This window comes from Lissotriton vulgaris, chromosome 5 (genome assembly GCF_964263255.1).
Source record: "Lissotriton vulgaris chromosome 5, aLisVul1.2, whole genome shotgun sequence".
Classification (NCBI taxonomy): Eukaryota; Metazoa; Chordata; class Amphibia; order Caudata; family Salamandridae; genus Lissotriton; species Lissotriton vulgaris.
Genome location: NC_141693.1, coordinates 1,150,277,498 through 1,150,565,855, shown reverse-complemented (window position 1 = coordinate 1,150,565,855; position 288,358 = coordinate 1,150,277,498). Strand labels below are relative to the sequence as shown.

Genomic DNA, 288,358 nt, shown 5'->3' with positions numbered 1-288,358 from the left:
AGGTGGAGGCCAGACATCCTTAGCATTGTGGGGGCAGTTGTGGAGATTAAGCAAGCTATTGCCCAGAGTTGCAGAGTGGGACTCCATGATTGGAATAGGCACCGAGGCGAGAATTATCAGGTCCGTGGAATTTTGAGCCCAAGACCCGCTTAGGTGGGGAATTGAACCCTGGTCCCGGGCTAGACCTCTGCATCAGGGTCTGCCGCTCTAATCATTGAGCCACACTTCTCCACCTCAGTGGAGGAGCGGGCAGTCCCACAAGATGTGTGATAGTGTGCCTACATGTCAATATTCCCGCCAGCAGCTTGAGGTCTTGCTGCGATCCATTTCGTGTATCTTCTCTGGGGTATAATACCAGTATGTGGATACCTTGGTGAGTGTTTCCGTGAGCCCCATGTGGTATGCTGAATGTCTGGCTCTGTTGGAGATTTGGTCCCATTCTTTGTGACTTATGACCTTCCCAGTTCCCATTCCCATCGTTCCCTACCTGGGTTGTGGAAATGTGTGGACGGTGGTTGCAAGAATTTATAGAGATCGGAGATCAGCTTAGCGTCTGAAGTGCGGGATAGAAGCCACTGTTCGTAGGGTAGGAGTTTCCTGTCAGCCGTCTCTCTCACCTGTGGGTGTAGTGCCCAGTGGCGGACCTGCATGTAGCGCAGCCGGTCCGTCTCTGGTAGTGCATATTCCTGTTTCAGCAGCGGGAAGGGAATGACCCTATCTGGACCATATATATGGCAGAGGGATCGACACCCTGCGGGTCGCCAGTGTGTGAAGCCTCCCTTTTCTAGTCCCGGGGTGAAGTCTGGGTTATCAACCAGTGGTGTAAGTGGTGAAGGGAAGGTGGTAAGCTCGTGTACAGTGTTGGTGGCGTCCCACACCCTCATGGGGACTCTCGTGACGAAGGAAGCATACAGGTTAGCGGGTCGGTAGGCTTTGCGCAGGAAGGGTATTTCCTGGAGCGGGCGCCCTGCCACAGCTTGGTCCAGGAAGAGCGAGTGTTTATCTGATTCCCACCTGCTCCACTCCACCAGATAGCGTAGCTGCGCTGCCTGAAAGTATTTGCGCAGGTCCGGTATCCCCAGTCCCCCGGCCTCCGGGGCCAGAGTGGACAGCGTCCTCTTTAGTCTGGGCTTCTGGCCCTGCCAAATAAAGCGAGAAAGGTCTGCTTGCATTTGTCGAATCCAGTCCACTGGTGGTTGTAATGGAAGTGCTCTGAACAAATAGAGAATTTGGGGGAGGACTGTCATTTTGACTGCCGCGATTCTACCCAGCCAAGAAAGGGTGCCACACCTCCAACGTCTCAGCTCCTCTTGTATCTTTCTGTGGAGTATGGTGTAATTGGCCTTCACCAAGGCTGGCAAGGTAGGGGCTAGATGGATCCCCAAGTATGGTACGAGGTCGGATGACCATTGTAGGGGAAAGAGGACTTGTAAGTAAGTTTTGGTGTCAGGGGTAAGTGACAGGTCTAGGACCACAGATTTGTCTAAGTTCATTTTGAAACCTGCAACTTTTGTGAAGGTGTCTATCTCCGTGATGCAGGCCGGGAGGGCCGTTCGCGGATTCTCCAGTGACAGAATGACATCGTCCGCGTAGAGACTGATGGTGTGTGTGAAGCCGCCAAATCGCACCCCCGTCGCCGCAGGAGTCTGGCGGATGCTCTGGGCGAATGGCTCCATATATAAGGCAAAGAGTAGGGGTGACAGTGGGCACCCCTGTCTCGTGCCCCTCTCAATTGGGAAGCTCCGTGAGCTGCAACCGTTTACGCGTACCTCTGCCGTGGGGAATTTGTAACAGTTAAAAATGAATGAGCGAAATTTTTCCCCAATACCGACTTTCATCAGGACCCATTCTAGGTATGGCCAGTGTACACGGTCAAATGCTTTTTCCGCATCGACCGCCAGCATCAATCTCTCCCCGGGGATCCTCGAGACTTTTTCAATAAGGTGGACGATCCTCTTGGTGTTATCCACCGTCTGTCGTCCAGGGATAAACCCCGCTTGATCTGGATCTATAAGACCCGGCAACTGAGGGGCCAATCGAGCCGCCAGGATTCCTGTATATAACTTGAGGTCTACGTTTAGGAGCAAAATCGGCCTATAGAAGCCACACTTGGTTCTATCTTTTCCCGGCTTGGGGATAACCGTCAGGGATGCCCGTAGCAGATCAGGTGGAATGGCGCCTGGCGCAGAAAAGAAGTTAAAGAGGCGAGTGAGTATCGGTGCTAGCGTTGCGCAAAATGTTTTGTAAAAGAGGGACGTATAGTCATCCGGTCCCGGAGCCTTCCCATGCTTGAGTTTGGCAATGGCGGAGATCACCTCCTCAATGCGAATGTCCCTGTCTAGGTGTTCCGTCTGTGAGGGAGTGAGGGAGGGGAAAGTGACTGAGTCCAGATATTCTTCTGTTAATTGGTCGTCCAGATGGCTACCCGTGTAGCGAGCCGCATAGAAGCTACGGAAAGTATCCGCGATTTGGGCACCCTCCGTGATCACAGCCTCGTCACGCCCCGAAAGCTCTTTTACCAATTGTTGTTGGTGCGCGACCCGAAGCTTATTCGCTAGGAGGCGGCCACACTTGTACCCTCCGTTATAATAGGCGTGTCGCAAACGCAGCGCCGCATACTCCGCGCGGTCCATATCGAGGGCCGCTAGGAGTTTCCTTGCAATTTTAAGTTGCTTCCAGATTCTGGGAGCTCCTGTGGGCTGATGCATTTGCTCGAGTTTGCGCACCCGCTGGGTGAGTTCGTCTCGCTTGCATTGCCGTTCCCTGTTCTCCGCAGAGGAGAGGGCCAGGAATTCTCCCCTGATTACTGCCTTCAAAGCTGCCCATTGAGTTGCCAGGGAAGTGTCGGCGTTGGCGTTGTGAGATAGGTAGTCGCGGATAGTGTCTTGAATGCGCGTCACCACTGCTTTTTCATGCAACAAGGTGTCTCGGAGATGTCAGACTCTGTGGGGGCATGATATCGGTGGCAACTGGATAGTGGTAGAGACCGGTGCGTGGTCCGAAAGGGAGATAACTCTATCTCTGTCGCTGTGGTCAGGGCACACACAGGCCCCGTGACCAGGAGATGATCCAACCTGGCGTATGTTTTATGTGCGTTGGAGTAGTACGAATATTCCCAATCTCGGGGTGTGTATGGCGCCAAAGGTCGTGAAGATCTAGTTCTGCCATCCGATCTCTACACCCGGGCGAGAACGTTCCTGTGTGAGGGGTGCGCTGGGCAGACCTGTCCAGGGCTGTGTCAAAGACCATGTTGAAGTCCCCCCCAGTACAATATGTCTATCTGGTGTGCATGTAACATCAGTCATGGCTGAGTGCAAAAAGTGCTCCTGATTCTCATTGGGGCTGTATAAGGATCCAACCGTAAACGTGAGGCCCCCTATCCTAAATCGGTATGCCAGTAGCCTCCCCCTTTGTTCTGCGCATTTGTGTAAAACCTCCCCCTTAAAGTGTCGAGCCAGCAGAATCGCCACTCCTGCAGTTTTGGTATTGCCAGAAGAAAAGAATTGAGTCGGGAATTTGTGTGAGCGGAGTCTGTGGCAGTCGAGGGGAAGTAGATGGGTTTCTTGTAACAAACAAATGTCTGCCTGGGTGTTCTAAGTGGGACAGTATCGAGCGTCATTTTACTGGGTTATTTTGGCCCCTGACATTAAGGGTCAAAATCTTAAGGGTTGTGGGCGGCATGTGAGACAATGGAGTTTAAAGCGCTGTTCCTCCATCCAGTCAGGGCTCGATGTGTACGTGTAGTCCAGGGGCCTGAGACCTCTATAGAGCACTTGACGTTCCACGCCCTCCCCGGACCCCCTGCCATCCCCCTCGGTACCCCCCCTAACCCCAACGTCAGAGTACTCAGCCATCTCCCCCAACCCCAACCCCCATCCTCCCCCCCTACCCCAACTTGAAAACCCAAATGCAAACCAAAGTCTCGGGCCTGTCAGAACAGAGTTCAAGTCCGTAGTGTGTCATCATGTAGGGAAGCGTGGCAGTGGCCAACCCTCTGCTCTGTGTTCAGCGGCAACCAACGTGGCCCCCCACCCTTCACCCCCTCAGCTCGTGGGCGAGTGATATGCTATGAAAGACCCCCATGGGGTGTAGAATTCAGCCACGTTATGATGTGCGCCTCGGGTTTCAGGCGGTGCGTCGGAGACCGTCTACGACCCACTGTCTGCCAGCCTCCTTCAGGGGGCCCCTGCGACGGTCTCTCCAGTGGTGCGTCCTCCTCTAGTTCAATCCCCAACAAGGCACAAGTGTCTTTGAGAGAACACATCTGTTGCAGCTTCCCGTTCCATTTAAATATCAAACGGAACGGGTGTCCCCATAAATATGTCACCTCCTGTTGCCGTAGAAAGTCCGTCACCACTTTGAATGTCTTCCTTTTTTCCAGCGTGATGGCTGAGAGATCCTGATATAGGGCAACAGGGTGGCCCCTAAACTGAAGGGATTGTGTTTGTCTGGCCTCTCTTAGTATCCGCTCATTGAGTGAGAAGTCGGGGAGAAAGGCTAGTATGTCTGGAGGCGGGGCAGCAGCGCGTCTGGGGAGCCCCACTCTATGTGCCCTGTCAATTCGAATGATAAAGTCAGTAGGCTCCCCCAAGATGTTCTGAAAGAGGTCCTGTAGATAGCCAGTTATGTCAGACCCTTCTGTTTTCAAAGGGACTCCCCGGACCCGTATGTTGTTGCGTCAGGACCAGTTTTCTAGGTCCTCTGTGTGGGCCTGTAGGTCTAGCTGTTGATCAGTGAGTCTTAGAACCTCCTGCTGGAGCTGTAAGATCTCATCGCTCCTCGCCTGGTCAGTCTCTTCCATGGCGACTACCCGTTCCCCAAGTCCCTCCACATCTCTCCTTAGCTCCCTGACCTCCCCAGCTACCCCTTGCTTCAGAGACTTGAAGTCTTCTCGAAGTGAGTTGAATAGGTTCTCTAAGAAGGACCTGGTGATGGCGCATTGTCCCCGGGGGGGGGGGGCAGGTGGTGTCTTCATGGTTTCGGGGGAGGGTGGTTCTTTGCTAGATTTGGGTTGGGTTTTCGCCAATAGCTCTGGGAGCATCTGATTCCCTTCCCCCCCCCTGAGGCCCGCCATTTCCTGTTGATTTGCTGGGCCAACTCTCCATGTCATCCATCGGGGGTGTCAGTTTGGATCGTTTAAGCCCGAGGAGCACCAGCGTTTCTGTAGTCTGTGGTGTTATGGGCCGGTGACTATGCCGCCCCAGCCCCCAGGTCCCCGGTGGAGAGTGCCAGTCCCCAGATGGTCTGCCCTGCATTCCTCGTCCCCTACGCAGGGGTCAGCGACTGCTGTGTGGGGGTGCAGTGTAGGGGCCCGTCAGGGAGCCGACCGATACTCAGGGTGCGTCAGGGCCAAGAGACATGCCTGGGTGGCCGATCGCGGTTTCCTAGGTTCGCAACTGGTGTGAACCCCAAAACAGGCTCTCCCTATCTGTCGGTGTGGGTCCCTGCAGATGGTGATCCTGGCTCAATCAAAGTCAAAAGTGCGGCCCATCCCCAACTCTGGCAGTCGCGGTAAGGCCCAACGTCGGGGGCTCGATTATCCCCCCGAGCTGTGCGCCCCCAGCGCTCTCCTCACCTCTGTCACCGCCGTCTCCCAGTCCGCTTCCTGTGCTCTGTCCGGAGGCATCTGGCACCCCCTGGCTCTGGTCTGTTGGGGGACACTCCTCCCGTGCTCTCCACTGGTTCGGCACCACTGGGTAACTCCGCTGCTCACCGCTACACACTCCGCCCTCCCCGCGATGTCAGAGTCGGCACCCTCCGGCCGCCCCGCCCCGCCGTGGCAGGGCTGAGCAGTACTCCTCAGCGTTCTGGATTTTTCTTGGGGTGCAGTCCGGAAGGGCAGGGGGGCAGGTCTCCGCCCATTACCTCGCACAGGCCCGAAGCCGGGACCTCGAGTTTTGCGGCTCCCGGCTGGTCGCACCTCACACCGCCGGGAGTACGGCGAGAGCAGCGTCGTGTGTCCAGCACTGTTTCCTCAGCTGGCGCACTGCTCGAAGAGGCAGCGGCGTGGATCCTGGTAACCACAGGATGGTCTAGGCTGCAGTCGGGGAACGACCAGGGCTAGTCGCTACTTTGTGCTGGCTGCCATATTCTAGGTCGCAGCTCCGGGGCTCCTCTCTGTAGACCCAGCGTGGGGCTTCTATGCTCCGGTTGTCACTCTTCAGGGGTGATTTTGAAGCGATCACCTGGGCGACCGAGAAATCTGGTGCTCAGGGGGTCGAAAATGCAGTGTAGGGGGCTTTATGGGGGATCGGAACAGGGAGCCACTGGAGTGTGTCTCCGATCAGACTGCCATCTTGGCCACGCCCCCCATGTCGGTGTATTTAAACATTTCTCGGCGCAGGTGTTGGCGGCTTCCGGTCACGGGTGCTGCTGGAGGCTGTGGTCCCCTCTATTCCCCCCCTCACTGTGGCTGCGCTCTGGTGATGTGGAGCTGCGGCGGCAGGAGGAGACTGTAAACAACAGTGTGGACTCGGCGGCAGACGGGCTCACAGGTAAGCTCGAAAGATGTACGGAGGTCTCTGGCAGGGAGAACAAAGAATGGCAATGGTGGAAAATGGTGAAGTGGGTCAGCAGTTGTGCTGTTGTAGATGATTCTAGGACTCTAGTAAATATTCCCGATTTCATGCCCTTATGTGGTTACATCAAATCATATCATTATATAGGCATAAGAATCATACCCATATTAAGACATAGCCAATGCAGTCCAAATATGGTAAGGCTACTCCCATAGACTCCTAGAAAGCACAACGCGTTCTTAAACAAACCAAGCCTCCAGCAGCCCGGGAATTCCCCCTGCTTCCGTATTGATTTGTCCTAGAACTCCTGGAGTCCTGAAAGAACTGAGAGTTCTTTGCGACGTCTTATGTCCAACCTTACGTCAAGCTCGGCACCTACCAGGTATAAATATACTAGCATCTGCCTTAAGCAACACACAGTGGTTTGGAGCAGATAGGCTATATACTTGCCCGACACCCTGCTGATGCAAGTACCGAAGGAAGCCGACCCTCCCACTGACGCACTGAGAGAGACACTGTCTTTTCTCCTGCCGAGAAATCCAGCTCCAGTGTTTCCCTGTCACCCTTGGGGGTTGCTGGGAGATCGAGTCCTGAGAAAGAGATACAAGACCTCCTTCATTTTATAACCAAGGAACAGAGCTGATTAAACCCTTAGAGAATTCTTGATTCAGATTCTTGGCAAAAGCGATAACTCATCTACTCCTTCCCTGTACTAGGCTTAGGTTAGGTACATCGGGGTAGGCGTATCTTAGAAACACCAGTTGAGTACGTTTAGTCATTATTTTATCATTGTATGTATTTTATCCATTTTAAGTATCTTATGGCTTAGAAACCATATAAATGCTTTTACAGTATTATTTCATAATACTCATTTTACTGTACGCACTTTACTTTATGACAAGTATTGCATTTGTGGCAATTCACTTCTCTTGCATGAGAAAGAAGACTGCTCAATAAATAACCTTTTTATTGAAAACGCCCGTCTCTCTATTTCTCTGCACTCCTGGTGGAACTAAGCATGCACGATTAACTGAGTGAAATAGCTATCTATTGTTTCCGCGACTCTGGAGATATACTCCTTATTCTGGGGGAGCAAAGTTGCCATGTTTATGCGGTTGTCAGAAACTAATCCCTTCTTGTCCATTCAGGAAAGTTAGCACCTTCTTGTTTACACGAGAAAGTTTCTAGTGACCTCTGAGCTAGCTGGTATTTCATAATTAAGTCTAACATATTCAATAGAGACCTAGTCGACCTCAGTCCTACGTCTATGAAATGAAATGAAAAACAATTTTTAACGCGCAACTAAGCCCAGATGGGCGTCAAGGCGCCTAACCAAATAATACCAGATAACAGAGACTGATCCTAATTACGGATAAGCCCTGACAAAACACCAGGTCTTGAGCGCCTTTTTAAAGGAAGACAGAGAAGGTTGCATCTTAATCTCAGGAGGTAACAAGTTCCATAGTTTGGGAGCAGCAACAGAAAAAGCTCTGTCTCCCCAACGAACGCTTTTGGTACGTGGGACAACCAACAGATTCATCTCAGAAGATCTTAAAGATCTGCCAGGCTGATACCGGGTCAGCAATGCACCAAGGGGGTCAAAAGAGCCCTCTGCCAAAGCTCGATAGACAAGACAGAGGATCTTAAACGAAATCCTGAGATGAATGGGCAACCAATGAAGGCTCCTTCTGGCCATCGTAGCAGATGAAGCTTTGGGAAGTGCTAAGACAAAGCGAGCAGCCGCATTTTGAACTACCTGTAATCGCTGAATGAGCCCCTTGTTGGAGTCTACATAGAGCGCATTACAGTAGTCCAACCTTGAACCTATCAATGCTACTGCCACCTGTTTGCGTGCTGAGGGAGAGAGATAGTGAAGGATCCTCCTGAGAATCTTTAGCACTCCCCAGCAGGTGGCCACCGTACGGTTGACCTGCAGAGTCATGGATAGGGAGGTGTCAAAGATTACCCCAAGGTTTCTTGCTGACTGGGCAGGGGATGGACAGGTTCCCAGTGATGCCGGCCACCACTCATCCGACCAGATATCCCGGTCCTTGCCAAAGACCAGGATCTCAGTTTTTTCACCATTCAGCTTCAGGGAGTTCTGAAGCATCCAATCCGAGACTGTCTGCATACAGATCCTGAAGTTGGTGGCGGATGATGATACTGAGTGGGCCAGTGACACCATAATCTGGGTGTCATCGGCGTATGACACCAGTTCCATCCCCTGAGATTTTACTAGCCTTGCAAGGGGGGCGACATAAATGTTAAATAGGGTCGGACTGAGAGCCGACCCTTGTGGCACCCCACACTGCAAGGACATAGCAGGGGAGAGGAACTCTCCAAGCTTGACTCTTTGCTCCCTATGCTGTAAAAAGGAGTGCAGGAGGTTCAGAGCCATGCCGGAGATCCCTGCCTCCCTCAACCGAGATGTAAGCGTTGAGGGAGACAGGGTGTCAAACGCCGCTGTGAGGTCTAGTAGAACCAACACAGTAGTTTGGCCCGCGTCCACCTTCCTACGGATGTTATTTGTCACCATAGTCAGAGCTGTCTCCGTACTATGCGCCTTTCGGAACCCATGCTGGGAGATGTCAAGATACCCAGATGAGTCCAGGAAGGCGGTAAGATGGCCATTGAGGTGTGTCTCAAGAATCTTAGCAGGAGCGGGTAACAGTGAGATAGGTCTAAAATTCTTCAACTGTTCCGGGTCCAGCGTGGGCTTCTTGAGTAGGGGCTTCACTATCGCTTTCTTCCATATTAGAGGGAAGGTACCTTGGGTTATAGCACCATTCATAACTTCCAGGAGTGGCGGGAGCAGTGTCGCTCTGCATTCCTTCAATATCCTCAAAGGACAGGGATCCAGAGGTGATGAGGATTTAGTCCTATCGAGTAGAAGCTCAAGCTCTTCTCGGGTCAGTAGTGGAAAGGCCGTTAGACTAACCGAATGGTCACTAGTCCAGGCTTGTAATTGGTTCAGGGTTTGGAGTGAGGATTCAGCTAAGGACTTTCTCTGAGTTTCCAGCACAAGATAGATGTCCTCAATTTTTTTATGGAAAAACTCTGATATATTGTTGCAGAGCTCCTGCGAGCCCACAACTGGATCCGGGACCTGAAGGGAACAGAGGGAGTCTACAATCTTAAAGAGCTCCCTGGAGGAAGTAAGGGAGGTAGTAAGATTCGAGAAGTACTGCTGCTTTTCCCTGATGACATTAGTTTTGTAATCGGCAAGCAGACCCTTATGTACTTCCCTTTCAATGGGATCCCATGCTTTCCTCCATTTTCTTTCCTGTCTCCTGCAGCCTTGACGAAGGAGTCTAAGTGAATCCGTGTACCATGGGGCAGTGGGCTTGCGGCGAGCCGAGTATCTAAAAGACGGGGGAGCCAGCTCATCAACCGCTACGGTGATAGATTCAGAGAGCAAAACCGCAGCATCCTCCACATCTCCCAGGGAAGAGAAGGTGAACTTCTTTATATAAGGTTCAAGAGTGTCATTGGTGATGTTCTTATAGCTCTACACTGTCGTTTATGTTATTCCAATGCGCAGAGCCTATTGGGAATATAGGAACTACACTACATGGCGCCCAACGTTTGGTAAAGCGATAATTTAACGCTAGATAATAAAGTAACTCAGTCGTGCTTTTCACACAGACCCTTTTTTTCCCGTAAAAACTCCTATAGATGTCTGGAGTGGGTAAAGGTTAATATCCGCCAGAAATTAGTAGGAAGAGATTCCTATGTAATAGTTTTTGGTTAAGTCAATGTTGAAGGATACAGTGTTCCAAAATACTGTGCACCTAATCTTTGTTTCCTTGAAACTTGATCTGCAAACTTTCAGCCAGTAAAATGGCAGAAAGTGACGAAGAAAGGGAGAGAGCTAGACTAGCAATTCATCTTTTGGCGGCAGACACAAGTCTCCAACAAAATGAACCGGATGCAATACTCATCCCGGTAAATGTAAGGAAAACCATAACTATAAAACTTATAGAAAATGGAGTATCATCAAGAGGTGGTACAGTCATATTTGTTGTTGAGGCACATGAATATCGGCAGACAGAGGTATTCTATTCCTGGATAACTTTTCTAGCAGCAAATGCTGTGACACGCGAGTTCCACTACTACAAAATAGAGGAATCTTGAGAGGAATACAGCCCTTTCGAGGACATTGAAATTTCACTAACTTATCAAGAGCATGAGCTCTGGTTCAATGGTGCCCTAAAACATCAAAATCACATTACCAGGCTCGGTCCACTAGGTAGACCAGGAGCCACATGGCCGGTTCTAGCCAGATATTCACCTCATCCTGACATTGAAACAATGTCAGGCGGAGAACTTTTAGTTCAGCTAAAACAACTAATTAAAATACATAGACAATTGGTACAATATGTCATGCGGACTTTAACAGTCCAACCATCAATAAAAATTCCACAGCACACTCCTCACCAGGGGAACAGTAATAAAATTACACCATGGACTATACAATCAGTCATTGTCAAGTTTCCTACAAAACGGGAACAAATTCCGTTCTGGTTAGCTCAAAACTTTACTCAAATAGAGGCAGTATTTCCTGATACTACCCCTCATGAAAAACACAGAATTCTGACAATCTGCCTACCAATGGGGATTGCACCACATGTGGAAGACTGTGACACTTGAGGAACAGTCTTTGCTTCAATCTACACAAAAACACATGGTGTTCCGTCTATGGCGGTTATACCAAGACAGATTCAAAATGAATACGGTCCAGAGCCTGCTTTCAATCTAGGTATGAAATTACTAAAAGACTTTAAGCAAGTCTCGGCTATACTACTAGCCAACATAAAAGGAGAAGCAGCATCTGTGGCGATCCGCCAAAAATTAAATGAAACAGATATAGCAGAACAACCTTTTGAACTTGCCAGAATAATTGAAAAATCCTATGAAGAATTAAGTAGGGACAGTTGGGGTGGGAAACCACTAAAACCACAACTAACTGAAAATCCTGGAAAAACATTTATTAAGAATAATCTCATTTCTCAATAGAAGAAGTGGGAGGGTAATAAGCAAACCACTCCCAGAGAAAAACAGTTTCAGACCAGAGGAAGGTCTCCCCAACAGAGAGATAGATCTCCAGAATGGGGGGGGGGGGGCAAATCTCCACAACCGGAGCCCTCTGAAAAAAGACATAACCTTAGAAATAGGGAAAATTTGAGAAAACCTGACAGATATCAAGATATTGATAAACGCCCCTCTCGATCTTTTTAGACTTCCTCACAGAAATCGGAAAGAAGAGGATGGTCAGAACATAAAGAAGAGCGTGTCAAGTCCAAAGACAAAGAACCTGCTCATCAAAGTAAAGAATTACAGTTTCTCAAAAAGAAGGTAGCCAGTATTAAAGTAAAACATGCCGAGGATTCTGAGGACACAACTCAAGAACGGAGAACGGGCCCAGACAATGCTAGACAGCGCAGCAGAAGTGACCATAGCTCGCAAGATCCTGATGAATCTTCTGGAGACAGTGGACACGAATGAATACATTCAAGTGGAAACTGCAGACACCAGAGTCAGTGTGCCTCGTAAATTATATGAAATAACACTACGTATAGAGGGTGACAAAACTAGGAAAATAACAGGTCTCTTCTGGGAGAACCTATCTAAAGGTTATGATATCCTTCTAGCAGAAAAGGACTGGACACAGGAGTTTGTCAGGGAGCGCCCACATGGCGAAGAAATGATTATGCCTGCCTTATCAAATTACATTCCAATTCATAAAAAATACACATATGCTAGAAAATAGGCAGTGGTCCAAGCCCCTGCATTATATAAAAATCCATTAGGAAGGGATGAGGATTCTCCTCACCATAAAATCCAGATAAAAAATCAACCTACTGCACAGAGGCAGTATCCTGTTAAGCAAGAAGCTAAAAAACAAGTCAGGGAGATCTTAGATCAAATTGAGTACCAGGGGGTGATTGAAAATTGCACCTCACAAATGAACAATCCTTTGTTTCCTGTCTCCAAACCAGACAATTCATATTGTATAGTATTGGACTACAGACACTTAAACTCTTGTTGCAAAACATTTGCAGTACAAAATTCACACAGTGCAGCACTGATGAATAACATTGTGCGCAAAAAATATAAAACGCCATTAGATATTTCAAATGGTTTCTCTGTCAAACCATTGCACCAGAAAGCAGATATTTGACTGCTTTCTCAAGTATGGGGGCCCAGAGGCAATTTTGCTGTCTCCCCCAGAGATTCAAGAATAGCCCAGGATTATTTTCAGCCAGAGTAACAGGATTACTACAAATGTATGATGATGAGGCATTATCCTATGTAGACGATATCTATCTAACAGACGATGACCTGGAGACACACTTGAAAAGAGTGAACACCATCATACTTGGGTTCGCATCTGAAGGGTACAAATTTAACTTTAAAAAGTCACAAATTGCCCACCTCACAGTCCTATTTTTAGGATATGAGTTATCAAGTGAAGGCAAAAGCCTAGCAGACAACTTCTTAGAGAAGTGTGCAGTACTCCAAGCTCCAAAAATGCTGAAAATGTACAATCAATTCTAGGTTTCCTGAATTTTGGAAGAACTTACATTTCAAATCAATTAATTGGACTCAGAAACACACAGAAATTTTACGATCATTACAAACAGACATGTTAACTAAAACAAAAAAGCAAAGACGCGCGAACCAACGCAACCTTGTAATCCGAGTCATCCCAGGAATTTGCGGATTTACATACCTAACCTCTAATGAGGGAGAAACGGTACCAGTAGCTTACAATTCACACTTGTACACACAAGCTGAAATGAAATTCAGTTCCACTGAAAAGATTCTAGCTGCGGTACAAACTGCTGTAGCAAAAGAAAGAGCCCTGGCACAAGGTAAACGCATAATAATCGTTACACCGGTACCTGCCCTAGAAGCAGTAACAAGAGCAAGCATTCCGAATGCTAAAGCCTTACATACGAGATGGATACAATGGGTTAATTATCTTGCTGCATCAGACGTAGTATACAAATTTGATCCTAATTTAAAAACACAAGAATTTCTCCAATACGAATACGAATGTCCTCTGCCACTAAAATTCTGCCTCTGGAACAGTACACCTGTGTAATCTACACAGACAGATTTGCACAACACAACATTGTGGATAAAAAAGTTTACAATGCTGCGTGCGCGATTGTTAAGGGTCGCTGGCACGTAGGAAAATTTAGATCATTAAAACTGAATCGCTCAGAAATTGTACAGCTCAGCGAGCTGAACTACAGGCTTTTAAGATGGCACTTGAAAATGCAGATCGCAAATTCCCCACACTAATAGTTTGCGATTCGCATTACTGCGTCGAATCTTATAATAATTTGATGCAGACCTGGATTGAAAATGGTTACAAAGATGAGACAGGTGGCACAATAAAACATAAAAAACTATGGAACAGGTAGTTCTTTTACTGAAAGAACTACGAAAGACTCACGTGATACATACGCAGAGTCTTTAACGTGATGGCGTTCACGTTGCAGGGAATTCATTGGCTAATAAAGCCACAGCGGCAGCTGGTCAACCGGCTTCCGTAGCTACAAAAAAGCATTCTAAAAAACAAATAGATGGAGAAACGCTACTAGCAGTAAAAGCCTCAATGGAAGGCAAATATGGGGCGTTACCTCTAAATTATCACTTCGGAAATACATACATAATTGATGCGAACTCCGTTCCTTTTGCTCAAATCCCTGGAGTGGGGGATAGAGTAAGCATGGGTGAATTTTGCGAATCTGGCGTTCGCGAATTTTGCAAATTTGCGAACTCGCAATCCGCAAAATCCGCAAATTCTTGCAAATTTGCAGATTTTTTTTTGTGTTCGCAAGGATTTCTGCCAGTTCGTGAGGGTTTTGTACCAGTTCGCAATTGCGAACTTACATGTCGACTCGCAACGGTCGCGATTATGTTGTTTCTATGTCTGGTTCATCATCACAGGTTCCCAGGACCCTCTGTTTCACCCCTGCCACCCTCTGTTTCACCCATGCCACCCTCTGGTACATCAATGCCACCCTCTGGTTCATCATCACTGTAGATTATGGGGGGCAAAAGCAAGCACACCTGCCCTGCTTCAACTGACATGAATTAATTTGGGGTTGATTTATTAATGTGTCACTGTTTTAAAATTCCAGTCTGGCACCTGCTTCCTTATCTGTAATTTGCTTTCTGTTGCAGTGCAATTTCTTTTTCCAGGACCTTTGTGGCCTACTTGTAGCTCTTCTATGAGCCTGCTGTGAGGGTCAGAGCAGGGTCATACAATTGTTGCAACTAGCAACTGAACTCTGGAGGGGCCCCAGTCAGGAAGCACTAAAGGGAATGGTTACTAATGATGAGTTTGAACTTTTGCACCTGCTGAATGCTTTCACTTTTGCAAAACTCGTTTTTCTGCAGAACAGCATTACAGCAACTGTAATGCCCCAAACAAGCTTACTTGTGAAAGTTGATTTCTAATCCAAAAGTGATCCAAAGAAAGTCAAAAGGCCTCAAATCCAAAAAAGTGCAGGCAAATGTCAACCTGAGGAGTTATTCTGATAAAAATCATCATTTTCAAAAGGTCTATGCTGCTTGCTAATATATTTCTTGTGCAGAATTGCAATTTTTGCAATTTTGCGAGTGCGAGATTGTTGCTGCCCGCCGCACCTACATGTTCGCAATTGCAAACTTACGCCGCACGCCGCAAAATTGTATCACCAAGAAAAAAAAATCCGCTGCGTGCGAATTTTCGGTAAATTCGCGAGCGTTCGCGAATTGCGAATTTAACGAAAATCCACAAAATCCGCAAGCGGAACGGATTTTCCGCCCATGCTTAGGATAGAGTAATTCCAAACACAAACAGGAGGGCTTACTTGATTCAAGAAGCACACATGGGAATGGTTCGGAGGCACCAAGAGATCCTGAAATCTCTAATAGAATAGCAATCAAGATACTGGTGGCCGGGAATGAGCGTGCAAGTTTATAACTTTGCAATGGATTGTCAGGACTGCAATAGAGATCGCAGTTATGAACCAGACCAGATATCTGACTCTAGCACAGTAAGACCAGCCCAGACACCTCTATTAGACAGCATTAGACTATCTACACGCAAGCGTCCGACCAGACAAATGCGATCCCATAAAGATTAAGACGAGATTCATTTGGATGTGGCCCCAGCGCTCGTCTGATGCCGGAACTGCTATAAAAGATTTGCGAGTCTTTATCGGCACATACGCAATTGCCATGCTACATTCTGACCAGGGTCCTGCGTTTAGCTCTCGAGCTTACAAGGAGGCCATGACCAGCTTGGGCTTTGCATTGCGGTACTCTAGTCCATTCCATCCTGAGGGAAATGCGGTAGTGGAGAGAAAAACCGTGACTTAAAGTAATCTATAACAGCGAGGGTATTAGGTTCGGGTGATGGGTGGGTCAAACATCTAATACGTATCCAACCTAGTCTTAATAATCTGTCAAGAAATTCTCTGGGTGGAATCACTCCGTATGAACTTTTGTTTGGTACAAGAATGATATTCGAAAATCTCGATTGTCCGACTTCAGTGGTGGAACAAAAAGCGTTTGATAACAAAGACCGTTTGGCTGTTTTACAGGACTTGAATGAAACAAGAAGTCTAAGTAACACAAAGCTAAAGCCAACGACTACTGAAGAAAAAACACCTGTCCCAGCAGGACCTGTCTGGATTTCAAAGATTGGGGATCTGGTCAGAGAAAAAATTGCAGTGAAGAAGGAATTTGGGCCTTCTTACAGAAAAGCAGTACCTGCCTTAACTATCAGCGGAACAAGATCAGTAGTACTACCGCCCCTTGCTGGTAAAAAGAAGAACAGAGTTGTATCAATCGACCTGGTAAAACCACATCCATGTGGCCAATAATAAGTAGTTGGCCCAGTGGACTCCCAAGAAGTAGCAGAAGACCAAACCTTGCTACAATCCAAGAGGTTCAAACTGAGAGACTAATCACATTCAATAAACCTGCAGTGAATAAAAAAGGACTATGCAACAAAGCCATGGAACTTGTGCCTCTTGAAACCCAAATTGCAACAGTCGTCAAGAAACACCTGTCTACAATGATGTAGCCTCTGACTATACTAACATGACAAAGGAAGAAGCAACTACAAAGATTAATAACAATCCTGATGCCATTCAAACATTTGACAGAACTGCATCTGGCTACTTCATCAATTTCGATGACTTTTCTCATGATCCAAGTGAACATGAAGACAAGCCAGCAAACAAAACTTTCAAAGACAAAATTATAGAACTCTTTCATCAACTTGGGGAAACATATCGGATTTCACCGTGGATTGAATTGTGGATTGTGTTAGGTGTAATTTTCCTCCTGCTCTGGCTCATTTTGGTTCTAAGCTTGGGAAGAATGATTGATGGAAAATACAGTACAATTGACACAGCAAGTCAGAACATCAACTTGGTACTGAAATATCACAGATCCTCTCACATTGAAAAAAGAGAACTATCATCACGGATCAAAACAGCCATTCCTATACCTGGTGGTGTAGCATGGGACACTACTGATTACGAAATCTAATGCGCGGTCGAACTCTTGAAATATCCACATCAGTTCAAGATTTCTTTAAGTGACTTTGTATCACCGAGTACTTTCTCTGATGATTGGGACTTTGAAAATATTAACAACATGATGTCAGATTTAGAAATGTCAGCTGAATATACAGAACATGATTATTTACAAGGTTCATCAAATTATGAAGAAATGTATTGCTTTAATCATTATGGGCATCACTATTTGCATAAATCGGCTAATCATAGAAATGTTTTTATTGATAATCAATGGGAACATTTTCCAACTCTGCCAAAAGGTAGCTCAAAAACATTTTATGGGAAATTCCCATACTTTTCAGGGTTTAATATCACTGATCCAGAAACGTTTTATTTTAAAATTATGAATAAGACAGGAATGAAAAACATGTGGACACATACTAAACTGATTTATTCTGAAAAAGTTTATGAAAAAATGTCTACGTTTGGATTTGAATTTTGGAAAAACAACATTGAGACAAAAACTGGCTGGGGTACAAAAGACTGGCAAGTACAAGTGTAAGAATCATTATTCAGAGCCTGCATGATCCCAGAACAAATAATGTTCCTGAATGACACCATTCAATAAACGACCTGTCTTGGCCTAGCCAGGATAAAGGACTTAAACAAACCGTCTATACCAAAACCCATACCTGATAGTAATAGCACTACAGAAGTGGAGATAGACGTATCCCATATTTTGAAACATAACAGAACACTTCCTAATTGGAACAAATGGTTGATCTCGCCCACAGACACTAATAACTGTCAAGATAGATTCCTGAACAAAATACAAGGGTTCAAACAGAATAGGCATGAACCAAGATATTCCCAGAGACAACATCCAGGGATAACCACCTATAGTGTAGGAAAACTTTGCCTCGATTGGCTACTGAAATCCACACTATCTGAAATTAAGCAACACTTTACTTTACTTAAAGAAGGTGCTGACTTGCAAAATTTCTTACTGGGACCTCGCAAACAGCGTCAAAAACGTTTCATATATGCCGGTATATACTCAGCTTACAATGAAGCTTGGAAAGTAACATAAATTGAAACTGCAGAAAAAATACGAGAAATTGATCGTATTAATTTGGAAAAATCACTGTCTGTAGTGGACACTGGGTTAACGACTCTGTCCTCCAGAATTTATTCACTGGACAACAATGTATCATCTGCTATTGATATAATAGAACAGGATATGCTAATGTTACCACATGGCCAGTCGCAATTACGTTCTATTGTACAGTTAGGCTGGACGTTACAAAGTCTGCGTTCAGGCTACGTGCCATGGCGTCTGATAAACACAACGTCATTATTTTCTATCTTTAACCTTACTGATAAACAAATCTCTTTGGCACAAAGAGGGGCAGACTATACGGCGCTGAGCATTGAAAAACTAGAAAGATTACCATTGACAGTCTCCGAAAAACCCGTCATTGAATGGATAATACATGGCACCATTACAATTCCGATAACGACTTTTCAGTTTCAATATTGCCAAAAGTATATACCAGCAGGCCTGTATGAAAGGTTGGGTAAAGGGTACATCAAGCCAACCTGGAATTTACCTTACACGAATAGATGTTGGAGTGAGGGCAAGAAAGAGGTATTCCTTAGTGGTAACGACTGTAAAAATTCACTAAGCGGTACACTTCTGTGTCAAGGAATTAACTTACACGGAGCCTGCGAAGGTTAATCAAATAACCTTTCATGCCACCTGCACGGCACTCCTGCTACACAGATATAGCCTTTTTTCAGACAGCTTTCCAACGGCAGCTACGTTATAATAAGTGACCACTGCTGTTGTGGCATGGTGCCTGGAACGGCCTATCTCGTGAGTGTTACTTCCAGGGTCACTTGCTGTATGCAAGTATTGTATCCAAACAACAAGCCAGACCTGGAGGCAGCAATATGGCCTTCTTTGAATATCTCTTCTATTCGAATTGATACTTTAAGCAAAATGAAGTCTATTCTTTTAAAAACAACTGTGCCTTTAACCTCATCTAGAGAAACGTATGATCTGCAAGTTGCAAGGACAGCAACAGAGATACATACATTATTATCGACAGATTGCCCCGTACATTTCATAGAAATGTTAAGTCAAATCTTAAACATGTCTGATACCACTGGCATCGCACATGTATTTAAGACAATTTTTTCGGGACTGTTAGCACCCTTTGAAGCAGTCCTGAGCATCTTCCCGAATTTGATGCACTCTGTGTACGGCGGCCTGCCTCTCATCTTGGGACTCATAGCAGGAATCTTACTTTTTGTTCCTTCTGCTCCGATATGGCAAGTCAAGTCACAGACAAAACTCAGGCTACAATGGAAGACACGATCCTAGCAATGCAATACCGAGAGCTGATTACTAAAGTCCTCGGCTTGGCTCGGCTAAGATTTCTGAACACTACCTGGTTTCTTTCATTCAGACCAATCTGGCAAGATTGCATCTTACCTGTTCTACGATGCCTGCTCTGCCGAGAAGAATGCATGTTAGATGTCTGTCTCACACTTCCATCAGAAGTACCTATGGATATCGATACTTTTTCTTGGTTCGGTAACGGCTCATGCAACGTGTTGTCCCCAGCGGCTACCCATTCTGATGACGGCATTCGTTGAGACCTCACCATTACGATTAGGTGGCGGTGAGGTACGACATGAAAGCGGCACACAGGTACAACCTTCTGTGAACATTGCTGATCCAGATAACGCTGACGGTAATGCATCTCACATATGCACTATTTCCACTTTTTCGGAAATGGCCCAACAGCCTATCTGAATTAATGTTCTTTCCTAACAACGAGAATAACTGTTGAAAAAGCAAGCACACAGCGTTCCCTGGAATCTGAATTCGGCCTTCAGTTTTGGTAAACAGAACCTAAAAAACTTTGGAACTATTTTTTTTCCCCAGAGAGCGAAATTGATTTTTTCCAGTTCCCAAAATATTTACCTTTTTGGCACATGATGCTCTGCTTAAAGTAAAACTATTCTTTAGAGAACAAGATTTCTATTTTTAGAAACTCTAGAGACAATATTTTTACTTGGTCTCTAGCACATGTACAGTCTTGTATAACTATGTGATGAAATGGTCTCGACCTTCTCTTCTGTATTAAGAGCCATTTCATAAATGTAAATTTTGTGATTCATTCAGTAAACATTCTAAATGTACAATATATGCATTATCTGAATGGCACCACTGCTTACAAAAAACGTGCAGTATAATACTCATTTTTCGTGTACATACCATGTCGAATGCATTTTATGTATTTTGGGGTGGGATGGAAAACACATGCATAGTTATGCTTAAACATTGCTTAGTATTTAGTAATGATGGCCATTATACGTGGAGTGGGTGTTGTAGATGATTCTAGGACTCTAGTAAATATTCCCGATTTCATGCCCTTATGTGGTTATATCAAATCATATCCTTATATAGGCATAAGAATCATACCCATATTAAGACATAGCCAATGCAGTCCAAATACGGCAAGGCTACTCCCATAGACTCCTAGAAAGCACAACGCGTTCTTAAACAAACCAAGCCTCCAGCAGCCCTGGAATTCCCCCTGCTTCTGTATTGATTTGTCCTAGAACTCCTGGAGTCCTGAAAGAACTGTGAGCTCTTAGTGACGTCTTATGTCCAACCTTACGTCAAGTGCGGCACCTTCCAGGTATAAATATGCCAGAATCTGCCTTAAGCAACACACGGTGGTTTGGAGCAGATTGGTTATCTACTTGCCCGACGCCCTGCTGATGCGAGTGCCGAAGGAAGCCGACCCTCCCTCTGACGTACTGAGAGAGACACTGTCTTTTCTCCGGCCGAGAAATCCAGCTCCAGTGTTTCCCTGTCACCCTTGCGGGTTGCTGGGAGATCGAGTCCTGAAAAAGAGATACAAGACCTCCTTCATTCTATAACCAAGGTACGGAGCTGATTAGACCCTTAGAGAATTCTTGATTCAGATTCTTGGCAAAAACGATACCTCATCTACTCCTTCCCTGTACTAGGGTTAGGTTAGGTACACCGAGGTAGGCATATCTTAGAAGCGCCAGTTGAGTAAGTTTAGTCATTATTTTATCATTTTATGTATTTTATCAATTTTAAGTATCTTATGTCTTAGAAACCATATAAATGCTTTTACAGTATTATTTCATAATACTCACTTTACTGTACGCACTTTACTTTATGACAAGTATTGCAATTGTGGCAATGAGAAAGAAGGCTGCTCAATGAATACCCGTTTTATTGAAAATGCCGTCTCTCTATTTCTCTGCACTCCTGGTGAAATTAAGAATGCACGATTAACTGAGTGAAATAGCTATCTATTGTTTTTCTGCGACTCTGGAGATATACTCCTTATTCTGGGGGAGCAAAGTTGTCATGTTTATGCGGTTGTCAGAAACGAATCCCTTCTTGTCCATTCAGGAAAGTTAGCACCTTCTTGTTTACTCGAGAAAGTTTCTAGTGACCTCTGAGCTTGCTGGCATTTCATAATTAAGTCTAACATATTCAATAGAGACCTAGTCGACCTCAGTCCTACGTCTACACTCTCGTTTATGTTATTCCAATGCGCAGAGCCTATTGGGAATATAGGAACTACACTACAGTGCACACCGCTACTGTTAAAGCCTCTGAAGAGAAGCATATGGAGCTTTGAAACACGTCAGGCAAATCCAGTACGGAGCTGCTCCTGCAAGCGGATCCCTGTCCCTACCTACACATAAACCAAGCTGCTGGTCGAGTGCTACTTAAAGGTGGACAACCTTTGGCGCAGTATATATATATATATTATTACCTACTGAGACGTGTAAAGAGGCCACGCCCCTTTTTACACCTCTCTGCAACGCAGCCCCCTGGCGCTTACTGGAGGTTCCTGGTGGGCTAGTTGGCCCACAGGGACCCCCAGTATTCATGGGAAATTATTTCCCCCTCTGCAAACGTGCGAGGGGGCTGCCTTGCAGAGACGTGTAAAGAGGCCACGCCCCTTTTTACACCTCTCTGCAACGCAGCTCCCTGGCACATACTGGAGGTTCCTGGTGGGCTAGTTGGTCCCCAGGAACCCCGGTATTGAAGGGGAATTAGTTCCCCTTCTGCAAACGCGCCAGGGGGCTGCCTTACAGAGACTTGTAAAGAGGCCATGCCCCTTTTTACACCTCTCTGCAAGACAGCCCTCTGGTGCATACTGGAGGTTCCTGACCCCCTAGGCCTGCTCAGGGGGTCCCACAAGGCCCCCCAAGGCCCCCAAAAACAATATATATATATTTTTAAATCCCAGGATACGTGTGCCCTGCCGATCCCGAAAGAACTCATTAAGGCACCACTCTGCAAACGTGTTTGCAGTGGGGGAAATAATTCCCCATGAAAACTCGGGGTACCTTGGGGTCAAGTAGCCCACCAGGAACCTCCAGTATGAGCTAGGGGGCTGCCTTGCAGAGACGTCTAAAGAGGCCATGCCCCTTTTACACCTCTCTGCAACGCAGCCCCCTGGCGCATACTCGAAGTTCCTGGTGGGCTATTTGGCTCCCAGGGAACCCCAATATGCAAGTGGAATTAGTTCCCCCTCTGCAAACGCACCAGGGGGCTGTGTTGCAGAGAGGTTTAAAAAGGGGCGTAGCCTCAGAACACCTCTCTGAAATGCAGCCCCCTGGCGCATACTGGAAGTTCCTGCTGGGCTAGTTGACCCCCAGGGACCACCAGTATGCAAGGGGGATTAGTTCCCTCTCTGCAAACGCACTAGGGGCGCGTTTGCAGAGTGGTGCAATCCATCACCTCAAGCCCCGCCCCCTCCCTGCACAACTCTGCTATGCAGCCCCCTGGCGTGTTTGCAGAGGGGGAACTAATTCCCCTTGCATACTGGGGGTCCCTGGGGGCCAACTAGCCCAACAGGTACCTTCAGTAAGCACCACGGAGCTGCTTTGCAGAGTGTTGTAAAAAGGGGCATGGCCTCATTACACCTCTCTGCAATGCAGCCCCCTGGCGCATACTGGAGGATCTTGGTGGGCTAGTTGGCCCCCAGGGACCACCAGTATGCAAGGGGAATTAGTTCCCCATCTGCAAACGCGCCAGGGGGCTGTGTTGCAGAGAGGTGTAAAAAGTGGCGGGGTCTAATTATACCTCTCTGCCACACAGCCCCATGGCACATACTGGAGGTTCCTGATGGGCTATTTGTCCCCCAGGGACCCCCAGTATGCAAGGGGAATTAGTTCCCGCTCTGCAAACACGCCAGGGGGCTGCGTGGCAGAGAGGTGTAAAAAGGGGCGTGGCCTCATTACACCTCTCTGCAATGCAGCCCCCTCGTGCATACTGGAGGTTCCTGGTGGGCTAGTTGCCCCCCAGGGACCCCCAGTATGCAAGGGGACTTAGTTCCCCTCTGCAAACACGCCAGGGGCTGCCTTGCAGAGAGGTGAAAAAAGGGGTGGGGCCTCATTACACCTCTGTGGAACGCAGCCCCCTGGCGCATATTGGAGGTTCCTGGTGGGCTAGTTGGCGCCCAGGGACCCCAGTATGCAAGGGGACTTAATCCCCCAACTTAGAACGCGCTACGGGGCATGTTTGCACAGTGGTGAAGGTAGGGGGCGAGCTTGAGGTGATATGTGTGCAAACATGCCCTGTGGTGCGTTTTAAGTTGGGAAATGTATTTCTCTTCAATCCAGAGATCCCCTAGGGGCCAACTAGTCCAACAGGTATCTCCAGTAAGCGCCACGAAGCTGCGTTGAAGAGTGTTGTAAAAAGGGGTGTGCCCTCTGAATACCTCTCTGCAACACAGCTCCCTGGCGCATACTGGAGGTACCTGGTAGGCTAGTTGGCTCACAGGGGACCTCAGGATTGAAGACAAATTAAATCCCCAATCTAAAACGCGCCATAGGGCGTGTTTGCACACATGTCACCTCAGGCCCGCCCTCTTTCTTCACTATTGAGCACAATATTCCTCTAAAATTAGCGGAACTATGAATTGTGATTTACTCACCTGTTATCACGAGAGACGTCAGTGCTGCATCTTTGACCCCAGTACGGACCCTGAAAAGTAAATCTAAGCGTACTTACCAGTAACTTGTTATTCCTTCCATTGGAATCTATTGTGTGGTTTTCACCGGAAAAGTTTCTAAGTGTCTATATTTGAAACATACAAATATTCCTCTAAAATCAGCTGAACTACGAATTCCGATTTACTCACCTGTTATTAGGAGAGACCTCAGTACTGCATCTTTCAGCTAATTACTGTTCCTGAACAGTAAATGTAACTGTACTTACCAGTAACTTGAATTTCCTTCCATAGGATATCATTGCCTGCTATATAAAATATATATAAATAAAAAAAATATAAAATAAAAAAAGATATATATTACAATTTCAATATTTTTAAAAAAAAAAAATTTCAATTTATATTGAAAGTATGTAATGTAATTTAAAAAATAAAATATCTAAAAATGAATACTTTAAAACAATGTAGTAAATTAGTACAAAAATCATTATCATTTACAAAACCTTTGAAATTCAATGAAAAAACCATAGGCTTAAGCCACGTTAAAGTTAGAAATTAGCATTTAAAAAACCCGCTAATTCCTAATTATAACGTGGCTGAAGCCTATGGTTTTTTCAGTGAATTTCTAAGGTTTTTTAAATGCTAATTCCTAACTATAACATGGCTGAAACCTATGTTTTTATATATATATATATATATATATATATATATATATATATATTCACAGAAAAAACCATAGGTTATAGACCATATATAGTTAGGAATTTGCATTTACAAAACCTTGAAAATTCACTGAAAAAACCATAGGTTATAGACCATATATAGTTAGGGATTAGCATTTAAAAAACCTTATTTTATTTGCACAAAACCATTGAAATTCCATATATAGTTAGTTGCACTAACTATATATCGCGGACCCGCAATCCACTGCTAATGATGTCACATATTACATCATTCATGACATGGTCAGTGACATCACTGATGACATCACTGATGACATCTCAAATGACATCACTGATGACATCACTGACATCTCATTTGACATTACTGATTACATCACTGATGATATCATTTATGTGATAATACATCTTCAGACTCTAATATAACCTTTGATACACTCAGTGTAAACAGGCACTCACAGACTGTCACACATCCATGGAGTTACTCACACACCTATTCAGTCATGCAAAGAATCAATCACATCTCCATTTCCTTAACTATACAGTTATACACACCTTACTTATTCAAACTTATACTAACACATATTTACTCTCTTATACAATCCTTGATACAAGTTCACAATGATTCATACAGCCACTCTCACATTCACTGACTCTTATGTTCCGTTATTTATATATGTCAACTCTCACATGGAGTGTGTTTTACATATGTACTTACTTTGACATGTCGAACTGAGATATCCATTCACTCACCAATATACTCATGCACACAGTCAACTGTCCATACAGCTGTTTCTACATGCACTTTTGAACCCATACACCTAGGGAATCAACCGCTCACACATCTATGCACAGAGTTATACACCTCCCAGCCACCCACACACACACTCAGTCTCCCATACAAATACTTGGGCAACCATTCAATAACCCATATAGTAACTGATATAGCTACTGATTTAAACATGCAGCAGTTTACAGAAGAACATAAATATTGATTGCCAAATTAAGACACTTTAATCACTAACCCATGCACTCAGTGAGACACATTTAATCATTCTCTCATACAGTCAGTCATGCACCTACTAAATCCTTCATCCAGACACTTATACATCCACTCATTCTTCAATATGTAAGACATATTTTAACTTTACAGAAACATACAGTCACTGGGTGTTGTCATCAGTGATGTCATCAGTGATGTCATTTGAGATGTCATCAGTGATGTCATCAGTGATGTCACTGACCATGTCATGAATGATGTAATATGTGACATCATTAGCAGTGGATTGCGGGTCCGCGATATATAGTTAGTGCAACTAACTATATATGGAATTTCAATGGTTTTGTGCAAATAAAATAAGGTTTTTTAAATGCTAATCCCTAACTATATATGGTCTATAACCTATGGTTTTTTCAGTGAATTTTCAAGGTTTTGTAAATGCAAATTCCTAACTATATATGGTCTATAACCTATGGTTTTTTCTGTGAATTTCATTGGTTTTTTAAAAGCTAATATCTATAGCTGTAAAATATATTCTTTATTAAGTGACGTATCACGTAGCCCGTGAGACGCCTCATGATGCATCGCATAACCGTGACGTATCGTCTCTGCAGCGCAAACCAAACCCAAAACGTAAGCGCGCCAGAACACGCTTAAAGATATATATATTTTTTTAACCTTAATTAGACAAAATCCACACGTGCACATATCACAAACGTTCAAAAAACACAATATGTCGGACTCCCGTTACGCTGCCGGTTAGCTGCCCGGTTAACGTACCAGGAAGCACCTTTACCGCGAAAAATCGCAATTTTTTTTTTTCACCCCCCAGGGAACTTTAATAGCCCCCTCATCAATCCTAGGGGTTCAGGAGGGGTCTGCCTTACCCCTTTCATTCATTTACACCTTTTTTTTTTCCACCTCTTGTCTCTCGATCCCACAGAGAGACAAGATGGCGGCCGCTCCAGACTGTTTACAATGATAACAGCCAATCAGCTTCTCCTCAGACTCCCGTTACACTGCCGATTAGCTTCCCGGTAGCTGCCCGGTTAGCTGCCCAGTTCGCGTACCAAGACGCGTCTCTACGGCGAAAAAATCGGATTTTTTTGTTTGTTTTTTTTTGGCCCCACGTGGCTTTATAATATCCCCCTCATAAATCCTAGGGGGTCAGAAGGGGTCTACCTTGCCCTCTTTCCTTCATTTCCCCCTTTGTTTTGGCCTCCTCTTGTCTCTCGATCCTACCGAGAGACAAGATGGCGGCCGCTCCGGACTGTTTACAATATTGACAGCCAATCAGCTACTCCTCAGACTCCCGTTACACTGCCGGTTAGCTTCCCGGTTAGCTGCCCGGTTAGCTGCCCGGTTCGCGTACCAAGACGCGTCTCTACGGCGAAAAAATCGGATTTTTTTTTTTTTTTGGGTTACACTGCCGGTTAGCTTCCCGGTTAGCTGCCCGGTTAGCTGCCCGGTTCGCGAACCAAGACGCGTCTCTACGGCGAAAAAATCGGATTTTTTTTTTTTTTGGGTTACACTGACGGTTAGCTTCCCGGTTAGCTGCCCGGTTAGCTGCCCGGTTCGCGAACCAAGACGCGTCTCTACGGCGAAAAAATCGGATTTTTTTTTTTTTTTTGGGTTACACTGACGGTTAGCTTCCCGGTTAGCTGCCCGGTTAGCTGCCCGGTTCGCGAACCAAGACGCGTCTCTACGGCGAAAAAATCGGATTTTTTCTTTTTTTTTTTTGGGCCCGGCGTGGCTCTATAATATCCCCCTCATCAATCCTAGGGGGTCAGAAGGGGTCTACCTTGCCCCCTTTCCTTCATTTCCCCCTTTGTTTTGGCCTCCTCTTGTCTCTCGATCCTACCGAGAGACAAGATGGCGGCCGCACCGGACTGTTTAGAATGTTGACAGACACCGGAGAGCCAATCAGCTTCGCTTCGCAAAGTTCCGATACGCGAAAAGTTCGCGAACCGGAGCGCTGCCCGGAGCGCTGTTACAGATATATATCTTGATTTAAACGTTAATTTCTCAAAATCCACTGAAGCACATATATTGAGACCTAGCAAAGGCACATCGGGCTAACAGTCCCTACAATTTTGCCAAGTTTCGTGGAAATCCATTCAGCCGTTCGGGCTAAAAGTGAGTCCAACCGCCCTATGGAAATTAACATGGGAAAAACGCGTTTTGGGACCCCCCTTTTTTCTCGGCCCCCCCTTGACGAACCCCCCCCAAATTTTCAGGAGCTGCTCAGAAACAAAATGTGCCATTTTCCTGAAAATTTCAGCCGATTCCGTCCACAAACGCCAAAGTTATTAGACATAGAATTTTCAAAAGTCCCATAGGAAAAAAATCCTAACTATATATACCTACTGGCTATCGCCAGTAGGTAATATATATATATATATATATATATATATATATATATATATATATATAAATTCACTGAAAAAACCATAGGTTATGGACCATATATAGTTAGGGATTAGCATTTACAAAACCTTATTTTACTCAGACAAAACCATTGAAATTCGCATATATAGTTAGTTGCACTAACTATATATCGCGCACCCGCAATCCACTGCTGATGATGTCACACATTACATCATTCATGACATGGTCAGTGACATCACTAATGATATCACTGATGACATCTCAAATGACATCACTGATGACATCACTGATGACAACATCCAGTGACTGTATGTTTCTGTAAAGTTAAAATATGTCTTACATATTGAAGAATGAGTGGATGTATAAGTGTCTGGATGAAGGATTTAGTAGGTGCATGACTGACTGTATGAGTGAATGATTAAATGTGTCTCACTAAGTGCATGGGTTAGTGACTAAACTGTCTTAATTTGTGCATCATTATGTCTGTTGTTCTGTAAACTGCTGCTTGTGTTGATCTGTAGCTATATGAGTAACTATATGGGTTATTGATTGGTTGCCCAAGTATTTGTATGGCAGACTGAGTGTGTGTGTGGGTGGCTGGGAGGTGTATGACTCTGTGCATAGATGTGTGAGCAGTTGATTCACTAGATGTATGGGTTCAAAAGTGCATGTGGAAACAGCTGTATGGGCGGTTGACTGTGTGCATGAGTATATTGGTGAGTGACTGGATATCTCAGTGCTACATGTCAAAGTAAGTACATATGTAAAACACAGTACATGTGAGAGTTGACATATATAATTTACTGTGCATAAGAGCCAGTGAATGTGTGAGTGGCTGTATGGATCATTGTGAACTTGTATCAGGGATTGTACAAGAGAGTATATATGTGTTAGTATATGTTTGAATAAGTAAGGTGTGTATAACTGTATAGTTGAGGAAATGGAGGTGTGATTGATTCTTTGCATGACTGACTAGGTGTGTGAGTAACTCCATGGATGAGTGACAGTCTGTGAGTGTCTGTTTACACTGATTGTATCTAAGGTTATATTAGAGTCTGAAGAGGTTCATTGTATTATCACATAAATGATATCATCAGTGATGTGATCAGTAATGTCAAATGAGATGTCATCAGTGATGTCATCAGTGATGTCATTTGAGATGTCATCAGTGATGTCATTTGAAATGTCATCAGTGATGTCATCAGTGATGTCATTTGAGATGTCATCAGTGATGTCATCAGTGATGTCACTGACCATGTCATGAATGATGTAATATGTGACATCATCAGCAGTGGATTGCGGGTGCGCGATATATAGTTAGTGCAACTCACTATATATGCGAATTTCAATGGTTTTGTGTGAGTAAAATAAGGTTTTGTAAATGCTAATCCCTAACTATATATGGTCTATAACCTATGGTTTTTTCAGTGAATTTTCAAGGTTTTGTAAATGCTAATTCCTAACTATATATGGTCTATAACCTATGGTTTTTTCAGTGAATTTTCAAGGTTTTGTAAATGCTAATTCCTAACTATATATGGTCTATAACCTATGGTTTCTTCAGTGAATTTCAATGTTTTTTTTATAGCAAACATCAAAAGCTGTAAAATTTATTATTCTTTTAAAGGAAAAATATATTTTATATGTTTTTAATATAATTTTTTATGCATCTGCCAAACCCTGACCTCTTAATAGTGCACTGTGGTGGAAATAATTTTGGGACTATGACTGGGGTTGGTCTGGAAATGCTTTTAAAGGACACCTTTCATCAATTGATGACACTTTTTCCCCAAACTGCCTTGGTATATTCCAATATATGCCAAAGACAGAATTTGAAGTGGTCCAACCAATTTTTTCCACAATTTGAGAAAGCACGGAAACATGTGAATAAATCTGTTTCTGCTTACATGAGAGACTTTAGAATGGGTTTAATATACAACAATAACTTGCGTTACAACATGCAAGACATCTACAGAGGAGATGGTGTGCACTTCTCCTACGAGGGGAATAGAATATTCCTCCCGAATTTAAAACTGTGCATTGGAACCTACTGGTAGGTACCTAAAGTAGCCACAGAACCCAATAGCTCTTTTCAGAGCTACCCTGCCTCTAATCATTCAAAACGTTTATCTTTTTCTAACTTTTTTTTTCACCAAAGTACGCTTCCCGGTTCGCTTACCGGTGCGCGTACCGGGCGCTCCCCCGCGAAATTTTTCAATTTTTTATTTTTTATTTTTGCATATATCAGCGTCCTAAGCCCCCCTTAGAAAACCTAGAGGGTCACAAAGTGTCTACCGTGCCCCCTTCTACCCATTCCGAACATTGTTTGTCCTCCATCTTGTGTCTCAATTCTACCGATACACAAAATGGAGGACTCCCGTAACGCTGCCGGTTCGCGTACCGGGGACCGCACCGGTGAGCGCTTGATAAAAAAAGGTGGGAAAGTAATTTACAGAAAAACCACTAGAGACACTTTCATCAAATATAGAATAGGCCCTACTACATAGCAGTCCCTACCATTTACCCAAATGTGATGGAATTCCATTGAGAAAATTATGCTGTAAGCCTGACTAAATATCCTGAGGTAAATTACCTAACAAAAACACTTATGAAGTGTTAGAATTGACAACCAATTAAAATGCTACTTTCATTATCTTCTATTATTTCATGACATTTGATTGGTTATGTACCTTAATATATATAAAGAAAGAGAGAGAAACACAGACATTTTGACTACCACTTCCTGAAGTACATTTCAAGTGCATTTCAACTGAGAACTTAAACTTCTTTTTGAAAGGTAAGATGTTATTTTAAAAACTGAAGTATGTTGTGCACTTTAAGTTGATTAGGAAAACATTTTCTGATAGTTATATACTATCCATCTGTAATAGTTATGGAATAAGATAGACTTCTCTGTTTTAGTTATGGATGGAGTTAGGCTTGTCTTGTATAATTATGAATTTACTTAGGCTTTATCACATACATTTTTTTATATTTCTACTTCCAGTCTGATACCATACACTGCCCAAAGATAAAATCACTGTTAAAAAAACCAAACTACCTGCCTAAACTTAAACCCAACAGTGCCCTATCTGTACTGATATATTTTTTTTAAATTCAAATTACAGCACAAAAATGGAAGGAGAGCAAAGAAATACCATCGAAATTGTTCTGGAAAGCAACAAAGATACAGATATTGAACCCAATGACTCTGAATTCTTTGATGAATCACAGGACTATGAACTTCTTCAATGTGTAGAATCAGTAGATTTCCTGATTGAAAATTAGGACATTTCTGACAATCAAATATTAGAAGTTCTTTTAAATTTTGAAAACGAATCAGAGAAATAAATTTATATTTAATAATTCAAAAATTAGTTTGAGACATTATTCATTTTTATATGTATTTTTTAAACTAGTACCAAATTGATTATAATGTAAAACCAGACTTTAAATATACTGTGCAACTTTTTTGTGTAACATAGTAAGTTTGTTCATAGTTACTTCCTTTCTCCCACTATCTTATCTCCAATGTGTATTTAACATCTCTTTATCATCTCCTGCCTCCATGGTGTTTCTGCTTTCCTGACAGTCTATGCTATGAATTCCATATACCAGAATACCTTCTGAAACAACATGCAAGATATCTACAAAGGAAACGGTGTATTTTTATTTTTTGACTCTGCATTGGTACCTACATGTTGGTACTTAAATAAAAAAAATTAAAAAAAAAATACAACAAAAAGAACAATCAATATACATACATTATTTGAACATTCTTTCATTCTATTTTCCCTATATTACGCTCCCTGGACCGCTTCCCGGTGCGCGTACCGAGCGCTCCCCCCGCAAAAAAAACGATAATAAAAAAAAAATGTTTTGCCCCGCGGGGCCCTTTTAAAGCCCCCTCATCAAACCTAGGGGGTCAGGGAGGATGTACTCTGCCCCCTTATGCTCATTTCCCCCTTTGCTTTTGCCACCTCTTATGTCTCGATCCTACGGAGACACAAGATGGCGGCCGCTCCAGACTGTTTGGAATGTTCACAGTCACCGGGGAGCCAATCCGCTTCTCCTCGCGAAGTTCCGTTACGCGTCAGGTACGCGAACCGGGGCGCTAACCGGGACGCTGTCACAGATATATCTGTTTTTTAAAACGTTAATTTCTCAAAATCCACTGGAGCACATATTTTAAGACATAGCAAAGGCACGTCGGGCAAACCATATCTACAATTTTGCCAAGTTTCGTGTAAATCCATTCAGCCATTCGAGCTAAAAGTGATTCCAACCGCCCTATGGAAAAATGAATGGGAAAAACGCGTTTTGGGACCCCCTTTTTTCTCAGCCCCTCCTTGACGAAACCGCCCCAAATTTTCAAGGGCTGCTCAGAAACAAAATATGCCATTTTCCTGAAAATTTCAGCCAATTCCGTCCACAAACGCTAAAGTTATTCGACATAGAATTTTCAGAAATCCCATAGGAAAAGAATCCTAACTATATATACCTACTGGTGACCGCCAGTAGGTGATATATATATATATATATATATATATATATATATATATATATATATATATATATATATATATATATATATATTACCCACCAAACGCCCTTGCGCTCAAGTGTGGCACTCGACATCGTCCCATCAGTGTTAGCCTCTTCGTCTGCCCGCACAAAGCCCCTTCCTACTAAAGGTGTTTTACTGCTTTTCAATCCCATGGAGGAGCTGAGCCTGCTATAGGAACTAACTATGAACTCACCTGCAAGAGACTACGATTACCAGCATGCCAAAGACGTGCAACTGGTAACCACGCCCACGAAAGGCAAGTCGAATAAAGGAAACCAAAAATAATACAGGTGTTGTTTCTGCTCTTCCATGTACAAGCTCATGAAGAAGCGGCGTATTGCCTCGAAACGCGTCAGCTGCATGAATTGAAAAAACCTGGGCGTAAGGCTGCAAAGAGGCTAACACTGATGGGACGATGTCGAGTGCCACACTTGAGCGCAAGGGCGTTTGGTGGGTAATTAAATTACGGGGCTGCCCGAGCCTCGTTTAACAAGTGGAGCACCATTTCCTTGGTTGGAAAGGCTACGGAGGACAATGCTCTTTCCGGTTTCAGCACACCATTCCCGTGCATCAATTCGTCTGCCCGCACAAAGCCCCTTCCTACTAAAGGTGTTTTACTGCTTATCAATCCCATGGCGGAGCGGAGCCTACTATAGGAACTAACTATGAACTCATCTGCAAGAGACTACGATTACCAGCATGCCAAAGACGTGCAACTGGTAACCACGCCCACGAAAGGCAAGTCGAATAAAGGAAACCAAAAATAATACAGGTGTTGTTTCTGCTCTTCCATGTACAAGCTCATGAAGAAGAGGCGTACTGCCTCGAAACGCGTCAGCTGCATGAATTGAAAAAACCTGGGCGTAAGGCTGGCAGGCTGCAAAGAGGCTAACACTGATGGGACGATGTCGAGTGCCACTCTTGAGCGCAAGGGCATTTGGTGGGTAATTAAATTACAGGGCTGCCCGAGCCTCGTTTAACAATTGGAGCACCATTTCCTTGGTTGGAAAGGCTACGGAGGACAATGCTCTTTCCGGTTTCAGCACACCATTCCCGTGCATCAATTCGTCTGCCCTCACAAAGCCCCTTCCTACTAAAGGTGTTTTACTGCTTTTCAATCCCATGGAGGAGCGGTGCCTACTATAGGAACTAACTATGAACTCACCTGCAAGAGACTACGATTACCAGCATGCCAAAGACGTACAACTGGTAACCACGCCCACGAAAGGCAAGTCGAATAAAGGAAACCAAAAATAATACAGGTGTTGTTTCTGCTCTTCCATGTACAAGCTCATGAAGAAAAGGCGTATTGCCTCGAAACGCGTCAGCTGCATGAATTGAAAAAACCTGGGCGTAAGGCTGGCAGGCTGCAAAGAGGCTAACACTGATGGGACGATGTTGAGTGCCACACTTGAGCGCAAGGGCGTTTGGTGGGTAATTAAATTACGGGGCTGCCCGAGCCTCGTTTAACAAGTGGAGCACCATTTCCTTAGTTGGAAAGGCTACGGAGGACAATGCTCTTTCCGGTTTCAGCACACCATTCCCGTGCATCAATTCGTCTGCCCGCACAAAGCCCCTTCCTACTAAAGGTGTTTTACTGCTTTTCAATCCCATGGAGGAGCGGAGCCTACTATAGGAACTAACTATGAACTCACCTGCAAAAGACTATGATTACCAGCATGCCAAAGACGTGCAACTGGTAACCACGCCCACGAAAGGCAAGTCGAATAAAGAAAACCAAAAATAATACAGGTGTTGTTTCTGCTCTTCCATGTACAAGCTCATGAAGAAGAGGCGTATTGCCTCGAAACGCGTCAGCTGCATGAATTGAAAAAACCTGGGCGTAAGGCTGGCAGGCTACAAAGAGGCTAACACTGATGGGACGATGTCGAGTGCCACACTTGAGCGCAAGGGCGTTTGGTGGGTAATTAAATTACGGGGCTGCCCGAGCCTCGTTTAACAAGTGGAGCACCATTTCCTTGGTTGGAAAGGCTACGGAGGACAATGCTCTTTCCGGTTTCAGCACACTGTTCCCGTGCATCAATTCGTCAACCTGCACAAAGCCCCTTCCTACTAAAGGTGTTTTACTGCTTTTCAATCCCATGGAGGAGCGGAGCCTACTATAGGAACTAACTATGAACTCACCTGCAAGAGACTACGATTACCAGCATGCCAAAGACGTGCAACTGGTAACCACGCCAACGAAAGGCAAGTCGAATAAAGGAAACCAAAAATAATACAGGTGTTGTTTCCGCTCTTCCATATACAAGCTCATGAAGAAGAGGCGTATTGCCTCGAAATGCGTCAGCTGCATGAATTGAAAAAACCTGGGCGTAAGGCTGGCAGGCTGCAAAGAGGCTAACACTGATGGGACGATGTCGAGTGCCACACTTGAGCGCAAGGGCGTTTGGTGGGTAATTAAATTACGGGGCTGCCCGAGCCTCGTTTAACAAGTGGAGCACCATTTCCTTGGTTGGAAAGGCTACGGAGAACAATGCTCTTTCCGGTTTCAGCACACCGTTCCCGTGCATCAATTCGTCTGCCCGCACAAAGCCCCTTCCTACTAAAGGTGTTTTACTGCTTTTCAATCCCATGGAGGAGCGGAGCCTACTATAGGAACTAACTATGAACTCACCTGCAAGAGACTACGATTACCAGCATGCCAAAGACGTGCAACTGGTAACCACGCCCACGAAAGGCAAGTCGAATAAAGGAAACCAAAAATAATACAGGTGTTGTTTCTGCTCTTCCATGTACAAGCTCATGAAGAAGAGGCGTATTGCCTCGAAACGCGTCAGCTGCATGAATTGAAAAAACCTGGGCGTAAGGCTGGCAGGCTGCAAAGAGGCTAACACTGATGGGACGATGTCGAGTGCCACACTTGAGCGCAAGGGCGTTTGGTGGGTAATTAAATTACGGGGCTGCCCGAGCCTCGTTTAACAAGTGGAGCACCATTTCCTTGGTTGGAAAGGCTACGGAGGACAATGCTCTTTCCGGTTTCAGCACACCTTTCCCGTGCATCAATTCGTCTGCCCGCACAAAGCCCCTTCCTACTAAAGGTGTTTTACTGCTTTTCAATCCCATGGAGGAGCGGAGCCTACTATAGGAACTAACTATTAACTCACCTGCAATAGACTACGATTACCAGCATGCCAAAGACGTGCAACTGGTAACCACGCCCACGAAAGGCAAGTCGAATAAAGGAAACCAAAAATAATACAGGTGTTGTTTCTGCTCTTCCATGTACAAGCTCATGAAGAAGAGGCGTATTGCCTCGAAATGCGTCAGCTGCATGAATTGAAAAAACCTGGGCGTAAGGCTGGCAGGCTGCAAAGAGGCTAACACTGATGGGACGATGTCGAGTGCCACACTTGAGCGCAAGGGCGTTTGGTGGGTAATTAAATTACGGGGCTGCCCGAGCCTCGTTTAACAAATGGAGCACCATTTCCTTGGTTGGAAAGGCTACGGAGGACAATGCTCTTTCCGGTTTCAGCACACCGTTCCCGTGCATCAATTCGTCTGCCCGCACAAAGCCCCTTCCTACTAAAGGTGTTTTACTGCTTTTCAATCCCATGGAGGAGCGGAGCCTACTATAGGAACTAACTATGAACTCCCCTGCAAGAGACTACGATTACCAGCATGCCAAAGACGTGCAACTGGTAACCACGCCCACGAAAGGCAAGTCGAATAAAGGAAACCAAAAATAATACAGGTGTTGTTTCTGCTTTTCCATGTACAAGCTCATGAAGAAGAGGCGTATTGCCTCGAAACGCCTCAGCTGCATGAATTGAAAAAACCTGGGCGTAAGGCAGGCAGGCTGCAAAGAGGCTAACACTGATGGGATGATGTCGAGTGCCACACTTGAGCACAAGGGCGTTTGGTGGGTAATTAAATTACGGGGCTGCCCGAGCCTCGTTTAACAAGTGGAGCACCATTTCCTTGGTTGGAAAGGCTACGGAGGACAATGCTCTTTCCGGTTTCAGCACACCGTTCCCGTGCATCAATTCGTCTGCCCGCACAAAGCCCCGTCCTACTAAAGGTGTTTTACTGCTTTTCAATCCCATGGAGGAGCGGAGCCTACTATAGGAACTAACTATGAACTCACCTGCAAGAGACTACGATTACCAGCATGCCAAAGACGTGCAACTGGTAACCACGCCAACGAAAGGCAAGTCGAATAAAGGAAATCAAAAATAATACAGGTGTTGTTTCTGCTCTTCCATATACAAGCTCATGAAGAAGAGGCGTATTGCCTCGAAACGCGTCAGCTGCATGAATTGAAAAAACCTGGGCGTAAGGCTGGCAGGCTGCAAAGAGGCTAACACTGATGGGACGATGTCGAGTGCCACACTTGAGCGCAAGGGCGTTTGGTGGGTAATTAAATTACGGGGCTGCCCGAGCCTCGTTTAACAAGTGGAGCACCATTTCCTTGGTTGGAAAGGCTACGGAGGACAATGCTCTTTCCGGTTTCAGCACACCGTTCCCGTGCATCAATTCATCTGCCCGCACAAAGCCCCTTCCTACTAAAGGTGTTTTACTGCTTTTCAATCCCATGGAGGAGCGGAGCCTACTATAGGAACTAACTATGAACTCACCTGCAAGAGACTACGATTACCAGCATGCCAAAGACGTGCAACTGGTAACCACGCCAACGAAAGGCAAGTCGAATAAAGGAAATCAAAAATAATACAGGTGTTGTTTCTGCTCTTCCATATACAAGCTCATGAAGAAGAGGCGTATTGCCTCGAAACGCGTCAGCTGCATGAATTGAAAAAACCTGGGCGTAAGGCTGGCAGGCTGCAAAGAGGCTAACACTGATGGGATGATGTCGAGTGCCACACTTGAGCACAAGGGCGTTTGGTGGGTAATTAAATTACGGGGCTGCCCGAGCCTCGTTTAACAAGTGGAGCACCATTTCCTTGGTTGGAAAGGCTACGGAGGACAATGCTCTTTCCGGTTTCAGCACACCGTTCCCGTGCATCAATTCGTCTGCCCGCACAAAGCCCCGTCCTACTAAAGGTGTTTTACTGCTTTTCAATCCCATGGAGGAGCGGAGCCTACTATAGGAACTAACTATGAACTCACCTGCAAGAGACTACGATTACCAGCATGCCAAAGACGTGCAACTGGTAACCACGCCAACGAAAGGCAAGTCGAATAAAGGAAATCAAAAATAATACAGGTGTTGTTTTTGCTCTTCCATATACAAGCTCATGAAGAAGACGCGTATTGCCTCGAAACGCGTCAGCTGCATGAATTGAAAAAACCTGGGCGTAAGGCTGGCAGGCTGCAAAGAGGCTAACACTGATGGGACGATGTCGAGTGCCACACTTGAGCGCAAGGGCGTTTGGTGGGTAATTAAATTACGGGGCTGCCCGAGCCTCGTTTAACAAGTGGAGCACCATTTCCTTGGTTGGAAAGGCTACGGAGGACAATGCTCTTTCCGGTTTCAGCACACCGTTCCCGTGCATCAATTCGTCTGCCCGCACAAAGCCCCTTCCTACTAAAGGTGTTTTACTGCTTTTCAATCCCATGGAGGAGCGGAGCCTACTATAGGAACTAACTATGAACTCACCTGCAAGAGACTACGATTACCAGCATGCCAAAGACGTGCAACTGGTAACCACGCCCACGAAAGGCAAGTCGAATAAAGGAAACCAAAAATAATACAGGTGTTGTTTCTGCTCTTCCATGTACAAGCTCATGAAGAAGAGGCGTATTGCCTCGAAACGCGTCAGCTGCATGAATTGAAAAAACCTGGGCGTAAGGCTGGCAGGCTGCAAAGAGGCTAACACTGATGGGACGATGTCGAGTGCCACACTTGAGCGCAAGGGCGTTTGGTGGGTAATTAAATTACGGGGCTGCCCGAGCCTCGTTTAACAAGTGGAGCACCATTTCCTTGGTTGGAAAGGCTACGGAGGACAATGCTCTTTCCGGTTTCAGCAAACCTTTCCCGTGCATCAATTCGTCTGCCCGCACAAAGCCCCTTCCTACTAAAGGTGTTTTACTGCTTTTCAATCCCATGGAGGAGCGGAGCCTACTATAGGAACTAACTATGAACTCACCTGCAAGAGACTACGATTACCAGCATGCCAAAGACGTGCAACTGGTAACCACGCCCACGAAAGGCAAGTCGAATAAAGGAAACCAAAAATAATACAGGTGTTGTTTCTGCTCTTCCATGTACAAGCTCATGAAGAAGAGGCGTATTGCCTCGAAATGCGTCAGCTGCATGAACTGAAAAAACCTGGGCGTAAGGCTGGCAGGCTGCAAAGAGGCAAACACTGATGGGACGATGTCGAGTGCCACACTTGAGCGCAAGGGCGTTTGGTGGGTAATTAAATTACGGGGCTGCCCGAGCCTCGTTTAACAAATGGAGCACCATTTCCTTAGTTGGAAAGGCTACGGAGGACAATGCTCTTTCCGGTTTCAGCACACCGTTCCCGTGCATCAATTCGTCTGCCCGCACAAAGCCCCTTCTTACTAAAGGTGTTTTACTGCTTTTCAATCCCATGGAGGAGCGGAGCCTACTATAGGAACTAACTATGAACTCACCTGCAAGAGACTACGATTACCAGCATGCCAAAGACGTGCAACTGGTAACCACGCCCACGAAAGGCAAGTCGAATAAAGGAAACCAAAAATAATACAGGTGTTGTTTCTGCTTTTCCATGTACAAGCTCATGAAGAAGAGGCGTATTGCCTCGAAACGCCTCAGCTGCATGAATTGAAAAAACCTGGGCGTAAGGCTGGCAGGCTGCAAAGAGGCTAACACTGATGGGATGATGTCGAGTGCCACACTTGAGCGCAAGGGCGTTTGGTGGGTAATTAAATTACGGGGCTGCCCGAGCCTCGTTTAACAAGTGGAGCACCATTTCCTTGGTTGGAAAGGCTACGGAGGACAATGCTCTTTCCGGTTTCAGCACACCGTTCCCGTGCATCAATTCGTCTGCCCGCACAAAGCCCCTTCCTACTAAAGGTGTTTTACTGCTTTTCAATCCCATGGAGGAGCGGAGCCTACTATAGGAACTAACTATGAACTCACCTGCAAGATACTACGATTACCAGCATGCCAAAGACGTGCAACTGGTAACCACGACCACGAAAGGCAAGTCGAATAAAGGAAACCAAAAATAATACAGGTGTTGTTTCTGCTCTTCCATGTACAAGCTCATGAAGAAGAGGCGTATTGCCTCGAAACGCGTCAGCTGCATGAATTGAAAAAACCTGGGCGTAAGGCTGGCAGGCTGCAAAGAGGCTAACACTGATGGGACGATGTCGAGTGCCACACTTGAGCGCAAGGGCGTTTGGAGGGTAATTAAATTACGGGGCTGCCCGAGCCTCGTTTAACAAATGGAGCACCATTTCCTTGGTTGGAAAGGCTACGGAGGACAATGCTCTTTCCAGTTTCAGCACACCGTTCCCGTGCATCAATTCATCTGCCCGCACAAAGCCCCTTCCTACTAAAGGTGTTATACTGCTTTTCAATCCCATGGAGGAGCGGAGCCTACTATAGGAACTAACTATGAACTCACCTGCAAGAGACTACGATTACCAGCATGCCAAAGACGTGCAACTGGTAACCACGCCCACGAAAGGCAAGTCGAATAAAGGAAACCAAAAATAATACAGGTGTTGTTTCTGCTCTTCCATGTACAAGCTCATGAAGAAGAGGCGTATTGCCTCGAAACGCGTCAGCTGCATGAATTGAAAAAACCTGGGCGTAAGGCTGGCAGGCTGCAAAGAGGCTAACACTGATGGGACGATGTTGAGTGTCACACTTGAGCGCAAGGGCGTTTGGTGGGTAATTAAATTACGGGGCTGCCCGAGCCTCGTTTAACAAGTGGAGCACCATTTCCTTGGTTGGAAAGGCTAAGGAGGACAATGCTCTTTCCGGTTTCAGCACACCGTTCCCGTGCATCAATTCGTCTGCCCGCACAAAGCCCCTTCTTACTAAAGGTGTTTTACTGCTTTTCAATCCCATGGAGGAGCGGAGCCTACTATAGGAACTAACTATGAACTCACCTGCAAGAGACTACGATTACCAGCATGCCAAAGACGTGCAACTGGTAACCACGCCCACGAAAGGCAAGTCGAATAAAGGAAACCAAAAATAATACAGGTGTTGTTTCTGCTCTTCCATGTACAAGCTCATGAAGAAGAGGCGTATTGCCTCGAAACGCGTCAGCTGCATGAATTGAAAAAACCTGGGCGTAAGGCTGGCAGGCTGCAAAGAGGCTAACACTGATGGGACGATGTCGAGTGCCACACTTGAGCGCAAGGGTGTTTGGTGGGTAATATATATATATATATATATATATATATATATATATATATATATATATATATATATATGTATAGATCAATCCTGAGGTCCCCTGTGAGCCAACTAGCCTACCAAGTACCTCCAGTATGCGCCAGGGAGCTGTGTTGCAGAGAGGTATTCAGAGGGCACGCCCCTTTTTACAACACTCTGCAACGCAGCTCCGTGGCACTTACTGGAGATACCTGTTGGACTAGTTGACCCCTAGGGGACCTCTGGATTGAAGAGGAATACATTTCCCAACTTAAAACGCACCACAGGGCATCTTTGCACACATATCACCTCAAGCTCGCCCCCTACCTTCACCACTGTGCAAACATGCCCTGTAGCGCGTTCTAAGTTGGGGGATTAAGTCCCCTTGCATACTGGGGTCCCTGGGCGCCAACTAGCCCACCAGGAACCTCCAATATGCGCCAGGGGGCTGCGTTCCACAGAGGTGTAATGAGGCCCCACCCCTTTTTTCACCTCTCTGCAAGGCAGCCCCTGGCGTGTTTATATATCAGCGCTGCTGTGACCTCACTTGAATAAAGTACCTCTTGCCAGCAATTTGGGATTCGTTGGTTTTTTCCTGGGACAGAACAGCAACTGGCATTCCCAAGGTGAAACTGCATTGTTTGATTGATATATATATATATATATATATATATATATATATATATATATATATATATATATATATATATATATATATATATAACCCAATGACGGTCGCCAATAGGTGTATATAGTTAGGATTTTTTTCCTATGGGATTTCTGAAAATTCAATGTCGAATAACTTTGGCGTTTGTGGACGGAATTGGCTGAAATTTTCAGGAAAATGCACATTCTGTTTCTGAGCAGCCCCTGAATATTTGGGGGGGTTTTGTCAAGGGGGGGGCCGAGAAAAAGGGGGGGTCCCAAAACGCGTTTTTCCCATTCATTTTTCCATAGGGCGGTTGGAATCACTTTTAGCTCGAACGGCTGAATGGATTTACACGAAACTTGGCAAAATTGTAGATATGGCTTGCCCGACGTGTCTTTGCTATGTCTCAATATATGTGCTCCAGTGGATTTTGAGAAATTAACGTTTTAAAAAATAGATATATCTGTGACAGCGTCCCGGTTCGCTCCCCGGTTCGCGTATCTGACGCGTAACGGAACTTCGCGAGGAGAAGCGGATTGGCTCCCCAGTGACTGTGAACATTCTAAACAGTCCGGAGCGGCCGCCATCTTGTGTCTCCGTAGGATCGAGACACAAGAGGTGGCAAAAACAAAGGGGGAAATGAGCATAAGGGGCAGAGTACATCCTCCCTGACCCCCTAGGTTTGATGAGGGGGCTTTAAAAGGGCCCCGCAGGGCAAAATTATCATTTTTTTTGCGGGGGGAGCGCCTGGTACGCGCACCGGGAAGCGGTCCGGGGACCGTAATATAGGGAAAATAGAATGAAAGAATGTTCAAATAATGTATGTTTATTGATTGTTCTTTTTGGTTTTTATTTTTTTATTTTTTTTATTTAAGTACCAACATGTAGGTACCAATGCAGAGTCTAAAAATAAATATACACCGTTTCCTTTGTAGATATCTTGCATGTTGTTTCAGAAGTTATTGTGGTATATGGAATTCATAGCATAGTCTGTGAGGAAAGCAGAAAGAATATGGAGGCAGGAGATGATAAAGAGATGTTAAATACACATTGGAGATAAAATAGTGGGAGAAAGGAAGTAACTATGAGCAAACTTACTATGTAACACAAAAAAGTTGCACAGTATATTTAAAGTCTGACTTTACATTATAATCAATTTGGTACTAGTTTAAAAAATACATATAAAAATGAATAATGTCTCAAACAATTTTTGAATTATTAAATATATATCTATTTCTCAGATTCTTTTTCAAAATTTAATAGAACTTCTAATATTTGATTGTCAGAAATGTCCTCATTTTCAATCAGGAAATCTACTGATTGTACACATTGAAGTAGTTCATAGTCCCGTGATTCATCCATGAATTCTGAGTCATTGGGTTCAATAACTTTATCATTGTTGCTTTCCGGAACAATTTCGATGGAATTTTTTTGCTCTCCTTCCATTTTTGTGCTGTAATTTGAATTTAAAAAATATATATCAGTAGAGATAGGGCACTGTTGGGTTTAAGTTCAGACAGTTACTTTGGTTTTTAACAGTGATTTTATCTTTGGGCAGTGTATGGTATCAGAGTGGAAGTAAAAATATAAAAAAGTGTATGTGATAAAGCCTAAGTAAATTCATAATTATACAAGACAAGCCTAACTCCATCCATAACTATAACAGAGAAGTCTATCTTATTCTATAACTATTACAGAGGGATAGTATATAACTATCAGAAAATGTTTTCCAAATTAACTTAAAGTGCACAACATACTTCAGTTTTTAAAATAACTTCTTACCTTTCAAAAAGAAGTTTAAGTTGTCAGTGGAAATGCACTTGAAATGTACTTCAGGAAGTAGTAGTCAAAATGGCTGTGTTTCTCTCTCTTTTTTTATATATATTCAGGTACATAACCAATCAAATGTCATGAAATAATAGAAGATAATGAAAGTAGGATTTTAATTGGTTGTCAATTCTAACACTTCATAAGTGTTTTTGTTATGTAATTTACCTCAGGATATTTAGTCAGGCCTACAGCATAATTTTCTCAATGGAATTCAATCAAATTTGGGTGAATGGTAGGGACTGCTATGTAGTAGGGCCTATTCTATATTTGATGAAAGTGTCTCTAGTGGTTTTTCTGTAAATTACTTTCCCACCTTTTTTTAGCGAGCGCTCACCGGTGCGCGCCCTGGTACACGAACCGGCAGCGTTACGAGAGTCCTCCATTTTGTGTATCGGTAGAATTGAGACACAAGATGGAGGACAAACAATGTTCGGAATGGGTAGAAGGGGGCACGGTAGACACTTTGTGACCCTCTAGGTTTTCTGAGGGGGGCTTAGGACGCTCATATAGGCAAAAAAAAAAAATGCGTGGGAAGCGCCCGGTACGTGCACCGGTAAGCGAACCGGGGAGCGTACTTTGGTGAAAAAAGAAAAAAAAGTTAGAAAAAGATAAACGTTTTGAATGATCAGAGGTAGGGTAGCTATGAAAAGAGCTATTGGGTTCTGTGGCTAATTTAGGTACCTACAAGTAGGTCCAATGCACAGTTTTAAATTCAGGAGGAATATTCTATTCCCCTCATCGGAGAAGTGCACACCATCTCCTCTGTAGATGTCTTGCATGTTGTAACGCAAGTTATTGTTGTATATTAAACCCATTGTAAATTCTCTCATGTAAGCAGAAACAGATTTATTCACATGTTTCCATTTCTGTCATTGGCATATATTGGAATATTAAAAAACAAACGGTATGTGGAGGGTCAAGGGGAAAGTTTTAAGACCTGTCTGCTCACTCCCCTAATCAAGATACACAACACACAAAGGAGCAGATCAAGTCGGAAAAAAGTGTGTGCCTACATCAGTACCAGTGCGGTACCGGTGATGGGTGCGTGAAACATGGGCTGTAGAATGTTTCAGACATTAGTGTAGGAAGGCTGAAATAATTCCCATCAGACCACCCATTTGGTGGAGTTAGCGTCATGTGGGAACTATATATCATGCCATACTGAATCCGCCTCTATAATGTCAGTGCAGGAATGGATGTCAAAAGTATTGAGCATGATTAACATCTCCAAGTGATGTTCATGAAAAAAGTGCAGTGCTCAAATAGTGATATTAAAATTGGCTACCCGGACTTCAGAGAGCATTTTAAACAGAAGTCCTAGTGTCAAAAGTTAAAAACCACGCTGGGTAGTAAGACTACCAACTAGCGTTGTACAGTATGATCATGGTCGACATGTTTCAGCCATCAGGGCATCTAGCCCGGCTTTCTTCAGGACCGATAAACAAAATTGGCTACTGCAAGTATTTGTAGAGTGTAAGAGTGATGAATATACACATGTACTGACAAAGTTACATATATATCAGGACATAGAATACTTAGATGTCCACTGGAGGGAGAGGAATAATTCTTCTTCCTAACAAGAAAACAAAAAGACACTATGTCAAACAGCGCCAGATAACACACACATACCACTACACACAACTCGGGACCGTGCAGGCACACGTGCATGAATAATTTGCATTCTGCATAAAAAAGAGCATACTAGCTCAATCACACTGAGGCATTTCCTCAAGGTGATACTCACCCAGCTTTGTGTGGGTGAAGACCTCACCTCACCCGGCAACCGCTCGGGGGGAATGAGGCCCCGCTCTGTAGTGTAAAAAATGAAAGACACAGTAAGCACTTAACTTTACTGTGCCCGGACCAATAGTTCTACACTTAAAAACCAACGGACGTGTGATAGTTGCCCCATTGTCATAACCACCAACAACACCCTCTCAAATTTACAAAGTGCGCCCAAGTCACACGTCATGCGATGTTTAACTCTAGTCAAATTAACATCTAGGCATTGATAAGTGCTACCAGGTGACTTACTCACAACAAGGGGTTGTGTAGAGATTAGAGGTTAAGGAGAAACTCATCAAGCAACTATTATCCTAGCTCTCCTACAGCCAAAAAACAGAAAACACTTGTTTACCACCTGTGGCCATTTGGCAACCAAGGTGTAGATGTAATTGAATGGTGTCCTCCTACACTCTCATATCTAGGTATCAAGGACCCTACATCAATGTGAGCTGTTCAGTGACTCCTAATGAATGGATAATATCGCCCTTTCAAGAAATGCGCAGTTGCGAGAAGGGTAGGGGGCCAGATAAGCTCCCTTCAGTTTTAATAACCTTTCAGAATAGTTCTAACTGCGAGTGAGAACGCCGAAAAAACGCCGAAAAAAACGGCGTGTAGGCGCTACAAAACTTACCTATCCGTCGGTACCCCGGCTCTGGACCCGAACGGAAGTGGAGGTGATCGGAATACACGCCCAGCCTCTAAATATAGCTGCCATGCCCGCATTTAACCGGAACCTCGTTCAATGATGAGTTCCAGCAGAATAGCGGAAGCGTCGCGAGGGAGGACCGCTGTTTCCTCGCGCATGCGTGGAGAGTGTGTGTGTACACAACTCTCCTGCGCATGCGCTGTCCTTGATGCTAATGAATCCCCAGAGACGTGTATATTACCGTCTGTTTCATCGTGGGATAAAAGGATTGAAACGAATATATTCGCCGGTATTTCAGAGGGAATAGAGCGATTCCAACCCAATGAGGGAGACAACACTCCTCAAAATAAGTCTGAGAAAACTTGTCCAGACTGGTGTCTATATGTGACACTGCCCAAGCGCAGGGAAAGGGATAATGTCACTGAGCAAAAAACACTGATGAGTAAACATCCATTGGATGCCAAACAGTGGTGGGTGATGACGAGTTGATGGAATAGGACTGTGATTAAAGCACTTAGTGTGGTGAATCAACTCAAAAACACTCCAGCAGGAGGTGTGTAATATTAGAGATTATCTATAGGGAAGTTGTTATTCTAGGGTATTGGTGACGGTAGACAAAAGGGCCCCACACACAATTGAGTTGGGTGAGCTAGGAGATGTAAACTGAACTGTGTTTACATCTTAAATCAATAGACCCGCAACTGAACAGTTGCACTAGATACTAAAAAACAAACGGTATGTGGAGGGTCAAGGGGAAAGTTTTAAGACCTGTCTGCTCACTCCCCTAATCAAGATACACAACACACAAAGGAGCAGATCAAGTCGGAAAAAAGTGTGTGCCTACATCAGTACCAGTGCGGTACCGGTGATGGGTGCGTGAAACATGGGCTGTAGAATGTTTCAGACATTAGTGTAGGAAGGCTGAAATAATTCCCATCAGACCACCCATTTGGTGGAGTTAGCGTCATGTGGGAACTATATATCATGCCATACTGAATCCGCCTCTATAATGTCAGTGCAGGAATGGATGTCAAAAGTATTGAGCATGATTAACATCTCCAAGTGATGTTCATGAAAAAAGTGCAGTGCTCAAATAGTGATATTAAAATTGGCTACCCGGACTTCAGAGAGCATTTTAAACAGAAGTCCTAGTGTCAAAAGTTAAAAACCACGCTGGGTAGTAAGACTACCAACTAGCGTTGTACAGTATGATCATGGTCGACATGTTTCAGCCATCAGGGCATCTAGCCCGGCTTTCTTCAGGACCGATAAACAAAATTGGCTACTGCAAGTATTTGTAGAGTGTAAGAGTGATGAATATACACATGTACTGACAAAGTTACATATATATCAGGACATAGAATACTTAGATGTCCACTGGAGGGAGAGGAATAATTCTTCTTCCTAACAAGAAAACAAAAAGACACTATGTCAAACAGCGCCAGATAACACACACATACCACTACACACAACTCGGGACCGTGCAGGCACACATGCATGAATAATTTGCATTCTGCATAAAAAAGAGCATACTAGCTCAATCACACTGAGGCATTTCCTCAAGGTGATACTCACCCAGCTTTGTGTGGGTGAAGACCTCACCTCACCCGGCAACCGCTCGGGGGGAATGAGGCCCGCTCTGTAGTGTAAAAAATGAAAGACACAGTAAGCACTTAACTTTACTGTGCCCGGACCAATAGTTCTACACTTAAAACCCAACGGACGTGTGATAGTTGCCCCATTGTCATAACCACCAACAACACCCTCTCAAATTTACAAAGTGCGCCCAAGTCACACGTCATGCGATGTTTAACTCTAGTCAAATTAACATCTAGGCATTGATAAGTGCTACCAGGTGACTTACTCACAACAAGCGGTTGTGTAGAGATTAGAGGTTAAGGAGAAACTCATCAAGCAACTATTATCCTAGCTCTCCTACAGCCAAAAAACAGAAAACACTTGTTTACCACCTGTGGCCATTTGGCAACCAAGGTGTAGATGTAATTGAATGGTGTCCTCCTACACTCTCATATCTAGGTATCAAGGACCCTACATCAATGTGAGCTGTTCAGTGACTCCTAATGAATGGATAATATCGCCCTTTCAAGAAATGCGCAGTTGCGAGAAGGGTAGGGGGCCAGATAAGCTCCCTTCAGTTTTAATAACCTTTCAGAATAGTTCTAACTGCGAGTGAGAACGCCGAAAAAACGCCGAAAAAAACGGCGTGTAGGCGCTACAAAACTTACCTATCCGTCGGTACCCCGGCTATGGACCCGAACGGAAGTGGAGGTGATCGGAATACACGCCCAGCCTCTAAATATAGCTGCCATGCCCGCGTTTAACCGGAACCTCGTTCAATGATGAGTTCCAGCAGAATAGCGGAAGCGTCGCGAGGGAGGACCGCTGTTTCCTCGCGCATGCGTGGAGAGTGTGTGTGTACACAACTCTCCTGCGCATGCGCTGTCCTTGATGCTAATGAATCCCCAGAGACGTGTATATTACCGTCTGTTTCATCGTGGGATAAAAGGATTGAAACGAATATATTCGCCGGTATTTCAGAGGGAATAGAGCGATTCCAACCCAATGAGGGAGACAACACTCCTCAAAATAAGTCTGAGAAAACTTGTCCAGACTGGTGTCTATATGTGACACTGCCCAAGCGCAGGGAAAGGGATAATGTCACTGAGCAAAAAACACTGATGAGTAAACATCCATTGGATGCCAAACAGTGGTGGGTGATGACGAGTTGATGGAATAGGACTGTGATTAAAGCACTTAGTGTGGTGAATCAACTCAAAAACACTCCAGCAGGAGGTGTGTAATATTAGAGATTATCTATAGGGAAGTTGTTATTCTAGGGTATTGGTGACGGTAGACAAAAGGGCCCCACACACAATTGAGTTGGGTGAGCTAGGAGATGTAAACTGAACTGTGTTTACATCTTAAATCAATAGACCCGCAACTGAACAGTTGCACTAGATACTAAAAAACAAACGGTATGTGGAGGGTCAAGGGGAAAGTTTTAAGACCTGTCTGCTCACTCTCCTAATCAAGATACACAACACACAAAGGAGCAGATCAAGTCGGAAAAAAGTGTGTGCCTACATCAGTACCAGTGCGGTACCGGTGATGGGTGCGTGAAACATGGGCTGTAGAATGTTTCAGACATTAGTGTAGGAAGGCTGAAATAATTCCCATCAGACCACCCATTTGGTGGAGTTAGCGTCATGTGGGAACTATATATCATGCCATACTGAATCCGCCTCTATAATGTCAGTGCAGGAATGGATGTCAAAAGTATTGAGCATGATTAACATCTCCAAGTGATGTTCATGAAAAAAGTGCAGTGCTCAAATAGTGATATTAAAATTGGCTACCCGGACTTCAGAGAGCATTTTAAACAGAAGTCCTAGTGTCAAAAGTTAAAAACCACGCTGGGTAGTAAGACTACCAACTAGCGTTGTACAGTATGATCATGGTCGACATGTTTCAGCCATCAGGACATCTAGCCCGGCTTTCTTCAGGACCGATAAACAAAATTGGCTACTGCAAGTATTTGTAGAGTGTAAGAGTGATGAATATACACATGTACTGACAAAGTTACATATATATCAGGACATAGAATACTTAGATGTCCACTGGAGGGAGAGGAATAATTCTTCTTCCTAACAAGAAAACAAAAAGACACTATGTCAAACAGCGCCAGATAACACACACATACCACTACACACAACTCGGGACCGTGCAGGCACACATGCATGAATAATTTGCATTCTGCATAAAAAAGAGCATACTAGCTCAATCACACTGAGGCATTTCCTCAAGGTGATACTCACCCAGCTTTGTGTGGGTGAAGACCTCACCTCACCCGGCAACCGCTCGGGGGGAATGAGGCCCCGCTCTGTAGTGTAAAAAATGAAAGACACAGTAAGCACTTAACTTTACTGTGCCCGGACCAATAGTTCTACACTTAAAACCCAACGGACGTGTGATAGTTGCCCCATTGTCATAACCACCAACAACACCCTCTCAAATTTACAAAGTGCGCCCAAGTCACACGTCATGCGATGTTTAACTCTAGTCAAATTAACATCTAGGCATTGATAAGTGCTACCAGGTGACTTACTCACAACAAGCGGTTGTGTAGAGATTAGAGGTTAAGGAGAAACTCATCAAGCAACTATTATCCTAGCTCTCCTACAGCCAAAAAACAGAAAACACTTGTTTACCACCTGTGGCCATTTGGCAACCAAGGTGTAGATGTAATTGAATGGTGTCCTCCTACACTCTCATATCTAGGTATCAAGGACCCTACATCAATGTGAGCTGTTCAGTGACTCCTAATGAATGGATAATATCGCCCTTTCAAGAAATGCGCAGTTGCGAGAAGGGTAGGGGGCCAGATAAGCTCCCTTCAGTTTTAATAACCTTTCAGAATAGTTCTAACTGCGAGTGAGAACGCCGAAAAAACGCCGAAAAAAACGGCGTGTAGGCGCTACAAAACTTACCTATCCGTCGGTACCCCGGCTCTGGACCCGAACGGAAGTGGAGGTGATCGGAATACACGCCCAGCCTCTAAATATAGCTGCCATGCCCGCGTTTAACCGGAACCTCGTTCAATGATGAGTTCCAGCAGAATAGCGGAAGCGTCGCGAGGGAGGACCGCTGTTTCCTCGCGCATGCGTGGAGAGTGTGTGTGTACACAACTCTCCTGCGCATGCGCTGTCCTTGATGCTAATGAATCCCCAGAGACGTGTATATTACCGTCTGTTTCATCGTGGGATAAAAGGATTGAAACGAATATATTCGCCGGTATTTCAGAGGGAATAGAGCGATTCCAACCCAATGAGGGAGACAACACTCCTCAAAATAAGTCTGAGAAAACTTGTCCAGACTGGTGTCTATATGTGACACTGCCCAAGCGCAGGGAAAGGGATAATGTCACTGAGCAAAAAACACTGATGAGTAAACATCCATTGGATGCCAAACAGTGGTGGGTGATGACGAGTTGATGGAATAGGACTGTGATTAAAGCACTTAGTGTGGTGAATCAACTCAAAAACACTCCAGCAGGAGGTGTGTAATATTAGAGATTATCTATAGGGAAGTTGTTATTCTAGGGTATTGGTGACGGTAGACAAAAGGGCCCCACACACAATTGAGTTGGGTGAGCTAGGAGATGTAAACTGAACTGTGTTTACATCTTAAATCAATAGACCCGCAACTGAACAGTTGCACTAGATACTAAAAAACAAACGGTATGTGGAGGGTCAAGGGGAAAGTTTTAAGACCTGTCTGCTCACTCCCCTAATCAAGATACACAACACACAAAGGAGCAGATCAAGTCGGAAAAAAGTGTGTGCCTACATCAGTACCAGTGCGGTACCGGTGATGGGTGCGTGAAACATGGGCTGTAGAATGTTTCAGACATTAGTGTAGGAAGGCTGAAATAATTCCCATCAGACCACCCATTTGGTGGAGTTAGCGTCATGTGGGAACTATATATCATGCCATACTGAATCCGCCTCTATAATGTCAGTGCAGGAATGGATGTCAAAAGTATTGAGCATGATTAACATCTCCAAGTGATGTTCATGAAAAAAGTGCAGTGCTCAAATAGTGATATTAAAATTGGCTACCCGGACTTCAGAGAGCATTTTAAACAGAAGTCCTAGTGTCAAAAGTTAAAAACCACGCTGGGTAGTAAGACTACCAACTAGCGTTGTACAGTATGATCATGGTCGACATGTTTCAGCCATCAGGGCATCTAGCCCGGCTTTCTTCAGGACCGATAAACAAAATTGGCTACTGCAAGTATTTGTAGAGTGTAAGAGTGATGAATATACACATGTACTGACAAAGTTACATATATATCAGGACATAGAATACTTAGATGTCCACTGGAGGGAGAGGAATAATTCTTCTTCCTAACAAGAAAACAAAAAGACACTATGTCAAACAGCGCCAGATAACACACACACACCACTACACACAACTCGGGACCGTGCAGGCACACATGCATGAATAATTTGCATTCTGCATAAAAAAGAGCATACTAGCTCAATCACACTGAGGCATTTCCTCAAGGTGATACTCACCCAGCTGTGTGTGGGTGAAGACCTCACCTCACCCGGCAACCGCTCGGGGGGAATGAGGCCCCGCTCTGTAGTGTAAAAAATGAAAGACACAGTAAGCACTTAACTTTACTGTGCCCGGACCAATAGTTCTACACTTAAAACCCAACAGACGTGTGATAGTTGCCCCATTGTCATAACCACCAACAACACCCTCTCAAATTTACAAAGTGCGCCCAAGTCACACGTCATGCGATGTTTAACTCTAGTCAAATTAACATCTAGGCATTGATAAGTGCTACCAGGTGACTTACTCACAACAAGCGGTTGTGTAGAGATTAGAGGTTAAGGAGAAACTCATCAAGCAACTATTATCCTAGCTCTCCTACAGCCAAAAAACAGAAAACACTTGTTTACCACCTGTGGCCATTTGGCAACCAAGGTGTAGATGTAATTGAATGGTGTCCTCCTACACTCTCATATCTAGGTATCAAGGACCCTACATCAATGTGAGCTGTTCAGTGACTCCTAATGAATGGATAATATCGCCCTTTCAAGAAATGCGCAGTTGCGAGAAGGGTAGGGGGCCAGATAAGCTCCCTTCAGTTTTAATAACCTTTCAGAATAGTTCTAACTGCGAGTGAGAACGCCGAAAAAACGCCGAAAAAAACGGCGTGTAGGCGCTACAAAACTTACCTATCCGTCGGTACCCCGGCTCTGGACCCGAACGGAAGTGGAGGTGATCGGAATACACGCCCAGCCTCTAAATATAGCTGCCATGCCCGCGTTTAACCGGAACCTCGTTCAATGATGAGTTCCAGCAGAATAGCGGAAGCGTCGCGAGGGAGGACCGCTGTTTCCTCGCGCATGCGTGGAGAGTGTGTGTGTACACAACTCTCCTGCGCATGCGCTGTCCTTGATGCTAATGAATCCCCAGAGACGTGTATATTACCGTCTGTTTCATCGTGGGATAAAAGGATTGAAACGAATATATTCGCCGGTATTTCAGAGGGAATAGAGCGATTCCAACCCAATGAGGGAGACAACACTCCTCAAAATAAGTCTGAGAAAACTTGTCCAGACTGGTGTCTATATGTGACACTGCCCAAGCGCAGGGAAAGGGATAATGTCACTGAGCAAAAAACACTGATGAGTAAACATCCATTGGATGCCAAACAGTGGTGGGTGATGACGAGTTGATGGAATAGGACTGTGATTAAAGCACTTAGTGTGGTGAATCAACTCAAAAACACTCCAGCAGGAGGTGTGTAATATTAGAGATTATCTATAGGGAAGTTGTTATTCTAGGGTATTGGTGACGGTAGACAAAAGGGCCCCACACACAATTGAGTTGGGTGAGCTAGGAGATGTAAACTGAACTGTGTTTACATCTTAAATCAATAGACCCGCAACTGAACAGTTGCACTAGATACTAAAAAACAAACGGTATGTGGAGGGTCAAGGGGAAGCCTTCCTACACTAATGTCTGAAACATTCTACAGCCCATGTTTCACGCACCCATCACCGGTACCGCACTGGTACTGATGTAGGCACACACTTTTTTCCGACTTGATCTGCTCCTTTGTGTGTTGTGTATCTTGATTAGGGGAGTGAGCAGACAGGTCTTAAAACTTTCCCCTTGACCCTCCACATACCGTTTGTTTTTTAGTATCTAGTGCAACTGTTCAGTTGCGGGTCTATTGATTTAAGATGTAAACACAGTTCAGTTTACATCTCCTAGCTCACCCAACTCAATTGTGTGTGGGGCCCTTTTGTCTACCGTCACCAATACCCTAGAATAACAACTTCCCTATAGATAATCTCTAATATTACACACCTCCTGCTGGAGTGTTTTTGAGTTGATTCACCACACTAAGTGCTTTAATCACAGTCCTATTCCATCAACTCGTCATCACCCACCACTGTTTGGCATCCAATGGATGTTTACTCATCAGTGTTTTTTGCTCAGTGACATTATCCCTTTCCCTGCGCTTGGGCAGTGTCACATATAGACACCAGTCTGGACAAGTTTTCTCAGACTTATTTTGAGGAGTGTTGTCTCCCTCATTGGGTTGGAATCGCTCTATTCCCTCTGAAATACCGGCGAATATATTCGTTTCAATCCTTTTATCCCACGATGAAACAGACGGTAATATACACGTCTCTGGGGATTCATTAGCATCAAGGACAGCGCATGCGCAGGAGAGTTGTGTACACACACACTCTCCACGCATGCGCGAGGAAACAGCGGTCCTCCCTTGCGACGCTTCCGCTATTCTGCTGGAACTCATCATTGAACGAGGTTCCGGTTAAACGCGGGCATGGCAGCTATATTTAGAGGCTGGGCGTGTATTCCGATCACCTCCACTTCCGTTCGGGTCCAGAGCCGGGGTACCGACGGATAGGTAAGTTTTGTAGCGCCTACACGCTGTTTTTTTCGGGTTTTTTTCGGCGTTTTTTCGGCGTTCTCACTCGCAGTTAGAACTATTCTCAAAGGTTATTAAAACTGAAGGGAGCTTATCTGGCCCCCTACCCTTCTCGCAACTGCGCATTTCTTGAAAGGGCGATATTATCCATTCATTAGGAGTCACTGAACAGCTCACATTGATGTAGGGTCCTTGATACCTAGATATGAGAGTGTAGGAGGACACCATTCAATTACATCTACACCTTGGTTGCCAAATGGCCACAGGTGGTAAACAAGTGTTTTCTGTTTTTTGGCTGTAGGAGAGCTAGGATAATAGTTGCTTGATGAGTTTCTCCTTAACCTCTAATCTCTACACAACCGCTTGTTGTGAGTAAGTCACCTGGTAGCACTTATCAATGCCTAGATGTTAATTTGACTAGAGTTAAACATCGCATGACGTGTGACTTGGGCGCACTTTGTAAATTTGAGAGGGTGTTGTTGGTGGTTATGACAATGGGGCAACTATCACACGTCCGTTGGGTTTTAAGTGTAGAACTATTGGTCCGGGCACAGTAAAGTTAAGTGCTTACTGTGTCTTTCATTTTTTACACTACAGAGCGGGGCCTCATTCCCCCCGAGCGGTTGCCGGGTGAGGTGAGGTCTTCACCCACACAAAGCTGGGTGAGTATCACCTTGAGGAAATGCCTCAGTGTGATTGAGCTAGTATGCTCTTTTTTTATGCAGAATGCAAATTATTCATGCATGTGTGCCTGCACGGTCCCGAGTTGTGTGTAGTGGTATGTGTGTGTTATCTGGCGCTGTTTGACATAGTGTCTTTTTGTTTTCTTGTTAGGAAGAAGAATTATTCCTCTCCCTCCAGTGGACATCTAAGTATTCTATGTCCTGATATATATGTAACTTTGTCAGTACATGTGTATATTCATCACTCTTACACTCTACAAATACTTGCAGTAGCCAATTTTGTTTATCGGTCCTGAAGAAAGCCGGGCTAGATGCCCTGATGGCTGAAACATGTCGACCATGATCATACTGTACAACGCTAGTTGGTAGTCTTACTACCCAGCGTGGTTTTTAACTTTTGACACTAGGACTTCTGTTTAAAATGCTCTCTGAAGTCCGGGTAGCCAATTTTAATATCACTATTTGAGCACTGCACTTTTTTCATGAACATCACTTGGAGATGTTAATCATGCTCAATACTTTTGACATCCATTCCTGCACTGACATTATAGAGGCGGATTCAGTATGGCATGATATATAGTTCCCACATGACGCTAACTCCACCAAATGGGTGGTCTGATGGGAATTATTTCAGCCTTCTTACACTAATGTCTGAAACATTCTACAGCCCATGTTTCACGCACCCATCACCGGTACCGCACTGGTACTCATGTAGGCACACACTTTTTTCCGACTTGATCTGCTCCTTTGTGTGTTGTGTATCTTGATTAGGGGAGTGAGCAGACAGGTCTTAAAACTTTCCCCTTGACCCTCCACATACCGTTTGTTTTTTAGTATCTAGTGCAACTGTTCAGTTGCGGGTCTATTGATTTAAGATGTAAACACAGTTCAGTTTACATCTCCTAGCTCACCCAACTCAATTGTGTGTGGGGCCCTTTTGTCTACCGTCACCAATACCCTAGAATAACAACTTCCCTATAGATAATCTCTAATATTACACACCTCCTGCTGGAGTGTTTTTGAGTTGATTCACCACACTAAGTGCTTTAATCACAGTCCTATTCCATCAACTCGTCATCACCCACCACTGTTTGGCATCCAATGGATGTTTACTCATCAGTGTTTTTTGCTCAGTGACATTATCCCTTTCCCTGCGCTTGGGCAGTGTCACATATAGACACCAGTCTGGACAAGTTTTCTCAGACTTATTTTGAGGAGTGTTGTCTCCCTCATTGGGTTGGAATCGCTCTATTCCCTCTGAAATACCGGCGAATATATTCGTTTCAATCCTTTTATCCCACGATGAAACAGACGGTAATATACACGTCTCTGGGGATTCATTAGCATCAAGGACAGCGCATGCGCAGGAGAGTTGTGTATACACACACTCTCCACGCATGCGCGAGGAAACAGCGGTCCTCCCTCGCGACGCTTCCGCTATTCTGCTGGAACTCATCATTGAACGAGGTTCCGGTTAAACGCGGGCATGGCAGCTATATTTAGAGGCTGGGCGTGTATTCCGATCACCTCCACTTCCGTTCGGGTCCAGAGCCGGGGCACCGACGGATAGGTAAGTTTTGTAGCGCCTACACGCCGTTTTTTTCGGCGTTTTTTCGGCGTTCTCACTCGCAGTTAGAACTATTCTGAAAGGTTATTAAAACTGAAGGGAGCTTATCTGGCCCCCTACCCTTCTCGCAACTGCGCATTTCTTGAAAGGGCGATATTATCCATTCATTAGGAGTCACTGAACAGCTCACATTGATGTAGGGTCCTTGATACCTAGATATGAGAGTGTAGGAGGACACCATTCAATTACATCTACACCTTGGTTGCCAAATGGCCACAGGTGGTAAACAAGTGTTTTCTGTTTTTTGGCTGTAGGAGAGCTAGGATAATAGTTGCTTGATGAGTTTCTCCTTAACCTCTAATCTCTACACAACCGCTTGTTGTGAGTAAGTCACCTGGTAGCACTTATCAATGCCTAGATGTTAATTTGACTAGAGTTAAACATCGCATGACGTGTGACTTGGGCGCACTTTGTAAATTTGAGAGGGTGTTGTTGGTGGTTATGACAATGGGGCAACTATCACACGTCCGTTGGGTTTTAAGTGTAGAACTATTGGTCCGGGCACAGTAAAGTTAAGTGCTTACTGTGTCTTTCATTTTTTACACTACAGAGCGGGGCCTCATTCCCCCCGAGCGGTTGCCGGGTGAGGTGAGGTCTTCACCCACACAAAGCTGGGTGAGTATCACCTTGAGGAAATGCCTCAGTGTGATTGAGCTAGTATGCTCTTTTTTATGCAGAATGCAAATTATTCATGCATGTGTGCCTGCACGGTCCCGAGTTGTGTGTAGTGGTATGTGTGTGTTATCTGGCGCTGTTTGACATAGTGTCTTTTTGTTTTCTTGTTAGGAAGAAGAATTATTCCTCTCCCTCCAGTGGACATCTAAGTATTCTATGTCCTGATATATATGTAACTTTGTCAGTACATGTGTATATTCATCACTCTTACACTCTACAAATACTTGCAGTAGCCAATTTTGTTTATCGGTCCTGAAGAAAGCCGGGCTAGATGCCCTGATGGCTGAAACATGTCGACCATGATCATACTGTACAACGCTAGTTGGTAGTCTTACTACCCAGCGTGGTTTTTAACTTTTGACACTAGGACTTCTGTTTAAAATGCTCTCTGAAGTCCGGGTAGCCAATTTTAATATCACTATTTGAGCACTGCACTTTTTTCATGAACATCACTTGGAGATGTTAATCATGCTCAATACTTTTGACATCCATTCCTGCACTGACATTATAGAGGCGGATTCAGTATGGCATGATATATAGTTCCCACATGACGCTAACTCCACCAAATGGGTGGTCTGATGGGAATTATTTCAGCCTTCCTACACTAATGTCTGAAACATTCTACAGCCCATGTTTCACGCACCCATCACCGGTACCGCACTGGTACTGATGTAGGCACACACTTTTTTCCGACTTGATCTGCTCCTTTGTGTGTTGTGTATCTTGATTAGGGGAGTGAGCAGACAGGTCTTAAAACTTTCCCCTTGACCCTCCACATACCGTTTGTTTTTTAGTATCTAGTGCAACTGTTCAGTTGCGGGTCTATTGATTTAAGATGTAAACACAGTTCAGTTTACATCTCCTAGCTCACCCAACTCAATTGTGTGTGGGGCCCTTTTGTCTACTGTCACCAATACCCTAGAATAACAACTTCCCTATAGATAATCTCTAATATTACACACCTCCTGCTGGAGTGTTTTTGAGTTGATTCACCACACTAAGTGCTTTAATCACAGTCCTATTCCATCAACTCGTCATCACCCACCACTGTTTGGCATCCAATGGATGTTTACTCATCAGTGTTTTTTGCTCAGTGACATTATCCCTTTCCCTGCGCTTGGGCAGTGTCACATATAGACACCAGTCTGGACAAGTTTTCTCAGACTTATTTTGAGGAGTGTTGTCTCCCTCATTGGGTTGGAATCGCTCTATTCCCTCTGAAATACCGGCGAATATATTCGTTTCAATCCTTTTATCCCACGATGAAACAGACGGTAATATACACGTCTCTGGGGATTCATTAGCATCAAGGACAGCGCATGCGCAGGAGAGTTGTGTACACACACACTCTCCACGCATGCGCGAGGAAACAGCGGTCCTCCCTCGCGACGCTTCCGCTATTCTGCTGGAACTCATCATTGAACGAGGTTCCGGTTAAACGCGGGCATGGCAGCTATATTTAGAGGCTGGGCGTGTATTCCGATCACCTCCACTTCCGTTCGGGTCCAGAGCCGGGGTACCGACGGATAGGTAAGTTTTGTAGCGCCTACACGCCGTTTTTTTCGGCGTTTTTTCTGCGTTCTCACTTGCAGTTAGAACTATTCTGAAAGGTTATTAAAACTGAAGGGAGCTTATCTGGCCCCCTACCCTTCTCGCAACTGCGCATTTCTTGAAAGGGCGATATTATCCATTCATTAGGAGTCACTGAACAGCTCACATTGATGTAGGGTCCTTGATACCTAGATATGAGAGTGTAGGAGGACACCATTCAATTACATCTACACCTTGGTTGCCAAATGGCCACAGGTGGTAAACAAGTGTTTTCTGTTTTTTGGCTGTAGGAGAGCTAGGATAATAGTTGCTTGATGAGTTTCTCCTTAACCTCTAATCTCTACACAACCGCTTGTTGTGAGTAAGTCACCTGGTAGCACTTATCAATGCCTAGATGTTAATTTGACTAGAGTTAAACATCGCATGACGTGTGACTTGGGCGCACTTTGTAAATTTGAGAGGGTGTTGTTGGTGGTTATGACAATGGGGCAACTATCACACGTCCGTTGGGTTTTAAGTGTAGAACTATTGGTCCGGGCACAGTAAAGTTAAGTGCTTACTGTGTCTTTCATTTTTTACACTACAGAGCGGGGCCTCATTCCCCCCGAGCGGTTGCCGGGTGAGGTGAGGTCTTCACCCACACAAAGCTGGGTGAGTATCACCTTGAGGAAATGCCTCAGTGTGATTGAGCTAGTATGCTCTTTTTTATGCAGAATGCAAATTATTCATGCATGTGTGCCTGCACGGTCCCGAGTTGTGTGTAGTGGTATGTGTGTGTTATCTGGCGCTGTTTGACATAATGTCTTTTTGTTTTCTTGTTAGGAAGAAGAATTATTCCTCTCCCTCCAGTGGACATCTAAGTATTCTATGTCCTGATATATATGTAACTTTGTCAGTACATGTGTATATTCATCACTCTTACACTCTACAAATACTTGCAGTAGCCAATTTTGTTTATCGGTCCTGAAGAAAGCCGGGCTAGATGCCCTGATGGCTGAAACATGTCGACCATGATCATACTGTACAACGCTAGTTGGTAGTCTTACTACCCAGCGTGGTTTTTAACTTTTGACACTAGGACTTCTGTTTAAAATGCTCTCTGAAGTCCGGGTAGCCAATTTTAATATCACTATTTGAGCACTGCACTTTTTTCATGAACATCACTTGGAGATGTTAATCATGCTCAATACTTTTGACATCCATTCCTGCACTGACATTATAGAGGCGGATTCAGTATGGCATGATATATAGTTCCCACATGACGCTAACTCCACCAAATGGGTGGTCTGATGGGAATTATTTCAGCCTTCCTACACTAATGTCTGAAACATTCTACAGCCCATGTTTCACGCACCCATCACCGGTACCGCACTGGTACTGATGTAGGCACACACTTTTTTCCGACTTGATCTGCTCCTTTGTGTGTTGTATATATTGGAATATACCAAGGCAGTTTGGGGAAAAAGTGTCATCAATTGATGAAAGGTGTCCTTTAAAAGCATTTCCAGACCAACCCCAGTCATAGTCCCAAAATTAATTCCACCACAGTGCACTATTAAGAGGTTAGGGTTTGGCAGATGCATAAAAAAGTATATTAAAAACATATAAAATATATTTTTCATTTAAAAGAATAATACATTTAACAGTTTTTGATATTTGCTATAAAAAAACATTGAAATTCACTGAAAAAACCATAGGTTATAGACCATATATAGTTAGGAATTAGCATTTACAAAAACTTGAAAATTCACTGAAAAAACCATAGGTTATAGACCATATATAGTTAGGGATTTACATTTACAAAACCTTATTTTACTCACACAAAACCATTGAAATTTGCATATACAGTTAGTTGCACTAACTATATATCGCGCACCCGCAATCCACTGCTGATGATGTCACATAGTACATCATTCATGATATGATCATAAAGTTTAGTATCAGAAAAATAGAACTGAGTGAATTAAGAAGTAGTGAGTAGTTGATCACTGTTGCGGCAATGATCGTTCCCGATGTTGAAAACTGATCCAGTTTATATATTTTGTATTCTTTTTTTATAAGTTTGTTAATTTAGGCTTTTTGTTTTGTTTTTGTTACTTTCTAGGAATTGATATGACCGTTAATCCATGAAGTTTCGCTGACATACTGAAAATAGCATGAATTTTGAACATATTGGGGCATGATGCAATGATAATTTGAGAAGGGGCACCAGCCGATACACGGCTAGATGTGGTTTTGCATGTGGTTTAAAATCGTAGCCAAACAATTCATGTGAAAGAAAATACATATTGAATGTTTTTCACGCATTTAAGCGTTTTGAAAAAGGTCTACGTTGCAATCACAGCCTTGTTGTCTACAATGTGTATAGTGAAGTTTCCATAGGAAAACAAGTAGACTGATGACCTCTTTAAAACGGCGCTTCGAATTGCAAGAGGTATTTTGTCCCTTCTTCATTTCACTGCCCGTTTCGAATAATGCTTTTTAAACACTGTCTTATGAATGAATCAATGACGCAGAAGAAGGCTCCACGCCGAAACGTTTGCTTCTTGGTTTGCTGAATAAAGTCTTGTGCGAGCCCCCCCCTTGAGTGCCGTATTTTCTCTTGGGGATTTGGAGAAAAACAGGCTTCAATTATATATATATATATATATATATATATATACATATAAGAACTTAAATGAATTGAAATATTTTATCATTGATGCGGTGCCGAAGAATATCAGAGGGGGAAATAGGGAGAAAGCACTAAGGCAACTTGAGAGTAAATATATTGTTTTACTCGATACTAGAATCCCTAACGGTTTAAATACAGGGGAGGATCTTTATTGTTTCCTCTAAGAGGTAGCAGCATAGTATGGCATATCAGCCATCCTGTTACTTCTTTTACTATCTAGCATCCATGGGGATTTAGTTGCCCGTTGAACTAATGAATAGGGCACTATGCCATAAGATCAACTGGAAATATCTGCTGGACTCCATACCCCCACGTGTGTGGCTTTTCCTATGTAATATTTGGGCACTATGCCATGATGTCTCCGTTGAGCCTTATGACCCACGTTGTCTATAAAAAGTTTTTTGATGTCACTGTGACTATGACACACATTTACTTCTGTAAGTGGGTGGCATGCAACTCTTCATAAATAGAGATTAAATTAGCGTGCCACCACCAATGCACTCCCTAACAAAAAGTAGAGTAAAGTACTCGATTTTAACTAGCACTATTTTGCACATTATCACCAAAACATGCACTTTATAATAGCATTTTTTGCACGTTCCCTATATGTGAGACTTGTTGCAACTATGAAATACTTAAATACGTGATTTGTAGAGAATCATGAACATGATGGGCAATGCACTTTATTTCCATAGATGTAATTATAATATAATATATTTATTTGTAAATAGTGTGTAAATATATTAAATCTGCCTAGTTAAGTGTTTACATTGATAGATATTTTTCATGTCATAATCTTGCCTTTTGTTCGTGAATTTTGTACATGGGCGATGAGAATTGTAAATAACTGCTCCGTTCAAAAAGTATTTCTTCTATGTTTATGTTGCATTTAAGTATGATTGGGAACTTTCACAGTATATAAGCACACTTATTGGTTCTTTTCAGTCATGTGATCAAGGCTGCCGTGTTGCAGCCGAAACGCGTCATGCTGGGGACTAAAGAGCAATAAACCACCCTTGAACTAACTTGTCGCAGTGTTTGTGGTTTGTACCTACGTTGAGGACTCTGCACTTTGGCTGAGAGTAGGAGTTGGAACGGATATATATATATATATATATATTACCTACTGGCTATCGCCAGTAGGTATATATAGTTAGAATTTTTTCTCTATGGGACTTTTGAAAATTCTATGTCTAATAACTTTGGCGTTTGTGGACGGAATCGGCTGAAATTTTCAGGAAAATGGCACATTTTGATTCTGAGCAGCCCCTGAAAATTTAGGGGGGTTTCGTCAAGGGGGGGCTGAGAAAAAAGGGGGGTCCCAAAACGCGTTTTTTCCATTCATTTTTCCATAGGGCGGTTGGACTCACTTTTAGCTCGAACGGCTGAATGGATTTGCACGAAACTTGGCAAAATTGTAGGGACTGTTAGCCCGATGTGCCTTTGCTAGGTCTCAATATATGTGCTCCAGTAGTTTTTGAGAAATTAACGTTCAAACCAAGATATATATCTGTAACAGCGCTCTGGGCAGCGATCCGGTCCGCTTACTTTTCGCTTATCGGAACTTTGCGCGCAGAAAGCTGATTGGCTCTCCGGTGTCTGTCAACATTCTAAACAGTCCGGAGCGGACGCCATCTTGTCTCTCGGTAGGATCGAGAGAGAAGAAGAGGTGGAAAACGAAAGGGGAATTTAATGAAAGGGGGCAAGGTATCCCCCTCTTGACCCCCTAGGAATGTTGTTGGGGTTATTAAAGGGTCCCGTGGGGAAAATAAAAAAAAAATGATTTTTCACGGTAGAAGCGCGGCCGCGAACTGGTAGCGAAACGGGAATTCGCCATTTTGTGCTTCGTTAATTAAATTACTAGTTATAAGTGGGTGCGGGAGACGTATCCTAATCCCCTATGTTTCCTGAGGGTGGCTGAGGAGGCTGATATATGTTGATACATCTCTTCCAGCGGCTGTGCGTGAGCTTTTTTTTTTTTTTTGCTGCGTGACAGTCCGGAGCGGCCGCCATCTTGTCTCTCGGTAGGATCGAGAGAGAAGAAAAGGTGAAAAACTAAGGGGGAATTTAATGAAAGGGGGCAAGGTATCCCCCTCTTGACCCCCTAGGAATGTTGTTGGGGTTATTAAAGGGTCCCGTGGGGAAAATAAAAAAAAATGATTTTTCACGGTAGAAGCGCTTCACGGGCCGCGAACTGGGCCGCAAACTGGTAGCGAAACGGGAATTCGCCATTTTGTGCTTCGTTAATTAAAGTACTAGGTATAAGGGGGTGCGGGAGACGTATCCTAATCCCCTATGTTTCCTGAGGGTGGCTGAGGAGGCTGATATATGTTGATACATCTCTTCCAGCGGCTGCGCCATCTTGCCTTTTTTCGAATGCCACAATTTTGTCGTGCACGGCAGCCATTTTAGATGCCAGGCTGGTCCCAGGCTATCACCTAACCCTGCGGATGTAGTTTATGGCCCCAGCTGTAGAGAATTCAGACATGCCAATCCTCCTGATTCAGGCGTGTGAGTACTGATTTCAGTGCTAGTCTCCCGCCTCCCGATTTCTGCAAGCAAAAACCCGGGGGCATATTACGAACAACTAGCGATAATTTTTGTCTCTAACTTGTTTAGAGACAAAAATTATCGCCGCACATCGGCGATTTTTATCGCAGATAAACCTTGCTATTATCGCAGAAAAGTCAGCGATATTCATGTATTATCGATCTAATGCTCTTAGCCATGTTATCCACCTCCCATTGGATAACATGGCTAAGAACTGCTCAGGGCAGGTGAAAAGTCAGCGATATTCATGTATTATCGATCTAATGCTCTTAGCCATGTTATCCACCTCCCATTGGATAACATGGCTAAGAACTGCTCAGGGCAGGTGTTAGATTTTGGAGATATTCGCGCTTAGCGCGAATATCTCCAAAAGTTGGTAATAGAAGGTAGCGATGTTAGGGACTGTTTCCAGTCGCTAACATCTTGGCACGCCACTTTGCATGTCATTAGTGATAAGTATCACTGACATGCAAAGCGGGGCCCAAGATGGTCGCTATCTCCTTTTAGCTGTCACTAACTGGTGTTAGCGACAGCTTGGTAATAGGGAAATAATGTTATCTCCGCTTTCATGGCTTTTAAAGCCAAAAAAGCGGAGATAAACCCCCTTGATAATATGCCCCACGATTCCTTGGGGGTTTCAGCTGACAGGGCTTGGTATTGTGTTACATGGTAATTTTTCCATGAAACGTCAGAGGGTCGATGCAGGGGTTCTAGAAGAGGTGATAAACCATTTAAGCCTCATGAACAAGCGCATGGTCTTTTAAAGATTTGTGAAGTACTCGGGGCGGCGGTGTGTGTGTGCCCTCTTTCAGGAGCGGGCGGGGGGGCACTGCCAGCAACTTGCCAGGTCAGGTAGTGTTCAGCACGTGCATCACCCTTTCTCTGTCTGCTATTGCGCTCCATGCTTCGGAAAGGTAAGAAAAAGAACGTGCATTTGAGTTTGAAATGTCCGATCCTGCAGCAGCACACTTCCAAAGCCCACACATGACAATAACCCGATTCAAGGCCCCATTCGCCCGTTTTTAAAAAAATAGATAACACTCCAACAAAGTAAGGTTATAAAACTTTATTAACTACTAACTTTAACGAACGGAACAAAAACTAAAAACATTTAAACATTTCTCAACACAAAAAGCAACAATGGTTAGAAGCTGTCTTTTGTGCGAATAGTCCCAAGGCAGCACAACGTGCAGAGTTCTGGACGGCACCCAGGTGATGTCGCCTGGGTGCCGCACTGGTTTAGGGATCCTACAATGCTGCTCCGAAAATTGGCGTGGGGCGTCCCGGGTGGGGCGGGGGGAGGCCTCGTCAGTAGCGGTCTGTTGTGCGAATAGTCCCAAGGCAGCACAACGTGCAGAGTTCTGGACGGCACCCAGGTGATGTCGCCTGGGTGCCGCACTGGTTTAGGGATCCTACAATGCAGCACAGAAAAACAGCGTGGGGCGTCCCGGGTGGTGCGGGGGGAGGCCTCGTCAGTAGCGGTCTGTGTCCAGTGTCACATGGCTGACACAACATGTACGACAGGCACCCAGGTGATGTCCAGTAAACTGCCGCACTGGTTTTGGTATCCTACAATGCTGCTCCGAAAATTGGCGTGCGGCGGCCCGGGGGGGGGGCGTGGGGGAGCCGGCGTGAACGGGCCTCCCCAGGTGGCGGCCATCTAGCTGAGTTGCGCTCGTTCTTGCGGCCACAGCGTCTCGCTCACCATGTTGTTGAGTTGCTCCCACTCTTGCAGTGCAGCGATAGGCGGCTGCCACATGGCTCTTAAAATGGCGGACAGCTCCTCGGTTTTAGGCCTGGTCCACTGAAATGGTCCTGGGACACTTTGGAACTCGGACGCTTGCCTGCTAGGGCTTGGGCTCCATTCTCGAAAAGCGTCCCCTCAGCCGTGAAGATTGTATAAAAGTCTTGGGGGTCCCCGACTCCCGCAGGCTTCCGGTGGGGAGCGGCTGCCATGATTGCTCGCGGAATGACCACGACGGAGCCATGAGATGGTGGTGCTCTCATGCTGACGCCAGCTTCAGTCTGAATGATCCAGAAACAAGGTGGGGCTTTCATCGTTTGGGAAAAAAAAATGTTCTAAACCAATGAAAAGTGTTATTTTTAGGTCATATGACCAAGCCTTCCATCTTTAGGAAACCAAAAGTAAAATGAACCAATGAAAAGTTTTATAAACAAGTCACATGACCTGTTATGCGGCATAGGGCTACAAAAAGCGTAGAAAATCCGTTGGCACGTGAGGCGGCGTCAGTAGCGGACCGATGTGCGAATAGGCCGAAGGCAGCACAACGGGCCGAGATCCGGATGGTACCGAGGTGTTGTCCAGCAAATTGCCGCACTGGTGTGGCCATCCTACAATGCTGCGCCGAAAGACGGCGTGTCCAGCTGAGTTGCGCTCACTGTTGCGGTACAGTGACTCGAACGCGCCGAGATCCGGATGGCACCGAGGTGGTGTCCAGCAAATTGCCGCACTGGTGTGGCCATCCTACAATGCTGCGCCGAAAGACGGCGTGTCCAGCTGAATTGCGGTCACTGTTGCGGTACAGTGACTCGAACGCGCCGAGATCCGGATGGCACCGAGGTGGTGTCCAGCAAATTGCCGCACTGGTGTGGCCATCCTACAATGCTGCGCCGAAAGACGGCGTGTCCAGCTGAATTGCGGTCACTGTTGCGGTACAGTGACTCGAACGCGCCGAGATCCGGATGGCACTGAGGTGGTGTCCAGCAAATTGCCGCACTGGTGTGGCCATCCTACAATGCTGCGCCGAAAGACGGCGTGTCCAGCTGAGTTGCGGTCACTGTTGCGGTACAGTGAGTCGAACGCGCCGAGATCTGGATGGCCCAGATGTTGTGTCCAGCAAGTTGCCGCACTGGTGTGGCCATCCTACAATGCTGCGCCGAAAGTCGGCGTGGGGTGCCCCGTTGGCTTATGAGGTGATGTCAGTAGTGGACCGATGTGTGAATAGGTCGGAACCAGCACAAGGCGCCAAGATCCGAATGGCAAGTCCTGGATGTTGAGTGCCTCAGTTGAGAGTTCTGAGCAGTGCTTGTAAGACTGTCTGAAGCTTATTTGCACCTGCTGCAGCTTCACTAGGTCCGGCGGAACTTTTTGCCTTTTCCTTTCTGCTTTTTTTCCTACAATGCGTTTCATCTGAAGACACGACCAGGTCCCTGAATGTGTGCAGGGGGACGCTATTGATTGAATGAAAATGGCGGCTTGACACAAAGCTGACTCAAGCGTTACTGTTGGTGCTATACAGACAAAAATTGGTTTTCAGTTTGTACATTCTTCAGGTTTTTTTTTTCCATCCAAGTCTGATTGAGAGTTTGTAGAAAAATGGCTTCAGATTTTCCACATACTACTCTTCAACATTCTTCCTAAATGTAACAATGTGAAACTCACTAGGAGAACGGCTGTTTCTGTTTCCTTTCAAAATGCTGCCAACAATATTTTCTGAATGGAAGACACCATCTTGTAGCATAAAGGGCCGAAAGGGGTTCTGGTCTGGCCGATGGTTGGTGGAGACATTTTGACTATATCTTGGACCTGCCCGGCCTCGCCCAAAATGGCGCCGGTATAAATGGGACTCGTAACTCCTTGCCCGCAAATGTATATCTAGAAAATGTTATTGTAAGTGGCCCTGTCGTATTTTAATTACAAAATGTACGTCCACCGATTCCGCAACTGTTAGACACCTTTGTTCTTGTCACCTAATGGCCCGCTCGTTACGTTCTTCTACAATGTAAATGTCTCCTCATCATATACGATTTCAGTTTGCTCCGTGGCCGGCCCACGTGGTTATAGGCCCGTATTTGTATACTGACATTTTCACAATAAAGGTTTTTAAAACAAAACACGGTAGTAGTATTTACATTTGTAAAGTTTTTACTTTTAGTGACTGTTTTCGAATCAGTAAAAGGCAAGTGAAATAAAGCAGTCCAATTACATGACGGATAAAAGGTATAATATGTAGGAACGCAGTAAAGATAAATGGTCAAGGGCAGTTGTGTTTTTCATGTCTGCAACATAAAGTGATCGATAAGAATCTGATAATCAGGCGTATCGGCGACTAAGACAGCAGGCCGAATCTCTTTTACTCAACGGCTCCGTCATGGAAGGAAGAAACGCCCTTTTTCTCGAAAAAGGAATATATTTTACTTGCAAGACAGTTGTAAATTTTCCGGGAAAGTACATTAGCCTGGAATATTATAACATATGTTTGAAAAAAAAATATTGTTCGAAAATAATAAAAAGCGTAATTTTTAGGTCATATGACCAAGCTTTTCATCATTAAATTAACAAAAGTAAAATGAACCAATGAAAAGTTTTATTAACAAGTCACATGACCTGTTATGCTTACGTTACGCGCTGCGCGCCGCGCCTCGGATCACTTCCGGGTGCGCTAACGCGGCGTGTCATAAAACGCATTACGCGACAACGTAGGTCAACAATATAGTCTAAATGTCTCCACCAACCAGCGTTCAGAACACAACCCCTTTCAGCAGTCCAAAAAGTTCTGTTAAATGACAACAGAGGGGACAGGCAACAAGAACCATCAGTCAAAGAGGGGAGGGCAAGTTCTTCTCTTCCGGGTCATGTTGGGGCGCTACCGGAACTGATCGAATTGGTAGTCTATAGTGTTTCTGGATGTTTCAGACTAAAGCTGGCGTCAGCATGAGACCACTACCATCTCGTAGCTCCGTCGTGGCCATTCCACGAGCAATCATGGCAGCCGCTCCCCACCAGAAGCCTGCGGGAGTCGGAGGCCCCCAAGACTTTTGTAGAATCTTCACGGCTGAGGGGACGCTTTTCGAGAATGGGACCCAAGGCCTAGCAGACAAGCGTCCGAGTTCCAAGGTGTCCCAGGGCCATTTTAGTAGACCAGGCCCAAAACCGAAGAGCCGGCCGCCATTTTGAGAGTCCTGTGGCAGCCGCCTATCGCTGCAGCGCAAGAGCGGGCGCATCTCAACTACATGGTGAGCGAGACGCTGTAGTCGCAAGAGCGGGCGGTAAACAGCTGAATGGCGGAAGAGGCACAGTGTAGCAAAAGCGGGCGGAATGGCAACTAAAACGATAAAGGGGCGCCCCACTACAGCTTGTCTTCAGGTCAAACGGATTGTGGGACAAGGTCCAGAATTGAAGAGTCATCAAAAGGCAAAAAGTTCCGCCGGACCCCGGGAGCCGGCCGCCTATGTCGGGGGCGATCTCAGGCTACACCAGTGCTATAAGACTTGGGGAGGGTGTCGGAGCCAAGCGTCTTCTCCGAGTCTATGGCCATCACACCGCCCCTCAGGGGCCTCCGTCAAGCTGTTTAGGAAGGTAACATATCACATTGTTTTCTAATGCAGTCAGGTCCACAAACGACACTCACTTACTTTGAGAATAGTGAAGCTGCAGTAGGTGGAAATAAGCTTCAGACAGTGTTACAAGCACTGCTCAGAACTCTTAACTATGGCACCCAACATCCAGAACTTATGCTATTTGAGAATGGTAGTGACATCGAAGCATCTCAGGGACCAAAACCATTAACGTACTTTCACGTATGAAAATCTTACTTGGGGAGGGGGCAGGAGTGAAGCGCCCCCTCCCAGTCAGCGCCACCACACCGTATGTTGAAAATCTGAAGCCATCGTTCTACAAAGTCAACCAAACTTGGATTGAAAAATCTAGAAAAATGTACAAACTGAAAACCAGTTTTGGTCTGCATAGCATCAGTAGCAACGCTTGAGTCAGCTTTGTGTCAAGCCGCCATTTTGATTCAACAAAGCACAGGCATTGAAAAAGGCTGAAATTCAGAACTCTAAACTATGGCACCCAACATCCAGGAGCTTGCCATCCGGATCTTGGAGCCTTGTGCTGTTTTCGATCTATTCACACATCGGTCCACTACTGACATCATCTTATAAACCAACGTTATGTAAATAGTTTTTTAATAAAATGTTTTACCCTGTTTCTTTGCTGGTGTGTTGTCTATATTTTTAATATTTGCATAGGGTTTGTCGTTATTTTGTGCGGGATGGGTGATGGAGCCGAGCTGTCTTGCAGCCCTCATGGTGTGGAGCTCAGTTCATCTCACTATTTTCGTATTTCTCATGAAGGGTTGTTCCTAATATTTCTATTTTAGCGAGGTCAAAAAGAGATCCAATTAGTGGCCTACTGATTTTGCTCGATTACTTTTATTTTTTTACACGATTTTTCACTATCTGCAAAGACTAAACAGAGTATTGCGACTTTGTGCTTGTTTGTAAATAGAGAATGATCCAAAGAGAACCAATTCTAAAACAGTAAATGCTTGGACAACAATCAATCAAATGGAGAGACAAGGAGGCACGACGGATTACAACGGTGGTAAAGGCCTGCGTTAACTACCCTTCAGTATCTGCAAAGAGAGAGTACTACTAAGACAAAAGAGGGGAGGGGGGGGGGGGTGCAGCGTTCAAAGCACATCAGCGTGCATAAATACGAAAATGTTTTTATCTATCACGTACTTGACATTTTAAAGCTTTTCATATTTGCTATTAAAAAACCAATGAAATTCACAGAAAAAACCATAGGTTATAGTGGATATATAGTTAGGAATTTGCATTTAGAAAACCTTGAAAATTCAATGAAAAAACCATTGGTTTTAGGCCATATATAGTTAGGAATTAGCATTTACAAAACCTTATTTTACTCGCATAAAACCATTGAAATTCCATATATTGTTAGAAGCGCTAACTATATATCGCGCACCCGCAATCCACTGCTGATGATGTCACATATTACATCATTCATGACATGGTCAGTGACATCACTGATGACATCACTGATGACATCTCAAATGACATCACTGATGACAACTCAAATGACATCACTGATGACATCTCAAATGACATCACTGATGACATCACTGATGACAACTCAAATGACATCACTGATGACATCTCATTTGTCATCACTGATCACATCACTTATGTGATAATACAATGAACCTCTTCAGACTCTAATATAACCTTACATACACTCAGTATAAACAGACACTCACAGACTGTCACTCATCCATGGAGTTACTCACACACCTAGTCAGTCATGCAAAGAATCAATCACACCTCCATTTCCTCAACTATAAAGTTATACACATCTTACTTATTCAAACATATAATAACACATATTTATTCTCTTATATAATCCCTGATACAAGCTCACAGTGATCGATACAGCCACTCACACATTCACTGGCTCTTATGTTCAGTTATTTATATATCTCAACTCTCACATGTATTGTGTTTTACATACGTACTTACTTGCACATGTAGCAATGAGAAATCCATTCACTCACCAACACACCCATGCATAGTCAACCGCCCATATAGCTGTTTCCACATGCACTCTTGAACTCATACTCCTAGTGAATCAACTGCTTACACATCTATGCACAGAGTCACGCACCTCCCAGCCACCCACACACACACTCAGCCTCCCATTCAAATACTTGGGCAACCAATCAATAACCCATATGGCCACTCTTATAGCTACTGATCAACACATGCAGCAGCTTACACAACAACAAACATACTGATGCACAAATTAAGACAGTTTAGTCACTAACCCATGCACTCAGTGAGACACATTTAATCACTCACTCATACAGTCAGTCATGCACCTACTAAATTCTTCATCCAGACACTTATACATCCACTCATTCTTCAATATGTGAAACATATTTAAACTTTACAGACACATACAATCACTGGATGTTGTGATCAGTGATGTCATCAGTGATGTCATTTGAGATGTCATCAGTGATGTCATCAGTGATGTCACTGACCATGTCATGAATGATGTAATATGTGACATCATCAGCAGTGGATTGCGGGTGCGCGATATATAGTTAGCGCTTCTAACTATATATGGAATTTCAATGGTTTTATGCGAGTAAAATAAGGTTTTGTAAATGCTAATTTCTAACTATATATGGCCTAAAACCAATGGTTTTTTCATTGAATTTTCAAGGTTTTCTAAATGCAAATTCCTAACTATATATCCACTATAACCTATGGTTTTTTCTGTGAATATATATATATATGAAAGAAAGGACTGCCGTGAGGCGTGCCAGCCAGTGTGCTGACCCATTGCGTGGGGAGGACTCCTGTAATACGATGCTGGCCACTGCAAAGAATGTTTCCAAAGCAAACCTCCCTCGATAAGAAGAAGCAGGAGCCCGGGGGGACAGCTTTATTTTCCGGAATACAGCTCCAGCGGTGGCGAATGCATTTCAGCTTTCGCCTTCTTCAGCGCCCCATACCAGGTAAGTAAGTCATTGTGCGTTCTTCCCTGCTGCCGTATGTGGTTGACATGGGTCCGCTCCTCTCCCTTACAATAACGTTCACCTGTTGCAGGCCGTTCGTTATACTGCGAACTGCAACTCCCATGATTCCTCATTGATACAGCAACACGGGTTGGTAAAAAATGAGGGGGAGAGTTGATGTTTAGACAGTTCTCTGTAGCGGAACCCCACTGAGGCAGGGCACGATGACACACTCTGCTGTTTCCAGGTCCCAAAGCCTCTCCTCGGGTCCCCTCATATCGCCACAGCCACCGGTGTTGCTCCCGTTGGGGAGAGACTGTTCAAGCCCCTGGACCCTCGAAGGAACGCTGCTATCGGAAATCGGGCTGGGAGCGGTGGGACGGCTGTCTCAGACCGAGCCCGTTGCCTGTTGCAGGTCTGCGTGCAAAGGAAAGTCCGGTAGAGGAGCATTCTTCGTGTTTGGCGGTCCTTCTACTTGGCGCTGGAAACCGTCTAACAGTGAGTACGCGAATACGCGTTTGTATTTGACGAAGGCACAATGTCAGCTGGCGCAAGGAGAGGGATGGAGGTGACTGCCCTCAATGTTTTTGACGACTCCCCGGCTGGGGGGTCGGTTGCAACAACTTCCACAGAACCAGTGGCAAGTGTAGGATCAAGTGTCCGTGATAAATTCAAACAACTGGAAAAGCTCACAAAACGTGAGCAGTCTAAGTGGTGGGAGCATCGCTCTTTGAGTCGTTATTTGGAGGTTAACCACATTCCACGAGGATTAAGAGTTATGTTGGCTCCCAGCTATGAACAACCAGACCCTGAAATGCTAAGGGAATGGGCCAAGTGTAACTTGTAGTCCTCTCGGAGGCTTGTGGAAATTTTGATTCGCTATGCAGATTCTGATCGCAAAAAAATCCAAATACAAATTGATGAACTTAATAATGAGATAGACAAATTGGGTGCAGATATGATAGCGGAATGCACCAAACTTAGAGAGGAGATGCTGGTGCGGGTGCAGAAGGAGGAAGATATCATCATCAAGAGGAAACAATATAAGTTTCAAAGAGACAAAAATGACTATTTACAGGGGCGCATTTTTACGTTTGCGCGTAAGTTGGATGCAATTAAAGCAGCAAAACCCAATTTGTCTCAAGTGACCTCCAACAATCATTTAGCACTGTCTTCTAGACTATCTCAAAGTTCGTCTAATGCAGAGCTAAGTTCAAACATGGATAGTGGTTCAGAGTCAGGAGCAAGCGCAGATAGATCACAATTGGGTTTTACCCGGCTTACCCTGGCACAGGAACTGGACTGTGTTCGGCAGGACAGACGAGATACTCTACGTCCCAGGATAAAGCCGCAACCATAAGCAAAAACCTCAACCGCAGGCGGAGAGAGCGAAGAAAAGCAAACACAAGGCGCCAAACTGAAATGGAAAAAACTAAACAAAAAATGGAACAACAAAAAACAATAACTGGTGGGGCAACAGCCGTGGATTGCGGTCTCTCAGTTATAAACCTAACCCCGACGAAACTATCGGATTCTGAATTGCACATTTTGTCGATGGGCTTATCTTTTTGCCCACCGAATGACTTCAATTACGCTGGGACACGAATAGACCTGCTCAAATTTACGCGCCAATTGAAGTTAAGAAAACATTTTTCCAATAGCAAGTCACGAAAAGGGTTTGAGATGAACGATAACCCCACAACTGGTTTGGGATTGGCAGTTAAGGATGCACCTCTTTTGCAAGATTTGGATGCACTGAGATTGGAACAATCAGTCTCGCAAAGTTTACAGGATATTCCTATTACAAACGCGAGCAGTCAATCCAAGTTCAAACCGCGTTCAACCTTCACACCTCTAATGACATTTGATAACATCGACATTTTTCATGAGGCAACAATCAAAGAGATCAAAGATCTATATGTTAAGACACTCAAAATCAACAAGCACAAAAACAGGCAGAATCAGATGTATTCTGATCTCGAGAGGAAAATCCAAAAAGATGGCAACATGATTGTCCGCCAATCGGACAAGGGTGGCAATGTCGTTTTGTGGCCGAGAAGTTTGTATCTGGAGGAAGCACTCCAGCAACTGAATGATAACAATTGCTACAAACATTGTGACGTGGGAGTGGTCAGGAAAGCACAATCTTCCTTGCTGATGGGTTGGCGATCATCAGGCCTTATCAGCATGGACGAATTAAAATTCTTGAAAAATTATCACCCTGTCACCCCAGTCCTTTACCTCATCCCCAAAGTCCACAAAGACGCTATCAAGCCTCCGGGGAGACCCATTATATCCGCATGTGGGGGTTTGCTGGAAAAAACTACAATCTATGTGGACTCTTTTTTACAGGAGTTCGTCTGTGGACTTCCATCTTACATCCAGGACTCGAGCGATTTTCTATGGAAGATCAAGGACATTGAATGGAGTCCGGAATACCTGTTGGTTACATTAGACGTTACATCGCTGTATACCAGCATAGTTCATTTGGATGGAGTGCGGGCAGTCCAATTCTATCTGGGGCAAAGACCGATTGAACTGTTAGAACATAACAAAATGCTTGTTTCCATGATCAGCTTCTGTCTACAAAACAACTATTTTATGTTCCACAACCAGCATTACCAGCAGGTGAGGGGTGTCGCCATGGGGGCCTGTTTCTCTCCCAGTTATGCCTGTTTACATATGGGCTACTGGGAGAGGCAGGTCCTCCTTGGCGAACACCGCGACATCTATATGGGGAACATCGTACGATGGTATGGATACATCGATGATGTTTTTCTAATATGGCAGGGGACATAGACAGAAGTTATCCAGTTCATCGATAAGTTAAATTGTAATAATTACAATTTGGCTTTCACCTCAGAAATTAGTCAAAGTAAAGCCCACTTCTTGGATGTCACGATCGAGGTTAATGAGGGCCATCTAGAAACAACCTTATACAGGAAACCCACTGCTGGCAACACTGTGCTTCATGCCAAGAGCCATCATCCACCTCTTTTGATGGGGAGATGCTCAGGATCAGACGGGTGTGTAGCACGGAGGCCCAATACAAGCAAGTCCAAGGGGCAAGCAAGCAAAGGTTCCTGGCTAGGGGATATAGTGAAAGCATTTTAGATGCTGCAATGATAAAAGCAAATTCTATATCCAGGGATGTTGCCCTTTTACATAAGAGGATTCAGAAACCCACAAATAATGTCGATAAACAACCTACTAGATTGATCTGGACCTTTAACAGGCAGCATGGGGCGTTAAGGAAGATCGTGAATAAACACTGGGATCTAGTAAGGTTTGATCCGGTAATTGGAGAACGCATGCCTAAGAAACCTGCAATCACATACAGGAAGGCACATTCTTTACAGGATGCTTTAGTGAAATCTAGCCCAGAAGTGAATGCGCCCAAGATCTGGCTTGCACGTAGCAAAGGGTTCAGGAAATGCTCAAGTTGTAAGGCATGCTTACACGGAGTCAGCAAAACTGAATACACCACTCCATTTTCAGTGACGCCTCGCAAAATCATGAAGCAGCTAACCTGTAAGAGCGAGTACATGGTATATGTGCTGGAGTGCCCGTGTGGCCTGCGTTATGTTGGGAGTACCAAACTGGCGGTTCACAAGAGGGTGCTCCAGCACATAAGAGCTATCAATACCAACGATGCCACGTACCCTGTCGCCAGGCATTTTAAGGAGTGTCACAGAAACAACAGTGCACTCCTTAGATATTTTGCAATTGACACAGTGGGTCCCCTGAGAAGAGGTGGAGACAGGGAAGGTATCCTCAGATCGTTAGAGACAAAATACATTATTGAGTTAAATAGCAAGTCTCCTTGGGGTCTGAATTCCACTGAAGATCTTTATAGGTGTCTTTAACATCTTAGATCATAAAGTGTTTTTGACGTCTGCTAATCTGTACACCCAAATACAGTAAAACATCTCAGCATGCTTGATATAGTTCAGGTTATCACTATTATGTATGCACGTCCCAAATTACTTGTCTTACAAAAGAAGGTATTCCTTGGCAGGTGGGGTCGTAACTTGCCTATGCAAACGGCTGGTTCTTGTTGGATAGTAAGATAATAACATCTATGTGTAGGTTGGGATCAGCTTACAATTTTTAAATATATTATTTATATGTTTTTTTTGGAAAACAATTTTCCAAAATTTTGCACATTCACTATTTTTATTTTTTATTAGGCATGAAATTGGACATTATATATGCGACTATTTGGATTGTTTTCTCATTGACTGAGGCACTTTTGATAAACATTTGTTTTGCCGTATTTATACAGTGATTAGTGAACGTACACAGTCTATGCAGCTTGATGAGAAACCAGTAATGGCAAATATGTTTTTTTTTTCATTATTTGAGTAATTGGATTATCCAGTCAACAAGCTTTTCCGAAAAATAGTTTTCGATAATGATGATGTAACCTGGCATTTTTTCGTGTCTTAAAAATATAAATGATATGAATTTTAACAGGTTCCAATTGACAATGCCCAAGTCGCTCTCAACTAAATGAAGTGTTATAATTGTTGGGGATTATCCCGGGAGTTGTAACAATGAAGTTTGTCTTCTATATCAATTTTTGAAGACTAGCTTGTGTCCAATCGAATTTTGTAAAATTTTAGCACTTGCACTTTAAATTCAGATCGCGCTCTCCATGTGTCATGTGACCAAGGCCTCTGTGCAGGCCGAAACGTTATGCTGAAGGTGCCGATTAAATAAGGAAACTCACCTGAATTTTGGGTCTCGTGCTCTTTGCTGCAGCGGCGCCTAGGAACTTGTGGAAGTGCCCTCCAGTGCTGAGCGTTTTGAACATTATATATATATATATATATATATATATATATATATATATATATATATATATATATATATATATATATATATATATATATATATATATATGAAAGAAAGGACAAGATTGCCGTGAGGCGTGCCAGCCAGTGTCCTGGCCCATTGCGTGGCGAGGACTCCTGTAATACAATGCTGCCCACCGCAAACAATGTTCCCAAAGCAAACCTCCCTCGATAAGAAGAAGCAGGAGCCCGGGGGGACAGGTTGGAAAAGCTTTATTTTCCGAAATACAGCTCCAGCGTTGGCGAATGCATTTCGGCTTTCGCCTTCCTCAGCGCCCCATACCAGGTAAGTGAGTCATTGTGCGTTCTTCCCTGCTGCCGTAAATGGTTGACATGGGTCCGCTCCTCTCCCTCATGAAACGCGTCGGGCTGCAAATATTTTGTTGGACAGGGCTGTCCTGTCATCACACTTCTTCCATTTAAGATTTAAGGCTGATTTTACCTGGTGCTGGGCCTTTACTACAGCCGGCAACTCTTTTCTCTATGTCTAGCGGCTAGCCTGAGCCGTGGTAAAGAGCCCTACTGTTGCTCTTCGACAGTCCTGCTGGTACGCCACTGGCGCAACCGCAAGGGACACCAGGCACCGTATTGGAGGGAAAAAAAGCCAAAATGACACACGTCAGCTCCTCACAATAATCCACTTTGATACAATTTTGTGCATTGTGAACTGACCCAGCACGTCAGCTCACTTGAGAAAAATTTGAGCACTACAACTACCACAGATCTTAGCCGTGACCACGCCCAGTGGGCGGGAACTTTTCAACATAAGCAGTGCCAAAAAAATTGCCGTGTGCGGTGCAGTTTGGCAGAGAGCCCCTGATGAAGTGATGAACTCATGAAACGCGTCGGGGTGCAAAGATTTTGTTGGACAGGGCTGTCCTGTCATCACACTCCTTCCATTTAAGATTTAAGGCTGATTTTACCTGGTTCTGGGCCTTTACTACAGCAGGCAACTCTTTTCTCTATGTCTAGCAGCTAGCCTGAGCCGCGGTAAAGAGCCCTACTGTTGCTCCTCGACAGTCCTGCTGGTACGCCACAGGCGTAACCGCGACGGACACCAGGCGCCGTATTGGAGGGAAAAGAAGCTGAAATGACACACGTCAGCTCCTCACAACAATCCACTTGTATACAATTTTGTGCATTTTGAACTGACCCAGCATGGCAGCTCACTCGAAAGAAATCGAGCACTACAAGTACCACAGACCTTAGCAGCGACCATGCTCAGTGGGCGGGAACTTTTCAACATAAGTGTAGGAGAGTAGGGTCTGCTATCCTATGGTCACCCCAAATTTTTGCTTTTTGCTTCACTGGTTTATGACTTAATGTGGCTGTGGGCCTGCTAATCAGACCCACAGCCTGCTGTTCGTTCTCTCTCTAAATTACTGCCAATGCACCCTAGGTGCATTACGAATTGGAACTGGTTCACCTTATTGGCCCCTGTAACAGTGTACCCTAGGTACCCAGGGCATACGTGTTTCCAAGGCCTACCAGGGGCTGCAGCATGTATTGTGCCACCCCTGGCCTGGCCTCCATATTTGACACAACTGGCTGATCACTCAGCTGGGGTAAGTTGGTGTAATCACCTCTTACTTAGATATAGTATCCCTATCTCTAACCTTAACTGGACACATATGTTCCTATCAGCCACTCCTATGGAAGGCCTCATCAATCCTGGAGGCAGAGTACTTGGAAATATGTGAGATGGTGCTCTAGCATGAGCTGAGCCTGTCTGCAGCTGTCGGGAACCACTCCCTTAGCTGTTCCTGGATATTGCCAGACCATATACTCTTAAGTGCATTATAATCCTCGCGGTTATATGCTAAATTTGGTTTGGCTTTATCAAAACATGTCGAGTAAGGCATCATAGGATTTGGAATACTATCCCCTCAACAGTTCTGTCAACGGGGATAGCATTCCACCCTTCTAGAGGGACATGACATGTGTGTAGCCTTAACCCCGGTTAAAGTTAACCAGAGCCTCAGCGTCACAAAATGGACGCTGCTACCACTGACACAAGTCTGACCTCCTGCTGCTGGGAGTCCTTCCAGTGAGGGAGGCTTGGACAAAGGGTTTCCTGCCTTGGGAGGTGCGAGCACCACCCCAGACAAGATTTTGTGTATTGGGTAGGACAGGGCTGAATAGATTGAGACATGCCCGGGGCACACAAGGAGTCCCCGTGCATAAGCCAGTCCAAACCGGTCCTGGGACTTTCCAGACCCAGGCCTGGCGAGGAGCTGGACAAAGGAAAGGGGGTGTAACCGCCCCCCTTCCTGGTCCCACCCAGAGGAGGGACCTAGCAGGTGATCCACCCCTCAGATTGGGAATAAGAGTGGGAGCAGTGCCAGAGCACCTCAGATCATCCTGAATCAACTTGAAACTAAGAAGACGACTGGACTTCGACATTCTGCTGCTCAGAAGACTGAAGAGTATCTCCCTTGTGGCCTAGGAGTGGCCACCCTGTGAACACAGGTACCAACCAGCACCTCGATGTCTGCTTTGCCGCCGCCTCCCGCCGGAGCCCGAGCCCAGAGCCTGACAAGACCCAGACTCCAAGACTTCTCACAGCCCGATCCACAGTCCCTGCAAAGAAGGGACCCGTGGAGGCACCGAGAGACGTGGGACCGGACCTCTTGGAAGACACCCGAAGAGCTGACTGCGCAGCATCCCAGGCACCCTCGACGTTGTGCTTTGGGGACTGAGAACCCCCACCACCGAGCAGCCCTTACACCGAAGATCAGCCCCCCAGCATCTCCACGATCTGCGCGGGGCCCTTTTGCATTGTGCTTGTGATCGACTCCTGGACGTCCTCAATCCCTCGTGTCCACGTGGCTGCAGAGAGAAGCTACACCTCATCGCCTGTTTGCACCCGACACTGCCTGGTTCCAATCTGGTTCCACGGTAGTCACTGGCTAGTGACTTTGAACATTGTCCCCTCTGCTTTCAGGTCTTCACAACTTCAGATCCACCCTTGGATCCACCGGAACTCTTCACATCGAGCCGCCTGCAGCATCTTCAGCTCCAAGCACCATCGACCAGCGTGACGAAACCCGACACTACTTCGACCCTATGCACCCTCGTCCTGTGGGTGAGGTAACTCAGCAACGCCGGTGTTCCCACACTGGTACACACATCTAGGGCCTGTGTCTTAAGTTTCAGCTTTCTAGGCCACTTGGAAGGTTCCTAACTAACTAACTTTATAACTTTTATGCACCAAAGACATTGCATTGGTGAGTGCGTGCACTTTAAACACTGCACTCGAGTCCCGCGGGCCTTTCCCGACTTAGTCACTGCTAGTCCCAAACAGCTCCAGCGATTCCCAAGGCCCTAGGCCTGTTTCCTTTTCGATTGGTATCTCTTATACCACTTTCTTAATATATGGTTTAGGTGGCCAATAGGGCTCATCCATATTGTGCAACTTTTGTGTATTTCTAAACTGTGTTTTGTTTAACGCTTGTGCTTCTGTGCTCATAAAGAGTTCAGGGGATATTTGTAGTTAATAAATATAGATATATTTTCAATATATATCTGTGTGGTGTCCTTTCATGTGGTATTCAAGGGGGTTGTGTATGGTAATACAGCTGGCTTCACAAGCCTTTCAGAGTTTAGCCTAAGACTGCTTTGTCCACGTTACCACTAGGATAACTGGTCTATAAGGTTGACTTACAACCGATCATCATAAGGGTTGCTTGGCATGGTACAAGGTGATCACTAGAATTAGTGAGCATCACATACCAGGCCAACTTCTCACAATAAGCAGTGCCCAAAAAATTGCCATGTGCAGTGCAGTTTGGCAGAGAGCCCCTGATGAAGTGATGAACTCATGAAACGCGTCGGGCTGCAAAGATTTTGTTGGACAGGGCTGTCCTGTCATCACGCTCCTTCCATTTAAGATTTAAGGCTGATTTTACCTGGTGCTGGGCCTTTACTACAGCAGGCAACTCTTTTCTCTATGTCTAGCGGCTAGCCTGAGCCGCAGTAAAGAGCCCTACTGTTACTCCTCGACAGCCCTGCTGGTACGCCACCGGCGCAACTGCGAGGGACACCAGGCGCCGTATTGGAGGGAAAAGTAGCCGAAATGACACACGTCAACTCCTCACAACAATCCACTTGGATACAATTTTGTGCATTTTGAACTGACCCAGCACGGCAGCTCACTCGAGAATAATTGCGCACTACCAGTACCACAGACCTTAGCGGCAACCACGCCCAGTGGGCGGGAACTTTTCAACATAAGCAGTGCCCAAAAAATTGCCTTGTGCGGTGCAGTTTGGCAGAGAGCCCCTGATGAAGTGATGAACTCATGAAACACGTTGGGCTGCAAACATATTGTTGGACAGGGCTGTCCTGTCATCACGCTCCTTCCAATTAAGATTTAAGGCTGATTTTACCTGGTGCTGGGCCTTTACTACAGCAGGCAACTCTTTTCTCTCTCTCTCTCTCTCTCTCTCTCTCTCTCTCTCTCTATATATATATATATATATATATATATATATATATATATATATATATATATATATATATATATATATATATATATATATGAACAGGAAGGGAGCTGCTTGGGCCCCCCTCCCATGGCCAATTCCTGCCCCAGGGACCCCATCCCCCGGGGCATGGCCACATATATTTTTTTTATAGAGGGGGCTGCATGGCTCCCCTCCTGAGGTCTCTATTGACCCCATTTTTTAATTTCTATTTGTTGGGAGGGGTGTCACGTGTCTCCCCTCCCTGGCCACTTCTAGCCCCAGGGACACCATCGCCCTATCAATTGGGGACCGGGGGGAGCCCCAATGCCCCCACAGTCCTGCCAGCTCCCCCCGTCCTGCAGTAGCTGTCATTGCTTTTTCACACGGGGGCTGCTGACATGCAGCTCCCCTTGTGGAAAAGCAATTCTGCTTTGCTTCATTGAAGCGAGAGCAGGTTTCAATGAGGAAAGCAGTTTGCAATGACAGGATGTCAGTCGCACGGCTCCAGCTCTGTCATTGCAAACAGTAGTGTCCTGGGGTGTGCACCCCGTGACACTGCAGGAGCTGGCTTTGGGATGTAGTGGTCACTAAGGCCATCAAGGGATTCAGGAGGGGGGCCGTGCAGCCTCCCTCCCAACGTGTGCACAGCCCCAGGGTGGTGGTGGTCCCCAGGGTTCGGGGTCCATACGGACCCCCGTATTTAAATACTTAATGCCCCGGGGAGGTAGCGGTACCCGGGACATGTGGAGGGGCTTGAGCCCCCTTTCACAGGTTCTTATTTTTTTTTAAAACAAGCCCCGGCGGGTGGCGGTCACCGGGGCTGCGGGGGAACCATGTGCCCCGCAAATATATTTTAAAAGCCCCAGGGGTGGCGATTCCCGGGGCTTGGGGGTCCTTGGAATCTCGCTGATTTACTTTTAAAAAATGACTTTTTTGGCCCTGGGGGCCCTTTGGGACCCCTTGAGCAGGCCTAGGGGGTCAGGGTGTTTCTACCCTGCCCCCTTTTCTATTTTGTCACCTTTGTTTCCCTGTTTTCTTGTGACTCGGTTCTACTGAGTCACAAGATGGCTGCCAACACTTCCTGGTTTGGAGTGTTGACAGCCAATTAGAATAAAGCTCATGGTCGGGAGGGTCCGCTGATCCACCACGCCTCTAGATATCGAAACTTTTATTTTTTTATTTTCTCAGCAACTGCTGAACGGATTTACACCATTTAAAAAAGAGGACGCTTTCTGCACCAAGCACTACCTTTTTGCCAAATTTGTTGTAAGTCCATTTAACAGTTCAAGCTATAGGCGTGTCTAAAATTTCGTATGGGGAATTTATTTTCTGACAACTTTTTTAAAATTTCTCAGGAACTACTGAATGTCTTTACACCATTCAACAATAAGAATTCTTTCTGAAACAAGGGCTACCTTTTTGCGAAATTTGGTTTAATTCCGTTCAGCAGTTCAGGCTGCAGCCGTGTCTAAAGTTTCCTATGAAAAATAACATGGAGGAAACATGTTTTGGGACCCCCCTTTTTTCTCGGACCCCGCTTACTGAATCACTCTGAAACTTTCAAGATAGGAGCTGACCGGAACACCCCACTACTTTTGAGAATTTCATGAAGATTTTTCAACCGGAGCTAAAGTTATTGAGAAAAGAAAAAACGCTGATCCTATGGAAACTAGGTCCTAACTAAACTATCTACAGGTAACCACCAGTAGATTATATATATATATATATATATATATATATATATATATATATATATATATATATATATATATATATGTTTCCAAAGCAAACCTCCCTCGATAAGAAGAAGCAGGAGCCCGGGGGGACAGGCTGGAAAAGCTTTATTTTCCCGAATACAGCTCCAGCGGTGGCGAATGCAAACAGCATATCACAGACTGAGGGAAGACGCACGCAGAGAGTGTGACCAGTGGTTTTACTACATATTATTATTATATGGTATGGGTTCCGTAAACGAATTGAGGAGCCATGCATTTTAAATGTCTTTATTTATTGTGAGATACATATATTTTTATACTGAGATGTATGGATATATATTTTTTTACTAATATGAAGATGTACATATATGATATAATTTGTATATAAGTATGATTTTACTTGTACAGTCCACTGGAGTTTCCATATATTCCCTTTGCAGTACATACATTGTGCGTTACATAGTCTGTTTTTCAGTTCTATTCTTGTAATGTCACAGCGGTTTTCAATTTTGTGTTACCTTGCACTTTAAATTTGGCACTGGTCCGTGAGTAACGCGTCATGTGATCAAGGTCCAGGTCGGACCGAAACGCGTCATGGCGGCATACTGATGCGGGGCGAAAAAACTTTTAATAAATAGGAAATAGCACGAAGAAATTGGGTCCGCGTTGTCTATCTGAGTCCCTGGTTTGCTGACTGGATTCTGCAAAGATAGAGTACTGGAATATATATATATATATATATATATATATATATATATATATATATATATATATATATATATATATGTTTCCAAAGCAAACCTCCCTCGATAAGAAGAAGCAGGAGCCCGGGGGGACAGGCTGGAAAAGCTTTATTTTCCCGAATACAGCTCCAGCGGTGGCGAATGCATTTCGGCTTTCGCCTTCCTCAGCGCCCCATACCAGGTAAGTGAGTCATTGTGCGTTCTTCCCTGCTGCCGTAAATGGTTGACATGGGTCCGCTCCTCTCCCTTACAATAACGTTCACCTGTTGCAGGCCGTTCGTAATACTGCGAACTGCCACTCCCATGATGCCTCATTGATACAGCAACACAGGTCGGTAAAAAATGAGGGGGAGAGTTGATGTTTAGACAGTTCTCTGTAGCGGAACCCCACTGAGGCAGGGCCCGATGACACACTCCGCTGTTTCCAGGTCCCAAAGCCTCTCCTCGGGTCCCCTCATATCGCCACAGCCACCGGTGTAAGGAGTCCAATATGCAGGGGCTCGATGCGGGAAGCAAACTGCCACGAAAGAGGTGCAATACCTCAACTGCAAACGTTCTCCTACTCCAGGGATAGTTGTCCTTGGGGGCCAACTATCCCTCTTGTTACCTCCAGTAAGTCCCACACAATGGGATTGCTAAGACGATTTCAGAGGCCATGGTCCCCTTTTTCTACCACTCTGCAATCGTGCCTCGTGGCAGACTATGGGATTGGGGATGAAGTCCAATTTAGTCATGAGGGAGGTTCGGGCCAAAGAATCCCTCCTGGTACCTCCTGTAAGCGGAATTCCTAAGCATCGGTTGGACGCCCAGCACCCTTTCTCCATCACTCTGCAAACGTGCCAACTAGTTAAAGTACTATATTTCTGCACCTCTGACTAAGAGGTAGTTTTAATTCCCATGCCCTGTTATGTACTTTACAGAGGAGGTCATGCTAATCACAGGGGTATACACATAGTGTTCACTATGTAGTAGGTATGTGTTTTCACTATATTCTAAGTGTCTTTTAGCATAACAGTGGCTCTAGGTCTGGTTAGTCAGAGTCAGTTAGCAACAGTACCCGTCTAAAAAAGTTGTGGGAACAGGATAATTTTGCAGCAAGGCCTCTTTCTGCTCCTCTGTTGGTTCTTTCTGCACATGTCTTGCTTTTTCCTGCACTTTTCTTCGCCTTTGTGGACTTCTGTTGCTTCTTTCTACATTTCCTTTGCTTCGCTCTGTGAGTTTTTAGTTCTTTCTTCACATGTCCTACCTCTGTAGACATAGTTAGAAACTAGCATTTAAAAAACCTTAGAAATTCACCTAAAAAATCATAGGTTTCAGGCACGTTATAGTAAGAAATTAGCATTTAAAAAACCTTTGAAATTCACTGAAAAAAACAATAGGATTCAGGCACGTTATAGTTAGAAATTAGCATTTAAAAAACCTTAGAAATTCACTGAAAAAAACATAGGTTTCAGGGGCATTATAGTTAGCTGGACAGTTTACTAGTACAAAACCAGTGAAATTCCACTTTTTTTTAAAAAACCTTTATTTGCGATATGCACAGTACACAGCGTCTGCCTACAACCCATTCGGGCCGGCCACTATGACAATAAACATCTGGATACCAGATATATAGGCAGTAAATCTAGGACAATGAATAGCAGCTTAATGGTGTACCGGCACCAGAACACAGAAAAATCAACGGATAAAACAGGTTTCGTTTTATAATTTTGATGAAAAAATATAACAAACACACCACACAATCACATGGTAGGAGCGATTCTAAGGGCTCATGGGGAGAGGGCAAGGAGATCAGACTCTAAAGAATATTGCTACATATGTCCAGGGACGGGGGATGGTGAAAGGAGTTACGCAGGATATCACTATAGACAATCATCTGGAACGTCAACTACGGGGACGAAGGAACATCAATAGTATACTCAAGTGGAGGAGTGCAGATATCTCCACGATACGCATTCCACTGGGACCATATCCTGCCCCACTTCCTAGGACGGCCTCGGGCCTCATAGACCGTCTTCTCCCAAAACATGCACCAGTCCATGTTCTCCTTCCAAGCTGTTATCCCAGGCGGCCCATGGGAACCCCAGAGTTGAGCTATGTCCCTCTTGGCAACCATGTTACCAAGAGTGACCCAGAAAGTCTGAGCAACAGTACAGTCGGTAGGCTCCCAGACGTTAAGCAGGCAACGACGAGCCTCAGGCAAAAGAGCGACCCCGGTGACCCGTCCCTTAATATCATGCACACTGGACCAAAAAGCGGATACCACAGGACATTCCCAAATAATGTGCGGAAAGGTACCATTCATGCCACAACCACGCTTACACAAGCCGTTGATCGAGTAACCCATTCGCACTAGTCGCGTACCAGTCATGTAAACTCGATGGAGGATCTTCAGTTGCACAAAACGAAGGCGAGCTGGAATGGCCACCTCCTTAGGAGAGGTGATAGCCATCTGCCAATCCTCGTCGTCTAATTCCAGGCCGTCCGCGGTCCACGAGGCCCTAAGCCGCACGAGGAGGTCAGCCCTGGTGTCTATAAGTTTTTTATAAATCAAGGAAATCATGCTGTCAGGCACGTGGCCATCCAGAATCCGGTCCTCGAGCGGCGACGACTGGGGGATCTCCGTCCCCGGAGGGAAAACGGAGGTCAAAGCATGGCGCATGAAATTCCACTTTTATGGTTAGTTCAGCTAACTATACCTTGTGCCCCTGCAATGCACTGCTGATGATGTCACATATTCTATCACTCATGACATGGTCAGTGACATCACTGATGACATCACTGATGACATCTCAAATGACATCACTGATGACATCATCCATGTGATAATTTCATGCATATTCTCACACCCTAATATACTTTTTGATATACCCACTCTAAATTACAGACTGCCATTCTCAAAACCATAGACACTCCAACACCAATAACTACATACCCACTCACTGATTCTTAGGTCTACACACATATCCGCTCACTCACCCGTACGTATATATAAACAGAAAGGATGGCACACTTCTAAGATTGGTTTCAGAGTTGCTTTATTTTCACCACCATTAGTGGTGGTGAAAATAAAGCAACTCTGAAACCTATCTCTGGAGTGCGGCATCCTTTCTGTTTCTGAATTTAACCCACGGGCAGGGCCGAGTCGGTCAACAGACGTGCGCAGCACTACCGAGGTAGTGCTCGTGACGGCCATAGGCCGACAGGCACACCTAAGGGGTTAAATATTGGGTAAGGATTTCACCCATAGGTGCTTACTGGAGGTAGCTGGTGGGCTAATTGGCCCCCAGGGACCCTCAGGACTCAAGGGGATGTAATCCCCCAATTTACAACGCTCCAGGGAGCCCGTTTGCACAGTGGTGCAGGGAGGGGATGTGGCCTAATGTGACAAACTCACCCTGTGGTGGGTTTTAAGTTGGGGGATTGAATCTTGAGGGTTCCTGGGGGACAACTAGACCACAAGGTACATCCAGTAAGCGCCTGGGAGCTGCTTCGCAGAGAGGTAATCCAAGGCCACACCCCCTTTTTACACCACTCTGCAACGCAGCTCTGTGGTGCTTACTGGAGGTAGCTGGTGGGCTAGTTGGCCCCCAGGGACCCTCAATCCTCAAGGGGACTTAAACTCCCCATTTACAATGCACCAGGGGGTGCGTTTGCACAGTGGTGCTGGGAGGGGGCATGTCCTGATGTGACAAGTGTGCAAACACGCCCTGTGATGCGTTTTAAGTTGGGGGATCAAGTCCCCTTGAATCTTGAGGGTCCCTGGGTGCCAACTAGCCCACCAGGTACCTCCAATATGCACCAGGAAGCTGCATTGCAGAGAGGTGTTCAGAGGCCACGCCCCTTTTTACACCACTCTGCAAAGCAGCTTTGTGGTGCTTACTGGAGGTAGCTGGTGGGTTAGTTGGCCCCCAGGGACCATCAGGACTCAAGTAGAATTAATCCCCCAACTTATAAAGGCGCCATGGGCTGCGTTTGCACAATGGTGAAGGGAGGGCCTGGCCTGACATAGCAAGTGTGCAACGCACCACCTGGCACATTGTTAATTGGGGATTAAGTCCTCTTGAATACTTAGGGTCCCTGGGGGCAAACTAGTCCACCAGGTACTTCCAGTATACGCCAGGGAGCAGCGTTGCAGAGAGGTGTTTAGAGGCCACCCCCTTTTTTACACCTCTCTGCAACGCAGCTCTCTGGCGCTTACTGAAGGTAGCTGGTGGGCTAGTTGGCCCCCAGGTACCCTCAGGAATCAAAAGGATTTAATCCTCCAATTTACAATGCACCAGGGGGCGTGTTTGCACAGTGGTGCAGCCAGGGGGCATGGCCTGATGTGACAAGTGTGCAAACATGTGGCTCATTTTAAATTGGGGGATTAAGTCCCCTTGAATCATGAGGGTCCATGGGGGAAAACTAGCCCACCAGGTACCTCCAGTAAGCACCAGGGACCTATATTGCAGAGAGGTGTTCATGGACCACACCCCTTTTTACACCTCTCTGCAACGCAGCTCTGTAGTGCTTACTGGAGGTACCTGGTGGGCTGGTAGGTCCCCAGGGACCATCAAGACTCAAGGGGAATTAATCCCCCAACTTGAAACCTGCCAGGGGGCGTGTTTGCACAGTGGTGAAAAGAGGAGGTCGGGCCTGACATAGCAAGTCTGCAAGCACACCCCCTGGCACATTGTAAGTTGGGGGATTACATCCCCTTCAATTCTGAGGGTCCCTGGGGTTGAATTATCCCACCAGTTACTTCCAATATGCGCCAGGGAACTGTGTTGCAGAGAGACGTTGAGTGGCCACGCCCCTTTTTACACCTCTCGGCAATGCAGCTCTGTGGCGCTTACTGGAGGTAGCTGGTGGGCCCCTATGGACCCTCAGAACTCAGGGGGATTTAATCCCCCAATTTATAATGCGCCAGGGGGCGCATTTGCACAGTGGTGCAGGGAGGGTGTGTGGCCTGATGTGACAAGTGTGAAAACACGCACTGTGGTGCGTTTTAAGTTAGGGGATTAAGTCCCCTTGAATCCTGAGGGTCCCTGGGGGCCTAGTAGCCCACCAAGTACCTCCAGTAAGCACCAGGGAGCTGCATTGCAGAGACGTGGTCCAAAGCGACGCCCCCTTTTAACAGCTCGCTGCAACACAGCTCTGTGTCGCCTACTGGAGGTAGCTGGTGGGCTAGTTGGCCACCAGGGACCCACAGGACTGAAGGGGACTTAATCCCTCAGTTTACAATGCACCAGGGGTTGCGTTTGCACAGTGGTGCAGGGAGGGGGCGTGGCCTGATGTGACAAGTGTGCAAACGCTCCCTGTGGCGCTATTTAAGTTGGGGGATTAAGTTCCCTTCAATCCTAAGGGTCCTTGGGGGCAAACTAGCCCACTAGGTACCTCCAGTAAGCGCCAGAGAGCTGTGTTGCAGAGAGGTGTTCAGAGGCCCCGCCTCTTTTTACATCTCTCCGCAACGCAGCTCTGTGGCTCATACTACAGGTACCTGGTGGGCTAGGTGGCCCCCAGGGACCATCAGGACTCAAGTGGAATTATTCCCACAACTTAAAGTGGGGCGTGTTTGCACAGTGGTGAAGGAAGGGGATGGGGCCTGTCATGGCAAGTGTGCAAATACACCCTAGTCACATTGTACATTGGGGGATTAAGTCCCCTTCAATCCTGAGGGTCCCTGGGAGCGATCTAGCCCACTGGGTACTTCCAGTATGCGCAAGGGAGCTACGTTGCAGAGAGGTGTTGAGTGGCCACGCCCCCTTACCTCTCGCAACGCAGCTCTAAGGCGCTTATTGGAGGTAGCTAGTGGGCTAGTTGGCCCCTAGGGACCCTCAGTACTCAGGGGGATTTATTCCCCCAATTTACAGCGCTCCAGGGGGCGCACTTGCACAGTTGTGAGGGGAGTGGGCGTGGCCTGATGTGACAAGTGTGCAAACCTGCCCTGTGATGCGTTTTAAGTTGCGGATTAAGGCCCCTTGAATCCTGAGGGTCCCTGGAGGCCAAGTAGCTCACCAGGTACCTCCAGTAAGCGCCAGGGAGCTGCGTTGCAGAGATGTGGTCCAAGGCCATGAACCCTTTTTATACCACTCTGCAACGCAGCTCTCTGGCCCTTACCGGAGGTAGCTGGTGGGTTAGTTGGCCACCAGAGACCCTCGGGACTCAAGGGGACTTAATAGCCCAATTAACAATGCACCAGGGAGTGAGTTTGCAGAATGGTGCAGGGAGGGTGTGTGGCTTGATGTGACATGTGTGTAAACACGTCCTGTGGCATGTTTTAAGTTGGGGGATTAAGTCCCCTTGAATCCTGAGGGTCCCTGGGGGTCAAAGAGCCCACCAGGTACCTTCTGTATGCGCCAGGGAGCTGTGTTGCAGAGAGGTGTTGAGAGGCCACGCCCATTTTACACCTCTCTGCAACAAAGCTTTGTGTCGCTTACTGGAGGTACCTGGTGGGCTCGTTGGCCCCCAGGGACCATCAGGACTCAAGGGGAAATAATCCCCCAACCTAAAATGCACTAGTGGGTGCGTTTGCACAGTGGTAAAGGGAAGGGGCGGGGCCTGACCTAGCAAGTGAGCAAAAGCACCCCCTGGCACATTGTAGATTGGGGGATTAAGTCCCCTTTACTCCTGAGGGTACCTCGGGGCAAACTAGCCCTCCAGGTGCTGTGTCCCAGAGAGGTGTTGAGAGGCCACACCCCTTTATACATCTCCCCGCAACGCAGCTCTGTGGCGCTTACTGGAGGTAGCTAGTGGGCTGGTTGGCACCTAGCGACCCTCAGGACTCAAGGGGATTAAATCCCCAAATTTCCAAAGCTCCTGGGGGTGCGTTTGCACAGTGGTGCAGGGATGGGGGCGTGGCCTGATGTGACAAGTGTGCAAACGTGCCATGTGGCACGTTTAAGTTGGGGGAGTAAGTTACCTTGAATCTTGAGGGTCCTTGGGGGCCAACTAGCCCACCAGGTACTTTCAATAAGCGCCACAGAGCTGCATTGCAGAGAGATGTATAAAGGGGCGTGGCCTCCTAACACCTCTCTGGAACACAGCACCCGGTGGGCTAGTTCGCCCCCAGGTACCCTCAGGATTAAAGGAAACTTAATACCCCAATCTACAATGTGCCAATAAGCACCAGAGAGTTATAAAAAGGGGCGTGGCCTCGGATCACCTCTCTGCGACGCAGTTCTGTGGCGCATGGTGGGCTAGTTGGCCGCCAGGGACCCTCAGGATTCAAAGGGAATCATTCCCCCAAATGAAAACCCACCAGGGGGCGCATTTGCTTAGTGGTGAAGGGAGTTGACGGGGCCTGATATGACATGTGTACTTATGTAATCACACCACCAAAACCCAAACACTTATAAATTCACCATGCACTCTCCTTGCAGCACTCTAATCATCCAGTCACTACCCATGAACTCATGCAATGACTCACACAGTAACTCATGCACTGCTACAATATCCTGAGCAGTACCCATGCAGTCAAGCCATTGCCCTGTCACTAGCCATGGACTCCTCCAATCACCCAGCGAGCACCTTGTACTTATCCAATTTCTCTGCCAAAACTAAGTATGGGTGGAAAATGTGTTCCGCTCATGGAATTTGCGGACTTTTGGCAATTTTGCGATCCGCGAATTCGCAGATTTTTTTTTCTTGTTCACGCTTCAAAAATACAATCTCGAGCGTGCGGCATTGACTTACCATGATTCTGCGTTCACTGATGAGTTTTCCTCCCTGTTCGCATGCACTGCGAGATTTTGGTAGCTTTCTGAACGACACCGCGATCGCGATCACGTCATTGCGACCCGAAACAGGAAATTGCGAACACGTCATTGCGACCCGAAACAGGAAAAAGGCATCGCAAGTAGGCTGGTTAAGTGGCAACAACATGTTCACGACCGTTGCGACTGCATGCGTAAGTTCTCATTCCCGAACTGGTAAAAAAATCTCACAAACTCGCAAATAATTTTTTTGCCGCAAGCTGGCGGAATTTGGTGGATTTTTGCAAATCGCGATTACGAATTCGCGAGAATTCGCATATCGCGAATTCGCAAATTCCACCCATGCTTAGCCAAATCCCAGGCACTTATAAATTTACCATGTACTGTCCTTGCAGTACTCTACTCATCCAATCAGTACCCATGTACTTATGCAATGACCAGGGCACTAACACATGCACTGCTACAATCCTCTGAGCACTACTCATGCAGACGTCTAAAAACCTACACAGTAGTGATTCACTCTTATCCAGGTTGTACCCATGCACTCAGGGGTACCCCAATGCATAGTGTTCCCTAGTGTATGCAGGTGTTTTTACTGTATTCTAAGTGTTTTTAGGTCTCGTAGGCGTTAGCCGCGCGAAGCATGGTCTTGCCAGAGACCTATAGTCAGCGAGTCTTCTTTCCAGGAGAGGAGACAGGAGCTGGCCGCGAGCTCGGATTTGAGCGGGCCACGCGCACATGAACGCGCTCGCTGTGGCCAGCTCCTGTCTCCTCTCCTGGAAAGGTGTACCACACAGCTACACCTCCCCCTGCTTACGCATGTGCACAAACAGAGACACACGAGCGCACCTACACACACGCACGCACACATACATACAGAGACGCCCGCCCACCCCCCCACACACACAGAGACACACACACGAGCGCACCTACACACACGCACACACTCATACAGAGACCCCCCGCTGCACACATGAGCGCGTACACACACACACAAGTGCACCCCCCCAACCCCCCTACAAGTAAGGCCCACTTACCGCCACTCCGGACTTCAGCCGCCACCGCAGGGCTCTCCCTCGGGCATGGGAGCCCCGCGTCACTAGCACTGCTTCTCTCCGTGGCAGTGTGCGCGGGCTTCCAAAGATGGAAGTCCCGCCCCACGCAAGGTTTCGGTTTCGCTCACATGTTGTTGCAACTGTCGCTGCTCCATGTGGTGGTAGGACAGCTGAGCGGGCGGCTTCGGGAGAGCAGCTTTAAGGGTGTTTTTCTGCCGTGGGAAAGCTGCTCGCAGAGCGCGATGAATCATGGAGATGCCAGTGCAGGGTCGTCTTCTGCTGACCATTTCACTGCTGAGCAACGGGACAACAAACTAATGAGAAAGCCTGAGCTGAAAGTTCCTCTGGACTTTCTCTTAGAGGAGGCAGCTGCCTTTGACGGTAAGGGAAAACGTTCAGTGTTTTATGTGCTGACATCTCCGGCTTTCGGCGTGGGCGTGCCTAAATGTGCCTGCTTTGCACACTCGGACTGTTTTTTTTTTGCCTACGTTTCTTCCAAATACTACGATTTCACTTACCTTGTCTATGTGTGTGTATTTCCTATGCAACAACTGACACAACGCACACATGTAAATTGTCAATAGTAGAAGGAGACTGCAACTAATCCAATTGTCAATAGTAGAAGGAGACTGCAACTAATCCCTTTTCAGTCGGCATCTGTCACTTTTCCAAGTACAGTTGAAATGCCTGTGAATCCGTTGCCGGTTGCTTGTGAAGTGAAGTGTCTCATGGGTGCAGTTGATCCTGTATGGAATTGTTTACCCAAATAACTACTATTAAGAACGTTTAGTTGCTACAAGTTACTTTTTGTAACTGCCTATTTATGTTTATTATAATGCCTTTCACTCAGTTACATTAGTTGTTTTTTAGCCAGTAGAGTGTATATTATTAATTGTGAGGCTGAGCATGTAGCTTAGTATAATAATAATAATAATAAAAACATAAAATACTTCAGAATGTGGTTGTAGTGAGTTGTAGTTTTAGCAATTACATTTGTTGAAAGTAGGGTCACCACATGTCCCAGGTTTACCCCGGCAGTTCTGTTTTTTTGTTGGCTGTCTCAACCTCCACACAGTTTTTTTAATTACACCTGATAAATTTTCCTATTCCCAATACATTGTTATCCTGGGTTCTTATATCAACAAAAGCGGTCACTTGTAGTTTTTTAGTGCGCCGGCATCTATTGGTCTACAATGCCATGTTAAGGCTGATTGTTTCTGCCCATACATGTCCAACAGCCTTCATCACGAGCCAAGAAGATCACTAGGGTCTCTCCTTCCTTTTTTATTTATTTAGGAAATCTGTTTGAGGTTCTGATATCTGCATATATTATCTACTTCATTCATGCATACAAACTGCAGTAGTTTTAGTAATTAGAACTGCCAGAGCCTGAACTTGATTCACATTGATAATGGTATTGATCTTCTAAGCATACATACCCCTGGGCATTTCTGTATTAGTGTCAGCGTGTGTCAGTATTCTGATGTTTCTTCTCCTCCCCTAGGACATTTCTAGAGAGAATCCTTATACTACCCAGTATGTTGCTCATGGCTCTCTGCGGATCAGTACCGAGTAGCTGAAGCATGGCTGCCTGTGTAGGGCTGAATATGAATTTCACGGCAACCTGATTTTCAATATTTAGATCTTTATATGTGCTACAGATGTTAAGTGTTTTTGTAGTACCTTAACTGCTTGAGAACGGTTTTCTGAATTTATTACTCATATTGTTGGCATTGGATGCATGTGGTTTTTTTTTCCGGCGTAAGTGCTCTGAGATTAAACATGTGGGAGTTTTCTAGGGATCTTCATTAATTTTGACTTTCTATTTTTTAAATTGTTTCGATGAAACTCGGCGGATTTTTTTTATTTTTTTCATTACAAAGAAGCTCTAACAGTAACATGCAATTTTAAAGCACCTGCTGCAGAGTTCCTTGTTAATCCAGGTTTAAGGCAGCAATAAAAATGTCATGATAACTTTTGATTAATGCTCCTGATAGAGAGAGATCAGAGGTTTGTCTAGTAGCAGGTTTGACTCACCATAAAGTATTGCAGACGGTTAATCTGCTGCAAAGAACAGATCGGTGTTTGGGTGGATATCTGAGCGGAGAGAGGGCCTAAGGGAAGCTGAGGTCCACTTTTTACCCGGTGGTAATGATGGAATAAGAGGAGAAGGTGAGGAAGGGGGACGCGGGGGTGTCAAAAAAGTATGTTGCACCGGGCAGCACCACTGCTAAAGCTGGCCCTGTTTCCAGCTCAAGCGGCACCGGCACCTGTAGTCTAAAGATTATACCTCTGCCTCAAGTGAAGTACTCCGGTACCCAAGGATGACTAGCAAACAATATTATACACAACGTTGCTTACTATTCAGCAACATACGACAGTTTGCAAATCATCTTTATACACCAATTCAGAGTTTGTTAACAAATTAATGCAACACATTGTCATATACAATGCCAATAGCTCAAACTTTAATGCTGCGAGACCTATTGCATTGTAAATGCTTGTTTAGCATAGCACTGGTTCCGGTCCTGGTTAGTCACAGTCAGTTACCACCAGTACCCGTCTGTAAAAAGTTGGGGGCACAGGAGGACTCTTTGCTCCTCTGTTGGTTCTTTTTGTACATCTTTTGCTTCTTTCTGTACTTTTGTTCGTTTTACTGGACTTCTGTTGACTCTTTCAGCATTTGTCTAACTTCTTTCTGCGCTTCACTTCCTCATTCTTTATATGTCCTCCGTTTGTAGGCACAAAGATGTCATCAGTGATGTCATTAGTGATGTCACTGACAATGTTATGAATGATGTAATATGTGATGTCATCAGCAGTGCATGCGGGGGCACGAATTATAGTTAACTGAACTAACTATAACGGCTGAATTTCTCTGGTTTTGTACGAGTGAAATGTCCAACTAACTATAACATCCCTGAAACCTGTGTTTTTTTCAGTGAATGTCTAAGGTTTTTTAAATGCTAATTTATAACTATACTCTCCCTGAAACCTATGTTTTTTTCAGTGAATTTCAAAGGATTTTTAAATGTTAATTTCTAGTTATAACTTCCCCGAAACCTGTGTTTTTTTTTTGTGAATTTCAAAGGTTTTTTAAATTCTAATTTCTAACTATGCCTACAAAGGTAGGACATGTGCAGAAAGAAGCTAGAGAAATGCAGAAAGAGGCAACAGAAGTCCAGAAATACGATGAAAGGGGCAGAAAGAAGCAAGGGATGTGCACAAAGAAACAACAGAGGAACAGAAAGAGGCCTGGTTGCGAAGTCATCCTGTGCCTCCAACTTTTTGCTGACGGGTACTGGTGGTAACTGACTTTGACTAACCAGGCCCAGAGGCAGTGCTATGCTGAAAGACACTTAGAATACAGTGAAAACACCTTCATACACAGTGGTACACTATGGGTTGGAGTAGCCCTATGATTGGAATGCCCTCCCCTGTGAGGCCCTAGTACATATTAGGGCAGGGGGATTAAACCTACCTTTAACTAAGAGGTGCAGAAGGAGGAAAGAGAAGTGCAGAAAGAAGTAACACAGGTGCCGAAAGAGGCAAGAGAGCTGCAGACAAAAGCAAGTGAAGTACAGAAAGAGGCAAGTGAGGTGCAGATAAAAGCAAGAGCAGTGCAGAAATAACCAACAGAGGTATAAAAAGAGGCAAAAGAGTTGCAGAATGGGGTAGGAAGGTGCACAATGAGGTAGGAGGGGTACAGAAAGAAGGAAGAGAAGTGCAGAAAGAGGAAAGAAATTGCTGACAGAAGCAACAGAGATGTAGAAACAAGCAAGAGAAGCTCAGAAAGAGGCAAGTAAGGTGGAGAAAGAAGAAACAGAGGTGCAGAAAGATGGAAGAAGGGTGGAGAGAGAGGTAAGAAGGGTGCAAAAAAGGTAGGATGGATGCACAAAGAGGCATGTGCAGAAAGAAGCATGTAACGTGAAGAATGAAGCAACGGGGCTCCAGAAAGAGGCAAGAGAAGTATAGAAAGGAGCAAGTGAGGTGCAGAAAGAGCCAACAGACGTGCAAAAAGAGGCAAGAGAGGTAAAGAACTCGGCAAGAGAAGTGCACAAAGAGGCAAACGAATTGCTGAAAGAAGCAACAGAGTAGTAGAAAGAAGCAAGAAAGGTGCAGGAGGCTAGTGATATGCAAAAACAGGCAGGATAGGTACAGAAAAGGGAGGACGAGTGCAGAAAGAGACAATAGAGGTACAGAAAGAAGCAAATGAGGTGCATAAAAAGGCAACATACATGCAGAAAGAGGGAAGAGAGGTGCAGAAAAAGCCAAGAAAAGTACAGAAAGAGGCAAAAGAGGTACACAAAGAGATAACAGTGGTGCGGAAAGAAGCAAGACAGGTGCAGAAAGAAGCATGAAAGTGCAGAATGAAGCCACAAGGGTGCAGAAAGAGGAAAGAGAAGTTTAGAAAGGAGCACGTGATGTGCAGGAAGAGTTAACAGAGGTGCAAAAAGAGGCAAGAGAAGTGCACAAAGAGGCAAGAGAATTGCTGAAAGAAGCAACAGATGTGTAGAAAGAAGCAAGAAAAGTACAGAGAAAAGCAAGTGAGAAGCAAAAACAGGCAGGAAAGGTACAGAAAGAGGGAAGACGAGAACACAAAGAGACAACAGGGGTGCAGAAATAAGCAAATGAGGTACAGACAGTGGCAAAATACATGTAGAAAGAGGGAAGAGAGGTGGAGAAAAAGGCAAGAAAAGTGCAGAAAGAGGCAAAAGAGGTGAATAAATAGACTACAGGGGTGCAGAAAGAAGCAAGACATGTGGGGAAAGAAGCATGGGAAGTGCAGAATGAAGCAACAGGGGTGCAGAAAGAGGCCAAAGAAGAGTAGAAAGGAGCAAGTGAGGAGCAGAAAGAGCCAACAGTGGTGCAAAAAGTGGCAAGAGAGATGCAGAATCAGGCAAGAGAAGGGCACAAAGAGGCATGCGATTTGCTGAAAGAAGCAACAGAGATATAGTAAGAAGCAAGAAAATTGCAGAAAGAGGCAAGTGAGATGCAAAAACAGGCAGGAAAGGTACAGAAAGAAGAAAGACGAGTGCAGAAACAGACAACAGGGGTGCAGAAAGAAGCAAATGAGGTGCATAAAGAGGCAACACATGTGCAGAAAGAGGGAAGAGAGGTCCAGAAAAGGGCAAGAAAAGTGCATAAAGAGGCAAATGAGGTATATAAAGAGACAACAGGGGTGCAGAAAGAAGCAATACAGGTGCCCAAAGAAGCCTGGAAAGTGCAGAATGAAGCAACAGGGGTGCAGAAAGAGGCAAGATAAGTGCAGAAAGAAGCAACAGAGGTTCAAAAAGAGGCAAGAGAGGTGCAGAAACAGGCAAGTGAAATGCACAAAGAGGCAAGAGAATTGCTGAAAAAGCAACAGATGTGTAGAAATAAGCAAGAAATGTACAGAAAGAGCAAAGACCAGTGCAGAAATAGACAACAGAGGTGCAGAAAGAAGGACATGAGGTGCAGAAAGAGGGAAGGTAGGTGTAGAAAGTATAAGAGATTTGCAGAATGAGTTCAAGAGAAATGCAGAAAAAGAAAGAAACGTGCAGAAAGAAGGAACAGGTATGCAGAAAGAGGCAAGAGAGGCACCGAGGGAAGCTGGAGTGGCATCCACACCATTATTAGTAATCTAACACCCACATTTAGCAATAAGAAACAGTTGACCATTCTAGGCTTGCAAAGGGCCTTCCACCACGCTGTGACACTTGTCGCTGTTTTTTTGGTAACGTTTGACCCGTTTCAGCTAGAAACAAGGCATTTTATGTTCAAATCTGCAGATTAGGGTGCAGATGATAAATTATGTGGCTAAAGCAGAAAATGTATAATTGTGCTAAAGTCGGTGCAGCCAAACAGTCACATAATTCCAGTGGCCCTGCTCATACCTCTGACTAGGTCCACAAGTGCTCCTCAGTGATTCCATCTGTTTTTTGACTAACTGAGTTCATAGTTGAGCTTCTATGGAAATGAGGAGGACTAAACCTGAGGTTACCATTCCACAACACAGACTACCATACCACATAATTACTCTCCAAAACACATAATCACACTCTACATAATTCCTATTCATTAAATACCATATGCTTTTTACCCACATAATTTCACTGCACAACATATCACATAATTCTAATACACACAACGTACTTCCACTCCACTCCAAAAAACATTAGTAAAAAACGTTTGCAGTTACAACACAAATAGCTCCAATTCTCACAACTGAGAAACCTATTACATTTCCAACACTTTTTTAACTAATAGTCACGTTTGCAGAGTGGTGGACAAGGGGTGCTGGGCCTCCAACCAGCGCTCAGGAATTCCGGTGTGTAGGGCTTACAGGAGGTACCAGTAGGACTTCTTGGCCCCCAAAGTCCCCCAAGAGTAAATTGGACTTCATCCCCCATCCCGTAGTCCACCAGGAGGTGCGTTTGCAGAATAGTTGAAAAAGGGGGCCATGGCCTCCAAAGATGCCTTAGCAATACACTGTGTGGGACTTACTGGAGGTAGCAAAAGGGGTAATTGGCCCACAAGGACATTTCTGGGGGCCAACCACCCCTCCTCTTACCTCCAGTAAGACCTACACAGCAGTATTGCTAAGTTCAAAGAGCAGGCCACACCCCCTCTTCCCACCACTCTACAAACACGCTCCTTGGCATGCTCTTGGATGGGGATTGAAGTCCCTTTCACTGCTGTGGGTCCTTTAGGGGCCAACTAGCCTACCTCTTACCTCCACTAAGCCCCACACAGTGGGATTGCTGAGAGGTGGGCAATGGCCACACCCCCTTTCTCTACAACTCTGCAAAATTGCCCCCTGGCACGTTCTAAGTTGGGGTATTAGGTCCACTTGAATACTGAGGGTCCCTGGGGGCCAACTAGCCCACCAAGTACCTCCAGTAAGTACCACACAGCTGGATTGCAGAGAGGTGCAGGACTTACTGGAGATACCAAGAGGGGTGGTTGGCCCCCAAGGAGGGGTGCAGAAAGAAGGAAATGAAGTGCAGAAAGAGGCACGAGAGTTGCTGAAAGAAGCAACAGAGGTGTATAAAAGAAGCAAGAGAAGTACAGAATGAAGCAAGTGAGGTACAGAAAGAAGGAAGAGCAGTGCAGAAAGAACCACCAGATGTGCAAACGAGGCAAGACGGGTGCAAGAAAAGGTAGGAGGGGTGCATAAAGAGACAAGAGAGGTAGAGAAATAGGCAGGAGGGGTGCAAAAAGAAGGAAGGGAAGTGCAGAAAGAGGCAAAATAATTGCTGAAAGAAGCAACAGAAGTGTGGAAAGAAGCAAGAGAAGTGCAGAAAGCACCAAAAGAGGTGCCAAAAGAGGCAAGAGGTGTGCAGAAAAAGGTGGGAGGGGTGCACAAAGATGCAAGAGAGGTACAGAAAGAAAGAGGCAGGAGGGATGCAGAAAGAAGGAAGAAGAGTGCAGAAAGAGGCAAGAGAATTTCTGGAAGAAGCAACAGAGATGTAGAAAGAAACAAGAGAAGTGCAGAAAGAGGCAAGGGAGGTCCTGAAAGAGGCAAGTGAGGTGCAGAAAGAGGCAAGAGATCTGCAGAAAAAATCAACAGAGGTGCTGAAAGAGGCAAGTGAGGTACAGAAATAAGCAAGATAGTTGCACAAAAGAAGGAAGAAAAGTACAGAATGAAGTAACAGGGGTGCAGAAAGAGGCAAAAAGGGTGCAGAAAGACATATGGGGTGCAGAAAAAGGCAAGAGGGGTACAAAAAGAAGCAAATGAGGTGCAGAAAGAGGCAACAGACGTGCAGAAAGCGGCAAGAGAGGTGCAGAAGGAAGCAAGAGTAGCTTGCACACAAGTACTACCAATTTAACACCCTTATTCAGCAATAAGTAACAGGTGACCATTCTTGGTTTGCAAAGGGCCTCCAACCATGACTTATTTATTTATTTAAGACATTTGTTAAGCGCACTGTCACCATGGCAGGCATCCTAGATTTTTTAATCAAGTTCTTATATTCCCGCACTTTATTTTTCCAAAGTTCTTTGGTGGTTTCAGTGTAATTTCGTCTCCACCTTCTCTCAGCCTGTTTACAGCTCTGCTTCAGATCTTTTAGGCTATCATTAAACCAGGGCGCGGAGTTGGAGCCCTTGCAGTTGCGGTAGACTTAACACTTGTTGCTGCATTTTTGGTAACTTTTGAGGCATTTGAGCTAGATACAAGGCTTTTTTGTTAAAATCTCTTGTTAGGGAGCAGATGATGAATTATGTGGCTAATGCAGAAAATGTATAAGTGTGCAAAAGTCAGTGCAGCCATACAGTCGCATAATTCCAGAGGCCCTGCTCATACCTCTGACTAGGTCCACATGTGCCCCTCAGTGATTCCTTCTTTTTTTGACTCACTGAGTTCATAGTTGAGCTTCTATTGAAACGAGGAAGACTAAACCTGACATTACCACTCCACAACACAGAATACCATACCGCATAATTACACTCTACATAATTCCTATATACTAAATACCACATATTTTCTAGCCACATAATTTCACTGCACAACATACCACATAATTCCACTACACACAAAGGTACATCCACTGGACTCCAAAAAACATTATTATAAAACGTTTACATTTACAATGCCAATATCTCTAATTCTTGCAACTGCCATACCTATTACATAACAAACACTTCTTTACCTAGTAGTTGCTTTTGCAGAGTGGTGGAGAAAGGGTGCTGGACCTCCGACTAGCGCTCAGGAATTCCGCTGTGTAGGACTTACTGGAGGTACCAGGAGGGCTTCTTGGCCCCCAAAGTCCCTCAGGAGGAAATTGACTACATCCCCATCCCGTAATCTGCCAAGAGGTGCATTTGCGGAGTGGTGGAGAATGGGGGGCATGGCCTTCGAAGACATCTGAGCAATCCCCATTTGTGGAACTTCCTAGAGGTAAGAAGAAGGGTAGTTGGCCCCCAAGGACATCCTTGGGGGCCAATTACCCCATCTAATACCTGCAGAAAGTCCCACACATCAGGATTGCTAAGTTCTCATAGCAGGCCATGCCCCCTTTGACCACTGGTCAAAGGGGGCATGGCCTGGCAAACTTTTTTGCTAATAAGATCACTAGCATTCAGGCAACTTTCTCTCCTGCTGGGAGGGTGGCTATTTCCAACTTTGTACCGCCCTCCCTCTTGCCTGCAGAGGGGCAGCCCATTCTGATGAATTTTCCTCTTATTGAACCGGAAGCCTCACTGGGAAGCCTATCCAGAATGAGATCTGGGTCACCACTGGACCCCTGTCCCGCCAAGTACCTGGCCAAAATGGCACACGTTATTAACCCCATGGTTAACCCAATTTTGAATCACTCCCTTGAGACAGGGGTCGTGCCACCAGCTTGGAAGCAAGCCTTGGTCCTCCCTCTTTTAAAGAAACCGTCACTAGACCCTAGCATTCATGCTAACTATCGACCCATATCGCTGCTCCCGATTCTGGCTAAGGTGACGGAGAAACATGTGCAGACAGTTCTGGCGGACTTTGTGGAGTCTCACGGCGTCCTCCTTTACACCCAGTCCGGGTTCCGGGCAAACATGAGCACTGAGACAGCTCTGCTGGAGGTATCGGAAGCAATCAAGGAGGTCCAGGATAACGGAGGGAAAGCACTGCTGGTGTTGTTAGATCTGTCGGCGGCGTTTGACACCGTTCCTAATGACCGTCTCCTGGCAAGACTCTTTGAGATTGCTGTGAGGGGAACGGTGTTCAGATGGTTCGAGTCTTTTCTTTTTAACCAACAACAGACAGTCTGGGACCCTCCGTACTCGGCTGCAGTGCCACCTTTGGAGGTGGGAGTCCCACAGGGGTCGATTTTAAGCGCCACCCTCTTTAATTTCTATATGTCCCCTCTGGTGGCGCTGGCTGAGTCTTATGGTGCCCATATTGTCTCTTACGCCGATGACACCCAGCTTCTCTTCACCTGCAGTAAGAACAGGGACTTCGACGGAGATCTCATTAAGAGTTGCCTGGGTGCGGTGTTTGGCTGGTTTCAACAAAACCAGCTGAAATGCAACTCAGAAAAATCGGAGGTCCTCTTCTTTGGGTGTCCACCGGACCTCTGCTGGAAGTCCTGGTGGCTGGCGGCTATGTACCCTCCCTCCTCAGACAGGGGGATGGCCAAGAATCTCGGAGTTAAGTTGGACAATGGTCCGACCCTCAAACCTCAGATTCTGGGCCTGGTGGGTCAATGCTTCGGGATATTAAAAATGCTCAGGAAATTTCTCCCTGTCCTATCCATTGCCCACAGGAAAAGCATGGTGCAAGCCCTTGTAGGATCCAGGCTTGACTATACCAACGTGCTCTACCTCGGCCTCCCTGAGTACCTCCTATCGCGTTTGCAGGTGGTGCAGGAATTGGCTGCTCGAGCAATCTTTGGCCTTGGCCGGAGGTCTCATGCTGTTGAAATCTCTCCACTGGCTACCGTTACGGAAACGTTTCGAGTTCAAGGCACTGACCATGGCATTCAAGGCACTCCACGGTTCAAGTGCCTGGTACTTAAGGAAGAGGATGGGATTTCACTGCCCGTCAAGAGCCTTACGTTCTGCCTCCCTGTCACTGGCCACTGTTCCGGCAGTTAGGCGCGCTCGGATTGGGGGTCGCTCTTTCAAATATCTTGCACCCCACGCCTGGAATGCACTGCCACTGTCACTAAGAAGAAGCGAGAACTTACTGTCTTTTAGAAAGGAGCTTAAGACGTGGCTGTTCTGCAAGTAATCCTCCTCTACTGTGATGGTCATGTTGTGCGGGGTCTGATAGCGCCGGGACACTCGGTTCGAGTAGCTGAGCACTCAATAAAACTCCAACTAACATAACATAACATAACCACTACTCTGCAAATACGCTCCCTGGCTCGCTCTTGGATGGGGATTGAAGACTCTTCGCTGCTGGGGTTCCATTAGGGGCCAACTAGTCTACCTCTTACCTCTAGTAAGTCCTACACAGTGGGATTGCTGAGAGGTGGACACAGGCCACGCCCCCTTTCTCCACCACTCGGCAAACATGCCTCCTGGTGCGCTCTTGGTTTGGGGATGAAGTCACCTTTCCTCATGAGGGTACCTGGGGGCCAACTAGCCGACCAGGTACCTCCAGTAAGCCCTACACAGCTGGATTGCTGAGAGTGGTCCAAGGCAATTCCCCCTTTTTACACCACTCTGGAAACGCGGCTGCTGATGCACTGCTGCTCGGGGTATGAAGTCCACTTGTGTCCTGAGGTCCTCAGGACACAAGAGTAACTCATCGCCCCACCAGCAGTGCGCCAAGAGGCACATTTGCAAAGTGGAGTAAAAAGTGGCATGGCCTCGGACCACCTCTCTGCAATCTCGCTGTGTGGCACCTACTGGAGGTACCTGGTGAGCTACTTTGCCCCAGGGACCCTCAGTATTCAAGGGGACTTAATTCCTCAACTTCGAATGTGCCAGGCGGTGCATTTTCAAAGTGGTGCAGGGAAGGGGCGGGGCCTCCAGAGAAATAGGCTTATTTTTCCTTTTGTTTATTTTAGAAGGGGTGCTGTGTGGGCCCCCTTTAATCAGTGATTTTTTGGGCCCTGCTATATTAAAAAAAAATAGGAAGGGGCCTCATGGCCCCCCCATCCTGAGGCCAATTACGGCCCTAGAGACCCCAACCCAGGGGGCCTGGCCAGCTTTGTGTTTTTTAGGGGGAATCTGCGTGGCCCCCCTCCAGAGGCCAATTATGGCCTTGGGCACACCAACCCCCGGGGCATGGCCTCTCATTGGGGACCTTGGGGGGATTTTCCCAATGCCCCCACGGTCTCGCCGGCTCCTCGCCTCTTGCAGGAGCCAACATTGCTTTTGGGCAAGGGGAGCCGCTAACAGCCGCGGCCTGTGGAGCGTGCGCTACGAAATTCGTTTTATTTATTAAATTGTTTGCTTACCTGCAATTATCCACATTCCATTGATTACCACCCCCCACCCTGCCACTCCCCCGCACCACCTTCCTGCCCCACTGAACTCCCTCAACGGGCTGCAGCTGCCCGCTAACATGCAGCTCCACTTGCCCAAAAGCAATCTGCTTCGCTTTTTGGAAGCGAGAGCTTCCTTGTGGGACCCCCTGAGCAGTCTGAGGGGGTCAGGGTGTTTGTATCCTGCCCCCTTTTCTTATTTTTCATCTTCTTTTTTCTGATTTCTTGTGACTTGGTTACCGAGTCACAATATGGCTGCCAACATTTAGTTCCTTCCCTGTGAAATGGATCCAAAAAAGAAAACCACCCTTGCGGGAAATGCCTCAGGATGGAGAGAAATAAAAAGTTTTAAATATGAAAAATAAATGCATAACTAAATAAAACAAGACAGAGTGGTTGCAAAGTGGCCAGATTGGTTTTATTCACATCCAAACACATCAGCCTCTCTTTACAGACTTTGCAGAGAAGCGCTACTTTTGTTTTCTCGTCTTTCTTTGAACAGCATTGTTGTTCCTGGGTGGGGGAGTGCACCATTCCTGGATGTATTGCAATACCTGGTTGATGGGTGGATCGGAAAATAAAATGTGTACCATGGCTCTGTGTTTATGGATGTGGTCTTTTTAAAGCATGCTGCTTACGTTTTGTAAGGATATAAGCAATGGACATGGAAACGGTTCCCTTGAGGGCCCTGTAGTCATTTCCTTAATTTTTCAGGTAAAACCACTTCCTTATTTCTGAATAGTGACTGAGAGATCGTTAAGGTAACCTTGTTGTTTCTGCTTACATTTCACATGCTTTACTTAATCTTGCATTTCCTATAAGTGTTTGCTTTTACTTTCTTTTATGCAGCATGTTACTCTGTTCAAGTGCATAATTTGAATTTAGCCACATCGAAGTGAATATAGTGGGCACAATTTGGTTGTAGCTGAAGACAGTGTGAGTTTCTCTCAGTGGGCAGTATGGTGTTCAGTGGGGGAGAGGATGTGGCACTATAGCCAGAGCTGTCGAATTTGGAAGGGGGAACCAGGTTCAGCCTTCACGACCAGTCCACCAGACCACTCTACTGAGGGAGCATATTCCCATGCTAGACCTTAGAAGGCCCCACTAGACCTTAGAAGGCCTGATGTCTTAGCACAAGCAGGTGTACTCTAGTGGAGTCAGTTGTGGGTTAATCTTGAAGGCCTGTCCACCACAATCCATACTGAAGTTCATCTCCAGTCTTGTGGGCAGACATACGAAGCAGCACACTCTAGAGCAACAGTCATCCAGTCACTGTGACTCTGTCCTGATGTCACATGAACTTTGAGCAGGTTAGAGTGGTGTGAACAGTATGATGGCACTGGGTACCTATTTCGGGTGGGTGCGTAGTGTTTGCAAGTATATTATGGTTTTAAAAAAATGCTGCCTCTTTCCTGGCCTCCAGCAATTTTCTGCAACAATAAAAATGTAATGATAACTTCGGTGATTAATGTTCTTCCTAGAGAGAGACCAGTATTTTGTCCAGTGGAAGGGTTGACTCCTCGAAAGGTAGCACAGAGGGTTAGTGTGCCTGCTGCAAAGAACATGTACCATGCAGATCACAAAGTGCTCATACAGTTAACTAGATTACTATTTTACTGCTTTTGTCAGAGAGATCCTTTTGTTACTTGCAGTTTATAAGTTAAAATCCTAACAAAGAACAGTGATCTATTAAACTATAATGCCTACTAGTATGGTTGTCATGTGGCTTCTACACCTTGCAGTCCTTTGTCTTATGTAACATTCCCTATACAGTGATTTACACACATATAAATGATTGTCTCTGTGTAGTGTGTGTGGTGAAAAGTGCTCTGACACCATACACTGGTAGGAGTGGCGCTGTAATTCAAATTAAATGCATCTGAGAAAGAGTGTGGTTATGGAGACTTGAGGGGGCCTGTTAAAGGGTGGTAGTGAGGGATTCCGAGGCATAGGTGATCATTGTGGGCACCAACAAACATTGTTGCACAGGGTGCCACCAGCACTAAGGACGGCCCTGTCATCGAGGCAGTCCTCTTCACCCTTTGGTACCTCCATTGGCCTTGTTACAGCAGTGGTAGCTGCAACTCACCAAGGATCGGCAATGCAGGATTGGTAAGACACAAACTAAGTTTGCAAACTTCACAGTCTCTCTGCTTCATGCACAAGCACTTTTAATATGTGCTACCTGCTCTGAAGCCACTGGACTTATGCAGCAATGGGGGACAAAATGATGCCGCAGTGTTGACTAAATTATGCAACAACAAAAAAGGCTGCAGCATAATGCAATATATTTTCTTATACTTTATTATTTAGACATTTTCACACATGTTAAGTCTGCAAAGATTCTGCCTCATTAGTATCAGTATAACATACAAATGCAGCAGTGAGAAAGGTGATCAGTCAACTTTTGCAAAGGGCCGTCCACTTTGTAGCAACTCAAGTGACGTTTTTAAGTAACTATTTATCCGTTTGAGCTACAAAAATGTTTAGTTAAAACTGTAAGATTATGCAGTGGATGAGGTATTTTGTGGCAAATATGGCAGATCCATAATTATATAGGAAACATTTGCAAACTAGGATATGTTGCCATTCATGTTTGAACTGCTCTTGTGGAAGAAGGGAGGAGAAGTGCTAATGAGAGAAACTGCATGGCTTGGAGACAAATGCCTTGTGATTCCACTTTTGAGCATATTTGGGACATTGTGTGAATGGAAATTTATCCGACTTTGTGAATGTATTTAAGTGCCAATAACTCCTAATAAACCTTAAACAAGTCTATCCATTGGTTAAATTAAATAACACAATAAGCTGCAACTGGTCGGTGAAATGCCAACCAAGTACTAAAAAGTAGGATGTTTGGCACATTCTGGCCACACCTCTGACTCCGCCCACTGATCCAATCCTTGGGTTATCCCCACCCTCTGAGTCTCCGCCCACAGTTCCCCTACTTTTTTTCCCCCACTTCGACCACTGATTGCAGCAGATGTAGTGCTCAATGCAAACAGCATTGTAGTGAATTTGAATGAGGCTTCACAAAAGGGGTGCAGAGAACACAATTTTTTATTGTGCTGTGCGCCAACCATGGCTATTCACTATCATCGGATTAAATCAAAGAGGGGGAGAAGGAAGAGTTTGCGATCCCTTCAGCTTCCTTGGTCATAAGTAAGTAATCAAAATTAGAAAGGATCACTTGTCCTGAGTAACCAGGTTTTTTTTTTATATTTCGTACTTGTACCGATAAAAAAACCCTCATTCACGTACTTAGGCTCGAAAATATCTTGAATATATCTCGTATATCTTGATTCTCCGCCTTTCTAGGTATTTTAGCTACGTGACAGCATCATCATAAGGTTGATTGGTGTGCTTTCTCCACCCGGATGTGAACCACTGGTTAGTACAGTAGTGATTTAGAGATGAAAAAAGGACGTTAGTGTTTTAAAGAAAAATTAAACTGAAAAAGATGTTCTGTTTGAAAAGCCTGATTACCTAGGGAAGTCCAATTTTTTTAAGTCTTGGCGTCAGGCTTATTAAAAATTATTTTCGTGTATAGGAAGGGGCATTATGGGACTTTCGCACTGTGTAGAGTCCATAAAAAGGTCGACATGTTTCAGCCTTGGTCTGCCCGGGGGGATCCAGTAGGTTTTCTTCAGGACCTAGAAACTAGTGAAAATTAGATAGATATGAAAAAACCCTTATATTGTCAGGGGAGGTCTAGGTATAGTTTTCTGACCTGTATCGTACCTCGTCGGAGTTTATAGTAAAACGCTACTTTCTGGACCCTACTGAACACGGGCTTAGAGAGGTAGAGTGAGCACAAGCAGTGCGAGACCACCAACGAGCGAGTCTTTACACTCCCCCTGATGACCCGATGAAGTTTTACTATAAACTCCGACGAGCGACACCGCAGGGGGAGTGTCAGGGCTTTAGGGCAGTACGACTGGTGTGGCCACACTGGGTGCTGACTTGTGGAGGGGGGGCACTTGTTTAGCAAAACTTATGATTGGATAGATCAGGGATACTTATGCCTGGCGGTAGTGAGAGAATCAAGGAGGTGGTCATGGGGTGTAGGGATGCCAAAAATTATTTTTACACCATGCGCCACCTGCGCCAAAGCCGGTACTGGGGAGTGTGGTCGAGAGAGTGTAGCTTTTCTTTTGATCCTATATGAGAAGTGTTTTCATGTTGTGCTCGATAACCACTGTGGTGTGGCTAGCATGTTAAGAGAAGCAGCGCCTGGAGGTGCAACGAGTGAAGGTATATGAGAGGTTGACAAGCAAAGCTGAGCCACAGGGTCAGTGGAGTGTTGTGTACCCAGACACCAAAAAGGCAATTAGGAAATGCCTAGTCATGCATTTAGCAACCTGTGCAAAGCAGAAAGGCTGCAAAAGGATACCAAAAGGGAACAAGCATTTGCGAGAATTTGAGCTACTGGAATTGTAAATGACAATGCCTCTTGTTTTGAAAACCTGCAAACGGAGCCTAATCACACACTTTGAACTTATAGTCCTTGCTTACAAAAAGCAAAACTGGCAGTAACCTTCTGTTAAGCAATACCTATTGTATTGCAAAGGCTTGTTATAGCGCCTGTAATGCTTTAGAAATTGCCAAGTTGAATTTGCAGCATCAACGGTTTAAATCTGGAAACACATATATAATACCTGCTATAGCTGATCAAGCAGCATCTGGCAAAACACTGCTACTTTGCCCACTTCCCCAAGGTCTTGATCCTGCATGACCCTCCCCCTCTACTCTTGCAGTTGCAACCCCTTGAGGGTCACTCAGCTCTAAGTTCATTGAAGTCCCAATAATAGAATGCAGCACTTTCCAAAAACCATCAACACACAAATAATAGAAAATAAAAAAGCGTTCCCACTGGCAGGCGTCGTTTTGCTCTATTCACCCTGGTGCCAACCAAGAAAAGTTTGGGATGGCACTAGAAAGGGGCAAAACTTTGACCATACAACTTTTTTTGTGCATCATACCACACGTCTGTGGTTCCAAGAACTGTACATATGTGATAATGTGCTTTGTATTTGTGTGCCAATTACCATCATTTCTATGGCCACGGAGTACAAATATTACTTATCTAATGGTACACAATACACAGCACCACACTGCAGGAACCCGAGAGGGTGGGGAGGAGCGTAGGGATTGGTGGGTGAAGGGCTGCAGCACTTATGGGCAGGCGGCATGAAACATAAGATTTACAAGCCATGGGCACAGGACTACAACGCAGCTATATTTGTGATCTGCCTTTTGTCTTCTTTGGGAGCCACAGACAGCACATCTTGTCATTGTTCTTGAAGTGCACAGCTTTTTTAAACACGTTTTTATATGCCAGTGTTAACTCCTTGCTGGTTGGCTGAACTTTTGTCGCAGAGAGCTACTTCATATAATTAAATGTAAAGACCCACCCTCGCTCTCACCTCAAGCTCGGGGCTATGTTATGTCACATGCTTTTATGAAAACTGTTCACAATTCCACGTTGCCCTGTACAGTGTGTGCCACCTTAAGCCAGCCTTGCTAGTTGGTCAGTACACACTCTATAAGGAGGACAGACTCCGATGTTGTGTGTGTTAATTTGGTGTAATCCGGGTGCAGATTCTGGTGCAGGGATATGTGCCCCAAGGCCCCAGCTGTTAACACCTTCCTCCAACACATCCGTCATGAAAATGAGCTGCAGAACCTGGAGAAGAGGTGTCAGCCCAGCATCCCCTTTAATAATGTAAAATCAATCTAGAAGCTGCAGAATAAAATGACCTTTAAAAAGTTAAGAGAAAAAAAATTAGAACAGAACTAGAATGTAATTTGGCCGCACAGTTTACATTCCTGCATGCTGACCCCGGGACTGTGTGGTGGCTTGGATTGCCGCCTGCTCTGGATGACTTTGTGCTGTGGTGTTTAAATCCTGCTATGGCAGCAAAGTCTGTCCAGAGCACTCCGTGCTGACAGATAAAGTGGCCGTAAAGCGTGCGCCATAGACAAACACACGAGCAGGAACCAAATAAAACAAAGATACTGTATTTTTTTTTTTATTACGTTTTTTTAACACACCTGTATACATACCCATTAGGACTTAGTAGTACGGGGTTTCTAATTCCAAATCCATCATTTATACAAAATAATACAGCCTGGTGGATGCAGGGATGTCATAAAAACAACACACCTCACACACGCACAGCTGGAACTGGTTTGTGTTTGGGGGAAAGATCAGCGTAATGGTGTTGTTATCAAAGGCAAAGTGAAACAAGCCCAATCATGAAACACATATAGAGCAGCCTTCCTTGTCACTGGCCTCGCAGGCTGACAGTGTTGGATTTCACCGCTCTCGCGCTCTCTTCTTCGACCTGCGAATGGTTTGTGCACAGCAGCCTTGAGAACCTGCTGGCAACCCTGCGGCTTTATGGCCACACATGTTAACAGAGGTTGGAAACGCTGGAGTCTCGATACTGAGGCGCTTACTTAACAGCCCGGGCCTTGCGCTTAATTAAAGAGTCTGTGTCTTCTTTTAGCCTCACGTGCCCGCTTCATACTAGCTGGGTTTCATGAAACATGAAGCGTGGCGGCGGCCAGGAAGCCTGAATTCATTTGGGGAGAGCGGAGACCAGTGCTTCAGATGGTGCAGGAATCGTTGTCGGTCCTATGTACAGAGCAGTCATCAGTTACCTGGCCACAGCTGGAAAACAGATGGCACACTGCACTTCAATTAAAAGAAGTGCAAGAAGAGTGAACTAACACTGTAGTTAGGCGCCACTGTATCGGGACTACAAGGAAGTTAGCAAATGACCAACAGCCAACAGAAAGGGGGATAACAACAACACAACCACAACTAAGCCAATACGAAGCGGAAAGACAGATTACATTAAGTTTACCCCAACATACAGATTACTTTAGGTCTCGCTGAGACAGTGCATGCAGAGCATACACTGCCAAGGCGAGACCTAAAAAGGGGAATTTGTGATGAGAGCAGTAGCCATGCATAATTTTGTTGTATTTATATATTTTTAAAAGGCAAGGACACTTTCTATTGTAGGAAAGATAGATCCCATGTTGGAAGTATGTGGAGAAGCATTCAAGGCTGGCAACCTGAGCAGAAACTGCACAAATGTTACAAGGCCCATATTCCACCTTCCCCTACAAGGCTGAAGAAAGCCAACATTTTGAGGAGGGGTTCATACCAAAAGTCCCTCTCAGGCTCTCAAAGGCAGAGGAGCACCAGTGGTGCAAGCTTTGGGTTGTAGCTCAGACCCCAGGTAGCTGGGCACACTGCACATGCAAGAGGGAGTAACAAAGCACATGGGGCATATTATTAAGGAGGGCGTTAAAATTATCGCCGCTTTAGCGGCAGGAACCTGCCACTAAAGCGGCAATAATGGCCTTGATAATATGCCCTTGAGAATTCCAATAGAAGCCCAAGTTCACACCAGAACATGGGCTTCTATGGGAATTCACAAGGGTATATTATCAAGCCAGTATCGCCGCTTTACCATCAGTTTCCTGCAGTTTCCTGCCGCTAAAGCGGCGATAATTTTAAGGTTGTTTCTTGATGATATACCCCTTGGTAGGTTCCTGCCCTGACAATGCAACATTGAGTCAGCTTGCCTTATGTTACCCTGCTGTCCTCACCTCTAAATGCGCTTGTCCTTTCTAGTTCACATAACAAGGCATCCTAATGATATTTCAGAATTTCCTTTCAGTGCAACTTCCACTTTCACTAGTAGTGTGAAATTACATTTCAGGGTAAAAAAGAAACAATGTAGTGAAATGAGTCTTACCCAGCTCCCATTATTTCGGCTTGGACAGCAGCAATGCACCCTTTTGGCTGTTCTCAATTTGTTAAATCTTAGCGCAGTTCATCTCTGAGCTCCACGAATCTCAGGGGACTATTTTCCAAAACAAGTTATTCTTTAAAACTATACCACATTTGCGTTTCTTTAGAAGGGCTGATGCAAGTATTGTACAGGAGCACATGCGTGTGATATAGCTGCTATTTGCCTATTGTACTTGGACATAAAATGGCACCAAGTATCCAACCCCAGTATGCTTATTTCGCCCTCTCTTGTTTGCTGATGCTGCCGCTTTAGTGTTTTGCTCCTGGGTGAATGTGTATTATTAGTGCCTATAATTTTGTTTTTAGACAACACTGTTCATTCATGGCAGCTCAAGTCGGCGGGAGGATCCTGTTTCCTGCTCTGGACTCAAAGCCTGGCCTTAAATAATAGGTGCAATCAGCACACGGATTGTTGTATTCAAGCCTTGCAATTCTAGGTAATTGGTGACTGTCAGGTGCTCTCACTTCGCTGATACACACACATGCACCACCCACTACAAAACTGAAAGATTTGAGGATGTGCTGAACCGTGGCTTCCATGAAGGTGTGCACAAGCACACAATACCAACGTCGGAGTCGGGGAATTGATTTATAAAAAAACACTTCTAGTTGTGAGGTTTGGCAGAACTTGTATTTTTTTCAGAAATGTGCAAAATTGGGTCATTCAGAACGGTTTTAATTTATTATTATAAACATATTGTTTTTTAAATGACTTTTTTTCTTTCAGATATGATTTTTACATTGTTCTGGACATCGTTGAAAAGCATTCACCCATTGATCTGACCCCCTCCCTTATTTATTTGCTCACAAAATTTGAGGTACTCAAACCACCCAGCCTATCTCTCATTCATACTCACACATCCATAATCAGTCTACCTCAATTACATATTAAAAACATGGTAAATATATCTGGTCCTAGTGCCCAAAGTAAACTAATTTTAAATACAATTTTCAAAAGATGACTTATTTCGATCTTTGAGCACGCACTTTGCTATGACAAGTGGACCCCTTCATATTCATGTAACTAATTAAGTACCATGGTTCTCATTCTTGGCAGGAGACACAGAGCCAGGCTTGGTCTGCACCAGAGGGCACATATGCAGGGGTGTAACAAAGGACCCTGCAGCCCCTGCGGCTTAGGGTGGGGGGGCAACCTTTTAGGGGGCCCGCCCCATCAAGAGGCACACACAATGACTATCTATGAGATATAGGATACTGCAGAGACCCCTCCCCACATTCTGCAGGTGGGCCCTACCATTTTGCGTTATGCCACTGCACATTTGGCACACAAGCAAACATTTGGCTTACACTGCGAACATTCTTCTTTATGCACCTCTAACTATGAATGGCTTTTTTATACTATGTTTGCCCATGCAACTAAAGTTGTCATGCACTGTAGTCTTGGATCAATATTTTCAGGAGTTTTGTTTTAAATAAACAATATTTCAAAGTGTACAAGCACACGTTAGACATGTAATAATAAAGAATAACAAGCATTAGCAATAGTTCTGGGTTGCATTTTGAGTTCTGACTAATTCATTTTAAAACGCCTGCAGCAATGAAAAAAAAGCATAGCAAAACCAAAAATGATTGTTTTCCGTAAACAGTACATCTATAAACTAAACAATGTAATGTGTGATGATTCAGTGTGATTTTGCAGTTAAAATGGTCCCTCACGCATTGCAAAGCAAGAACTCTAACATGATGCGGTAGGAGGGAAATACTCCTGTGGCTGGAGCCAAAACCTACTCTATGTATGTTTCAAAAAATGAGAACAGAAAATAAGGTAGACAACTTCACTGTGCAGATGTAAAAAGGAAATTAAAATGTTATTATTTGGTAATTTTGTACAGTGAATTGGAGACCTAGCATCCTTAACTCAAAAATGAAATGTATCTACGAATGGATTTCTTATGTAAAAAAAAAAATAATAATTTGCCATAATATTGATAAATACCAGAGGAAAAGTGAAGAAATGTATAAGAGGTAAACAGGAGCAACTAGGAGGGAGATTAGAAATTTGATCGTTTGAGAAATGTTTTATTCATTTTTCGGATTTAAGCTAAAAAAATTACAAGTCACTGAATCAATATCTAGTCAAAAGATGGTTGTGGGAGAGCCGCATGTGGCCCTCATATCTCCGTCCTGAATCGCAGCGTGCTTCCTGCCATTTTCCTCTCATAATCTTCATCAAACGTCTCATTCTGGGCAACCGTGAACATGTTCTTCCAGTCTCCGGTAATCCCTGTGTGGAAAGACACAGTCAATGGACAATACAATGTTACTCAGTAAGCCCAGTTCCAAAGGCTTTTGCAGTATTTTTGCATTGCTCCAAGACAGGGTAGGAATGGGACAGAAAATAGACTTGGCCACAAAAATAGAAGTGACACCTATTAGGCAATCAGATAGATAAAAGAATGGCCAACATTTGCAGATCAGGGCAGTTCAGGACTTATCCAGATGGGTTGCATAGGTGTTTTGCTAGGTATGGGAGAGTGCATGCATTTGAGCTTGCAGCAGGCAATGTGGTAATATCAGGGAAATCTACAGTAAATACCAGTCCACCAGACCATAAACCAGGCTCACTAACAGCAAAGAAAACTAAACTGTCCACACACTGACTCGTTAGATCAGCCTTTAAGGCACTGCCGGATCATCTTTTAGGCCAGTCCAAGCATCCTCTAAGAGCGACCTTAAACTCGCAATAAATGTTGTGGTGTTGTAGATGCACCCCATAAGTAGGAGCAGCTTTCCACCTAAACATGGGACAAACCTATAGAACTTTTTATATTATGAAAGTAAATTCCCACAATCCTTCTGTAACACAGCCCAGGCCTACTTTCCGTTTTGGTTTGTATGCATTGCATCCATCTTATGCACCAGTACATCACACATATGGTCTTAGTGGTGCATGAATTCCAGTTATGCGTTCAATTAAGTTAATTGACAGGGCTTCCTCATGTACTTGGTGACAGGAGAGAGGCAATTAAGTCATACTCATATGTTATTCTAGGACAATGGAGGTTCAATAGAATAACCACTTTTTAGCCATTCTTCTGGGTATGCTACCAGAATATTGCCTGATGTAAATATTGCAATAATAAATATATTTTGCAGAAATATCATCTCATTGAGTTTAGATTTTCTAATATTAGCTATTTCCAATGGAGCTATATTTTTTGAAAATATTTTTAGGACACAATATTAACATCATGAAATGATATTCTGACATATAACCTCTTTCTGTGTTCCAGATAGTTCAATTAAAAGGAGTTATGGGCTGAATGGGGAAATACTAGGTTTCGGAGAAATTACAAATCCCATTTTTCCCATAACCATATCAACTGCTAGAACAGGTGGAATGGGCAGGAATGAGCAAAAACAGGTAAGCTCAGAAACACTTGTTATTTAGCATTTCGGTCAGAATGGCCCGGTATGCCCATATCCCAGAATTACTGATAAACTTGGGCCAGCACATCTGGGTGCAAATATACCAATGCAAGGCTTTAGCGAAACTTATATTTGGGCCGTAAAAGATCTCTGCCATTTGGGTAGTAATGACTTAACTGGCAGGCAATAGAAGCCTAAATGACTCTTCTCCTGAGGATTCATTTTCCGATAGTTTAGTAGCACCAAGGAAAAAGAATCATAGTCACAGAGACTAGAAAGTCAAATGGAAGAAGTCTATTTTGTGTACCATGTGTTCTCCATCTATTTTGTCCTGCTGCTTTGAGGTTAGGTTAGGCTTTGAATCATCTTACCTTTTCTCATGAAAGGAGACACATTGTGATCCATTAGCGTGTCCGGTATTGCCTCATAGTTTGCCATGGGGTTGCTCTTCATCTCTTGGAAGGATGTGTGGTGCAAAATCTTCTCCAAAACGTCATCTGAGACTTCACGGTCCAGGAAGTGCAGCACTTTCAGGACCTCACGTCTAGGATCCTGAGAAGCCGACACGGAAAATGTGTTATTCAGCAAAGCAGGCTATAATATTACTGGGACATTAATCACCAGAAATTATCTGGAAAAAAAGTTCATGTTCGTGAGTAAATACAGTCTTCCATTTTAGGTGTAATCTGGGAAAAATGCATTCTATTTTGCTTGTTCTGATCCAGCATTTTTCCTATTCAACTTAACTCGAAAACAAAACAGTCTACAGTTTTGAAATGACATAAAGACTTTAGATGGAGGTACACTAAAATAATAAACTACGGATTTCTATTTTAACATGCATACATCATTTGTATGTCTTATTGCTCATTTAAAGTTTTCTAGATGTAAATTTGTTTGCGAATTATTCTAGTGCCTGTAAGGTATTTAAAAAATACTTCTCCTACGGAAATCCACTAACGTAGTCAGATGTTTAATCTTCGGGAGATCCCAACGACAAACGGTGTAATTTACACATGATATGAATAGATGGCCCAGTTAACATAAGTTTGACACATGGTTCATACCATTTACACGGGCGATTGGCAGGGACATCTTAAGGATTTTGGGGGCCTGGGGCCATACGTATTTTGGAAGCCCCTGCTGGAAACATCTTGAATTTATGATCCAATTTCATTTCTTTTTTGTCCTCTTTGGTCAGGTCACTGACAGTGGCCAGGCACAATAGTCCAAATTCTGATTGTGTTTACATCTAATATTCAGGGAAAGTGACCTGTGTTTTCAATATTGTAACACGATTCAGAAAAGGGGGGTGGTGATGAACAGAGTGTCTGAATTAAGCAGACCACTCTTACCCAGTCCAAAGATCAGGGCTTGATCCATCACCGTTATTTATCTCACTGCACCATCCCAGTTCAGAACCTGGCTATATGCAAATCAGTCTGTCCCTGGCCCAGTGCATCATGGGAACAGGGCAGACTAAACTACCAAGCCAATTCTTCACCAGAAAGGAGACAAGCTACCGGGGACCGGTTTCTGGCATTTCAGTCGTCTTCGGCCCGGCTTGCTTGAATCCTTATGGTGCAGTGAGAAAGGGACTCATGTCTGAGTATACCCTGCCACACCTATAGTGGCCAAAAACGATTCAGAAAAGGGGGTGGTGATGAACAGAGTGTCTGAATTAAGCAGACCACTCTTACCCAGTCCAAAGATCAGGGCTTGATCCATCACCGTTATTTATCTCACTGCACCATCCCAGTTCAGAACCTGGCTATATGCAAATCAGTCTGTCCCTGGCCCAGTGCATCATGGGAACAGGGCAGACTAAACTACCAAGCCAATTCTTCACCAGAAAGGAGACAAGCTACCGGGGACCGGTTTCTGGCATTTCAGCCGTCTTCGGCCCGGCTTGCTTGAATCCTGATGGTGCAGTGAGAAAGGGACTCATGTCTGAGTATACCCTGCCACATAAATGTGTTATTCAGCAAAGCAGGCTATAATATTACTGGGACATTAATCACCAGAAATTATCTGGAAAAAAAGTTCATGTTCGTGAGTAAATACAGTCTTCCATTTTAGGTGTAATCTGGGAAAAATGCATTCTATTTTGCTTGTTCTGATCCAGCATTTTTCCTATTCAACTTAACTCGAAAACAAAACAGTCTACAGTTTTGAAATGACATAAAGACTTTAGATGGAGGTACACTAAAATAATAAACTACGGATTTCTATTTTAACATGCATACATCATTTGTATGTCTTATTGCTCATTTAAAGTTTTCTAGATGTAAATTTGTTTGCGAATTATTCTAGTGCCTGTAAGGTATTTAAAAAATACTTCTCCTACGGAAATCCACTAACGTAGTCAGATGTTTAATCTTCGGGAGATCCCAACGACAAACGGTGTAATTTACACATGATATGAATAGATGGCCCAGTTAACATAAGTTTGACACATGGTTCATACCATTTACACGGGCGATTGGCAGGGACATCTTAAGGATTTTGGGGGCCTGGGGCCATACGTATTTTGGAAGCCCCTGCTGGAAACATCTTGAATTTATGATCCAATTTCATTTCTTTTTTGTCCTCTTTGGTCAGGTCACTGACAGTGGCCAGGCACAATAGTCCAAATTCTAAATGTGTTTACATCTAATATTCAGAGAAAGTGACCTGTGTTTTCAATATTGTAACACAGCAGCAGCTAATTTATATTACTCAAATAATCTCTGTGACACTCATTTCTCATATGTGATGTCCTGTTTTGATCTATAAGAACATTTTTTTATGGATTTTGCATGAAACATAAAGACATTTCTCTGCAAAATGCCTGCAAGAGACTCTCACACATTACCCACATTAAAAATAAATTAAAGGAAAACAGTATTTAAAACACACTATTTAAAGAATTATGCAAGGTCATTAGGGCAAGACTCTGCAGAATAGATGGCTTTGTAAGGGAGCCCTCTTAAAGGTTGGGGCCCTGGGCCAGAGCCCACTTTGCCCATGCCTTATAACGTCTCTGTCGATTGGTGGGGAACAGCTGCAGCAGAAAATGTGTAATGTACAGTACAGCCTTAGAAACATGTTTCTCTTTAGCGATGCTAATAGGAGGAATGTTATCACACACAATAAAGCAGGGGGAACAACAAGTCCCACATTACAAAGTGTAAAGACAGACGATCAAAAGTTTCAATCACAAAAGACACATCCACTAGGTAGCTAAATCATGTATTTATATGCAGCCTCTTCTGCCCCTCCCAAACACAGACAAATTCGTACAAAGGGAGTATACGACTTGAATTTTGCACAAAGATTTAATGGTGTCCCCCCAACCTTTTAGCTAATCTTTTGGAATTGGAAAACTGTGTCTCCTGTTAAATGAATGTTACCCTCATGTAAGGATCTAAGGATTTGTCAGAACTTGTACAACCAACCCACTTGTACTGTAGGAAGTTGAAGATCAATATTGGCTGCTCGAGGAGCAGTGTTAGTTCATGACAATGCAGATGAACTGCTATTCTGCATCGCTGGCAAGTCACCTTAATGGGTGGAGCTATCAGCTGGTACTGGCTTTTTAGCCAACAGCAACTTTGCCTTCTGGGGGATTGTAGTTTATCTGTAGGAACTTGCCTATGAGGAAGTTGGATAAAAAGTAAGAAATAGATATAAGTGACGCTCTTCCTGCTAACTGTTTCCCCTTGCCTTAAGAAGAAGTGGGAAGGGAAGCCTTGGAACAACGTATTTACTACCACTTAAAAAAATAATTCGCTAGGAAATAATCAGTAACCGTAAATTTAGTCCATTCTAGGCTTTGATAACTGCTGCTGTCTTTGTGGGCAAATCTCCACCACCAAAAAGACAACGATATCAATGTGCGGCCAGGCATGCAGCTGGTCTTTTTTAAATATGACACCCTATTTACATGCAAGCGTGCAATGCTGGCATTCATAACCAAATTATTTATTGATCACAAAATAAGCTGAAAAGGAAGCACACCATTACTCTAGTTCAGTACTCTGAGAGAGATTTTGGACTTGGGTAGCAGTCGGCGCACATGGTGTGTAGAACATACACAGCATCCATTTTAGGACATCCTCATTACTCATTACTCACTCCTCATCTCCACTTTTTATCCATCATTCCTTCTTTTCTTCCATCGTCCCTACTTTTCATCCCTGCTTCTTGTCAATACTTCTCATCCACCATCCCTACTTCTCAATCCAATCCGAATAAAATCTTTCTTCAACACTTAAAAATGTCATGAACGTTCACATTCATAAAATACTTGCATACATAGGACAAATCCAATAAAATGTCAAAATATTTAAAAACTACATCTCATTAAAATCTTAAAAAACAAAGCAATAGAAACTGGTGAATAAAGCTTAAAAGGAACTGTTTAAAGTTTGCTGTTCATTACGGTTTCTTATTTTCAAGGCACCCTTAATAAAATTAAATATTCCAGTACATATCTCGAAAGAGGATAGCCTTTGTAAACATTTCATAGCGGCCAATAATTTTTAAAACCAGCAGTAAAAGTTTTAGGAAAACAGATCCTGGACTTAAATACAGGGAACAAAACAGGATAAAGTGAAATGTGCATTGTTTGGATACATAATTCTAATGACATGGTGGCGACTTGAGGTTCCAGGTACATTGAATGAGGAAGGCCTATATAAAATGTAAAGGATTAAGCCTAAAAAGGGTTAAAAGCAAATTATTAAAAGGAGTTTTCAATCCAGCACAAGTATGGTTCAAGGCTTTTAACTGTCACAATGGGGATATAAACTTTCACAGTCTTCATCTTGAACATCTTACATAATCTTTTGTTAACATAAAATTCCTGAAAGCGCAACTTCACTGTGTCTTTTGCATGGCTGTTAGTTAATGATGATTCAGTGAACATTTCCTGGAGGCCTAAATTATCAAAGAATGTTTTTATATTTGTAAGCCATGGTATCTTGGACATGTTTTGGAGATACAAACAATCAGAAATATACTGTCTTATCAACCCTTCCTCAGGATTTAGCCACCATTTTAACCAAAGCAAAAGTGGCACCAATTTAATTTGGTCGTCTAAAAATGAAAGGCCCACTTCCTCATGACAGAAATGTGCTACATTTTGTGGGACTGCCAGCAGCCTCTGTATGAAGCTGTTTTCAATACACCCATATTCCCGTCTCATAAATAGCAGCTGAGATGCATTTTGTTTTAAATAAAGTAATCATCTCCTTAAAAAACGGAAAATGGATTCTATATTTCTTCTTTGGTTTTCGTTTGAATATGTACCTTCCAGCTTCAGTTCGAACTAAAGGTGATCCCCAGAAAATGAAAAACTTTGGCATACTCGGCTTTGTCCCCCCATGCTAAAAAATCTGGATTTCATGTTTGAGGGTCCACATGTCTTTGTATAGGATTTAGACTGGTTTATTTTAAGACCCTGTCCCTCCATAAACTCAGTAAAATAACCAAGGAATTTCTGGAAGCTTATGGGTGTGCAGGCCACCAGAACTGCATCATCAGCATATAAGAGTATGGTTAGTGAACGGTCACCTACCATTGGTCCTTCTAATGTAGCTTTTGTTAGATGTTCTGCTATACCATTTATGTAAATCAAGAATACAAATGGGGCTAAAATGCAGCCTTGTTGTAAACCTCTATGAGATTCCATTAATTAGGTCAGTTCTCAATGGGGGTCAAAGAGCATCCCTACTTTTGACCATCATCCCTACTTCTCTTACATCTTCCTTACTTCTCATCCATCATCCATACTTTTCATCCATCACTCATCATCCCAATCACGTATCCCTACCTTTCCTTGATCATCCATCATTCCTACTTCTCATCCATCATCCCTAAGTGTCATCCCTACTTCTCATACATCATCTCTATGTCTCATCCCTACTTCTCATACAGCATCCTGAATCCCTACTTCTCATTCCTCATCCTCATCTGATGGTTTGGAAAAGAAAAGGGACCTATCTTTGTCCATATTTCAACACTTGGAGATGTGGGCACACAGGTCAGGATACAATTTGCCTTGTTTCAGTTTGGTATTGTAACAAAGAAAATGTTTAAAATCAACTTTTGGAGATGGTAATACAGTTCATCACAAACCTTTTTAGTTTCAGATTTCGTTATAACAAAGAAAGTGTTTCATCTTAGGTTGTCTTTAGCTCAGAGAGCTGTGTTTTTCCTTTCCTTGCAGATATTATGGGCTGAACTTCAGTTGTGTAGGAAACCAGGAAGAGCAAGGCCTGGACCAGGTTGTTACATATGAAACTGTAATCAGAAATATTTTCCTAATGAACTCTATAGCCCTCTCTGCAAGAGCAGATTTATGGCCCAAGTGGAAGGACCTTTGTCTTCCCCAAACCATTAGAGCTTTCGATAGAGGCCTGTGTAAACAGAAACTCACTGAAAAGCTTTACATCTTTGGATTCACTGGAAGCAAACACCATTTGTGTTTCATCTCCTTTGCCCTCAACAGACATGTGCAATGAAGGCAGTTTTTTCCACAGCTATAATGCAACCCTCTCTTAAGTCTGATTGGCTGGTGCCAACCAATCAGTGTGAAGGTGTGTTTCACAACGTTGAAAGTGTGATGGTATGACTGAAGGACGGGGAGTCCGTCATTGCTGCCAACACTTTGCACTTTCTTGGGGGGACTACAGCCCCCACCAGGCATCGCAGTAAGCGCCGCCCATGTCCTTCCTTCGTGCCAGGAGGCGCTCAAGAGATGCTCGGTGCTCTTGCGTTGCAGGACATGTGTGGCATGCTAGGGCAGCGCCCGGGCAAATCCGGGCCAAGGGCTAGCCAGTCTGCGCCCGTCAGCGACTGGCAGAGGCTGGTCCGGGCCACCCATCTTTTGTCTATCCTATAGCCACCAAGGGTAAGCATAAACAACCCTGCAGTTCTGTTCTGGGCAAATCCAAGGCTAAAATTCCCCGGATTCTGCCTCTAATATTTCATACCTAACTATAGCTGTAGGAGAATTAACACAAGAAATCAAAAACGCGGAGGAACAGTTGGGACTGGCGCTGAACATTTTGGGGTTGATCCCGATCTCGGTCGGTCATCCCTCCGAGACGTTTCAGTAATCTTACCTTACGGTCGAACCGCACCAGTGTCGTAATTTAACAATGATCGGGTTAGCGTCAAGCTTTGCTACACATTACTCCCTTATCTTGACTATAGTTGTTAAACGCCATTTTGTATGTAACGGCAGCCATTTTAGAGAATGCGTTGCCTCGTGGTCAGCATGCCCTTTTGTCCTTCCTCTGTACCACTGACCACTTGAGTTTGCCCAGCAACAGGCTATTTTTAGTAATGGTCAAGCCCGCACATGCGCAGTTTAGACTGACCAGTCATCACTTAGGAATGTTCCGCCAAACTGACCAGTGGTGTTGTAACCCCTCCCATGAGTTGGCTGTGTTCCAAAAATGACCATATATGTACCTAAAACTCTGTAAACTGTGTACCGCCTACCTTTTAATGTCTGTAAAACTGTATAAAAGAAGGACTTGCACCGATGTTCGGTGTGATACTTCTTGCATTACCGAAGGGTGCTGTAGGAATGTACCACCACCCCATGGGGTCTTAATAAACTTGTCTTTTGCATTTTCTAGTTTCCGTGCCAACAGTTCTTATGGTGTAGAGGGTATTCTGCGGAGTATGTAGGCCTGGAGAACCCAATACCGCAAATTGGCGACCACAAAGGGACTCATTGGCGACTCGGATGTCCGAAGGAGAGGTCGTGACGAAGGATTGGAAACTCGCCATGGACGCGTACGCTGCCACTGAGTGACCCGAGTCTTGGCACCCACTGTGTTTTCTTCCTTTCCTTCTGATCTGACCTTCCAGGTGGCGCCGGTCCCCGACTGAGATCCTGCTCGTCTGAGTTGTCGTACAGTGCCGGTTTGGCTGATTCGATTAAAGACCTTGGCAGTTGGAACCTGGATATCTGAGATTTTGGTAAGCTTGTGATTAGTAAGGTAGTCTGCGGACGCTTACTGTGGTTCTATGAATATGTTTTGAGTTAGCTAACATTTGGTTCTATGATCTGTACTATATGTGCAGTGCACTTCACATAGGCAGGCATGTAGAGATATTTCTCTAACTTTGTTTGTGTTTTGAGCGGCACATTTTGTGTGAAGTGTAGTAAGTGCCATTTTTGCGGTATCACGTTTTCGTGATACTTTTTGAACATGCCTTTTTTAAGCACACTCCGAGGAATGTGCTGTCTTGGGAATGGTACCACATATCGACTAAACGAATCTCAGCCGGCTCCCCCAGAGGGGACACCCAATCGTGAAATGTATATTAAATTTGGCCTTCCCCCTATATTGTACAGTAAATTATGGAATAAATACACCAAGTCTGATCCCGAGTTGTAATGGCCACTACATGGGTCGTTTGATTTACGAAAGGTTCAGTTTGTGGAGCAATGTTTGTTTCAGCGCAGGTCTAGACAAGATATGTTTGATTGTGTACGAATGTGGGAGAAAGCAGTGCGTGAGCGAATGAAGCGTGAGATTGCCTTGGTGGAAAAAGAGCAGCGCAAGGCTGCTCGAGATAAGGCTTTACAGCTGGAGGAGAAGGAGTTGCAGGAAAAGAAAGAGAGGGAGGCACGGGAACGTAATTTGCAAACGAGCGGTCAATTTCCTATTCGGCGTCCGCTTTATCCTGTCCTTACTAATGAAGTTGATGATTTTTCATTATTAGATCGGTGCCCGCCTCCGTATGTTTTGCCTACGGCTCAGGACGAGGACTCGGGCGACGATGATCAAGGGAGTAAGAGTAAGAGGTTAACTGCTAGTGAAGCTGCGGAGTTGCGCAGTTTTGCTCGAAAGCTTAATTTGAATAAAATAACTATGTCAGAGATTAACATTGAAAGGAATAAGTGGTCAGAGCGAGAACAGTTGTATTTCTTAAGTGCTTTTGGAGATGAAGTTGTAGAACGATTTCGTAAGAATTCAGATGATCTAGAACCTAAGGACATATCAGTTCATCGTGAGAATATGCGTAAAGGTATATTTGTTATTACAGATGCGGATGGTTTTTTCCAACGGTTGGTCCAGCTACGGGATGAGGCGTCCAGATTGCGAGAAGCACGAAAAGCAGCGGACATGCCTGCGCCGGGTCGACGGAATCATCCAAACAGTGTTCTATGTTTGGAGCAGATAAGAGTTCTAAAGTTCATGTTATGCCCGTGCGTGAAGCTGCACCTTTGTATGTTCCCCCTAAAGGGCAAGGTACCAGTGACGATAAATTGTCTGGGGATGCAAAAGGGTATTTTATATATAATTGGGTGTATACGCCTTGGAATAGAGCGGATGTTATGGCATTGAAAAACGCTTTGCCTGATCCCCGTAAAAATCCGGCAGCCTTCTATGAAGAAGTGGAGGGGGCTATTTCTTCCTGTGTTATGACACTAGTGTATATAGATCTTTTCTTTGGATTAATACCCTGATATGTGGAGAGCAATTCGTAAGTTTGATGACCAAACGATTTTAGGAGCAGATTGGAAAACTATAGGTCAAGCTGATTTAGACAGGGAACCAGCGTGTAAGCCTTGCCAGTTAAGTCTAGATCTCCCAACAGCTACTCTGAACAAATTAAAAACGCTTGTTCCCCCTAAAAAAATTGATTGGACTATGTTAGCCTCTTGCAAACAGAAACAGGATGAGTCGGTATCTGATTTCTTCTCACGTTTTGAAGAAGCGTTTCATGATTACAGTGGGCAATTATTAACGGATGATACGGGTAGGCATCTGTTTGTCGACAAGTATGTGGCTAATCTCCTACTGGAGATTGCAAAGCGATTGAAAACTAGTGAAAGTTCCTGGACCACGGCGACCCCTGCGTCTTTGTTAACTATGGCTCAGTATTATGAGCGGCAGGAATTAGAGGCTAAAGAAAGTACTGATAAGAAAGCGAAGGAGTTAAAGACGAAGGTGATGTTGGCACAGGTTCGTGGTGTGCAATCTAGAGGGAATGATAGAGGCAGGCGAGGAGGGGGTAATACGTCGTATGGTCGTACCGACATTGCTGAGGACCAATGTGCATATTGTAAAGAGTTTGGGCATTGGGCTGAAGATTGTCCGGTGCTTCGTGAGCAACGTAGTCAGCGTGGTCGAGGAGGTGGGAGGACACGGAATAGTTATTCGGGGGCGAGAGGTGGAGCAGGTGATCGTGGTAGGTTTGAGGTGAGGGGTAGTGGCCAGGATGAACGTAATACTTTTGATCGACGGAATCAGTACCAGATATCGGAGGGTGAGAACGTGGAGAGTCAGGATTATGTGCATGCATAGGATTGCGTAGGATGGGGTGTGGAATCAGTTGAAGTGCCAGTAGATCAAAGAGGTCCATATGTATCAGCGGGCGTTTTGGGTTCTACTGATCAGTTTTTAGTTGACACAGGTGCTACTTGTAGTGCTTTGTCTAAAAACTTGGTTCCAAGGGCTCCCCTGTCTGGCGAAACGATTACATGTATAGGGTTCGATGGCACACCCCCTCCAAGCCCACTGTCACAACCTCTTGCATTTTGCATTGATAAATTCTTTGGTCTGTGCCCATTCTTATTGTCGCCTCATACCCCAGACAATATTATGGGCATAGATTTGCTTAAATATTTTCGAGCAACAATACGCTGCGCTCCTGAGGGAGTGCAGGTTATTTTGAATGACAATTATCCTGACGCAGGAAGACTATGTACCGTACAGGAAATTGAAGCGCTAGCCTCTCTCCCACACACGTTATGGGCGACATCAGATACGGATGTGGGACAGATGCTCATTCCGCCTATTCGAATAACTGTTAAGGAGGGAGTGTCTTTGCCACGTGTACCCCAGTATAAGATATCTAGGGAAGGTGAAATTGCCCTGACGCACATTGTCCAGGATTTGATTATTGCAGGAGTCGTGGAGGAAGTTCCCTACAATGTTTGTAACAGCCCGATTCTTCCGATTTTAAAGAAAGATACTGACGACAAAGTCTATCGATTTATTATTGATTTAAGAGAAATAAACAAAATTGTAGTGCCCCAGTACCCGGTGGTGTCTGATATCACCACCTTACTTACTTTGGTCCCCCCCACTGCCACTATCTTTTCTGTTATTGACTTTAAGAATGTCTTCTTTTCCATTCCCATCCATCCCGACAGCAGATATCTATTTGGCTTCACGTTGAATAATAAATCATATAGATTTTGTCGTGTTCCTCAAGGCTATACAGAAAGTCCTAGCATTTGTAGCCAGGCTTTAAAAAGACAGCTTGATTCCTTTGAATTGAATTGCGGTCTGGAGTAGCTCTTATCCAGTACGTGGACGATCTTTTACTGGCTGCAGACACATATGCGCAGTGTGAGGAGAGTACTCTTGCTTTGCTCTCCATTCTTGCTCAGAACAATCACAAAGTTTCTAGGAAAAAGTTACAATATTGTAGACCAAAGGTGACCTACCTCGGTCATCTTTTGTCTAAGGAGGGACGTGCATTAACATCTGATCGAATTCAAGCAATTTTAGACACACCAGTCCCCCGTACTCAGAGAGATGTGCGTGCCTTTATAGGATTAACGTCCTTCTGTAGACAGTGGATAATGGGGTTTTCGCACATTATAAAACCTTTGTTAGCGTTATTGTCCAAAACTACACCAATGCCTCTTGAGTGGACAGATGAATGTCAGAATGCTTTCGAACAATTGAGACAAGCCCTTTGTTCTGCACCAGTGTTAGGTACACCAGATTACATGAAGATCTTCACGTTGTATGTGCACGAGAAAGATGGGTGTGCATTGTCGGTGTTAGTGCAGACACACGGGGATAAGCAGAGGCCCTGTGCATACTTTTCGGCCATTCTTGATCCTGTAGCACGAGGATTACCTGGGTGTTTTCGAGCAGTTGCAGCAACAGCAGTAGCTATACGGCAGAGTGAGGGAATAGTTTTGTCACACAAACTGCTGGTGTTAGTTCCCCATGCGGTAGACGCTCTGCTAAACCAAACGAAAACCCAGTATCTCACGAGTGCACGTTTAACAGGATATGAGCTTACACTTTTGGCGCCACATATCACACTAAAGAGATGTGCTACCCTGAACCCTGCCACTTTATTGCGTATCCGGTTGCCGAGGGCCAGGAGGAAGAACACCATGATTGTGTTTTCCTGACTGAAGAACAAACAAAGAGTTGTGTCGACTTACGGGATACGCCACTTCCAGATGTGGATGGGGAACTGTGGGTTGATGGATCGTGTTTAAGGCTGCCAGATGGCACAACTTCTGCAGCATATGCGATCACGACAGTGGTAGAAACAGCACGAATACCACAGAAATCGGCCCAAGCAGCGGAGTTAATAGCTTTGACAAGAGCCTGTGAATTGAGTGCTGGCTTATGTGTGAATATCTACACAGACAGCCGGTACGCCTTCGGAGTAGCGCATGACTTTGGCCTACTCTGGAGAGAGCGTGGGTTTTTGACTTCGCATGGAGTACACATTATGCACGGAGAGTTAGTGCGTGATCTCTTGAATGCGCTGCTTTGTCCAACGAAAGTGGCGATAATCAAATGCAGTGCACATAAAAAGGTCACTGACAAAGTGGGACAAGGCAATGCTTTTGCAGACAGTATAGCAAGACAAACGGCTATGTCACAAAATGACTCTCCAATGTACGAGGTGAAGTCACAGGCTGAGCGATGGCATGATGCTAGAGAGGAGAAATTAGACATTCAGAAATCAGCGACTGAAGCAGAACTTGCTCCTGGGCATCAGAGGGAGTGCTGGATGATGAGGGTTGTTGGAGGAGCAAAGATATGGAACGATGGAAATTGCCTGCAGCTTACTTGCAAGCGATGGTCCAGATGACACATGGATTGGCACATGTTGGAGCTCTTGCAATTACTCGATTGTTAACACGAGTTTGGGAGCATCCTGAGATTGCCAATACGGCCAAGAGAATAGTACAGACCTGTCTGATATGTTTACAGCACAATCCTGCAAAAGGGACGCATACTCCGAAAGGAGGGTTTGTTCCACCAACTGCACCGTTTGAAGTACTGCAAATGGATTACATCCAGCTTGAGCGTTGCAATAACCTTAAGTATGTCTTAGTGGTGGTGTGTGCTTTCAGCAAATGGATTGAGGCCTTCCCCACGAAGGATAATACAGCGTTGACAACAGCTAAGGTTCTGCTCAAGGAGTACTTCCCTCTATACGGCGTTTGCAAATTTCTGTGGAGCGACAATGGTCCTCATTTTGTTGGGAAAATTGTGGAGTACGTGATGAAGGGATTGGGAATTCAGCAGAAGTTTCATGCTGTGTTCCATCCTCAGTCAGCAGGTCTTGTTGAACGGTATAATGCTACTCTGAAATTAAAGCTAGCAAAGATCGTGGCATCCACGTCTTTGAAATGGCCGGATGCCTTGCCTTTGGCATTACTCTCTATCAGATCAGTGCCCCATTCCCGAACAGGCCTCACACCTTATGAAGTGGTGTTTGGAAGGCCTATGAACATATGGGGAGTTCCTAAGCCTCGATTGTTACATGATGTGCCTTGTACAATGATGAACGATTATTTGGCACGATTAACAAATGATTTACTTTCTATTCACCAACAGGTTTGAGAAGCGCTCCCTGACAATTCCATTGGAGAGGCTCACAATCTTCGTCCTGGGGATCATGTCATGATCCGTTCTTTCGAGAGAACAAGCAGCCTGGAACCGAGGTGGCGTGGTCCTGAACAGGTGTTGCTGGCAACTCGTACGGCTGTGCGAGTCACTAACAGGAAGCGGTGGGTGCACTCTACTCACTGCCGCCGTGTCTCTCCGGATCTGGTGAGCCCGAATGTGCTGTCTGACTACAGAGACATCTTGGACGAGGAGAAGAGCCCAGCTCTAACGTCTGCCGAATCAGAGGGAGCCTTCCCGGACCACACTGTTTCTGGACGAGAAAGATACAATCTACGACCACGATAAGAAGTTTTTTTTGGTGCGAGACTGGTTGAGTTACCGCTCTGGGGTTTGTGAAACGGAAGCCGGGAATATCAAGGGGGGGGATCTGTTCTGCCAAGTGTAGCGACACCCGTCTTGAATCTCGGAGAAGAAACCAACGGCTACCTCGGAGCTCAGCACTCTTATTTTTTTTTTTTTTAGTTGTGTTTTTGAGACATTTTGAACTTTGAACTATGGCGTCTTCTGCAGTACGAGACAAAAGAATTCTTGGTGCTGTATTATTTGTACTGACAATTGTTGTGATAGCTGTGATAGCCTGGGTAGTAGAACTTGTGGTACCTGTGCGAGAACATTTGTTGCCGACTACCCCGGCTCCATCTGAACATTTCCATTTCACTCTGCCTTATCATGAAGAGCGACACAGACAGACTTATTTGAACAATAGTTTTAATCAGATTCTGCATCACACTCACAATATGATGAACACTTCTAACTGCTGGGTATGTGGGATGTTGCCTGGACATCAGAAGAAAGGGGGCACACCGCTTATCCCACTCCCGTTTTCTCATAATGGTTCTTGCAATGCCTGGTACACCCTCCTATTCACTTTGCGATGGCCAACAAAAGGGGGGCTGCTCTTTCGTCTTAATAAGATTTGTTTTAATGATCGAGACGGCTATCCGCAAGCTGAAGGAACTAAGTTTGAATGGGAGGAGTACCGGCCCGACAATATGTCAACACCGCGAGTTTACAGCAATCAACGGAGTGTCAACATGTCCAATTCTCATGTAATTAATGTTATTGATACCAAAGCTGACCTCTGTGTTCGTAATAAAGGTACAATCCCAGTTGGCAGAAGTGAATGTAACACCACTCTCACCTTTGATACCCCTAATGGCATTTCATTTGTGGCCTCCCGAAATACGTATTTTATATGTGGTAATAAAGGCTATCATCATCTCCCTATAGGATGGTTAGGAACATGTTACATATCTTTTGTATTGCCCCCTGTGTTTATTGCCCCGCCTATGTACCATAACAACTACATTCTTTACCATGATTTTATATTGAATAGGGTAAAGAGAGCAGTAGTTCTTGATGATATAGACCAAACGGACACTGCGTTGCAACAATATGTCGATTTCAATTTAGGCCTGTTTTCTTTTGTTGGAGCCGCTATGAACAGCCGGAAAATACGAAGGTTAACTCGTGTTGTAGAAGCTGTTGCCAATGATACTGCTTTTGCGTTAGGAAATTTGGCTGAGGAGCTTCAGATATCTAGAATTGTAACGCTCCAGAACCGGATGGTTCTAGATGTAGTACTAGCTGATCGAGGGGAGGCATGCCGCATTATCGGAAGTAGTTGCTGTGTTTACGTACCAGATAATTCACCTTCTGTGTATGATGCCATATCCAAATAACATAAAATTGCTGCTGAGATACATCCTGATAATGGTACATGGACCTTTTCGGGGTGGTTTTGGTCAATGCTTAGTACCTGGGGCTGGAAGTTACTGACGATTCTATGTATAATAATTGGGATATTATTCTTCTTATGCCTTTGTATTCAGTGTGGCCCTGTATTATGTTCTATGTGTCTCTCTGCTTGCATTCCATCCAAACGAGCTTTTGCTAAACATGAACAAATGATTCATAAAGAAGTGGCACAGATTATGTCTATCGATATAGAAGATGAGTATCCCGATTATGTATACTATGAGGTAGCTTCAGCTAAACGTTAAAAGGGTCGTCTGTCGTAATTTGACAATGATCGGGTTAGCGTTAAGCTTTGCTACACATTACTCCCTTATCTTGACTATAGTTGTTAAACGCCATTTTGTATGTAACGGCGGCCATTTTAGAGAATGCGTTGCCTCGTGGTCAGCATGCCCTTTTGTCCTTCCTCTGTCCCACTGACCACTCGAGTTTGCCCAGCAACAGGCTATTTTTAGTAATGGTCAAGCCCACACAGGCGCAGTTTAGACTGACCAGTCATCACTTAGGAATGTTCCGCCAAACTGACCAGTGGTGTTGTAACCCCTCCCATGAGTTGGCTGTGTTCCAAAAATGACCATATATGTACCTAAAACTCTGTAAACTGTGTACCACCTACCTTTTAATGATGGTAAAGCTGTATAAAAGAAGGACTTGCACCAATGTTCGGTGTGATACTTCTTGCATTACCGAAGGGTGCTGTAGGAATGTACCACCACCCCATGGGGTCTTAATAAACTTGTCTTTTGCATTTTCTAGTTTCCGTGCCAACAGTTCTTATGGTGTAGAGGGTATTCTGCGGAGTATGTAGGCCTGGAGAACCCAATACCACACCAGGAGCGGGACCGTCTGGGCAAGGAAGTACGATGCAGAAAAGTGCCTAATTGCGGACTGACATGCACTCTACGACTCCATCCACAATTTCCATCGAAGCCTGACCCAGAAACACACAATTTGCGCCACACAGCACCATAAACACTGCTACTTCTGGCTGGTCAAGTACGATGCGTACGTCCTACGTTCCGGACATGTCGCCATGTACAGCACATCACAGCACCCGGAAGAGCTGCATATCAACTCCGAATTTCGCTAGTAATCCAATCCACAGATTCAAAACAGAGCACCTAGCAATGTATCGAGACGGAGCATGAATCCAATTGCGCAAGTCATATCAGTCCTGTACATATATGACCGGATCAGGAACAGACGCGGACGGCGCAGACGATAAGTCAGACACCCACCATACAAACAAATGACACCTACCCACCAAATGTCACACACACTCAGGGGATTCAGACCCTGTCCACCAGTACCATGCCTCCATAATGAACCAATTGGCACCACTACTGCCACTCCACCCATAGGGGCATGTTGCCCACCCATACCAACAACCCACCCATAGGGGCGTGTTGCCTATCACAGACACACCACACATAGGGATATGTTGCCCAGCCATACGATGACCCCACCCATAGGGGCATGTTTCCTATCACTGTTGCCACCCCACCCATAGGGGCATGTTGCCTATCACTGATGCCACCTCACCCATAGGGACATGTTGCCCACACATACTGCCACCCCACCCATAGGGGCATGTTGCCTATCAATGAGGCCACCCCACCCATAGGGGCATGTTGCCTATCATTGATACCACCCCACCCATATATGTCATGTTTCCTATCACTGATGCAACCCCCCCTATATGTGTCATGTTTCCTATCACAGATGCCACCCCACCCATAGGGGCATGTTGCCTATCACTGATGCCACTCCGGGCATGTTGCCTATCACTGATGCCATCCCACCCATATGTGTCATGTTTCCTATCACTGATGCCACCCCACCCATATGTGTCATGTGGCCTATCACTGATGCCACCCTACCCATAGGGGCATGTTGCCTATCACTGATGCCACCTCAACCATAGGGGCATTTTGCCCACCCATATTGCAACCCCACCCAGAGGGGCATGTTGCCTATCACTGTTGTCACCCAACCCATATGTGTCATGTTTCCTATCACTGATGCCACCCCACCAATCTGTGTCATGTTTTCTATCACTCATGGAACATACACTCCAAATACCGCTCAGTGCCACATATTCACAAGCCACATAATTACCCTGCACGCAATGCAACATACACTCCAAATACCGCTCAGTGCCACATAATTACACACCACATAATTACACTGCACTCAATGCATCATGCACTCCAAATACCACTCAGTGACACATAATTACACACCACATAATTACACTGCACGCAAAGGAACACACACTCCAAATACCGCTCAGTGCCACATAATTACACGCCACATAATTACACTGCACTCAATACACACTACAAATACAGCTCAGTGCCACATAATCACACACCACATAATTGCACTGCACGCAACGCAACATACACTTCAAATACTGCTCAGTGCCACATAATTACACACCACATAATTACACTGCATGCAACGCAACATACACTCCAAATACCGCACAGTGCCACATAATCACACGCCACATAATTACACTGCACGCAATGCAACATACACTCCAAATACCGCTCAGTGCTAGATAATCACATGCCACATAATTACACTGCACGCAACACAACATATACTCCAAATACTGCTCAGTACCACATAATCACACACCAAAATATTACACTGCACGCATCGCAACATACACTCCAAATACCGCTCAGTGCCACATAATTACACGCCACGTATTTTGACTGCACGCAACGCAACATACACTCCAAATGCAGCTCAGTGCCACATAATAATAGTGCACACAACGCAAAATATACTATAAATTCTGCTAAGTGCCACATAATTACACACCACATAAATACACTTAATGCAACATACACATCAAATACCGCTCAGTGCCACATAATCACACGCCACATAATTACACTGCACGAAATGCAACATACACTACAAATACCACTTAGTGCCACATAATCACATGCCACATACTTACACTGCACGCAACGCAACATACACTCCAAATACCACTCAGTGCCACATAATCACACACCACATAATTACACTGCACCCAACACAACATACACTCCAAATAGTGCTCAGTGCCACATATTTACAAGCTACATAATTACACTGCACTCAAGGCAATATACATCCAAATGCCGCTCAGTGCCACATAATTACACGCCATATAATTACACTGCACTCGACGCAACATACACTCCAAATGCCGCTCAGTGCCACATAATTACATGCCACATAATTACACTGCACGCAACGCAACATACACTCCAAATACTGCTCAGTGCCACATAATTACACGCTGCATAATTACACTGCACGCAACGCAACATACACTCCAATTACCACTCAGTACCACATAATCACATACAACATAATTACACTGCACTCAATGCAACATACACTCCAAATACCACTCTGTGCCACATAATTATATGCTAGATTATTACACTGCACTCAACGCAGCATGCACACCAAATACCACTGAGTGCCACATAATTATATGCTACATAATTACACTGCACTCAACGCAACCTGCGCTCCAAGTACCACTCAGTGGAACATAATTATACGGTAAATAATTACACTGCAGTCAACCCAACATGCACTCCAAATACCACTCAGTGCCACATAATTATACGCCACATAATTACTCTGCACACAAGGCAACACGCACTACAAATACCACTCAGTGCCACATCATTATATGCGACATAATTACACTGCACTCAATGCAACATGGACTCCAAATACCAATCAGTGCCACATAATTATACACCACATAATTACACTGCACTCAACACAACATGCACTCCAAATACCACTCAGTGCCACATAATTACACACAACATAATTACATTGCACGCAACGGAACATACACTCCAAATACCCCTCAGTGCCACATAATCACACGCCACATAATTACACTGCACGCAACATACACTCCAAATACCGCTCGGTGCCACATAAGTACACGCCACAAAATTACACTGCACGCAACGCAACATACACTCCAAATACCGCTCAGTGCCACATAATCACATGCCACATAATTACAATGCACGCAACGCAACATACACTCTAAATACCGCTCAGTGCCACATAATTACAGTGCACGCAACGCAACATACACTCCAAATACCGCTCAGTGCCAAATACTCACACGCCACATAATTACACTGCATGCCATGCAACATACACTCCAAATACCGCTCAGTGCCACATAATCACGTGCCACATAATTACACTGCAGCCAACGCAACATACAATAAACCACTCAATGCCACCTGATTACATGCTACATAATTACACTGCTCCCAACGCAATATACACTCCAAATACCGCTCAGTGCCACATAATTACACACGACATAATTACACTGCACTCAAGGCAATATACACTCCAAATGCTGCTCAGTGCCACATAATTACAAGGCACATAATTACACTGCCCTCAACGCAACATACACTCCAAATGCCGCTCAGTGCCACATAATTAGATGCCAAATAATTGCACTGCACTCAACGCAACATACAATCCAAATGCTGCTCAGTGCCACATATCTACACGCAACATAATTACACAGCACTCAACGCAACATGCACTCCAAATGCTGCTCAGTGCCACATAACCACACGTAACATAATTACACCGCACTCAATGCAACATACAATCCAAATGCCCCTCAGTGCCATTTAACTATATGCCACATATTTACACTGCACTCAACGCAAAATACACTCCAAATGCCCTTCAGTGCCACATGACTATACGCAACATAATTACACTGCACTCAATGCAACATACACTCCTAATGTCGCTCAGTGCCACATAATTACACGCCACATAATTACACTGCACTCAACGCAACATATACTCTAAATACCGCTCAGTGCCACATAATTACACGCCACATAATTACATTGCATGCAACGCAACATACACTTCAAATACCACTCAGTGCCACATAATTACACCCCACGTAATTACACTGCACTCAATGCAACATGCACTCCAAATACCACTCTGTGCCACATAATTATATGCTACATATTTACACTGCACTCAACACAAAATGCACACTAAATACCACTCAGTGCCACATGATTATATGCTACATAATTACACTGCACTCAATGCAACCTGCGCTCCAAGTACCACTCAGTGGAACATAATTATACGCTACATAATTACACTGCAGTCAACCCAACATGCACTCCAAATACCACTCAGTGCCACATAATTATACGCCACATAATTACTCGGCACTCAAGGCAACATGCACTACACATACCACTCAGTGCCACATCATTATATGGCACATAATTACACTGCACTCAATGCAACATGCTCTCCAAATACCGCGCGGTGCCACATAATTACGCGCCACATAATTACACTGCACGCAATGCAACATACACTCCGAACACCGCTCAGTGCCACATAATCACACGCCACATAAATACAATGCACGCAATGCAACATACACTCCAAATACCGCTCAGTGCCACATAATCACACGCCACATAATTACACTGTATGCAACGCAACATACACAAAATACCACTCAATGCCACCTGATTACATGCTACATAATTACACAACTCCCAACACAATATACACTCCAAATACAGCTCAGTGCCACATAATTACACGCGACATAATTAAACTGCAATCAAGGCAATATACACTCCAAATGCCGCTCAGTGCCACATAATTACATGCCACATAATTACACTGCACTCAACACAACATACAATCCAAATGCTGCTCAGTGCCACATATCTACATGCAACATAATTACACGGCACTCAATGCAACATAAACTCCAAATGCCGCTCAGTGCCACATAACTACACGTCACATAATTACACTGCACTCAATGCAACATACAATCCAAATGCCCCTCAGTGCCACTTAACTATACGCCACATAATTACACTGCACTCAACGCAACATACACTACAAATGCCCCTCAGTGCCACATAACTATACGCCACATAATTACACTGCACTCCATGCAACATACACTCCTAATGCTGCTCAGTGCCACATAATTACACGCCACATAATTACACTGCACACAACGCAACATACACTCCAAATACTGCTCAGTGCCACATAATTACCCGCCACATAATTACACTGCACGCAACAAAACATACACTCCAAATACCACTCAGTGCCACATAATTACACGCCACATAATTACACTGCACTCAATGCAACATGCACTCCAAATATCACTCTGTGCCACATAATTATATGCTACATAATTACACTGCACTCAACGCAACATGGACACCAAATACCACTCAGTGCCACATACTTATATGCTACATAATTACACTGCACTCAACGCAACCTGCACTTTAAGTACCACTCAGTGCGACATAATTATACGCTACATAATTACACTTCAGTCAACGCAACATGACTCCAAATACCACTCAGTGCCACATAAATATACCCCATATAATTACGCTGCACTCAATGCAACATGCACTCCAAATACCACTCAGTGCCACATAATTATACGCCACATAATTACACTGCCCACCGCCACCCGCCGTTTAAATCTCGGAGCGGGCTCCCGCGGCGCGGGACACACTCTCAGAGACACATTTGCCTACCAGGATTGTTCTTTGCTGCTGGCCATCGCGGTGCTGCTGCCCTTTCCCGGAGACTTGCTGCCAGAACCAACGGAGGACCTCTCCCTGCTCCCTAGCGTGGACCGCGCACTGCCCAGGGACTACATAGCCCACAAGGCAGTCTTGTCTCGCACGAGGAGCTGTGCCAGCCGCCACCCACCCTTTAAATCTCGGAGCGGGCTCCCGCGTTGTGGGGCATGCACTGGCTTGCCCAGGCAAGCTCGGGCCAAGGGCGGGCCCGTCCTCGCCTGTCATAGCCCGGAAGAGGCTGGGCTGGGCCCCGTCTTTGGGCTCATCGGTATTTGAGACATTGTGACTCTGGGACCACAATCAAGTAAGGACATTAATATTGCCAAAAGACTCTCTGTGCTTAAGTGGATTTTGGGTGGTTTGACACCCAGTGCACAAAAACATATTCCCTCCTCAAGGCTGCACTTAGCACACAAATAAGGGATTACGAACTAATTAGAGCTTGTAGAAAGGCCTATAATTTAGCCCGGAACCAACTGCAAAAAGAAATAAAAGAACAGGCTTGGCAAAGTTTGTGTGAGGCTGCCCAACTTAGAGATTCCCAATTGTTTTGGCAGGCAGTGAATGCTCCTTATTTTTCTAAAAAAGATACCTCGAGAATAGAAATCGCCATAGATGAAAGTACCTGGATCGATTTCTTCTCGAAGGTATATAAAAAAGAGGGCGGAAATTTTGTTAAGCCCTTAGAGAATAACGAACTGGATGATCAAGTTCAGGAACACTGCCCGATACCTATAAAGTTTTCACATGAAGAAGTCCTATCGGCAATCAATAACGGTAAAGGAAACAAAGCCTAGGGTCCCGATGGGATTCCAAATAATATTTTCTAAATGACTAAAGAACTTTGGGCCCCACACTTGACATGTGTCCTAACTGCCTGTTGTGCCAAAGTTTTTATAAAAACTTGGTCTGAATCGGTAATATTACCTATCTATAAAAAAGGGGACAGAGAGAATCCAGCTAACTATAGGCCTATATCACTCCTGGATTCGCTCATGAAGATTACAGGAAGGGTGGTCTTAAGTAAACTACAAACGTGGGCTGATGATAATAATATTCTGAGCCCGGTACAGTATGGTTTCAGGAAGGGGATGGGCACAGTGGAGCAGGTTCTAAATTTTGTGATGTTACAAGGGAAATATACCCAGGCAAAGACAGAGTGTTTATACGCCATATTTGTCGATCTCACGGCCGCTTTCGACTGTGTAGATCATAATAAGCTTTGCCGAGTATTGGAAGACATAAGGGTGGAACCAGCAATTGTGCAATTCCTTCGACAACTATATGCAGGAGCAACTGCAAAAGTGAGACACGACATGAAGGGACAGTGCATCAAGCCTTTCCGCATAGAGAAGGGAGTCAGACAGGGCTGCGTCCTGGCCCCATTCCTCTTCTCCATATATACGAACGCTTTGGAGGAGGAATTGGAGGTCGGTGTAGTAGACTCTCAAAGATTTAGAAATAAGCATGCTTTCTCCCTTCTCTATGCGGACTTTGTGGTGTTAATGGCCAGAACTAAGATAGGTGCCCAGAAGGTACTTTCCAAATATATTGAGTTCATGGATAAAAGGGACCTTAAAATAAATGCCAAGAAGTCGTTTGTGATGAAGTGTGGGAAAGGTCGGGCTAAATGTAAAACTATCCAGGTGGGTGGTGTTTCTATTCAATATACCAAAACTTTCTCCTATTTGGGGGTGCTTCTTGACGGTTTGGGCTCATGGGGTTATGCGGTTAAGAGCAGGACCCTATTGTTTAAACGCTCAATTGTGGCACTAATGAATTTTGACCAAAAATTAGGAAAAAGACCACCGGAGATCCTTTTAAAAATATACACAGCTAAATATAGAAGCATAGCACTTTATGGGGCGGGCATCTGGGGTTTTCAAAATGTAGCGTCCATTCAAATTGCTGAACATTGCTTTTTAAGATATCTCCTAGCGCTTCCTTAGGGCACGTCAGTTTTTAATTGTCATACTCTGGCATAGAGTATGGTCTGAAGAAGCGTTGGGCCTTAATCGGTAAATCATTAAGGACATTATGGCTTTGGACCACTCAAAACATATTCCATGGTTAGAGTATGTTAGGAAAACGCTAATTGATCTGAACAGACCTGAACTCTATGATAACCCTGAACTAATCTGCATGATACCAAGAAAGGAACTAAAAATTCTATGTATGAACCATTTTGAACTGCTTAGATTATCGGGCGAAACAACTAAAATATCAGTAATTCAACATCAAATGACCTTGGCCTGTTATGCGATCCAACCTTACCTACTTCAATGCATAAAGGGTTTTGATCAATTTATTTTGACCAGGTTTAGATTTGAAATATTCCATCGCCTGGTAACATTTCCAGCTAAAAATGACTGGTCAAGAAATTTGGGGTTTTGTCAGTGTGATAATTTACCATTGCAATCCACGTTTCACGTGGTTTTATTTTGTAAATATTATTAGAATGAATGTAGAAGGTGGATTAGACAGTATCTAAAGCAGGGTCCTTGGCGACAATGCCAGCCAGCGTACTTATCTTTACAACAAATGGAAATGTATATTGCATTATGATTATGACTGACTTTTTAAAAAGTATTCTGAGGAAACGGAATCTTATAACGTGCTAACTGTATTAAGGAAAGGTTTTAGCTTGCTAACTGTAATAATTTAATTCTTATTTTAGTGTTTGAATCTTTTCTTGTTATATCTCTATGAAATGGTCCATATATAATTGTTGCTTTTATGATTTTATGTTGCTGCTAAAATCGAATAAAGCATTTTTCTGATTCTACACTGCACTCAACGCAACATGCACTCCAAATACAACTCAGTGCCACATAATTACACACCACATAATTACACTGCACTCAACGCAACATGCACTCCAAATACCACTCAGTGCCACATAATTATACCCCACATAATTCCACTGCACTCAACGCAACATGCACTCCAAATACCACTCAGTGTCACATAATTACACGCCACATAATTGTATTGCACGCAACGCAACATACACTCCAAATACCGCTCAGTTCCACATAATCACCTCGCCACATAATTACACAACCTGCAACATACACTCCAAATACCGCTTGGTGCCACATAATTATACGCCACATATTTACACTGCACGCAACGCAACATACACTCCAATTACCGCTCAGTGCCACATAATCACACGCCACATAATTACAATGCACGCAACGGAACATACACTCCAAATACCGCTCAGTGCAACATAATCACACGCCACAAAATTACACTGCACACAACGCAACATACAATCCAAATACCGCTCAGTGCCACATAATCACATGCCACTTAATCACACTGCACGCAATGCACCATACATTTCAAATACCACTCAGTGCTACATAATTACACTGCACGCAACGCAACATACACTCCTAATACCGCTCAGTGCCACATAATTACACACCACATAATTACACTGCACGCAACGGAACATACACTCCAAACACAGCTCAGTGCCACATAATTACACTCAATATAATTACATTGCACGCAACATACACTCCAAATAAGGGCGAGGAACATGGCGGCAGCTAGCTAAATGGCCGCGGCTCAGCTCCTCAGGTTGCAGTGAGTCAAGGACGATCCTGATCGTGTAGCGGTCTATTTTTCATTTCCTGAGCGGCAATGTGTGCTGTTAAAAGAGATGACTTCAGAGGATCTAAGAAACGAAAACGAAAAAATACGGAGGTTTGACGGTGTAACGCAGTGCCTCAACATCGGCTTTGGCTCCGGTGGACGCAGTGAGTACGCCTGGTGTTCACGGTGGGCGGAGGCAGCCCAAGCACGGAAGAGACGCGACTCAGCTCTGTTTCTGCTCCGAGTACAGTGGCTGGGAGACGGAGGCATTGACAAGGGAGGAGGCGGGGGTGCGGTGAGAGCAGTAGCGCTTCTAGTGTTTTTGGCATAAGTATTCCCATAATATTATCGGCGTTAAAAATCCCAACTGTAGCAGCGGAGAAAGCCAAAGTAACCCCCGTGGAGGGGCACAATCAGAGGTACATTTTAAAGTATTTCTCGGGGGGTGCCTGCCAAAGCGGTGTGAGGGATCTGAATCTACCCACTATGGAAAGTATCACGGTCTCACAGCAGGAAGTGGGGTGGTTTTGGGGTGCTGGCAGATGTATGGATGCTGACACCTGTAAACCTATGGGGGATGGGGCGTGGTTAAACCAGTAAAAGTGGAGGATATAGCACAGCAGACTGAAGTTTCTGCTCAGGCTCAGGTACAAAACACAAAAGTTAATAGGTACGACCTTAGAGCCAGACTGATACAAGATCCTCTGCAAGAAAGATCTGGGTATCCTGTATGAATATCCCCTCCCATTTCCCTTACTATATCAAGCAGTAAGTGAGGCAAGGGCAAGGGTAAAGCCTGTAGCCCAGACAAAGACCTAGAGGAGTCTGGGTTAGGACAAAAAAAAAAAGATACTGGTGTAAACAGAAGGCAGGCAAAAACTAAGAAGTGTGTTCCATTATCCACCAAGTTTACACCTTCGCTGAAAACATACTATAAAGTTATGGCCACTAGCACTTCCCAGACACCATCCAAATTGTCAAAATTATTAAAACCATCGACAGACTCGCCTCCACCTGCACCTCAAAAAACTGTTACAAAGCAGAGCACAGTAGACCAAAAGAAACTTTCTCCGCTGGAGGGGAGTTTACAAAATAGGAGGAAATCTGCGAAAGCACTTACGAAAAATTCCCTTAACAACGAGGCTGATAAGGCTGATAAGGTGGTAACCGAGGTTGAAAATGAAGCCGCTTTGAGTGTACATCTGGATGTGAGTCTGTCAAATAAGTATTCTGCATTGGCAAACAGTAATTCCGAAGAAGGGGATATCCCTCAACTATGTCATCCACCTCTTGGACAGCCCGAGAAGCAGGGAGACCCGATATATAACAGCAGACCCGGTGTTACTAACCCAAATGTAACCTCTTCAACCTTGGCAGATATTCTCTTGACTGTGAAAGAGGAAATAACGAACAGATTTACTGTTTCGGAAAATAATCAAGCTGAGTTGGCTAGTCATTTCTCAACATCCGAAGCAAACCAGGCAGCTATCCAGGCCTCGTGTGAAGACTTAGCAAAGAGGCTGAATGATGTCACTTTAAGAACAGAGGCATTGGAAAAGGAAATGCCACTGATAAGGGATTCTTTGCATGCCACTGATGTAGTGGTCGCGAAGTTAAGTGCGCAAAATCGAGAACTAAAAGAAGATATCGAAAGGTTAGAGAATCACTCTCGACGGAACAACTTAAAATTACTTAATGTGCCTGAAGCTTTGGAAGGGGCAGACCTGAAAGGGTTTGTGATAACGCTGATGAGGGGAACTGTCTTGAAAGGTGATGAGACGGTGGACCTAGCACGGGAAATCCAGAAGGTACGTCGAGACCCCTTTCGAAGGAATCCTGCTAGGCAGAAACCACAGAAAATCTTGGTAAACTTTCTGACCTACACAGTGAAAGAGCAGATCCTCTTGTTGGCTCTGAAAGAAAAATCAATCGCTTTTAACAGTTCTAATCCCTTCAACTTTCAAATTAGGTCCGACATCTCCCATGTGACAGCTACTAGACAGTAGGAGCTTGGGAAAAGGCTGGATGAGTTGAATGGATTGGGGGTAAAGGCACAATTAAAGTTTCATGCACACCTCAGGGTGATGTGGAACAACCACATGCATCTGGTAAAATCAGGGGAAGAGGCTGACACTTTAATTCTGAAGATCAGGAAAGAACAGGGATGAAAGTGTAGTGAATAGAGCATAGTGGGGAGCATAGGGAAAAAATCAAAAAATATACTTATCTCACTAGAGTCAAGAATTTAAGCCTGTTAGGAAATAGAAAGAATGATGGGAGACCAAAGTTTGGGGAGTAAACAGACCATTTTCACAACTTGGAATGTCAATGGAATGCGGTGCCCTCGTAGGCAGAGATTTCTTCTTAAATATCTGGAACTGTCGAGTGCCCAGATCTGCTTATTACAGGAGACGCACCGGAGTTTAATTGAAAGTCGTTTAGTATTTTCTAGGGCCAAATGGATAAAACATTTTGAGGTATCACAACAGACAGTACATAATAGAGGAGTGGCTATACTAGTTAAACACGGTATTTCCTGCACAATCAGGGGGGTCCAAACAGATACCTCTGGGAGATGGATAGTTGTGAAAATGGCATTGAATGATATAGATATAGTATGCGTCTCTTTCTATGGCCCTAATGTGGATGATTCTTCCTACCTCTTGAAACTACAATCGATCTTGATGTTAGAGGCTCCACCTTATATATTGGGAGGTGATTTTAATGTATTACTGGACCCCATTAAAGATAGGTCAAACATGAGTAACTATATAGGGGCACCAAAGATACGACGCGCACTGCGAAATATGATTCACAACCTAGACCTGGAGGATGTGTGGAGAGTTAAGCAAGGCACGCACCAGGGGTTCACATTTTATAGCAAGAAGTCCAAACATGCCTTTAGGATTGACTATGTCTTCGTTGATAGACAATCCATTACAGATATCAAGAAAATAGTGGTTAAGCCTAGCCTCCTGTTAGATCACGCTCCTTTACAGTTTGTGTATCTGAAAAGTGAACTGCTGACGAAGTCTAGATGGACGTTAAAGAGGGCTATGCTTTCAAATCCGGAAATAATTGACTCTATCCAGGCCTACACATTAGAATTCTTTTTATTCAACATAGGGTCTACAACCTTTGATTACATCTGGGATGCCTACAAGGCTGGGTTAAGAGGGAGGATCCATGGTATCATATGTGCTAAGAACAAAACGGAGGCAGGAATAATGAGGGAAACTGAGGATAGAATTGGACGGTTGGAGCTTGAAAGGATCAATACGCCTAATGCAGAGCAGGAACGACTTCTTCAGATTGAACAGGAACTAGATCTGGCAAGACAAACATACAGAGGGAAATTAGATGCGAAGTGTAAAGCCCAATGGGATTCAAGCAGGATGGAAAACTTCGAATACGGAAAGAAGGCAGGAGCATTATTGGCTTGGAAATCTAGAACTGATCGGGCTAGGAACGATATCAAAGAACTAATAATTAACAGCAATGGGGAAAAATCGAGCAAAACAGAGGACATGAAAAGATGCCTCCTCTCGTTATTTATAGATCTATATAGAGAGGATTTTAATCCGTCCTCTGAAGCTATACGCGCATGGTTGGATAGTAAAAATCTGCCAATATTAACTGAGGAGGGTAGGAATAATCTGGACGCCCCTATTACAGTAGAAGAGATAGCAGTACAGATAAGGAGATTAAAAAACAAAAAAGCTGCTGGCACAGATGCACTTCCAAGCGAAGTGTATAAACATTTAACAGATGAACTGTGTCCTGTATTGAGAACCATTTTTAACTCAGTATACTCATCTGCAGGTAGAGTCCCCAACTCATGGAAAGAAGCTATTATTGTTCTGATCTTGAAGCCCGGGAAAGATCCTTTAAGGGCAGACTCATGTCGACCAATCTCCCTGCTAAACGCTGATTATAAAATCTTTATGGGTATTTTGGCAGGGAGATTGGCCAAACTGACACCTAAATTGATACATGCAGATCAGAAGGGCTCCGTGGCGGGAAGACACATCGAAGATCAAACACACCTCTTGCTAGGGAACATTGACCTAGCAGTAGTAAAATCGGAACCCTTGGCCATGGTAGCTTTAGACGCGGCCAAGGCATTTGATAAAGTTTGTTGGAAATACTTGTGGGAAGTGTTGGAAAAAATGGGGTTTGGCCCAGTGTTTATTCATACTTTAAAGAACTGTTATAAGGGTGCCTCTGGACGGATTCTTCTAAATGGTACATTAACATCAGCCTTTAACATACAGCAGGGAACCAGACAGGGGTGCCCTATCTCTCCACTACTGTTCAATATATATATTGAACCTTTGGCCCAAGCAATCAGGCTTGATGCTACCATAACTCCATTCCAGTCAGGTCTGTATAGCTCTAAGTTGGCCTTGTATGCGGACGACCTGATCTTATACACAAGAGACCCAGGTACAGCTATTCCTCGGATCGAGGAGCTGTTGGCAGAATTCGGGGTCTTATCAGGATATGAGGTGAATAGATCCAAGACAGAGGTCATGTGTTGGAACATAGATCAATGGTACGGCACAGAGAGTTTGAAATTTAGATATTTAGGAATATACATTGTGAGGGAATTGGATCGAATCCCTAAGTTAAATTTGGACCGAATAACTAGGGAAATAGACCGTCTGTTTATCAGATGGAAGAATCTCCCATTGACCATCTATGGGAAAGTTAATCTAGTGAAAATGGTCATCCTCCCCAAGCTCTCCAATTTGTTTTCCACAATACCGCTAGCATTTCCAAAGAAAGACATAAATAAGATACAGAGCAAAATAGGAAGCTTTGTGTGGGGGGACAAAGGGGTGCGCCTGACTTGGAAGAGACTCAGAAGAAGTTTATTAAAAGGTGGGTTAGCTCTCCCCGATATTAGCTTATATGTAGCAGCATTCCAGTTTAAGAGCCTACGGATGCTACTTACCAAGCCGGATGACTCAACCTTAGGCAGATTTTTGGGAGAAATGGTGAGAGTAGAAGGGGGAAGTGAGGCCTTTATGTACAAATTTGGCTCCCCGAGATTCTTTAAGCGGATGCGTTGGAAGGTTCTAAAAACTGCCTAAGAGACATGGTACAAGGTAAGGGTAAGCAGTGGGATTGGGTACTACTCAGACTTAGCCCCAGTATGGGATTCACCCGGTACCCCGGACTGCCTGAAAGATGCCTTGGCAATACCAATAAAAAGGGCAGGGATTACGACCTGGAAAGAGATAATGGATGAGGAAGGGGTACAGTGCACCCATGGGAAAACTTGAGGGCAAAGGTAGGGACAGTTTATCAAGATTTAAATATCTCCAATTGGTGTCTTGGCATACAGCAGAACGTGAGGAGATAAAAAGTAATGAGGAAATGGAAAGGCTAAGTCAATCCATCACACCAATTAAGTATGGTATCAACATTTACTAAAGGCTTAAGATATTGGGATAGCCTCGGCAGAGGGGGTTTCGAACAATTCTTCCATAGCATTGCAGGCTGAGGGCATGCTTGAACTATGTTTGAAGACGCTGTACAAATATATAAAGCCTGCTTGTCTGAAAAAGAATAATTTCTTCGTGGTCAATAGGCTCTACTATACTATAAAATCGTGAAATTTGCCCCCACACCGCCACCAAAATGCCCGAGATGTCAGGTATTGCTGGCAGATGACATCCATATGTTTTTCGAATGTAAAGAGTTGGAACCTTTTTGGAAAGAAGTGGGACACACATTGTTGGGAGTTTTTAAGACCAGGGTCGAAGTTAATTCCTCTTTGATTATATTTGGGGATGACGGTTTATTCTATCAGACTGCCACATGGCAGGAAAAAGTTCTCCGACAATACATGATTCTTTTGGCAAGGAGGGAAATATGTAGGAGATGGAAAGATCCCCTCCCCCCGAGAAGTGAGGATTGGTTAAAAGCATCTTTTATTATGGCTTGGCTGGAATATGAGAGGGTAGAATATAAGCCATCTAACAACTGGCACCCTCAAATGAGGTGGGGAAGAAATCTGAGAATGATCCAGTCGCTCCAATGATTACACTATGTCCCCGGTACTAAAGGGGAAGAGGTCTGGCGACCCAAGTGAATTGTGTTCAGCCAAGTGGGCCACAGGTAGAGAGTATGGCTGTACATGTTCCACTAAGACTTGACAAGGTGAGATAAGGAGTAAATAAATAAAATAAAAAAATACATACACTCCAAATACTGCTCAGTGCCACATAATCACGCGCCACATATTTACACTGCATGCAATGCAACATGCCCTCCAAACACTGCTCAGTGCCACATAATCACACATCACATAATTACACTGCCCCAATGCAACATACACCAAATACTGATCAATGCCAACTAATTACACACAACATAATTACACTGCACCCAACGCAACATACACTCCAAATACTGTTTAGTGCCACATAATTACACGCTACATAATTACACTGCACTCAAGGCAATATGCACTCCAAATGGCGCTCAGTACCACATAATTACAAGCCACATAATTACACTGCACTCAACGTAACATACACTCCAAATGCTGCTCAGTGCCACATAACTACACAACACATAATTACACCGCACTCAACGCAACATACACTTCAAATGCCCCTCAGTGCAAAATAACTATACGCCACATAATTACACTGCACTCAACGCAACATACACTCCAAATGCCCCTCAGTGCCACATAACTATACGCCACATAATTACACTGCACTCAATGCAATATACACTTCAAAAGTTGCTCAGTGCCACATAACTACAAGCCACATAATTACACTGCACGCAACGCAACATACACTCCAAATACCACTCCGTGCCACATATTTTTAGGCTACATAATTACACTGCACTCAACACAACATGCACACCAAATACCACTCAGTGCCACATAATTATATGATACATATTACACTGCACTCAATGCAACCTGAACACCAAGTACCACTCAGTGCGACATAATTATATGCTACATTATTAGACTGCAGTCAACGCAACATGCACACCAAATACCACTCAGTGCCACATAATTATACGTCACATAATTACTCTGCACTCAACGCAACATGCACTCCAAATACCACTCAGTGCCACATAATTATACGCCACATAATTACACTACACTCAACACAACATGCACTCCAAATACCACTCAGTGCAACATAATTATACACCACATAATTACACTGCACTCAACGCAACATGCACTCTAAATACCACTCAGTGCCACATAATTACACACCACATAATTACATTGCACGCAACAGAACATACACACCAAATACCGCTCAGTGCCACATAATCACACGCCACATAATTACACTGCACGCAACATACACTCCAAATACCGCTCGGTGCCATATAATTACACGCCACATAATTACACTGCACACAACGCAACATACACTCCAAATACCGCTCAGTGCCACATAATCACATGCCACATAATTACAATGCACGCAATGAAACATACACACCAAATACCGCTCAGTGCAACATATTTACACTGCACGCAACATACATTCCAAATACTGCTCAGTGCCACATAATTACACACCACATAATTACACTGCACGCAATAGAACATACACTCCAAATACCGCTCAGTGTCACATAATCACTCGTCACATAATTACACTGCATGCAATGCAACATACACTCCAAATACCGCTCAGTGCCACATAATTACACGCCACATAATTACACTGCTCTCAATGCAACATGCACTCCAAATACCACTCAGTGACATATAATTACACATCACATAATTACACTGCACGCAACACAACATACACTCCAAATACCGCTCAGTGCCACATAATCACAAGCCACACAATTACAATGCACTAAACACAACATACACTCCAAATACCGCTCAGTGCCACATAATCACGTGCCACATAATTACACTGCACGCAGCGCAACATACACTCCAAATACCGCTCAGTGCTACATAATTACACTGCACGCAACATACACTCCAAATACTGCTCAGTGCCACATAATTACACACCACATAATTACACTGCACGCAAAGAAACATACACTCCAAATACCACTCAGTGCCACATAATTATACACCAAATAATTACACTACACTCAACGCAACATGCACTCCAAATACCACTGAGTGCCACACAATTACACACCACATAATTACAGTGCACACAACGGAACATACACTCCAAATACCGCTAAGTGCCACATAATGACACATCACATAATTACACTTCACGCAACATACACTCCAAATACCGCTCGGTGCCATATAATTACACGCCACATAATTGCAATGCACGCAATGCAACATACACTCCAAATACCGCTCAGTGCCACATAATAGGACGCCACATAATTACACTGCACACAAAGCAACATACACTCCAAATACCGCTCAGTGCCACATAATCACATGCCACATAATTACAATGGACGCAACGCAACATACACTCCAAATACCGCTCAGTGCTACATAATTACACTGCACGCAACATACATTCCAAATACTGCTCAGTGCCACATAATTACACACCACATAATTACACTGCACGCAATGGAACATACACTCTAAATACCGGTCAGTGTCACATAATCACACGCCACATAATTACACTGCACGCAATGCAACATACACTCCAAATACCGCTCAGTGCCACATAATTACACCCCACATAATTACACTGCTCTCAATGCAACATGCACTCCAAATACCACTCAGTGACACATAATTACACACCACATAATTACACTGCACACAACGCAACATACACTCCAAATACCGCTCAGTGCCACATAATCACAAGCCACACAATTACAATGCACGCAATGCAACATACACTCCAAATACTGCTCAGTGCCACATAATCACATGCCACATAATTACACTGCACGCAACGCAACATACACTCCAAATACCGCTCAGTGCTACATAATTACACTGCATGCAACATACACTCCAAATACTGCTCAGTGCCACATAATTACACACCACATAATTACACTGCACGCAAAGAAACATACACTCCAAATACCACTCAGTGCCACATAATTATACACCAAATAATTACACTACACTCAACGCAACATGCACTCCAAATACCACTGAGTGCCACACAATTACACACCACATAATTACAGTGTACACAACGGAACATACACTCCAAATACCGCTAAGTGCCACATAATGACACATCACATAATTACACTTCACGCAACATACACTCCAAATACCGCTCGGTGCCATATAATTACACGCCACATAATTGCAATGCACGCAATGCAACATACACTCTAAATACCGCTCAGTGCCACATAATAGGACGCCACTTAATTACACTGCACACAAAGCAACATACACTCCAAATACCGCTCAGTGCCACATATTCACATGCCACATAATTACAATGGACACAACGCAACATACACTCCAAATACCGCTCAGTGCTACATAATTACACTGCACGCAACATACATTCCAAATACTGCTCAGTGCCACATAATTACACACCACATAATTACACTGCACGCAATGGAACATACACTCTAAATACCGGTCAGTGTCACATAATCACACGCCGCATAATTACACTGCACGCAATGCAACATACACTCCAAATACCGCTCAGTGCCACATAATTACACCCCACATAATTACACTGCTCTCAATGCAACATGCACTCCAAATACCACTCAGTGACACATAATTACACACCACATAATTACACTGCACACAACGCAACATACACTCCAAATACCGCTCAGTGCCACATAATCACAAGCCACACAATTACAATGCACGCAACGCAACATACACTCCAAATACTGCTCAGTGCCACATAATCACATGCCACATAATTACACTGCACGCAACATACACTCCAAATACCGCTCAGTGCTACATAATTACACTGCATGCAACATACACTCCAAATACTGCTCAGTGCCACATAATTACACACCACATAATTACACTGCACGCAAAGGAACATACACTCCAAATACCACTCAGTGCCACATAATTATACACCAAATAATTACACTACAATCAACGCAACATGCACTCTAAATACCACTGAGTGCCACACAATTACACACCACATAATTACAGTGCACACAACGGAACATACACTCCAAATACCGCTAAGTGCCACATAATGACACATCACATAATTACACTTCACGCAACATACACTCCAAATACCGCTCGGTGCCATATAATTACACGCCACATAATTGCAATGCACACAATGCAACATACACTCCAAATACCGCTCAGTGCCACATAATAGGACGCCACATAATGACACTGCACACAAAGCAACATACACTCCAAATACCGCTCAGTGCCACATAATCACATGCCACATAATTACAATGGACACAACGCAACATACACTCCAAATACCGCTCAGTGCTACATAATTACACTGCACGCAACATACATTCCAAATACTGCTCAGTGCCACATAATTACACACCACATAATTACACTGCACGCAATGGAACATACACTCTAAATACCGGTCAGTGTCACATAATCACACGCCGCATAATTACACTGCACGCAATGCAACATACACTCCAAATACCGCTCAGTGCCACATAATTACACCCCACATAATTACACTGCTCTCAATGCAACATGCACTCCAAATACCACTCAGTGACACATAATTACACACCACATAATTACACTGCACACAACGCAACATACACTCCAAATACCGCTCAGTGCCACATAATCACAAGCCACACAATTACAATGCACACAACGCAACATACACTCCAAATACTGCTCAGTGCCACATAATCACATGCCACATAATTACACTGCACGCAACGCAACATACACTCCAAATACCGCTCAGTGCTACATAATTACACTGCATGCAACATACACTCCAAATACTGCTCAGTGCCACATAATTACACACCACATAATTACACTGCACGCAAAGGAACATACACTCCAAATACCACTCAGTGCCACATAATTATACACCAAATAATTACACTACAATCAACGCAACATGCACTCTAAATACCACTGAGTGCCACACAATTACACATCACATAATTACAGTGCACACAACGGAACATACACTCCAAATACCACTAAGTGCCACATAATTACAAATCACATAATTACACTTCACGCAACATACACACCAAATACCGCTCGGTGCCAGATAATTGCACGCCACATAATTGCACTGCACGAAATGCAACATACACTCGAAATACCGCTCAGTGCCACATAATCACATGCCACATAATTACAATGCACGCAACGCAACATATACTCCAAATACCGCTCAGTGCCACATAATCACACCCCACATAATTACACTGCACCCAACACAACATATACTCCAAATACTGCTCAGTACCACATATTTACACACTACATAATTACACTGCACTCAAGGCAATATACACTCCAAATGCCGCTCAGTGCCACATAATTACACTGCACTCAATGCAACATACAATCCAAATGCTGCTCGGGCCACATAACTACATGCCACATAATTACACGGCACTACACGCAACATACACTCCAAATGCCGCTCAGTGCCACATAACTACACGCCACATAATTACACTGCACTCAACGCAACATACACTCCAAATGCCCCTCAGTGCTACATAACTGTACGCCACATAATTACACTGCCCTCAATGCAACATACACTCCAAATACTACTCAGTGCCACATAACTACACACCACATGATAACACTGCACTCAACGCAACATACACTCCAAATGCCCCTCAGTGCCACATAACTATACACCACATAATTACACTGCACTTAATGCAACATACACTCCAAATACTACTCAGTGCCACATAATTACATGCCACATAATTGCACTGCACTCAACGTAACATACACTCCAAATGCCACTCAGTGCCAAATAATTACAGGCCACATTATTACACTGCACTCAACGCAATATACACTCCAAATACCAGTCAGTGCTACATAATTACAGGCCACATAACTAACCTGCACTCAACGCAACATACACTCCAAATACTACTCAGTGCCACATAATTACAGGCCACATAACTACACTGCACTCAACGCAACATACACTCCAAATACCACTCGTTGCCACATAATTACAGGCCACATAATTACACTGCATGCAACATACACTCCAAATACTGCTCAGTGTCGCCCCATTATCACACGCCACATAATTACACTGCACGCAACGCAACATACACTCCAAATACCGCTCAGTGCCACGTAATTACACTGCACGCAATGCAAAATACACTCCAAATACCTCTCAGTGCCACACAATTACATGCCACATAATTAGACTGCACTCAACGCAAAATACAATCCAAATGCCGTTCAGTGCCACATAACTACACGCCACATAATTACACGGCCCTCAACGCAGCATACACTCCAAATGCTGCTCAGTGCCACATAACTACACAACACATAACTACACTGCACTCAATGCAACATACACTTCAAATGCCCCTCAGTGCCACATAACTATACGCCACATAATAACACTGCACTCAATGCAACATACACTCCAAATGACCCTCAGTGCCACATAACTAATTGCCACATAATTACACTGGACTCAATGCAACATACACTTCAAATGCCGTTCAGTGCCACATAATTACACGCCACATATTTACAATGCACGCAACGCAACATACACTCCAAATACCGCTCAGTGCCACATAATTACACACGCCTCATAATTACACTGCACGCAATGCAACATACACTCCAAATGCTGCTCAGTGCCACATAATTACACGCCACTTAATTACACTGCACTCAGTGCAACATACACTCCAAATACCACTCTGTGACACATAATTATACGCTACATAATTACACTGCACTCAACGCAACATGCACTCCAAATACCACTCAGTGCCACATATTTATATGCCACATAAGTACACTGCACTCAACGCAAAATACACTCCAAATGCCGCTCAGTGGCACATAATTACAGGCCACATATTTACACAGCACGCAACGTAACATACACTCCAAATACCGCTCAGTGCTACATAATTACAGTGCACGCAACGCAACATACACTCCAAATACCACTCAGTGCCACATACTTATATGCCACATAATTACTCTGCACTCACCGCAACATGCACTCCAAATACCACTCAGTGCCACATAATTACACGCCACATAATTACACTGCACTCAACGCAGCATGCACTCCAAATACCACTCAGTGCCACATATTTATATGCCACATAAGTACACTGCACTCAACGCAACATGCACTCCAATTACCACTCAGTGCCACATAATTCCACACCACATATTTACACCTTACTTAACGCAACATGCACTTCAAATACCACTCAGTGTCACATAACTACATGCCACGTAATTACACCACACTCAATGCAACATGCACTCCAAATACCATTCAGTGCCACATAATTACACACCACATAATTACCCTTCCCTCAACGCAACATGCTCTCCAAATACCACTCAGTGCCACATAATTATAAGCCACATAATTACACTGCACTCAACGCAACATACACTCCAAATACCACTCAGTGCTCCATAATTACATGCCACATAATTACACTGCACTCAACGTAACATACACTCCAAATGCCACTCAGTGCCACATAATTACAGGCCCTATTATTACACTGCACTCAACGCAATATACGCTCCAAATACCACTCAGTGCCACATACTTACAGGCCACATAACTAACCTTCACTCAAGGCAACATACACTCCAAATACTACTCAGTGCCACATCATTACAGACCACAGAATTACACTGCACTCAATGCAACATACACTCCAAATACCACTCAGTGCCACAAAATTACAGGCCACATAACTACACTGCACTCAACGCAACATACACTCCAAATACCACTCAGTGCCACATAATTACAGGACCCATAACTATACTGCACTCCACGCAACATACACTCCAAATACCACTCAGTGCCACATAATTACAGGCCACATAACTACATTGCACTCAACACAACATACACTCCAAATACCACTCAGTGTCACATAATTACAGGCCACCTACCTACACTGCACTCAACGCAACATACACTCCAAATCCCACTCAGTGCCACATAATTACATGGTACATAATTACACTGCCCTCAACGCAACATACACCTCAAATACTACTCAGTGCCACATAATTATATGCTAAATAATTACACTGCACTCAACGCAACATACGCTCCAAATACCACTCAGTGCCACATAATTATATGCTACATAATTACACTGCACTCAACCCAACATACTCTCCAAATACCACTCAGTGCCACATAATTATATACTACATAAATACACTGCACTGAACGCAACATGCGCTACGAATACCACTCAGTGCCACATAATTATAGGCTACATAATTACACTGCACTGAACCAACATACATTCCAAATACCACTCAGTGCCACATATTTAGTTGCTACATAATTACACTGCACTCAATGCAACATACACTCCAAATACCACTCAGTGCAACATAATTACATGTCACATAATTATACTACTTCATACAACATACACTCCCCATATTACCACTCAGTGCAACTTAATTAAATGCAGATGATTACACTCTTCTCAATGCAACGTAAATACACTCCACACAATACCACTCAGTGCCATATAATTACACGACTCATACTTATACTCTACTCAGTGCAACATAAATACACTCCACATAACACCACACAGTGCCACATAATCATATGCTACATAATTACACTGCACTCATTGCAACAGACACTCAAAGTACCACTCAGTGCACATATTACACGCCACATAATAACACTTTACTGAATGCAACAAACACTCCACAAAATACCACTCAGTGCCACATAATTACGTTACATAATTACACTACACTAAATGCAACATATACTCCAAATACCACTCAGTGCCACATAATTACACACCACACAATGACACTCTACTGAATGCAACATACACTCATCACAATACCACTTAGTGCCACATAATTATATGCTACATAATTACCCTGCACTCAATGCAACATACACTCCAAATACCACTCAGTGCCCCATAATGACACTCTACTGAATGCAACATGCACTCCACACAATACCACTCAGTGCCCCATAATTATATGCTATACAATTACACTGCACTTAATGCAAAATACACTCCACATTATGACACAATTTCACTAAGGATAATTTCAAAGAATACCACAGTTCCAGGCCACACAATTCAACTCCACACATTTCCAATACACACAGCATAATTACACACCAAACAACATATTTCAACTCCAAAACTCCGCAATCCACAACGTACCTCAAATCCACACCATATAGTTTCACCACCTGAGCACCAAACATCATTCACCACCACCATTTTGCATCAGCGCACCACCTAAGCATCACGTCAGTCTGCCCTTGGAATCTGGCATCTGTTGATTCTCCCCTAGTGTCTCTCCGCTGTTCATGTTCTAATTAAATTAATGTTTTCAAACATCCACTCCCCCATTTTTCATGCCCCGATCCCCCATAACAAAAAAATTATAACAAACAAGCATGAGAACAGGCAGGAAGAAGTTGCCAGCTGTGCAAGCACAAAAAAGGTAGAAGAAAATTTTTATGTTAAAATCTTTTTTTAATCACGTTTTTCAGTTGTATATAATGTTGTCTTTGTTTGTATAAAGGTAACAAAAATGCTTAACACTTTTTATTATAAGTTTTCAACATAATGCACAGCAGCCAAAATGCTCTACAACATAGCCAAAAGTTCTGGCTAAACACCTAAGGTCCCAAAGGCGAAACCTATTGGCTATGCCATTGCTTGTTTATTGTGGTCTCCATGATGAATTGAAGGATGTGATTGCACAAATTGTGGATCCTCCTACAGACTGTACAGAATTTATTGACTTGGTGGTCCGGCTGGATCATCATCTTGGAGAGTGCAAAGACGAAAAAACTTGTGGGGATTTCCCAAGAGTGGTTATTGTTAAAAGTGATAAAAGAGAACATCCTAGTATTCCCCCATCTCCTGATTCCTCAGAACCAATGTAAATTGGTGGTGTCAGTGGACCTCTTTCAAAAGACAAAAAAACCAGAGGAAGGTGCTTAAATCTATGTCTTTACTGTGGTAGTGCAGGACACTTTGCTCGGGGCTGTTTAGTCAAAACCCCTTTTAGAAGGTAACCCTGGCGTGGTTTGCGTGGTAGTGTTATGCGTAGCTACTCGAAGTGCACTTTGCAGTACACGAGATACATGAACTGCGTAGTACACTGTTCGGGATGATTGCACAGAGCCGGATTCTTGTCCGCACTGTGCAATCATTGAAAATGGCATCTCACACAGTGCGAGCTGTCATTTTCTGCCGCTCGAGTAGATTTTTACTCGAGCGGCAGCTTTCTCAACGCAAACTGGTAGTTTCTCATCACGAGCAGTCGCGAACATATGCGACTACTCGCAATGAGAAACCTCGCAATCGCCAACTTGATGTTGCTGATCGCCACCGATGAAAAAGTCTTGCCAGAATGTCATTTTGCTCGCTCGCGGTCGCCAACTTGACGTTGAGGACCGCAAGCGAGCAAAAAATGCCAACCACGCTATGCTACACGTTTTTGCACTGTGCTATGTGCAATTCGCATAGCACGAAGTAGCACAAACTATGCAAACTACGCGAGTGTATCGTAGTTGGCCGCCCAGGGTTACTAGAAGGGCAGTAGGACTTACTACAGCTCCAACACCTGTCATAACTAATGATACCATAGTATTGGAAAACTCCCTGGCCTGATAAGGACTAAGGCTCCCTTATCAACCTCTCTGGGCAACACAGCCCCATCTCATTATTTAGCCAATACTACTGCAGCTACACTACGTCATCTTACTCTCATTGTTGCCCTGATTATTTCACATCAAGTGAGGAAAGTAATACCTATCCTGTTAGATTCTGGGGCTGCTGGAAACTTTGTTGATATTGACTTAGCAGGTGCTCTAGACATTCCCACCATTAAAAAAGAGACTCCTGAACCTGTAAGGGCAGTTCATAGGTCAGAACTATCTTCTGGTTTGATTCTTCATCAAACTGCGCCTTTGACTATGCAATGTGCAGATGGAAACTCTGAATTAATTCAGGTTGATCTAATCAATACTCCTGTTTTTTAAGCCATTTAGGCCTACCTTGGGTCCAGTTACATAACCATAAAATCGACTGGGTTAAACGCACGGTTACGCTAGATTCCATTCACTGCTGGCATTCTTGTTATGCAAGTAGACAACAGCCGGTTATTTCTTTACATTGTGCTTCAACACAAGAGTCATCTAGACCCACATCTCCTACAAATAAGAGCATAATTTTATCTACCATCTATGAGGATTTCCAGGATGTTATTTCTAAAAAGCAGGCAACCCACTTACCCCCCCCATAGGTCATATGATTGTTGTACCAATTTGATTCCAGGAGCCTCGCTACCATGTAGCAGAATATATGAGCTGTCTGAACCTGAAACCCTGTACCTTAAGGAATACCTTGATGATCTTTTACTCAAAGGATTCATCAGACACTCTACATCACCTGTGAGCTCTCCACTTTTTTGTTCAAAAGAAAAAAAAAGAGTTACGCGCCTGCATTATCACGCCGTAAATAAGGTCACAGTTAAGCATAGGTATCCTCTTCCATTAATATCGGTTCTTCTTAATGAGGTACGTCAATCTACCATTTTCACCAAATTGGATCAGTGAGGTGCATACCATTTAATACGGGAGACGAATGGAAGACCGCCTTCCAAAACAAAATTTGGCTAATTTGAATACACTGTGATGTCTTTCGCCTGTGCAATGCACCTGCAACCTTTCAATTTTTCATTAATGAAGAGTTAAATGACTTCTTAGATGTGTTTTTTATCTGCTACATCGATTACATTCTCGTTTACTCATCCTCCACAGAAGAACATATTGGTCATGTTAGAGCAGTGCTGCAACGAATGCGAGAACACAATCTTTTTGCTAAACTCGACAAGTGCGTTTTCCATTCCACTGACATCGAGGTCTTTTTACTCCCGAAGGCATTGCTATGGATAATTTGAAAGTGCAAGCCATCTTATGATGGGTAACCCCAGGATCCCTAAAGGATATCCAAGGGTTCCTGGGCTTCGAGCACAGTCCTGGGCACACGTGGTGAGGATATCACAAAGTCAGTATACGTGTTTCATGTAGTAACAATGTGGAGGTCGACACCGAGTAAGTTTGAAAAAAGTCTTTTTTATATCACAAAGCAATGACTATGTTAAACCAAACAACCATCCGATACGTGTTTCGTCACAAGGAGTGATCCCGTGGCTCTTCAGGACTGTTCCGTGTTTGGAAACAAGAAGAGAGCAGGCCCCATGTGACCGATGATAATTGCAACCCGATCGGGGTATGCGGTGCGCAAAAGGTTGGATTGCTGGGTCAGCAAAACCTATATGAGAGTCCTGCGTCAAGTATTAGATGCAGGTGGGATGTGGGAGCCCCGGACAAAATAGAAAGTCATTGGCTGAGGAATCTGTGGGATAGATCAAGGCGGGTGTGTCGATGCAGCAGGTAGGTGTAAGGCACACAAGGATGCGTGTGTGTGAGGTCCAGTGTCTGGGCGATGGGCGGGGTAGGACACTGGGTATTGGCGGCAGTGGGAAGGCCAAGAGTTAGGAAAATTTGGCGATCCACATGGAGTGTAGGAGCCATAGGCGGGTGCGCCTGTTTATTAAGAAGGATGGGGTGGTAGGACACTGGAAATGTTGGGGTAGCCGTGTACCAAGGCCTTACCCATTGTAGAGTTTGTATATAATAACACTAAACACTCAGCAATAGGGGTGTCCCCTTTCTTTTGTTTACTAGGATATAATCCTCGAATGCTTCCAGTAACCACAATCACAGGAACCACTTCACTTCCAGCAGTCCAAGAACATCATAAAAACTTACTACACATCCAAACTCAAGTTCTAAAACATTTTACAACTTACCAAAAACAAATGAAGACTCAGGCAGATAGTCATAGACAACCAGCGCCAGTATATAATATTGGGGATCAGGTTTGGCTCTCCACAGGGAATTTGAGACTGAGTTGGTCACACAAATTGTATCCAAGGAACTTGGGTCCATCTCCAATAATTAAAGTGATTAATCCAGTTACAGTTAAGTTAGAGCTCCCTAATGACCTATAAATCCACCCAGTGTTTCATGTCTTCCTGATTAAACCTTACTCTCCCATGACTAGAGATGGTTCTCCACCACCCCCAATAAGATTGATGACAACTGGGAGTTTGAAGTAGCTAAGATTCCTGACTCAAGGCGTGTGCAAGGAGTTTTATATTATCTCTTGGCTTGGAAATGATATGGATCAGAGGAAAACTCATGGGAACCCGCATCCTCTGTTCATGCCCCGACTAGTGCGATTGTTTAATATGCAGAATCCCACTAAACCAAGACCTGTGGTAGGGTCTTTGTGGGGAGGACTCTTAGGAACCGGGCTGGCACTGGGACAGTTTGTGTTATATGTAAACATCCCCATGGTCAGTATGTATATATCACTTGCTTCAACAAACATGTTTCCCATAATGGCAGCATACTTTGTTGCTGGATTTTGCCTGTGCTTGATTTATGTTTATTTATAATTGCTCGCAAATCATGTCCCCTTATGCCTATTTATGTTCTCCATGGAGACCAAGACTTAATTCCCCCCCGAACTGCAGAAATACTTTAGCACGTTTTGGAAACACATGCTTACATTGTTGTTGTGTCACGTTCCTGACACGTTTGGCAATCCCTGTAAATCAGGTTATAAATAGCCACACCCTTCATCGCGCAGCGCTTGGCTTTTTCACCTTCGTCGATTGAAACGCTCCCAAAGTCTTCATCGGAACACTCCTAGAGAAACCAGTTACCAGAAGAAAGGAAGATCAGCGCTACATGTTCCTCCCACAGATGATTATCGTCACGCGTCAGTTTCCTGAGAATAGTGCGTCAGTTTCATCACCCTGCTGGGAGCTGGCTTCAGTGAAGCATCGCATGGGAAAGTCTGTTTATTTTAAAGTGAACTTGGCACCCTTTGACTATGAATATTGAAATACAGTTTCTTAGGAACTTAGGGCTAGATGTAGGTAGCCCAATACCGGTCGGTAACGGCCGAAAATTGGTATTTTCGGCCGTTACCGACCGGTATTGAGCATTTGGGATGCAGGAGTTGAAAAATCGTCCGAATCGGTAAATTTACTGAATCAGTAAAGTTACCGAATCGGTAAAATACCGAATCGGAAAATATACCGAATCGGTAAAGTTACCGAATCGGTATATTTACCGAATCGGTAAAATACTGAATCGGAAAATTTACTGAATCTGTAAATAAGAATGGTAAAATTGAATAATGAGATGTAGGTAAGCACTGAAATACCGAATTTGCTTCAAATTCGGTATTTAAGAATCGGTATTTACCATGGATTGGAATCAGGTGGTAACCAGGTGCAACCCTTAAAAATGGACCCAAAATGTAATTCTTCTTGCACAATGGCGGCATTTTAGGTCATTGCAAGACGGCTACGGCTACAGGAGGAAGGAGACAGGGAATCGCAGAGAGAGGAGCAGGTCTACAGAGAGAGGATCACCATGTTCATGCTCACAGAGGCAGAGATTCTCCAGAGGTATTTGTTGGACTCAGACACCACCTTGAACCTCATCAGGGACCTCCACCCACTGTTGGAGCACACTACCCCAAGGGCACACCCTATCCCACCACACGTGCAAGTGCTGTGCAGCCTACACCTGCTTGCGTCTGGTAGCTTCCAGAGTGTGGTTGCTGCGGTAGGTGGGGTGACCCAGAGCAGCCTGTCAAGGTTTTTCCACAAATTCCTTGACGCCATGTTACAGAGGATGGACCATTACATATCTTTTCCTGCAACCCATGCTGAACTGGTCCAAACAAAATCTGATTTTTACCAGATGGCACGATTCCCCAATATAATTGGCTGCATTGATGGCACGCACATTCCCATTTGTACCCCTGCTGCCACCGAATATATATACAGGAATAGGAAGTCCACCCACACCATCAATGTGCAGGTGATTTGCAATGCAAAGTGCACCATCACTGACCTTGTGGCAAAATTCCCTGGGAGTACCCATGACTCCTATATATTTCAAAACAGCGGCATCTATGCACGGCTGACTGCAGGGGAATTTGTTGAAGGATACCTCCTAGGTAAGACACAGTGTGCGACCCCTGTAACCCCTATAGCAGTAAAAAGTACATGCATGCATGTGAGTAATGTTTTCCCTCTTCCTATTAGGAGACAGTGCATATGCCCTCCGCTCCTTCATACTCACCCCCTACCTCAACCCCTCAACACCCAGGCAAAGGAGATATAACCGGGCCCACAAGAGCACAAGAAATGTTGTGGAGCGTACCTTTGGTATCTGGAAAAGCAGGTTCAGGTGCTTGCACAGGAGTCGAGGTGCAAGGCAGTACACCCCCATCACCTGCTGTAAGATCATTGCTGCCTGTGCTATGTTGCACAACCTTGCTGTGAAGAAGGGTACTGAGGTTGAGTTGTCAGACTATGAGGATCATGACGACGACATTGCTGTGCCTGAAACACAACCTGCTGGAGTGTCAACACCAAGTGATGACAGATACAGACATGAGGAGATTACACACAACTATTTCTGAGTAAGTAATGAGACCGAGACCTATGTTGTAAGCACGAAATTTTGTTTAATTTAGTACATATGTAGGTATGTTAAGGAACAAAAGTGCACCAGTAAGCATTTCACTGCAATGCTCACAGTGAGTAAACACACACAGACAGGTGTGGAATGCACCCACCGTAATTGTAAATTGTCACTACGCAGGTTTCATTAGCACAAATGTGCAACTAAGACTTTCAAATTTCAAAATTATATGTCCAATGGCAGTAGCCCATACTTTTAACTGGCCATTTGCAGCCAAGCTTTGCACTGACAGATGTATGTGGCTCACCCTGTTCCCCGGGCATTTGGACTGTAGCCTCACCCTGTCGCATGCTGCTCCTCCTTGGCTCTACCGCATGGGCGCTTGGCGTGCTGCTCCTACTGGTGCTGCCTTCACTCTCCTGCATGTCAATAGCAGCAGTTTGTGCAGATTGAGCATTTATTAGAGCCTCTAGCGCACCGGTCATTCCGGCTATGCCCCTTGTCAGGTGATTGCTGTTTAGAGTCAAGATTTCCTGACTGTTCATGCTACACCTGCATAGCAGGGATGTGGCTGTTGCCAGGCGGTGAATGGCTTTGTCAGTTCTCTGTGCACGCTGCTTCTCCCTGCGCCTTGATGTAATTTCAGAGTCCAGTTTAGTGCACAGTTGCTGCATGGATTGGGTCATGTCATGTATGCCTGTGGCCATGTTTTTGTTAACTTCCACCAGTTCCCTGATGCCCTTGCCAATTTCCTGAATGTTGATGTTGAGGTTGCGCATTTGTCGTTGACAGGACATGATGCCCTTACCCTGCATCCTCTGAATCTTGACCATGGATCCCTCCAGGCCTTGGAAGACACTGGACCCCTCCCCACGTGCACCTACACTCCTTCCTTGTATTGTGCAGCGTCTAGTGGTGCTAGGTACAGGCTCTGCGCTGGGCTGCAGTGTGGCAGAAATGTCAGCTCCAGGCAAGTTGTGTGAGTCTTCACCCACCAATTCACTAGCAGCTGACTCCATTTCCATCAGTGGGGAAACGACATGCCTCCTGCTAGGTTGTGCCAATGGTGTTTCATCATCCTGTGATGCTGGCATTTCTGGTGAGGATACCAATAGTGGGGACTGTGAAGGTCTTGGGTATGCCTGCATTTCCAAACTGATTTCAGGTTCCTGGGAAGGTGGCTGCCCACTCGGTACACCTGCGTCCTGTGATGCACTGGGACCTGGATCTTGACTTTCATCCCTCTCGGGTGCCGTGCCTTCTGCCTCCTGGGACTGCCTTCAGGATGTGTGACCTGTGGACATATGAGCGCATATCAGCTAGGTGCAAATGTCTCACAGCCACCACAATTAAACTTGGGAAATTGCACTTATTACATGCTGCCTGCCCTTCATTGTGTCTGCTATCATTTGCCTGACTTTGTGGTTACTGTGCTGTATGACATGGTTTTCTAATTTACTGCCTACATATACCATGATGTATTGCAACTGTTTTGCACAGACACACTGGGACTGGGGTAACTTAGCTTCAAGGGGTGAGGGATGGATGAGGGTGTGAGGGGGATTGCTGTGCATGCATCTTACCTTTTCTACTTGCAGATTTCGCTGAGCTGTCCACTTCTCCCAGTCCGTGGACGCTTTCTGTCTCCAAGGTTGTGGCCACCAACTCCTCCAGGTCAGTGAGGGGGGGTGCTGTGTTCTTTCCTCCCCCTGTTAGCGAGGCCTGTTTGTGGTGGTCTGCTAATTTTTTTTTTTGTGAGGCTCCTTAGGTCATAAAACCTCTTTTTTAAATATTCAGTGACTCTGGTGGTCACTCCCACTGCATTCACTTTATCAAGGATTTCATGCCAAATCTTCCTTTTTGATGATTCAGGCACAGAGAGGGAGTGCCTTCCCAAAAGTTTGTGGTGCACCTTTACCACCTCCTCCACAAGGACTTGGAGCTCCATGCTGCTGAATTTGAGCTTCCTTTTTCTGTCTGTCTGCTCTGTGTCCTTGCTGCTTGCCATGTTTGAGTTTTAAAAGTGCACAAACTCTGTCTGCTGCTGCTCCCAGTCTCTCTGCTCCAACTGCCTCTCCAGAACCTTCCAATTAGTTGCAGCTGCCTGTGTAGCCACTTCCTGGTAGGAAGGGGGAGGGTGGTTGCACCTGATTGGCTGTTGTATTGAGTTTCACTTTTGCTTGCTTTCCGATTCGGTATTTACCGAATCAGTATTTACCGATTCGGTATTTCCAATGCATTCCTATGGGCCTTTTGGCCCATAGGGATGAATGGGAAATACCGATTCGGTAAATACCGATTCGGTAATTACCGAAAGTCCGATACCGAATTTTACCGATTCAGTAAAAAATACAGATTTTTTCCCTACATCTCATTTACCGATTTTTGAATACTGAATCGGTAAAATTCGGTATTTAAGAATCAGTAAATTACATTACCTCCTCGTAAGTCTACCTCGCCACATGATTTACATAGTGAGCTTTAGCTCCACAACAGAACCCTCCAAAGCAAAAAGAAACCACCTCCCACCCCCTCCCAACATGGCCGACCAGTCCCACCTGACCTCTATAAGAGGCGGGCCGGCCCAACCAATCAGCCTGTTTTTTTTGTTCTGCACGATTCTCTCCAGAGCACGGTTCAGGTAAGATGGGCCGGCGTGAGCTGGCCCTTGGGGTTTAGGGTGGAGGACCTGCTCTAGCGGTCTCGAGTGCCTTATGCCTACAAATCCCCCCCCCTCTTCCTTCCCCCGGTCCTGTGGGGCCGGTTAGGTGCTGCTATAGCGTGCCAAGGGTCTACAGGGGGGGGGGGGGGCGGCCGGGGGTGTGGAGTGGTTGTACTTGCCCATGTCTCCCCCGGTCGTTACTGTTGGGCCCTAGCCTTTCTGTGGGCTTTTTGGGTTCTGCGCATTCTCCTGTGTGTTGTACATGCTGGTGGTTGTAACACCCCTTCAATAGAGGTGTTTCTTGTGTTCCTGGCTCCCCTGTTTAGTTATGCGCCTGGAATTGCGCTCTGACTACACGTGGAGATGGGCGCTGACTCTCACCTAAAGTTTCAGCCGTCTCAAGTGTGGGAGTATTTACATTTGTCTGCCCCACGGAGACGGATCACTTCTAATAAGTGAGTTCTCTATCTGTCACTGATTTAGGACGTACTCTCTAGAGCTTTCTGTATGGTAAATGTGATTGCTCTCAGGAGATTTGGCGCTGAGGAAGACGAGTCCGGTGTGTGACTCGTATTTCATTATTTTTTTTAAATGGAAGGTGCGCCAGGGGTTTGCGCCAGGTTTTTAAAGGACCTCGGGCAGCAGATGGCGCTGTGACACTGCCTTTGAAAGTCACTTTCTCCCGGTGCACGTTAGACACTTCGAGCGCATTTCTGTTACATCCACATTGGTTATGGGGTGCGAGGCGTGCTGGAGCCTTGCCTGGGTCTGCGGCGCTTCTGCGGAACGCGCTGCTGGTAAGGAGGCCGCATGTCCGCATTCTGGCCTGGGAGCCCCTCAGGTACGCTACGGTGGTTTGGGGGGGGCGAACTCGGTCCTACCTGCCTTTTTGACGGCGGGTCCTCGGGGGCTCTGCTGTCCGGGCCGGGTGCTCCCCTCCTGCAGGCCCGGGACGCTGGTCGCTGCCGAGTCTCGCCTCCGCTTCCCTTCTTGGATTGTGGCGGCCCTCCGGGCCGCGGCGGGTTGCCGCGCTGTGGATGGCTCCGGGCGCCTCCCACCTCTCGGGGGCGGGGTTTTTTGCCACCAGGTGCTTCCGATGATTACCGTCATCGGTCGTGTGCGGTTTTTCCGGCTGCCGCAGCGGATGGCGTGCTGGGATGGTGGGCAGCGCGTCTGTCCCCTTCTCGGCGGGTCCGGTGCTCCATGTCTGTGAAAGGAGCTCTGACTCATTAAATCGCATCCTGCCATTGCTGTAGGTACGTCCCAAGGTGGGTACTTTTCAAGGGGGCTTGTACATGTTACTCACTTCGCTGATGTCATGTATGTTTATTTTTACCTACTTACGGAGGACATGTGAGAGGAGATGCATTTCTTGTACTCGCCACGTGCCGACACTGACAGCAGACATGCTGTCTATAGGTCTGAGGTTGGTTTAAGGCGGCGATCTAACCCGAGTCCTGGGTACACTTACCCGCCTCGGCGGGTATTGGATATATGCCTTATGGACTCGCCCTGACCCATCGGGGGGGCGAGTTTCTGGAGCGCCGGGCTAGTGTGCGGGGTGCTCTTCTGTGCTGCGATGCCTCTCCTCAGGTGGCGGGGGCTCAGCCTCCTCTTCGGTCCCCGTCTGCGCTCTCCGGGGGTTACCGCGCTGTCCCATCGGGGGGTCCTTGCACGGCGGTTTGCCCTGCCCCCTCCTCGCCTCGTCGCCCTCTCGGTGGCCCCGGGGGGGTGTGGGGCCCAGATGGAGAATTGTGGCCCAGTGGTTAGAGCTGCAGTCTCTGATGCGGTGGTCTTGCCCGGGACCAGGGTTCGATTCCCCGCCGCGGCAGGTCTTGGGCTCGAAAGGTCCTGATGACGTTAGTTGGCCTGTTTTCTCTCCATGGGAGGCTTGGCCTCCTTCATTGGGGTGTCCAGGACAAGACTCCCGCTGGGGGGGTTGTTTGACTCATCCCTCCCGGAGACAGGGGGTCGGTCTCCACAAGGTGCGTTCTTGTTGGCTCCCGGGCCCCTGTTTCGGCGTTTCCCGGTCTGGTACTGGTGCGGCCGCTCCCGTGTTTGTCATCCCGAGTTCCTGGCTTCGGCCGTCCCGCTCCAGGGGGTTCCCTGGGGGGGGGGGGGGCTGTCGCCTCCATTTCGTCCCATCTTGGGCCGTGGCTGGCACGGTTCTGGGGCTCTTCGGGCTGGCTGGCCTTGCTGGTCTTGCGGATTCTCCGCGGAGTCCCTCCTTCTCGGACTGGTTGGGGTACCTGCTCCTTCCTGGGTCTACCCTGCAGGGCTGTCCGGGAGCCTATGGCCAGGCCACCCTAAAAGCACCTGATCTCGTCCGATCTCGGATGTGATGCACGGATTACCTGGTGCTGTAGGCTACGACCTGCGAGTGGATCCCACCCTCGGTTGCGGATGCTTCCGGTGGGTTTTGCCTTCTGGCCCGTGGGGCCTAGGGCGATTCCTCCCTGCCTGCGCCTGTTCTCGCTGATATCAGTATTTTTTGCAGGGTCGAGCCCGGTTAGTTCCGGGAGGGGAGACTGCCTGGGGTTCCCAGGGGCGGCAGGCTGTGGGTACTGTGCACCTGGCCCGCCTGGTGGTTCTTCTTCACCGGGGGGGGGGGATCTGGGTGTTCCCCGTCTGGACGTGTGTTAGAATTTGGCCTCGTCTTGTTCTGCGGTGTCTCCCCTCCGTCGGCTCCCGGCTCTAGGGGCGGTGGTCCCTCCGGTGCCCTTCTCGGGCTTGTCCTCCTTCGGGGGTCGTGTACCTGGGCCCCGTCCTCCCCTCTGGTTCGTTCATGGGGGGGGCGCCCGTTGGCGCCGGATCGTTTGGGGGTCATTGGTTCTCCGACAGTCGCGCAACACGGAAGTGGCTGGCGGTCCTCCTGGCTAAGGGGTGACCGGCCTTCATTTGCACCTGTGCTTCGATGCCCCCTGGTCTTGGTCGGGACGGTCGGCCTGGGGGTGTGGAGCGGTGTCAGCCTTCGGTGGGGGTGCTGGATCCGCCCCCTCTGGTTTCCTTGATCGGGGATTGTGTTCTTGGGCGGTGTGGCCGGTCCTGGCCCTTCGGGCTGTCTTTTCCACGGGGTCCGACTAGGTGGAGGCGGATCGACTGAGTCGGTTCTTCCTTCGTTGCCTGGTCTCACCCGGACCTCGGTGGTGTTACTGCGCCTGGGGCCTCGTCTCGGTCGGCCGCCGGTGACTCTGTTCTCGGAGGAGGTCTCGACCTTCCTGCCCGGGGTCTGGTGTCTCCGCCCGGGTCCTTGTGGTGCCCGGTCTTTTGCGTGGCCTTTCGAGTGTGCCCGTTTCCCCCGTGCCCTCTGTTATCGCGGGCCCTCGGCTGGATTCGCTTGGGCAGGGCCGGGGTGCTCCGTGCTGCTCGCCTCGGCGGCGCGTGGACTCCTTTTTGGATGAATTACTAAGGAGCGTTGGCTCATGGGTGAGTCTTGTGCCTTGGGTGCAGACGGCCCTCACTGGCCTGGGTTCATTTCCTGCCTAGGCTGGGGTATGGAAGTTTTTGCCTGGCACCCTCGTGTGGTTGACACGCTTGTAGTGGTGCGTTCCGGTATTTGGATCCCGGCGGGGTCCGCCGCCCCGGGTACCCTCTCCTATGGCGTGCTGAGGGTTCGGGCCCCCTGGCCGACCACGGATCTTCCCATTCCGGGGTTGGGTCCCACGCTCTCGGCTTCGGTATTGAGCCGGCTCTGGTCGGCTGGCCTGCCTCCTTCGGCCGGCCCTGTTCTTGTGCGGAGTTCCCCGCAGGTCTGCCACGGGCTCTGCCTGTGCCCGGCGCTGGGCGCCCTTCTCGCGTTGGCGCGGTCGGCTTGGTGCTGTCCCCGCCTCCGTGGTCCCCTTGCGGGTCTTGGTTTTCCGGTCTGAAGGGTGTTCCTGGAACGTGGCCCCTTCTTCCCTGGGGGGCCGGTGGGCGGCCTTGCGGGCCTTCCTCAGTCCGGTGTTCGTCGACCGGGTTTCCATGGTGGCTCGCTTGGCTCCGATGTATTTATCCTTCGCCCACGGGCGCTCTGCCGGTCTCCCCCTTGGGTGCTCGCTTCGGCTGCACAGATTCTAATATTGGAACGTTACTGAGGGGATTTGCGGGGCCCCTGCGCGAGGGTGACTCGCAAATTCATGTGGCATCCCACAGGAGTTTTCTCTCTCGTACTACGAGCTCTTCGGGGTCCGCCCTTTTGGGCCCCGGCCCTCGGTGGCTTTGCGGTTCCTCGCCGGTCAGGGGGTTTCCCTGGTGGCAATGGTGTCTGCTGGGCGGATGGGCGTGCGGGGGTCATTCCTCCGCTCCCCGCCCTTCTTGCGGGTTTTGCCGGACGGGGTTTCTCCTCCGGCATGTCCCCCGTGTCCTTCCCGGGGTCCATTCCCCGGGGCCTCGAACTCGGGTGGTGTCTTCCCGCTTGTTCCGACCAGCGTGATTCCTCCCTTGTCCGGGCTGGTTGTTCGGCGTGCTGTTTTGGCTTCTCTTAGCCGCACGTTTTTCCTTTCCCGGTGGGATGACCTGTGTTATGCCTTTTGGGCCCGTTTCGTTCGGGCCGCTTGCCCTCGTTCCTCCATGGTTCGCGGGCTTACTCAGGCTGGCATCCTTCCCTACGCTTCGCTGGGTTCGGTGGATCCGGCGGGGGTCCCAGGGTCGGTCTGCGAGGTGTGGCTCTGTTCCCTGGGCCCCCTTAGTGGGTGTCTCCTCTGTGGAGTATTGGTCTGACTTCGGCGTGGTCGTCACCCGCCTGGTACGTGGGTCTCTAGCAGTCCCGGGGGGACTTCGCTGGGGCCGTTCTGAGTGCTGGAGCTGCGACTCCTGGTTGGCCTCCTTTTCCTGGAGGTCTTGATTTCAGGTTTCCTGTGGTCCCTGTTTTCTTTTCAGTTGTTTACATCAACCTTGGGTTGGTTTCTCTGCATCACCTTGTGGTGTTGTGGTTATGGTGGTCAATGAAGCCTTGTTGGCTTGGGTATTTGCTCACTATGTAAATCATGTGGCGAGGTAGACTTACGAGGAGGTAATGCCCCGGTTACTTACCGGTAATCTTCATTACTCCGAGTATAGTCTTCCTCGCCACATGAGTTCCCTCCCCCCCTCCCTGTCTGGCTATCGGCTTCATTGTTTGCTTGGTAGATCAGGCTGATTGGTTGGGCCGGCCCGCCTCTTATAGAGGTCAGGTGGGACTGGTCGGCCATGTTGGGAGGGGGTGGGAGGTGGTTTCTTTTTGCTTTGGAGGGTTCTGTTGTGGAGCTAAAGCTCACTATGTAAATCATGTGGCGAGGAAGACTATACTCGGAGTAATGAAGATTACCGGTAAGTAACCGGGGCATTTACCTACATCTAGCCCTTATTTCTTTAGACTTTGGAACTGAGAGAACTTGGTAAACAGTGACTATTGTATTTTTAACCTTAGTTAATACCATTACGGACTTTGTTCAATTTAAGCTCTGAGGTCTAAGGTGATATGAGTCTTCAGTTAACTATTGCCCATAGTTATTTGCATAATTCTAGAAAGATAAATTGCCACAGTCTTGTTTAAGACAAAGCAGCACAATTATCAAGTGGAGAGCAAATTCTGCAATATATAGCTGATGTTAGAGAATTAGAGAATATCAAAAGCGTAATACATTATTTTTGCCTTTAAGTGCACGCATTCAAGAATTGTCAGAGAGGGAGAACTACAGTGATAACAAATTAGAACACGCGTCTTCACAGCTCATTATAGGTAATTCCTGATTCATAGTTTGGCTGTATAGTTAAAGAATACACTTAGGGATAGTATTAGCATTTACTCTTTTCTTTTAACGCCTAGGTGCGTTCCTGCTTGTTAGAACCCAGATCCAGGCTGGTCCAATTGGCAGACGGTAGCAGTCTCTTCTCTTTTATTTCTCTCTCATCCCATTTCCCCTTCCGTTTCGGGACAACTGCAGAGATCCTGTACATCAGTAGCACTGAGAGTTGTTCCAGGTGGGTTGAGGACAAAACATCGCCTCCACAGACGCTCCTGGAATTTCAGGTGAGTGGATGGTCTCACACTTGACAGTGGACAGTGGACGCAACCATATCACCCCAGCCAGTGGGGGTCCTTGCGGAAATGTTGCCTGTTACGCCCCACCTGTAAGCGTGAGCTGAGTGGGATGGGCTGTTGTACGCCACCCAATCGTAGGGGTGTGAATAAAGAGAACGCAGCCCTGGGTGTTGCCCTCTTCCAGAAAACCCAATGTCTCTGCAAGGGAGGCGCCTCCCACCCTGCCATGAGGCTGACGCCATCCTCGTTAGTGCAGTTGCCTGAGATCCTGTGCGCCTACCATACCCCGGCCAGCTGGACCACAAACCCTTCGGGCCGACCCTACGTAGCCAGGTCACACTAATCAGGATCCGACACCGGCGTGTGTTATGGAGAGCCCACCACATACTAGTGCCCGAGGCCCGCGACCGGGCCCGCCTTTCAGACCACCACTGTCACCCCGACGCTGGTCCACATTACTCCTTTCTCGTTTACATATTCTACCAGCGACCTCTGTGGCCCAGTGGGTCCCATATGTGAGACTGTGTCCTGGCTCCTAAATGGCAGTGACCCCAAATCCGGGACAGTGGCCACAGCACCAGACTCCCCTTCGATCAGTGAGGCAGAGTGCCATATGTGCATTTTTGAAACAATGCCACATATTAACCATTGAATGATATTGATGTGGTTATTGTTTTATAGAGCTTGCATTACTACATTTTATTGGCAAGCCTATTTGGCTCCAAAGTGTTTGCCTGACTATTTCTATTTTGTTTTTGCACTAGTCTATTGTCTTTTTCTCTCACCTTCTTCCTCATGTTGGGTACAGGACTGTGCCCCTGTATAATTGTGTGTGTTTATATTCCTTTGAATTTACTCTTGAAGATCAATTGAATTAAAATCCTTTGTCTGGCTGGGCATTGGAAAAACATATATAGAACTCATTGTGGTCTATATATCATCAGTGTTCTCAAAAATTCTCTATTAGCATAGGACCTTTGTTTCTTGTAATATGTGCATCTTGCGAAACATCCTGCCACAAACCCTGTCCAACGCCATCCGGCGAGCTGTGCTGCCACAAACCATGTCCAATGCCATCCAGCGAGCTGTGCTGCCACAAACCCTGTCCAACGACAGCCGTTGAGCCATGGATGAGGGTCCAGGACAACCCTGAGGACCAGTAGGTCTCACATCCAGCACCTAGTCGCGAATCATACCAGTGGATGCATGGAGAGGAGTAAGAGGAAGATGCAGCTCTGTCCGGGCAAAACCCAGGTCATAGTCATGGAGGTAACCGAACACGTGGTGCCACTGAACCTGAACTACACAGGCCGGTGGGGCCACCAACCTATGACGGCGACACTCGTTGAATGGTCCATGCTGACCGATGCCTCCTGCCTACACTGCTCTCGGCCTAGGCTGTGCTCGAGTTGGCTACATATTTGGAACTGAATATCAAGTATGCACAGGTAGATTACACATCATTTCACGCAAGGAGAGGCCTAAGAGGATGTTGCCTTGCAACTTGGTAGAGAGAAAAGAATCATTGTTACAGAGGTGTTCGTACACTACCAACAACTGCCCTGGTGTCACTAACACTGTGCATCGCGAGTCAAAGACATGTAGCTGTGGGCCACCGCTGACAGCTGCCTACGGCCTACACTGCCGTCCAGTAGGTCACAGAGTCATGATTCAGCAATGGCGGAGTCCATATCACAGACCCGCCAGCTTTTCACGATTTCGCGATTCACGAAAAAATCGCGAAATTAGCTGAGAAGCGGGATGGCTTCGATATTTACCATTTCGGCTGCGAAAAAGCTGTCCCAGCTGCAATTTTAAAAAAATGGTGACTTCTCATTGGATGTACGCAAACACGTCACTACGTGTTTCCGTACAGCATTGAGATATGGGCAGAGTGAAAGGTACACAAGAGTAGCAGGCAATTTGGCACATGGGGTCCACAAACATCAATCGAGAAAGGAGGGGAAGTGTAGTCCTGCACAGACTGAAAACAACATGGCGCGCGCTGTGAGCTTGTCTTCGGAGAAAAAGCATTTCCTGAACTACAGTCTCGTTGTAGAAACCCGGCTCGGCTGTAAATTCGCTGCCTACCTGTGTTGTGAAAAAGATCCGATTAGCGGCTGAGGGCCACAGGTCCCGTGTGAGTGCAACTCGATCACAACTATGTCTCCGGCGTTAGATTACAATGGTTCTCCTGGGAAAAGCGACGGATATTGGAATGGCACAATTTTGTGAGCGGGTGCATATTTTCTTCAACTTTTGCAAAGGTTAACATATCTTTTTATTCAACAGTTACAAAATGTAAATTCATGTTAGTTCTTTTTTTTTACCATTGTAAACTATATCAGCAATTTGCTGTGCCTTCATTAGCGAACTCTGAATTGGTGAATTCAAATGCTGTTCAGTATATGTTGTCCAGCATATTATACCTTTGTGCAATTGATGCCAGCGGAAACCCTTCCATACTTTAATTTTGACTCAGTGACTGCGAGAATGAAATGAAAGGTAGCATCTATTGCTGTTTTTAATTTTAATTATCGTTTCTTTTGCCCTCTGCAACCAGGCCCGGACTGGCCGTTGAGGGCACCGGGCAATTCCCCGGTGGGCTGCATGGTTGGGGGCCGGTTTTGGGCCCCTGTGGCCGTTTTTGTTACAGGGCCGTTATGCTGCATAAACGGCCCTGTAACAAAAACGGCCGAAAACCGGCCCTGTCACAGAGCGCGGTCGCACCTCTCCCCCCTCCCCTCTCCTCACGGAGGGGGGGGGGAGGGGGGCCGGCTGAGCACTTTGCCAGGGCCGGTTCTGGTTCCCAGTCCGGCCCTGTCTGCAACTGATCTCTGGCTGTGCGTGTGACAATCCTGCTAATCAATTAGCAGGCAGGTCAAACATTTTAGGTATGTCGCTTTGGCTTTCACTTAAGTGACCTTTAAAATCCCAGGCCCCCTCTCATCCTCTGCTCCGTTTCTGTAGGTAGAGGGGCCAGTGAGGAGAGGTGCTGGAGAGGCGAGGGGAGCTGTGAATGGAGGTGCTGTAGAGGAGAGGGGAGCTGTGAAGGGAGGTCCTGGAGAGGCGAGGGGAGCTGTGAAGGGAGGTGCAGGAGAGGAGATCTGGAGAGGAGATGGGAGCCTCGAATGGAGTTGCTGGAGAGGAGAGGCGAGCTGGAGAGGAGGGGGAGCTGTGAAGGGAGGTGCTGGAGAGGAGAGCTGGTGAGGGGAGCTGATAAGACAGGGCCTGGTGTGAGAGGGGGACCAGTAGATAAGGAGGCGAGTGAGAAGGAGAGATGCAATAAAAGGGACTGTGAAAGAGAGAGATGCATTTTCTTCAGGATGGGTGAGGTAGTGAGTGAGGACAGGTGGGGAGCTGAGGTGGAGCGAAGGTGATGGCAGAGGAGGAAGTGGAGGTAGTGCGCAGGGTGACGGAGGAGACGGGGCAGGTAGAAGGTCTGGCAGGTAGATGAGCCTAGTAAAGGGAAAGGTCACCAGGAGAGGCTTTCTACTGCTGGGCGTGAGAGGCACAGCCTGTGCTTCAGATACAGTCACTCCGAGCCTTTTTAGTCACTGACTGCAGTATTTAGGTGCCGAACTGATAGTATTAAGATGACACCTTTGCCCGGAGAGTGTTTAAAATGTAAAAATTACAAAACTACTGTCACAAAATGTCACACATTACGCCACATATTTTGCTTTTGTTGATGAATAATTTAGACAATGCACCTGCTTAATTTGTGCCTAGCTCGCGAATAATTCCAGTGCCCTTGCATAAAATGGACGAGCTACCTCTGTTAACTTTTGAGGAAAATATACACAGTGAGCCTTAAAGTATCTAAGTACTGTATCAAACTGCATTTCGGCAACTTAATGAAGTTGTGCAGGATATGTAAGGCTTACTGAGAGCCGTCTATTCTCCTTCGACTCCTGAGGGTGTTTTCCAAGAAATACCTTCAAACAGTAAGCTATCAAGCCAGGCATGTGCATTTATTATAAGACTATCAAGTGATAGAAAACAGTTTCTACTGTGTTGTTAAAAACCATTTGAGGTATATTTTTTTGAAATAGAAAGTTGGGTACCATCATGTGTAGAAGTGGAATAGTTACCTTCATACACAAAATGAGGGGGCTCTGTATGATTAATTACACCACAATTTAAAAAGCACTTACACATGATTATATTTTTATTTAATTCTTTAATACCACTATTCCTTCTAACCCTTTACATGTTCTTGCCATTTTTAATCCACTTACAAATTCGACAGAGTGGGGTAACACAGCCCCCCCGCAGTGGGTGGGGGGCCAAGCTCCGGGAGCTAAAGCAAATGGAGAATTGCATTTCCATGGGATAACAGCCTTCACCTGTGGGTTGCTTCCTCTGTTCCATATTCCAGGTTGCCTATTCAAAGTGGAATACTCTGCTAAAATAGTTTCCATTGATTTAAGGCTGAAAATGAATGATTATGAGTAAAATAAAGTGCCGCAAAAATGCCGCTAAATTTCCCTATTTGTGCGGCTAAATTTCCATATTTGTGCCGCTAAATTTGCGAATCCATGCCGCTATATCCTGGGGGGTCTGATATCAGTGTACCAGCATCATCGCAGTCTGCATCCCCACTTAGCCCCTGTGCCACTAAGCCTGCTCCCCTCACATTCATGAACACTCTTTGGTCGAACAGTGGTGGCGTCTGAGCCTATGGACTAGGTGGCAGTTTTCACCCCCATGTAGCTGATACGGAATTGGAGGTGGCAACGGGCTGTCGCATTCCACTCCTCCTTTTGCTGATTGCTGATAAAATCAAACCTTTCAGCATATTGCCCTAGAGGACACCTTCCACTATCCCCCAAAACACTCCGAAACCTACACCTTGGACAATGATGGTTACCTGCTCAAGTCGCATTGCCCATTTGACTGCATAGCAAGTCACCGTCCCATGCCTGGGTGCCTGTGCTGGCCGCAGTGCATTCGGGGCCACTAACTCTGTGCTGGTCAAGTCTGGGAACCCTTCTCCGGAGACTTAGGCAGGCCCCTGAGGCGTGGACCTTGGGCTCATCAATACCATGATTCTGTGGCCTTACGCTGTACGCAGCCTCCGGCCCAAATGCGTCCCACCAGGGTTCACACACCAAAGCGAGTCCAGACCGGCCCGGATGACGCATCAAAGCAGGAGGCACACACCACCACCGCAAGGACCACCTCCCAATGCCATCTGCCTGCCATGGATGCTATTATCGGCCTGATTCCCTGCTGAGCACTCCAGGTGCCAGTGACTCAGTGCACCGCAGGCCATTGTCCGTAGCTGATTGTGTTTTGTGCCATAGTGCGGTTGCGTAGGTATGTCACCTTAACCCCTTCCCTGCTGGGTACATTCCCCCGCTGTGCTGGGGAGTAGGGGGGTGCGCGCAGCGCCCCCATGCTCATGACGAGCTCAGATCGTCATGAGCTACAGTGCTCCTGTGCTCATGACGAGCTGAGCTCGTCGCGGCCACACCCGTTTCTTTAGAACGTTCAGCACAGCAGGGGAATTAGCCCAGCGTGCGAGCGTTCTAAAGGCCATGACGAGCTCAGCTCGTCATGAGCACCGGAGGACTGTAGCTCATGACGAGCTGAGCTCGTCATGAGCATGCAAGGGGTTAAACATTATTGGAACTCTGAGATGATGATGGTGAAGATGATGCAGGTTATGACACACCCCACTGCATCTGCATCAGGAATATATCGAAGGGACACAATCCAAGACATTTTCTGCACATGAGCGCGCTCATCTCTAGTGTCCACAGCCCAGTGCACTGTGACTCACGGACACGTCTGTTTGCATGTTGGCTGTCCTCTGGACTTTATCTGGCTCACCCCATGTTGTTCATCAGTTGACTTTGTATTGCATGTGTTTTCTGTTTGCATTGCACTGGTGTCCAATGTCCAAGTGGTTGCCAACACCAGACATTCCGTGCGGGTTGGCCTACACTCACCCCACACACATCCAGCACAGGCATCACTGTACATGTGGCCCTGCCAATAAAGGGGCCGGGCACATGTGCCTTTAGCCAGTTCAACATGATGTCTGCGTGTGTCCCTGTGGTCTTGTAGTATGCATGTGGGCCCTGGGCCCTACGACTTTACATTGTGCAGTGTACCACGGATGCAGATATGTCACTGGAGGCAGCGGGATGGGGCTAGGACATGTAGCTTTGTCGTCACCCACTCAATTTGTGATGGGAGTGGCCAGGGCCATCGTATGCACAGCCAACATGGGTGTGTGACTGCTAATTGCGCACCCCTGGGCATGGTTCTGTGCTGTGCATCTGCATCTGCATGTGTCTCTATGGCAGCGTGGGTCTCCTTAGTGGGGTGTGGTTGGGCGCTGTAGGGTGATAAACCCCTCCGTATGTGTCCTGATTCGCATTCCATGGATTTGGCCCCCATCCACACCTGTTGGGCCACCTCCTTTTGGCGTGCTGACACATGCCATTGGGATGCCATGTGTGGGTGGGTGAAGTGTTGTGAGCCAGCTGTGCCTGTGGGTGCTTCCTGCTGTGTGGTCTGTTGCAGACTTAGTGTTCTCTCTGAGTAGCTTGGCTGTCCGGGTCCTGGTGGGGGGTTGCATGGGATAGCCATGGGCTGTTGTAGGGCGTCGGTGTCGATGGTGTGTTGATGCATTGTATTATGTGCTCTGCTGAAGGTGTTGGGTGCCCCTCTGCATGTGAAAGGGAGGTGCGTGTTGCCTTTGTGCTGGCATATATGTTGGCGCATTGCGCTAATTTGCATGCAGACTGTATGGCAGTGTACATTGTGACTGTTTGGGGGTGCTGGATCCGTCTGTGGGTATGTGTACATTTGGACTACATGAAAAATGTGAGGTCGTACATGTACGTTCCCATTTTACTGTTACCAGCTGTGTCAGCTGTAGTGGCCATGTTTCTGTGCATGTGCGGAGCCAGTTGTGTCCTCTGTTCTGCAGAGTCGCTATCCGCGTAGTTCCAAATTGTCAACAATGTGGGTTGCTGTTCATGCTATGTGTGTGTGCTGCAGTGTGCCAAAGGGGTATGGGACATGATCCTGGGTGTTTGTGGGTGTCCAGTGTGCTATACCTCATTATGCATGTGTGCTATTGTGCCCATTTTCCCCTGTCCCCCGAGGCCCTGTTTGTTGCACTCCCTGTTGGTGTTGTTTCTGGTCCTCTCGAGCTGTGTCTGTTCTCCCTACTCCTTGCACTGTCTCCACACTGATGACTGTGGCCTGGGTTTCCTCCAGCTCCTCCAGTGTGGCTGGACTGCCACCTCCTGTCGCTGTTGCTGCCTTCCTGTTGGCAGCGGGTTGGTGCCTGGTTTAGGTTGTCACGTCATGCCATCGCCTACTGGCTTCCTGGATTGGCCTCCTCAGCACTCCAACTGAATTCCAGGTGGTCTGCTTGTGGGTCAGTTGCTGGTAGTGTTCTGTCACCTCCGTGATGCTGGTCTTGTTTTCCTGCGGTTTGCACCCCGTCTTCCTCTCCCTCTTCACCTTGGCCTTCCCCAATCCCGTTGTTCCTTGCTGGTGGTCTGTGGGGGTTATGGGGTTCGAGTAGGTCTCTGCGCTGGGTCAGGGTGCATCCTTGTTGCTACGTGCTTTGGCTGGCTTTTGGTGTATTTTCCACAAGGTTTTTATGGTGCATTTTCCTGCTAGACTCGTGGGATTAGCCGGCCTGTGGCTGGTTTTTGCTACTTTTTGTCCCTCGGTTGGCCTTATTGCATGTTTTTTTGCAACGTGGCATTGATTTTCACGAGGACATTTACCTCGTTACCTGGTGTCTATCGCATGCTACCGCCTTGTTGTGAATTTCACATTGACACAGGGTTATTTTCCTGCGATAGGCTGCGATGTTGAAAGTTGCGTTACGCTAAGCTTGCTGTAGTTATCACACGTTCTTGTGAATATACCCCAATATTTCTAAATTGCACACTATGATCAAGGGCCAGAGACCCAAAAAGTTAAAAATATTCTGCTGCAAAATAACTGTTTTTTTTCTCAAAGAGACCTTTATTGACTTTATGCAAAACTGACACAGCAGGGTGCCTACATCCCATTGGGCCAGCACTACACCACAGTTTGTTCACATCAAAATGGGTAGGGGAAGAAGTACAGCAAGCCGCCTACAACCCCATCGGGCCAGCCGTGTCAGTAGGGTCTGCTGCAAAGGAACTTTATTAACAAGGGTGAACTCATTTACATACTTAGGGGTACTGTTTGATGAGGGGGGATCTTGGGTACCACAAAAAAAAGCAAAAAAGCATGCCATGGTAAGATCAACAGTAGCTCTCCTTGGTTTTGTACAGAGACTCGGGGCTAGGTCAATTGAAGCTATGCTTAATATTTACAGATCTAAATGTATTGCCATCGCTAAGTATGGGTCTGAAATCTGGTGCTACAAGGCGGTAGAGGAATTACAAATAGTGGAAAACATGTTTTCAGGAACTTACTCTCGGTTCCACAATCCACTCCGTCATATTATTCACAAAGAATTAGGCACTGGCTTTGTTTCTGACCTGATAGGACTGGCTCCACTCGTAAGCTGGATAATGATCTGGGTTAATGCAGAATCGATGATGAATCGAGAGATTGACCAAGATTGTCTATCTTTGCATAGAGCCAGTTGCATCCTGTGGTTACGGTATGCAAAGACCGTAACAAAGGAATTAGGGCATCCCGATCTCTTTAAGTCTCGAAACAATATCAGGGAATAGGACCTACCCTGGGTTAAAAACATATTTTAAACATGATGTACACTGAGAGAGAGGCACATGAGATAATGAAACCCAAGGTACGAGCCTATCTTTTGCTGAAAACATCTCCATTGATAAAACCATATTTGAAAGTTGTAACAAAGCCCTAACCTATCACCGCTTTCTATTAACCAGATTCAGATTTCATCTTTTGCTCTATATATTGGCCGAACCGCATGGTTGGAGAAAGGTGAAAGATTTAGGGCCTTGCACATGTGATAACTTCTCCACCCAAGACACCATGCACTTTATCATTATTTGTGACCACTTTCATGAAATTTGCAGAAAGTTTTTAGTGCCTATTTTAAAGGGAAAAGGGTTTATTCAGGTACAGCCTGCATTAGTGTACCTACAGATGCTGAGTTGCACATGGGAGATTTTTTACATTGCCAATTTTTTAGTTGCTGCTGTTATGGAAAGGTAAAGAAGGCCCACCATGCCAAGTCATGTTGAGGCTCTTTTATAATCATGACAATCTGTGTTTTAAATGAATGCCGCTTTAAATGAAGTTTGAATGTTTGATTGTCCCTTGCGCCCTAGAGAAATCTCAAAGACATCTTGCATAGATTGTTTGATTGATTTAATCTAAAGGCTGAAGTCCATCTTAAATTAGCTCCATGAAGCTGGAGATTAAATGTTTTTATGGTGCCTAAAATTATTTTAATATGTCTTTTGTATATGTTGTTATGTTGTTGTATATGAGGGTTGTTGTGTACTTTTATGTTTGTTATTAACCAAATAAAGTGGATTTGACTAACTGAGGGACGAATAATGATAAGAAGCAATGATGGATGAGAAGTAGGTATGTGAAGTAGGGATGATGGACGATAAGAAGGGATGAGAAGGATGTGTCTTAGAAGAGAAAAAGGGCTGAGAACCAAGGATGATGGCTGAGAAGCAAGGATGATCGGTGGGAAGTAGGGATTATGGAAGAGAAGTAGGGATGATGCATGAGAAGCAGAAATGAGAAGCAGGGATTATGGATGAGAATTAGGGATGGTGGATGAGAAGTAGGAATGATGAATGAGAAGAAGGAATAAGAAGCAGGGATGTGAAGTAGGGATGATGGATGAGAAGCAGGTATGAGAGGTAGGGACGATGGCTGAGAAGCAGGGATGGTGGATGAGAAGTAGGGGTAAGAAGCAGGGATGATGGATAAGAAGTAGTGATGATGGATGAGAAGTAGGGATGACGTGAGAGAAGTAGAAATTGTGGATGAGAAATACGGATGATGGATGAGAAATAGGGATAGTAAGTAGGGATGAGAAGTGAGCAATGAGGATGTCCTTAAATGGATGCTGTAAGAACAGCAGTTGTCCTGCCTTTCCCCTCTTATTCTTCTCAGCCCTGAATCTTCAGCTCCAGACGTTGGATACAGTTCACTGGGATCTGCACCTGAGCACCACCAGCATCAGGAGAGAGTGTACAATCTAGTAGGGACCAGGACCTATAACAGTGGTCCTACTGAGGAAATGATGCAACATGTTTCATCAGGTGCTACAGGTTGCACTTTCACTTGATGCATCTGATTGAGGCAGACAGACCCGACTTTAGGGGGAGGAAGTGTTTGTAGGTGTATAAAAAACAGCTACAACAATGCTAATTTACAAGACAATTTCCAAAGGTATATTCCATGTGGTAGGCTCACAAGATTTGCTTTCAAACAGGTGGGGGTCATACACCAAAGACATTTAAAACAAAATTACAATTAAGTTGATTTAAAAATTTCAAGACTTGATGTGCGTTAGTTGGGAGGTCCTTGTATGCCCTTCTGTTGACCAGCTGGGGCGAGAGACTTAGTCCTTTGTGTGATTGGGACTGGCCTTAACCACAGTGGGTACTTATGTTTGGCATGCAGTACGCAATGATATATCGTCTCCAATGCAGAGAAGTGATTAAATAAACATTTAAGATTCTACTGTCAGAGTTCTACATTGGCTGATTTGTTATTTGAGGTAATATGTGTCTTCAGACTAAATGCAATATATGTGTGACTTTTGTCAGGGCTGAGTGTACTTTTCATGGTCAATTAGACCATTTGGAATACATTAGAGGCACTTCCTAGGAGGTGCAGTGATACACCAAACAGCCAATACCATTAGGCGATAGGTGTACACTATTTCAGATGATGACTGACACGGCTGACCTAAAGAAGATGTAGACAGTAGGATGCAAGTGAACATACAAATATGTAAAAGATTCTAGGAGGGGGATTGAAAGACTTAATAGCAGATTTCAGTTAGGAGCATGTATGGAACCAAGCTCTGAATTGCCGCCAGAGAGGATGAAAGTTGACTTGGTGGGCATGTCTTTTTCCTATCGGTTGGAATTGATGGTCATGTCATGCTGGCTTGTGTATTCATCATAAGCAGAGTGGGAGTGGCCCGCTGGACAATTGGAATTGAGTTCCATAAATGACTGGAGCAAGATCTGTCAGATGCCAAGCTCTCTCCCTTTTTCAGTGACACTAGGGCTGTTGTTGGGAAATATCAAAATTTTCAGTAGACCAGACTTCCACACTTCATGAGTTTCTTTATTGGCACCAAAACTATGCTCTAATATACTGAAATAGTCTCCCTTATTTCCTTGAATGAGTCAGAAAACCTTTGCATTAAAATCTCACTGGTGTCATAAGTAGGATTCAAGATGGCAGCTTCTATCCTGCAGCACTCACCTCCTTCATATCCTCATAGAACAGGAAGAGTATAGGGTGGTCGCGGACCTTCTCCCACCAGCCTTTCACATGGTCGTACCAGGAGCCATATGCCACTAGTTTTTAAGGGGAGGTGGATGTTAGAAATTTAACAACACAATCACTAGCACAAAGGAAGCATACATCAAGAATACACAACAGTGACAACAACGCATAATTACATTTGGGGTGAATATGAAACACAATAAAGAATGTTACGAAAGCAGGCCAGGGTTTAGGGAATTTGGCAAAACACCCAACTGGCCAGCACTTCCAACAGCCTTGCAAGACTGAGTCGTCCTTTTACTCATACTAATGTTAGACCGTAAGTGGCATAGTGGAGAATCTGATCTAATTCTGAGCACATTTTTGTAAGTTTCTTTCGGTTGTAAATACACCGTCTAGGCAATGCCCTCGGTAAAGAAACTGAACGGACCCCCTACCCATGTAACAGCGGCCCCAGGAGTAACTCGCCATTCAAGATCCAGATCATAAGGGGCAGGAAGAGACAAACTGGAACTATTATGTTAAAGTGGTAACACAAATCAGGCAAAGCCAAAGGAGAAGCAAGAAGCACGGGAATGTAAGCAGACAAGACATATGCAAATATAACGTAACGTCGAAGTGCTCTTACTGGGTAACATTTTGATTCCACAAGCCCATGAATATGAATGCAACTAGCCCAACCTCTATGATGGTTTTTTTTACTTTAGAGCGACTTGAAAAGGATACATTTTACCGAAAATGTGGGACCCTGTTATTGATTCTTAGCCTACCTGAACTAAACTGTGACTCCAAAAAATGTGCTTACAAACAAGCAAATCCTCATATTGGCACCACGGCTAAATATCAACATGGCTGCCCCTGGATTTTCATGATAACCATCAAAGATTTTCAAAGGAGAAAGGTTTTTTCCGTTTTTAGGTCCCTTACATAAGCAAGGGCATTTAAAAAACAATACGGTATAATACTGACTCTGCAATAGCCTTCTGAGTCTCCCTGGAGCCTACACACTACATTGTCAAACCCTGCCATCTGATCCTAAATATAAGAGTGTGCCTGTCACCTCCGGGAGTCACTCGTGTTGATGTGGGACATGATGGGACCTTTTCAGGTGAGTTTAGCTACCTCCAAATGCTAAAAGTGGAATATGGAAAATGCAATTGACAGCGTTGTGTAGGAGATTTCAACTCCCACCGTCCATGCCCTGTAGGGAGAGATATGGAAAACTGGAAGGTGATGCTGGATACACCTGCCACATTGGTGATGGTGGAGGTGGCGATCCAATTATTACATCATTAGTCACCCAAAAGGATGTGGGAAGCACACTGGCAGCAGCAGAAGAGGTCAGACTATGGCATATGGACAATACATAAACAACAGTGGAAAAGGTCAGCCTGCAGCACGTACCCTGTATGAGAACATTAACGGTAGGGTCAAAAGGCAGAGAGATGCATCGACTAATATTAAATACTCACTACAGCAATACGTGTTAGGTTTTTCCGATGGTGGCACGGTGGGAGGGGCAGTTTATCACACACGGGAAGTATCTGTGCGTGAATTGAAAAGGTCAGGCTGCTATAGTGTATTGGCATGTGGGCAACAGTGGCGGTGTCAGCTGGTAGGCCAAAGAAAAGGTAATCCAGTGAAATAGATACAACAATCTTTCACAATAAACTCAATGGAAACTTTAATTAATCCACTGATGAGAAATCCTTCTCAAAGCAACCAACTATTTAATTTAAAGACCACACTCACACCAGGTTATGGATTCGATGTAAATCATTATACATCTAATTTGTTATCTCTTTTTTCCAACGTATAAACAATACACATGTATTTACAATAACAAACACAAATATATATACACGGGAGCGCATGGATGGTACATGGGCTGGTGAGGGTAGAGGCAGCCAGATGCACGATTAGTAAATGGCAGAAGTGATGGGGAAGATCTGTAATACATAAGCAGTCATGGAAGGCTTGCATTACATGTTCAGTCCTTTCACATACGTGGAGAGGGATGTTAGTCTATACCAAGTGTTCAGTTTAGGACAACATAGTCAAAATGTGCTTCCTTACAATACTGCTGGTGACAGTAAAAGCTAACATCAATGATTCTACGTACGAGCGCTAAGATCCTTTTACAGAGCCCTCTGCTTAGCTTCTCACCATCTCCAGCTATAAACTTTTCCAGGTACTCGGGCCATGCACCAGGCTCTGGATACCGCTTCGCCATCTTGTAGAAATGGAAGTAGGACACAGCTGTATCCTTAGCGTTGCGTGCCACATAGATTATCTGTGGTATTTTGAGAGAGTAGATCATAAGGTTAGGAGCACTATGAATAATTCTTCAGTACATTAGTAGAAGTCAAAAAATTCCAAAACCAAACATTTCTTCCTAAATTCTGAAGCTGTCCTAGGTCGACATTAAAGACTCCATCTGACCTACCTCCCCCTCGTTAGTGGATATCTTTCTTTGGCCCGTTTTTACTTCCGGTTGGAAGTCTTTGTGGGTTAGTTATGTATGAAAAAATGATCAGATGGGCGAGCAGGGTCCCTATCCTTTAGATGAATCCATATTTAAAGTAAAATGTGTCTAATTTGACTTATCTTCCCATTTACCACTGTTGTTTCTTTGTCCTCCTCGTAATGTAATATGTGGCACACTTTTCCCATTGTTTGATAAGGTTAGAGGTCACAGACTTTGATGCATGTTACAATGATCCTTGCATGTGCTCCGAATGGATCTAAGTGCATGACAAAAGTACTAGGGCTACAAAATTCTAGCGTTCAAAAATGTGGGATTTTTAGCTCCAATTCTTGGTAATAGAAATTGTATATGCTAAATTATCGCATATTTTTGCTGCTCATGTATCAATAGCTAGAGGTGAATTTTACCAATCTCTCCACCAGCCACAGCACCTAGAGATCTACTTGCAAGTTGACCTTGTGGAAGTTCCATGCTGGTGGCATTGAATAGATACAATGCAGTAGCGCATGTATGCTTCATAATCAACTAAAAATAGTATTTTCTTTTGTCCTACGAAGCAACAGGAGGGCAGACGTGTGAGGGCTCCCCCTTGCTTAATAGACTCTAGTGCATGAAAATCGAATAAAACACCCTAAAATTGGTATGGGCAAGCAGGCTGACTGATTGCTGGTGAGAGATACTGAAAACCGATGATCTGATTTCAGGCCTACGGGATGCAAATACGTAGGGGGTGGGGATTTATATGAAATGTTTTAAAACAAAAATATGTAGCTGCAAGCCAATTAAATGTAATAAAATTAGGAATTTTTATTAAAGGTTAGGGAGGTGCTGTGAACAATGTTTTTTTTGTGAAAATATTTTTATTGAGCACCGCATATAATATACAGGTGCACAATAGATAATAAGCATTTCAGAAAATTTCAAAAGAGCAATTCGGTATAAATCTTGTCCGCATGCTTAGGCAAAGTCGACGTGGAGTGAAGTCACTCTACAGAAAGTACAACAATATTTGCAGCATGATTGTACAAACTGTATTTTCATGAATCAAATAACGACCCTAGTATGCTTGATCAGGTGCAGTACCCCTTACAACCCCCACTCAAATTATCCCACCCCAAGCAATACCCAAACTAAACAAGTAACGTAATCGCTGCCACAGAGACTATACACAACGCTGATGTTCCTGCATCCGGTACGTGTCAGGTCTGAGAACCTCAGGGAAGGGTGTGCAAAGAGAGGGGGTAAGGGAAACAAGGGGGAAAACAAGAGGAAGGAGAGACAAAAGGAGAAGGGATAAAAGGAGCAGAGCCGGAAATAAGAGAAATGAACAGGAGGTGCCCAGGCAGAGTGTGCGCAGGCCTTATTTTGTTAGCAGTCAGACAACTGTACAACTTTCCCGCATACCACTTTGCAAAACCACAGGTTCGTCTCCCCCGACAGCCTTGAATTGTTCCACTACGTGTGCCCAGTCCAGAGAAATCGGCCGCTTTCGCAGTCCCCTGTATTCTTCGCGCTGTAAAGCCTCCCTTTCAGCAACCGCCCATCTGCCCACTTCTTTACGCCAAGCGCCTACTCGCGGCGCTAGAGTAGACTTCCAGCATTGTGTTATCATACGTTTAGCCAACATCAAAGCCAATCCTGAAATCTGCGTAGCAATTTTGCCTTCTTAGGGAGAGAGAATAGTCCCAGAAGGCAGGCCTCAATTGTGTCCCATGGTGAGCGCTCCGTCAATACCTCCAACCCCCAGACAACCTCTGACCAAAACCCCTGCAGCACCGGACAGTCCCATATCGAATGAAGGAAATCAGCTTCAGGCGTCTTACATCCTGGACATGCCGAGGACACAGTAGGAAACATCTTTTGTATCGTTGACGGGGCAAGGTATGCTTTATGGATTATAAATAATTGGATTGTTTTGAGAAGGCAATTCCGAGAGACTCACTGGGGATGTTCTAACATTTGAGCCCATTCCCTATCTTCTAATTCTCGCCCCAAGATCAAGTCCCACTTCTGCCTAAGATGTATCAATGGAGCATGCAAATGTTCTCTCAAGCCTCGACAGAGTCAGCGCACCAAGTGTCAGCCGTGTCCCATAATGTGTAGCGATTTCAGCAATTGGAAAGTTGGGGGTTTTGTTTGATCTGTGTACCAATAAGTTCGAATGAAGCGCACTACAGCAGCATAAGTGAGAAACAAGCTTTTAGGCACTGAGTTAGCACAGGCAAACTCATCATGTGGCATCAAATGGCCCTCGAGAAATAATTCCCTAACTGTTCCCACCCCCTCTCGGGTCCACCCCTGTATTTGAATCATCAATAGTACTCCACGCCTAGTAGGCCGTCCGGTCGAGAAAGCCTGGCTCCTCGACCGGACCACCAGGGCCGGCTCTAGGCTCATGGTGGCCCTGGGCAGGGAGCGTAGGTAGGGGGCCTAGGTGAGGGGGTCCGGACGAGGCGGAGCGCGCAGGCCAGTAAAGAGGGGAGGGGGTCAGGGAGTTTAGAAGTGGAACAGAGCCAGAGGGCGCCAAATCCCTTCCAGGGGCCACCACGCAAATATGTATCCATCATCAGAGGATTCATATATTAAGGATATATATTGGCGTGGTGGCCCCTGGGGTTTGGTGGCCCTGTGCAGGTGCACAGCTTGCACATGCCTAGAGCTGGCCCTGGGACCACTGACAACATGACCGCCCTCAAACACGCGACCCGCAAGCACTACCAGCTCATCCGCACCACCAAGAAGAAATCACTGAAGGATCGACTGGACAACAACGCCCATGACAGCAAGGAACTCTTCAGCATCGTCAAGGAGTTCTCCAACCCCAGCACCGGTAACAACAACATCACCCCTTCACAAGATCTCTGCGACTCCCTCGCCTCATTCTTCCACCGTAAGATTGCCGACATCCACAACAGCTTCGGCGCACCATCCACGCACCCAACCGTCGAACCAACGCACCCCACCGCCACCCTCCGCACCTGGACCACGGTGACCACCGAAGACACAGCCCGCGCGATGAACACCATCCACTCCGGATCTCCGACTAACCCCTGCCCCCACCACGTCTTCAACAAGGCCGACTCCACCATCGCACCCCAACTCCGAGACGTCATCAACACCTCCTTCGACACCGCCACCTTCCCGGAGAGCTGGAAGCATGCCGAGCTCAGCGCCCTACTGAAGAAACCAACAACGGACCCCACCGACCTCAAAAACTTCCGCCCCATCTCGCTCCTCCCTTTTCCTGCCAAAGTCATCGAGAAGATCGCCAACAGACAACTTGCCGCCTTCCTCGAGACGAATGGATCCCTCGACCCCTCGCAGTCCGGTTTCAGAGTCAACCACAGCACCGAGACCGCCCTCATCGCAGCCACCGACGACATCCGAGCCCCTCGACAACGGGGAAACAGCAGCACTCATCCTCCTGGACCTCTCCGCAGCGTTCGACACTGTCTGCCACCGCACCCTAGTCCAACGCCTCAGCAACACCGGCATCCAAGAGAAGGCACTGAAGTAGATCATCTCGTTCCTCGCCGGAAGTACACAGAGAGTCCGCCTCCCCCCGTTTCGATCCGAGGCCACCGAAGTCATCTGCGGCGTCCCGCAAGGATCATCACTCAGCCCCACCCTTTTCAACATCTACATGAGACCTCTTGCCACCATCGCACACCAACACAACCTCAATATCATCTCCTACGCCGACGACACCCAGCTGATCCTCTCCCTCACCAGAGACCCCGACACCGCCAGAACCAGCCTCCACGAAGGGATGAAAGACGTCGCCGAGTGGATGAAGAACAGCCGCCTGAAACTGAACTCAGACACAACGGAAGTCCTCATCCTTGGACCATCACCCTCCGCCTGGGATGACTCCTGGTGGCCCCCAGCCCTGGGCACCGCCCCCAAGCCTACAGACCATGCACGCAACCTGGGCTTCATCCTGGACTCCTCCCTCTCGATGACCAGACAAGTCAACGTCGTCTCCTCTTCATGATTTCACACCCTCCGCATGCTCCGCAAGATCTTCTGATGGATCCCGACCGAAACCAGGAAGACGGTCACCCAGGCCCTCGTCACCAGCCGACTGGACTACGGAAACACCCTCTACGCCAGAACCACAGCCAAGCTACTGAAAAGACTCCAACGCATCCAGAACGCCTCCGCCCGACTCATCCTGGACATCCCCCGACGCAACCACATCTCCGGCCACCTGAGGGACCTGTACTGGCTCCCCGTCAACAAGAGGATCATGTTCAGGCTCCTCACCCACGCACACAAGTCTCTCCACGACCTGGGCCCCAAGTACCTCAACGACCGCCTGACCTTTCACATGCCCACCCGCCAGCTACGGTCTGCCAGCCTCGGCCTCGCCGCCGTACCATGCATCCGAAGAGCCACCGCCGGAGGCAGATCCTTCTCCTACCTGGCGGCCAAGACATGGAACTCCCTCCCCATCCACCTTCGGCTGACCCAGAACCACCTCGCCTTCAGGAGACAACTCAAAACCTGGCTGTTCGAGCAGTAGCGGACCCCTTCCCCAAGCGCCTTGAGACCCTTCCGGGTGAGTAGCGCGCTATACAAGTGTCATGATTGATTGATTGATAGGGGGATATTCGGGCGTTTGGAAATGGCAACCTAGCCAGCCTTTTCACCTGTGCCCAATAACTTAATGCAACAAGTAAGGAGGCTCACGCAACTTTTGTGCACCCGGACAGAGCCGTGACTGAAGAAGCCCACGTTTCAAAAATTCCAGGGAGTACCCAATTTCAAATAAATTCTCACCCCCGAAACCAATATGCCATCCACTGCAATTGTCCCACTATACAATACATTTTAAAATCAGGTGCCCCCATGCCCCCTGCTGCACGAGGTAGCTGCAGCTTAGGCAGCGCCAACCGATGCCTGCCCGTCCCCCATATTAAAGATGATAACAGCGTGTCAAGTAGTTTAAAAATCCAGGCCAGAAGGACCACTGGTAAGTTCACAAAGTAATAAAGGAGGCGGGGTAGCATAACCATTTTTGACACAGCCAAGCGGCCCGCCACAAACAATGGCAACAAATGTTTAAAAGGTGGGAGCACAGCGAATTAATGATGCGAACTACATTACCCTCTGTGGTATCGGTGTTTGATCTATAGACAGTAATCCCCAAATACTTAAAAGTGACAGGCTCGACCAGAAAGTGCATCTGACCAAATTGTAGAGTGGGAGAAGCATAAGTATTATAGAAGGCGAAGGCAACCGATTTAGAGGCGTTAAGACACAAGCCCGAAATTTCCCCAAATCTAGAAAAGGCAGCAGCTATCATTCGTTTATCAACATCCAAATCTCGAAGGTACAGAGCAGGAATATCGTCGTAAAAATATCGACTAACCTAAATATCGCCGCAAAAATATCTACAGGAAGAAATATTGATGACAAAAATATAGTTTGACCAGAATATCGACAGACAGGTAAGTAATATCAATAACATTAATATAGTTGTAATAAATATCGTTTACAAAAACATAGTTTACAAAAATATCGTTTTTTAAATAATTATAAGTAATGTAGTGTTTTTAATGAGTATTTGTTGTCAAAGTAGTATTTTTTGTAGTATTTTATTAGTTAATAATGTATTTTATGTTGAATTTAGTGTTAATAGTTCCGTAGCGGGTTGTGGGTTTATAGGGGAGTAGGATGGGAAGTAATTTAAATATAATAAAATAATAGATTAATTAATGTTTTAAATGATTATAAATAGTGTAATAAATAATAGTTAATTAATTTCAATTAGTTAATTGAATAATAATTATGTAATTAATTATGGTAATTGTTTAATTAATTTTAGGTGTGTGTACTGAAATGTATTTGTGAAAATGTAGTGAATTAATTACATTTTAATTGAATAATTATTTAATTAATGAATAATTAAATAAAAAAAACGATTTGTTATTTTATAAATGAGTAAATACATTTAGTAATGTTTACACCTACACTATCCAATGCTTTTCCTACTGTTGCACCTTCTGGAGTGGGAATAGTAATTTTTACCCCTACGCTATCCAACGCTTTCCCTACTGTTGCACCCTCTGGAGTGGGAATAGTAATTTTTACCCCTACGCTATCCAACGCTTTCCCTACTGTTGCACCCTCTGGAGTGGGAATATTAATTTTTACCCCTACGCTATCCAACGCTTTCCCTACTGTTGCACCCTCTGGAGTGGGAATAGTAATTTTTACCCCTACGCTATCCAACGCTTTCCCTACTGTTGCACCCTCTGGAGTGGGAATAGTAATTTTTACCCGTACGCTATCCAACGCTTTCCCTACTGTTGCACCCTCTGGAGTGGGAATAGTAATTTTTACCCCTACGCTATCCAACGCTTTCCCTACTGTTGCACCCTCTGGAGTGGGAATAGTAATTTTTACCCCTACGCTATCCAACGCTTTCCCTACTGTTGCACCCTCTGGAGTGGGAATAGTAATTTTTACCCCTACGCTCTCCAACGCTTTCCCTACTGTTGCACCCTCTGGAGTGGGAATAGTAATTTTTACTCCTACGCTATCCAACGCTTTCCCTACTGTTGCACCCTCTGGAGTGGGAATAGTAATTTTTACCCCTACGCTATCCAACGCTTTCCTTACTGTTGCACCCTCTGGAGTGGGAATAGTAATTTTTACCCCTACGCTATCCAACGCTTTCCCTACTGTTGCACCCTCTGGAGTGGGAATAGTAATTTTTACACCTACGCTATCAAATGTTTTAACTAATAATATATTGTATATTTTAATTATATGTATGTAGTATTGTTATATAAAGTAATGTGTTAAATATATGTATATGTACACATTTATTAAGTTTATAATGAAAAAGTGTAGTTAATTTGTTTTCAATAGTTTAAAAATAAAAGTAATGTAATGTATTTTGTTAATACTACTTATATTTATTTATTATTTAATGTAAATTTAATTAATTTAAAAAGTCGATATTTTTTACATCTATATTTATTACAACGATATTTTTTAGTAGATATTTATGTACTTACCTGTTTAAGTATAGGGTTTCGATATTTTTGTAAACGATATTTTTTACAACTATATTTATGTCAACTATGTTTTTGTAATCGATATTTCAACACCCTACCATGTGTCACTGAGGTTGAGTGTCGATTGACTCTGTCTGCACAAACATATTGAAATGCATTCGGTATTTATGGAATTGACTGATAGTAAATGATGGTCTCATACACTGGTTTGTTAATTGTTAATTTATGTTACTTTTTGTACTTCGACAAAAACTGAAAAACAAGACCTAATTTATATGCGTAACGCCGCCGGACCTTGTGTTGTCGGCTACAAGGCTGTGTACAATCACTTCTGCACTCACTGCAATTTTTGAATCAACGCAGCCGGCCTCTGGGTTGTAGGCTCTTGGCTGTGTAAACATCTTTTGTCACTATAAAGGTCGTACAAAAAAAAAGTGTTATGGAGGATTTGTAAGTGCTGGGGGCTGAGGCATGCCTCATGGATTTACTCACTTTGGGCGCAAGGGTCATGGTGCGCCCGGCGAGGCTTGCACGGGTGGTCTGGTGGCAGCAGTCCTAGCTTACTAGCCCCCATGTTGTGGCAACAGTGCGCAGGTAAGAGGTTGGGGCCGCTCGGGGACCAGGAGGGTGGCCTGAGAGATGCACGTGGCTTGCACACTGGGATAGGCATTGATATTTAAGGGTGGGGAGGGAAGCGGGGCGAGGCCTGGCCGGGACAGCAGTGGAAGGCTGAGTGCACTGAAAGTGTCGCAAATCTTCCAAAAGCAGCAGGTTGCTCTGCAGGGGAGTGTAGCGAAGGGAGGGGGAAAAACCCTTTACTGGTGTGAGGGAGGAGGGAGGGGAGCCTGGAGGGGATGAGCTGTCTGCCACATGGCAGCAGACCAAGGGGGAGGTGGGATAGGTCAGTCATGGATCCAGCAGTTTTAGGGAGCCAGAAGGAACAGGGAAGCAGTGGGGCTGAAGGAGGAGTGGTAAAATGGCCCCCCCAGTTTCGCTATGTACGAGGATGATGGCTAAAGAGGGCCCCCAGAGGTCTGCAGGGTCTCTGGAGTGAAGAAAAGGGGCAGAGGCAGGGTACAATGAAGGAGCAAGGAGCGAGTAGGGCACATTTACCAGGAAAGGGGTCCATCAATAGGTTGTGGGTTCTGCATCAGCCTTAATTGTGGCAGCCATACAGTGGAGTGACGAGGAGGGCCTGGGGGATGAGAAGGGGTGGAGCAAATGATAGAGGGAGAGGTGGGGTGAATCCCCCGGTGAAGTCTTACACCCGGCGCGGTTCAAATGAGGGGGGGACAAGTGAGGAGGGGCAGCCACTCAGCGGGGGTAGGTGGGGGCAGGTAGCGTGTGGGAATGGGTGGCAGGGACAGGACAGGAGGAGAGTAGAGAGGCTAGTTGGGACAGGATACAGGAGGGAGTTGGATTTGGGTGCCAGGTAAAGGTGAGAACAGGGAGAGAGGGACCACACCGGCAGCACACCTGACCAGCCTAATCTTTTTCAGGGACAGCGTCGGGGCAGACATGCAGACTTGGGAGAGTCTTATGCGGCTCACAGACCCTGAAGTGAAGAGATGGCAGGGTCTACGGTGGCCAGCTGGATTGTAACATGGGCCGGCGACAACACTGCCACACGAAGGTCTGGGGTGGCCTCTGTAGAGCAACAGCCAGGACGGGTGACTGTGGCCCCTTGGGCAGTGAGCACTGGTGGCTCGCATAATGCACTTGTTTGTTACTGGAGTGTCAGGAAGGAACAGGGACACGTCAGCTAGAATCAGCTTGTGGATCGCCTTCGCAACTGGTAGGGCAGCTGGATTCACAGAGTAGGCCGACCAGGACGCTAGGTAAGCGTGCGGGTGGAGAAGGGGCAGTACACTTCAACAAGGCAATGTTCCGTGTGGGTGAATGCTGGGGGTGACGAAGATAGTGGGAATGTCCATTTGCGAAAAGGACGGGACGTAAAGGATGCAGGGGTTGACAAGGAGGCGCAAGTTGATAATTCCAAAGAGAGGGTGTGCAAGGAACTGACAGAGGGTCAGGAACCGAAGATGTCGGACAGAACAGCAATGGGAGGGCAGGAAAATCTGCAGTGGAAAGAGGAGGTGATAGATAATGTCGAGAAGGCTGGGGTGGAGGACACAAAGACTAAGGAGAGTGGGGTGGAGGACACAAAGACTAAGGAGAGTATAGAAATAAAGATCCAGAGATTGCCGAATATGGTGGTGACTAAGTCACTTGGTGCTCATTTAATGGTAGCAAGAAAAGAAAAAATATGGAAGGGGAGTATGTGGAGATGCTATGGTGCCTACGACAATAGATAATTGGGCGGTGACCTTTCTCATTTTTGCAGGTGCATATTGCAAAAAATATCTGGTGCAGTGTGTATTACTCTTTAAATACATTGTAATTTTAAGTGAAATTGCATTTATATAGTGCTTACTACCCCTGAAGAAGCGCTTAAGTGATTATTTTGGCAAGTAGCCCGCTGCTCCAGAACCCCAAAAGAAATAGTGGGAAATTAGTAGAGTGAAATATGAAACTAATTTGAGTGGTGGATATGTTAGTCTGTTATTTGGAATGGAACAGAATAGTTGAGGGATAGAAGAGGGTAGGGTTTATATAGCGCTTGCTACCCCTGATGATGTTTTGAAGCGCTTTTCGGCATGTAGCACACTACTCAGGAAACCAAACAGGATTAGTGGGGAATTAATATCGGGAATATGAAATTAATTTAAGCACTGTGAGTTTGTTATTTGTATTTAAAAAAGATAGTGGAGAAATAGAAGAGTGAAGGGTTTGCATTTATAAATAGTACTTGCTACCCCTGATGAGGTTTTGAAGCTTTTTTTGGTGGGTAACACCCTACTCTGGAACCCAAACAGGATTAATGGGGAAGTAGTATAGGAAAATATGAAATTATTTTGAGTGGTGGACATGTTAGTATGTTATTTGGATTGAAAAGGTATAGTGGAGGAATTTAAGAGGTAAGGTTCTCGAATCTGTTTTTTTTGGAGTTCATAGCAGTAGGAGGAGGTTTGGGATGAGTAAAGGGGAGATGGAGGAGGAAGAGTCAGAGGGAAGGGTTTGGAAAAACATGTTTGGGGATCTGAATAGTAAAAGAGGTATGAGATGATGCAAGGAGGGGTAGTGGGGGGAAGAGTCTAGAAATGGTTATTTTGTGGCTCATAGTATTGGAATGGGGCTTGGGCTGAGTGAGAGAGTGAAGGTAGAGGATATATTGAGAGAGGTAAAGGGTGAGATGTAGGGTATTGCATTGGAGAGAGTAGTAGAATGAGGTTTGAGATGAGTCAGAGTGGAGTTGGAGGTAGAGGATATAGTAAGAGAAGTATAGGATGAGGTATAGGGTAGTGCATTGGAGATGATAAATTAGAAGCAAAGTAGTAAATATAAAGATACATAAGTGCATGGAAGTTGTACATGTCTAAGAAAGGTAATATATGTAGATGTAAGTTCTATTTAATAAACTCAGAGTGTTGCTGTACTTTAAGTTAATTTTTTTTGTTTTGTAATTCAATAGTGAAACAATTGTATATAAATAGTTATGATAAAAGATGTACTTATTTATGTAGTCGCCTATATACATGCTAAACATAGAATAACATACCCATAAGTAATACATAAATTTGTTAAGCAGAACTAACGAATATCTTATATATTTAAAACATCATTATTATACACGTTTATACAAAGCAATATACATATGTAGGTACACATCTAAAGTCCAAATAAATGCTTACATACAGAGGGATATGCTGTATATTTATGTTTGAGTATGGTGGTTATGTGGGGAAGACCCACTCCTGCTGGTGTTGCAGCAGTCGTAGTTAGAAGAATTTTCTGGAAGGTTTTATGTGGACACAGGGTCAGAAGGGCTGTCGGCAGGCCTGTTTTCTTTTGAGCAGGTCCATAAATTCATCATGTGAAATTTGTTGGAGAGGCTGGGTTAGCGTACTCTTGGATTGTTATTTTGGAAACGGTCTGTGCTGGTGGTTTTTCTTTGTTTTAAATAGGAGTTTCATCGTGTTTGGTTTGGTTGTGTAATGTTTTGCCAGTTTGTCTGGGAAGTCTTGAGTAATGGGATCAGCACCTTCTAGGCAATTTAGTTTACGAAATTCAGTGAGGATTTTATAGAATTATTTATTTGCACATTCAGAAAGCTGACTTTTACAATCTGTTTCTGTAGGTTTGTTTTGATTGCAGGTTGCTTTGAGCCAGAGCTTTATAATTTGCTGTGTATTTCTCCAAGGTGCCTGTTTTCTTTGGTTCTGTTGTCTCATTCTTAGTGGTACTAGGATATCAAAAGCTTCCTGTAGCCACTCATATAGGTTTTGAACGGAATTAATTGTGTCTAGATCTGTACTGGATATTAGCAGTGTTTCTAAGTGTTCAAAATTGAGTTTGTTCCACGGTCCATAGGTGGTTGCATGTAAGGTGGTTATAGGTGTGTTGCTTTGTGTTGTTTTAAGTTGGAAAGGAAGCAAATGGTGGTCAATTTGTTTGAAAGGTAACTAGTTCTGTATTTGCAAAAATTACATATATGTGTCCAGTGATGTGTGTGGGTTTGTGGACGATCTGATGTAGGATCAGTGTGTCTAGGCCGGTGATTATTGTTTTTGAATGAGGCATATTTGTTTTGTGAAACCAAATGTTTAGGTCACCCAGAATGCATAGGTTGGAGAGTAGTGTTACAAGGTTTGAAACTGTGTCTAGAAGTGTGTCTGGGAATGTTGCATTGCTAGGTTGAGGTCTGTAAAGGAGCAAAAGTTACAGGAGGAAGATTGTGTAGGGTTGCATCTGGTGAAGAGGGCCTCATAGCCTTACATGGAGATGTTTTCAGGTTTACTGATATTTAATGTTCTTAATTATATAAGCAAATGATGGGGCCAGTAACGTTCGGCAAGACAACATACGCAGCGAGGAGGATACCACTGGTGAATAGCTATTCTGCCCTGCCCCACCCAAGGGGGGTGAGCGGAACCAAAGCACAGGGGGGGACAATGAGGATGTGCTGGGACTTCAATAGAGACTAGTGTACTAGAGACTTCAGCAAGTTCAGGCATGAATGCTTGAAGTGTTCAGGACAACATTCGCTGGTCCAGTGTTATGGGGTGGGAGGACACGTTCAGGATACACTGGCAGGACAGTGGAACCTGTACAAAGGGACCTATAATGGACAGCAGGGTAACCCAGTGGAGAGAAACCGGAAAGGGCAGGGCACATGGCAATATTGGCAAAGGCTAATACACCAGTGAAGGGTGTACAATATAAGAAGGGTGTAGTGGTGGCATAAGGAGTCGCACATCAGAATACGAATACTTTTTGTGGTGTGTGTGACAAGAAAGATTTGGGTTCTATACAGCACTGGTTGTTGTGCCACTCAAGGTAGCAGGACACCCCACTACTTAGGGTGTTGTTGCAAGGAAATCTAAATAGATCCCAGTGCTAAAGCTTAAACTGATGGTTGTACCCCAGCACTCTTATTATTTGTCATCTCATTTTTACTCATTTTAAGAGCAACAGCTATGCATACATTCCAAACACCTCTAATCACAGGAAAGACCGATCTTTACATTTGTATACATTTTTATTAATGCAAATCATTGCATGGAAGTGTGTTCATTGAGATAAAGCATATGTTTATAAATATTTGTACATGAAGAATAACATAGTCCGATGATGAACAAATGAAAAAACACAACAGCTGACACGTGTTTCGTTACAAATGTAACTTTTTCAAGGCTGTAAACATTAATGAATCACATAAGTATATATTTATGTAACAAACCAATTAATATGTAGAATTCAGCCCGTGTCAAGTATACCAGAGAAGGTATTTCTTAAATAGTTACCAAAAGTAAAAAAGAGAAGAATGAAGGCCCAAGACAACAAATAAAAAAGTAAATTACAAAGTGAAACGTAAGAATAATACTAAACTTGCTGGAAAAACTCAACTTTATACTAGGGAAGCCAATCATAATGCATAGAAAAGGAGACAGTTAAAAGAAAATTGTGTGGTAGCTTGTGTTTTAGAGAAATAGTAATAAGCATAGCCAAGATAGGAAGAACCCTGGGCATTCTATTCTTCAAGAGTTGATTTGGAAGAGTGTGTGCAGAGGTGGAAGAAGAAGGAAAGATCTTAACCTTAAAATGTGTAAATATATAGCTCCTCCAAAGTTAGACGGCCTATAGACGTTCAGAGAAATGCATAAGTGTTAGAACTGGAGGTCTCTAGTTGGCAATGGTATACACCTTTGACCAAATAGGGACCCTTGATGATGCGTCGGTGTCTTGGATGTTTGCGCAGGCAGTGTAGGCGTCGGTTCCTGACCAGAGAGGAGGTGATGTCACAATGGCGCCGAAACAACGGTTCTGTACGATGTCACAATGGATTCTTGACCACCCACGTCTATGATCGGCTCCACGATGATGTCAGCTTCGGAGTCGATGCGGCACAGCAGCAGGCGTCGGGCCAGCATTGCAAGTCGGAGCAGCTCTCATCGCCATGGCAGGCTTACAATGTTGTTCGCTGGCGTCGATGTGGCATGGTGGCCGGTATCCGGTGTACATTGCAAGTCAGAGCAAAGCTCACAACTTAGTTACACATTGCCGCATCAATCACCGGCGTCGGTATTGCAGATTCTTTCTGTAGCACTACAACAGCAAGTTCCAGATGTAGGCAAACAGAAGGGCTGAAATCTGGTATCCCTGAGACTTCGGTCAGGAGGCAAGCTCAAATCAAGCCCTTGGAGTAATATTCTGCAAGACGATGAAAGTTCTTATAAAGTTCCTTCTCCTTTCCTTGGCAATGAAGAGACCACTGTGGGCCAACCCAGCAAACAGCACACTGTCAGAGGGGCAGTCCAAACTCCTGAAGCTTCCTTGGTACTTCTCCTTGGCAAAAGTTTGTCTTGTTCCCAGAAGTGATATAAAGTCTTGGTGTCTGGGTCCCCATATTCATACACATATTCTCTTTGTTCTCTGAAGGCATAGAGGCCTTTGGCTAGTCTAAACCAGTTGTGGCCAGTACTGGAGCACTTTGCTGACAAGACTCCTTCTTTCCTTTTACAGTGTAGGCCAGGGACATCAGCCACCCCACAGGAGGTGGAGCCAGCATTGTGGAGGGAAGGCACAGCCCTATTCAGGTCCCAGGTGCAACTCCTCCCACCCATCTACATGCAGATCTCTCTATTGAGCCCTGTGCTGAATCACCCTGCCTCCTGGAATACCCCAGCCGCTGTCACTCAAACTCCAGACAAGGAATGCATAACCTAGCAGAGGCAGGCTTGGATAGTTAGGCAAGAAAATACCTACTTTCTAAAAGTGGTATTTTTAAACACAGAATGTTAAAACTGTGGCACTGAATAGCAGTGGCACAGTCCCCAAAGCATCTAACCAGCAAAACAGTTCAAAAACAGAGGAGGCAATCGGTAAAGACCTAAGAAAAAAGTAATTAGTAACAGGTATCAGGTATGTTAAATGAGGAGACTCAATTCACTTTTCCACTCCTAAATGCTAGACACTAAAGCATGATACAAACACACCATCGAAAACCAGCCCTAAACACTGCAGCATAGCACCAACCCTAAACATCAAATCATATCGAGAGCAGGCCTTTACAACACATATGTCTTTATCATTCATTCCTTTACCACAAAATTTGTGGTAAAGGCATGCGTGCTAAAGGCATACATGGTAAAGGCATATGCATAGTAATGGCATTGTGGTAACGCTCACACATGGTTATGACTATGTTGTAATGGCTGTTTCCCCTTTACACCACTCCACGAAACTCTGTGCCACTCCACGCTTTAACAATCTACTCAAATCTGACACTGTATGCCACTCACCTCTATGCCCTTCCACTCCACGACACTCTACTCCCTCCACAACACTGTAAGGTATTCCATGACACTCCACTTCACTCCTCTCCTCTCCTTTCCGCTCCTTTCCTCTCCACTCCTCTCTTCTCCACTCAACTCCACTGTGTACTCCATTCCACTCTACACTACTCCATAACACTTCATTCCACTGCATTATATGACAATCCACTGCACGCAACTCTCCTTTACCATACTAACTTTTAGCCATGCTGAACAGCAGCCACTTTGGTGTACAACATTGCTAAAACTTATTGGCAAATCCAATAGCTCTTAGATAAGCAAGATCTATTGGCTTTGCCAAAGCTTTCTAAATCTACCACTGCATCAATTTGAGGGGATTGGAAACACAGACCTACAAAGAGATGCAAAATGTAGACTTTGCCATATTGCACAGGAAAAATTAGACAATGTGTTCTGTATTGCCCACATTTATTGGATGTATGGTGCAGATATCAAGCCCCATGTCCCTTGCACCCTATATTATGTCCCTATGCTGTAAAAAACGATGAAACAAGATGTCTTATAAAGTACTGTAGGAGGCAATTAATCTATATGATCATTGCAACATCATTTATTTAGGCTTGCTTTACTGCGATTATGCATCCCTGGTTGTGATTAATGAGATACTTTCTAGAAAGCTGATATGTTTTGACTCAAGTGCATGTTATGATATAGATTTTTATTCTCTGGGTTGTTCACTAGCAATGCCAGGCATGGAACTACAGGCTAAATATAAGATAGAGCTGACATTCGGGCAGGCATCACATGCCTGATTTTGATTCCAGCTGGCGAATTTGTTGTTGTCTGCAGCTGGTCAACAGCCTACACTCAAAGTCAGTCATACCCTGTGCACCAATCACACAAGCAATGATTGAGGGGGCAGATTTATGGGGATTTGGCCTAGGGCAGTGCAGCAAGTCACCTTGCTGTACTGCCCTACATCAATCCCAGCCTTTCTCGCTGTGCTGGCACTATTTAGGCAGCCTAAGGCCATTGCAAGCATCCTTAAACCCTGGTGCAAAGGTGCCTGTGTTGTCAGTAGAATTGTTTTTCTGAACAAAAACAATCCTAGGAGGCTTCTTCATCTTTTGTGTGTGCTGCACAATGCAACACACAAAGAAGAATGAAAAACAAGGAGAATTAAAGTTATTTCTCTTAGTTCCACCTCCCCAGCGAACGCGTAATGCTGAGGCACTTCCCCAGGTTTGCATAGTCTTACAAATCTGGGGAAGTGTCAATATCCATTGGTGTTGCATGCGAACACCTGCAGCAACGCCTATGGAACACCTCCCTAGCTCAGAGTAAGGCAACACAGCACTTTGCTCTGGCTTGCCTTACTCCATATCCATGAGGCCATTGAAAACTATGCAAAGTGGCTTTATGTGGCCTCATAAATATGATTTTGTGGTTTTCCTCGCTGGAACGTCAAAAACAGTGATACTACAGAGGCACAAGGGGCTCATAAATATGCCCCCAGGTGTCTGGTTGTGTTGGTTTCTCTGTCTTCCTGCTTAGCATAAAATACATTTAGGATATGATGCTGAGGCTGCTATGCCCAGGCCAACAGATGGGCAAACAAGTGGTTAATTGCAAAATGGCTAAATACTTTTTTTGCCAATTACATGCATAGTGAATATAATACCCACTGATGGAATGAAGGAATGGGAGGATTTCAATGGCTTTTTGCATTTTATGCGGCACTTCTTGGACAGAAATATGTGGTCCAGGGAAAAGAGCTGTCTTTTGGGTGGTGTGGTTAGGTAATAGCGGGGCTGCTTGCTGCCTTCCACTTTTTCCATCTGTGGCAGTGGGTCCAAGACATTTTGCAGATTCACATCTGCTTCCGACTAAAAAATTCTAGCTCTTCTTCAGGTGCCTATTATGATAGTTTTTGCTGCCTCAGCACAGAGCTGAGTGCCTGCAGTGTGGAAACCTAATTCCTTTAACCCCATACGTCTCAGAGTTAGGGCTTGCCTCTTTCTGTCTCTGAGCTGTGCTGTCTAAAAAAGCCACTCGGAGAAATACTAGGTTAAATTAATTAACTTTACACACTGCAAGAGCATAAAAAAAGGCGCTGTACCCTGCACTGAGCCAGCGGATACCAGCATGATATGGCTCAAGGTCCTCTAGCCACTTTCCACTTTCCTGCCTCCTCAACTTCATCACTCCTCACACTTTGGAAGATGAAACAGTCCATCTGCATCATAGCAAAGGAGCTGAATAGTAGGCTAATTTTGCCAGAGCCGGGAATGTCTACGGAGGACATGCTGAGCAGGTTTACCAAGAACTCTCGAATCCACAAGTGGAGGAGGCATTTTCTGGGCAGGGCTTTCTTTTTCTGAGCTGTGCTGTCCACAAGAGTTCACTAACTCTGAGAAATATTGGGTTAAATTAATTCATTTTATGCACTGCAGAAGCATAAAAACAGGCACTCTACTCTGCACTGAGCCTACAGATGCCATCATGATATGACCCCCAGGTTCTTGAACACTACATTCCTTTAGCTACTCCAGACCACATACTAGCTTCTTATGTGAAAAAGGCTGCTTTATTGAAGACAGGTCACCTAGAAATATACCCTAGTGCTTTGCCTCACAAAACTAGACCTCACTATACAGTACATCACTTAATTCCCCTACCTCCAAACTCTAAATTCTCCACCCCCCTTGACATCCTTATCTTGCAACTGTAACTCCTACTGTGACATTGGCTATCAACCTTTACATCGATAAACACTTTAACCTACATCTATTATCATCTAATTAAGTATCCTAACACTTAACTTTTCCTTTCCTTCCTTCAGGTTTAGTTTTATTACCAATCCCCCACTGCCCTGCTTCCCCTGTGTTCACAACCATCATCTCAATGTATAACTATGGCAACTGAAATACCCAAAGCCTAGTACAAAATCCCCTTTTTTGTGCACCTGTGTTAAACCAAAACTGCCTTACTCCCCACCCCCTTTAACTAACCCAAAAACTGGTCTTTCCTTCGGAAGCGTGGGTGAGAAAAATGCTGCTAACTAAGCACTGACTGCCACAATGTCACCTACAAAATGGTGATTAGCCCTATAAATTGGTTGGGCAACTGATCTGTCCACCATCACTCAGAAGAGGCCTACCCTCCCACCTCCTAGAAAGACCTTTACATACCACTAAATCAATTTCACCTAAATACCAGAATGGCACAACATCTGTTCCTCCACAGGAGCTGATTTAAGCAATGTAAAAGTTCTCACTATCTAATACCACCTTTTCCATGCCACTTCACTGTAAACAGCTGCTCATTCAGCCGCAGGTTACAGCCTTGACCCTACTAGATTTAATCACTTTTGGCCAAATTAATAAATTAATGTCCCATGATCCATATCGACAAATCAATTGCTTCCAGCCCAGCTACCGCACCTGAAAAGAACACAAATGGGAGATACATGGTTTACACCATTCATAAACCAAACCTCCCCCTTCCTGTTCCCCATGTACATATTCCCTGAAGCAACGCCAAATGCCATAATCCTTTCCCAGCCCTAGCCCCTCTAGGCTGCCTCTGTGCCCCCACCAATCCTAAAAGAATGTGTCCCGAAGTCTCCCAGGTTTTTCCCTATGCTTTCCAATATTCTTTGCATGGTTGAAGCTGATGAGCTTGAACGTGGCAAAAGTCTTCCCCCCTTTAATTCCCCGCTAACCTCCCACCACTTCGCTTCCCACTGTACTGGACACACATCCTGGGCTGGAAAAATCTGAAGCCTCATTCTCTTCCCCAGCACACTGAAGTGTTTTCTTTTACTCATCAACTAGCTGTCTTCATATGGATTACTTTTTATCCATAGGGACTTCTATATACAGACCAAATACCAGCCCACTTTCTGGTTCTCTTTTTACATTTGATTCAATCAGACATCAAGAATTACTTATGTAAGTCTATATTTTCATTTTTCGTTTCATTCTACTTAGCTGGGCAATTGGACACTAGTGTTTTTATATTTCTTCCCTACTACCGATAATATTGAATTTTATATTTTACATGTCCAGATTTACATTTTCTTTCTGGAACCGATTGGTTGCTTCGCAAGTGTACTTCAGTATTGATCTTGCTGATCTTTTAGTTCCTACAGGTAAACATTGTCAAAAAATCCGTAGTGTCACGGATGTAAGCTTTAACTTTAACTACAAAAGGCTTAAGGAAGAAATCCACAAATTTGGACAATGGCTCTAGGCATGAATCACACCCCGAGACAATTGGACGTCCCGGGGGATCAGACAGATTTTTTGGATCTTGGGCAAAAAGTATGCCACCGGGGTCCTGGGAAATTTTTTAATCAAAAAGTCACTTTCTTTAGGACCCAAGAAACCACTTTCTTTGCCAGTTTGTACCACCTCTAGGATCAGGGACTGTATTTGTTGTAGAGGGTCCTCTGTCAATTTGCGGTACCATTCCTGGTTGTTGACTTGGGAACATCCTTCAGCCAAATATTTATCCCTTGGCCAAATAACCACCGCACCGCCCTTGTCGGCTTGCAAGCAAGATCCATAAAAATCTGTCTGATCCCCCGGGACGTCCAATTGTCTCGGGGTGTGATTCATGCCTAGAGCCATTGTCCAAATTTGTGGATTTCTTCCTTAAGCCTTTTGTAGTTAACTACGGATTTTTTGACAAAAGTTGAGGACACTGTTTTCGATGACACATCACAACTAATGGTCACCATGGATGTGACGTCCCTCCACACACAAATTCCGCAAGAGGAAGCGTTAGAGGTGATTGAATTCTATCTAGACTCCAGAGAGAGACCTCACAGAGTCCCAACGTCTTTCATACTCAGACTGGCTGAAATAACCCTGAAAAAGAATTATTTCCGTTTTGACAACGACTTTTTCATGCAGATTAAGGGCACCGCGATGGGGTGCCCTTATGCTCCGGAAATGGCGGTTCTGTACATGGCAGAATACGAGAGAAAATTTGTGGATACAAATAACCCTTACATGCAACACATAAAGCAGTGGTATCGTTATATCGACGACGTGTGGCTCCTGTGGCAGGGGAGCCACGCAGACTTGATTGACTTTCACCACTGGCTAAATTCACGACACCAAGACATTCATTTTTCACTTGATTCAAGCAACGTCAAAATGACGTTTTTGGACGTGGAAATAAAAAATGTTGGAGGAAGTTTGAAATCATCATTGTTTAAGAAGGCAACGGACAAAAACACCATCCTTCATTATGGCAGCTCGCACCCTCGAAATCTAAGGGCTAATTTGCCCTATGGGCAACTACTCCGCATCCGGAGAAATTGCTCAGAGGTTGAACAGTTTGAACAACATGGCCAACATTTTTGTGATGAGCTACAGCAGAGGGGATACCCCAAAAAATTACTAAAACACTCCTACAAGAGGGCACGATACACACCCAGAGAATGCCTCTTTGAAACTAAAAACAAGCGTGAATTAGAGAGTTTGGTCTGCGTCACGACATTTTGTGCTGAAACTCACAAAATAATACAAATGGTCCTGAAACACTGGCATTTGTTAGAAGAATTAGAAATACCCTTACCCCGTCCAATATTTGCTTTCAGAAAAAACCAAAATATTGGCCAACAACTAGTTCGGGCAGATATCAGAATAACCAAACCAAAGAACGACTTATTGTCAAAATGGGGCCTGAAACCGGTTGAGGGACATCACAGATGCGGGAATTGCGTCGCATGTGACACAACTATAGAAGGGAAAATCTTCCAACACATGACCACTACGTGGACCCACTCTAATTTCACTAATTGTAGAACCAAAAATGTGGTCTATGCCATTGTTTGTTCTTGCCCGAAAATTTACATTGGAAAGACAAATCAGCAGGTAAATACACACATGACGCAACATAGGTCACGCATCAAGAACAAAGTACTCACAGCGCCACTTGTCCAACATTTCATTGACAATAGCCATGGGGAAAATGAGTTCAAATGGACTGTGCTGTTCAATCAGAACCAATTGAATTCTGGCACTATCAGTGAACAAATGCTTCTAAAAAAAGAAGCATATTTGATACTAAAATTCAATAGCACACAAACGGGGCTTAATTCACTATCAGAAGTTTCTCGTTTGTAAAATGTTTTCAGAGTCACTACAATGACCATAATGCCTAGCGGTAGGTAGCCATCAAGTAGGAACCTCACATGGTGTCTGTCCACCAATGGGTTCGCATTTCCTGATGCACTAGTTGGAGAGGAAGGTTAGTACCTGTGCGCCACAACTAAGGGTGGGCGTAAAATCTGTTTCGCGGGCGAATTTGCGGATTTTCCGCGATTTCGCGATCCGCGAATCTCGCGAAACCGCGGTAAATCCGCGAATCAGCGGGGACGAATTTTCAGCCAAGCAAGGGTTACAGCAGCAGGTGCAAAAGTTGAACCTAATTTCTTTGTAACCTTTTACAAAAGGGTTACAAACAAATTAACTTCAACTTGGACACCTGCTGCTAAATGCTTCCTGGTGCCTCGTTGCCTACTTGCAACTATTCTCTGACCCTGCTCTGACCCTTGAACAGGGTCAGAGAATAGTTACAAGTAGGCAACGAGGCACCTGTCCAAGGAATTAAACCTCATCAGGAAGCACTCACAGATATAAAAAAACAGGAAGAAGGGAGAGGATGGCAAATACACCCATTTTGAGTTGTCAGGAGGGGTTAAACTAAAAGAGACCTTTACAGCACAATTTTCATATGCATTTTGCTAAAAATAAAAAGCTGTATGTTCTGTAGGGGCAACTCAGGAATCTGGCCCTTCAGAGATGCGCCCTCTCTTTCTTTCTCTCGTTCTCTCTCTCCCTCTCTCTTTCCCTCTCTCTCTCTCTCTTTCTATCTATCTATCTATCTATCTATCTATCTATCTATCTATCTATCTATCTATCTATCTATCTCTCTCTCCCTTTCCCATAAACGACTGCATGGGTAACTTCGCTATGCAAGCGGCTCGCGAAGATGCAAAAATCCCCGCGAACATGCAAAAAAACCAGCGAACACGCAAAAAAACAAAAATCCGCAAATTCGCACAAATTCGCGAATTTTGCGGATCGCGAATTTGCAAATCCGCAAATTTGCGGATCGCGAATTCGCAAAATTCGCCCATGCTTAGCCACAACCTGTTACTGAGAGGGGTTAGTTTGTGCGCTTAGCGCTAAACAATATACTTTAACTTTCCCCAGAAACCAGCGTGAATAATACCGACTTTTTGGCACGCCGTGCAAAGGTCCCGGCTCGCCGCCCGCGCGATAACAAAGGAGCTACGGGCTGGCCGAGCAGCTACTCTTCTGCTCGAAAACATAATTGTCAGGTATGTTTGAACTTCCATCTACCGTAGAACTTGTCATTGTAAAACTGCTACGATCAATTCACATGTACTTAGTGCTGCTCGTGTTTATACGTTCCAGGCTGCAGCAGCTCTGCCTGGAAAGCGGAAATAAGTACAGCGCTCAAGAAAACAGTAGCTTCACTGCTTGTCATATCGAAAGGTAGGACTTTTACGCTTTGAGGGGTTGGAGCCACATTCACTGCGTGTCTCTGGATGGCCGTTAACCATCACATATTCTTTTAACAGAACCTCTGTCTAAACTAAAGCCCTCACCTGAAAAATGGCACCGTGGGACCGCGTCTTCCATTTCTAAGGTAAAATCTGTGATAATCTCTTCAGCTAGGGGACAAAAACGGTTTGATGAATAGTGGCTAAAGCAAGCTTCCTCTCTCTTTTCCAGAATCTACATTTAAAGAGCCCTGAGGAGAATCTGAGCTTTGACTCAGATTCGAAACGCGTTGGCAAATAACAGCAAAATAGGCATCCCTGGTTTAACATTCTTATGTTATTGATTCACTAATTTGAACTAACTGTTGAATCTGAAATTTATTTCCTTGTTGCCTTTTTTGTTGTTCGACCCTGTTTGGGCGTCATAATAATTTGATTCTCCACAAAGAATAATTATTTGTGGTTGTTTAATTGGTATTCTTTCTCAAAAGAAGCTTGTATATATAGTATGTATAGATTGTGTGGATTATTTGTGTATATGTCAGTTGTCATAGTGGTATGAAAGTTGTATGCATGTGAGCTGTAAATATTGTAAATGTTAGTATTTTAGTGCCTTTTCTCACCTATGAAAAAATGCTTCTATAAAAAGACTGAAAACTTATGAAAAGGGTAAAATAAATTCACCCATACAAACAAAATATTTTTGTCTGTTTGTATTCACAAAAATTGTGAGAAAAAGTGGTTTGAGGGCTAGCATATTCACTTTTCCAGTTTATATTAGGTCCAGCTGCCCCTCTGTCCCAGGACCAAACTCCGTTTTGTTAGCATTTAGGAGTGGCACTATGCTTTAGAGTTTAGGGTTGGTTTTATAAATATATATGTTTTTTTAGGGATAGGTATGTTTTTTTTACGATTAGACGAAATGTTACTTTAACTTGTTTTGAAAATGTGTAAAATTCTCACATAAAAGCTTTTGAAAAACAGCCACTAGATGGAGATATGACAAAGCTAAAGAACGATCACAGGCAAATGATGAGGCAGGAAAATCTGTGGTGCACATGTTGGAAAGGAAAAATACAAACATGGCATGCATAATTAATTAACTAATATATTTCATTTAAAGATAGATAAAAACTATAACCTTCAACAAAGGGCATTTAAAAATGTATAAGAAAAAAACAATGTTCATGGCAGATACCAAGACCGAATGTAGGATATTATTTATACACGAGAAACTCACTTAGACCCATCGTGCCACAGCCCAAACAATCACGCAATTGAAAGAGAGAGAGGAGGTTAACAATATGGCAAATATACACCAAAGTAGAGTGGCATACAGCAGGGGAGACTGTCATAGAGTGGATTGGCATAGAGGCGAGTGGAGTAGTGTATCACAGAATAGAGTACAGTTAAGTGGCATGGAGTGGCATAGAGAAAGTTGGGTAGAGATGGTAGAGTGGAGTAGTGTCATAGAATGGCACAGAATAGAGTAGAGTGGTGTAGAGTGCAGTAGTGCAGAGTGCAGTGGCGCAGAGTGCAATATAGTGGGGTAGAGCTGAGTGGTGCAGAGTAGAGTACAGTAAAAGGGAAAAGTGGGAAACCCATAGACCCTTAGAGGCTTGGGTAATTAATGTATAAACGGGTAAACGTGCCTTCAAGGGATTCCTTTCTCTACTTAGTTTCATGTTTTTAAACAATCATCAGTGGTAAGCTCTACACAGTAGCTTACAGAAAGTTATTTACAAAACTGAATTACTTATTTCAACGTGAACAGATCTGCAAAAAAATACTTCAAACACGTGTATGCTTCTTAAAACATAAATTTATATTGCAACAGTATTAAAGGGTACAAAAATTCTATATATATATAAACATATATCAAGACAAAGTGACTGAGATTTAGAGATTTTTTGTTGCTATAATTGTCTCATTGTCACTAATGTGGTCGCCTATTCCACATAGTATGTAGAAAAGGAAAATTGTGACTGATTGTACAGAAAACAAATCCTTTTATGGAAAAATGCACAGAGGAAGTAGGCGAAAATGTAGACGTTTCGGTCTATATAGTGAAGGCATGCTAGACCATGTTCATGACTGTAAATTCATATGTTGATTGACCTCTTTACAAATGGAAAAATCCATAAAATGCATATCAGTTAAAGATAGATACAAAGCACTTTGTCCAACATAGCTTCTGATGGTACTGGTCTAACATATTATTGTCATGAGCTGAATCTGGACAGAATAATGATTCAAATATAATGACAGATAGTGCAAGCATACCTACAGACATAAATGGATACTTAACACTTTGTATCATTTCTAGTGGTGTTTATTCCTGTAGCTGTCCTTACATATATAAAGTCAAGACACTACAACATACATGTCTGAATGTGCCATTCCACTGCTGAATTAGGACCTTTAGCTCTATTTTCAAGGTGACAGATCCAACGGTTCTCTTTTAGTGTCAGCACCTGGTCAACATTTGGTTGCCTTTTAGAAGGCTTGACCACTTCAATCACCCACCATGTCATTTCATTTTCTGTGTGTTTGGTATTCGTATAGTGTTCCACAAGTGGGGCATTTTCCACTTTTCAGCCGATTTGTGACTGATGTTGTAGAATAGTTTTTTTTCACGAGTTGGGTGGTCTTGCCTAAATAGTGTAGGCCACATGGGCACCTGATGCAATACACAACATTACTAGTTTTGCAGTTAGAGAAAAGGTTAAGCATAACCTGCTGACCATTGATCTGGAAGGTCTTGGTACTCTGGGTAGTGCCACAGGCTGCCCAAATGTTACACTTGTAGTGTCCCACTATGGCTGACAATTGAACCATGTTCTCTAATGTGTTGGTTTTAGATGTTTTGTAAGCATGTACTAGACGGTCTTTAAGATTGGAGCCTCTCTTAAAGAAGAACATAGGTTTCTCTTTAAGTTCTTATAGACTTCTGAAAAGGGTCCAATGTTTGTTTATTATTTTCTTGAATTTGTAAGAGTGAGTCCCAAAGGTAGATACCCATACCAATTGTGGTAGGTTAGATCATTTTTTTACCTCAAGGAGGGCAGTACCAGGCCCGTTTTAAAGATCTTTTCAGTAGTCTTGCAGGGTAACCTCGTACTTTGAGTTTTTCTATATGTTTTTTTTGGCTTAAAAAGTAGTCTTCTTTGCGGGTACAGTTTCTGCATAAATGTAGAAACTGTCCAAATGGTAACCCATCTTTGAGGGCCTGTGGATGGTGGCTGTTGTTTTGGAGCAATGTGTTTCTAGCAGTTGGCTTAGTATACAGTGTAGTATATAATAGATTGTTTTCATCTACTCTAATGGTCGAGAAAATTCATACAGTTTTGATCGGATTCCATTGTGAATTTAAGGTTGAGATTAAGGGAATTAAGCCATTAGTGGAAGGTGTTTAGATGGTCTATTCTACCTCTCCATATTAAAAACACATCATCTATATATCTCAGCCAATGGATGATGTTAGATGAAAATGGATTAGATGCATCATTGATATGTTTATTCTCGAATGTGGAGACATAGATATTCACTATGTCTGGGGCACAGACTGCATCCATTGCCACCCCCTTGAGTTGTTGACAGAATGTGTTTTCAAATAGGAAAACATTTTCACATAGTGAAATCCTTACACAATTAGGTATGAAAGAAGTTGGGACACTGTGTAGCCTAGATCTTCCCTCCAACAGTTCATTTAGGATAGTCAAGATCTCATTCTGTGGTATATTAGTATACAAGCTCTCTATATCCATAGAGACTAGGAGCTCATGGGCAGGGTCGAAGGGGTGTTTTTCTATAATATTGATCACTGAAGTTGTGTCTCTAATGTAGGATAGTTGTTCTGTAGCAAAGTGACAAATAAAGAAATCGGAATATTGTGCTAGAGGTTTCAGTATTGAATTGAACCCAGAAACAATAGGTTGTCCGGGAGGTGTGGTGGAGTTTTTATGGACCTTTAGTAAGATGTAAATTGCTGGTACCATAGGTGTTTTTTCATGAGAAAAGAGGCCTCCTTTTCACTTAGCTATCCCCCATCAAAACCTTGGTGATTCAAGGTCGAAATGGTCTTAGCCAAGTTATTTGTATCATTATTTGTTAGTTTTTTTTATAGTGGTCCTATACTGCAAGTTTTTTTAGTAGTTCAGATCTATAGGCATTCTTGTCCCACAGGACTATTACTCCGCCCTTATCTGCCAGTTTAATGACAGTATCAGGGAGGGTCTGTAAATCCTGTAGCACTTTCTTTTAGTGTTTCTTTAAATAAATTATCAACCTCTGTAAGGATGGCACTCTCAAATGTCACAACTTCTTTTGAAATCCTCATATTCACTGGAAAAAAGGTGGACGGAATATGTATATCTGTGGTGTCAATTTGTCGCATTGATGTATTTGCGGCAAAGTCGTTTCTTACTCTGATTGTCCGACAAAACCTATATAATTCCAATTTTGCTTGAAATAGGTCATTTCTATTTATTGGGACAAATGAGCGGCCAGCAGAGAGAACAGAAACCTCTAATCTGATAGTGTATGTTTAGAGGCATTAAAAATGTGAATAGTTTGTGGAGGATCTACCACTCGTAATATTGATTCCTCGTCTGTCTGAAGTCCGGAGTATATTGGTTGAGAAACCAACCTCGTTTCGCAACCCGTTGCCTCCTTGCGGGGCCCGAGCCCCTCCGATCCCGTCCTACAAAAGCCTGTTGTGAAGTAGATGGCTGTTGATCGTAACATAGTCGGTATGTATTGTTTGATGTTTGATCACTGCCTGTGTCTGAATTTGTGTCTGAAAACGTTGTTCTCTTATAAGAAGGCTGATTTGGACCTTGAGGAAGATAAAAGTCTTTATTAAGGTAGGGAAAAGTTCTTTCCTTGCTATATCTTTTTATATCTTTCTGTGGCTTATCTGTTTTTTTGTGAGCATTGAACTCTTCAAAGTCCTTGAATGTCAATGCGATCTTGTCTAGAAGAGGCTTATTGTTTGTAATGTTGGAATGCGTTCTGATTTTCTTCTCAAGAGTCTCTATTTCTTTGTAAGTAGTTTAATGTGCTTTAAGGCTGTCGCAATGCTCAGCACCATCCAAGTGCAAGAGTACTTGTTGACAGAATAGATAAAGCCAATTTTGAAGTCTTCGTTCTCTGTACAGATTATTAGGATATTTCTTGTAATCCTGTTGGGATTATGTTAGCATTGAGACAGTCCGTGAGGAACTTTTCATGTAGTTCTGTCCTGATCAACTTTTTCTTAAGTCTTTCCCATTGGGTTAAATCATATTCATATGGTAATTTTGTTACAGGGGCTCTGTCACCCAGAAGGGAAGGGCCACTCGCTATTTGAATAATGTACCCATCTGTATATGATAAAGTTTCAGCCTCAGACATGGATAATGGTGAGACATAGAGATGTAGATAATAAAAATCTCTTACAACAATAACCACTTCAACAAAGTGACCCACAACAGACAAATGTCTGCGCAATACTAGTAAAGGGAAAAGTGGGAAACCCAATAGACCCTTGGAGGCTTGAGTAATTAATGTATAAACGGGTAAACATGCCCACAAGGGAAGCTTTTCTCTACTTATTTTCATGTTTTTAAGCAATCTTCAGTGGTAAGATCTTCACAGTAGCTTACAGAAAGGTATGTACAAAGCTGAATTACTTATTTCAATGTGAACATGTCTGCAAAAAATTACTTTAAACGGGTATATGCTTCTTTAAATATATAAATTTATATTGTAATAGTGTTAAAGGATACAAACATTATATATAAACATATATCAACACAAAGTGACTGAGTTTAAGAGATTGTTTGTTGCTATACTTGTCTCATTGTCACTAATGTGGTTGCCCATTCCAAACAATATGTACAAAAGGAAAATTGTGACTAATAATACAGAAAACAAATCCTTTAGTGAAAAAATGCACTGAGGAAATAGGCGTAAATGTCGATGTTTTGGTCTATATAGTGAAGGCATCTGCTAGACCCTCTTCAGGACTGATAATTCATATGTTGAATGACCCCTGTACAAATGGAAAAATCCATAAAATGCATATCAGTTAAAGATAAATGAGAAAGATGCAACCCTGAAAAAAGAAAAAGAGAGAGGAATGATGGCTTGAACACTCCAGAATCAATGAAGATTGGATGTAGAGACATCCAATGACAGAGCTAATAAACGCCTATACAGAAGTGAAATTATGATAAAAATGAGTGAGGAAAATATCACCCAAAGATAGATTTAAAAAGTGAGTCACTGTGACTTACTCATAGGGCTTTTTTCAGAGGGCTACAATAATCTTTCAAATCTAATCCTTAAAAAACGTGTTCAAAGTCAAAATCACAGGTGTTGATTAGCTGGCGGTGACACAGAATTAATCACAAGGTCTCTGCTTGGAACAGAAAGAATGACAATGTTGGACTATCTTTAGTGGTTAACAGATGGTCTTGTTAAAAAAGGGTGAAATGCACGTGCCTACATCATATCTATGTCTGACATTGTAATGATATCTGGCTGGGTAAAACTGAATCTGAACCCTTAGTTAATATTTTCCCAACGGACAATGTTAGCAACTAAAGGTTAAGTGGAGATGGAACACAAGGTAATAGTTACCTGACAAAAATATATACGACTAAAGAGACATTAATGATTGCCATATTAAATGCTGGTGAGAGCCTTATTGGGCTCACCAGTCGCATACCGGGAATGTGAGGCTCACGGGAGCATTCACTTCTCCAGTGGTCCACTGAAACCGGGACTCTAAAGTGTAGGCATGGCCGATCATTTCAATTCTATAAGGGAATAGAGAGGAAATAGCCTGACTACCAATGCCCGCTGGTAAATGTGTTAAACCATTGGCTCGTATAGCCTAGGGATTAATAATCAAAGACGGGCACTGCTCCGTACGGCGGTCTGCTGCATCCATGGTCAGCATCGGCAAGAATATCTGGGACCCCGTGTGTTTAAAAATACTACCGGAAACACGTGATCTATTGCGAACCAGGGAAGGACTGTAATATTGTGATCTGTGTGATTGACTAAAACGTGGTGGCCATCTTAAGCAGGTATCAACCAGGTACATCAAGGGGTGGTTGTTCGTCAATGGTGCAATCTACGTTTGCACAAATTGTGTAAATATCTCTGTAAACACATAGGAAATAATCAAGGTCGGCAAGGTGAAAACATTATGAAAATAAAAATAATAAATAAATAATAATTCTAACTAGGTTGCATGTTCACTTCATATATTAGACCGGGAAGGAGCTGTAATAATGTGAACTGTTTAATTGACACGAACGTGGCGACCGTATTCGGAAGGTGTCTACCACTTATGTCAAAGAGTGAAGATTAGTCAATAGTGTGAACTAAATTCACACAAATTGTATTAAGATCTTTATGGGAACAGAGGAATTAGTCGAAATCATCAAGGTATATAAATAAGTGAATACAATCCTACCTTGATTGCATATTAAGACCATGTGAGATGTATAATAAAAGTTGACTTACGAGTTCATGATTAGTTGTTTTACAGACTAAACATTCATGGAATACAGTAACGGCTGAGAAGCTGTTATGAAGTCAAAAGATAAACATTTCCAATCTACTGTCTAAATCTAGATAAGATGCGCTAGCTAAGTTAGATTGTCATGCTTGCCGTACAAGGAGAGGACGCATTGGAGAATAGATGTAGTCAATGTGATCATGCAAAGAAAGCACAGTGGCTCATGTAAGAAGGAATAGGAAAAGCTAATATTGCATTCACAATATTCTCAGTGAAAGTCATTTGACTAATTTCTCATTGATGTAACCAATATGGAAAAAATCAGGAACATGAACAACAACATTGCAAATACTGTCACCAAGAAAAAGGGGATTGTTATATGTAATTCTAGTACCGTGCTCGGTAGAAGGATTGATGACTTCAGTGGCATAGAGTGCATTCATGCAGACTAGGGTATCTGAGTTCAGGGTCATAGAGTGCAGGGTCATAGAGGGCAGGATCATAGAGGTCAGGGTCATAGAGGGCTGGGTTGTAGAGTGCATGCTCATAGAGCGTTGCAGAGTAGAGTATTGTAGAGTGGTGCAAAGAGCAGTTATGTAGAGTACAGTGGTGCAGAGGAGAATAGAGTGGCATAGAGCGCAGTGGTCTAGAGTGATATAGCATGCAGTTGCATAGAGTAGAATGTTGTAGGGTATAGTGGAATAAAGTGCAGTGCTGCAAGTAGTTGATATAGGTGCAGTGGCATAGGGGGCCTTGCTTTTTGTGTAAAGTGGTGTAGAGTGCATTGGCGTACAGTGCAGTGGTTTTGAGTAAAGTTGCATAGCATCGGCTGCAGTGGTGTAGAGTAGAGTAGAGTGCAGTGGCATAGAGTTCAGTCACACAGATTGTTTCAGAGTATAGTGAAGGAGTGGAGTGGCGCAGGGCAGTGTTGAGTGGTGCAGGGTATAGTGGAGTTTTATAGAGTAGTTGTTTAGAGTGCATTAGCATAGAGTGCAGTTTTGCAGAGTGGAGCGGTGCAGAGTGGCTTGTCCTAGACTGGAGTGGTGTAGAATGCAGTGTCATAGAGTACAGTAGATTATAGTGGCATAGAGTGCAGTAGAGTGGCATAGAGTGGTGCAGAGTTGAGTAAAGTGGCTCAGAGTAGAGTGGCACAGACTAGAGTGACTTAGAGTTCAGTGGCAAAGAGTGCAGTGCTGCAGAGTAGCGTGGCACAGAATGCATTGGTGTGGAGTTCAGTGGGGTAGAGCGGTGCAGAGTAACGTGACAGAGTGAAATGGTGTCTAGTGGCATAGAGTGCAGTGTCATAGATTATAGTGGTGTATAGTGCAGTGGTGCAGAGTAGATTGGAATAGAGTGCAGTGGTGTAGAGTATACTGGTTTTAAGTAAAGTGCTGTAGAGCGCATTAGTGTAGAGTGCAGTGGCATAGAGTGTAGCGGTATAAAATTGAGGGGTGCAGTGTAGGGTGGCATAGATGGGATTGGTGCAGAGTGAAATAGAGCCACTGTAGTGAAAGAGCCACTTTTGTATTCTGGCACCCTCTGATGACCTCCAACTACCACCATTTTATTTGATTTTAGAGTGTTATTTTACCCTAGCCTAGATGTAGGAAGGTCCTGCGTTAGTGGCATAGAGTATAATGTTGTATAGTGGTGTAAAGTACAGTGGTGCAAAGTAGTTGGCATAGGTACAGTGACATAGGGTGCATTGGTTTTGAGTAAAGTGTAGAGTGCATTGGCACAGTGGTTTAGAGTAGAGTGGCTCCGCGTAGAGTGCAGTGGCATAGAGTGGCACAGCATAGAGTTTAGTGGTGTAGAGTGCAATGGAGTAGAGTGGAGTGGTGCAGGGTGGCATGGACTGCAGTGGTGAAAAGTAGATTGTTACAGAGGAGAGTGAAGCGGTGTGGAGTAGTGGAGGGTAGAATACAGTGGTGCAGGATAGAGTGCAGTAGTATATAGTAGTGGCACAGAGCATAGAGGCATATAGTACAGTAGCATCGAATGGAGGGGCACCGAGTAGAATGGCACAGCGTGGATTTCAGGGTCATAAAATGGAGTTGCACAGAGTGACATACAGTGCAGTGACATAGAGTGCAGTGGCATAGAGTAGATTGTTTCAGAGTAGAGTGAAGTGGCATAGATTGGGGTAGAATGGAGTGGTATAAAGTAGAGGCATAGAGTGCATTGGTGTAGAGTGCAGTATTGCAGAGTGGAGTTGCGTTGAGTGGTGTCGAGTGCAATGGCAAAGAGTGCAGTGGTGCATAGTAGATTGGAGTGGTGTGGAGTGCCCAGGCATAGAGTAGAGAGGTGCAGAGTAGAGTAGAGAAGCATGGAGTAAAGTGACTTAGAGTGAAGTGGTGCATAGTAGATTAGAGTGGCATAGAGTGGTGCAGAGTAGAGTTACTTACTATTAATCCTGTCAAGTGGGACCATTAATAAATAAGTATGCAGGTACCCACATAGGCAGTTTTAATAAAAAAATACTTTCTGCATTAGTGATCCCTCTTTTGGAGCACTCTCTCCTTTTTCTTTTGTCTTCTTTTTTTTTAAAAACAAGCGCTCTACCTCGAGTGTTGGTCTGCACCAGGGCATTGCCAGCTGCCCTATGATGAAGCATGCCACTACATAGCGAGTGAGGGCAGTCTTAACCCCTAGGGCATTTTCAAAAGGTTTTAGTGTTTATTGGTATTTACTTTCCTTCTGTTATCTCCCTTTCTTACACATTTTTAAACTGCCCTTTTCTGTCCTTCTCTTTTTCTGAGGTCTATAGTCTTATTAGGGAAGACTCACTCTCTTGTCATTGTGTGAATCCAGGATAAGAACCTTTGGTCTAATCTAATAAAGCATGTAGAAGTGTATTATCTTATTGTCACATATGAAAGAGATTCTGAAGACAGGTCAAAGAGATTTTGTCCTGTCTGTTATTTAATATTTCCATAAATTATGTTTCCCATACTGTAAGGTGGGAGCCATTTTCATTTTAAATACCATTATTTGCTGGCCTATAGCTCAACCATTTTAAATTGTATTTATTTATTAATTATGTTTTATTCAGAGTACGAACAGTCCTGATGAATCCAGCAGAAAAGTGGGAAAGAATGTGCATCATTGATGAAGGAGCAAAGTTTTAAGGTGGTTTTGTAATTTCTGAAAGTAGGTTAATAGATTAATAGAACTAGGAGGAAGATTCCAAATCTTGAAAACAAGGTAAACATAGGAGTGACCTCCTAGTTTGTAATGCTTAGTCCTATGGATTAGAGTAAGTACTTGTTTAGTATAACACAGGGATTGCTAGGATAGTGGGGTTGGAGACTTTGCCTGAGATAATCAGGACCGGTAAGCCTTCAAGCAGGCCTTAAACCCATTCACTGATGTCTGGTACCTCTTTAAAAAATGTTTGGTTTGTGAGATGCAATTACATAATGCTTTCCCACCACTTGCAATGCCCAAAGCAGTTTCTGATGGACAAGTAAGTAGCTACTCCATTTGTGCGTCATGGTCAGATGAGTGTGGGGTGAGGTATGACCAATGAGCAATAGGCTTTGGTATCAAGCTTGAACCTTAGATGTGTTACAAACTTACTGTGGCAGCATGTAGCAGCGTCCTAAGAGTGAGGTGGCAAGCAAATAGATTTTCAGAGATGTTCCCACCAGGTGGGAGCAAATAACTTTTCTCTGCCCGTACTCTTAGGCAGGGAAATACAAAGAGTTTCTCCTGCCCGGTAGGAGCAATGAAAACTGCTTCTGTGGGGCTAGAGCAATGCTGACTCCCACCATACCTGGGATTGGTGCATGCAGGGAGCCAGTGGGCCTGCAGAGGCCCTAAGCCTTCCCTCAGCCCCCAACAATGGACTGGGGCACACCTTAGACCCCGGGGGATATGGTCCATGGGGCCAGTATTTGGTCAGGCGGGGTTCCTCACAACCCCTCCCCTTTAAACGAATGTTGGCCAAAAACAGTGTGCAGTGGGGACTTGGCCGAAGGGCCTAGCCTGTGGCCAAGCCCTGAATCCAACCCCTTGTAAGCAACCAACCCTACACCACGCACAGCCAACTGCCATGCATAGCTGCAGGTCCTGGCTCTACTCAGGTAGAATTACTGACTTTGCCAATGAATCAACACCAATATTTAAAACGAGACCTCCACAATCACCAATATATTTCCTCTAGTGTATATTTCAGTAATTAATTCAATGCTATGTTTAATAATAGTGATTATTATAAAAATGATTCAAAAATATTTCTGCGAGTCTTTTTTCTAACATAGTTTTTTTTGTGTTTTTTTTTAAATAAAACCATCATGACTCTGAGAGCCAGATGTATCAAGCGTTTTCCAACTCGCAAACAGGGCGATTAGCAGAATCAGCGAACACCACATGTGCACACATGCATATTTGAGGGGTGCAACATAGTGACCTTTTGGCACCCTTGAACTCTTAAAATTGCATGGTACTGGCAAATTGGGTACTGGGAAATTGTGCATGCAATTACCATTCATTCCTATAGGCCTTTAGGCCCATAGAAGTTAATGGAAAGCCATTCCATATTTGCGACTTGCAATTTGCGAGTTGTAATTAAGGAATATGTAGGATTTGCAAAATTTTTGCCAAAGGCTATATACATTGCATTTTGCAATTCTATAATAGCGAACCGGTAAAATACGCTATTATAAAATCGCAATGTGCAATCTTGATACATCTGGCCCTAAGTCTTTCTTTTAACATTTTTTAGCCCATAAAAAACAATAAATAAAACAACCATAGGAGGGCCCTGCACTCCATCAGGAGAGCATAAAGCTCCAACTAGGAGTGCTTTAAAAGAATGTGGTAAGCTCTCATGGGGTCTTGGTTTAAAAACCCAGGAGAATTACTGTGTTTTTATGTTGCTTGGGGACTGCTTTACTTCCCCCTCACAACATAAAAAGAAAAGCATGTTGATGCCCTTCCTATTCTAGGGGCACCACTAAGGTTAAAAAATAATAAACATCCCGGTGCCCAATGGGGACACTCTTTTTATTTTAATTATTGGGAAGGGGAGCACTCTGTGGAGCCTTTATGTCATGTTATGAAATTTGTAGAGCGCATAGCTGCCCCAGCAGAGGGGCGTCCGAGTGCTAATCACAGACAGCAAAAGAAAGACCAGCACAGCCGCATTCTGTAATCTCGAGGCGCTGTGTCTCTGCTCTATTAACTCCCAGATATAGAGCACCAGCATAGTCCAGCCTGCCGGATCTTGGGCCCAAAAAAGCCCGACAGACGTTTCAGACCTCAGAGTCCAAAGCAAAGTCCGGCCACAGCTTTCGTTTGTGGCTGGAAGGACAGGGTCGAATCGAACCAGATACCCACATTTTTAACTGTTTGCTTAGGTGCGGGTGAAGAGCCAAGAAAAGAAGGCCACCTTTGCTCACTCCACAAATGTGCATTTTAACCCACCAGCAAGATTTCTGATTTTGTGGCATTAAGGTGAAGGCAATTTGATGTCATCCAGTTCGCGACCTCTGTTAAATCCTCCCGAAACTTAGCAGCATCCAAATTGGGCTCATCAGACAGGGCAATCACCAACTGTGTGTCGTCAGCGTATGAGGCAACAGTCAGGCCTCTATCTTTTGCCAATTCTGCCAAGGGCTGGATATAAATGTTAACAAGGGTCAGATTCAGGGCCGAGCCCTGTGGCACACTCTGGCGGACACTGTGCGTCTGAGAACAGAAAGGAGGGGCGATGACCTGAAAAGTTCTTTCCAAGAGAAATGAGGAAAACCACCCCAGGGCAGTGCCACTGATGCCAATGTCCTTCAGAAGCTGCAGTAGGATCTGGTGAGACATAGGGTCCCATTAGGATAGTGGGTGTATTGCCCCCGCCGGGCCGGCCCGGTGAGGGCAATCCTCCCGCCATCCCTGTAGAAAAGATCCCCGCCATATTATAATGGCTGGGTGTCCGCGGCAGACGGAAAGACCGTCCGCAGCTTTTCCGCCCGGTCGACATGTCGACCGGGCGGAAAAGGGTTCAATATGGTGGCGGGTTCTTTCAGACCCTGCCAACCATATTAGTATGTGCATTTATGAATGCCTTTCCGTGGCAAAGGCATGCGGCGTCTGCTTGGGGGGCCCGTTGCGGGCCCCCATGGACTCTGGGAGGGTGGGGGTGCACATGCCTTTCAAAGAACAATGTGGCAGGCAACGCGCGGTGCCTGCCATGTTGTGCTTTGGAAAGCACAACATGTATTTTTAGCATTTCGGCGGGCGGTGCTATCAGCACCTCCCGCCGCAATGTTAAAAATACGGGAAGCGCCCGCCTCTGTGGTGGGCTCATCCTAATTTCCCCCACGGGACCCCCACCTAATGATGCCCTTGGTCTCAAATGTGGCACTTAAGACTAGTAAAATCATAGCAGAAGTGCCTCTAGAATCCAAAGAGTGCCACAGATTTTCTGTGACCACCACAAGAGCTATCTCCGTACCATGACGTGGACGAAAGCCATTCTTAGAGGTGTCCAGCAAATTGTGGGTGTCAATGTAGCTGGAGAGATAAGAATTAAGATAGAGTTCGGTGATTTTGGCAATCAAAGGGAGGAGGGGAAAAGGGTGGAAATTAGAGGGCTTGGAGTCATCCTGTGTGGGTTTCTTGAGAAGAGAGAGCACTTTAGCATGTTGCCAAGCCACGGGAATTGTGGCAGAGGTCAAGGACAGATTTACAAGGTCACAAAACACTGGTAATAGCTGAGGTAAAAAAGCCTTTACATTTTTCAGGTTTAAGAGGATCCGCCGGCGATCCCGATTTAAGTATCATGCAGATAGACCGCATGGTTTCGTGAGGAAGTGCTGGGAAAACAGAAAGCGATGGACTGGTAGCTACCATAGGACATGGCTGACCTATGCGGGTAACTATGTGTGTGAAAGTAGTATGGATATTGTTCACCTTTTCAATAAAGAAGGTGGCGAGAATCTCACATTGCTCATTGGAGGTACGCGTGGATGACGTGGGTTGTCCAGAGGTTTTGAGATCCTTAAGAAGGGAGAATATACATTTAATGGGATTACTGCTGTTTTTAATTTACCTGGAAAAAAAGTCTGCTCTGACCTACAGGATGGATTTATGATATTGTTTGATGCATGCTCAATATTGAAGTTTCAAAATGGGATCATACTGTCTTCTCTATGTCTTTTCCAAGGCTTTACACGGCCTCCAAGCTTGGGCTAGTTCATCGTTAAACCATGGACAGGATCAGATTTTGCGCTGTTAGTCAGCTTAGCCGGGATCATGGTGTCTAGTGTGGACGGGAGCCAGTCTGATAGAATATTGTCCGCTCTGTACAGGTTACTAGGGAGACTTGGCCTTTGATTAAGAAGGAGATCGTGGAAGCGATCCGAGTCCAGCTTCTGCCACAGACGTTTTAGGATAGGCCTCTGCGGAGATTCTAAGGGGGAGCCTATACCTGGTAGCGTCAATGCCACCAAATAGTGATCCATCCAGCTCATAGGAAGAGGCCTAGTGGATGGTGTCCTGCCTTGTGGACCCCATCCCCCGGGGCCTTTCATTGTTATTAAGGTGGAGCGCACTGCCCCCCTCCTTGAGCCACTTCTGGCCATGGGGATCCCAGCCCTTGGGGCCTTTATTTTTTAATAAGGAAAGGGGGTGCCCGGCCCACCCCCCTTCCAACTTAGGACCCTCAGAACCTTATACCCTTTGGCTGTTTTTTAGGAGATGGGGGACACTGCCCCTCTACTTCAGCAATACCCCAGGGCCTTGAATTTTTAATTAATACCTTGGAATGGGCGGCTCCCTCGCTGAGGCCCTGCAGGACAACCTTGTGCACCTGCAGCACACACTGTTAGGGTGTGCAGGGGGAGTCCCATGGTCCCCATGTCCCCAATAACTCATCCCGGAACCATTAAGGTCCAGCTTTGCTCCTGCCCCTAGGAAGCAACTGTTTTAGGCTTGCTCCCTCTGGAGTGAGAGCAATCTGAGTCTAACTACCCTCAATTGCGCGGGCAGGGAAACACGTCAGTTCCCACGTGATGGGAGCATTTTGAGAGCTCTTTCCGGGTGCAAGCAGATGTTCCTTCCCCGCCCATGTTCCTGCAGGCGGGGCAACTAATGGTGGGCTACCCGGGGTACAGTCACTGAACCAGCCCTGGGGGAATGGGATATCTGGGGCCATTTCAGGCTCGGAGAGGGGGTTGTGTGCTCTTTTTGCTGTTTTTAATATTTGGTTCTGGGGTATGGGGTCCCAGGCCTTATCAGCTGCTCAGTGGGAGGGCCTGCATGGCCCCTCCCCTGTTTTTAATGTTCAACCCTGAGGGAGTAGGAGCCAGGGGCCAATTTTTGGCTCGGTGAATGGGACCACATATCCTATTCCCCTATTTTTTATATTCAGCCCTGGGGATGGGCTTCCCGGGACCTAATAGAGACTCAAGGAGGTGGGCTGCCTTTAAAATCCCTTTGGGCTCGGGGGTGGGTCCACAGAGTTGCTCAGGTAGTGGGGCCCCACTCATGCCCCCTCCCCAAATATTGTAAAATACAGACTCCCACGTCCTGGCCCACCTCAGGGGTCAATCTGTTTTTTTGCAAATGCTGAGTGGCGTTTTCCTTTTTTGTTTTTATTTTGACCCCAGGCTGATCCCTCACAAAAGCTAAGAGTACAGATTATCCCTCCCGGGTTATATCTTTTCTTTAAATCAACTCAACACAGGGGAATAAGTCCCCAAGTCCCATAATAGCTGCTGTTAGAAGCTGGCCTGGGTATATGATGTCCACACCAATGTAAGTGGGCACCTTGCACAAGTTCAGACAATACTTATGGTGATTTAAGAGGTCTTAGAAAACCTTAGAAAGCTCTCTAACTGGCAGCTGTGGAGAGCAGACTTCAGGCTTAGTCCAAAAGGAGGTTAAAGCAGCTTGCAATCTTATAGTATAGATTAAGTGAAAAAAAACCACACCAAGTATTTATAAAAATATGTATTCATTAAATAATAATCTGTAGTATGTTCCAATATCTCCAACACGGAGATAAACACAGTGCACACAATATGTTAGCAAGGAAACATAGTATATAGCACGAAATACACAGGGGCCCCAGGGGGGACCAAACCAGAAAGTGGTATAAGAACGACGACTCGAGTCAAGACAGTGTCAAGAGGAAGTAGAAGTGCTGGGACACAAAGGAACCACTCAAGGTGAGTAGGTAGGGACCCCACGGAGAGCATGTGGAAACATGACCGGTGCTCCGTACAACTCTATGTGCAAATCGCGGTTGGATGGTTAAAGATTAAGGACCCTTCCCAGTAGATCCTTAAGAAACCCCATGGAAGACAGAAGGTTGGAGAGCCACCCCAACCATGGATACCGTATTACCAACGTTACCCACACCTTTGAAGCTGGGTGCATATGTGTGAAGTGGTGTCGGAAACCACCGTCGAACCCAACGGAGGACTTCAGGAAAGTGTCGCTGGCGAAGAAGTAGAAAGTGTCCAGTGGTACACAAGGATGGATTCTTGATGAGAGGTTCCTGCAAGCAGAGGGTACAGAGTTTATGTCACTCAAGAAGACCAGGAGACTTGGAAGACGAATGCCCTCCGATGTCAGGTGTGGCAGGATGAATGACGATGACCTTGACTCTGCAGCTGTGAGGACCAGGTGACATTGAGGCAGAACAGGAGCCGTGAACGAGCTGTCCCACAAAGGATGTCGAGTGCTGAGGGGTCGGTGTCCAGCGGTACCACCCACAAGCCTTGGCAAAGAGAAGTGACAAAGAAATCAAAGAAGGAGCAACATCGGCACCAGCAAGGTTCAGGGGACTCACCAAAGGCAGGGGAGTCAGGGCAGGCCCCAAGAAATCAGGGAGCCCAAAAGAAACAAAGGAGACGCTCCAATGGACCCACAGTCCAGAGGCACTGTAGTCACAAGAGGACATCAAACAGCTCACCAAAAGATTCAAGCCGCAATGCACACCATGCTGTGTGGATAAAGACTCTGGTCACTGGAGGGGATCGAGGGTGGGGTTACTTGGAGCCCAAAGAACCCAACAAGCCTTTGCAACTGCAAGTTGGACGCGATACTTAGCGGCTCGGTTATTGAAACCCCCATGAGGGATACTGGCCTCAAACTTGGTGATAGGGCATGGCAGACCTTAGGAGCTGTGGAGAACCACCACCTGTGTTGCAGAGCTCACTGAGTCTGGAGAAGCTCAGGATCTGCATACCAGTTGACTTAGTTGCGGTGCTTAAAAATGCAGAGGAGTGACTCTTTCACTCCAAGGGAAATTTCTTTCTGTGTCTTTGATGCTTCACAGGCCTTGAAAGGTTCCTGTATGGATGCTCAGGCACAGACGATGCAGCAGACTGGAAGGGAGACAAAGTCAGGCCCAAACGAAGTCCAGCGAAGTCCAGAGTGCCCAGACAGTAGAAGTGCAATGGTGTCTGATCTGATTCTTATCCCATGGTGAATCTAGGGATCTACACCCACATAAGCCCTTAAGTCCCCTCGGGAAAGGGTTGCGAAGATACAGGGAACCCCTCCCAGGTGAGGGTCTGGACAGGGGAATATTACTCCCATGTCCTTTGTCAGTTTCATGCCAGAGTGGGAAGCGATCGACTCCCAGAACTTGTTTGAACTGGACTATGCATGGGGAGACCAAGTGTGCCCCTTATGCAGACTTTCTGGCGCTGGCAAGTGCACCCACCCGGTCCCAATAAACTAAATCCTGTCTGGGGGTGGTCACACCTCCCTGTGACAGGATACCTATTTTTCCACCTTCCTCTGCTCGAGCTTGGCTCAGCAGCATGAGGGCAGAAATGTGTCTCTGGTTGGCAATGACCAATTTGTGCTGTCCGGGTCTAGCAGGTTGGCACCGGGAACACTGAAAGTCTAACGGAGAGTTCTTCCAGTGCTTGGAATCATACCTCCCACACCGTTTACAGTGTGTGGGTATGATTCCAACATGTTTGATATCAAACATGATAGAATTAGTTGCAGCTGTTTTCAAGATGGTCATCACGCAATTACGCGGTGCTCCTCTATATAGTATATGGCTGCTTCACTGACAACCCAAGAGAAAGGACTCAGTATGCTGCAGGGGTGTCCGCTCATACAGGGGCACCCTCTCACTTAGAACCAGGCACCCTGCCTTCAGGATTGCAAAGGCCTGCTATAAGGGTGACTTATAGGTTTTAAGTGCAGTGACCCTTAGATATAGTAAACCGATGTCTTAAGTAAGTGGTGCAAGCGTCATCTTACACAGGCTGCAATGGCAGGTCAGTAGTTCCATTTTGCATGGTCTCTCTTGGGTGGCATAATGCATTCTTCAGCCCATGAGAGACCTCTGGGGTACCTTTGCCATGGGTACTTTAGTACCATATACTAGGGACTGATAAGGGTACCCCAGTATCCAATCTGGAATGTACCTAAGTAATCAATACAACAGTTGAGTTAAAAAGCAGATAGACTGGGGCCCTGATTAGCAGGATCCCAGTCAGACTAGTCATAAACAGATTCACATCAAGCAAAAAGTGGGGGTAACCATAGAAGCAGATCCTACTTTCCTACAGCTGCCATCAACATGTTTCTCATGTTGCTGGCAGCCAATCAGATTGCTCACTCCCACTGCATGGCCCAAGGGAAATAAAGCTCCCTGGGCCAATCAGAATGATCTATTTTTAAATTGGCGCTCCCGCAAGAGTCTCTTGAGAGTAATGGCTACTTCCAACATATTTTCTGATGTTGCAGGCAGCCAATCTGAGTGCTCGCTCCCATTGAAGGGTCACTCCTGTGGCAGCGAGGAGGCCCAAGGGAAAAAAAGCTTCCTAGGCCAATCAGAGTGCTAAATGTTTCATGCGAGTTCTTCAAACCCAACCGTACAGATATACAAATAGTTGTGATTAATCATTTATTTAAACCTACTGAACGGATTCACCCCAAATGCAGTGCAGCGCGGCCCCCTATCCTGAGCATTAAAGGCCGGAGGAACCCATCCCCGGGGCCAGCTCAATTACTCTGTCCCAGGGAGTTCACTCTTGGGACAGAGTAGTTTCCCTGCCTACTCTAGCATAGGGTAGCATATGTTTGCTTCCACCTGGCGGGATCATTTCTAAATCTTCCGACGGGGGGGTGCAAACGTGAACGCGGGCAGGAAAGGTAGGTCTTTCTACCACCCTATGGGCAGCAAAATAAATACTGCTCTCACTCAGAGGGGGCATATAATGCTGACTCCCACACCATGTGGAGAGCCTGCTGGGGACACCACGGCTCTGGTGCTGCACGCCCCCTCCCCTTAATAATAGAATTTGGCCCAAGGGAATGGGATCCTGCAGTACATGAAGGCTTGGGGAGGAGGAAGCCACTCTTTCCTTAATAATAGAAATTGACCCCAGAGAGTGGGTTCCCTGGGCCTGTTAAGATTTGGGAGGGTGCCATGTGGCCCCTTTCTGCTTAATAATAGAAATGGGCCCCACGGGATGACATCCCTGGGCCCTCTGAAGGCTTGGGGTACGTGCCTCCTCCGCTATATTAGTGGTTGGGCCTGGTGGATGGGGTCTCTGGGAACTCTTAATGCTCAGGGAGTGGGGCTATGTGCCCCCACCCGATTATTAGTAGTTGGGTTCAGGGGATGGGGTCCCCAGGGCCCATTTGGGCTCTTGGAGGGGGTCACATACTCCTCTTCAAAAATAACTGTTTTTGGCCCTGGGCCTATTAAGGCTTGGGAGGGAGCCCATGTGCTCCCTTCCCCTAGTATTATTCTTTGGCCCCAGGGAATTGGGTCCAGCGGTTCATTTGGGCTTAGAAAGTTATGGCCACCCGCACCCTCTCCTAAAACAATTGTATTTGGCCCCATGGAATGGAGTCCACAGGGCCTCTAAAGGTTCAGGGTGGGGGTCAAACACCCCCTACCCTATAGTTAATTTATGGCCCCACAGGATAGGGTCCCCGGGGCCCACTTGGGCTCTCGGAAAATGCTTACCCTATAATAAATATGTTTGGCCCTGGTGATGGGGCCTCTTAAGGCTGTGAAGGGGGCCACATTCCCACTCTCCTATTTATTAGAATGTGGCACCAGGAATGGGGTATCAGTGCTCCATCTGGGCTCGAGGATAGAGGCCACAAACCCACCCCCTAAAAGAAGTGCTTTTTGCCCCAAGGGATGGGGTCCCCGGGGCCTCTTAATGCTCAGGGAGGGGGGGGGCACATCCCCTCTCCCCGTTATTAAGATATGGCTCTGGAGGAGGGTTCCCCAGGATCCATTTTGGCTTCGGAAGGAGAGCAGTGCACCCCCTTCCCTAATAAAAAAAAGTTGACCCTGGAAAATAGGGTCCCCTGAGCCAATAGTTGCTTTGGAATGGGAGCCACGTTATCCCCTCTCAAGGCAGGGCAGGTCAGGGCCTGCGGCCAGTCGCACGCAGCGCACTGCTTTCCTGCGAGGAGTTTCTCAACGATAGGTGTAGGACTGGCTTTATGTATGATTATATATAGGCTAATTATATCAACAGAAAAGAGTTTTTCAGTGTAAAGGGAACAATTGCGCTCAGCAGAATACCGGCTGTCTGGTCGACATAGGATCGGGTAGTGTGGTGCTACCAGGAAAGGGGTAACCCTAATAACCCCTAAGCTAGAGTTTGGAACTCCAAACCTGTACATACTTGCTTTCTGCACTGATAGTGCATGTGTCTAGATAGCGTGTGCACAGGGCATATGAGGTTCAAATACATTTTACAGCACCAGAATGGACTGCAAAGTCAATAGCATTCTTCATTAACTCTGACGATTGTAAAGATGCTTTCAACATACCATCTAGCAATTGACAAGGATCTCTTACAGGGAAGCATTTCAGCTCAGGTACCCATTTTGACAGGCCATCATACAACCTTTTCATATACGTAGCTGAATTACTGCAAATACAAACAATATCACTCTTTATTGAACTTGGTAGGAACTTTTTTCAGCAGCATTCCAAGTGACATTGTGTTCCATGTTTCCAAAATGTCTGGTGTCATGTTTTCACCACTGTCTCAGATGCTTGGTGACAACATTCTTTTCACTTATACCTGTCACTTCATCTTGCACTAAATGTTTAAAGCCTGGGGTGTTTGGCAATTCACTTACAATCAATACTGACTTGCTAGAAAAGGGGCCTGATGTATCAAAGGATTTCACCCATTCTCTGTCTGTGGGTAAATGTGATAGTACATATTAGGAAAGATTCTTATGAAACAAGCCATTTTACCTATCAGTGAAATCAAATGTAGCCACAATATCAAATAGGATTTGGATATTTCCCAATTCTCTACAATTTTTAAAATAACTAAATAAGACCAAAACATGCTTCTAAACACTGCATCTTTAGACCAAAGACCACAAAACTAAAAAAAGCTGAAGGAAGAAGAGACAATGTTTTAGTGATATCCTTAAATAATGAAACTCAAGCAGAATAATGTTAGCCCAGTCTTTCTTGATGCTACCTCGTATAAAAAAGTTACATTGCATTGGCCCCTTCAGGAAGAAATAAAAATGACTCTTTCACTCATCCTTTCATATCTTTGAATGGCACTTAGTTTGTGGTTGCAAAGGCGTTTTTTCAGGGCTTATATGTTTACACCAGTGATGGCTATTTTCCTTTCGGTGAGGTTTTATCAGTTATTATAGGTTTAAACCTAAAAAGATAGCCTAGCTATATATACTTTGACATAAACAAAAATCTAGAAATTCATTAAAAAAATAAAGAAAACACTTTAGAAATTCGCTGAAAAATACAAAGGTTAAAGTGATGTTATAGTTAGGTATAATTTCCAGTGCCAACATAACATTTTGAACCAAAAAAGCACAGAAATTCCCCACATAGAGTTAGCAGAGCTAACTATAACTTTTGCCCCTGCCATGCACTGCTTATGACTTTACACATTACATCACTGATGACAGGTTCTATGACATAATTTATGACATCACTGATGACATCTCAAATGGCAATGTGTAAAGTATTTATGCAGCACTTAAACATTAATGAAGTGGCACAAGAAAATCAGTAACAAATTCAGAAATATATAGTACATTTTAATAAATTATCTGACACCAAAATGATATACCTTCAATCAGTAGAACTGGAGTTATGAGTTTTTAAAGTTTAAAGTGAAAAATAGCACCTAAAAGATCAAAGCGTCCACTGCGGACATTTAGTCGCATGAGACCGGGGCAAAGTCGAATGTTATGGGCAACCGTAATGAAGCGCAGTTCAAATACACAAAGTGGACTGGGTTTAGTATTTATTTGCTTTAAGACTTAATAGAATTTTTCAATAAAAATGTCTGAGAAGATAAAGTTCAGTGGGTCAAGACAGCTTACGGTATCCAAGGAGGCAGGATCGTTGCGGGGGAGCTGCAGGAAGACATGGTACACAGTCAAAATATCGAATCTTTAATTTCGACTTACACTTATATCGAGTTGCTAATATCGAAGGGACAGAATATCGATGTCCAGAATATCGATGGCCAGAATATCGAACCTAAGGTAAGTAATATCGAAATTACTTATATCGATAGAATATATATTGATGTAAGTAATTTAGATTTACTAATATGTGTTAGCAATTTTAGTTAAGTATTTAAATTAATTGTTATAATATGTTTTTAATATGTTTTAATAAATAAAAAATATATAAAAGTAAATTATATGTTTCACTACCTGAGCGGGTTGTGGGTTTTTAGGGGAATAGGGTGGGAAGTAATTTATTTGTAATTAAATAATTATTTTTTAATGATTGATTTATTTTGCAATTAAATATTAATTGGCAATGAATTATTTTAATTGATTAATTGATTAATTAATTGATAATTTATGTATATTTTTAAGTAAATTATATGTTTTACTACTGGAACGGGTTGTGGGTTTATAGGGGAATAGGGTGGGAAGTAATTTATTTGTAATTAAATAATTATTTTTTAATGATTAATTTATTTTGCAACTACATATTAATTGGCAATGATTTATTTTAATTGAATAATTGAATAATTAGTTGATAATTTATGTATATTTTTAACTAAATTATATGTTTTACTACTGGAGCGGGTTGTGGGTTTATAGGGGAATAGGGTGGGAAGTAATTTATTTGTAATTAAATAATTATTTTTTAATGATTAATTTATTTTGCAATTACATATTAATTGGCAATGATTTATTTTAATTGAATAATTGAATAATTAATTGATAATTTATGTATATTTTTAACTAAATTATATGTTTTACTACTGGAGCGGGTTGTGGGTTTATAGGGGAATAGGGTGGGAAGTAATTTAATTGTAATATTAATTTTGGGTAAAGGAGTATTTTTAGGGTTCAGGGTCAGTTTTCAGTTTTTGGGTAAAGGGGTATTTTTAGGGTTCAGGGTCAGTTTTCAGTTTTTGGGTAAAGGGGTATTTATAGGGTTCAGGGTCAGTTTTCAGTTTTTGGGTAAAGGGGTATTTTTAGGGTTCAGGGTCAGTTTTCAGTTTTTGGGTAAAGGGGTATTTTTTGTGTTCAGGGTCAGTTTTCAGTTTTTGGGTAAAGGGGTATTTTTAGGGTTCAGGGTCAGTTTTCAGTTTTTGGGTAAAGGGGTATTTTTAGGGTTCAGGGTCAGTTTTCAGTTCTTGGGTAAAGGGGAATTTTTTGGGTTCAGGGTCAGTTTTCAGTTTTTGGGTAAAGGGGTATTTTTAGGGTTCAGGGTCAGTTTTGGGTTTTTGGGTAAAGGGGTATTTTTAGGGTTCAGGGTCAGTTTTCAGTTATTGGGTAAAGGGATATTTTTTGGGTTCAGGGTCAGTTTTCCCTACTGTTGCACCCTCTGGAGTGGGAATAGTAATTATTGTTAAGTAAGTATATATTATATATGATTTGTTAATAATTTTTTTTTTAATTAAATATGTATTATTATTTTTTTTACCATTATTAAATATATTTAAATATGTTTAAGTAATTTCTAAGTATTATTTACAGTATTTTTCATGTTATTTTAAACCAAAAAAACCCGATATATTTGACAACGATATTTTTAACATCGATATTATTTTTTCGATATTTTGGTACTTACCATGTTGTACATAGGGCGTTGATATTCTTGCAATCGATATAATTACGCCGATATTTGTGTAGGTCGAAATTCTGTCTGTCGAAATTCTGTCATAGATCCGGAAGACATCACAGTGAAGAATACTAGGTTTAGACTTAGGGACCTATTTATGAGTGGGTTTGTGTTGTGCTCGCACCACACAACGTGGAGCATGCTCAACGCAAGCTCAAAATGCGATATATGAAACCATACAAGGCTAACTTGCATGGCCGTGAGTGGCTTCATAAATCCAGAGTGATGAAACGCAGCACAAATCGCTGCATTGCATTCGTCTGTGCCAGGGAGACACTCCATGGATGTTGCAAGGGTGTTCCCACGCAACATCCATGGATTTTGACACATTCACAGACTTACCAAAAGTGGTAGACATGGGAATGTGCAGGAAGGTGCCCCTTCCTGCACAAAAACAATCCTCCTTACAATGCAGGCACCCTTGCACTGTTTTGCAAAGTTGCCTACATTGGCGCTAGACAGCCAAAATGGTGCCAGAGCAAGGAAAAAGCCAGGAATGCACCATATTCTTAGAAATATGGCACATTCCTGCCCTTTCCCTGTTATTAAGCACAGCATAGCAAGGTGACTTGCTGTGCTGCATAACTTGCTTATAAAGGCCCCTACATCTTTTTTGATGGAAGTCGAAAATCTCCAATAGGACACAACTGCAGGCTGTGGACAATGAGGGCTCCATGAGGCCATATACCCTTTCTGTAAGGAACCGCTGAACTGGATTTGCTGCTGTGAAGAACATAGTAGGAGCTACCACAGTGTACTGCCAACCAGCGATACACCTTGGGTAGATTGACAAACAGGTAGGGTCCCTGTCTCCTCTCGGTTCTCATAGCACATTTTGGCTGAACATTTTTAAATCTCAAGTTTTTGATTTAGACTATCTGGGCACCGTTCGCACCACTTCCAAGGGTCCAGGACTGGAGGGGACGTCTTGGTCCATTGCAGGTTGAAGAGGTTTGGATCCTTTTCTGTCCCAGAGGCTCTGATCAGGAAGTTAGCCAACTACCCCTTAAAGCCACTCTAGAAGTCTCAGGTTCTAGCTGGAAAACAGGTTTCAAGCAGCAGGTCATACCTCTGAGGGCACAGGACAGGCTTTAGACCACAGGGCAGTTCTCTTGGTTCAGCAGGACAGTTCTATGACATAAACAACAACTCACAGGCAGGAGGGCAGTCCCCTGAGAGTGCTTCCAAAGGTCCAGAAGTGAACTGAAGATTGAGTCAGAGGGTACCAATTGTATACCTGATGCCAGTGTTGAAGTGCAAGAAACTTCTGGATTTATTACCCCGCAGAAGTACTTGGAATTTCCTGCCTCCCTGCTCTGGTCACAGACTGTCTGCAGTCACAATAGGCTAATATGAAGTTCTTTGCATATGAGCTTAGGTAGTGTCTTTGAAGAGGGGCTGCGCATAGCTCTACCCCCTCATTCTTCTTGGATGGCTCATCCTGCCTACACCTAGTCCATTTATTGTGTGACTGTCTGGGAAGCATACCCATAGGCCAATTGCTTCTACACGTAGTTATGTGCCCCAGGATACAGACTGCGGGCACAAAATGTAAACTCTCTAAAAGTAGCATTTTCTGAATTGTGACTTAAAATCAGACTTTACCAATAAGGAGGATTTAAAATAACAATTACATGGACACCGAACATGATATTTCCACCTGCTCGCTAACAAACGTTATCACTTTTTAAATGTAGTAAGAAAAAACAATGTTATCCTATACGACATGTAGGCATTACAACAGTAAAAAAACACATTTGAGAATTTTTCTCTAACCGGACATGTAAAACTTAAAAGTACATGTTCAACTTTTTGAAATACCATGCATCCTGTCCTATGGGCTGTTTAGGGTCTAAACTAAGGGTGAATTCATTTTTTTTTAAAGAGAGTTTTCAGCTTGGCAAAAGGATTATTTTGCTGTGTCTAATTTGCAGATTAAAATTACAGACAGGCTGTAGTGGGGGGCCTGAGACATGTTTAAACTAAAGTGGGTGTCACAATAAATGCTGCAGGCCCACGAGTAGCATTTAATTTTGAGGCCCAAGGTACATGTAGTACCACTTTACTAGGGGCTTCTAAGTAAATTAATTGTGCCCATTGGTTGTAAGCCAATTTTACCCTTTTTAAATGAGAGAGCACAAGCACTTTAGCACTGATTAGTAGTGTTTAAGTGCACAAGGATCTAATGCCAACAAAAATAATTTCAGCAAATCAGGAGGGATAAAGACAAAAGGTCTTGGTGACCCTTCAGAGAAGGCCAACTCAACAATGTTGATTCAAATACTTTGAGGCAATGTGAGGCAACAACAGTTAGCAAAATGAAGTTATTTCAAACATGCATGCAGTGTGAGGCACAAGCTTTAAGCAAAATGAAGTTGAAGTTGATTTAAATACGCCTACAATGCTAGTTAATTTTTATCCGCACGTCCGTTTTCTGTGCTTGCTCCACATAGGTGCTCCGTCCCAGCGGCGTCACTAGGGGGGTGCGGGGGGTGCGGGGGGTGCGGACCGCACCGGGTGACACCATTGCCTGGGGTGACACCGTTACACTGTGTAGCACATCTCTGCAGCCTCACCTCACCTCTGCTCGGCTTTATAATCAGGAAGTCTCCAAGCAAATACCAAATACTTGTATTTCTTTTACAACAAGATTTTATTAGTTTCAAAAATTCCGTTCGTAACGAAAATGTAGTTGTATTTGAATGTGATCGTCTCATATTCCATCAGAGGCATATTTTTATAATAGCTATAGACACTGACTTCAACTCTGAGAGTTTCCTCAAATGTCCTTTCCGCGGAGGGTAAACAGCCGCACGAGCCCTCCTGTCTGAGCCGAGCCCTGAATCCTGCTGTGGAGAGGGAGACACCTTTAATATCTTCAGGTGATACAACTCCGTGTTTGCAGTTAGATGTTCCCAACAAACAGCCTTTGCACGTTGGCATTTTAATTTTGTCACTGCTTGGGTGTAATAAATATCAAATGTTTCCCAGAGTAATATCTTATTGACCAGCTACAAGTGGTCGGCTCCAGTGAGTGTGAGGTTTTCTAAGATTAATCTTTCGCAATGCATGCAACAATTCTAGTTGCACATTTAGCGGCGCGAGGCAACACAACATGACAAAGTGCCAATTATACACTTGTAATATCAAATAACCATCGGTTTCAGTTTTCCAAATGTGACTATCCCTTTTCAACCCACACACAGCTGTCCCAAGGCCGTGCAACAAAGCAGCGTATTACTAACTCATCACTGAACGCCAAAATTAGAAAAAAGTGACTTCCTAACAGTTACAAGGAAAGGGTTAAAAGAGCAGCAGGCGTGGGATGCAGGCGGAGGGGGTGGCTGGTGCAGTGGATGGTGCAGGCAGAGAGGGAGTTGGTGCAGGCAGAGGGAAAGATGGTGCAGGCATAGGGAGAGATGCTGGCGGAGGGGAGACGGTGCAGGCGGAGGGGAGACGGTGCAGGCAGAGGGAGAGATGGTGCAGGCAGAGGGTGAGATGGTGCAGGCAGAGGGTGAGATGGTGCAGGCGGGGGGAGATGGTGCAGGCGGAGGGGAGATGGTGCAGGCGGAGGGGAGATGGTGCAGACAGAGGGAGAGATGGTGCAGGCATAGGGGAAATGGTGCAGGCAGAGGGAGAGATGGTGCAGGCAGAGGGAGAGATGGTGCAGGCAGAGGGAGAGACGTTGCAGGCGGAGGGGAGAGGGTGCAGGCGGAAGGGTGATGGAACGGACAAAGGGAGAGATGGTGCAGGCGGAGGGAGAGATGGTGCAGGCAGAGGGTGAGATGGTGCAGGCAGGGGGGGAGATGGTGCAGGCAGGGGGGAGATGGTGCAGGGGGGGAGATGGTGCAGGCGGAGGGGAGATGGTGCAGACAGGGGGGAGATGGTGCAGGCGGAGGGGAGATGGTGCAGACAGAGGGAGAGATGGTGCAGGCAGAGGGGAAATGGTGCAGGCAGAGGGGAAATAGTGCAGGCAGAGGGAGAGATGGTGCAGGCAGAGGGAGAGACGGTGCAGGTGGAGGGGAGATGGTGCAGGCGGAAGGGAGATGGAGCGGACAGAGGGAGAGATGATGCAGGCGGAGGGGAAATGGTGCCGGCAGAGGGAGAGATGGTGCAGGCAGAGGGTGAGATGGTGCAGGCAGGCGGTGAGATGGTGCAGGCAGGGGGTGAGGTGGTGCAGGCAGAGGGGAAATGGTGCAGGCAGAGGGGAAATGGTGCAGGCAGAGGGAGAGATGGTGCAGGCAGAGGAAGAGACGGTGCAGGTGGAGGGGAGATGGTGCAGGCGGAAGGGAGATGGTACAGGCGGAAGGGAGATGGTGCGGACAGAGGGAGAGATGGTGCAGGCGGAGGGGAAATGGTGCCGGCAGAGGGAGTGATGGTGCAGGCAGAGGGTGAGATGGTGCAGGCGGAGGGGAGATGGTGCGGACAGAGGGAGAGATGGTGCAGGCAGAGGGGAAATGTTGCAGGCAGAGGGTGAGATGGTCCATGCGGTAAGTCGTGAGGGGGTGACACCATGAGTTACCCGCACCGGGTGACACCAACCCTAGTGACGCCACTGCTCCGTCCACAAGCATTGGCATACCCAATAGCTTTGACGTCTGCACTGTGTGCATAAACCTTACAAATACCAAACCCATTAACTCTGCTATTTGTTTTTATTTTTTTTACTGCAAGAGATAATGAACTTACTTTCAAGGAAAAGAACCTTCACGTTAGTTTATCCTTTTTTCTGCTAATCTCTTTACCGGAGATGATTGTGCAGTGTGCATTTCAGCCTCAGCTCTGCCGCAGGTGTGTCAAATAAGGCAAAGTCTCCTGTAATTTGCGCTTTGAGGCGAGCTGATGGTCAGCAGATTATGAGGGGTGCCTTGCCAGGTTAAAGGACTCTCAGACCAGAGAGGCTCATGGCCCGTTGGGTTACTGAAAGCATCAGTGTAATTATTTAGACACTTTGAGACAAAAATTGGGGAACTTTATTCAAGCTCATGGTTTAGCTGTGCTGACTGTTTTTTTGTAAGCTTAATTATTTACGAACCATGAGCGGCCCAGATTCAGGATATGCTGTTACCTCCACCCTGCGGGGAAGGGTTACTTGTGGTAAGGCTGGCAGCTCACTGCACAGAGATAATCTCTTTAATCAAGGAGCACGTGGAGCAGAAGCCGGTAAGGGGCCACCTGCTGAAACAAAGCTTGAGCTGCCAAGCCTGCAGCTCCTCCCCAAATTTTTTTTTTTGTATTTATGTACTACAATCACTACAGCAACGTTAAACCTTTCATACTGATGCGTGGATTTCCTTTTCCTGTTCATAAATAAAAAAAATCTTGTTTGCAAAATTACTAGACAAATCAGGTCTCCCAATTTCCATCAATAAGAAATTCCAGCCCCCTAGTCATTCTCCTTTAGTAGATGAGAGGGGCACGAACAGGTTGTACATAAATACTATCTGATGGCATGTGGCCAACCCCTACATATAGAAAATGGTATGCCGAATACTTTCTTTATTTCTTACAAATATTAGTCGCCACAGGGCACCTGCACTCTGCCCATTTACCAATGAGAAGGAATATAATTATTGAGTCACCCATGAAAAGGCCATTAAATCTGCCCATTATCTAGGAGATAAAATATCCAGGACCGTTCATTCTACCCAATTATTTGCACCTAATGCTACAAGACCGCAACTCAGTCTGCCAATCCTTTCTTTTTTTACAACTGACCAGTCTGCACAGTTTTGTACAGATAAGAAAACACTAGACATATCAAACCAGCCTATTTTACTTCACATAAATATCACCTAGGTTCATCCAGCCAGGCCATGCCCATCTCCAACACACTAAATGCCCCCTTGTTTTCCCACTTTATTGCTGCTCTTTTACTGTAGGTGATGCGAATAGCTAAGTCGCTGCCCTTCCATGTTGCTCTCTTGACCAGCAGTGACCCCATCTTGTTGCCTCTTACTTCATCACTCTACCGTTGACCCCTGGCATGGGTTACCTTGCTCTTTTTGTCCCAGAAGGACTTGGGCAGGAGCTGAGCTGGAAGGTGAGTCTTCCCCAGGCGTGGGGTTTTCATAACATTCAATTGCTGCACCCCTAAAATAAAAAGTTGGTCACGTAAGAAAGCGTCAGCACTGAAATTCTTGAATTCAAACAGTATCATGGATTCACTGGCAATGTCCCTAGTCCTGTCATTAACCCCACATCATCCTAAAAAATTTTTGGGAAGAGTCTGTAAATGTGAAGGCAAGGATGGTATCTCAGAGCTGTACCGAGTTTAATTTTTTATAGGCCTGCCATTGTCAATCATGTGCGTATGCACCCCTAAGTGCAATGCACACTGACCATCTGATGCTCCACAGTTTATCTCCGCCCCAAGCCTAGCTTTGGTATGCCCATTTTAAGAGCTGTGGAGAAGTCACATCCAGATGCACAAGTAAATCCCTGACTAACAACTAGAATAAGCGAGGCCTGCTGTATAGAAACAGATGGTGGGGCAAAATAAATTGCAAAATGCTGTCAATCTGTTCGACCCACTACCCTTTAAGTAATGTAAAACCAGTGCTTCCTCACAGCTTGTTATCTGGGACACTCCCACACCTCATCTTTTGAACTCTCTTTGAGGCTGTGGGTCTTCCGATATCCCCCGCCAGCTTCCTTCCGCCAGCTGATCTATACACGTGCAACCTCACCTGTTGGGAGTCCAGGAAAGGTAGATTCAATAAAGGCCACACGGACATGGATAGAGTCGCGTTTGCATTTTTCAGTATCACCATTGTTGTAGATCATGTCCACAATTTCACTGATCCAGGTAGTCCCTTAGGAATAAAAAAATACCTTCATCAGGACTCACTTCTAATGGGTTGTGTTTCAGATCAGTAAGGGCTAGGATTGGCCCATGGGACAGCTAACCGGTACCTCTGTATCCTAGAGTTAGTGCTTTAGGAATTTATCTGGTGTGTCCTGCTTTGGGAACTAGAATAATGTTTTTTGACTCACTGCAGCATTTATTGCATAACCGTGTGAACTTTAAGGGCACAAGTAAATCTTGCATGCTATGAAATCGGAGTTCAACGCTACCCTCATCTCAGGCTTTGAGACCCAAGAGAGACTCACCTGCCTTGGGGTAGGTGGCGATGATCAGGTCATCAGGCCTGGCTTGAGTTGCTTCTATCTCGGGCCAGTTGTCTGCTACAAATTTAGGCATAGGCACCCCCTGCACTGGCACCAGCTTCAGGCGCAATAAGTGAACTGTGCTCTCCATACTGCAAATCAAGATGCAAACACTTGTCAACCAAGAACACAAAATGAACATTGAAGAAACTATGTTAATAGTGTATTCCATCACCTCACAGATCTCTCAAAAACCTGGAAAAATCAAATACTGAGATCCCCTTGAAATGGTGCCATCAGTGGAACCCAGTGGCACCTGGTGACATTTGAAAGTGGTGGGGCGTAAAATTATTGTCATACTGCACTGCGGTGAGCCAGCATAGCGGGTGCCCACGAACAGCCCTCGGGGTTTGGCGTGGTCCCCCCCACCATGGAAAATTTTGCAAAAAAGAGTGGGCAAATGGTGCATTTTCAAGCAAATTTGAGAAAGCAGAAAGATTAATAAAGCAATCAAAACAAAGTAACAAAATGATGAGAGGCAGTACAGAAGAGTGTATAAATGGAGTCAAATAAACAAACACTCTCAAATCCACTTAGTTTTTGCGTTGCAGTTCTTTTGATTCTCTGTATTCTCTGTACCAAACTCCACAAAATCCAAAGACCAGTTGCAAGTTGCTTGCAAACCTATTGCTCTAATTCCAATGGAGATTTAAATTGTGCCTTACGTTTCTTCTTGGATGCCGACAAATTGTAAGTGGTTCGTACTTGGTTGAGGGAAGAAAGAGTTAATTATTAAATTTGCCACTGCCTTTACACTAGGTGAATTAATTGGATTACGGTTTCTGATCGTCCCTGAGGAAGCCCCGTTGGGGGTGAGACGCATTGGCTATACAGTTTGGTACAAGGAATACAGAGAATAAAAAGAATTGCAATGCACAAACGAAGAGGGTTTGAGAATGTTTGTTTTGTTGACTCCATTTATACACTCTTCTGTATTGCCTCTCATCACTTTGTTTTGATAGCATTATATTTATGACCATGTGGCAGCTGGTCATTTGAGGTGGGCAATACATGTTTGGATATGTATTAGTGACTAGTCTAGGTGGTGCAGTGTGTATCAGCCTTGCTGCCTCTATTTGCTTTGAAAAAAAGTTTAATAAAGCAATACGATTGAATTACTTATCATTTCAGGAATTTCCAATTTTTATGAGCTATAGTAGACAATCTTTGCGTATGCTGATGTTATCATTTGCCCATATTAACTTTTAAACACACGGATACACTCATAATGGTTTTAACTATACAATAAATACTTTCATTGACTGTGCAGTGCTGTACATCAATATGATGACACTAATTCCTTAAATTAACTTTCTGTTTTCATGCAAGAAACACCATTTACAAAAAAAGTGCAGTAAATATAAATGCATTTCAAGTAGTAGTACTCTGTGTAAAAAATGGCTGCATGTAACAGTCAAGACTTCCCATGTTATCGTTTCTACTGGTGGAGTTGCCACACACTGAAACAACATGCGGCCTTGTGCAATTCACTGCACCCTAATAAACTTTACCGCTACCGACCTCCCACTAAACTCGGGCATTGCTGCCGCATTCACCAGTTAGCACACGCTGACCACTTGCACACCAGCCACTCCTCCGGCCACATACCCACCGCGTACATAGCACACTGAAGACGCTGCAGGTGAGGGAGAACATGTCAGTGCACTCAGCGCTGTGTTCTGCAAGAAAGCGCTGCTGAGCGCAGATATTCAGATTTATTTAAGGGAATTTCGGCCAGGGGTGCAATAGGACTTAAATCAATAACCACCAGTGGGGACGCACACAGCATGTTCTTGCCAAGGTATATAAATTGTACAGCATACAAGGCACATGTGAACATTGTGAACCGAAGCCCCGCTCTGGCTGATGGCCAAAAATCACTTGGTTTCCCCTGCCTGGCTTTACTTAACTGCCAAACCAGGCTGACACTCGCCTAGGTCCCCCCTCCCTTGTAACAAGCAATGCTTGGACCCGGACACTGACATTTAATATACCGACCGAGGGCTCTCAAAGGGAACTGAGCCATTGTGATAAATGTACGACCTCGTCATGTGAGTCAGGGCACTTTCGTGTTAGGCCATGTGTAAAACGAAGGCCCAGTTAGCGTGACATGCACGTTCTACATCCCACCTCGCTTCAGGTTTCCAGATTCTACTCAGATGGGTACGGTACAGTAAACACGAATGGAACACACCAAAAATAGTAACGGGGCAGCGTCGTCATGCTCTCTCAAGGTGTTATGCCATCGGACTTTAAGGACACTGAAAGAAAGGTTCAAAGGTCGACTCCAGGAGCCCCCCACGTGATTAATAACACGATTTTCCTAAAAGAGCAAACCTGGACCCCAAATGGGGGTTAACGCGCCGCAAAAAAGATTTAATGCCTCCTAAAACATGTCAACAAACGTTTAAACAGCAATACGAACGTTGATAATACAGCAGGTATGTTGTCTTTTGGCAGAAAGAGAGCTGGGTAAGAGAGGGTGACAGCACTTTTCCAGCGTGCACTGCCATTCATTTCCCAGGACATATGCACTGGAACCACCAAGAGGCCCACACAGCCTGACAGCAGTAGCCACCACAAAAGAAGGGCAAGTTAAATGAGGAAAGAAAGGGATGCAAACTGTCTCTAGGTGATTCAGCAAGAGGCAACTATGGCACAGAGAAAAAAACAACACCTACCTCTGACGTGTGCGCTTCACCACAGATTGCCCTCCAAGTGTTCTGCCAAAGACTGTTGGCGGTCAGCCACCAAACACCAAGCTGCTTGCCCCTTCTCAACGATAGAGTCTGAATCACTGGAGCTTGAACGGAGGCCAGGTACTTAAGCGGTGTCTGTACCTTGTTCAGGATTGTTGGAGAAGAGGACTTTGGCTGCGATCCCTTCTTGCACCGTCCAGCTGTAACAACGAACAAAGGTCAGAGCTATATCAACAAGCAATGCCCAACACCAGCAGACAAATCCCACCCAGAAAATGTTCCTTTAAGCAGCAGCGCAGCCAGAACATTCTTTTAAAAGAAATCTTCTGCCTTGTAAGCATGCAAGGTTACACAACTAATTCTCCTGCCTCTTGTTTTTATGTGTCATAAAGAAACAGTATCACATTGCAGGGATGCGGGGGAAAGCAACACATACAGAAATAAACGCAGTCAACGCTTTCACAAACGCCATGCGTTTTTCAAGAAGTGAAAACAAATCTGAGGGGAGATAAATCCACTGCTGGGCAGGCACTGCAAAACAAACCTGTAGCTAAAACCTAACAAAACAACTTCCTCTGGACTACTCGGAGGAGTTCTTTGCACCCATGGTCAGATTTGCACGTTTGTGCTTTTTGCCTTTAATTAATTTTAGGTAGACATTTGTAAGCACGTTCCACATGTTATGGCCTTATATTTCATGTGCACTTGGGTAAACGTCTGTGGGGAGAGGAGGTTTAAATGCAAAACGGCAATCATCTGCTCCTATGCTCTTTTTTCTTTTTTTAAATTTAATCAGCTTTATTAAAGTAAAAAATGCATGATAATAAATAGATCTAACAAGAAGAATATAAGACGAATAAAATATGCATATTTAAAAACAAGAAATGCAAAAAAGCTGTTTATACCTTTATATAATCTAAAGTAAACAGGGAAAGGTTCAAAAAGGAGTGGACGGAGCAATGTCAATATACAATTGAATATTGAAAAGTAGCTTGTATTGAAATATGAAAAAAGAAATAATAAATTAAAAAAATACAACTAGTAATATAATACAAATTCGGTATATTGCTAAAAGCTGAGTAAATTACAACTTACGAAGGTTTAACATTTTCAAAACGAGTAAGAATTACATGTTTATTAGCAAAAAAACTCAAATAATTAGTTAGTGACATCCAATATAAGTCCTTATTAACGTGCGGTCTACACAAAGAAGAAAAAGAAACGTCTAACCTATGATAATGACAAACATTATTCCACCATGCTATGCTCTATTTTCTAACATATGTTCTAGATTTAACTTGAAGATATGAATCAGGCAATAATTTAAGATAGTAGAGGGTATGGACCCGAGCATAACTTGAGCAGGGGTTTGACAGGGCTCATCCCTGAACCAACGGAGAGAGCCATGATTCATTGAAGTGTGTGCAGTCAATATTGCCCTGTACAGGGTCCATACATTCATACATTTTGCTTGAAAGGAACACTGCTTTAATTAAAAAAACAAATTGGACTACTACCCAGTCAAAACAGTATTGTCACCAGTAGTCCTCAAGCCCGCTCCTAGGTCCTGCCACACCATGTTGCATAATTAGCAGCTGGCTAATCTGCAAAAGGCTGATTTCCAGTGCTCCTCCCGCTCACTGTTCAGCAATATGGGACGGGCTGGATTCTGTGAAAAAGGCTTGGCCAGAGTTACAAGGAGGAGTTGTCAAGTTGACTCATGCAGGTCAGGCAAGTTTTCGATCCAGCCATGTTTTTTTTATTTAATTCTGGTGCTTGTAGTTTGTTTTGCATGATAAATGCTGGACCACAAAAAATACCAGAATACTAAATAAAAAACTGATCTTTACAAAATAACTCACCTCACACTTGGAACAACTCTCTCTCTTAAAGAGAGTAAAGTGGCCTTCAGCCACAATTGAATTACCGGTGGAAAGAGCCGAACACCACCTATGAAACACCTGGTGCAACAGGAATTCTGAAAGGGAAAACTGGGAAGCATTAACAGACTATTTTCAAAACCAACATGTCTTAAGAGTGAACCCAAGAGGGCCCTATCAGCAGATCACCCACTGAAAGGCCGAAAGTAGCACAAGAGTCGGGCAATGAAACTATTGAAACGGAAAGTCAGTAAGGCCTTGCGAGCAGTCCATCACTCTCCACACAATGAAATCCTCATAGCGGAACTGAGGGACACAAAAAAGGAGATGAAATGGGTAGTCTGGAGTGCAAATAGGCTAAACACAGAGGCCTTTGAGACCAAAGTAAGCGGGGACATCAAGCAACATAGCTCCAACACATTCTATTGAACAGTGAATACATTAAGAAATCCCTTAACCCTCGCCTCGAATCCAGCCTTTCTGACGAAGCGTGGGCCACTTTCCAGAATACCCATTTCAACTTATACCCTGGCACAGCGGTAACATCAGAAGTTGAAGGGGAGGCTTCATCTGAGGGAAATGGTACAATAAGGTGCAGATAGTGTGCCCATCATTGACGTAAACGTCATACATTCAGAGAAACAGGCAGACGCTTTGAGGGCAAGCAGACAGTGATTGAAAATTATACAAGATTGTATTAATCAAGTGGAGGCTTATATCTTTTGTTACACACACACTTACACTAGTATCTCACACATTTACATTTTAGGCACAATATGATTAAGTGATTTCAAAGTACTGCACAATTTCTAGTCAATGCCAAGCTGGATTCAAATCAAGGTCCTCAGATCGACAGCTCAACCACTAGACCACATCTCCTTCCTTAGTTGATGACTAAAACCTTCGAAAAAACTTCAAACATTCAATTTCACCATTATTTGTGAACACTCATGTTCTGTTAATGTTTTAACATTGCCATTAGGCGGCATTCCTCATACTGTCTAGTTAGTAGACCAAATGCAAATTATTTTGGTATTTATGTTATATAAATGGGTAGCACCTAAATGAGTTGTCTCTTGTTCAAGGTTGAGGTTTATCTATTTGCATATACCCATTGGGAGGGAGCAAGGGGGGGACAAGCACACCGACCACCATTTGTGTGTGTAAAAGGCCGCTTTATTGAAACAGGTGCACATCACACTTTATTAAACTGGCCATCTGCCTTGCAAAACTAAAACTTCTCTAAACATCGAATTACCTGACCCCCTTCACTTTTCCTCCCCCCACCCCTACGATCCACACATGATAAAAATCCCCCACCCTGCAAGATACAATATATAACTTCAACTACATTACATAATACACAATGTTATCACATACATTATAACTCCAAGCCTCCCAAGACCTACAGTCCTATTTGCCTTCTTGCAACTATAACTAACTTCCCTGTAATGTAACTTCCAAACTGCTTAACCTTTCCCCGCTCCCGTTCCCCAAGTCCCCAAACTTAACGATAACCTACCAAACTCCATCCAAACTTGGCCAACTTCAAAAACAACTCCGCCCGCACCTGTTCCAAGCGACAACTATACATACCATCCCCCTATGCACCTGTTCCAAATTAAGCCCCCCTAACCAAAAACCTGCCAGCAGAAAACTCCTCCCAAAAAAACCCTAAGCCCAGGGAGGTTGGGCGGGGACCAAAAACACCTCACTACCCCGCTCCCAGCCACCTGGTCACCAGTACCTAAAATGGTGGCTGGGAAAACGCGAGCACCCCCTATAAACCCCTTGAGCTTGTAATTCTGGAATTGGACTGCCTTTGGGCTACTCCCAGGCAGCCCAAAGCAGTGAAACGGCCGCTCTCGCGCTCGCCCCCCTTCCCCCTCCCAAATCCACCCGGGGGGCAGACCTCGCGGCACGGCTGCCCCCCAAATTCCCCTTGGGAGGGAGGAATGGGGGGACAAGCACAGCGACCACCATTTGTGTGTGTAAAAGTCCGCTTTATTGAAACAGGTGCACATCACACTTTATTAAACTGGCCATCTGCCTTATAAAACTAAAACCTCTCTAAACATCGAATACCTGACCCCCTTTACTTTTCCTCCCCCCACCCCTACGATCCACACATGATAAAAAATCCCCCACCCTGCAAGATACAATATATAACTTCAACTACATTACATAATACACAATTTTATCACATACATAATTACTCCAATCCTCCCAAGACCTACAGTCCTATTTGCCTTCTTGCAACTGTAACTAACTACCCTGTAATGTAACTTCCAAACTGCTTAACCTTTCCCCGCTCCCGTTCCCCAAGTCCCCAAACTTAACGATAACCTACCAAACTCCATCCAAACTTGGCCAACTTCAAAAACAACTCCGCCACTCAGGAAAAGGTGGAAGGGTAGGTGATTATACCACCTCCCCCTTTTCCTGCCCCCCCCAAGCAGACACTCCAAACTCCCACTGGTCCCTACCCCCGGCGCAAACCCTACAACCTGGCCAAAACCTCCCTGCTCTAACAAGTCCCAGTCCATACCCCTCTGAGAAAGGTGGACCCCATTACCCCTGAATAACACTGGCGCGTCGTACTTGATATCCCGATGCCAAATACGGAAGAAACCCAAATGCCGACAGAAACGCACCATCTACCATTAAACCTAATTCGCTCCCTGTCCACCGCCTGCGGCCTCACCACACCTCCCCAAAATCTCCGTGGGACCAGCTTGGTCCAAACCACCGTACATCGTGACCACATCCTCCATCAGATCCCTTGTCATGGCCCTCATCAAAAACAAACCTGCTCCTTGCCCCATATCGCTCTCCCCCAAGTGGAGAACTAACACATCCGGACACCGCCCCCCTGTCACCAGACCATTCAATGTACTTATCCGCTCCTTCCAGCGCATGGTACCTCGCCCTGACCAAACAACCTGAAACAAAGCTGGATTAAACCCCAGAGTTTCGCCGAACGAACTATCCTGGGCTTGCAGCTTGGCCCTCTACACAAAGGAGTGGCCCACAATCCATAACAACATATCCTACACAAGGGGACCAGCCCCAGAACCTGAAACGAGAAACAAGATAAAGTACATAGGCACAAAACACACCACGCCTCAAGGAGTCTCTGCGCTGCGCACGTACCGCTGATAATAGATGGATGACCACCTTCCCAGGCACATGATATCCCCTTGTCCACGTCCCCGCCTGTGCGCCTCCGACGCTGCCCCAATACGAAAAGAGTGTGTGCCATAACGTCCCCCGTCAACCCCCAACGTGGCCAAAGTCTACCGCAACACAACTAACAGCTGTGAACCCGTCGCCCCCTTCCCATCCACATGGTAAAACACCTGTCCCTCTGCCATCTCACCCCCCTGCGATCTCCGTCCCCATCGCAACGGGCACATGGCCCCTTCCGCCGTCTTCCGCCACACTACCCCCATGCCAATGCTCCGCTGGTCCATCTTAGACTTAAGCAACCAAAAGCGCACCTCCTCCCGCCGCCACTGCACCTCCGACCTCCACAGCCCATGACCGGCTTTCGAACCCAGCCGCTCCGAAACCCAAAAAGCCACTGCAAATATCCCCGCCAACAAGGTAGCGAACAGGCAAGTTTCCGTTCCATCCCTACAAACTAAAAGCAAAATTCTTCGTTGATTCCGCCAAGGGTCCTAGAACCAGCTGCAACCCTGTGTTGCCCACGCACCACAACTGCGACTGCCATGGTGTCGGGTCCTGATCCGTGTCCTTGGCTATCCCATGGAATTTCCCCCACTGGGAAAGAGCCAAAGCATCCTCAATGTCATTGTTAATCCCAGGAACAAGAACCACGCGAAAAGCAATGTCTTAGCGCAGGCAGCCCAAAACAAACATTCACAGCAGCTTCAACTCTTGCTCTTCCCTGGCGGACTGGCGATTCACCAGTTGGACCACTGCCCTGTTATCCACATTGAAAGTCACCCTCCTGTGGGCCAACACCTCCCCCCACCGCGAGACTGCCACCACCAAAGGGGAGAGCTCCAGGAATGTTATGCTCCTCTCACTCCCGCCCACTCTGGGGGCCCCTGCTCTGCGCACCACTTCCTGTGCCCAAACCGACACTGCCTGCCGCGTCTGAAAAAATCTGAACATCCCATACCATGTCCTCTGCTCCCTGCATGGGGACCCCGATAAAGTGCTGCAGAAAAATTGCCACAACCGCAAATCCACGCGAACGCCCGCTAAACAAACGCACGTAGCGAATGCGGGGGCCTTTGTCCAGCCAAGGCCCTGCCCAACCTCCTACCGAAAAACCGCCCGACCCGCACCACTCTGCAAGCTAAATTAAGGTGCCCCAACAGCACCTGAATCTCCAACACCGCCACTTTGTGCTTTGCCACCATCACCTCCAGCAGCCCCAACATCTGCTGCTTCTGTTCCACTGTAAACGGGCCTCCATCGACACCGAGTCCAGCTCCATACCCAAAAATGACAGCGCCGTGCCTGGCCCCACACTCTGCACGCAAAATTAAGGTGCCCCAACAGCACCTGAATGTCCAACACCTCCACCTTGTGCTTTGCCACCATCACCTCCAGCAGCCCCAACATCTGCTGCTTCTTTTCCCACTGGTAAATGGGCCTCCATCGACACAGAGTCCAGCTCCATACCCAAAAATTAACAGCACCGTGCCTGGCCCCACTGTCTTCTCCATCACCTCCAGCAGCCCCAACCTCTGCTGCTTCTTTTTCACTGGTAAACGGGTCTCCATCGACACTGAGTCCAGCTCAATACCCAAAATTGACAGCGCCATGCCTGGCCTCACTGTCTTCTCCGGTGCCCATGGCACCCCAAGGACCTCCATGATCTCCGTAGACCTGTCCAGCGCAACCTGGCAGTCCGTGGAATCTGGGGCCCGAGCCCAAAATCGAGCAGCCCATCGACAATGCCTTGTCCACATCCCAGCGGCCGTCTAACTGGATCCCCAGTAGGCACCAGTCGTCTGGGTGAACCGGAAGCAGCTGGAAAACCGACTTGATGTCGCACTTAGCCATTGTGGCCTCTGCGCCTGCCTCCACCACCGAGGCCATGGCCGCACCAACCGAAGAGTAAGACACCGTGGCCTCCCTCTCATCAATATATTTGTGAACCAAACCACCCTCCGGCCATGACAAATGTTGAATAAGGCGAAACTGCCCTGCCTCCTTTCTGGGCACCACCCCCATGGGGGACACAATCAATTCGGCCAGTCCGCAAACGGCCCTGCACGCGGCCCTCACTGACCTCTTTGCATTGCTCAGTGTACGTCCGCAGGATTAAATATGGATTATTGTAAGCCCCCGATCGATTCAGTGCACAGCACTCTAGAACACCAGCAATCCCGCAGCCTCAGCCTCCGAAATAGCTTGGATTACCAGCGCACGCCACCATGCCCAGCCCCCGGACGGGCCCTGTTGACCCCCGTGTCGCTGCCCCGGGGCCCCCCAACCTCGAACCACGGGGTGGCCGTATTCGCCGCAACCGGAACACTCATGCTTAAAGCGGCCAATGTTCCCTGGCGCATGCCCCTTTATTGAAGTCCCAATAGGCCCCCAACAATCCAAACTGGTTTTATGAACCCGGCCCCCACCCCTCCTTGGGTGGGGCACCCCTGAAAAGGCTGGTATATAAAAAGTAATCCACTGGCCGTACATATGGTCGTGCCAGACTCCGCCAGCCCCATCGTATGCTGCCGGAGATCGCAATCCAACTCGCCCCATTTTGCCTCGGGGTCCCCCGCTATCCGTGCCTGAAACTCCTCATCATACTGCGCCCAGGCATATCCCTCCAGAAATTATTCACCATAAACTCTCGCACAAATTAAAATTGCCCCGTCCAGTCCCCTATCGTCAGAGGAACTTGTGGCTAACATTGCACCCCGTAGTCGGCAGGATCCGAACCTGCGGGTGGAGGACCCAATGGATTTCTAGTCCATCGCCTGAACCACTCGGCCACGACTACCTCCTCTCTTCTGCAGCCCATCCTCTTCTTCCTTTGAACCCTCCGTCGCCCGAAACTCCCGATGCAGCAGCTTCAACAACCCCACAACCTCCCTAAATGCACTGATAGCCTCTATGAACTACCACTGTACCATGTGTTCCTGCCGTACCTTTTCTTAGTGGTCAGCATCCTATGCGCGCCGCGTCAGACCGCACAAAGGTCCCCCGAACCTGCACCGCTAGCGCCCTGCACCCCCTCAGGCCCCACACCCCCCTTCTTGTGATCATTGACCCATAAATACCGGCCAGCCGGCAGGGCCGACTGCACCCTGCCCGAGGCCAACACCCCGACCTACACCCCGATCAACCCACAAAAACCTGTCGATGCTCCCCCAAGCCGCTGCAGCCCTGTGGATGAAGGGGTCGGCAAGCCCGCTGCGGGCCTTAGTGTGCCGGCTGTGCCGTGATCCCTCGCTGACTCTGGGCATGCCGCGAGAGGCTCAGCCCTCCCTTTTCCTTGGCGACGCGGGCCGTTCCTAGCCATGCCAAGTTGGCAGCCCCTCGCCGGCTGTCTCCCTGCAAAAGAAGAGGTAGGACTGGCGTGCTGGGTCTCTCCAACTGAGCGCCCCCCCATGATGCCCCCCCTCCCCCAACCCCCCCATACCCCCGGTCCCCATGCCCTCCTCCTCCTCACTCCCAAAATAACCCCGACCCCTGCCCCCTGTTATCTCACGAATCACCCCCATCATCCAGTCCCATTCAGCCACCCCCCCCTCCACGATGGACCCGTCACCTCCCCATCATGCCCCACCCCCCCAGGAGGAAATCTGCGCCTCCCGGCCCCCCCTCCCCCAAGACTCGAACACGTCAAGACCCTCCCCCTCCCCCTCACTCTCCCCTGACTCTAACAATAAAGGGGGGCACCATCCGCCTGATCTCGCTCCCCCCCTGTCTCTGGCCGCCCCCCGGGGTCCCACCCCCTCTTCCACCTCCCATTGCCTACCTGTGCTACCTAATGTATTCCGTTTGCTCACGATTGTCACATTTGCCTCTTGCATGGTAACGTTTACTTTTGTAATTTGTTCACTTGTAATGTTCCCCTGTATCAGTTCTGTTCCTATGCTGAAGCGCCCTGACACCTTCGGGTAAAGTCTGCGCTATATAAAAACGCATAAATAATGAATTAAAATCCCCGCTCCGAGCCTTGCCTGCCCCCTTAAAATGTATCCCCCACCTGTCTCCTCGTTCGCTTTCACATCGCCTCCTTCCCCGACCGCTCTGCACCGTTCCCCGAGGCCCTGCTCCGCCTAGCGGCCTCATTGACCGCCCCAGGGAGATCAGGGCGGTCGCATTCTCCTCATGGCTGCCGCGCCTCCCCTCCGGGCGCACTCACCGCCCGCGACCTCCTCCCGCCCACTAACCCGCCCCCAACCCGCCCTCCATTCAACACTTGGGGCTGCGGCGAGGAGCTGATGGCAGCGCTCCTCGCCCGCATCCCCGTCCCCACATTCTTCGATGCTTCAGCCCCTACCAGGGCCGCGCCCCTGGCATCTGCGTGGCCCAGAGGACCCACCTGCAAGCCGGTGTGACCTCCGCGGCGGCGATCAGGCAAGCACCACCGCTGCCATTCCCGCAGAGGCGCGCCGGGCGCGCCGCTAAAATAGACTGCTACGCCAGACGTGGAGCTGGAAACCACCACCTCCTGCTACCTCTCGCATGCTTAGCGAAAACGCAACCCTATGAGCTAATCCCCCTGTCTGACCAAAAAAACACGACCAAAAAACACTCACTACCCTGACCAAAAAACACCTCAATACCGCGCTCCCAGGTCACTATGAGCTAATCCCCCTGCCTGACCAAAAAAACACAACTAAAAAACACTCACTACCCTGACCAAAAACACCTCACTACCCCGCTTCCAGCCACCAGGTCACCAGTACCTAAAAAGGTGGCTGGGAAATCGCGGGCACCCCCTATAAACCGCTTGGGCTTGTAATTCTGAAATTGGGCTGCCTTTGGGCTACTCCCGAGCAGCCCAAAGCAGCGAAATGGCCGCTCTTGCGCTCGCCCCCCTGCCCCCTCCCAAATATGCCCGGGGGGTTGACCTCGGGGCTCGGCTGCCCCCCAAACCCCCAATGGTTTAAAGTTAAGTACACATAGAGCGGGGGTGCTAGGTGGCCCTTGACCAAGATGGCCGCGCTTATGTGAGGCTCCAGCCCGACTGAGCAGTATAATATCCTTCATACCATCCTGCTGCATATTTTCCGGCCATCCTTCTGACCGATGGAACCGTGAGGCTGTGAGGAATCCGCCGATACCAAACATGCCACGCGTCCTGCTGTGGAGAGCACTGTAAACGCGCCGACACCTGCCTGCGAGCTGCGTCCCGGTCCCATTGAACCTGCGGCCTGGCTGCTGCTTCCAAGCTACACCGAGGACTGAAGACCTGCGAGGACCGGGTGGCCAGACTACGAGTAAATGCCGGCGGAGACCTTCCCTGATCATCCGTGCTGCTTGTGGTGAGGGCCCGGACAATGCTGTGTGGGCGAGCTGGGTGGAGCGGCCTGATTTTGACAGCATCCGCGGTACCACAAGACCGCAAACCAGCGCCTAACTGCTTCCAGTCTCCCGCCCGGCTGCCGCCACTACTGGGGGCCGGGGATCAGACGCCTGGACTTCCACGGCAGCCGCTGCTGCTGGCGTGGCTACATAGGGGGTGCAGACTGTTCTGGCCTTACTGTTACCCATGCGGCTGCGGACGCGTGGCGACGTAGGGCCCGTTTGCCTCCCAGGCTGGGGATAGCGCTGACTTTGCCATGAGTGCGGCCTGTGGCGCGAACGCTGCGGCGTCCAGGGCCTCCTCCCTGTCCTCTCCCCGGTGGGGAGACACGCTTCTTGGGCCACGACATTTTGCTGCAGCATTACAACACCCGAACCTGCGGAGCTGTCTATGTGACACAAGCAGAGCCCTTACACCTGCCATTTGCGGTTTCTGCGCGCCACCCGGATCCCACATTGCGGTGGTTGAGGAGATGGGGATCGAGGGAACGGTTACTGGCTGCCACCTCGAGGAAGTGCCGTACCCCCCTGATCTTGGTGCTATGAAGGTGAGTTTGGGGCCTCATTGAGGACATTACAGGCCCATTGGGTGAGAGAGTCATACGATCTGACGTTGCCATTTTAGTTTGGCTGCCTTTTTGAAAGTCTTCCCCCCTAGACTGTACACTGGGCCGAACTGATTTCAACCGAGTGCCCAGAGGAGGCTATCACATGTGCACTACAAGCCCGCTGCGTAGAGCCTGAGCTCTATACGGGACCATCGCCCCATAACTCCTCCAGCTTTGCTCTGCTGGCATCAGTGCCCAATCTACTACTTTGCAGGGGGACACAACTACCAGACGAATACGGCCTTCCGAGTGCGGCAAGGCCCACCAGTGACTTGTGGAGGACTGTTCTAGGATCGCGTGGAACTCACCGCTCTCCCTCATACATAATCTGCAGCAGTGTGACCTCTCACTTCCAGATACTCACCCACCGACGCCTATTTGCCTAATTGCCTGACCACGCCATCCACGTTGTGAGGTACCTGCAACGAGCGCAATCCCTGTCCACGTTATACCACACGGGCCGCCAGACTGTCCCAGTCTTCACAAATAGGCGCTCAATAGAACTGGATTCGACGCCCAGCGCCTCACATCTCAACCACCCACTTGGTGTACTTTGAAGGTTTCTGTTGAGACAGCTACCCTTCTTGCATCAAAATGGGGCGCAGCGACACCAGGCAATCCAAACTTTCATTTGAGTCCCGCAAACACCCTAGGCCCCAATCTGAAGAGCGTTCAGAGCCCGGAGCTGAGGCCCCGCCTGAGGAAGACTGGAATCGCTCTTACTGGGAATGAAACAAAGCCTAACGTCGATAGACTCTAAAATGGATGCGCTCAATACTAGGATGGACACTGTGGTAGCTAAATTGAGCCAACATGACACTCGCTTAAAAGAGGCTGAGAGCAGGATTTCCGAACTGGAAGACAATGCCACAGCTAGCGGCCGCCAAGTCACGCAGATGGACAAGCTGCTCAAGATCATAGCAGACAAGAACGAAGACTTGGAAGCTCGTTCTCGCAGAAATAATGTGCGCATCTTAGGCCTTGCAGAATCCACCAATACGGGCCGTATGGAGGACTTCATAGAAAAGCCGGTGACTGATATTTTTGTCAGGGACTCGTTTTCCGCACATCTCACTGCGGAAAGAGCTCACCGCTCTCTAGCGGCCCATCCTCCTCCCTGGGCATCACCCAGGCCCATCATTGCTGGTTTCCTAAATTACAGTGACCGTGACACGGTCCTCCGTACGAGAACACAACACTGCGTTTTATCCAGACTTTACGCCAATGATACAGGGAAGCAAGACGCAAATTTGCTGGAGTGAAAAAGAAATTGCAAACCCAGGAAATTCCCTACGCCATGCTTTATCCGGCCAAATTGAAAATCACACACCGTGGGAAGCAGCATTTTTTTAACACCCCGCAGCAGGTCGAGGAGTACCTAACGCATCACAAAAAGGCATCTTCCAGAGAAGCTGAGTCCGGAGACCGCTCCAGGTCGCACTCTCCGCTCTCACAGCAGGACTGACACTTGCTGGGACAGAAGCCCCTGACGGGGCACCTTATCACCTCTCCATGATGTGACGAACTGAACTGCTTTGATGACGTATATGAATGACTTATCTTGTTTAAATATATATTAACTACCCAGCTCGGTCACTCATCTCTGTCCCACATTCAAATACCCGGCTTAAAGCTGTGGTATAGGTGGGTGAAAGCAGGGAGATGAATGGGCAGGTCGAATGCCCCTGGTGGTCCTCTCCCCCTGCAGGGCGAACCCCTGATTCCCCCTTCTTTTTTTGCTTGGGTGGGAATCTCTGTTCCGAGATGAGGTTTGGTTTAAAGGGTGGGTACTTAATGCCCGGCAAGTTGGGGATGCCGGTGTGGGAGGGGGGTCGTATTGTTGGGCAAATTGCATTAATGTATGCCGAGGGACTGACAGTATTTAAATCACACACGAAGTCTAGCATAACACACAAATGGTTATATTCGGATGAGGGACCATCGCGCACTCACCAAGAGATTATTTTATTTATTTAAATCATTTGTATAGCGCGGCTGTTGCCTTACAGGCATCCTGGCGCTGAGGTATCTCCAGAAGGGGGAAGCACGGGGGCAACAGATAACTGGCTAGGAGGTTAACATTTAGGAAACAGCCAGGTTTTGACTCGTTTCCTGAAAGGGAGGAGTTCTTTCGTTTGACGGATGTCTAGGGGCAAGCTGTTCCATAGTTTAGCTGCCGCAACTCTGAAAGATCTGCCTCCGGTCCTAACTTTTTTGAATCTCGGTACTTTTACAAGGCAAGCCGTTGTAGAGCGAAGGGCTCTGGTTGGGATGTACCAGTCAAACATGGCTTGTAGAGAGCTGGGCCCAAGTCCCTGCAGGGCTTTGAAAACTAGACAGAGGTACTTGAAGGCCACTCGTTGTTTCAACGGGAGCCAGTGTAGTTCGGCCATCGCCGCTGTGGCCGATGCTTTCCTAGGCCAACCAAGGGCTAATTTAGCAGCGGCAGATTGTACTCTTTGGAGTCTGTCTAACAGCATGGCTGGAGACTCGAGCAGCAGTGCATTGCAATAGTCAAGGCGGCTAAGAATAGTACACCTGACTATTAAAGCCCCGGCCTGTAAGGGAAGTAGTGGCAGGATCTTACGTAGGGAACGAATGAGGGCCGAGCACCTGAATGCTGTTTTCGCAACCTGGGCTTCCATGCTGAGTTTATTGTCCATCATAACACCCAGATTGCGGACAGTGGTGACCGGTTGTGGTTTTTCCGAGGATTCAGGGGGCCAAAAATCCACCGGGAAAGGGCGAGGGATCCGACTTCCGGCACAGAACAGAACCTCGGTTTTGGAGGTGTTAAACTGTAGTTAATCTAATCTGTGACAAGTACTGGTATGGGGTCCACGGGTGAGACAAGGACACTGCAGACCATTAAGATGACCTCATGGAACTTTTGGAGCCTGAAGGCGCAGGCAGATATTAGGGTACCTAGACAGACACGGGATAGCCATCACACTCCTACAGGAGACGCATCTGGCACCCAGGAACACAGCACACTTTGCATCGAGATGGGCTACGTGTCGCATGTTTTCCTCCTACTCTAACTACTCAAGAGGAGTTACCATTTTGATTAAACGCGGGGTTGCATTCACGCCTAAAGGTATGGACACTGATGCAGAGGGCAGATTTTGTTTGGTATGGGGGCACCTACACTCTTATGAAGTTCTATTTGCCAATTATTACAGCCCTAATATAGACAATTATAATGCTCTGCTCCTATTGTGGGGGAAAATCCATACGATGGGAATCACATAAGTCATCCTAGGGGGAGACTTCAACACTGCTTTACGACCTTACATGGACAGGTCACGGCCACTTTCAGCGCACTACACTGTCACGCAGAGAACACTGTGCGATATAGTGGATGGCAATGGCCTGATAGACGCCTGGACACATGCCCACCCCACTCTCCGGGAAGGCACACGCTACTCGACCATACATTCTACCTTGGCTCGGTTAGATTACATCTTCATGTCGGCTGGGATTGCTCATTGGATAACTCATGCGACTCATTTAGCCCGCACGTTTTCTGACCACTCCCCAGTCATTGTAGACCTCCGTTCCTCTAGATTGCTCCCCTTTTTGATTGGTTTACCTAAATTTCACCACGCCACCCCTTTACTCAAAGCACTACACTGGCTGCCTATTAAAGAGCGGGCTCTCTTTAAGATGGGCTGTATGACTTTTCAAGCCCGTGCAGGGACGGCCCCTGCTTTCATCTCCTCTGCAATCCAGGCTTATCACCCTACTAGAGAGCTGCGCTCCTCTTCCAAATGCCTTCTCTCAGTTCCTCGCTTTAAGAAATGCAGAATGGGAGGCTTGAAATTTTCCGTCCTCTCCCCATCATTCTGGAACACACTCCCGTTCACCATGAGATCGGCTACCTCCTACATGGAGTTTCGTAGAGCCCTTAAAACTTTCCTTTTCCGGCAAGCCTTTTTGTCCTAGGCACCCGACCTCCTGCCCTTTATATTAGCATCCTCCAGCGCCAAGAAACCGCATGGTATACGTGCACTTTATAAATTCTTTTAAATTAAAATTAAATTAATTTAAAATTAAATTAAATTGGCGGCTTAACCCTGCTCATCTTTGGGATATTGTGTTTCGGGCAGAAATGGAGCAGGACATTCGGGATTTCTTTGAACGCAACTTGTCGTCTGTATCTAGCATCACAACGGTGTGGGAGGCCTTTAAGGTTACGGTGAGAAGCTGGTGCATAGCCAAAGGAGGGGGAATTCTGAGATCCCTGTGAAATGACCTGCGCACATTAGAAATTAAACTGCACGAGCTGGAGGGCTCCATTGCTCATGGGGCAGCCAAAGCCCGTATGCGTGATAAGCTGACAGGATATGAAAGGGTGGCAGATAGGGAATGCGGTACACAGACAAAATATCGAGTTGGAAATATCGACCTACCATAATATCGAGTCTGAAATATCGAAGGAGCATAATATCGAATGCAAGAATATCGTTGGACAGAATATCGACCCTAAGGTAAGTAATATCGAAATTCTTAATATCGATGTAAGTAATATCGAAGTTAGTAATATCAATAGCATATATATCGATGTTACTTATTTCGATGACACTAATATCGATATTTGTATTATTTTATAGTTTTTTATTATGTATGTGTTATATGTTTAACTTAAGTATTTGAAATAATTACTATTATATGTGTATTAATTTTATATAATAATAAATTAATTTATAAAAAAATTGTATATTTTAGTACCGGAGCGGGTTGTGGGTTTATAGGGGAATGTGGTGGGAAGTAATTTAATTATGGTAAATAGATTATTAATTAGTAGGATTTATTATTAAATTATAATTAATTGTCAATAATTGGAAAATAATTTTAATTAATTTATTAATTGATATATATGTTCTGTAGCGGGTTGTGGGTTTATAGGGGAATAGGGTGGGAAGTAATTTAATTATGGTAAGTAGATTAATAAATAGTAGGATTAATTAATTAATTATAATTAATTGCTAAATATTATTAATTAATTTGAAAAAATTTAAATTAATTGAATAATTGATATATATGTTCTGTAGCGGGATGTGTGTTTATAGGGGAATAGGGTGGGAAGTAATTTAATTATGGTTAATTAGTTAATAATTAGTAGGAATTATAAAATAAATGTAATTAATTGGTAATTAATTTTAATTAATAGTTAATTAATTTTAATAATTTGATAATTATTTTTCTTTAATTCATAAATGGATAAATGTGTTATGTTGTGGGTAGTGGTTTTATAGGGAAATATGGTGGGAAGTAATGTAAATTTAAATAATTAATAATGTATTAAAACTAATAGTATTGTTAATAATATAAATGTTAATTAATTATTAATTGCAAATTAAATATTAAATGGTATTAATTTTAAATTTTTGTAGGTTAAATATATTGAGCTAAGCATGTATTTAATATTTATGTATAGGTATTGTATATAGTTTATATTTATTTATTTGTTTTTTTTTATAATTAGAAAAATCGTTTATTTATAAGTATGTTATTTTAACCCTTATACTATCCAACACTTTCCCTACTGTAGCACTCTCTGGAGTTGGAATAGTATTTTTTTACCCCTACGCTATCCAACGTTTTCCCTATTGTTGCACTCTCTGGAGTGGGAATAGTAATTTTTACCCCTACGCTATCCAACGCTTTCCCTACTGTTGCACTCTCTGGAGTGGGAATAGTAATTTTTACCCGTACGCTATTCAACACTTTCCCTACTGTTGCACTCTCTGGAGTGGGAATAGTAATTTTTACCCGTACGCTATCCAACGCTTTCCCTACTGTTGCACTCTCTGGAGTGGGAATAGTAATTTTTACCCGTACGCTATCTAACGCTTTCCCTACTGTTGCACTCTCTGGAGTGGGAATAGTAATTTATACCCCTACCCTATCCAACGCTTTCCCTACTGTTGCACTCTCTGGAGTGGGAATAGTAATTTTTACCGTACGCTATAGTGGGAATAGTAATTTATACCCCTACGCTATCCAATGCTTTCCCTACTGCTGCACTCTCTGGAGTGGGAATAGTAATTTTTACCCGTACGCTATCCAACGCTTTCCCTACTGTTGCACTCTCTGGAGTGGGAATAGTAATTTTTACCCGTACGCTATCTAACGCTTTCCCTACTGTTGCACTCTCTGGAGTGGGAATAGTAATTTATACCCCTACGCTATCCAACGCTTTCCCTACTGTTGCACTCTCTGGAGTGGGAATAGTAATTTTTACCATACGCTATCCAACCCTTTCCCTACTGTTGCACTCTCTGGAGTGGGAATAGTAATTTATACCCCTACGCTATCCAATGTTTTCCCTACTGCTGCACTCTCTGGAGTGGGAATAGTAATTTTTACTCCTACGCTATCCAACGCTTTCCCTACTGTTGCACTCTCTGGAGTGGGAATAGTAATTTTTACTTCTACGCTATCCAACGCTTTCCCTACTGTTGCACTCTCTGGAGTGGGAATAGTAATTTTTACTCCTACGCTATCCAACGCTTTCCCTACTGTTGCACTCTCTGGAGTGGGAATAGTAATTTTTACCCCTACGCTATCCAATGCTTTCCCTACTGTTGCACTCTCTGGAGTGGGAAAAGTAATTTTTACCCGTACGCTATCCAACGCTTTCCCTACTGTTGCACTCTCTGGAGTGGGAATAGTAATTTTTACCCCTACGCTATCCAACGCTTTCCCTACTGTTGCATTCTCTGGAGTGGGAATAGTAATTTTTACCAGTACGCTATCCAACGCTTTCCCTACTGTTGCATTCTCTGGAGTGGGAATAGTAATTTTTACTCCTACTCTATCCAACGCTTTCCCTACTGTTGCACTCTCTGGAGTGGGAATAGTAATTTTTACCCCTACGCTATCCAATGTTTTCTCTACTGTTGCACTCTGTGGAGTGGGAATAGTAATTTTTACGCTTACGCTATCCAACGTTTTATATAATTAATTGTAAAAAAATTAAAAGTTTATTTTATTTTGTATATTAGTTACATTTTATTTATGTTATTTTTTTATGTTTGTAAATGTATTAGTAATTTAGAATATATTTAATTATTTTATAAATTAGTAAAATATTTATTAATACTTATTGTTCAGTACATATATATTATATATTTACTGTATATATTTCATTAATGTATTATTAATATATATGTATTATTTATTTATTTAAAACATTATTAGATACTTTTAAATATGTAGATTTAATTTATTAGTGTTATATACTTTATTTTACATTTATATATTAAAAGAAAAAAAATCGATATTTTTGACATCGATATTTTTTACATCTATATTATTTTTTCAATATTTCTGTACTTACCATGTTGTAGATAGGATGTCGATATTCTTGCCTTCGATATTGTTGACTCGATATTTCTGTAGGTCGATATTTTTGAGGTCGAAATTCTGTCAGTGATCCCAAATTTGATTAGGCCCCCCAGATTTGCCAACTACGTCACTGAAATACAAGATGCCCAGGGTACTACATACAAAAACCTCCCAGACCAGCTTCGTATTTTTCAGGAACACTATAGTTCTCTATTCTCCTCGCATAGAAAGGAACCTCTCGACCTGCCTACCTATATTGAGGACCTGGCACTGGCTTGGCTGGGAGACGCCCAGCAGAAATTTCTCAATGTGGAATTGGAACTAGATGAGATCACGGAGGATATCATGTCGATACGCTCCGGTAAGGCCCCTGGGTCGGACGGGCTCCTGATCGAATTTTATAAAACCTTTACTCCCCTCTTGGCCCCTATTTTAAAAAAGGTATTTATGCGGCACTGGAAGAGGGCAGCCTCCCTAGCACTATGCGTGAGGCGCTCATAACTTCCCTGATCAAAACCGGCAAATCGCCCAATCAATGCGACTCCTACCGCCCCTTCTCGTTACTAAATTGCGACACCAAGATTTTAGCCAAGGTTTTAGCAATGCACCTCAATCTCCTTATGGAGCGCTTGGTCCTGCCGGATCTAGCCAGCTTTGTCTCAAATCAGGCAACCTCGCATAATCTGCGTATCCTACATGCGGTATTACAGGACATCGATCCAAATTCCTAGATGCCACCAAAGCCTTTGATTCGCTTGAGTTGGACTACCTACTGGGCACACTGGAGTATATGGGGATTCCCTTCAGTTTCATAGATTGGGTGCGGCTACTGTATTATCAGCCAACAGCCACTGTACTCCTAAATAGAGCTAAGTCCATAGAGTACACACCAGGGGTGCCAGTTATCCCCCATTCTTTTCGCGATAGCTATTGAACCTCGTGCTGCGAAACTCTGGCAAAAGCACAATCACCGTGCCTTCCTTTACCCTGCCCGACAGCTGCTCATCTCGCTGTACACAATTGACATGACGTTATACGTTAGGAGGCCCCAGGACAACCTGAATCCAGTGCTGCGTAAAATCACGAAATTTGGAGGCATTGCTGGAGTGCAGATCAACTGGGCCAAATCTGCAATCTTCCCACTGACTGATAACACGCATCCATATCAGCTTGACTATCCTCTTGAATGGGAACTAGAGGAATTGAAGTATCTGGGCATACGAGTTACTAGACAGAAAGATACCATGATGCGCGCTAATTATGGAACGGCGATAGATAAAATAACAGACAGTATCACCAAGTGGATACGTCTCCCGCTCTCTAAGGCTGGTCAAATTGCCCTCACTAAGATGGTGATACTGCCGAAATTATTGTACCTGTTTGTAAATATCCCGTACAACCCAAGGAGTTTCTTCTTCCGCTCACTGAGGGCCCAATTAACAAAACTGATCTGGGGAGGGAAGCAAGCGCGCCTTAGCCTCGATACACTCATGCTGCCATACCATCAAGGCGGGTTCGAGGTTCCCAACTTCGAGAGATACTATGATTGTGCCCAGGCACATTTCGTCGGGTATTGGTTCCACCTGCTGGCCATATATGGCACATTTAGCGGTGGAAGATGGCCACATGGCCCCACGGGTAAAGACCGGGTATCTGTATTCGCAGGTGGGGCCAGGGAGCGGGACCCGTCCACAGTAGATTACACAGCACCGGCTTGGCACCGCATAGTTCATGCCATGGACAGCCCATTCTTAAATTCACCCAGAATGCCATTAGAGAATGATCCTCGACTACAGGTCACATGTGAAGCGATTTGTCACAAAATGCGTATAGGGCTGAAGTTTCATTTGTGGGGAGACCTATATGAGCAGGGTTGATTTCGCACCATAGAACAATTTTTTGGGGAACGTACACCCTCAATAAGGGACTCCTTCTTATATACCTGCCTCAAGGCAGGGGGTCCGGGCGATTACCCCCTCCTTTCCGGAGGAGCCTGAAATCTTTGCGCTTCTACATGCTATGCAGCAAGCTGACACCCCATGTCAAGTCATATCACTACTTTATAAATATGAACAAAACACACCAAGGACAGCCTCACTGCGGGGCACTGCTAGAGTGGGACAATGACCTAGATACACCACTGACAGGCGAGCAATGGGAGACTAGCTGCACACAAACTAATGCAATCACAGGTAACAATAGGCTACGTCTTATACACTACAAATTTCTGCACCGGCTATACCACACCCCTGTCAGATTACATAAATTTAATTTACGAGAGACGGACTGTTGCCTGCGCTGTGGGTTGGCAGGGGCTGATTTTATTCACCTAGCCTGGTCTTGCCCTAAGGTTGCTGAATATTGGTCGCTGGTTTTTGCAGGAATTTCAGACATGTTGGGTGCAGCTATATCTCCCTGCCCACTGAAAGCGCTGCTGGGATCGACACAATCGGTAGTAACCGTGCATAAAAAGTTCTTGGCGATGTGTTTACTACTGGATAAAAGATTGGTGGCATGCAGGTGGGGTGGGGACGGGGCGTGCACCCAAGTTTAAATGCTGGATTTTGACCATGGCTACGTGGCAAAAACCACTACATGCATATGCGGAGCTGCTGCCTCTGAGGTCGCGGCCGAAAGACATTTGGGGGCCATTACCATCCTACCTCCTTTGCCAACAGGCGAATGAGGAAGCAGGGCCAGAGGGGACAGACATTGTGGACGGAGGAGGCTCCCAGCCCGCTACCTAATGCTGCATCTTGGGTTGAACTAATGCATTATCATTCACCGTCAGATACTGTTTTGTGCAAATTGCCTTTGGAGTGGTATACACGATGGTAGGAGGTGAAGTGTTTGTAACAACGTGTTTGCTCGTGCAGGATGCGAAGTACGACCTCACAGATAACACAGGTCGGCGCTTGTAAACTGCTGGACTTGTAGTACACGCCCCAATGACTCTATCACAGATATTATGTTTGCTACTGACTTCTGACTCGTCACCTACCTCGGTATAATGTGCGTATTGTTTAGAGGGAGGGAGGGAAGGGAAATGTTGCTGCTCTTTCTTTGAGTTTCTATTTGAAAATGTCAGCTGACATGCACGAGAATATGCTACCATTGTTGTGTAACTATTTGATAACCTGATGCCCAACTTCATTGCATTGATGTATCGTGCTTTATATACAATAAAGGTTTTTGAAAACTTAAAAAAAAATACATGCATAATGGGTTACTGTGTAAAGATGGTCCAATATTACGATTAAGGGGATCCTGTCGTGTAGCTTGTAAATGTCACAATTACCGGTTTAGATCCTTTGAGATGTGAATGTATCTTGGATTTGGAGTAGGCACCGTACTCCCTTTGGAGTAAGGTTTTCCAACAACCAACCACTACTTGCAGAGAAGGTAAGAATGATCAAGATGTAGAACACATGAGGCCGGAGCAATCTGGGAAAGACCACGCAGCTGTGTCAGAAAACTTTGGTGGTAGAAGAGCCAGATGCTTTCTATCCGCAGTATCATTTTGATCTGCCTCTTTATTCTATTATACTCCTGTCACCCAAACAAATAAACATTTGCAATTCAATAGTTCTTACATTTGCGAGACTTTGAGCTATTGGCACTGTAAATGACAATGCCTTTTATTTATGTGTTTTGAAAATCGGCAAGCGGTACGTAAACACGCACTTTGTACTTATAGCTGCTGCTTATGAGAAGCAAGGCTGGCAGTAGCTACGCCTCATTTATTGCCAGCCTTGGTTCTTGTAAGCAAGGGCTATAAATACAAACTGCATATTTACGCACCCCTTGCAGGTTTTCAAAACATATAAATAAAAGGCATTGTCATTTATAATGCCAATAGCTCAAACTCTCGCAAGTGCGAGACCTATTGCATTGCAAATGCTTGTTTCCATAGTTAACATGCACACTCCTATGAACAGGTCCCATGTTGTGTGGCCTCTTACTCCCACCTTGAGTTTTGTCCAGCAACACTATGTGTAGGTGAAGTTCTTGGCCAGATAACAGTCCACAAATAAAAAGATTGTTGGCTATGATTGACGCTGCAATGCGTGACATGGTGCCGCTTGAAAGATCCCCTTATACAGGGCACAGTTGTTGTGAGTGCTGTTTGGCCAGTGCCACTTGTGCTTCCCGGTACCTAGTCTGTATTCCACTTCATGACTCTCTGAAATTAAAGGGAGTCAAACTTATAGGCAGAGGGCCCTTGATCAACTGAGATTTTAATGTGATTTTCCTTTAATCCGTTGCGAGCTACTCTGGCAGCATCAGCGCAGGTCATTTAGCAACTACACACACTGGGTGCTAAATTCAAAGAGTAAATTATGACAATGGCTTGCATTCCAGAGCTGAAAGCCTAAAACAACCCAGTACGTCCAAACACACAACAAACGTACTTTCAAATTTTTTGCAAATGTGACATTATCATACATGCCAACATTTTAAACCTGGAAAGCAGGATATTTTGGAAAAAACAAAATATGGGGATGTATTAGCTTCATTGAGTTACATTGAAGCAGAGGCGACTTTAGGAGCAGATTGGTTTAGAAAATCGGGAGTCTCCCATTAGAATCTTGCCTACTGGCATGTAGGAATTTTATTCTCCATGTACCAGAACTATGTATTACACGAAATGCAGAATTGCAAGTAAAACATACCAACCTGTCCACATCCTTTAATTTATTTTGTTATGTTTTTGTGTAATCTTGATCACACACCAGCTCAATGATCACAGAGGCAGATTATGGGGTCTTACATCAACTGAGCCTAAACGCTGAGGCAATCTTTATTTATAACCCAACTTTGTCTCCGGTGTCAGTCACACTAGTGACACACTATAGTATTGTGATATAAGCAATAAGGAAAAGTAAAGAACTAAAGACCATACCTATACCTTGGCAATACTTGTGGTATGAGGCATATGTGAGAAACAACATCTGGCGACACGAAGCTGGGATCAAAATCGCCACCAGGCACACGTGTCCCTGGCCTCCATGCCATACAGAAGAAAACTGGGAGCCAGGAACCCACCCTGATCCACCTGCCAATGAAACAAGATGCCGGGAGCCTACCACAGTCACAGGAAGAAGAACAGAGCCAGGAGCCCACCTTGGTCTGCCTGCCAAAGAAACTCGACGTCCTGACCCTACCCCGGTCGCAGGAAGAAGAACGGTGCCAGTAGCCCACCCTGGTCCGCAGGCTAAAAGAAATCCAGCATCTTTGGGAGCCCACCCCGGTTGCATCGAGTGAAGGAAGGCGGTAAGAGCGCCCCCACCACCACCCGCTGCCAAGTGGTACACGACTATGCCTGCAGCTGACCCAAGAACACAGAAAGCCCACGTAGATTTTGAGCAGAAATCTCAGGAGAACTCAGTGGCCTTCTTAAAGTCAGGCAAAACTGGCCAATAGCAAGCAGGGAAGACTCTGTGGCCATTTTGAAAACAGGCAAGTGAGAAAAAAACACTGGAAACACACGGAAAGTGGAAATAAAAAGGAAACAAAGGAAAATAAAGAAGAAAATAGTACAGTTAGAGAGGAATTTAAATAAAGAAGGAAAGGCAAGCATTAAAAAAAGGAGCAGGCCTGTGCAACATCAAGCATGACGGAGGAAGGGAACAACAGCACCACCGCAAATTTAATTTTCCGCAGACCACTACCGTTTAGCGCGTCGGACTCACAGACGAAAGGCATTGGCTGGGAGAGATGGATCAGGCAATTCGAACACTACATGCGTGGCACATGCAAGGAGTAAATTGACCTGCAAAACATGCTTGTTTTTAAATTTTGTGGGAGAAGAAGTTGAAGAACTCCTGGGACCAATCCCTCCAGAACAGATATCAACATATAAAGGACTGATGAAGTGCCTCACTGGCAAGTTCAACCCTCAGAGAAATGTGGATTTTGAGAGATACACATTCAACAACACATGCCAACTGGCAGAGGAATCCCGCAATGACTTTGCAACAAGACTGCTCAAACTGATCGGAAACTGCTAATTTGATCAATTTGACAATGAGCAGGCGATACGATTGAGCAACATCGAAGGTTGTTAGTCAGTGGAGTTTTGTGTCCGAATACTAAAAGAACCTTACACATTGGAGAAAATACTAACACTGGCCTGTGCAGAGGCCAGAGCCGCAGTCCATTCCAGACATATGGAAAATGGGTGAGCACGGACGGTGGAACAGGCAAATCGCATGGCTGGGAATGCCCGAAAACGTGACAAAACACTGCTGCCCCAGAATCAGAAATAAGAAAGGACATGCTATTGTTGGGGACTTGAATTCCCACATGCTGGTGCCTGCCCAGCAATGGGACACAAGTGCCGAAAATGCAATGGAGAAAAACACTTTGTGAATGCCTGCATAGGCGGTCAATTCAAAACTGAGAGAGTTAGACCAGCAAAACAGCAAACAGCGATACACAGGTACGCACGGCACATAGACACACAACAACGCAGTTTGTCAGATGGAGCAAATCCGCAAGAGGTAGCGGAACGGCTGTATCTGATGTCAGACATACCAACACAGGGTCGCACACCCGAGCACATCCAACTGGTAAACAAACAACAGATAAAGAAAACAGCAACAGTGAACATCGAGGTAGGAAATGACAGCACATAATTTGAACTAGACACTGGTGCCACTTGCAACAGTATGTGCATGTCAGAATATAAAAGGATGAAACAGAAACCAACATTATCACCGTCCACTGTTGATGTCTTCACATGGGGCTCAAGGAAACCAGTGGTGAACATGACGAATTACATAGAGACACTAACATACAAAGAAAGCTCAATAAAAGAAGAAGTTCATGTTCTATGCAGAGACATCCCAGCATGTGTCTACTAAGTAAGCATGGGCGAATTTTGCGAATCTGGCGTTCGTGAATTTTGCGAATTTGCGAACTCGCAATCCGCAAAATCTGCGAATTCTCGCGAATTTGCCGATTTTTTTTTTGTGTTCGCAAGGGTTTCTGCAAGTTCGTGAGGGTTTGGTACCAGTTCACAATTGCGAACTTACTTGTCGGCTCGCAACCGTCGCGACTATGTTGTTTCTACGTCTGGTTCATCATCACAGGTTCCCAGCACCCTCTGTTTCACCACTGCCACCCTCTGTTTCACCCATGCCACCCTCTGGTACATCAATGCCACCCTCTGGTTCATCATCACTGTAGATTATGGGGGGGAAAAGCAAGCACACCTGCCCTGCTTCAACTGACATGAATTAATTTGGGGTTGGTTTATTAATGTGTCACTGTTTAAAAATTCCAGGTCTGGCACCTGCTTCCTTATCAGTAATTTACTTTCTGTTGCAGTGCAATTTTTTTTTCCAGGACCTTTGTGGCCTACTTGTAGCTATTCTATGAGCCTGCTGTGAGGGTCAGAGCAGGGTCATACAACTGTTGCAACTAGCAACTGAACTCTGGAGGGGCCCCAGTCAGGAAGCACTACAGGGAATGGTTACTAATGATGAGTTTGAACTCTTGCACCTGCTGAGTGCATTCAGTTTTGCAAAACTCGTTTTTCTGCAATTTCGCGGGATTCGCGGGGCGCGAATTGCGCGAGATCGAATTCAAAAGCCGCAAATTCGTGCGAATATGCGATTTATTTTTTTGCGGCGTGTTAGTTTGCAAGGTTTTGTGCGTTTTAGCGAGCCGCTTGTAGCGCAACGGCGCGAAGTTACCCTCGCGATCGTTTACGGGCGCGGCCATCTTGTTTGCATGACGTATTTCCGTTTCCGGGCGCGATGTGTAATCTCGCAAAGTGTGCGGCTCGCTAGTACAATTTTGCGTGTGTTCGCGAGGAAAATCTCGCGCGAACTTACCCGCGCGGTCGTAAACGGGCGCGCCCATCTTGTTTCTCATTCATTGCTATGGTTCTGGGCATGCTTTTTGTATCTTCTCTGTATCTCTGCCATCCTTTGCTTGTTTGAAGTTTTTTTTAATCTATTTTACTTATTATCTATCCCTCTATTTTTCTAGCTCTATATTTTTGTGTTTTCTGCTACCTTTGGTTAATTTTAAACTACTTTTTTAAACTCTTTTCTTTTCTTCTCTTCCCTATTCTATTTTCTTTATTATTTAGCTTCCTTTCTGCCCAGACCATGGTGAAGGGAGCAGGGAAGCATCCCGAGAAGGGGAAGGGTCCCGCACCCCGTGCCCGGCTCCTGTGCGGGCGTTTGAGGGGGGAGCAGGTCGCACCCCCGGAGATCTTCAGCCCGGATGTTCAGCACCACCTCCCCTGGACCATCATGGCAGGCCGCAAGATCGCTAGCGGGTACGGGATCCAGGAGCGCCGGAAGCGGTGGGAGAAGGTGTGCCGGGCCATGTACCACCACTCTCGGGTCCGGCGCACCTACAACCAGGCCACCCACCGCTGGACGGATGTCCTGGACCGGAAACACGATCTGCTTGACCTGCTCGGCCTTGAGATCCCCGGGCTTGGTGAGTAGTAGTAGCTATTTCTTTACTATGTTTTCTCCTGCTCTGTGTGTTATTATCTTGCAAATTTTTGTTTTTTACCAAGAGCAATAATGCTGCTGATTACATTGTAGGTAAATTATATTTCAAAAGCTTCTGTGCATTTCAGGTGCACTGCTCTCCTTCTCAGTAGCGCTGCTACTATGCTTATTTGTTTTCGATTTTGTGCTCATTTCATTGGCCTGTGAAATTATGTATGAGTGTAGTTTAAAGAACTGCGTAATGCTAGACACTAAGGGTCAGATTTTTAATTACCGGCGCATCCCTGCAAAGTAGCAGGGATGCGCCAGTAATTGTGCGCCACGCCACCACCACCCATGGTGCGCCGTATTTACAATGCGGCTCACAATGGGCCCAAAACGTCACCAAAGCGTTACGCATCTGTGCCGTAAAGGCGGCGCATTGCTGGAGTTGCGTCGCAACGATGGCGCAGCTCCAGCAATGCTCTGGGGTGCCCTATCTCCCCAATGCTGCATCAAGCCGTACGCCTGCTTCAAGCAGGCGCAGGGTTTAAGTCACGCATCATTGTCCTCAAAGTGACTGATTGAAATCTTGTAGATTTCCCTCAGCCACTTTTAGGATGCGTTCCTGCGCCGGAACGCCCTCCCTTGCACCGGAACGCCCCCTGATGGCGCAGGGCTTTACAACGTGTTGCATCTCCCATATGCGTCACGTTGTTAATATACGCCGCACCATGGCGCCTCTTTTGTTCTGCCGCTGCGTCACAAAAGTCACGCAACAATGGAGCAAAAGAGCCGCAAGGGGCTTCTAAATCAGCCCATACAGACTCAAGTCCAGTCCTTCCTTTGTACACATGGCGATAAGAAGAAATAGTGGTGGTGGATTGATAGTTTGAGTATTTTAATGTCTGGTTAATGTAGTAGGAAACTTTAGCGTTGTCGCTGATCTGCAATCACGATGGACTTTGTCTGTCACTTCGTGTGCTGCGGACTGCTGCCTGCCAGTCCTAGGCAAACCTTTTTAGTACTTTGTTTAGTGAGTTACATAAGAACTTTCCAAGTCGACGGTCCGCAAATCAAGCAATACTAATAACGTAGTAGACCACATGAGATCGGTCAATATATCCCGTGGAATAGTTGTCTATTTGCTATTTCGCCAAAATATTTTGCTATTGTTCTTTTGAAATGTTTGATTTGGTTGACAAATCTCATCCATGTTTTCTGGTCTTTCTTTCTTTCATGCTGTACATCAGCTCCCCCCAGGGGCAAAAGGACTCAGGAGGAGGAGGCTGCTGTTCGCCAGGATGCAGGCCAGGATCAGGCAGGCGAGGGATCCTTTGCTGGCCCCGGTAAGTTTTAATTTTAATATAGAGTACCTATTTTTTCCTAGCGCTCCTCATTCGATTTTTTCTAAATCGTCTTTGATCTTCTTGTAGACTGGGTCTAAATTATTATCCTGCCTCGACTATGGTATTACTAGATTATTCTTATTAGTCTGTCTGTGTAACTAACTAAGATTGCACATTTGGCAATTCCATTGGACTCCCATTCTAGTCCGCAATAGCTCTATGCACTGAGTGCAGTTCTCTGGGATTGTCCATACTGTCTTTTCAAGTCTTCTAAATGTTTATGCTTTGACAATTGCCAACAATTAAAAGGTGAATGACCACCAAGAAAGATACTACTTTACTTTTGGTTTGGATAGGAGGACAATCCATTCTACTATTGTTGCAGGGACAAATCTGCAGAAACAGAACTATAGACACTAAATAATGCATTGCTTAGCTTATCAATTATAATAGGCGCTGTTAGACTTTCCACATACCTCAGTGATAACAGACTTTGTAGTTGAACCCCCAATCTCCTTACTGACTAGATAGTGTGGCAGAGTCATTTAGCTCCAAAGTCACTGATGATTGATCCCCAATGATGATTAGATTATCCAACGCAGGACAAGAGTACGGAGTCAGAGTCAAGAAGTGTCAGAGGCACGGACTCATGCTTGCAAAAATTCCAAAACCTTTAGCTCAGCCACTCTATTCTGGAGGACCAAAAACAACAGAGTCTATTTAAGTTTAAAAGCTTTATTAAAAGTAAACACATTTATTAAAATCAAGTTTGTCATAAAAGTAAACGTTTAACTGAAAATGGAAAAGTGCTTAGTGCTGACGATTAATTGGACACATTTCTTGTGGTCGAGCCGAGCTCTCACCTGGTTTGAACTTGATCTTGCTCGGGTTCTTAGAAGTCAAGCTTCTGTCTGTTAGGAGAAAAAGTGGTGCGTGTTAAAAATAAAAGGCAAGCATTCATCGGTTGTGCCAAAAAGTGCAGCAAGACAACAGCCTTCCCTGGAAAAAGGGACATTTTTACTTTAGAGTAGACAGCCACAAATTATTACATTGTTTGCTGTTTTTTTAACATTTATTTATTCCTAGACCAAATATTATATAGTAGTGAGTGGTGTATTCTAACATTCTTAAATGTTCTTTGTAGGTGGAACATCTGGTGGCGGGGCCAGCACGGAGGTGGTGGTAGTGGATGAGGAGAACAGTTCTGGGGAGGATGCGGTGCAAGTGCCGGATGACACCAGTGTGCCTGTGAGGGTTCACACAGTGGTGGCGGGCAGAGGTAAGCTATATATTCCTTGCTTATTGAGATTGAAGACTGCAGAGTGTGCTATCTGGGGCTCTGGGAGGGGGAGGGGGCGCACCAACAAGTGCAAGGAGCCTGCGCCCGCTATCTGCACGGGTGTATTATAAATCAAACAGGTAGTAGCCTCCTCTAAATGTACTTCGACTTAGCTGTGTAGTTTTTGGCGAGAAGAATCCCAATCAGATCTGAGATGAACTTGATGGATGGGATGAACGAAAAGCGAAAGAAGGGTGTAAGTAAGTGTGGAAGGACGAGAAAATTAATGATGACTGGGAAAGAAGAATGATATGTGTTTGCTTGGTCCCTGAGGTGGCTGGGAAGGAAAGAATATGGTATGGTGCATGGCTGGGTGAATGATGAAGCAAGGATGAGTGGAAGGAGAACAGCCTAGGTGGGTGAAACAGAAACTGTATGTGTGCATATACTTTGAATGGATGGATGCCTGGATCATGGTACTATCTGACTCTTAGATAGCATATACTCTTAGATAGCATATGTGTATCTAGAGAGAGTAGACGGTCACTGGATGAACTAAGTGTTACTTTGAAGAGCATGTAACACCGCACCCGCACACCCGTTCCAGTGTAAGAAAGGCAAGTTCTAGTTTGTATTGCAACTGCAAGCACAGCATATATCCGGTTCTTATGGTGGACACTCCCTACCTCTCTTAATAACTTTAGTTTAGTAGTAGTAAGTCATTCATGTGTGGGCGTATCACTGTTCACTCAATAATAAGCAAAGCACCTAAAGTCATCCCATATGTAATCAAATACATCCCATGTGAAGTGATAGATAATCAGATTATTTAGCGTCTTCATTTTCCTTTTCTAGTACTCATTTGCACTGTAGGGTGAAAGCTAAATTAATTAAGCAGTAGCCCTGTTAACAGAGTATTCTCAGTGCCACCCGTAATAGAAAAGTAAGAGCTTCACCACCTGCATGTACTGGACCGGTACAGTAACGCAAGTCTGTCTCACTCATCATGGTGTTTGTCTGTTTTTCTCGGGTGCAAGTTCACTGCGCTGGCATTATGCCGGCTTGCATAAGATAACGTACCAATTTTCCTAAACAAGAGAGAAGAAGAAGAATAAGCCTTCCGTAGTGTCCCTTGCCCCTTTTTTAGAGACTTTTGGGGGGTGGGAATTGGGAGTTGGGATGTTTTTGGGACTTTTGAAGGACAATCGTTGGGGTTAGGGAGGGTCTTGCGGGAGATTATTTTGTTAGGGCTACAAAAATATACTTTTTGAAACTTTATCTGAGCATACCTGTTTTTTACTGCTTTTGAGTCTGGTGGGTGGGGGTTTAACAGAAAGTTTGTGTTCCTGAAACTTAAGTCTGTGTCATTTTCTTCCTTTAAGTGTAAATGGCTAAATGTTTTCAACACTAAGTGCCTCTCACAGAGTAAGCGAATTCAAGAGTCCTAGGACTTTAGTAGTACTACCGTCAATCTCTCGTCTCTCCTAACACTCCATTATACTACCTCCCACCAAACGCTTATCTTACCTGTAATTTGTGTTTGAAAGTAGGGCTAGGCCCAGGGCTGGCTCCACGGGAAATGGCGAATAATGTTGGCAATCCTGGGCGGATGAAATGTCCTCCTCATTGCGGTGGTACTAGTGGTGTGACACAGTGGCAGTTGCATGCCTTTGGAAAAAAAGAAAATTAAACCTGGTTTGTCCTTACTGTAGCATTACAACGGTACGATAGAGAATATAGCAGGTGACAGTACACTAGAACAGTGCCACAATGTAGCCTAACAAATGGTAAAGTATTGAAAGTATAACTACTACTTGCGTTGAATTTGTTTGACATTGGCTACTACTACCAGAAATAGTACTGAAGCTGAGTAAGTCTAGAATATATCCTCGGATTCCTTCACCAGCCTGTTGCTATGACCTTATCCTCCCCAGCAAGTGTGTGGAATTATTGATGTCATTTAGTCACACATCAATCAAAACCACACAGCCCGGGGGAAGAGGGTTAGGGTTTGGAAAATGGATGGGAATGGGGGTTTCTTTTTGGGTAGGTTTTGTTGAGAGAAGAAAAAAAAGCACAGCATGGACAAATAATAATTGAAGATTTGGGTACAAAGCTAACCATAAATCTTTTAAGTGGCATAAAGGAAGTGCATGCACTACTGCATGCATTGTTACTGAAAAGTAAGTAGTACTAGAATGCGACAGTACAGGGCTGCAGCGTTTTCACTTGCCTATCTCTGCACTCAGAGAAACACTTCTTACATTAAATTAGGTTTAAAAAATAGCCGAAGTAAAACCTATAGAATGGCTGTAGGGATCAATTTAGAAGCAGAGAGAGATCCAAGAAATGCAGTCACACTCATAGAAGAAAGCAATGGATACTGTATCTGTATCAACCCAGGCGAAAACTAGTAGAAGACCCCAAACAGCTAAAAAGCAAAAGTACAAAAATGGGGACTTATTCATTTTCTTGGCAATTTCCAAAATCACTCCGCGCGCGCTCTGCAGCTAGGCCCTAACTCCCCTCTGCCACCATGGATTTGCTCCAAACCTCTTGCAATCTAAAGTATCCATAGCCAGCAGTGCTCCCAGACCCCGAAACCCACCCACAAACACCAGGAAGCCCCCCCAAACAGGCCCCCAAAAACGCTACATTGAGCAAAATGTCAGAAATAGCAAAAAAAAAATCTGCATGGATTTTGTCCAAACCACTTCTATCCGGTATTAGACCTTTCCAGGAATGCCCCAAGACCCGCCAACCCACCCGCAAAAAAGCACAACACCCCCAAACAGCCAAAAAGGAAAATCTCATACTTACAAAAATTTTCGGCCTTCGGTCCAAACGCGCTGTGCAGCTAGGTCATAACTCCCGTTTTCCACCACGGATTTCCTGAAAAGCAAATGCAATCAAGATTAGACTGTCCCAGCAGTGCTCCCAGACCCCAAAACTCACCCACAAACACCCGGAACCCCCTCAAAGAGCACCTCAAAGGCAAGCAAGTCAGCAAAAACGCAAAAATAATTCCGCCTCCGATTTGGTCCAAACCACTTTTATCCGGTATTAGAGCTTCCCAGCAATGGCCCCAGAGCCGTCAACCCAGGCGAAAACTAGTAGAAGACCCCCAAACAGCCAAAAAGCAAAAGTACAAAAATGGGGACCTAGTCATTTTCTTGGCAATTTCCAAAATCACTCCGCGCGCACTCTGCAGCTAGGCCCTAACTCCCCTCTGCCACCATGGATTTGCTCCAAACCTCTTGCAATCTAAAGTATCCATAGCCAGCAGTGCTCCCAGACCCCGAAACCCACCCACAAGCACCAGGAAGCCCCCCAAATAGGCCCCCGAAAACGCTACATTGAGCAAAATGTCAGAAATAGCAAAAAAAAATTCTGCATGGATTTTGTCCAAACCACTTCTATCCGGTATTAGACCTTCCCAGGAATGCCCCAAGACCCGCCAACCCACCCGCAAAAAAGCACAACACCCCCAAACAGCCAAAAAGGAAAATCTCATACTTACAATATTTCTCGGCCTTCGGTCCAAACACGCTTTGCAGCTAGGTCATAACTCCCGTTTTCCACCACGGATTTCCTGAAAAGCAAATGCAATCAAGATTAGACTGTCCCAGCAATGCTCCCAGACCCCAAAACTCACCCGCAAACACCCGGAACCCCCTCAAAGAGCACCTCAAAGGCAAGCAAGTCAGCCAAAACCCAAAAACAATTCTGCCTCCGATTTGGTCCAAACCACTTTTATCCGGTATTAGAGCTTTCCAGCAATGGCCCCAGAGCCGTCAACTCACCCGCAAAGAAGTAGAACACCCCCACAAGTGCTGCGTCTTTCTTCATTGGGCGTAATCCAGCCCTCTGCTTTGAGGGAAATAGGAGTCTGGAGGAGGAGGATAGAGGAGCATGTTCTTGTGAACCTGAGGAATGCAGACTGCGGCACCTTCAAATCAATAAGCAAACAAGTGAAGACAGTTCTGCTGATGGGCTTGTTTTTGTGATTAGGTGATTATAGGTTGAATTAAATTAACTGTGCAAAACAAAGAAAGACAGACACACAGGAATAAAAGTGAATAAGGACGAAAAAGAAAGTTATTGATTCATTGTCTCATTTTCAGGGCTCGGTGTCAGGGAATAAGAATAAGAGTTCGTCATCATACTCTGCGAATTCAGACAGGGTGAGGTCAGTGTCACCTAACAGAGAACAAATTCCCTCATCTACGTGGCTGTCCTCCTCCTCGTCTTCATGCGGCGTGCTTTCTCGTACTTTGTAATCTGGTGGTATGAGGTGCTGATTCATCTTGATCATTGTTAACCTCTCCACATTTTTGGGTCAGAGGAGGCTCCGTTTGGAAGTTACAATGCCACCAGCAGCACTGAAAACACGTTCAGAAGACACTCTTGCGAGTGGGCAAGACATGTAGTTTATAGCCAGGTTGGAGAGCCGTGGCCACAATTCTTTTTTCCCATGCCAATACGCCAATGGGTCAGCATTAACATAGACCTCTGTTGAGTCATTCAGATAGTCCTGCACCATCGACTCAAGGTCCTCCAAGGTTCCTCCACTTTGCTTACTTTTTGCTGTGACCTTTTGAGAACCAAACCCAAGCCGAGTTAGCCAATCCTCTTCTGCATCCAATGTTACTGTTGTGTCTGGTGCAGATGATCCGGTTGCCGGTGTCTTTAACGGCTGAGAGGTCACTTGTGCCACAGCCACAGGTGCAGAAGTGGATTGTTTTGACTGGGGATGGCCTGCTGATGCTGATGTACTGCCTTTTCCTTCAATGTGCTGCCGTTCTCTTTCAAACCTCTTGGCTGACAAGGCTAGCCAACGTTTGTACTTTGTAACATCTTCATCAGCAAAAGGAAAGAATGCTCGGCCTGCCAGCGCCTTTTTGTAGCGTGGATCCAGAATAGTAGCACAAATGTAATGCTGTTCTGAGTGGATCATTTTAAGACGTTCATCACCACGTAGGCGCTCTAATAATTTCTCCGCTAAAACAAAAGGGTCTTGGTTTTTTTCATCTTTTTGAAACACAGAAGACACCGCCTTCAGTTGGTGCTCCAGCATGCACAACAATGGGATAGCTTTTCCCAAATTACAGTCCTCCTTGCTGACTGCACGCGTGAGAACCTCAAAAGGACGAAGCATGTCTGTCAGGCTTTTAACTAGGTCCCATTGCGCCGCATCTATCCTCAGGTCCTTCTGAGCTGTACCTAGTGTTAAGAAATAGTGATTGAGTACCGTATACTGCTCATACAGACGCTCAAGCATGTAGAAGGTTGAGTTCCAACGTGTTGGCACCTCCTGGATGAGTGCTTTCACTGGCATTCGACGTTCATGTAGCAGGCTCCTCAGATGCTTCCGGGCCTTAAAAGAATGGCTGAAATGGTTGCACATTCTTCGGCAGGTGGCCACTAACTCGCACGCTGGACTGTCTTCATCACTCAAGAATTTTTTAAAAACCAGGTTTATACAGTGCGCCAAACACGGCACTCTGAAATAGTGACCCAGCTCCATGGCCTTAACTGCATTGGCGCCATTATCCGTGGAAACATAACCAATCTGGCGTTTTTTTGGGGACAGCCAGTGAAAGACCTTTGTGTTAAACTCATTCAAAATGTTTTCTGCTGTGTGACGTTTCTCCAAGCCAAATATGGCTAGAGTTGCATGTTTCCGAGCAGCTTTAAAAACTTGGTCCGGGTCAACACCTGCGTTTAGCTTTGCTTTAACCCCTGAAAAAGAGACCCAGTGTGCAGTGATGCACATGTAATCAGCGCCTGCGCCACTGGTCCACATGTCTGTTGTCAGATGTATAATGTGAACAGCACTCTTCTGCAAAGCTGCCCCAATCACCTCCAGCACATCTTCATGTAGTGCTGGAACCGCAACTCTGGCAAAATAGAACCGGCTAGGAACCTTCCATTTAGGGCAGAGCGCTGCCACTAATTCTAGAAAACCAATCCCATCTACAAAAGAAAAAGGGAGAAGGTCCAGAGCTAGCATTTTAGCCAGCTTAGTGTTATACAGACGCGTCAGTGGGTGGTTGCATTCATATGGCGCTTCTGAAAACAACATGGTTCTAATGTTGCCCTGGACCTAGCATTTACGGGATGATGATGACTTCTTTGACCCAGTTACGCTCGCTGATGAACTTTTTCGCATTGGTGTCTCACTCTCTCCCACACTCTTAGTGTGGCTCACATGGGGTGTGCTGCTGACAGGGGTACTGGGTGTAAGTGAAGTGTTTGACACGTCTTCTTCCTCCTCGTCATCATCAGATGAAACATCAACGTTTTCTTGACTTGCAATTCGGGCTTCCTTGATCTCCTTTAGGTGCGCAAACCATTGGACAGCGTGCTGTCTCCTAAGATGACCTCTCTGGCCTCCGGTACCATAGTTGGTACCAAACTTACCACAACTAACTGCAAGCTTACAAATGCTACAAATGGCGAAGTTTTCCTTTTTTGGGCAAACACTAAAGAAGTCCCAAACTGGGGACTTGAAATGTCTGTGGGGGCTGGAGGAGGCGGCGATACTGGTGGTGGTGGTCATGCTGCTAATGCCAGATGAAGTGGAGGATGTGGATTGCCGAACTTTAGTACGTTGTGCACTTTCACCACCACTAATTGAGGTCGAGGTGGATGGAGGTCCCTTCTGGCGAGGAAGAAATATGGAAGCGGTATGTGTTGGTGTACTAGTTAACTCCAATGATTGTGGTGTTTCCATTGCCTCCTCGTTGACAACATCATCATCACGCTCAGCAGCTTCTCGGGCTAGGGTCAAAATGTCTGTTTGCGGCATGCCCGCTGGGGCTGCAGTGACCTTTATGATGACTGGGTCGTCGTCGTGAGAGTCTTCATCAGCAGCAGTATCCGCCACTTCTTGTTGAGCCTCATCACACTCCATAACTATGAGACTTTGAACGCGCATCCTTTTACGCTTAACTACCTTTGTCAGATCATGGTGTGCCTCACTCTCAGACGGCAGTGGTGCTGGTTCCCAATTTTGATCCATATCATCAGAAGGAGGTGTGCTTGAAGAAGATGTAGACACCATCCTTGATCTCTTCCTTGCTAGGGGTGTGGAAGATAATGAATGATCATCAGGAGGAGTGGCTTCCTCAAATGATACCTCACCTTGATTGTCGATTTCCTGATGTGCCCCTACTTCGGGAGGAACAACTATTGTGGGCACTTGTGACCCTCCATGCACCTCTGCTTGCGCATCTCCTTGCGCTGCCTCTCCTTCCACTTGTACTTGGGCTTGTACTTGCACATGTGGTTGTTGTTGCGGCTGTGGTTGTTCAACACTCGTCAGATGAGTTACAACAACCTGTGTTGATTGAGGGGCATTGCTGCTACTTTCTTGCGATGAGCCAACATTACTGGTCGATGGTGATTGAACAACTAGACTAAGTGCCTCTGCAGCACTCAAGGGCTTGAACTTAAGTTGGCGTGGTGGTGGTGGTGGCACTGAGCCCAATGGAGCGGGGGTGCTGCTCCCAGCTTGGTCCCCAGCAGATCCCGCTGCTGCTGCAGGCGTACTTTTTTTTTACTCCCAAAAAATGTGGCGGGCGGCACACCAGTCTCCTTGGTAACTTGCTTCTTCTGCTCCTTACTGGCAACTTTCTTGCTAGAGGAGCTACGGGAACTTTTTTGAGGGCCATCTTCTTCAGAGGTCAGAACAGCAGGTCGCAGTTGCACGAGTTGCAGAGTTGTCTGTGGCCAGACACACACACACCGCTGCAGGACTTCTTCCTGGCACTGGTGGTTCTCTTGAGTCTTGTGCACCTAAAAGCAATGGAAGACAGAGGAACATCAGTTCAGTTATACACCCCAAAAAATTGAAAAACACAGAAAAATCAGGACAATCCCATGCCCTCCATGATGTTTAAATTCAAGACACCCCGCAGAAAGACTAGGCCCATGCACCACTCACTACCCCTGGTGAAAAGGCCACAACAACAGCCCAAAAAAACGAAAATCACAGATAAATCAGCACAATCCCAAGCCCTCCATGATGTTTAAATTCAAGACACCCCACAGAAAGACTAGGCCCATGCACCACTCACTACCCCTGGGCATAAAGGTTGAAAGCTAGGCAAAATGGTTGCAGACCTAAGAACACTGCCTGCATTCAAAATGGCCCCCTGCCTCCCAGCACATGGCCAGGGCCTGCCTGTAGCAGCACTCAAAATGGCCCCCACCCACATGGCCTGTCCCCATGAACACCCCAAAAAATCGAAAAAAACAGACAAATCAGCACAATCCCATGCCATCCAGGCCCTCCATGATGTTTAAATTCAAGACACCCCACAGAAAGACTAGGCCCATGCACCACTCACTACCCCTGGTGAAAAGGCCACAACAACAGCCCAAAAAAACGAAAATCACAGATAAATCAGCACAATCCCAAGCCCTCCATGATGTTTAAATTCAAGACACCCCACAGAAAGACTAGGCCCATGCACCACTCACTACCCCTGGGCATAAAGGTTGAAAGCTAGGCAAAATGGTTGCAGACCTAAGAACACTGCCTGCATTCAAAATGGCCCCCTGCCTCCCAGCACATGACCAGGGCCTGCCTGTAGCAGCACTCAAAATGGCCTCCACCCACATGGCCTGTCCCCATGAACACCCCAAAAAATCAAAAAACACAGAAAAATCAGCACAATCCCATGCCATCCAGGCCCTCCATGATGTTTAAATTCAAGACACCGCACAGAAAGACTAGGCCCATGCACCACTCACTACCCCTGGGCATAAAGGTTGAAAGCTAGGCAAAATGGTTGCAGACCTAAGAACACTGTCTGCATTCAAAATGGCCCCTGCCTCCCAGCACATGGCCAGAGCCTGCCTGTAGCAGCACTCAAAATGGCCCCCACCCACATGGCCTGTCCCCATGAACACCCCAAAAAATCGAAAAACACAGAAAAATCAGCACAATCCCATGCCATCTAGGCCCTCCATGGTGTTTAAATTCAAGACACCCGACAGAAAGACTAGGCCATGCACCACTCACTACGCGTGGTGAAAAGGCCACAACAACAGCCCAAAAAAACGAAAATCACAGAAAAATCAGCACAATCCCATGCCATCCAGGCCCTCCATGATGTTTTTATTAAAGAGACCCCACAGAAAGACTCAGTCCACCCACCACTGAGTACCCCTGGGCAAAAGGCCCCAACAACAGCCCAAAAATCGAAAATTCCAAAATTGTAGTTGCAGCAACTGTAATGCCCCAAACAAACTTACTTGTGAAATTTCTAATCCAAAAGTGATCCAAAGAAAGTCAAAAAGGCCTCCAATCCAAATATCCAGCAGCATGCACAAAAAGTAATCCTTCCAGTTCCAGATCCAAATGAAAAGTGACCAGGAGATGGACAAAGCACTGGGAGGAGCCTGCTGGACAGGAACAGGAAGTTGGAGACTGTGGGGCACTTCCTTCCTCCCACCCACCCTCCCCAAAATGGACTCCTTGCAAAAAAAGTGCAGGCAAATGTCAACCTGAGGAGTTATTCTGATAAAAATCATCATTTTCAGAAGGTTTATGCTGCTTGCTGGTGGATTTCTTGTGCAGAATTGCTAATCTTGTATTTTCACGAGTGCGAGATTGTTGCTGCCCGCCGCATCTACGTGTTCGCAATTGTGAACTCACGCGATACGTGATCACGGCGTACTCGCGTTGAAAAACTCTCGCTGTGTAAGGTGGCAAGCCGCGATGACGTAATTGCGGTCGCCAAACTCCCACGGGATCCCGCAGCAAGATCCATAATAGCGCAGCACTCGCAAAATATCGAGGAAAACAACTCGGCAAATGCTGAATGCCGGTAAGTGAACGCCGCACGCCGCAAAATTGTATCACCAAGAAAAAAAAATCCGCTGCGTGCGAATTTGCGGATTTTGCGGGAAATTCGCGAATCTCGCGGATCGGATTGCGAATTTACTGAAAATCCGCAAAATCCGCGAGCGGAACGGATTTTCCGCCCATCCTTACCACTAAGCAACATCACCCCATAGGTGATGCGTCTCGTAGCAATGACATATCACATGTCAGAATGACACAACATCCTGAGGGAACACCCCGCAATACTACGTAGAGTAGGAAAACTGAGATACACACAAATAACGTTACACATCAATGAAGCAGTCAAGACTGTGGCTCAGCATCACCGAAGAGTGCCCATACACCTGCAACCACTAGTGAAAGAGGAAATAAAAGGCTTACTGGTGCAAGACATCATAGAGCCGGCTGATGGACCAACTCCATGGGTTTCTCCAATGGTTACGGTACACAAAAAGAACACTTCAAAAATATACATTTGCGTTGACATCCAAATCCCTAACACAGCAATTGAGAGGGAAAGACACCCAGGGCCTCATTTAAATGACTTGATCAGCTGCCTCACTAGAGCCTGTCGATTCTCAAAGCTAGATCTGTGCAAAGGGTACCATCAACTGGAGTATGATAAACAATTACAATACATCACAACGTTGTCCACTCACATGGGTCTGTTTTGCTACAAGCGACTCAGCTTTGGAATATCATAGGTGGCCGAAATATTTCAAGAAACAGTGAGACAGGAGATCCGGCATGTTAAGAACAGCTTGAACTACAGCTAGCAAGCTAGAGCACTCGGTACATAAAGGACTTTGCTACAGTGAGCACCCCACTTCAAGAACTAACAAAGCAGGACCACAAATTTCTCTGGGCCATTAAATGCAACAGGGTGTTTGAGGCCATCAGACATGCAGTCACAGCAGTAGATCACCTTGCATACTTCAACCCGCAGCTATGCACCGAGCTCACTGTTGATGCCAGCCCAGTGGGGCTAGGAGCAATTTTAGTACAACACAGGCCCAGAAGAGACTCACTCTAGCAAGTTATTGTGTATCGGAAATAGAAAGTGCATACTCGCAACCAGAGAAGGAAAGATTAGCAGTAGCATGAGTGTGTGAACACTTCCACATGTTCATACATGAAAAACCGTCCACCATTGTAACTGAACACCAAGCACTAGTAACAATATCTGGAAACCCCCACGCAAAAATTCCACCAAGAATTGAGAGATGGGGCATAAGACTGATGGATTATGATTTCAAGATAGTGCACAAATTTTGGAAAGGAACACAACCCAGCCAACTACATGGCACAGAATCCTTAACCACAGGCACCAGAGAACACGTCCATGGTAGAAGAATACGTAAACTTTGTTTAAGACAAAACACGCCCACTCCAATAATAATTGAAGAGCTGGAGCGAGAGACAACAAGTGTTGCCACACTGCAAGCAGAAAACAACAACATGACAGCAAAGATGGAGACACGTAAACAAGCAGTCCCATGGGAGAAGGAGTAAGAAGGGAAGAAATGCTAATGTTCAAAAACATGCAAGAAGAGCTATTGGAAACTGAATAATGAGTTCTACTTAGAGGAACGAGGATTTTAATACCAAAATGCTGAGGCGGCAAACAGGGAATTTGGTGCATGAGTCCCACAGAGGCATAGTAGCAACAAAGAAGATGCTAAGGAAAAAAGTATAGTTCCCAGGCCTGGCTCGACTAGTGGAAGACACAATAAGGAACTGTCACCTATGCCAAGTAATGGGGAGGCCAGCAAAGCAAGAACAACTATACATGTAATCCCCGGGGCAGTGTGAATGACATTGGCAGCTGATTTCTATAGGCCACTGGACACTGGCAACTACTTGCTAGTAGTATTTGATGAATACTCCAGATTCCCCATTGTACGACAAGTGTCATCAACATCCGCCACAGCAACCCTACTGATATTAGATGACCTATTTGCAGCATGGGGCTCCCCACAAGCAATGAAGACAGACAGTAGGCCACCCCACCATTCTCGTGACAGGAGTTTCGCAGATTCATGGCGTACCTGGGCATCCACCACAGGAAGGTAACGCCTCTGTGGCCACAAGCAAATGGCATGGTAGAAGGATTCATGGGAAACATCAAGAATACAGTCCAACTTGTTTTTTTATTATTATCATATCATGCAAAGGTGAGATATAGAAAGACCAGGATTCTATTTAGGCAACTTTATCAACACAGATCATTCTTGCCACTCCTGGATCTGTCTGGACCATCTTGATGTGAAGTGGAATACTGTCTTGAATCTCCACATTCTTTGGTGAAATCACTAGTGGTACCGTCACTGTGCCAGATCCAGAATTTGTTATTGCAAAACGAGTAATCATTGGACTTCCCTTTCTGCCTCACCATTTTCTCTTTAAATATTCTAAGAGGTATTCTTATCCCATACCTCCCAGAACTTCATCCGCTTTCTTCCCTCTCTGCTCAAATCCAAATTCTTAATCTTGCATACTGATGTCAACCATTGATTTACTGTTGGGGGGCTGCTATAATCCATTTTATGCCTATCTCCCGTCTGGCAAGTAAGATTAATACAAACAGAACATCTTTTTGCCTAAAGGTTCCCCATTATCATTCGTCACTCCAAAAATAGTTAAGTCCCCGCTTACCTTTACGTTTTGTCCCATTACTTCAGTGACCACCTTGCCCACTTCAGACCAGAATTGCTGTAATCGGGGCACTCCTGGAACATGTGTGTGTCGTTTGCCTTTATCTCTCCACATCTTGGACAACTTTTTGCCACATGTTCATTTATCTTGGGTAACTTTCCCGGCGTTCAGTAAGCCCTGTATGGTGTAAAAAGATGATTTTTCCAAAGAGGTGCACATTGTATAACACGCCAAAGGGTAATCATAGATACTTGCCTTAAGTGTTGGAGATCCCTCAATGGCAAGTCTTTCTCCCAGAGCTTCGTTGGGAGTTTGACGTCTTCCTCCCCATCTAAAATGAAAAGCCAGTACCATTTAGATATCTCCTTCTTGGTGTATCCCTTTGAATCTCTTCCTCTGCATCCATCTTTTCTCCCAGCGCTTTTATTGTGTTTTTTGGAACCTGAATCAATATTGCTATTCTATGCCCTTGTACGGCTATAATCAATAATATCCCTATAATGGCATAAGAATCAAACTCATATTTCAGTAAATCGCCCTTGCAGTCTAAGGCACGGCAAAAGCTACTTCCTTGGATTCCTAGAAAGCACAACAAGTTCTTTCGACACACCAAACCTCCAGCAACCTGGGAAATCCCCACTTGCTTTGTTCTGATTTGTAATAGAACTCCTGCGAGCACTGTAAGAACGTCCAGTTCTTAGTGACATCTTTATTGACGTCTTATGTCCAAACCTTACGTCAAACTCGGCACCTTTCAGGTATAAATATACCAATGTTGCCTCAAGCAAACACACAGTGGTGGTTTTGGAGCAGAGCAGCTATCTACTTTCCGAGAGCCCAGCTGATTGGAAAAACCCACGGACGCTGCCCCTCCTCTTTGACGCCCTGAGAAAGACGCTGTCTTTTCTCCTGCCGAGAAAATCCAGCTCCGGCGTTTACAGCCTACCCTTGCGGGTGACTGGGATATCGAGTCCTGAGAGAGAGATACCAGACCTCCTACATTCTATTCCCAAGGTACAGCTCTGACTAAACCCTTAGAGAGAATTCTTGCATCAGATTCTTGGCAAAACCAACTTAACTTAAACTGCTACTTACTTACTCCTTCCCACGTATTAGGCTTAGGTCAGGTACACCGGGGTAGGCGTATTTTAGAAGCACCAGTTGAGCACGTTAGTCAATGTATATATGTATGTATATATTTTATCCATTTTAAAGAGTCTTATGGCTAAGAAACCATATCAATGCTTTTACAGTATTATTTCATAATACTCCTTTTACTGTACGTACTTTACTTTATATTAAGTAATGCAATTGTGGCAATTCATTTCTCTTGCATGAGAAGGAAGACTGCTCAATAAATAATATCTTTTATTGAAAACGCCCGTCTCTCTCTTCTCTGCACTCTGGTGAAACTAAGAACGCACTTCTGACTGAGTGAATTAGCTGTCTATTGTTTTCACACGACTCTAGAGATTTACTCTTATTCTGGGGGAGCAAAGTTGTCATGTCATATGGTTGTCGGAAGCTGAATCCCTTCTTGTCTGAGCCAGGGAAGCTTATCCCTTCCTATTCATTCAAGAAAGTTTCCAGTGACCTCTGAGCTAGCTGGCGCAAACCTAAATTAAGTTTAACATAGTCAGTAGAGACCTAGAAGACCTCAGTCCTATGTCTACACTGCTGTTTATGTTATTCCAATGCGCAGAGCCTATTGGGAAAATAGGAACTACACTACATGGCGCCCAACGTTTGGTCAGGCGATAAAACTAACGCAAGACGTTAGAGTAACTCAGTTGTGCTTTTTCATACAGACCCTTTTTCCCGTAAATACTCCAATAGATGTTTGGAGTGGGTGAAAGGTTAAAATCCGCCGGACCTTAATAGGAAGAGATTCCTATGTATAGTTTTTGGTTTAGCCAACGTTGAAGGATACAGTGTTCCAAAATATTGTGCACCTAATCTTTTGTTGCCTTGAAACTTGATCTGCAACAAAAACCTTTCTGCCAGTAAAAATGGTGGATAGTGATGACGATAGGGAGGCAGCTAGAATAGCAACTCGACTCCTAGAGGATGACACGAGTCTCCTACAGAATGACCCGAATGCTATACTCATTCCGGTCAACATAAGAAGAGCTATAACTCTAAAACTTATAGATAATGGACTGACATCACTAGGTGGTACAGTCATATTTGTGATAGAGGCACACGAATATCGCCAGACAGAGGTATTCTATTCATGGATAAACTTTCCAGCGCAAATGCTACAACACACTATTATAAAATCGAGGAACCTCCAGATGAATACACTCCTTTCGAGGGTGTTGAAATCCGATTAAATTACCAAGAGCACATGCTCTGGTTTAAAGGCCCCTAAAACACACTGATCACATCACCAGGCTCGGTCCACTAGGTAGACCAGGAGCAACGTGGCCGGTTCTAGCCAGCTACACACCACATCCAGACATCGAAAAAATGTCTGACAAGGAACTTTTAGCCCAGCTAAAAGTACTAATTAAAATTCATAGACAATTTGTCCAATATGTAATGCGGACTGCAACAGTCCAACCAGCTCTTAACATTCCACAGCTGACCCCTCATCAGGGAAACACAAATAAAATTACACCACAGAACATACAATTATGTCTTGGTAAAACACCCGCAAAACGGGAACAAATTCCATTCTGGCTAGCACAAAAAATAACTCAAATAGAGGCAGTATTCCTGAATACTACCCCTAGTGAGAAACACAGAATTCTGACTATCTGCCTTCCAATGGGGGTCGCACCACATATGGAGGACTGTGACACTTGGGGCACAGTCTTTGCTTCCATTTACACAAAAACACATGGTGTTCCGTCTCTGGCGGTGATACCAGATGTACTAAGACAGATTCAAAATGAATACGGTCCAGAACCTGCTTTAACTCTTGGTATGAAATTACTGAAATACTTCAAGCAGCTCTTGGCTATATTATTAGCCAACATAAAAGGAGAAGCAGCATCTGTGGCGATCCGCCAAAAATTGAAAGAAACAGATATAGCAGACCAACCAATTGAACTTGCCAGAATCATAGAAAAATCCTATGAAGAACTAGGTAGAGATAGTTTGGATGGGAAACCGGTAAAACCCCAACTACTTGAAAACCCTGAAAAGATATTTATTAAAAATAATCTAAACACTCCAAAAAAGAGCTGGGACGGAAATAAACAATCCACTCCCAAAGAAAAAAGATTCCAGTCCAGAGGAAGGTCTCCTCCGCGGAGGGAGCCCTCTGAAAAAAGATACAACCTTAGAAATAGGGATAATTTGAAAA

At 45.2% G+C, this 288,358-nt stretch overlaps 1 protein-coding gene and 1 non-coding gene across 4 annotated transcripts; one reads left to right on the top strand and one right to left on the bottom strand.

Moving 5' to 3' along the window:
- Positions 1 to 113,333: 113,333 nt before the first annotated feature.
- On the bottom strand, positions 113,334 to 243,293 carry LOC147712126 (sulfotransferase 1 family member D1-like). 3 transcript variants are annotated; one of them, XM_086922911.1, is made up of 8 exons: positions 243,072 to 243,192; positions 240,334 to 240,482; positions 239,910 to 240,035; positions 239,216 to 239,313; positions 185,870 to 185,996; positions 183,680 to 183,774; positions 116,483 to 116,663; positions 113,334 to 114,966 (listed from the first exon to the last, which is right to left on the bottom strand). In XM_086922911.1, exons 2-8 carry the CDS (start codon positions 240,479 to 240,481, stop codon positions 114,854 to 114,856), a joined length of 888 nt encoding a protein of 295 aa, XP_086779037.1. In that variant the 5' UTR covers position 240,482; positions 243,072 to 243,192; the 3' UTR covers positions 113,334 to 114,853. The 3 variants fall into 3 exon arrangements, with proteins under 3 accessions (XP_086779037.1, XP_086779039.1, XP_086779038.1); XM_086922913.1 differs by lacking the exon at positions 240,334 to 240,482 and having other exon boundaries at positions 243,072 to 243,157; XM_086922912.1 differs by lacking the exon at positions 239,910 to 240,035 and having other exon boundaries at positions 114,743 to 114,966; positions 243,072 to 243,293.
- LOC147712127 (U6 spliceosomal RNA) lies at positions 170,286 to 170,392 on the top strand. The gene has a single exon (XR_015296275.1). It is a non-coding gene; the product is annotated as a U6 spliceosomal RNA (small nuclear RNA).
- Positions 243,294 to 288,358: the final 45,065 nt, after the last annotated feature.

What these genes read in the sequence shown, in the direction of transcription:
- LOC147712126 (XM_086922911.1), bottom strand. Translation starts at nt 240,481, where the DNA reads ATGGAGAGCACAGTTCACTTATTGCGCCTGAAGCTGGTGCCAGTGCAG. An exon ending in CTTTCCTGGACTCCCAACAG is followed by an intron (nt 239,314 to 239,909) that starts GTGAGGTTGCAC and finishes TTTTTATTTTAG; the next exon opens with GGGTGCAGCAATTGAATGTT. An exon ending in AAAGTTTATAGCTGGAGATG is followed by an intron (nt 183,775 to 185,869) that starts GTGAGAAGCTAA and finishes CTTAAAAACTAG; the next exon opens with TGGCATATGGCTCCTGGTAC.